Below are 285,728 nucleotides of genomic sequence, written 5' to 3'. Positions count from 1 at the left end.
GATCAAGACAAAGGCCAGGCAGCAGAGTCTAGTGCACCCGGAGAAGAGCTGCGAAGTGATGTGCACAGAGTAACACATTTTCCCCAAAGTAGAACCACAATAGCTACCACCCAGATCAAAGCACACAACAGCCCCAGAGAGCCTGCTGACTTTTAAAACCTCATGTAAATAGTACTGCTTTTGTTAATGGGCAAAACACTTATGAGACTCAAAATTCAAAAGGAACAGGAGGGTGCAAGGCAAAAATACATCTCCTGCCCCTCCCCCCAGTGCTCAAGTTCCCCCACCTGGAGGCACCTGAGGTTTCCGATTTCTGCACAACTCTGGACGTTCGTGGAAAAATAGAATTAGAGTTAATGTTAAAGAGGCAATATGACTCTTTCCATGCAATGCTTTTCTACATCCTTTCTCTCCTCTTTTTTATAAGAAAGTAGCATGCTCCTCACACCATTGTGCCCTTGCTATTTCCACCTAATAGTATAGATCATCCTTAAGACGTGACCTTTATTCATCTTTTTTTTTAATAGCAGCTCTATGAAGATATAATTCATATACCATGTAATTCACCCCTTTCTCTCTTTTTTGGTGGCTTGCCAGTAAGGCGATCTGAACGCTTGACCTTGGTGTTGTAACACCGTTAGCACTCTAACCAACTGAGTAACCAGCCAGCCTCAACTCACCCATTTAAAGTGCATGGTACAATGGTTTCTAACACATTTGCAGCATTGTGCAACCATCACCACAGTCAATTTTAGAACATTTTCATCCCCTTGGTCTATTTTTATGGTTGCACTGGATTCCATTGTGTGGATGAGCCAAGGTTTCTTTAACCCAGCTTCCACTGGTGAGCTGACATGTTTAAGACATGCAGAAATGGCCATCAAGAAGCCTGCACACCTGCTCCCTGCTGCCCTCCAGGCACGTGCTTCCTGTGAACCCTGGACACTCACTACACAGGGATGCTGCAGGCACGTCCATCTCCCTGACTGGGCAGGAAGCCTGTCTACCTTAGCTCCATTCTGGCTTTGTAACCACAGTGTCTGTGACCAGCAGGAGCTCGACAATGACAAAAGGAAAGCAAGACCACAGCGTCCCCACCTCAAAAGTCCCGAGGCTCAAACAGGGAACGTGCACCCAGAAGCAGCCCAACAAAACCACCCGTCTTCATTCCTACAACACTGAACTTTACAGAGCACTGCGCTCCCGGAAAACAGCGGAGGTTGAGAGATCCCCCACCCTTGTGTTCCAGAAACGGCTCCCTGCACAGAACCCCTTCCCCATAGGACTCGGACCCCAGCTGGGTCTGCCTAGGACAAGAACGGAGCCTCCAAATTTTCTCTCTGGTTCCGATGCCCAAACTGGCCAACAGCCAAAAAAAAAAAAAAAAAAAGAAAAGAAGAGACTAAATTCCCTTTCTTTGCTTCATCAATAATCAGCTGAATTTCCTGTCCCTACTAATCAATCGGAACAAAATCCTTGTTGACCAAACCCTGGTTCAGCTTCTCTATCCCCCAGACCCCTGAACGTGGACACACCTCCAGCTGCTCCACCCAATGCCCCATCCGGCCCCTTCACCCCACCCCCACCCCCATTCTTTCCAGCCTTGATTGCTCGCCCCAGGAAAGAAAAACCCTTTGCCTAACCCTTGAGGGCCTTATGGACCTTAAGGTCAGAGCAAATGTTCCCACACTGCAACAGCCCGCCAGGCCCCACTATAATCTCTTAGAATAAAACTCTCCTTACTAAGCCTGGATTTGTTTCTTATTTGACAATTTTTTCTCTGTGGAATTCTCAGCCTAACTCGAGGGACCGAGCCAAGTTTAGTAATAAAATAGGAGCCGCTCTCCTGGAAGACGTCGGGAGTGGGGCACCCTCCATTTCTGCAGGGTGCCTCCTTTTGAGAACCAGGCCCTGATGGTCCCATGAGGTGCTGGAAGTTTGGAGAAAATGTCACAGCAGCTGGAGAAGGGGGAGGGACTGCAGTAGCATGCAGGGCTCCTTCCAGCTCCCCTTGCCACCCAGGACAAAAGTGTGGCCCCTGGGAGTGTTGAGGAACAGTCACAGACTGGTGGAGCCAGCCTTGAAAATGAGCAGAGTGAACGGGAAGCCAAGTCTGTTAAACGGCCAACCAGTGGCACCAAGCCAAGCCCTGGCATGCTGGGAGCTGTCCGGGGGATCAAGGGATTCTCAAGTAGTTCATGGGAACTTCTCATGGGGCTTAGCCAGAGCCACCTCCCGAGGACAGGGTGGGCTCAGGGGCAGCCCAGGCGCTTGTCGGAGGGCTGGGGGGCCACGCCCAAAATGGGGGTCAGGGCCATACACCAAGGCCTGGACTTCGGGGTCTCATTTGAAGGGGTGAGAGCCCTCCTCTGGGGCCCCAGCCAGCCTTTGCAGAGGTCAACGAGGGCGAGGGAACTTCTGGAACCTTCTATCACCCTATCACCCTCTTCGACCCAGAGAGGATTTGGTCTCTAGTGAAATTTGTGGAGACCAGTTTTGTGAAGGTCTGTCACCCTGCACTGCACGCATGTGTGTGTAAGTGATGAGTTTATTAGTGCGGTTCAGTCCTACTCGCAGGACTGACTTGCCCTTGGCTACAAGGGAAAGAGCTGGCTTTTTCCCAAGAAAAAGAGACCCAAGAAGAGAACCGGTCAGTGTGCGGCCCACTTGGCATGGCCGTAGAAGAGACAGGAGAGATATAGAAGAGACAGGAATCCAGAAGACACTTCTGGCAGGAGGGTAAAGCTTGGACAGAGCATAAGAGCAGCTTTGGGGGTAAGGATTTGCCTGTTTTCACTGGAGACATGGACTTGGGCTTCAGCGAGGGTGGCTAGTCAAGCGGTGGATGGCCAGGTGCTTGCCAGGTGCAGAGTGCTGCGGTCCTCATGCTGCACTTCTCCCGTCTCCTTCTGCCTGAGGTGGGGTGACACCCACCCACCTCCTCTGGCTGCCACAGGTTCAGCTCACTTTCACCCATGGGACTAGTGGGGTCAAGCCTCAGGGAGCATAGTCAAAGAACCAGCCAGGAAGCTCGTGAGTTCTGCGGCCCCCAGACATTCTGACCCAGGAACCTCGTTTAGATGTAGGTATTCCAGGGCCACACTCTCACTAAAGTTCCCATCCAGGTCACCTTGGGGAAGGGCATGTACAGGGTGACACAGGACAAAAGTACAACAAGTTTAAAGCTCTCAGTTGGCTTTATTGCAGCTCTAGAGATTCTAGAATCTGGCTACATGGCCTTGCATAAAATAGAAAAACTGTTCCAATGCACTGAGCCAAAGAGGTCGGCTTCATAGACAGAAAAATAAAAAGGCTGAAGAAAAAAACAGAACAAGAAGCGGACTGGTTATTTCAAAGTCACTTTTCTTGTTAAGTAGGGGACAGGGAGACAGAACAGTAGAATGACTGAGTAACGTCAGTGACTTCAGGCTGTGCTTTCTGTGAAAGGATTAAAGCAGAGGGAATTTCATTATCCTGCCTATTGCAGATTTAAACTAGCTGTTTGGGAAATTGACCATTATCTCTCTATTTAGTTCAGGTCTAGTGACAGGACACCTTAGCAGGAGTGAGTCCATTTTGATTTCCAGTCTGTTCTGTCAGGGCCTAGTGCAGGAACTTAGTCCAAAACGGTGGCCTCTGGTGATTTTTACTTAACAGGGGGGTGTGGGCTGTGGGCCCTGAGCCCTGGCGGTCCTGGTGGGTGGGTGGTGGCTGGTGCCTGAGAGCTCTTGCTCCTCCTACATGGCTCTGCCCCACCTGTGACAGCCCCTGTTACACGAGGCTTAGGGCCCCCACCTTCACCATCTCTGCAGATTTTTCAGAGGGAGGTCAAGGACCTACAGAGAAGTGTCCTATGTTTAGGATGCTTGAAAGGCACCCTGCCCAAGGTGGGGGCACGATCAGAGGAAGCCCAGGCAGAACCAGGGCTCCTCTTGGGAGGTTCCCATATGGCCCGAATGTCACTGGGCTGGGACCCCAGTTCAACTCCCCTGCCCCCGTTCTCACAGCCTGTTGGAACCGCATGTCAGGGTCTGCAGTTCACACACTTACACACCACGCACACCAGCAGTTTGGTGAGCTCAGTAGAATAGTCAAAACCCTGGGAAGCAGGAGGAGAGGCTTCGTCCGAAGCACCCAGCACCCGCCGTCTTTCTGCCAGCTGTGGCCTCCTCTTCTGCAGACAGTTCTTCTCCGTGCGTGGTGGCGCTGTGGGAACATGCCCCTGATGCCCCACCCCATAGTAAGCATGCTGTGTCTCCTCTCTCTTCTCTCTCTCGCTCCCTGGTTAGCCAGCTCTGCTCTGAACACAAAGCTCACCAGGTTGGTTTGAGGACAGTCCTCTCCAGCAGCCAGACCTGTTCCCTGCAGGGGTGGCGAGAGGAGAACGGCCCTGGGCTGACGCCACCACGAGCAGAGGTCCTGATCTTGCTACACTGGCCCCCTTCTGTGTTTCCCACTCTCTTCTGAACCAGCCAAGTCAGGATTTCGACGTGCGTCTCAATACACCGCCACCTGGGGACCTCTTTGAGTGGGACGTCCCAGGCTGGCAGAGTCCTAGCAGGACGAGGAGCTGCACGATGCTCAGGCGGCTGGGAAGGGCGGGCAGTGGGGCCCCCCGCCACTCGGGCACCAGCGGGGATGCTGGTGGGGCCCTCAGGACGCTGTGCTCTCACTTGCAGGATATGCGTGCTGAGCAGCGTCATTCGAATGCAGGGCTCCCAGTGCCCGCCCCACCCCCACCCCGTCCTCTCCCCGCGGGTGGGGGCGGCACAGCCCACTGGCTTGTGGACACCATCTTGCAGATGCCCTTCCCAGAGTCAAAGTGCCCACTGGAGCTCCAGGGCTGCCAAATTCCCTTCTTTTCCTCATCAGTCATTCCCTGAACTGTTTTACCCCCACTGATCCACCTACACAAAATGCTCATGAACCAAACTGTGCCTCAGCTTCTCTCTGTCCCCCAGACCCCTGGACGTGGACCACCGTCAGCCCGAGCCAGCCCACAACCTCTGTCAAAGGTCAGACTTACGAGAAATTTAAAGACCTCAGTGGACTTTATTTGATTCTAGAATCGGGCAACACTTCCCTCCGTAAAACAATAAAAGAGGTTGACTTTATAGACTGAAAAACGGCTGAAGAAAGCAGAAACAGTGAAAAGCATTCTGGTCACGTCAACGTTACTTTCCGGGGCTGGCCAGCTGCCCCCTTGGTCAGAGCTCGGGGCTGATAACACCAAGGTCAAGGGTTCGGATCCCTGTACCAACCAGCCGCCAAAAAACCCACAAGAAAAGAATAAAAAGGTAATTTCCTTGTAAGGGCGGGGACAGGGAGACAGAACAGCAGGAAAATAATTGATTATTTGACATCAGGTGCTTCGTGCTGTCCTGAATTGAATGGGAGTTAACTTCGTTATCTTGCCTATCGCAGATTTAAACTGGCCTGTTTGGGAAACTGATCTCTCTCCTGATCTCTCCGAAGGTCAGATCACTAATTTTAGTTTGATGACTGACCCCTTCAAGCAGGGCGGGGCTCCATTTTGGTTTTTGCCTGGTCTGTTGGGGCAAGTGCAGGAGCTTAGTCCAAAACCTTGGCCTCGATGATCATTGTTCTACCCCCTCCTGAGCTTCGGGGGAAACCCACCCCATCCACGGCCCCCTTGGGCCCCTTCACCCTACTCCCCACCCCCCATTATTTTTAGCCTTGATCACTTGCCCCAGGAGAGGACCCTTTGCCTAACCCTTGAGACCTTATGACCACAAGGTCAGAGTGGAACATCCTGCATGACAATAGCCTCCTCCCCTCACCAAGATCCTCTAGAACAGTCTCTCCTTTGTAAATCCTGATTTGCTCCTTATTCAACATCCACTACTTAGCATGGGTCAAAACAGCTCCCCCGCCCTGAAGCGGAATGCGGGCGAGCCCATGGGGCCTGTGTCCACACCCGCCCTGCTTGCTGGCTGGCTCTGCCCCACCCCAGGGCCTTTACACTGCCTTCTGCTCAGCCTGGACTGCTCTCCCCTCCTTCTTCCTCCAACATCAGACACCTGCTCCGACCTCTCACTCAGCCCCTGCTTCCTCCTGGAGCATGCACAGCAATCCGTGGTGTGTGGTATTTATTTGGTCACAGTGAGTGCCCCACTCCACTGGAAGCTTCTGGAAAGCAGGTCCTCATCTGCCCCCTCAACCGCCAGATCCCCCAGGTCCTGTGTCTAGTACTTTGAAAGCCTAGGTACCTGTGGAAGAACGGAAAAGATGGAGCTTCCCCCTGCTCAGCAATGTAGGCTCTGAGTGGTCTAGTGGGCATGGGCCTGGGGCAGGTGGGAGGGCGCATCTCCCAGGCTGTGGGCAGTTACAGGTGCCCAGAGCAGCAAGGCAGCCACGAGAGCTGAAGGCCAGTCCCAGGGAAGTCGTAAAACAGAAAGCAATGCAGACCAAGGAACAAATGCAGACTCCTTGCTGACGGAGACCGTGTCTGAAAGGAGGATTGCAGGGAGCTGGCCGTTTGGGCATCGGAACCAGAAAGAGAATTTGGAGGCTCCAGCCTTGTCCTAGGCAGACCCGGTTGGGGTCCGAGTCCTGTGGGGAAGGGGTTCTCTGCACGGAGCCGTTTCTGGAACACAAGGGTGGTGGATTTCTCAACCTTCGCTGTCTTCCGGGAGCACGGGGCTCTGTAAAGTTCAGTGTTGTCACCAAGCATCACAAAGGAGCTAGCAGGACATCATCAGGAAGCCCTGCAGGGCAGGTGCTGTCAAGGGTTTCTCTCAGGCTTGAAGGTAACCGGCAGCAGCCATGCCCAAGAGGGCACTGTGAGCTCAGCCGCTCACCTCCGATGCCATGCAGGTGGCCAGGGGCACTGGGCTCGGGCTCTTGAGTGACTGGGGAAAGCAGGACCATTCTGGGCCTTCACAAGCCCACCCCACATCATCTCGCCCGCAGGTAATGCACTGTCTGAGGGCCCTGAGGACATCCAGAACTCCCTTCCCCACCGCAGCTCCTTTAGAAGGCAGCTAGCTCCATCATTCATAGTAGCAGGGAGTAATCGGGGTAGAAGCCATGGCAAAAATCCAAGCTGCCTCTGAGCAGCACTGTAGAGGTGTGGGCCGACCTTCCCAGCTGGGGGGGCAATGGAGCCTCCCAGAACCCATGGTAGGTGGGGTGCAGAGCGGGCCGGGGGCTCACACAGATCCCAGGCCCATCTCATGGGACAGTGTTCCCAGGTGGCCCTGGCTGTGGCATGGGTCCCCAACCTGCACTTCATTATGTGCGGGGCCAGCACCACCAGGCAATATCCCCCTAAGAGCCCTAAAGAAAGGGCCGAGGTCCAGCCCATTTGGGAAAAGCTGCCCAACCCCCTTAGAGATCCACAGGAAACATCTTTGCTTTTCGGTACCACATTCCTTGGTGTCTTTTGTGCACATGCCACTGACACCCATGGAGCTGACTGCTGTCTTCAGTGATTTTATATTCCCAGCCCCTGGAACCAGCCAGGCCCCTTGATAACCAGGAGTCCAGACTCAGACTGTCTCCAGTTGGTAAGACTTGACTACGGACCGACTCAGGGCTGTGACCCCAATCCAGTCCCTCTCCATTCCATGCAGCCGGTCCTCTTCCACCTGGGGAGGCACTCATGCTCCCGGGGCCTGGAATTCTCACTTGTTGATTGAAATGCTCCACCATGTCCTGGACATAAGGGAAAGGTGCCACCTCATTTCCTGCCAGGCCCCTCCGCCACCCCATCAACCCCAAGCTGGAAAAGTGCCTCCTTCCTGCCCTACCGCAGTGCTGGTACCCGATGCTCATGGGCTGGCTGTCCCTCCCATGACCTGAATGTCCCTCCCAGGCCCTGCTCACGGGGAAGTGTGCACTGCCCACCTGCAGGACAGGGGCTGCGTCGGTTAGTGCATGGATACGTGGCTGCGTTAATGAGTGAGGGGGCCCAGAGGAACCCGGGGAACACTCCCACACCCAGAACGTGACGTGGAAGAAGAGGACACAGAAGACCATCAGACCATCAGCAGTACTTGCAATTCTGATTGTTTTTCTTTAAAAATGAACAAAAAATCCCACACAAAAAAACCCATTCCCCAACTAAAGCAGCCCAATGTAACAGGTTAACCAGTAACACAATAAAAAGACGCCACAGTCACACACGTCATTCACTTGGCAGAGGGCATTCTGGCCTGGCCACCGGTGTCACAGTGTTGGGCCGTCCCAACGTGGCTGGAACAGACCGGGATGCAGGTGTGGCACGCGCCACACAAAACAGCAAGGCTGAACGCTGGCCGCTGGAAATAAATAAACACGGTGCCAAGAGCATCCTTTAAATTAGTAAGACATCAGGACAAAATAAAAAACAAAATGAGTGAACAGACGCTTGCTTGTTACGCCAGGATTTGCTTAAAAAAAAACATTAAAACCCACAAACAGGAACCATTGAGACGTCTGTCCTTAGAACATGGTCAGAAAAAGAGAAGTCTTCACAGGCAGTCCCAGGAGTCTCACCAGTCCTCCCCCATCTCCAACACAGCAGCTCTAGGGTGTTTCCCCAGCATGGGTGGGTGGAGAGTAGGCAAGGACTTGGGGGCATGAGGGGCCCCGCCAGCAGCAGGCCCCATTCAGCACCATGAGATACCCCCAAATGGTCCCTGCCGTCTCAAATGGATCTCCAGCCCTAAAGATCACAGACCTCCAACCTGCCTCCCATGGCGGGGGTCTCACCTCCAGTGCTGGGGAGAGCCACATCTCAGTACGAGCCTTTGCTCCCTAAACACCCCCACCCCCAAGCTCCCGGCCTCAGTGAGAAAAGGGACCCTGGGAGCACGATCGACTCCTGTAGGGCAACCCCATGGACACCCCACCAGACTCAAAGCAGTCACTTCCCATGATGCACCCCAGTGGGTCCCCATGTCCCCAGGGCGATTTACCTGGCCCCCTGAGTTCTACAAGGCTATGTCCACTCTCCCTGAGCCGGCAGTGTGAACTCAGCCAACTGCTCAGGCCCTGCTGGACCCCAGAGGAAAGGGGGTGGCCAATGTACCCAGGAGCACCCGTCCCACACACAGGGCTGCAGTCACCTGAAACATCCAATCTCCTGGACCCACACAACGACCCCAAGCAGGTGGGGCACCAGCTACTGTCCCCATCTGCAAGCCCAGAAGGCAGGCCTTGCCCAGCACAAAGCCTCAGTTAGGTCTTCTGCCGTGGGGCTGCCTGTCTTGTGAAGGGAGACTCCATGCACTGGGGAAACGTCCGTGCAAGTCCATCCTCATGCTGCCAGGAGCCACGGGATGGGAATGGGACAGAACATGACGGGCCTCCTGGGCAGTCCTACCTCCTCTCTCTAGCACGAAGGTTTATTTCACAAGTAGGACAGATAGATGCCTGGTTGGTTCTTTTTGGCCCCAATGCCTGGCCCAGGACCCCCAAACTGCTCATTAGGTTTCTCTGGGCCCATTGGATGGCGTGGGGGTCCTAGAACCCAGGCAGGTGGTGACAGGTTTGACCCAGAGTTGGGGGGCTCAAGCAGCTGCTGGTCAAGAAGGCAGTGTCCAGCCCCATGCTCCCTGGCTGCCGGCCGGGGGGAGCTCTGGGGACTGTGCCCAAAGGGGAGCTGCTGCCCAGCAGCTCTTTCAGCGTAGCTGAGTGGTGCCAGCCGGCTCGGCTCAACCTCCTCCTGGGAGCAAGAAACTCAGAGGTCTGAGGCCAAGGCAGAGCCGTCCAGAGCATGCGCTTGGGCTGGACGGGTACTTCTCGTACCTACAAGTCTCTGGCAACCTGACCTCAGACAACGCCTCTCCTCCTGGCCAATTCCTGGAACGTAGTGACAGCTCAGGAAAACCAGCCGTAGCCAAAGTGCTGGCCAGGCCTCGGCTGCCTCCCTGGGAGAGAAAACACCACGGGAACAGCCCAGACAAAAGCTGCTTGTGCAGCCTCTGCACAGGGAGGAGTGTGGCAGGGCTGACGGCTTCCTCACTCTGGGAGGTGCCAAAATGACCCCCAGAGAGTTGGAGCAGCCTCCAGCAGCAGGTGGCAGAGAGGTGAGGAACGCCTGGCTCCACCTCCCAGATATGGGAATCAAGATGGGAACAAGCTGTATGTGCAGTCGGGGAGCGGGCAGCGGTGCCACGGCCAGGAGCCAACCCCAGGCAGCTTCAAGGGGCTGCCACCCAGTCAGAGGGCGGCACAGAGGCCAATTGTTCAGAGCCCAAAGAAGGGGCTGCCAGGAGGGGATGCTACCATGTGGAGCCAGGGTGGGAGTCCACGAGGGTCCTGGGCCCTGGCACGTCTGCTTGTCTGTTTCTAGAGGATTTGAAGAGCAGGGCTTTGTCCACATGGACTAGAGTTCGGCCTCCCAAACTGGACGCAGCACCGGCCAAGAGCCCGCGGTGCCCCAGGCCTGGTGTGTGCTCAGGGAGACAGTGGGGCATCCCTGAGTCTGCTGTCACTCAGGACAACGCCTCAAGGCCAGATAAACAGTGAGGAGGCCAATGGGGGCCCAAGCCCAGAAACCAGGCCCTGCCAAGCACATGCCGGGGGCAGTGCGCTACCGCAGAACTCAAGTCACCCACTGGAGCCAGAACATCTGCTTGGGCACCCCCATCCCCCAGTAGACACCAGGTAAAGGCATTGGTTCTTCCTGCCAAGCTGATTTGCAAACCCTCTCTTCGGGGGCTGTGCTGTTGAGATTTCTTTCTCTTTTGGGGCTGGGGAGGGAGGATACTAGTCCAAGTCTTTAAGGCAAAGAGGCATAGCCCACAGGGTTAGTTTTTGCTAATGTCACTACATTTACGATAAAAAAATAAGAATGCCAAGCATATGGGCCTAGGCCGGCTGGCCGGTGGTCAGTGCAGGTCCATAGTCAAGACAGTGAGGTCCAAGATTCAGTAGTTCTGTCACCAGTGACAGTGATCCAGTCCCTCCAAGGCACAGCACACTGCAGGACGCGTTAGGGGAAGAAGACTCTCCCCCCACCCAACTCCCCCATTTCTTTAAAAAATAATCATCTTGGTGGCATCAACTTGACCCAAAGCTTAAAAAAACAAACAAAATAAACGAAACAGAGAAGCAAACAAAGGTGGGAGGAGTGACGGCCTGGCAGGACAGTGCCCACTGTGGGTTGGAAATGCCCGACCTCTTCTCGGTCCACAGCCCATGCCCCACTGTCACGGAGGCATGGAGGACATTCACCTTCTGGGACAGAATCGTACCAGCGTTTTTAGAGCAGCCTCGCTGCCCAGTGGTGCACGGACAGCAGGGGTTCTGGGGCTGGTGGCACAGCTAGGCTGTGGGCGAGAGGGACCAGAAGTCGCGTCGTGAGGGTGAGCTGCTTCAGAATGGTCTTGTGCCTTCCTCTCCTGTTTAGGTCTCCTGGGGGACAACCTGCATGAGCTTCTGGCAGAGGACTGTCGTGGAAACTGTGGGGAGAGGGGCCGAGTGAGTGGGGCACCTGCCCCTCCGCCGGCGAGAGGCTGGCCCTGCTGGCTGCACCTGCAGAGTTGCGAGGATGTGTGGGAACCTCCTGACATGTGCACATGAACACGGCCTACCCGAGGGCCTTCCAGCTGGCGCACAGCCTGCAACTCCTGCTTAGACGCAGAGAAAGGCTGCATCCTATGTGGCCAGTGTGGCCAAGGAGCGTGGCAAAGGGCAGGTCCTGGGCCCGCCTCTCACCCCAGCTTGGAACCCTGCGACTGTGGTGAGCGAGACTCAAGTGGCACACTTCCACCCACCACAGGGTCTTCAGCAAAGCCCAAGGGGGGTGATGGGCCTGGGCTACCACCTGGGTCTACCAGACGCGGCAGACAGCAAACACGCCACTGCTCCATGATAGTCATGCGATCCTGCACCAGTGGAATTGGCCCACCATCTGTGTGGCCCCCTGTGCAGACCTGTCACACTCTTAGCCTTCCTACGGAGAAATCCCTCTGAGCAGGGAGTTTGGTTCTGGACGGAGGGTTTCTCCTGCCTGAGGCTGTTGGTGTGTTCAGGATTCAGGGGTGGGGTGTCTCCTAACTGCATTGCTGCCGTGATGCAATTTTAAAAGCCACCCAGTGACATAACAATCAGGGTCCAGGTCCACAGGCACTGGTGCCTTTTTCTAGGAGTCTGGCCATATTTATAGTACGGGATCCTAAACTTGTTATGCAAATCAACCCTGGGGCCGCCAGTGCCCAGAAAGCCCCGGGGGATTCTGTTTTTCCCTGCTCTGCCTTTCTAGGTCAGCGGCTGCGTTTAAGCTGGCGGCAGACGGTGGGGTTTTGCTACTTGGCAAACGCAGCATGGTTTTCTGGAATCCCTTTTTCTAAGAGATCAGCTATTGCCAGGCTGAGTGTATTACCCCTGAAATATGTGGCCACACGTCAGTGCCAACACACTGCAGTGACTCATGGGCCGAATGTCACTGCTGGACACACCAGTGGCCTGAGCCCTTGCCTGGTGCCGTAAAATCTGCCACCCGACATGACACACCTGGCCCCACATGGGTGGGGACGGCCGGGCCGCTGAACCTGTCAACTCCCTTCACTGCCCTGGGGACCTGAAGACACTGACCACTCTCCCTGCTCTGCCCACTCCTGGCAAGTGGCACCTGAGCAGCAATGCTGGCCCGTGCAGGGGCCAAGGTGCCAGTAGCCTGGGGTGGGGACAGAGGGAGGATGGCGGCAGAAGGTACTCACAGATGCCCTGGAACAGCCACTTGGGCTTGTCCCTCCACCAGACACCGACGAAGTAGATGGGCAGCCCACTAAGGGTGATGGCAAAGCCAATGGCACATTCCACGGGGGTCTTCCAGAAGGAGACAGCGATCAGGAACAGGCAAGCCAGGATGAAGAAGACTGGGAGGGCGAGGTTCACCTAGAATGGAGACAGGGCGATGGGACAGCGGGCAGCGGACGCGCGACCTGCGTGATGAGCCGTGTAGACCCGCGGGCGGCCACGGGCCCTTGCTGCAGCCTCACCTTCCTTGGACTCCTGAATACACCTGTGCCTCAGGCTCCGTGCCCACCCCTCCCTGGACAACCTTCTGCCCTCCTGGAACCCGCATGACCCCTGCAGCTTGGTTCTGGTGTCCCCTGGATCTGACTTCCTTTCTCTGTGTCTGCCCCACGCACTGGGCTGTGGGCCTGAGCAGAACTCAGACCAGACTTGTACGGGTTCACCCTTGACTCAGCACCCAGTGGCAGGAGTGATCACCCAAAGCTCAGCTGGGTGTGGACTGAGGAATGGAAACTGCCACCTTGTTCTCTCACAGCTTCCCAAGGGCAGGGCAGGGCAGGTCAGCCTCACAGTTCCCACATCAGAGGCAGACATCCCCGGCCACAGCACCCACCGCAGCCACCCAGTGGAGAGGCATGGCTGGCACATCTGCGAAGACTGTGGCCACCCACTAGTAATTGAGGAGCCCCGCCCTCTCTGAGACCCCTCTGTGGACAGAGCCAAGCAACGACCCATCCCCGGATCCCCAGCCTGAACAGTCACACTGAGCAGACGGCTCTGCCTGGCACAGAAGTCAGGCAGGGGAGCTGCGGAGGAGCGGATGGTTGACCAGGTTCTCCACTGCTGTGTACACTATTGGCTGTCCTGATCCACAGACAGGCAAGTCATCCTGGGACACGGAGGCCTGAGCAGGGTCCCAGCCAGTCAGTGCAGATGGTGCCTGCCCTGGCCCCAGGAACAGACACCCACCCCATGACCAGGTTCCCACAGCAGTGCCTAGCGCCTGCTTCCATTAGCTCTGCAGAGGTCAGCTGCGGGCAGTCTGGCTAGCAACAGCAGTTATAAGTCTGTCCCATGCAGGGTGGGGCGACCTCTTTGGACACATCCAGAATAGCCTCTCTCAGGGCCTGTAGTTTGGGTCTAATGAGCAGTATTTTAAAGCCAATGTTACAGGCTTAGGACAGGCAACCCTTGGCCCGCAGACTTCGGGAGCGAAAAAGGAGCAAGATTGTCTGGGTACTGCAGTGGTCCTGGCCCCTCCCGGGACCCAGTTTCTACCCATCCTGGGGAGATCTCACTGCAGGCAGGGGACCTGGGTCTCACTGGCCCTTCTGTGGGGGCTGCTGGGTGGGGGTGGGAGGAGGGATGCTGGCTGTGACAGCCACATGCTGATGTAGAGCTGGCCGGACGACAGCAGCTGCTGGCCAGTGACCACCACAGCTCTGCCCTCTCGTGCCTGACTCGTTTTGGGGGCTGCAGATGAGGCACTTGCTGGGCCCCCCACAGAAGTGTGGGCGTCATCATCCCCCTTCTTGGAGAAATGGTCTCCCTCATGCCAGATGCCCCTGGCAGAGCTGCTGAGAAGAGGGAAGGCTGCTTTTGCCTGGCGGCCTCCAGGACACCTACAGACCGTCCAGTCCTAACACATGCATGAGGACATACACCCAAAACCCTTACTTCCCGCGGGGTAAAGCCAGGCTCTGTGGCCCTGCACACCCAGACATCAGCTCACAGCTCAGGGGCTCCGTCAACATAGTCCTCCCAGAGAGCACGGGCCCCCGTCACCTGCCCAGGCACCACCTCCTTGTGGCTCACCCCGACGTCCTTCTAGATGCCTGCTGTGCCCAGGCTGGTCCAGCCCCATCCTCACCACGGCTTCTCTCCCCTCTAAGCCTAAGCCCAAGTCCATGGAGGGAAGGGGCTCTCTGGGCCTGTTATGTCCTTTGGTGGACCTCAGCACCTGCTCATGCTTGGCGCTCACGAGGTTCCCAGGAAACAGCCACCGACTGAGTCAATCAGGCCCCAACCTCCTCTGCGTCTACTACAGAAGCACATTCACACCATCTTCTCAATGCGCACCAAGCCCCTCTGTGGAAGGCAGCGTGGGCCCTGGGGTGCTGAGGGAGGTGAGGGCTCCGAGAAGGAGTGTGTGTGGCTGGCACAGGGTGCATGCCAGTGTGGTGGGGTGGACCTAGAGACTGTGGCAGGTCATTGGCTCCAGAACTGGGGCCCCCGGGACACACAGGCCCTGCGTCTACAAGGGGCCCCTGCTGTGCTCAGGCTGTGCCGCCCACAGCCAGGTCCTGAGAAGGTCCAGCCTCACCTTGATGGGCCGCTCCAGTTCGGGCTTCTTGTAGCGAAGCCAGAGCATGCCGATGATGGCCAGGGCCACACAGAGCCAGTTGAAGAAGCTGAAGAAGTTGATGACAGAGAAGATGTCTCTGGAGAAGGCGTAGAGCAGCGTCATGATGCACTGCAAGAGACGGGTGGACATGAGCCCTGGGCGGCCGCCCTGGAGAATGCCAGCAACATGGGCGTGGGGTGGCTGCACTTGGTCACTCTCACTCAAGGGACCAGTGAGGCCTCGGCAAGCAGTGGAAGGTGCAGGTGAGAGAACAGACATGGCTGGGCCTCAAGGACAAGGTGAGGCACGGCCAAGGGGAGCGGGATGACGCCCAAGCACAGAGCTCGCTGTGGCATGGCGTGGACAGCGGCCGCCTGCAGCTAATCCAAACACGCACTGTGGGGCACCGTTAAAATGAGCCACAGAGCCCGCATGCTACTAGACACCGTGTAGCCGCTTCAAAACTGAGACGAAACTGTACGGGGGCTTCAAAGCCCCTCGGAAGCTCGCTGCTGCTTCCCTGCAACAGGGGGGCCAAGTGCTGCCTCCTGTGTCAGGCTGCACTCACTGGCTCACTTACAACAAAAGGGATGGGACAGAAATCGCAGAGTGACTTCTGAGGCCAAGCCGTAGGCACACGTGGCTTTCCCAGCTGTCTCTCAGGGATCACGCAGCAGCCCTCAGGAGCAGCCCTGCACCAGGGACTGAGGCCCTCAGCCCGGGCAGGCCCTCCATCACCATCCGGACCACCCCCTCCCAGGAAAGACTGCACTAGGACCACTAGCTGAGCAGCCCCAAGTCCCTGACACTGAGAAACTAAACTGGTAAAGGTACTGTTCTGGGGTGATTCTGTCACACAGCAACAGAGAACTGATATAGAATCACCAGTTGGCACAGAGAGACGTGAGGTGAGCTGTAGCAGTGTGCATTGCTCCTGCTAGGGAGAGACACCATGAGCATGTGCGTGAGAGTGAGTGTGTACCTGTGTGTGAATGTGAGTGTGGGCGTGTGCATGAGTGCACACCTGTGAGCGTGTGCGCACCTGTGTGTTTATGAGCGTGCGTATATGAACATGTGTGTGTGTGCAACTGTGAGCATGAGCATGTGCGTGAGCGTATGCACCTGTGAGCATGTGCATGTGCGTGTGTGTGCTCTTGCACCTGTGAATACACCCTGCCTGAGCGCAGCGGGCAGGGACAGCAGCAGTCTTGGGAGTGGAGCTCTGGCCTCACACCCCTCTGGGCTATTTGCCTTGTTTTTTCACAACTACCATATATCATTTTTGGAATTAAACACTTAAAAAATTCCAGTGCTTCTGGAACCTAGCAGAGCAGGTGGTGACATGTACAACAGGAGACCGTTTGGTCCCCAGCCTGCATCTCCATCACTGCTGCATCCACTCCAGGCCAGTCAAAGTTTGCTGTAGAGTCGCAGCACATACACCAACGTGGCAGCCTCCCTCTGGGGAGTCCCGTGGATGGTCCCCAGGGATGGAGGGTGCAGGGCTGTGCGTGGGCTTACTGTGAACACAAGGGACGGCACAGGAGTCAGGAGCTGCGGATGGATCATGGAGAGGATGGAGGGCAGGTGGCCCTCTCTGGACCCCACGAAGAACAGCCTGTGGACAGAGAGGCATCAGCGGTCAGTCCCAGGCCCTCACATCCCCAGCACAAGGACAGGAGATGCTGAGAAGAGGTGGTAGAGTGGGCAGCACAGGGGGCCTGCGCCCATGGTCGGGGCCTCACTGGCCAGTTGGAGGCTGGGCCACCATGGCCTCCTGGGGCTGTAGGCCTCTCTGCATCCCTGAGCAGCTCGGCTAGCCAGGAGGAGACTTGGCCCAGGCAGCCAAGTCACCTCTGGGCAGTGGCATGGGGAGGGCAAGGGCAAAGTTCCTGTTTCCTTTATTTCTATATTACTTGAACTTTTTCCTTTTCTGACATCTGGCGGGTACGGAAGTCTGAACCCTTAAACTCAGTGTTACCAATGCCACGCTCTAACCGAGCTAACCGGCCAGCCGAACTTGTAACGTTTGTGTACCACTCAACACAACAGACAGAGAACTTCTGAAGGACATGTTAAGTGGCATGTGCGGACACTGGATGATGCCGTGCTGGGGTGAGCTCACCTGGAGGATGTGAACAGGGACCCGTTGACCGATCCAAAGCACGACAAGCCCACGAAGACGGGGATGATCCAAGACATGACCCCCAGATGGTAGTTCCCGAAGTCCTAGGCAGACGCGCCCAGTGAGCCCTCGGCCTCATGAGGCTCTGGCCCCAGGCTGACTGGCCCCTGGCCCCACAGTGGCCCTTCCCCACCCTCGCCACAAGGCTTCTGCATGTGGAGTGATCTCTTGGAGTCAGAATCTGGACTACAGGGGGGACCTCCCAGGATAGGGCTTCTCAACAGCCCCTCCCCAGCCTGCCTTCCAGTCCTGCTTGTGGGGGTCTCTGCTCCCCTGCTTACTCGGCCTGCCTGGCTAAGCTGCACATGCCCACATCTACCGAGAGCAAATGCTAGTCTGGAGACAGGAACAACTGCTCAACAGCCCGGGAGAGTGAGGCTGGGGGACAGGAGGCCTCGCCTGCTCCATGTCACTGGCTTTGTGGCAGCAGGCCAGCCTCAGCCCCTCAGGGACCCTGGGGATGCTGGCAGGTTGTGTCTCACCACAGCCACGGCCTCCGATGTCAGCATCTGTTCAGTGGACAGAGTGGTGAAGTAGGCCAGATTGGTCAGCACGTATACCAGGGTGACGATGGGCAGGGAGATGATGATGGCCAGGGGCAGGTTCCTGGAAGGCACGGCAGGGGCGCGTCACCACAAAAGCCTAGGACTGAGGACCGAGGGCCGAGCACCAGGGGTGGGGCCACTCCCATTTCTGAGCCTCGCTTCTTGGGGAAAAGAGTGAGAATAGGGATTCCTGCTGGACCACAAAGGCTCAGGAGGTGAGACCGCAGAGCCTCCTCTCAGGACCTGGCAGCAGCGCTGAGAGCCACAGCTGCCCTCTCCACACCTCCCCACCCACGTGGCGACCTTGGACACCAGCTCACACATGCACGGTCTCCCGGGAGGAGGGGGAGGTCCAGCCTGGGGTTGCCGTGGGCATCAGATGAAGGTGGGAGGGGTCTCGGGGGCACGTGCTACCTGTTCTCATGGTCACACAGCCCCTGTGCCGCTCCCACACCTTGGGCTCAGAAACCAGCCCTGCCTCCCACATCACCTGACCCCACGGCCCTCGACACCACTGTCCTGAGATTGGGCTGAGCCCAACGAGGGGTTTCAGAGGGAAGAGCCTACGTCCCTCACGTTGAAACGAGAGAGGTCTGTGTTCTGCGCGTGCGTACCTGTAGGGGTTGATCATCTCCTCCGTGACGAAGTTCAGGTAGTTCCTAGAGTTAAGAGTTAGAGGACAGAGCTCCACTGTCTGTTCCTCCCATAGGCTTCAGAGAAAATGACGCAGAACTCAACGGGGAGAGCCCTCCTGTGAGTTCTGGGTCGGGGACAAACTCCTCTGCACACCTGAGTGCCCCTCACTCTTGGTCTCCTGAGGGGGTCCTGTGCCTGCCAGGCTGGGCAGCTGGTGTCTGCCCTCCTGACTCTGCTCTGTCCTCTTCAGGGGCAGCCAGGCCCACCCTAGGCAGATGCAGAGCCTGGCCTGAGCAGGACCCCACCCTACAGATTTGCTGTGTGCAGCTCAAGCACTCTGACATCCCCAGTGAGCAGCGAAGGCAAAGTCTGGGCTCCAGAGCTTCTGGGGTTAGGGGCCCCACAGGGAAAGAGGCTCAGAGGGTGGCCAAAAGGACCTCAGAGCCGGTCTGCTCACCTGCACTGGGCATCAGACGTGGGGCAGTGACCTGGCCCTCTCCAGGGCATCCCTGCCCCATATGCCCTACCTTCCAGCACTTTCCCCACCCACTCACCACGCAGCCTGAGAGCAGGGGCCAGGGCTGCGGACCAGAGGAGAGCTGTAGGCAGGACCCGGCTGGGGGAGGCCCAGCTTTTTAAGCCCAACTGCTTCCCGTCAGTCAACTGAGGTTTATCTACTGGCCACCTGCTCAGTGGCTGAGACACGGAGCTGAAATGGGCACCAAGGGCCACTGTGGGCGCCCTAACCTGCTTTTTTGGAATGTATGTGGCTTGGAGCATCTCTGTGAGATGGTTCCTGGCCCTCCATACCATCCACTCTCTTGAATTGCCCTTGGATGGCCACGAGATTCAGGATTTCTGGTGCGTCCCCAGGCCATGGTGCAGATATTCCAGGACTTACCATCCTCCGTAGGCAAAGAGGCCACTATACAATGCCAACACAATGTTCCCCACGTCCAAGTTGGTGCCTTCAAATGAGAACTTGGGATCCAGATTGGACACGTCACCTGGCAAAGGCCAAATAAACAAAAAGGAATGCTGGGTTACAGGTCACGCCACAAGTTCTGGAATGTTCCTGGAGCAAAATACCATAACACACAAAAATGAGAGGGTAAAGGCTTTTCATTTCAACAAACCAAATGCACCTGCCGAACCGCCTGACCCCCCACATGCTGGACTTGTTCTGGGGCGGGGAACAGGTGGGTGGAGGGAGCGCCATCGTTGACTGTGACCTGGAGGAACATGTCCCCATCAGAGGCCCTGGGTCCCCAGGAGGGGGGGAAGCAGCTCTGCAGACTGGACCCCTACTGAAGACAGTCCCTCAGCCAATTTGAGCACCGGCTGCTGTCTATACAGGGGAGAACTGGTGGCTGATGCAAGGCTGTCTGCTTCTGCCTGGGTGCAGGTCAAGAGGGAGGGGCCGGCAGCCTGGTCACCTTCAAGAACATTCCCCACAGACCCTGTGACGCAAGCATCAAGGTGGTATGAGGTGAGGGACCTAGGTTTGTGTCTTGGCTGCGACACTATGTGCTAAGAACCCTGGCTTCTCACTGTGCAAGGAGATCGGGACAGATGGCTGGGGAAGGACCCCGGGCCTCCCTGGACCACGGTGACTGTGCTGTCAACTGCAGCCTCATAAGAGAATAGGCTGGCAGAGCCTGGGCACAGGAAGCAAGGCCAGCCAGCCTCTGCTCCATCTCCACATGGCTTCCCCATGTGGCTCTGCGCAAGCCTCTCTACTTTCCCTTCTAAGGATGTTGTCGTGGACTTAGGGCTCAAATTACTCCAGGATGATCTCATTTCAAGATCCACACCTTTGTCAAAAACTCTTTGCCCCAACAGGGGCACTCACGTTCACAGGCTCTGGTGATGAGTCTTCTAGGGCCACCATTCAACCCAGCAAGTAAACATCATGGGAGGGGGTGTCTCAGAAAGGTCACTGGGCTGCGGCGACAGTTTCTGGCCCTTTGGGGGGCTCAGTTATATCATCTGTGAAATGGCCCCAAGTATGCTCAAGCCCAGAAAAGACTAACTGATTAACAAAGCCAGCCTGACAGTGGATGCTGAGAGGCACAGGCGGGGGTCAGGCGGCCGGCTTTCTGCTGACTTCAGGTTGCCCAACCCAAGAGTTTTCAGTTTCTGGTTCCCAGGGCTCTGGGCCGCCAGGGCAGCCCAGCATAGACACTTGCCTCACAGATTCCAACATTTCAGGAGAACTTGAAACAAGATGAAAAGTGCCAACAGGAATGAAGGCGCTGGTCACCCCCCACCCACACCACCTTGCGCACACGGGGAGTGGTAGGCACGAGCTAAAGTCTCGGTCAGGCTGAGAACTGCTGTTGATTTGGGGACTGTTTCTAAGGGACTGCGTGCAGCTGTGAATGGAGGGGTCTGTGCCCCATTCTACTAAGGAGAACGGTCAGGCTGAGATATGCTACCTCAGTCCAGGTCACCCTGGGAGCCCAACCATGGTGACTGCCTCGGTGGCCCTGGAAACATGGCAGGGTGGCAGCAGTCAGGAGCTTCGGCAAAACCTTCAAAGGCAGTGCAGGCTCTCCTATGGCAAACATCGCAGTGGGGGCCCTCCGAGAAAGTGGACGAGTTCCTGTTCTGGGTCACTTTCTTATGGTGTTCAGGGAGTGAAGCCCCAGAGCTTTTCTGTCCTAGGTGCTCCAGGTGAGCCCAAGCCTTTGACCTTCAGCCTGAGCTGGCGGTGCATGGGGGTTCCGTGATGCCCACCCACCCCCAGATAAGGCCGTGGTCTCCCGACGAGAAGAACAGACTCCAGGCCTGCTGCCATGTGATCTGTCCCGGGTCCTGGTCACACACTGGTTGGCAGGCTGGGCTTGACCCTGCAGGTCTGGGATGGGAGCAGCACAGGACAGAGCCCTCTGGGCTCCCTCCCACCTGCTCTCCTTTGGAGTGTCCTGGAATGTGCAGCGCCTTCACATGTGCAGTGCCTGCCCTGCCCCAGGGCCGTGCCCTCAGACTTCTGCTGGGGAGTATCTGTCCTGTAAGTGGAGAAACAGAGGCACGGGCCATCTGCTGGGGCATGAGACCCTGCTTTCCCGCCGTGTCATTCATGGTGACCAGGGTCCCCACCAGACATGTTGACCCCCAGAACCTGGCCTCTGGCTTTCAGTCTCGTGAAGACAAGGGTGGCATCTGATCACAGCATGGGGGTGGCTAGCTGTTTTTGCTGAGGATAAAATATGGGGCTTGAGACGTAGCGTGAAGTTTTTTAGGCAGGAGCCAGCTGTGGTCAGCCTCGAGGCCTGCTAACTTTATGCTTTCATGATGGGGGGCATCTGTGCCAGATCTCTCTCAATCAGCCACCTGGCTTCTATTCCCAGGACAGGTGCAGCCAGGGCTTACCCACCTGGACCTCCATAGGTTTAGACTGTCTGGGGCCTCACTCCCTCTCTGCAAAGTGCTTGGAGCCCCTTGGAGGAAAGTAGACGCCCAGGCATAGGGAAGAATGGCACCCCCAGACCATGCAGCCTTGAGCAAAGCTGCATGGTGGGGGAGGGTGGGAGGGCAGGGGCCATTTCTCTCTGTCAAGGATTTGGCTATTTGGGGGCCCCCAACCAATCTACCTCAAGTCTCTCTGTGCTGCTCCCCATTCCCACCAGAAATGGAGAGGAGGGCGTGCAGTGTACAGAAGTGCCTGTGAGCTGCCCTGTAGGGAAGCCGTGGAGCCTGGCCAGCCTCAGGCCACATTGGACACCAACCCAGCATGGGAGGCCTGCAGCTTTGCTGGGCCCCCGACTAAATGTGGCCAGGCAGGCTGTCCCCTTCTCTCTACAGAGTGGGAGCCAGGTCCTCTGGCCCAGTGCAGTGACTTGGCCTGGACTCCCCCCAAGAGCTGTCCCTGTGGCTGGCACAGCCTAAGGGGGCCCAGGGCTCTGCCTGCCCCACCATCCTGCTCTCTAGCAGCTCTGCTCAGGGTGACCTGGAGCTGGGGAGGGTCCTGCCTGCTGGTCTTAGAGCAGCAAGACAAAGCAGGGAGGTGGCCACACTTGTCCATTTAAACCAGCACAGGGGCAGCTACTCTGTACCTGGCCCTGAGCTGGCCACTGGGGAGGAGATGGAGGCATACACCTCCTGGGAGAGGATGCTGCCATGTGCCACCCCCACACCACAACCAGGGGACATTTGGCACTGCCTGGAGATATTTGAGGTTGTCATGAATGGGTGGGGGCAAGGGTGGATTGACATCTAGTGGTCAATATCCTGCAATGCACAAGACACGTGCCCGCCAGCTGTGCCGGGGGCTCTCGAGAAGAAAGGGACTGGCATCTGGCACGAGCCCACACTCCCTGGGCACAGCAGGGCCAGCTCCTCTCGGCCTTCTCAACCCCAGACGCTGAACTGAGACTCATCCTCAATTTAGCACAAAGTATCAGGCACAGGACACAATCTTTGTCCTCAAGGAGCCGATAGTGAGATAGGGAAGACAGGTGGGAAAAGAATCACCACGAACAGAGTAGAAAATTGGCAGGAGTCGGTGGAGACATGAGCGTCCTGGGACTCGGCACGAAGCTGATGGTTCCCAGCGCGTTGTGGGTCCCCACACCACCCCGCCCTTCTTGGGGGGCTTTTCTGCACAGCTCAAAAGCCTCCTCCCCCCTCTCTGGCCAAGTGGAGGCAGCAGCCCTATCTCAGGGTGGATCCTGGCCCTCAGCTTGCCCACAGCTGGCATCCTCCTCAATGGGGACATCATGAAAACTCACATGCACCAGACGCTGATAGTGCCTACAGATTGCAAACACCAGCGCAGCCCTGGGAACCCAAAGTCAGCTCCTGGCAACCAGGTGCCCTCGAGAACTGGTTAATTGCGGTGGGCCTTGGGGACATGATCTCAGGAAAACTGGCCCAAATCCTCATGTCATGGAGATATAGCCACGGGAACCATCCACCCAGGGGAGGGGGAACTCCCACCCTCAATGACAGAGGCCCCCACGGCCGAGCACTCATGGGAACAGACCAAGAGCCAAGCTTCTCCCACTGGGTGACACGGCCAGCCCTTTGGCTCCTGACTCAGAGGACCAAGGCTCCCCTTGGCCACTGTATCCCCTGAGACCTCGCCCGGCCCTATGTGCATAGGGAGGGAAAGGCCTGGCCCAAAGCTCACAGGGCCTCTCCTGGGCCCTAGGCATGGGGAAACCCCACAATCTGGAGAAAGTGGAGGGCCCTGAGCCAGCCGCTGGGGCTGGGAAGCAGCTAGAGAAAATTCCAGAACCTCAGGGCTAGCCAGGCCTCACCCAGACCACAGGCATACCTCCAGGGACTGGGACTCAGGACACACTGACCACAAAAGTCCTTCCTCAAATAGGGGCCCATCTGCTGTGCTGGAGCATCTGTCTTCCAACCCACTTCAACCCTCTGGGGTTCAAGGTGGTTGTCATGTAAGTCATAGAGGGTGTTGAAGAGTGTCCCCCAAAATCCTTGTCCACTCAGAACTGTAGAATGTGTCCTTATTTGGAAATATGGTCTTTGTAATTAGTTAAGGATCTTGAGATGAGAGCATCCTGGATTTAAGTGGGCCCTAAATCCAGTCATGTATGTCCTTATAAGAGGCAGAAAAACACAAGTAGAAGGACGACGGCCATGTGATGACAGAGGCAGAAACTGGAGCCATGTGGCCACTGGCCAAGGAACGCCTGGAGCCACCAGACACTGCAAGAGGCAGGCAACACCTTAGTCTTTGGACTTTTGGCCTGCAGGTCTGGGAGAGTATGAATGCCTGGTGTGGCACCGCAGGATCACACAAGCAGACAGGCTGACCTCGCAGCCTTGCTCCACCCAGGCAGCCCGCAGGGTCTCCACTCTGTGCCCCACGCTCACCATCAGGACTCACAGCAGCTGGGGCCTCCACCCACTTCCCAGTCACTGGCCAAGTGAGCAGCCTCAGGCCTCTCATCTGTAAGACGGGTGACACATGGCCAGTGCTGGCGACTCCAGGCCCTGCGGGTTGGCGTGCCGCGGCACTGCTGCCCTGTGCAGGCTCCAGGAGAAAGCGCAGTGACTGCCACACAGTTCCATCCAAAGCCTAGGGCCTTCCTGGGGGCTACATCCCGGGCCACTCTCTCCTTGTCTCCAGTTTCCAGATGCCTGTTTTGCTCTGGCTCTGTCTGACGTCTGGGAATGGTGATGGGGCAGGAATGTGAGCTTGGGGGGTTCTGGCTGAAGCCAGACAGCTAATGTCTGCTGTGGTGCCCATCTGTATTTTAAACTCTTGAAGGAGCAGCACTTCTGCTGTGCAATTAGCTTTGGACCTCAAATCCAGGCTGGACAGTCCCCCTTTTCCAACACACAGGATGTGACAGTCCCTGAGACTGTCCCTAGCTCAGGGCTTGCTTGTGATGGACGTGGAACCAAAGCACAGGAAGCTGGCTTCACTCACCCCCATCGGCTCCTGCTGCCAGCCTGGCCTGGACAGCCTCTGTCACTGCGTCCGAGCCCCAGGCTGGGAGGTGAGGCAGCGCTGGTGGAGCCAGCTCCTGTGCTCTGGCTCCACGGCTGAGCGTGGCACAAGCAAAGTGTGCGATTTGCAGAGTCCTCCCAGATGTGGAGTTGGCACAGAACCATGGCAGGGGGAGGACTCACACGGCATCAAAGAATAGCCAAAGGAAAAAAAGCAAGCACCCCCATTGTCCCTCCATCAACCACACATCCTGCAAGGTGGCACAGAGGCTCCATGGGCCAGGCCGACGCCACTGAGCCACTGCTCTGGGCATTCAGTGGGCAGATCCATCTGGGGTGAGGGCACTGAGGCCCCTGGGTACGGCAGCCTACCTGGCCTAGCGTGACACTTCATGTCACAGACAGATGCCCTGAAGCCCCCATAAAGAGGAGGCTGGCCTGGGCGCTTCCCTCCCAAGTTTGCTTGGGCAGCACTGGGCTGGGCTATTTGGTTTTCTCTCTCAGTTAAACACACCTCTGGACTCACTTGGGATTCGCTGTGAGGGCGCACAGCCTGCCCTTCTTCCTGCCGGCAGAGCAGTGCCTGAAGCTCAGGTTCTGCCACGGACTGACTCGTGTTCCCCTGACCCCCAGCATGGCTGTACTTGGACATGAGGCCTCTAAAGACAGTTAAGGGTAAGTGGAGGCTTAAGGGTAAGGCCGTGGTCCGAAAGGATTGGTGTCCTCGTGGGAGGAGAACCCAGACAGCATGTTCTCCCAGCCACGTGAGGACACAGTGAGTTGGCGCTGTCCGTTAACTAGGAGCGGGTGCTCCCTGGAAACCAGCCCTGCGGGTACCTGGACTGGGCCCTAGCACCAGACCACTCTGACCTGAAACTGTCCCTTTCCCACTCTCAACCTCGCAGAGAGCCAGCAGGAGTTGGGGCGTGAGCTGCAGAAAGGGCAGTAATGTTAGGCTTCTGGGGGGTGCCTCTTCAGGTCCCCTCCAGAACCTTCCATGGCAATGGCCTCCCTGTGCCAGGCACTCAGTGTGCCTTACCTCCTTCCTGTGAGGGACAATCATGCATCCTCCAGGGAGGACACCGGGGCTCAAATGAACCGTCCCCGTCAGGGCGTGGAAGAGCTGGGGTCCCAGGTGGGCTGCAAGTCCAGCTCCCGCCCTGCCCTGTCTCTTGGGGAGGGCCACACAGGGTTCCCCAGAAGTCCACGGACCCAATCTGGGGGTCGGATAGCAGGCTGGGCTCCGAGTCCCACTGAGGCACCTCGAGGATCCTGCCTGGGGCCCTCTGGGGCCCTCCAGCCACCACGCTGCTCTGCTCAGCTAAGGGTCACGGACACACGCAGGTGGAGTGAGGCCCGCAGAGCAGGTCCTGTGGGGCTACTCAACTCTACCCCCCAGAGTCACAGACGGCCGAACTGTGGTAAAATCTGTCCCTAGTAGAACATGCTTGTGCTTGTCCATGGTCACTGCCCAGCATCTGGGCACGGAGTCGTGGCTGAGATAGGCCTTTAGCAGAAACACCCACCCTGGGCTGGATGCCCACACCAGGAAGGAGGGCACAGGACAAGGCCGAGATGGGGGCTGAGGCTGGACGTCACACTGCAGAGGGGCTGGGCGGGAGGCCACTGCAGTGCTGGTGAAGTTCTGAAGACAGCACAGTCAGGCGCAAGTTGGCCTCTGCCTGCGGCCTGATCCTTGGCTGCTGCGCAGGTGACCACAAACCGGGTAGCGTCCACGGCAGACACTGACACTCTCACATCCCTCTGCTGCTCCCTGGGTACTGCCCTTCCCATGGTGTCGTGGTTGCCACAATTTTACAGAGAAGGAAACTGAGGCTCAGGAAAGCTGAGGGACCCTCCTGAGATGAAGGTCTCCTTGTGGGCCTAGTGTCCTGGGCCATCTGGGAACTTTCCCGGCAGCCTCTGCTGTGAGGACTCTGACACCCACACAGACCTCCTGAGAGCAGACAGGCTGCCGCCCCTGCGGAGGAGGCCACCACCACAGGAGCTTCCTCCCTGCACACTGTGCTGTGGTCATAGGCTGTGTGGAGTCAGCCCGGCCCACTGCTCAGCAGCTGCAGGACCAGGGCGGGCAGCCCCACTTCTCTAAGCTCTGGGGGCCTCATCAACCTCAGAAGCAAATGAAAAGAACCGTTTAGACACTGCAAATCAGGCTCCTGCCACCCAGCCCCGCTGGCACACTGTCACTCACTGCTGGGACACGGAGATGGCCAACATGTGGCCAGGAAGAGCCTCGCTCAGGACTGCAGAGCCCCCATGTGACTGGGCGATCGGGGGATGCTCAGAGTGGGGGTCTGAGCCCTGGGCAGAGGAGCACTCTTCCTCCCACAACCTCCTGGCAGCCCAGACGAGGCGAGATTCCTATCCTTTGTGTGGACAGAGCAGAGGGCAGATCATGGGGGAGGAATAACCTTAGGGGCGCAACGTGGAGGAGGGAAGGAAGGCACTTTCATGGAGCCTTTTCATCTGTGCAACCACCCAGCCCCACCTGTAACTGCTCAGGGAGAGGCGAGCTTGCTGCCCAGCAGAAACACAATGGGTCCCACTGTGTGTCCTCCAGGAAGGCCTGGCCACTGTCACTATGCAGAGAGAAGAGCCTTTCACAGCCCACTCCAACAGAGGCAAAGGACTGGTCCCCACTCGTCTTTGGGAACAGTCTGACCGTGGGGCCATGCCTCTTCTGCAAGTCGTAGGTGAGGGACGTGTGACAAGAAGAGAACACAGCAGGGGGAGGCAGCCCATCTGCACACAAGCCAGCCGGAGTCTCTGCCTCGAAGGACCGGGGCCCTGCCGCCAGCTCTCGACGTGGGGACCGGGCAGGCTGCCCAAGGGCTCCACACCCGGCAGAGAAATAAAACTGGATAACTGCTTTGAAAGAAAGGGCTCAGCGTTTGAACAATGTGTCCTGTAGAAGCAAAGGCATTCATCTGGGAACAAAATAATCTCCTGAGGAAAAACAGGAGACAGGAATTTTGCAGACGCTGCACTGTATCCCAAAGTTCAAAAAGCAATTAACGGGGGTGGGGAGTGGGGCAATGTTTTCAATGGCAAACAGAATCTCAAACATATTACGTATTCACGTAGAACAAAAGCTCTTTGCTGTCCCTGCTGAAATCTGTTTTTATAAAAATCCCGTTCCCCCTCCTAAATTCCTCATCTGTCTTCATCTAATCACAGCAGTCCAACAAACACCTTCCCAAGCGAAAAACCTACCAAGCAACACATTTTCTGGCTGAACAAAGTCTGGCAGGTGCAGGATGGATTTTTTTCTTCTGCCCAAAAATGAGTCCTGACCTGCCAAGCTCTCCATGAGGAGGGGGAGTTACTCAGCCCTGGCCACCTCCCCAGCAGTGGGTCCTCACTCTGAGTTCCTAGAGACAAAGCGAACGGGATGCAGCAGAATCGGGGATTCCAACCCCAGCCCTGCTCATGGGGCTCTTGGGATGTGCTTCACGTGCCCCCAGCTGATTCTAAGGATCACTAGCCAGACGCACGTGTGCAAGATGAGGTCAAGTGCTTGAAGCTGAGACTTGGGCCACCGTCCAGAGTCACCTGAGAATGACGACAGGACACCCGCTAATGCCTGCTGGACAGTTACTAGGTGCCAGGCGTGAACTGAACGCTTTACACAGGTTAACGTATTTAACGAAGGTAACCTGGCCCGAATCACCCGGACGTGTGCTTCCACTTTGCTGGGTAGCACAGACCAGCACTGTGGCTTCCCTCTACCCCCCGGGGGCCACGCAGGGCAGGTCTGCAGCTCCAAGTTCCCCAACTAAGTCCTTAACGGTGCATTTCCCTCCTGGGCTCCAATGAAGGTTGTGGACATGACTTCTCAGATAAACTCTGTCCATAAAGTGAGGTGCCCCATGTGGCCAGCAGGAGGGGAGGGGAGCCAGGCTGAGGCCAGACATGTATCACAGGCAGAAGCCCCAGAGTATGCAGGAGGGTGGGCCACAGGAGGGCGACAGCCGCTGAAGTGCGGGCCTCATGCTGGAGAGGAGCATAGTGTGTGCTCCCTCGGCCTGCATGGGATTCTGGAAGCAGAAGTGCACACAGAAGATGGAAAGGGCAAGGGCAAGGGCAGACCCAGCCCAAACCCCAGCTCGCCTTACTAAAGACCAAGGGTCCTGCCTCCAGGAGCAAGTGACTCAGGCTGGGAAAGCTGCTGTGTGCCACAGCCCTGCCCTGCTCTCCACAGCACAGACATGGGCCCTGGTGTCCCAACTGACCCCCACGACCGCACCAGGATGGGAGCCTTCTCTACAGCAGCTCAGTGCCTGTCTGCCGAGTTGCAATAACCAGGATCTGCCTGGCCCCTGGTGCTAGGACCTGAGTGACAGCCCCAATAATTCCAGGGCCACTGGAGCTCCTAGGTGAAGTGGACTGGCCAGGGTCCCGTGGAGAGGAGCTGGCCAGCTACAAGAGTAGAGACAGACTGAGAAAGAATTACAGACAGAGGTGGCAGAGCTGGGCTGGAGGAACGGGGCGGGGCCTCCTCACTTCTGCAACTGTGCTGGCCAAAGGCTGAATCGGTGCCCAGAAACATGTGTCCAAAATGCCTGAACAGGGGACTGTGTGGTAAGCTGCAGCTCGTTCTTCCCATGGAACACTGCACATGTGGAAAAGAATGAGGCAGGTCAGCAGGCAAGGACACAGAAAGAGCTTCAAAAAGTTCATGGAAGAACTTACATTGTCTCTTAATTCAATTTTTCTATGAGCTTTTTGAAGCACCCTCATATGTGTGTATGCTGGGTGGGACATTTTCTACATATTTTCTATTTATTCCTACCAGCAGCCCCAAGAGAAGGCAGCCAGGGAAAGAGGCTCAGAGAGGGTAAGTGATTTCCTCAAGGTCACTCAGCATATGACCAAACCCTGGTTTATCCAGCCTTAAAACCCACAATCCTAACTTGGCCTCTGGATGTTAATGGTGGGCACGCCTGAGAGGTGGGGTTACAAGAGATTTCTATTCAATTTCTTATGCCTATCTGATCTTTTATTTAAATTAAACAGAGAAGGAAGATGGTGTTCCTTGTTCTGCAAATGGGGCAGCACCTGCAGGCCTAGTCCCCAGCTGAGCCCCCTCCCACCTCTGCCACACCCAGAAACTCCAACAAGAACGTTCCTGGCAGCATTTTCCACAATAGCCAGACATGTGAAGATAACCCCACACCACCCACAGAACGATGAATAAATCATAGCATGACAAGAAACACAGCCCAGCCACGGGAGAGCACACGCCACCAGTGATGTCACACAGTGAAGCTGACACCAGTGGCAGAAGAAGTCAGCATGCTGGGCGAGAGCCCTGCTGGGGCTGGAATGTGCTATGTCCTCTCCAGGTGTGGTTGAGATTTGTTGACTGGGCACTTAAGACCTTCGAACTTACTGTGTAACAAGCAAGAAGTTGCAGGGCCCCTCTGTCGTGCTCACTGTGTGTCAGGCCCCTAGGCCCTCGACACAAGCCCCCAGAAGCATGCAGGGCTCCCTGCCCATGTTGGGGCCAACTGAACTTGCTGGGCAACCTTCCCCAAGAGGGGAAACGTGAAGCCCACCGTGCAGCAGCTGGGCACACAAATTGAGGGGACACAGAGCAGGTGCCAAGTGCCATATCAGGATCCTGAGCCTCGGCTGCTTCAGGAGCCCCAGGCATAGTCTAAAGGGTGCTGGCGGGGTCCCTGGCCACACTCACCCTTCCCAATCTGGACGAAGCCAAGCAGAATGATCAAGGCCAGCGCCAGGAGCTTGGCGGCAGCGAAGGCATCCTGGACCCGTGTGGCAGCCTTCACGCTGTAGCAGTTCACGGCCGTGAGCAGCACTGTGGGGACAGAAGGCAGGCAGTCACGACAAAATTCGGTTATTACCTAGAGCAGGCGCAGCAGGGAGAGGAACCTGCCAGTCGGCAGGCTGGGCTGGGGCCAGGGCTGGGCTCGAGCAGAAGCTCCCCCATTCCTCCCACACCCCTTCTGCAGTTTCTGGTCTTCTCAGGCCTGTTTTGATAAAGTAAGCTGTTCTCCATGTCCAGGGTAAAAGGGTGACAATGTCAAACTCCCTAAACAGCTGAGATCTCAGGTGTCCCTGGGCTGTCATAAAAAGTTTCCTTTTATTTGACTTTTTGGTGGCTGGCCAGTACAGGGGTCCAAACCCTTGACCTTGGTGTTACAACACCTCACTAACCAACTGAGCTAACCAGCCAGATCCTAAGGGTTTTCCCTCAAGATGAATGGATGTCAGCCTCCTAAGGGACTCTGTCAAAATCACCTTCCTCCCTCCCCCACTGCACTTGCTGCACACCTGGGGTCCCTCCTGTGAAGGCTGGTCTCTGAGAGCACTGTCCTCAGACTCGGGTTAAAGAGGCCAACCTGCCGTCTGGAGGATGGCCACGCTCACCTTTCTCACCTGCTCAACATTTCACCTGCTCATGTGATTCCAGCACAGCACTAGCAGAGCTGTGAGGGTGGGCCCTTTCTCCAAAGAGAATCTCCCATTGAATCTGACAGCCAAAACAGATGAGTTGGTGTCCCGTGTGCACAAGTCTCTGACAGCTCAAGCAGCAATTCTGACTGGGCCTAGACAGGGCTGCAGGTGAGCGTGTGTGGACACGCCCGAGACCCCCCAGCAAGCCGTGACGCTCAGGTGGGCTCGGCCAGCACAGAAATCTGCACACGCTCTCCACCCTGCTGCTGTGTCAACAGCTCATGTTGACAACAGAAGATGGCTTCCACCATCACACAGATGTCTAAGCAGCTCCACAGGTAGTTGGAAACCGCCCCGCCCTAGAAGGAGCTGTGATGGGGACTGGCAGCACCAGCAGGAGACTGGGGGGCCGGGCACACAGATGGCCACTAAGACAGACCAACAGATGCTCCCAGATGCTAGCAAGTCCTGCCCAGGCCCTGGTGAGACCCTAGCCCTGAGCCAAAGTGGTGTAAGGGAGAGGGGGTGTCTTGTTGAGATGTGGTGTGCAGGAGACGGCGGCGTTACACGCTCAGGGCTCTGCTGAGAGCTGGGGCTAAACACAGCCTCTCTGCAGCTTAAGATGAAACAAAACGATGTCCATGCAAAGGCAGGGCTACACTGCACCCGTCGCTTCCTGCCACGCTATTCCCTACTCATCCGTGCTTGCAGCTGCAGAATAGCTGTGCTGAAAACACCCTGTAACCCCCAGCGCAGTGACCTTGTCAGTCGCTTGGAGTATGTACACCCCCAAAATCAGCAAAGGCTCCAGCCGGGGACCTTATCCCCAATCAGCACAGCGCCCCTCCATAGCCCCCGCACCTAATGCTTCCCAGGAAGGCTGCAGGAAGGTAAGAAAGCCTGCGGGTCTTAGGCTCACCTCTGCTCTTCCCAAGGGAACTAACACTCAGAAAGGCCAGGTCAACCCAGGCCCCGTGCACTTAAGGTGGCTTTCCGCCAGCTAAGCTAATTACAACTAATTTCAGGATGCGAGGAAATAAATCCACACTAATTAACCAGAGGAGACCTGACCTTTCAGGCAGAACAGGAAGCCCCTCCCCCACTGTGCTGGGGACAGGACAAGCCTGTCTCATGTCTGCTCGCCTCTCTCAGAAGTTGACCGGCACCTTAATAACCACTCCCTTTTCTCTTTACTGCTCTGTGTGTGGCTCCAGCTGACCAAGACCACACACCATGCACTGGGAAGGTCTGGTTGGAAAATGCTTGGAAGTGGTTGTTTTAGCCGCTGCTCTAACATGAGACACTTGGAGCCTCCCCAGCACGCCCCCCTCCGAAAGTGGACAGAGTGGGGGACCAGGAGGAGGGCTAGTCACATAATTCCCTCTTCCTGGGGCTTCTCCCCAGCGATGTGGAGATGCTTCCAGCCAGTGCCTTCTGGTCCAGCCCCAGGCGGCCAGCCAAGGGCCTAGTGCTGACGCAACAAAGCAGCAGGTGCCGCTTGGCTTGGCCCCGCCCCCTGTCACATGCGCTTCTGCACTTCCGTGTTCAGTAAGGGGCTGGAGGCTCCATCACCCGCCCATTCATGTCCTGGGAGGGGGCACTGGAGGCTGCCTCGCCCGCCCTTCTGCTGCTGCTCCGGAGGCTCAGCCCCTGCCTCTCTGCTCCAGCTGCCGTCTGCTGGGGGTCTCCCCCATTCCAGACGAAGACACTGGGGGCTCCAGGAAAGGAAGCAACTTGCCCAGTTGTCCTCAGCCCTGGACTGTCCTGTGCTGACGTCGTGCTGGGCGATGACGCCATCGTGGCTGTCACTGGAGGCAGGACAGAGATCAGGGCCCCTCCTGAGACCCAGCCCAGCTGCTCTGGGCCTAAAAATGTCCTGAGCCCTAGCAAGTGCCCAGCGGAAAGAGAACCAGCAGGTGCCAGACCACTGCCACATGGGCCGAGCTCCTGCTTAGGTCATGATATAAAAGTCCACAGACCATGCATAGCTCAGGTGGAGCTGCAGCGCCACAGTTGGGGGGGACTGAAACCATCACAAAACAAAGGGGGCTTTAGAATACTTATCTCTTTTATGAAAAGGACTGAAATACACAACGGATGTCTAATGTACATCAATTTTGGACGCTGAGTAAACAAGGACTTTATTATATTCCAGTGTTTCTTTTTCTAAAATTTCAAAATGAAGTATCATCTTAAAAAAATGAATGAATTCATCTGGACCCAGCGCCCTTTAGCCTTAGCAAGACTGGTCAGCATCAGGGAGGTTGGGAGCTGGGTTTGAGTCTCAGCTCCCCCACGCTGACAAGCTGCCTGACTTCCTGGCCTCAGTTTCCACACCTGCAGCTGGGAGGCGGTGGCTCGGGCACAGAAGACTCAGGGTTAACTCACAGCCCCCACAGAAGGAGGAGAGGCAGGAGAAAGCAGCTGTGCCGCAAGCAAGAACAAGTGGGGCTGAGGACAGGCACACGGGGCCCTTTGGAGGTTGCCTGAACCGGCACCCCCAGATAAGCATGGCTGTGCTGGCTAAAGGCAACAGCTGGGGCCACGCAGATAAGGCCAGCGCCCTGCCTGCGTGCAGACAGCCAGGGCAGGCCGCAGCGGGGACGCTTCCTTCTTCAGGTCTGTGTCTTCCCCACCCAGGTCCTGCTGCACCATGAAGCCCACAGCCCACCCAGAGGCTGGCAAAGTCCCCACAGCTCAAGTGTGATCCAGGAGCACTGCCTGCCCAGGCACCCCTCCTCTGTTGGGGGCTCCATTTGCACTCTTAGCACCCCCAGCCCCACCTGGGTCAGGTGTTTGGGCCACCAAAACACCATCATTTTCTGGGTGTCTTGATGACAAGACACACTGCCCCAGGAAGGAGGGAAAACCCCCCAGCAACACCCAATGCCACCACCCATCGTGGCCAGGCCCAGGACACCTGGTTGCATTAAAGCTCAAATTTCACTCTTGTCCTGGCTAACCAGCAACATCACACATGTCCAGAGAGTCACGGGAAGGAGCTAGGGACAATGGCCAGTCCACCAATGCTTCAGCAACACATTAACACCCACTGGCTCAGGGTGGGGGTGTCTTAGGGGAGGCATGAAGCTCCGCCTCGCTCCATCCTGCCTCCCTGTCTCTGGGGTGGGGCCCCCAGGGATGCCGACTTCATAAGAGGGTGTGAGAGAAGATGCTCTGGACAGGGGGTGGGGCGGTGCATACACAAACCACTGAAACACACACACTTTACTTGCAAAACATGCAGCTGGCCTTGTCCTGGCCCCCAGCCTCTCCCTTTTGAGAGGGGACCATCAGAGCAGCACTCGAAGGCTCTGGGAGCCTGTGCCCCTTCCCTTCCTGACCCAGCAGAAACTCTGACCTCCATAGAGTGAGCCCAGCCCTGGTGTCACACTGGCATCTCAGTCTCGGGGGCCTGTCCCACCAGGACAGAAGGACAGTTGGGGGAGGGGCAGGTAACAAGCATGTCCACTTGGGACACAGAGCAAAGCCATGGAGCCTGGACCCTCCCACCGTTCCCAGAAAGAGGCTCCTCAACCATGTCCACGGGGCAGCAGCAGCAGTGACCTGTTGGGCCACAGCTGGGTGGGAACCCTGCAGGCCTCCCCACAAGTCCCAATGCCTGATCTTCCCAAGAACAGTTACTAGGTACAGGACCATCGATTGATAAGGCCAGCCCGTCCATGATGAAAATCCTCTCTCCAGGCCTGAAGCCACTCCCCAGCCGCTGTCCCGCCTGTCCGGCCCCTAGCTGGACAGAACCACGGAATCCAGCTCTGAGCAGCAGCTCCAGCACTCGGCCTTGGGCCTGTCTGTAAATGGCTGCATGCGGGATGCAGGCTCAGAGTGCCTGGCCCTAGGGCACACCATTTTGTCCTTTCTGACCCAGTAAGGACAGAGGTGCTGCTAACATGCAGCCCGGACTTCCACAAAGGAGTCTTTTGTAAAAAGGTGCTTTCTGGGCGTGGTTTTCAGTTCTCAATGAAAAGGCCAGTACGTGGAGCAGAGACCCCTGCAGCCTGCGAATAGCTGTGCTGCCTCACACAGGGGGCCCAGCTGTCAGACACTTGGGCCGCAAGGATCGTTTCACCCAGAACTCTACAGCAGCACCGCTATTTCCCCGCAGGCCCCCAAGACAGCACAGGGGAAGGGGCAGGCAGGCTGTGCTGCTTCCAGGAAGCTCATCCAGCCTGGTGTCCGGGGTACACCCAGTGCAGCAGCTGGCACTGGGCCCGAGAACAGCACCAGCTGACCACTACGACCACAGCTGGCCCAAGACCTGGGCCCAACAGGCAGGCAGGCAGCCAGCCAGCCAGCCCAGCCCAGCCCAGCCCAGCCCAGCCCACTGACACTCCGAGCCTAGCCTGGCACCTGTCAAACACAACACTTGGCACTGACCCTGGAGCCCTGTCTGCAGGCACTGCAGGCTACCAAGGATGGCATCGTCCAAATCCATTCCATTCACACAGGGGCCCCAAATTTAGTGGGGGCCCACAGCACATGGGGCTTACTAAAACCAGCACCACCCTGCCCGGCCCCTTGAAGTCTAGAGGTACTCTGGACTGGGGCGAGCCCCCACCTTCTCCACTCATGGTCAGCCTCCCCTCCCCCACAAGCCTCCATGGTCTCCCCTGTACCCCCCAGCACCAATTCACTTCTTGCTTTGAGCTCTCTTATTCCTGCTGCTCAGATGGGGTCACTCAAGCTCACTCACACTTGAGAGTGTGTCAGAACTCCCGGGAACCTATAAGAACAGACTCAGGGAGGGGACCCCCCAGAGCTTCTGACCAGGCAGGCATGGGGTGGGGCTGAGAGTCTGCATTCGGCCAAGTTCCCAGGGAAGCTGCTGCTGCTGGTCCAGGGTCCCACGTGCAGACCCAGAGGGTGACATCACTACCGACAATCACCACTGACAAGGATGACTGCACCTCCAGAACCAGCCCCTGCCCTATCACCTCCCCTAGGTGAGACCAGGACCTCTAAATAGTCTGGAAAACTGAAGGAAAATGAAGCAATTCTGGGGCAGGGAGTTGTTCAGATGGGACCCAGAGGTTGCTAGAAGCGGAAGAAACTTCTCCAGTCCTGATGCCCAGTCTTTGCAGAGAGGCCACTCCTGCAGGACAGGCCAGAATTTCCATCCAAACGGAGACACTGACCCTCCCGCCTGGCTCCCCACCTCCACTTCTGACTTTCTGTGAAAACAAATTATTAATAGGCTGACATCACATCTCCAAATTACCTGTAACCAGCCCTCAAACACATTTCCATATTTTTCCATTTTTAACCAGGGCTGAGTTATGCCTGACCACACACAGTCCCTGCTGGCATGGGGTGGAGGTGTTGGCAACTGTCTGGAAACAGAGATGACACATTCATTTCAAAACACACCAGAAAGAGGCAGATTTAGTAAACTCTGAAATCAGTAACACCCTGAATCCTGAGGTAAGTAGGAAAATCCGCAAACAGTGACTTTACTTACGGGGTTCTGAAGTGAGCGTCCTGGTGGATAAAGGTTTCCTAAGGGTCCTGGCTCCAAGAAACAGCCAGAACAGAAGGAAGGAGACACCCCACCCACCAGCTCTAAAATCAGTCTGTGGGACCTCAGGCAAGTTACCTAATATGTCTGAGCCTCTGTTTCCTCCTCTAATAAACAAGAATGCAGGTGCCTGCTTTACAGGTGAAATAACATGCAAGCATGTTCTATGGCACCCTACTGCTATTACTAACATGACAGGTCAGTGCAGCACGAACACCTTCAGAGGACAGGTGAAGCAGCGTGTGGAAGGGGTAAGGAGTCCCCTCCATCACCAGCAGAGCCTTGCACATCTATGGCTTGGAAAACCCGCCTCCAAACCCTCTGTTCCTACGAAGCAGAAAAAAAGAGAGAAACCCGATTCAGTCACAGCATCTTGGGTGGGGGGGTGGATTTTGTAGCATCCAGTCCAATAGTTGGGGTAAACAGAATTCAGAGAGGTTGTCCAACTTGGTGAGAGTCACACAGCAGTTCCTGGAGAGTAGAGTGAGGACACCCAGTTCTCCTAAATTCCACTTCTGTGCTCTGGCCACTTGACTGGGGTTTTCAACACTTGCTGTCCAAGGGGAGCACAGACCCTGGGGGCTGCCACCCCTCACTTAGCTCACAGTCCAGCTCTGGACAGGGGGCCTGCCTTCTTAGCTATTCCATCTGAACAGCAGGTGGAAACAAATACTGAGCAATGAACTCGCTGAACAGGGGTGCATTTGGGCTTAACCAGTGCACAACCCATGCATCAGGTCGGGGGCTGTCCACAGTCACCATCAGGCCCTGAGGGTGAGGTGATGAAAGCTGGGACAGATGCCCTGGGCTGAGGGGAGCTGTCAGTGCTGAGTTTGAGTGGGGCCTGAAGCATCTCAGGAAGAACTACCAGGGACTGAGGCCGGGCTGAGAAGGCGTGGATGCTACTGCACGGGTGCTCCTTCCTGCCAACTGCTCCCCTCGCCAGGCTGGCCTGACAAGCGTTTGATTCCTGGCCCCTGCCATGACTGGCAGCTGACTACCAGGACCTCTGCAGACACGGCCTGCTCCCCCCCCCAGCCCTCTCAGCTCTGAAGCACAGCCCCAGGGAGTCCAAGTGCCCAGTCCTGGGTCGCACAGCTAGAGGGTGTCACAGAATTCAAGAGCCAGAGTCAGGCCCACTCAGGCCTTCTGCAGCAGCCTTGGGCCCTCTAGCCAACTAATGCTGATGGGGTCCCTGAAAGGGGGCAAGGTGAACACACAGCTCCAGGAACACTCAAGCTCTGCAGCCTGACCGTGGTGGGGGCAGAAGCCCACACGGGCCATGGGCAGTTGGTTCAGACAGGGACGAGGCACTGGGCTGGAAAGGACTGCAGTGGCCTCAGTTCTGTGTCAGCTCCACTTTGAGCAGCTCACACTTGACAGGGTCTCAGCAGTGACAGATGTCGGCCAGCCCCAAGGTCAGGGTGACTCAGCAGGGATCAGGTTGCAGCCAAGAGCCCGAATGGGAAGTCGGTACTAATTCTTCACATAGCCAGCAAATCCTGGCACACGGGAGAGGTGGGCAAGGCCCAGAAAAACTTCCCTGCCTGGGGGCAGGTCTCATGTACAGGGATGTGGGAAATAGATGTTCCCACACTTTGAGCCTCCCTATGGCACACAGGTGCTGATGGTCACCTGCGGAGCCCACCTTCCTGAGCAAGAATTCAGGATGCTGCTCGGATCAAGGAAGGAGCTGCTGGGTGCTGGGTGCAGGCCCTCCCATCGGAACGGGGTGGTGGAGGAAGGGGGCTGCCATGGGGTCTTGAGGGGGTGTGCCCACTGCTGCAGACAGCATGCACAAAGACTGGGGTGGGGGCAGGTGTGCTCTGGGCAGCTCCCCACAGCCAGCAGCACAGACGAGGCTTGGGGTGGTCACCCTTGCTGGGGGTGCAGAATCCTGCAGCTCCTTGGAAGGAGAGAAGGAGGACAGGAGGACCACAGAACAGAGGTGAGTGTGTCAGGCCATGGCCTCCTCCAGGGGCGCTTCCAGGGGTGGATGAAGAGAGCTATCAGCCAATATCGCCCTGGAAACTGATTTGCAGAGTGAAGATTTTGATAGAAAGATGCAAGGTTTCCTGGACGGCTCTCCACAGGAAGCGAGAGAAGCACTTGATAAGGAGTCCAGAACACAGACAAACCTCTGATCCACCCATGACTTCACCCTGACTGATAGGACCACCTGGATGTGGTGATGGATGCTGTCCCAGACCCCTGGCATCCACCCCTCCCCAGAGACGCACCATGTGCTCCACAGGCCTGATAATGAATGAAGGTTCAGCATGCAGGCAGGGGCCACAGCCCTGAGCTCACAGCCTACCCCAGACTCAGTTTCCCCAGCTGTAAGATGGGATGGTAACACCGATTTCAAAGGCTGGAGCACAGTATGTGAGAAGAGGTGGAGTCCAAGCATGAGCCATGCTGGGGGCCCACTCTCGGGGGTCGGCTCTTAACCCAGCCCAAGGTCTGCGGGGTCTGAGAACCCCACTGTTTTGTACCTGTGGGTGGGAAGGCGCCTGGTACGTGTTTCTGAGCAGAGATTCTGCACATTCTATGGGAATATCAAAAGGGCCTGTGACCCAGGGAAAAAGGGTTAGAAACTCCCACTAGTGTCTCCTGTCTATCCTGGGGTCATGTGCTTCAGTGAACTACCCTGATGGGCCTCAGCCCCAAATCCCATGACTCAGCATGACCTGCTCAGGCACCAGCAGCACTTTCATGGCTGGCTGGGAAAGTCGGATTTCGGTGCTAATCGCCAGGCTATTGTCTGCACTGAGCTCCCCGGCTTGAGTTTCTGGGGTCTGCCCAGCTCCCTGGAAACACTGAGTGAGGGTCCCAGCCATGGCGGCTGGCTGATGTCCCAAAACCCAAATGGGACCAGGTTTCACGTGGGACTGGGTGAGAAAAGGGCGTGACGGTGGTGGACGCCCCTCAGGCGGCTTGAAGACCCAGGGGGCAAAACGTTCACTCTCTTGCTCTGGTCACAGCCCCAACCACCCTCACGTCAGCTGACCATGGCCACCCACAGCCACCGGAACCCACCCCCATGGCCTCAGCCCTCCAGGCCCTGCATCCTTCTTCAGTGCCCGGCAGGGCCAGCTGCGGTGACGTCTGTACCCTGGGTGAGCCACGTCACCTCAACCCAGAGCTCCGGGACAGGGAGACACAAGGCATTCACCTCTGGTTTTTCTCTCCAGCCTCTCACTCCTTCCTTCTTTTTATTAAATGAGAAGAGAGTTCTGGGGCTGGTCAACGTTACAAGCTAACAGAAGACAAGGGCAGTGTTGAGAACAGCAGGGATGACCCAGGCGCTGTACACACTAAGTACATCGTGGCCTAGAATCCTCTTGAATACCCAAGCAGGGCTGGGATACCCCACACCACAGACACAGAAGCTGAGGCTCAAAGGGTCCCAGTGGATTTCTCGAAACAGCACCCAGGTTGCTGTTGACATGACGCCAGGTAAGAAATACTCAGGTCATGCGACGCCAACTGAGAATGGCCACCACGCCAGCCCACGCTGGTTTAGGAGGCCCTGCCCAAGTGACAGATGGGTGAGCTGTGCTCCAGGGAGCCTCAGTAGACCCATCACCACCTCCCACGAGAAGTCAAAGAAGGGTCCCCAGCCTCCAGCAGACCAGAGCCCTGCAAGACTGATGGGTGACCTTGGATGAAATGAGCAGCAAGGCCTGGGTAGCTGTCCCAGCAGGCAGGTCCTATCCTCTGCCCAACTGGGAGAGGGAGAGGAGGGTGGGCTACTTCTGCTTTCCACGTGGCAGAATAGCAGTCTGTAGGCCACTCCCCTGACATCTACAGGCTTGGGTAAGTGATCACGACTCAGCAGAGGGAGAAGCGAGCCTGTCCCAACCCCGTCTTCCACTACTCCCTGGAGATGAAGGACCCCCCCCAGGCCTGCAGCTGTTTTTTGGAACCAAAACAGCTCCCACTCACTTGAGAGCCTGCCACGGGCCATGACCTTGTACCCTCATGCTGAGCAGACACTACTACACCTACTGCAGAGAAAGCTGCAGCCCAACGAGGTTAGGTAAACTGCCCAGTCAAGCCCTGGCCCAGCGAGAATCTCAACCCGTCTGTGTGACTGCTGCTGCTAAGATAAAACCTGGCACCCCTTGGATTTCAAGTAAACACTACCAAGTTTTCACTAAGCAATAAACAACCCACATAAACCTACTCTCATACTAAATCCCACATGGCCATCGAGAAAGATTTATCATGCTGGCTTCTCTCACTTTCATGACTGATGAAAAACATAAACACACTAAATATATGCTATGAAGGGACCTCATCTCTGAATTTTGAATCCAGACCTACCAGAATGGGATCTATTTCCGTTTTTACTGTCAGAGGAACACTGAAAACACCAAAGCCAAGCCATGTTCACAATATAAGTTTTAAAGAGCAGAAAGAAATTTTTTGTGGGACATGACCAGGGGACTGAAATGAGAACTCTGCTCTGGAATCCACACCTCCTGTGCTGTCACCAGGCCTTTTCCTGAGGCAGCCTCAGAGGCGGGCCCCTGACAGCCATCGTGCACCCTGCACCTTCGGTAGGATCAGGCTCCAGAAAGAACAGGGTAGAGTGATCCTTCTCTTCCTAAGGGGAAATTCTGGAACCCAGCTTTATGCATGATCATTAAAAAACAGTAAAACTTTCTGTGGCTTTTCATGCCTCAGGAACAATGTCCACAGGCCTCAGGATGGCGCCTGAGGCCAAATGTCCAGGCCTTTCCTTCACACCCTGAAGGGCCATCGGCCCAGTGGTCAGGCCTCCAGGCTGCCCCTTGCCACCTGCTCTAGGACTTCTCGGATGCCCCCTACAGGGGCAGGGTCTCCCCCTCCCAGGACCTCCTAGCTCCTCTCTAAGCCTGAGAAAGAGTAAACCCTGAGTCGGTTTGGAGTTCTACCAACCCTAGGCCGGAAGCGTGGCACTCACTTGTTCAACTGAAAGGGATCCTAACCAACGTCAGTCAACCCTCTGGGTCTGAGCACGTTGGCAAGGCCGTATTCATTCTAGAAACCATTCCAAGGTTTTGCCTACTTGGGCCAAAATGGACAGTTTAAAGCTATTTAAAATATTTAAAAGCTCTATCATTACAAGAAAAGTCCATGAACATGCGACTGAGTATAGCCTCTTTGGAAGGCACTCTGGCTATCAAATTAGAAACCACACATCTTTTTGCCATTTGCGCGAAGCTGGGAAACTCCAAATGCCCTCCACGGGGGCTGCAGAGGGCAGGCTAGGCACACTTGTCCATGCACGTACAACGAAGAAAGAGTTGCTTAACCCTAATCTAGCATAACGCTGCAGAAACACGGCAATACCATTTTAGCCTTAAAAAAAGGGGGGGGGGAGAACAAGTTGCATGTTACGACCCAGTTGATATTTTAAATTAGCCAACTAAGTATGTTTAGCAGAGAAAGCTCTAGAAGTACCAGTCAGCCATGGAAGTGGGGGTGGAACAGAGGAGGAGGAACATGGCCCCATGCTCTGCTCACCCAGCGTCTGCAGGGCTTCAGTGCTTACGTGATAATGTATTCATGTGTTAACTGTTTTCATATTAGAAAGAGAAAACTAGAAAACCCTCCATCCTAAATCTCCCTCCTGTTAACGGGCCAAAGTGGCATTTTCCTCAACTTCCTCCCGGCACTACCAGGAAAAAAAGGCCCGGTACACAGGTATCCGATTTTAAAGAGCACAGGCCCTTTAAAGATATTACCTATGTCATTACATACTAGGATAAAACATTAAATAGCACCTAGCAATGATGAGCACTGGACAAGTAAAATTCTCCTAATGACAAAACAAACAAAGTAATCTCCGCTTTAAAGACCTTTTCCTTTCCTCACTCAGCCCAATGCGTCATCCCATAAAATCTTCATCTCCAATGTTCAACCAGAAGATGCAGGTTTCCCCAACTCCCGTCCTTAGGAAGGTCAACAGTGGCTATGACTATTCCTAGATTTGGACCAAACAAAGGTTTCTGAAGCTGAGACCCACACCACTGAGACTCCCCTTTAAAAGGGCAAATATCATGACATGGTTGCTATTCAGGGTCCCAGGAAAGCTTCTGAGCTTAGTCTGCCCTCTGCACTGAGTTCACAGAACCTGTCTCAACTTTCCCCATGCTGCACAGCGTGGCTCCCAAATCCAGCAGCACCAACAGGTATTCCTAGACAGAAGCCACTCCAAGTAATTACACATTCCCTTGAATGTCATGGCTCATAACCCAAAACTATAAATTTAGCCCTGCTAGTCCTGTATTTGAATGCACTATCAAGATTCAGGTAGAACCTTAAAACAGGTGGCAGCTCTTAAGGCAAATACTAGTAAATAAACCTAAGTCTTGGATGCCCAGGACTCCAATGTAAACTTTGAAAGCAGGACACTTCCAAGAGACTGGCCAAGGCATGAGCTTGAGAATTGCCAAAAGCCCCCCCCCATCACATGACATGCAGTACAAACTATTTTTTCCCCCTGAAATCCCAGGAAAAAACTGTTTTGCAAAGCAACAGTTCTCTCTGGCCTGGTGAAGTACACCCCAGCTCTGTCCCCACCAACAGTAGGGATGTGTGCCCAGTGGCTGCTTCTCGGCACAACTTGGGACCATCAAGCCCAGCCACCCCCAACACACACACAGACTTCATTTGCAGCCAAGCTGCCCTCCTGCACTGCTGAGCAGCCTTCAGGGGATTTGACACTGCTTAGCCTGAGCAAGCAACAGTCATTTCCCCACGCACTGTGTTCCTATGAATTAGCTCGTGTAACTGATTCCTGACAGGCTAGTTTGGACAACAGAAGCAAGTAATCTTTTTTTTTTAACTGCAATTTCCTTCTCCATAACCAACCAATTAGTAACTGGAGCTCAAACAGGAAATTGGCTTAGGCCCTCCATGTGGGTGCCTTGCAAGAAGCAGGGAATACTGCTCAGCCAGGGCCAAAGGAAGGCTGGCGCTTGCTTGAACGGCTTAAGTCCTAGTGGGTTAAGGGGGACGGTGGAATGCCCTCTGGAGGGTCAGGGCAGGGACCCTGCTGTCTGTCTCACTGCAGCTTTCATTCCCGGGGCTGCCCGGAGAGTGTAAAGGAATGAATGAAACACGTGGTTCTGGGTGGGACCAGTGACCTTAGCCTAGAACTAACTGCAGGGATGGTCCAGGGATGCGGGGAGGTAGGAGGTGGCCATCCGGGGAGGCAGGAAGGTGGACTCCGGGGATACGGGACCCGGGCACGCAGGACCCCGGGAGCCCCGGCCCGGCCCCGTACTCACGCACGCAGAGGCAGGCCACGAGCTTGGCGGCCTCCTCGGGCACCGGGCAGGTGGGGAAGAGCGGCTTGAGCAGGTAGGTGGCGAAGACGAGCGCCACGATGTACTGCGAGGAGGGCCGGATGATGAGCAGCTCGATCCAGAGCTTGAGGAAGGCGGGCAGCGAGCCGTAGACCTCGAGCATGTAGGCGTAGTCGCCGCCCGACTTGGAGATGGTGGTGCCCAGCTCGGCGTAGCAGAGCGCGCCCACGATGGAGAAGACGCCGCACACGGCCCACACCACCAGCGCCAGCCCCGGCGAGCCCGCCTCCTTGAGCACTCCCGTGGGCGTCACGAAGATGCCAGAGCCGATGATGGTGCCCACGATGATGGCCACGCCGTTGAGCAGCGTGATGCTGCGCTGCAGGGTCACGGCCTCGCCAGCGCCCCCCGGGTCCGCGCCGTCCGCGCGTCGCGCCGCCAGCATCTTCTCCCGCGCCTGCCGCTCCTCCTCCGCGGCCGCCGGGGCCGCCGTTGCGCGTCGCTTCGGGCCCTCGCCCACCATGCTCGTCGCCCTGCGCCGGCCGCTCTGGCCCGGCCTGGGACACGAGGTGAGCGCCGCTGACTAGCAACTACGGATCTAACACCGCCCACGCCTCCCACCACCGCCGCCGCTGCGTCAGTGCGCGTGCGCCCTCACCGCCACCGCCGTTTATGCTCGCCCGCCGGCAAGCCCCGCCCCGTCCTGCGCTGCCGATTGGTCCCCCCGCCAGGCCCCGCCCTCAAGGCCCCGGCCCCCAGCCCCCCGCCCGACTCCGAGCACGTGGAGCCTCCTGCAGGGCCGGCGGGCCGTTCCGTGCCCCACGTGGTTCTGGGAGGCCTAGGCCCCACCGCGCCGCCCTGCGACCTCCTCACCAGCTTTCGCGTCGCCCCGGCCCATCTTCCCTTGTGGGCTGGAGCGGGACCGACAGTCAGGGCCCGTCCCACCTCGCATTCCCACCCCGCGCTGGTCCAGCCTGGGAACAGGCTGAGCACAAGGGTCCGTCTGTTCGGATCCAAAGCGTAGGAAGGGTAGGGGTCTGGGTGCCCGCGCACCCCCTGAAGGGAACCCAGGCCCTGTAGCGTGTGGGCTCCTATCCCCAATGGGCTGAGGTGATGGCGTCCCGCCCCCCCACCCACCCACCCCCGCTCCGCCCCAAAGTCTGCTCATTCCGAGAACTTAGGAAGTATGAGAAGATGACCCGCGGGAGAAGTTCGTGGTCCATCTCGGGTCTGGAGAACTGGATCAATTCCCATTTTATCCCTAAGGGAATCTTGCCAATGACCCGCGATGTGGGGCACACAGTTTTGGGAAGCAGTAACACAGGCTTTCCAAAACCAAGAATCTGCATAAGCTCAGTTAAATCAAGAAAATGGGGGTTCCCCAGAAAGAGCAAAAATGAGAACCCCCACCCCCAAATCTAGCTGGGGAATTCAAAGGCAGGCCTCAGGGTGAAGGGGCTTTAGCCTATTTTGCCTGGGAGTGAGAGTGGCATCTTAGGTAGCTGTGGTCAGAAGTCGTCGGAGGGAGTGCAGGATGGCCATCGTCACCCCGGCCTGGAAGCAGGATAGATGCCTGCTGGCTGAACTGACTGGTGAGCAGGGAAACACCCCAATCAAGGCATGGGGTCAGGTGAGGAAGCTCCTCCGTACCCCCCAAATGCCCTCCTTTACTTGGTATCTGTCTTAAAGGGTCCTCAGGAAAGCTCACTAACAAGCAGAAACCCGAAGGGACAACAGGGAGGCCTTAGTTCCAGGTGACCATTCAGCCACCCAGGGCAAACTTTATGAGGACATAAAGCCTGGTGTTTACAGCAAGATGGTCTATGGGGCAGATACCCCTATGGCATCCACATAATTCTGTCCTTGGAGCCCCCTCTCTAGGGTGTTCAGCTGAGGAGTGCCAAGGCATGTCATTCTCGACCTTCAGCATCCCACCCCCTACCCCACCACATGCTGGTCATTCATCTGCAATGATAAAACCATCTAAAACCTCAGCAGCCCAAGCAGCCAGAACCTGAGGAGCCGAAAGTTCACACAGATATGAACTTGCAATATATTGTCTAAGTTGGTGGCTTAGGAGAAGATAAAACGAGCTCTTCACTCATTCTTTCCACTTTCGGAGGGCGTTGCTTGACAGGAGACCATACTTCTAATGGCTGAGCAAACTTACCGAGCCCTTGCTAAGTCCCTGGAGTACAACTTCTTATTTAATAGGGTAGGTGCCAATTCTCAGAGCCATTTTGCAGATGAAGAAACTGAGGCTTAGCAGAGTAATGGAACTTGTTTGCCCAGTAAGTAGGCTCCAACCCCATCCTTTTGACCCCTGCACCACTCCAGTACTTTAAATCATTCTTGCCACCCTTCTTGGAGCAACAGAGAGAGGCAACAAACAATCATACACAAAAATGTAAAATCATAACCACGATAAGCCAAGGACACTAAAAGGGGCCAAGAGAGCCACACACAGGGAGCCAAGCAGGTCCAAATCTGCTTTTCTGAGGTGGTGCCTGGAGCCAAGAGCCCAGAGTGAGTGAAATTAACAAGGGAGGCGGAGGGAGCCACACATGCCCAGAAAGGCCCTGGGACAGTTGGTGGAACTTCTGTGCCTCTGAAGTGGAGCTCGTGGGCAGTTGCTAGAAACCTTAAGCAGGAAGGGTGACAACATCCCAAGAGCATTTTAAAGGTCCCACCTGCAGCTATTACACCTTCGCTGTTGAATTTTACTGGGCTTTCATATGATACCCTTGATTTCTTCTTGCAAGTACTGAAACAAGACTCCAAAATCTTAGCAAAGAGTGCCATCTGGTGGACTGTGCACAGCTTTTTGTTTTTATACAGATTCAGTGCAACCACTTGCCTTTCGATGGTGCATGTACCAGTCAAGTGGTCATTTCAGCTCCAATCAGTGATTTATCCATTCTCATGCAGGCTGGTGGGGAGAGTAACCTGAACATTTCTAGAGAGGGAAATTTGAGAGTGTCCATCAAAAGTCATAAAACAATGCATCCCCTTTGACCTAGTAATTCCACTTCTAGGTCTTTAAGGAAATAAAGAGTATGTGCGGTGTTTTGGCTACATGGTTGTTAATAATAGCTTTAAAAAATAATAGCCCATATTGGAAATAAACCAGATGTCCAACCGATTTGCGTTGGTAAACATCACTATATCCATATAGTGGAATACAGTGTAAGTAACCATTAAAAATCACGACGTGCAAGAGTCTTTACTGACATAAGTGGAACAATGGGGTACAGAATTTTGAGGCTCCGTTGGGTGGACAGTTAGGGTGTTCTGGCTGAGATGGGATCCCTCATCCATCTTTTGAGGTACGGGAAGGCTGCCGTTTTGGAGCAACATGCATTTTCTGTCCCTCAGGTGGTCAGGGTGAGGCTTGGCTTCAAGGTGGTTGCCTCTTCTTTGGGGGGAACCGTTTACCAGTCCTCTTGGAACAGGGGAGATTGGCCTTGAGAAGCTCGACCTCCGCGGAGGATAACAAACATGGCCCGCTTCTGTTGGGACAGAGTTACATCTCTGGAAATCATAACCCTTTTTAGAAACCCTTCTCACGTGGTTGGGGGTCTCAGGGCTCTGAGGCCAGACTTGGGAGAGAAGAGCCTGTCATGTGCCCTGTTGCTGCAGGGAAATAGACTAGACCTGGGCAAACATAGTAGCTGCTCATCCAGCTTTTTCTGCTCCCCGCCTCCAAACTCTTGTGCTATTACCAAATGATTTTCAGATTCTCAATGACAAAAGGTGGGTGAGGAGGGGAGTTTCATGGCGCAGTGTAACCCATGGGCTTGAGAGGTGGACTTCCTGAGTTCCCACCGGGCCCACTGCAGACCAGCTGGAGGAACTTGGACAAACCTAGCCCCTCCCAGTGTGCGTCACTGGAAGCAAGTCTACTGTTTCTACAGGAAGTTTCACCTTCTGTGAAGTGGGAACCACAGTACCAGCCACAAGTGAATTAATTCACACATGTAGAGCACTTAGAACAGTGTCTATCACAAAAGAAGAGCTGGATAAATAGTAGCCACTAATGGTGGTGATATGCTGTATAAAATAAACATGAAAATGGTAGCTGCAGCCATCTCCAGGTGTGTGGAGGGATATTATATGCAACCTTTTTCTTTATACTTTTCCCTTTTTTCTAAACTTTCTACCATGAGCATATACTCCTTTTACATTGTTAATCTTTTTTAAAATCCCATTTTACAGATCCTCAAAGATTAAAGAAAATTTAGCCACCGGGCACATGAGCAGTCTGTGCTTTGTTTTCCAAACAAACTACCTTTTACTGCACACTCCCAACTCCAGTTGTGGACTCTTCCCCGGGGGCAAATAGGATTCCATTCTGTAAAGTCTTCCTCCTGCTCATCGAGACTGGTCTGTGACCGCCATTCTAAGGAGGGACAAACTTTGAAGATTTTGACTTTGGAAAAAAGGAAGTTTGGTGGCCCCACCCAGGCATAGTTGAATGGCCTTGAAAACCTTTTATCAGCAGATGTGGATTCAGTGTCTTTTACCAAAGTCCATACCAGGTACATTTCACTTAAAGTAAGCCTGTTGTTTCTGTAGATGGAGAAATGGGAACTCGCAGAACGTCGCTGGAGAGTGATTTTCTGCCTGGCACAGGATCTTCAGCTGCACTGTGAGCTCACTTTATCCTACAGGGTTGAAAATGCTTGATCCGCGTGATACCCCCACCAGCGCTGAACTCTGCGACCCTGCTTCTGCAGCTGGCCCAGACTTCCACACCGACTTGAATGCATGCAGAGTGGCTCCTGGCCCAGGCTTTAGAAGCAAGCTCTACCTGTGTGCCCTGCATCTCAGTTTCCTCAGCTGTAGCATGGGGAAAATAAATCTCTACTTTCTTCTTAGGGTTGTTTGCAGCTTAAATGAGATAAGCCCATACAGCTTCTAACGGAGCACTGGAACGGGCAGTCCAGCGGGTGGCCCTCTAGCTAGGTTAGCCTGTTGCTGTCCTTCTGTATCGCTTGAAGCAACTGCAGCGGAGCCACAAGGCAGCAGGAAGATGGAAAGGGACGAAATCAGTCAATTCTTTGTTTCCCGATCCGATGGTGAGACGAGTCTTCTTACTGCTCAGGGTCATGGTTTTCATCACTCAGCAAAATAACAGAGCGGTGGCCTGGGCGTCGTCTCCCGTTGAGATCCTCACTCTCCTTTTGAACTCACTTTTTTCCCAGGGAAATGGCTTAGCTGATAAATCCTTACTCGACGTGGGGCTGGCTTTGGCTCTCTCCCTCGTGGGAACCCCCCGCCCCACGCTTCTTCCCAGTCCTATATGGGAGGAATGTTTGCGTTCTTTTAACAGGGTGGGTGTCCTTTCTTCTGGAGATTTGTTTTTGAAAGCTGTGCTTTTATGATGCGCAGCTGTTAGTTTTTCTGTCTGCATGGAAAAGGTGGGGCCGCCTTAGTGATATCCAAAGCTGAGGTCTGTTTCCGAGCAGATACGTGTGCAGAGCAACCACATGCTGAGTGGACACCCTGGGCCAGGCCTCAAGACACTTTGTTCCATGCGGTTTTTGAAACAACCATAGTTAGAGCCATCCCTGTCTACAGCTGGAGGGATAAGGCAGCTCAGTGAGGTGAGGAGGAGCCCGGCTTTGGACCCAGGGTGGGCTCCATGCTGTGGCAACTGTCCTCGCACGGGCAGCCCGATGAGCGAATGCAGGGACCCTCCTGGTCAAAAGAGGACTTTATCTGAGCTGCTCCTGGTGGCTCCTGGCCAGCCTTGCTGGCTCTTCACTGGGAGAGCCCACCGGTCTCACGGAGAGAAGAGGCCCGTGACTCTCCTTCTCAGGCTGCTCCCAGCTTCCACTCACGGGCTCGGCAAATTCACCCTGTTTTCTGAAGTTCCTGCAGGCAGGAATGGTAAAGCCATCCTTAACTGCAGGGAAAATCCAAAGCCCTGGAATGGCTGAGTGTCATCGGTCAGAAGCGAAGTTAGAGATCTCAGGGCTGCAGCCTTCGCTTAGGTTCAACCAGGTAAAAAAAAAAAATGGAGTTTGCCTGTGTTTCAGGCACTGGGCTGATGACCAGCTGCTGTGGAGGGCCAAGCCCCACTCCTCAGCATTGACCCCAACTTTAGCCTTGTTGACTATAGGGTCCCCCAGTTCCCCTCACTTTTCTTTGTGTCCAGACTGAAAATCACAGTGTGCCTTCACCACTCTGTGACCACCAGCGGGAGGTTTTTCCCATGGCTTGATCCCAAGTGGGGCTTGCACATTCCCGGGCTCCGATCGAGATGTCTAGGTCATTGCCCCATACGCTGAAACAAACTAGCCCGGCCCCAGCTGCGTCCTTAGACCCTCACATAAGCTCCATGCCCTGAGCTCCTCGCTGCAGACACAGCCAGGCAGAACACCGCTTTCCCCAGCTGTCTGTTGCGAGGGACACTGTGGCGCTGTGTAAGTGAGTTCCGCTCATGAACGCTTCGGACTGGTCACCCTGGTGTTTAGCGCTTCTTTCTTTGGAATCCCAGTTGGCCCCGTGTCAGGATGGTTGTGGACACTGCCTCGTGGGAACTCCCTTGCCACTGCTTTTGGGGTGATTCCAGCTGCAGGTTCAGCAGCACAAAACACTGATGCTCTCAGAAAGGTGTTCTGCTTGTCAAAGATGACATGGAAATGATAGTAGGAAGCAGGTTGAGTTCAGGCCTGTCCGTCCACAGAGGAATAGATGAAATGAAGGCTATCCACACAGTGCAATAGTACTCAGTCATGAATAGGAATAAAGTTCTGACGTATGCTACTGCATGGACGGACCTTGAAAACATGACGCTCAGTGAAAGAAGCCAGGCAGAAAAGGACAGATATTGCATGATTACATTTACATGAAATGTCCAGAGCAGGAAAATACGTAGAGACAGAAAGTAGATTAATGGTTGTAGGGGCTGGGGGGAGGCGTGAGGGATGGGGAGAGGCTAGCAATGGGGACAGGGTCTCTTTCTGGGGTGATGAAGATGTCTTGGGACCAGATAGTGGTGATGGTTGCACAGTGTCATGAATTACTAAATGCCACTGAATTATATACTTTTAAATGGTTAATGATTAATTTTATGTTATGTGAATTTTACCTTAGAAAAAAACTAAAGACGGTGCAGGACTAGAGTCAGATGGTCCTGGGTTCAAATCCCGCCTCGACCACTTGCTAGTTATTGCAGCACCAGGAGACTGACTCCACTCAGCTTTCGAAGCCTCAGTTTCCTCTTCTGTGAAGTAGGGAGACTGCCACCATCACCTCCTGGGTGGGTGGGAAGAGCTGGAAATGAAGCCCCCCAGACCCCTGAGCTGCTGCTAGCATTATTTTTACCACCAGAAACATGTCTTCCCAGGATTGGTGGATTGGCCGGCTGAGTGCCTGGGCTTCCGCTCTGACTTTCTTTCCCGACGTGGGCTAAGGCTGGACGATGTGCAGAGGAGACATGGATAAAGCAGTGATCCCAGCAGCCAGCACTTCCCATGCTCTGCTGACGGGCGCGGCCACGTGCCTGGGCATGGTCACAGTAGCAGGAGAGTGAAGACAGCCATGTAAAAATGGGGAAGAGACTGGAGGGAGGTGGCCACAAGCCCAGGAACACCTGGAGTCCCCAGAAGCTGGAAGAGACAGGAAGGATTCTCCCCTAGAGCCTCCAGAGAAAGCACAGCCATGCCACACCTTAGTCTCCGACTTGTGGCCTCCAGAACCATGAGAGAGTGCATTTCTGTTGTTTTGAGGCACCCGGTTTTTGGTCCTTTGTCACACCAGCCCCAGGAAACTGATACTCCCACCCTCTCTGTTTCTGGAGACAGACGATGTACAGTGACATGTTTTAGCTCATGTCTAGCCCCTAGGGGATGTGACAGTGGACAGCTACCCCAGATCTGATGATCACCCACACCAGCAATCTCCAAATCAGTCATCAAGAAATTGTAAAACTTGTGGACAGCTCTGTTTGTTGGATGTCCTCTTGGAGCATCACCAGACACGGTGGTCTGTCAAAGGCACTGGGGCAGCCTGCACCGCCCATTCATACAATATTCCCGTGATGTTCTCCTTTGGCTGAACACCTGTCTGTGCCTTCAGAGCCACAGCTGGTTCTCTGCCCAACCCCATGGGGGCCACATGCCTCTGAGATTAGTGGGAAGCAAAGCTGGGAGCCACAGAAAGAGCCCCCCAGTGTCTCAGCTCCTGGCTGGAGGGAGGAGTAAGAAGAGGTGTGGTCGAGACTTTATTATAGCGGAGCGGAGCTTCTCAAGCCAGCGGTGTCCACGCTAGGATCATGCAGAGGCTGATGTCCGTTTGCAGGTCATCAGACGCAGTGGCTCCTGCCCCTCAGACTGTCCACCTCTGGGCCACATTGCACCTTGTTGGTGAAGGATGGGAGGAAAGACATGGCTGAGAGGGGTCAGCCAGCTCTCGGTGACCAGCCCCGGCCAGTAGGAAGGAAGCTGAAAAGTGGAGTGGGTGGGTCCTGGGATCGTCCATCCCATCACCTCCAGCCTGAGTGGAGGACGGTCTTGTACACCTCTGTCCCCCATGCCCATGTGGCTGGAGGGCCACTTAGAAGAAAACCTCAGAACCTGCTCCTGTACACAGTGTCCTACAGCTGTGCACTTTTGGGGGGACATTACACATATCACCCCAAAGCAGATCGACCTGCTGGTCTCCAGCCCCGTGAGGCCCACAGGACTGACCTGCCATGTGCACCTTCCTGTGTGCTGTTGGTTGATTGAATTGTGTCCCCCAAATTTCATATATTAGAAGCTTAATCCTCACTATAACTGTTGAGGGTGAGAAATCCTGTTATGGCAATTAAACCTGGGGCCTTGGAGAGGTGATTAGATTGTAGGAACGTTCGTTCTGTAATGAATGGATTAACAATGGTGGTCAGGGGTGTGGTTCTGAGGACTTTAAAGAGAGCAGATGAGAGGCTAGTCTCTCTCTGATCTGCCATTTTCTGCCATGTGAAACCCCTGGGTCACTGTCACTACCGTCAAGATCCTTACCAGATGTTTTCCCTGGACTTTGGACTTCCCAGCCCCCGAAACTGTAAGCAATGAATTTCATTTTCTTTATAAATTACTCAGGTACTTGGTTCTAAGTAACGGAAATGGACTAATACGCTCCATGCTCAGTGTGAGTGCCCATGCAGCGGCCCAGTACATTTCATTTTTCTTATATTGTAGAAATGAGTGGGGAATGCCTAGAGGAAAAGCCTAAGACCATGATCAGAAGTGTAGCTCTCAAAACTTAAAATGGCCAAAACGAAGTTAAGATGCAAAGAAAGCAGCTGCTTAGGCTTGGCCAGGATTCTCCGTCCTCTGCCCCCACCTTCTCCACCAGCAGCCCCCCCGGTCAGCTTTGGTCCACTTCAGTTCAAACCCCTGGACTCCTCACTTTCTCTGGAGGCCCCCAGACAATTGGGCTGGAAATTACCATGAACATGTCTCCAGAATCTAGCATGTCTCAACCTCGGAGTGAAGCCCCCATCTTTACCGTGGCCTCAACCCCCCACCAGATCCAGCCCCTCTCGTCTCTCTGCCCTGGTCTCCTGACACTTCATCCTGGTCATACTGGTGTCTCTGCTGCTCCTTGAACTTTCCAGAACCATCCCCCAGCTCACCCTCTTCTAGTCTTTGCTCAGATGTCAGCTTCTCAGAGACCCCCCCCAACACACACATGCCTCTCTCAACAGCCCGCTGTCCCTTGGTCTCAGCTTCCTCCTGGCCTTTCCCGTGGTGCTGTCACCTCTAGTGCTTTCTATGCTTGCCGATCACACTTGCAGTCCCTTTGCCAGGGCTGGGGCTAGGTTTATCTTGTTGTCCAGCTCACTGATGTTTCCCGATTGCCTTCCACGCTGACCGGCACATGCTGGGAGGAGGTGCTCGGCAAATCGTTGTTGGACATGAAGTTGGAGTGAAGTTGCGTGTTTAATTATGAACAATAAGAAAAGGCCAGGATACGTCCTGTGCGTATGTATGAAGAGCTTGTTTTTGCGGAGGGGAAGCTCCACCTGCACGGACGTCTGGCGTTTGGCTTCTGCATCTTTACATGTTAGGTGCTCAAGGCCCGCTCTGAATTTCCAGAATCCGGTAAAAAGAATCCGCAGATTTCACTTTGCTTAAAAATAACTCCCTTAGTTCAGAAACGTTTCAGTGCTGCTAAAAAAGCTTCCGGAGCTGATACAGGAAATTCTGACAAAGGGAATAATCTTGACACTGAAAAAATTTACAGCCGTCATCTTCATTGCTGCAGTTGATGACTGTGTCGTAAGCTAGGTGGAAACAGATCTTTCTGTCCTGTTTGATGCACATTTTAACATTTCCAGAGACACGGGAGCCAGGTACACCCACTGCTGGGCCTCAACACTGTACACCCAACCTGTGTGTCATCGCGTGTTTGAATGAGTTGAATCTCACATGAACTTCCTTCCAGTCTGCCCCAGATCGCAAGCACATGTCACTCAGCCCGCACCCCAGGCAAAGCCGTGCGAGGCATGGTGTGCCTGTGTTTGGAAGCAGCAGCTGAATTCTGTGGAATCTGGAGAGACCTGCGCTCTTTACAGCTACATCCTCAGAGCTGCTCACATGGGCCTCCTTGCCCTACATCTCAGCTTTGGGCACAGTGGCCCAGGGCAGATGTGACACAACCAGGTCAGGAAGGGACTCAGGGCTGCATAGGTAAATTTGGTAGCTTAGAGTTCAGTCCCTTATTTAGGGAGCTGGCAGGTTAGCTCAGATGGTGAGAGCATGGTGCTGATAACACGGAGGTCCAGGGTTTCACCCCCGTACCGGCCAGCCACAAAAAAATAAAGAAATCCTTTATGTAGAACGTTGGGTGGATATTGTTCACCGCCCCACACAATGTCTTCCACCACGTGAGCTCATAAACACCACGCTGCTGCGGGCCTGGCCCACATTGGCTCCCTCCCTCTCTCACTCTTGACATCTCAAGTATGCAAGTCAGTAGATCCCCTGATGTGGGGTAGTTTGTTGGTTTTGGTGGCTGGCCAGTGCAAGGATCCGAACCCTTGATCTTGGTGTCATCAGCACCACTCTCTCCCAAGTGAGCTGACTGGCCAGCCCAGCTTTCTCGTATTTGTACACAGAAGCACCTCATACCCTGCCGTTCGTCATCCGCTCACCAAACGTTTAACGAGGCTAGAAATATGCCTGGCTTTGCAAGAATAAAATGTCCTTGAGGACACCGCAACCTATGGGTAACCTGTGAGCACATACCTGAGATCATGTGAGCGTCTGAAGAGCAGACGCCAATGGATGTGCCGAGCCCAGAGGGGAGAGCCCTGCCACCCAGGAGGGTGCCAAGGAAGGTGTCTTGGGACAGGAGGCCCAGGCGGGCCCCAGCTGAGCAGGAGGCTTGGAGGTGAGAGCCCACCCGCCGACTGTGGGAGGCGAGTGGTCCCCGAGCCTGCAATGGAGCAGGATACCTGGGAGAAGCAAGCGGGTGAGGCTGTCACCCTCAGGCCTACCTTCCAGAGGGGGGAAAAAGCACCGGCACAGACAACAGCAGGCCAGAGGACACAGGAGACCTGTGGGCTGGCTGGGTGTCCGGGGAGGAGGTTGAGGACGCAAAGGCATGACCCATGTGGACAAGCGTGGAACAGCAGTCTGTGCCGAGAGCTCCACGTGCCTGCAGGCCCCGACGTGGAAGGGAGCTGGGCTCCTGATCTCACGGGAAGAAGCTGGGGCTTAGTCCTGAGAGTAATGGGGAGCCCTGGGTTTGGACAGGGAAGCAAAATGGCCAAGTTTGTGTGTCTAAAAAAAGTCTCTCCACTGTTATGAGAAGAATAGATTTGGCAGGAATGGAAGAGAGCCTGGAAAGGACATGGCTAAATAAGGAGGCTGGCGACGTTGTCCAGGCTGCAGCAGAGGAGATGGAACAGTGGGTGGGTTTGGAACATGCAGTGTATTCAGGGTGCCACTAACAGGAATAATGGGTAACGGGGACCGGTGGGGGGGCCTCCCCAAGTCCAGCTCTGGTGCTAGGTAGATCGATGGTGGAGACATTTGCTGATTTGGGATTGATGGACACCGAGTTGGAGACACAGCCGTGAGCACAACAGCCCACCTTTCAGCAGGAGGGACGAGTCCTAAAGAATGAGGCACTGGACACCATGGCCACCAGAGAGCTTAAGGGGGCTTCCTTGAGGAGCAGACCTCAGGCTGAGAGGAGAAGGTGGAGCAGGCCCTAGGCAGGTGACACAGAGTGGGCAGCAGAGGGGATGCCTGGGCCACCAGGAGCAGCTGTGTGAGCCCCGGCATGGGAAAGGGCCAATGTCCCAGCTGGCACAGAATAGGCAGAGGGGAGGGGGTGGGGGCAGTGGGCAGGGGCTGCTGTATAAGAACTGTGGATTTTGTCCCAAGGAGCACAGTGGGGGGGATTTAGTCAGGCCCATGGTTCTCAGGTCAATCACTGGGAACGTGCTGGGGAAGGGGAGGAAGAAGGGACGGGAGTTTGCTGTGAACAGACAGCTCTGCTCTCATGTTTGTATTTTCACAAATGAGAAATGACATGAAAGCAAAGAGAGGAGCCTTGGATCATCAAAGCTTGGCCAGAAATTCTACAACACAATCGCGGGTCACCACCCATCCCAGTGACAGCCCCGTCCCACAAATCTGCAGGCCTGGCCACCCTCGTTTGGCCACTGGTCAGGGCGGGGAGTGAAGTCTGCTTTGTTTGTTTTTTGTACTGTCGCTTTGAGGGCTGAAGTCAATGTCTTCTCCTCTCGGCTTGTTGTGGTTTCATAGCAGAGTGTCCCAGCTCAGTCTTTTTCCTGGCATTATCTCTAGGTCTCAGTGCTAACGTTGGTATTTTTAAAAACTGACAAAACAGAATACCTTTCAGGAGAGAAACATGTTTGTGTGCTCGGAGGACAGTCCCTGTATCAACATAAAAAATGGAGATGGCAAATCCATCCCAGCTCCTCTCACTGTGCTTGTAGGATGTGGCACTGCAGGGTGGCCCGTGGAACCAAAGCCCGGGGTGCTGCTGTCCTTCCTGCCTCCGAGGGCCTGCAAGGTCCCTCTGGATTCTTGGCCTTTCTCCGTCCCTGAGTCCCTGTGGAAATGGATGGCCCCTGGAGAATTGCAGTGTGGCTGCTCTCGGCTCCCACCCCAAGCTCCAAATCCAGAGACCTCACCCTCCAATGACCACCATTCCTTCCATGTCGGAGCAGAGTGTGATGCTCGTGATGCTGCAGAAGCCTGAGCAGGGGCCTTTCTCTGGATGCCATGTCTGTCACAGCACAGCTGCAGGTTATTGCAGAATAAGCTTTCTTGCTGAGGAAGTCCAGGTCTTTGTCTCTTTGCTTTACTAATTGCACACATCAGAGGTGCAAGAGTGAAACACTGCCAAGCCTGAGGCTCAGAGGGTCACCGACAAGTTCCTACACTTCTCAAACGAGGCTCAGTTTCCCCATTAGAAACTTCTATGACGATTTCATAGAACGTCCATAGAACTTGTTACAACAACTAAATGTGCTCTCTTCCCAGCTGCACAACCCAGTCACTTGGGGAGCTTTTTAAAACCCGTTTCTCCAATCACAATCACACACCACAATCTTTGGGGGTGAGGGCTAGGCCCCCTGTGATTCTGACCAGCAGCGGGGTTGAGAATTGCTGAATACGCATGAAAACACCCAACTGGGTACCTGGCCCAGGAGCGCAATGTGAGTGGTGTGGACCTTGCTGGTCTTGGCACACCCTGTCTTTGGTAAACCCCTCTTACTCAGTAGATCATAAGTGAGGGGGCACCCACTGAGAAGTGGAACAGAAACGTATCCATTTCCAATCTCTTTGCTTTTTCAGCATTGACGAGTGTACTTCCAAAAGTTCGTGGAAAAATGGAATTAAAAGATAATACAAATTCTTCCATGAACTTACTTTTTCTTTGGTGGCTGGCATAGGGATCTGCACCCTCAATCTTAGCATTACCAACACTGTGCTCTAACCAGCTGAGCTAACCAGCCAGCCCTTTCATGCACTCGTATTTTGACTCCTTCAAGCCAATCTTCTCTCACCCAGCATCACCACCTAACATAATCTCCTTTTAAGAGCCAAAACACTGTTTATTTTCATCACTTTAGTTGGGGATGCATTTTCCTGTTGTGCCTCAGTGAGCAGAGTACACTTTCCTGGTGACACTGGTTTCCAGGTGGGTGGGCATTTCATGATGCCCTTGGCAGATAAGGAAGGGATGAGGCCCGGCTCTGTTGGACCATTGGAGATGTCTCCGACTCATCCTTCCACCCAGCATTCTCCAGTCCCCACACCCCAGTTGGTGCATCCTGACATTTCCCACCTCCCGCCGCTTCACTAATTCACAGAAGCACGAGTTGACATCCCACGTGGCTCTGCATCCTGTCTTTAGAGGCTCAGAAACCTCAGCTCTCCAGTGGGCAGCAGATGTTTTCTTTAAGTTGAAGTGTAAAATGTAGGTAGTAAAGTGTGTAAAATGCATGGACAGTGTGTGTTCATCTCAATAGTTTTTCACATATGTGCAAACCCATGCAACTAACGCCCAACTCAAGACAGAGCCATATCACCCTACACAGGGCCGCTGGCCACATGTGGCCGCTTAAATCTTAACTCATTAAAATTAAGCACAACTCAAATTCAGTTACTCAGTCACGCTGACCACATTTCAAGTGTTCAAGGGCCCCATGTGCCTGGGGGCTGCTGTGAACAGTACAGCTCTAGAACATTCCATCGACACAGGAAGTGCTATTGGACAATGCTACTCTAGAACATTTACAACACTCCCCACACCCCTGAGAGACTCCCTTCCCAGGTGAGCCCCTCTCCAACCCACCCCAGAAGAGACCAACCCCAGGGTAGTCATGGCTGCTTGGCTGAAGTTGCCAGAGTCCAGCTTTGCACATTCAGTGTGGGGAGCTGAATACTAGCCCAGGATGTCCACATCCCCATCCCTGGAACCCGTGAGTGTGTTACATGACCTGGAAAAGGGACTCTGCAGGTGTGATTACGTTGCAGGTGTGATTACGTTAAAGATCCTGAGACGGGGTGAGTTTCTGGATTATCCAGGTGGGACCATTGTAATCAGAAGGGTCTTCATAAGATGAGGCAGGAAGGTCAGAGTCAGAGAGAGATCAGAAGCTCCTAAGCTGCTGACCTTGAAGGTAGAAGAAGGGCCATGAGCCAAGGGAGCACGTGCCTCTGGAAGCTGGAAAGGAAAAGGAAGAGGAAGGTCCTTTGGAGCCTCCAGAAGGAGCCAGCCCCCTGCCAACACCTTGATTTTAGCTCAGTGAGAGATTTGAGACTTCCTGACCTCCAGAAGTGTAGATAAATGTGTTCTTAGAAACCCAAAAGTTCATGGTCATTTGTTAGAGCAGCCACAGGTACCCATCCATACGGACTCAGCCCTTCACTAGAGACTCAAGAGTGGTCACATTTTCCCAAATAACAAGAAATACACTGCGGTCCAAACTAAGCTTAAAAACAGCTCCTTCCCTCCTGCAGCAATGAGAGCCGTCCACCCATCCAGGGATCTGCAGCCAACTGCAGCCATCAGACTTCTCAGCGTCACTGCTGCACCCAAACTGCCTGGGAAGCAAGAATGGCCCCAAGGCCTCTGTGTGCCGACATTCACGTCGACGCGCTGCACCTGGACAGGCCACGGTCCTGCGGTGGAAGCTGCCTGCAGACCCGCTTTCAGGAAGAAGTGCGTATCAGGAGGTTTAGCGCTGCTTTAGGTGTAGGATCTGCCAAACTCGGATAGCCCAAAGCCGGGCTGTAAGTTGTTGATACCATAGGAAGTTCTGTGATTGAAAAAAAATGTAAACCTCTGCCCACATAAACCACATTCGTAACATAGGTTCTCTTCTTTGATTTTAGATGTTATATGTGGACATAAATGTCTACTTCCTCCTTACCTTTCCAAAACGGAACGGAGTTTATCACGGTGCCTTGGAGGCAGACTAGCGTTTGCTTATTTTACTGTGTTAAAGTGAAGCTAAGGTAATGTCAAAAGGTAACATGATTCGGTTGCTTGTAAAACTGTGTCTCTACTAGAGGGAAAATTTTCAATGCTATGAAAATAAAAATACCATATTGATTAGGATTTTTTTTTTCCTATTACAAGCAAGTAATAGGAAAACAAACACAAACAAACAAAAAAAACCCAAACTGGCTTAGGTGAAAGGGGACTTATTGGCTCATGTCATTGATCAAGGTCAGCAACAAGTAAACTTGATCCCAAACCCAGATGATGGGCCCAAGCCCGGTTCTTCTTGGTTGTTGTCTGGAGGTGAGACTGGCAGGGGCAGAGGTAGGAGAGCCAGTTAGAAGGCCTGGGTGGGAGGAAGATGCTGGCTGGAACCAAGAAGATGGTGGTGGAGGTGGTGACCTTCGCAGGTGCCCAGGTGTGGCTTTACTGTCAGAGTTTTCCAGACTGACTGCTTGTGCTCCTGCCGCCATTCGTGTTCACTCTGGTAGGTGTGCAGTGGCTCCTCACTGTGGTCTTGATTTGCATTTCTTAATGATTAACAGCGTTGAGCATTTTTCTATAGACTCATTGGCTATCTGAGTATCCTGTTTCATGCAATACCTATTGGAGTCATTCACCTATTTTTCTATTGGATTGTCTGTTATTCTCTAATTGACTTTAGGAATTCTTCATATATTCCAGTTATGAGTCCTTTGTCAGTATCACAGATATCTTCTCCCACTCTGGGCTTGCTTTTTACCCTCTCAGTGATGACTTTTCATGAATAGAAGTGCTGAATTGCAATGGGGTCTGATGTGTCTACCTTTCCTTCCGTGTTTAGTGCTCTTAGTGTCCAGTTTAAGAAATGTTTCCCCAGAAAGTATTTTCCTATGCTATTTTCTTAAAGCTTTGTTGTTTTACACTTCTCGTTTAGAGATATAGTCTATTATGAATTGATGTTTGTGTATGGTGTGAGGGAGGGGTGTGAGGTATGGTGAGGAATAGGATTCATTTCTTCCCATATGAATATCCAATTAATCTGAGACCATTAACTGGGCATACTGTCCTTTCCCTAAAGACCTGCCATTGTTCATAAGTCAGGGGCCACGGATGTGTGGATACTCTGGATCTCTTCTGTCTCATTGGTTTGTTTGTCCTTCCCTGACAAATTGGTTTCTGTCACTTTAGAAGTAGGTCTTGACATCTCATTGTGTATGTCTTCTGATTTTGTTCTGCCAGATTATTTTTGGTTCTTTTGCATTTCCATGCAAATCTAGAATCAGGCTGTTAATTTTCACACACACAGAAAACCTGATGAGATTTTTATTGGGATTACATCTAATCTATAGATCACTTTGGGAGAAGATTTATACCTTCATAATATCAAGGATGCCAATCTACAAACATGGAACAGCTTCCAATATTTAAATCTCCTCTAATTTTCCTTAACAACGTTTTGTAGCTTTCACTGTAGAAATCTTACATATCTTTTGTTAGATTTATGCTTATAATTTTGATGTTCTGATGCTCCTATTAATGATATATTCCTAAATTTTTCATTTTCCATTTCTTCCTTGTATATAGAAATACAATTAACCTCCTGTATCTGGTAATCTTGCTAATTTTACCTGTTTGTTCCAGTAATTTGTCTGTAGATGTCTGGGTTTTTTTACATACATAATCATGTAATTTTGTTGTCATTATTTACATTTATCAGATGCCTACTATATGCCAGGCACTGTGCTGGACAGCCCTGGGGACAGATCTGGTGGCTGCCCCTTGAGGCTTGAACCAACTGCAGGAGGGAAGTGTGAATAGTGGGGGCTAGGAGAGAACATGGCAGGGCACTTAGCCCCGTCAGAGAAGGCTGAGTTAGCTACGCAGGAGGACGCTAGAGGTAGGCATTTTGCAGGGGAGCTCACTGCAGAAGTCCGTGGCACAAAAATCAACACACCATCCAGAAACTGAAAGAAAGTGTGGTGGGGAGAGGCAATATGCTGCACTAAAAACATCTCCCCCTTCCCTAGCTGCCTGTGCAGATGGCGCTGGCTGGAGCTTCCAGGGGAGGCTTTTAAGGGGCTGAGTCAGCCAGCAGGATTCTGGCCTTTCCTTTGTGCGGTGGGGCCGAGCTAGGAACCAGAGTTCAAGGGCATGGCAACAGAGGGGAATTTCAGCAAGGATGTTGAGTGTTGGTTTCCGTGTCTCAGCACTGCCCTGGAGGCACCTTCGAGACCCTCTCATCTCACACGCCACCCCTTCCCAACACCAGGGGTCTCACAGTTAGAGATTGTCGTCAGCAGAATAATGGTCCCCAAAGATGTCCATGCCCTACTCCTCAGAACTTGTGAATAGGTGACCTCATGTGGCAAGCCCTGGGGGACTTTGCAGGTGGGATTAGTTAAGTATCTTGCAATGTGGCAATTACCCTGGGTTATCCAGGTGGGTCCCACATAATCACAAGGGTGCTTACAAGGGGGAGGCAGGAGCTGGAAGAGGCAGGAAGGATCCACCCCTGTAGCCTCCCAAGGAACCAGCCCTGCCAACACCTTGATTCCCGACTTCTGGCCTCCTGCCTGTGAGATAAGACATTTCTGTTGTTTTATGCCACCACATTTGTGGAAAGTTGCTACAGCAGCCCCAGGACACTGATACACCAAGAAATTTGGAACTGGGAAAGAAGGACGTTGGTTCCTGTCTGTGCTGCCTGGGAACTCTGGAGTGGCCACAGGTGTGGAGAAACAGAGAATACCACGTGGAGAGAGGACAGTGGCACCAAGTGGGCCGAGAGTGACAGCCTTGGTTAGTGGTGGCTTGTGTGGCCCCCTGAGGCTGCCACGCACCTGTCTTGGGTCCCACAAGATACTCCTGTGTCCCAATATTATGTTCCCTTTCAGACTCGAGTTTCTCTGACGTGATTTCTTCCACTTACAACTGAAAAGTACATTGACTAAAACAATGGTCTCTTTCTCTCTCTTTAATTTCAGAAGTCACATGTGATCAGAAGTAAAACTTGGGAAATAATCTTCCTCTTTTCAAAGTCAGTTCTACCTATTACTATGGATAGTTGATGCTGGGGTCTTGTGCCCCCTCAGTGGCCTGGAAGGACGAACGGACCTCCCGGTTCATCAGGGGTTGCAGGGGACGGTAGTTGTTCACCATCGTCCATCTTTCCTCACCAGGTGCTGAGAACAGGAGGCTGCGGAACGCTGACAGCTGGAATAGAGAGCAGCAGATGGTCCTGCTGCAGGGACCGAGCAGCCCAGCTCCCGGGGGCCCTCATGCTGGTGCGGTCCCCTCCCACACTGAATCCCTGTGAGACCAATAGAATATGGTGGAAGTGATGGTGTGTGATGCTCAAGGCAGCTTTCCCCTTGGTCTTTAGCGCCACTTGCCCAGGGGGAGGCCGGTCACCATGTTGTGAGGGTGCTCAAGCCACCCCATGCAGAGGCCACGTGGAGAGGAACTGAGGCCCCAGCCAACAGCCAGCACCTGCTCCACAGTCACTGACTGGGCCAACTTTGGGAATGAGTCCTCCTGCCCCAGTCACACTTTCAGACAACTGCAGCCCCAGCTGACATCTGACTACAACTCCATGACAGATGTTAAGCCCAGCCAGCCCAATTCCCTCCCCGCAGAAACTTTGAGAGATAACAAATGATTGTTGCTTTTGTAAGCCACTGGGTTTTGGAGCCATTTGTTACATAGCAATAGATAACTAATACATATAATATAAATCCCAAAGTAACATGGGGATTCACTTTTCATTCAAAGAACTAAGACAATTTTTTACAGATCATCTCATGTGCTCTCAGAACAGGCTAGGAACTCTGTGAGGACAACTCACATGCTTAGTTACGTTTAGACCTGCAGGGAGGACAAAGCGCCCTGGAGCTGTGCAGTGTGGGTGTGCGGTCTCCCCGCCCAGCCATGTGCTCACTCGCTCTGCACAGGCTGCTGACTCTCTCAGAAAGGCAACTTTCTCCCGACTCACATGACCTCCAGCTCCCCTGGCCAGGAAAGGGGCTTCTGCTGTGCATTTTTGTGTATTCCTTGCCACCCTCTCTTACAACTGTTGGCTTATATTTCTATTTTCCCACCAGACGGCAGTGCACTGAGACGAATGTCTCATTTCTGCCCACCCCTCCCACCCTGTCCTGGTACAGCACCTGACACAGAATGGGTACTTGTCACACACATGGTTGAATGACAAGGGATCTTGGTGACAAGGGGTCACTTTTCAACCAAGTCCTTCCTTGTGTCTGTAACAATCTGGTTTGGGGGCAAATAACCCACATCCCACGTCTCAAAGTGAGCTTTTCAAAGCGAATGACGTCATCTGTGACTTTTAAATAAGGGAACATTTTCACAGAATCATGAGACTGGAAGGCCGTCTAGAGCTTATCTGAGCCTCAGAGAGAGCACATGTGAACCACAGCATACAGCTGTGGCTGGTGAGAAATGTCTGCCCGGGCAGGGATGGGCACGTGGCTGCGTGCTCACTGCACACCCCGAAACTCTAAACCCCAGAGACAGACCTTCTGCATTCTTCAGATTTCCAGAGACCACATACCTGCACTTTTAAAAAAGTATATAAGTATTATCTATTCATTTTAGAAAATGTTTGGAATAATTAGATAAGAAAAAGGAGGAAAATAAAAACCAATGCAGACCCATGGCCCTGGGAGAACTGCAATTCACTTCAAGTGTGTGTCCACATGACATGCCAGGGTGCTGCTCGAGACGTGTACACTTGCCTCCTCCCGCCCCTGACTCTGGCCTCGCCGAGGGACGCACCTGGGCTGGTGGGATGTGAGCGCTCCAACGTGAGCAGGGTCTGAGTGTGCTGTGCAGCTGGCTTGTCTGTGGCATTTCTGTCGTTGACCATGAGAACCTGCCCTGGGCAGCCTCTGGTCGCAGCGCGTGAGAGACACCGGCCCCAGCCCAGCCCCAGCCCAGCCCTCTGTGAAGCTGAGCCATCTAGAGCCCAAGAGCCCCCAGGAGCAATGAATGCGCATGTGAGCCATTGCATTCCAGGGTAGCTGTCATGCAGTGTCATCATTGCAATGGCTGATCAACACCACCCATCTGCATTTTTCTCCAGGCAAACATAGCCCCAGAGTCTCTTTTCACAGCGTGTCAGAAAATCCTCTACCGTCCACATTTCTTACTGCTCTGTCATCCAAGGACACAGAACAAACTCTAAATTCTCTTCTCCCTCCACACTCCTACTCTAGCAGCCTTCCAACTGCGTTTATGACATCCCTTTCTCGGTTAACGTATTCACCTACAAATACCTACTAAGGTCCCTTTATGGGTGAGGACCACATGCCAGTTGCCACGTCACTTCTGTGCTTTTACAGCAACTTCACCCCGACGTGGCTGGGGAGTAGGTGCTGACCTAGGTGGACCCCGCGTGCGCGGGGTGTTTTCCACGCCTGCTCACTGGAGCACTGAGCACGGGACACTGCTACGACATCGCTGTTTCCCCGTGTCAGGCCCGCCCTCCCTCACCCCTCCTCCTCCTTTCTTTGTCTCTGTCCCTCTCTCCTTCTCTCTCTCTCTCTCACTAATATCTCCACGTCAAAAGTAGAGCTGTGATAATCAGAACCTTTTTTCAATCTCAACGAGCTCCTATTTCAATTGGAAAATTCTTTTTGTGCAGGAACATCCAAAATGCACTAGAGAATAAAATTCCGTGATGCTGTTTCACAGTATCTTAGTGGAACTGTCCAACTAGAGGACTTTCGCTCCTGTAGTCCTCTTACGCCTGTCCAGGCACAGCTCACCTGGTCCTGAGCCACTTCGATGGGCTGCTTCTGGATGACCCAGGTGACCGACTCACTCAGCGGAGGGGTGGTGAGGGAGCCGGCGTAGGTCCAGTAATCCCGGCAGGTGGGCAGCAGACAGGAGGGGTCGAAGGGGCCCATGGCCACCCGTGCACCCTGCGAGACCAAGAACCACAGCTGTGTCAGCTCTCGAGTGACACTGAGCAGATCCAGGAAGAAGCGGAAGCAGTGCTCTGTCCTTTCTCCGCGCGTGGGGCCTCATGGCGCACGGAAGGAAGCACATCCCCTGAGATAAAGGCCCTGGGGCCCTGGCAGACACATTTGGAAGCAGTAATGAGAAAATGTGACCCTTCTCTATGGAGGAAAGATGCCACCAAATGCTACATTTTAACTTTTAAAGTCATTCATTTGTGTATACTTGGCTGGGAAAATATTACACATTTTTTACTGTGATAAACTATACATAACACAAAGTTTACCATCCTGACCATTTTTAAGTTCAGGGGCATTAAGCGCACCCATATTGTAGTACAGCCACCACCACCAGCCAGCTCCAGAGATTTCTCATCTCCCCAAACTGAAACTGTCCCCATTAAACAGCAAACCCGTCGGCCCCTGCCCGGCCCCTGCCCTCCTGCTCCCGCCTCTGTTGGGTGGAGGCATCTGACTGCTGTGGTCCCACGCGAGTGGGGCCATGCAGTGTTCTCCCGTGATGGCTCACCTCACTTGGCACAATGAACCATATTTCACTAGCTTCTCCCATGTGGTGGCATGTGTCAGAATTTCCTTCTTTTTAAGGCTGAATGACATTCCACCGTGCAGATGGACCACGTTGTGTTCCCTGATCGCGTCCACCCTTCAGCTATTACAAATAATGCTGCTGTGAACACGGGTGCACAATATACCTCCTCAGGACCCTGCTTTCAGTTCTTTGGGGTACACGCTCAGAAGTGGAGTTGCTAAATCATATGGTAATTTGATTTTTAATTTTAAAGGAACCATCACAACGTTTTCCACAGCAGCTGTACCAGATAATCTAACACTTTTAACACAGCTGATCGCTCTCTCTCAAGCAGCCCCGACATAGGACCGTGGTGCCGCACGCACGCAGGAGGACTCCCTGGGCTGTCACTGCAGGATTCTCCTTCTCACGGGAATAGGTGGGACCAATGCCCGGCCTTGTTCTTGACCGTCATGTGCCAAGCTCTCTGTCTCCTTCCAAGACATGCTCACATCAGCACGTCCCCTGCTTGGGGGCCCTTTGTTCAAAGTCCATACGTTGCCTGCTTTCTGTGTTTTATAAAGCACAGGGAGAAGCCTGCTTCTGGGTTTCACTGGGATGCTGCCGCCATCCAGCCGTCCAGCTGTCCAGCCGTCCAGCTGTCCAGCCGTCCAGCCATCCAGCCATCCATTCACAACTGTTTGTGAATGCTGTGGTGAACCTGACCCTGCCTTGGCACCGGAGATGCAGAGGAAACGAGGCAGACAGAACCACCTGCCTTCGTGGAGCCGGTGGACAGCACGCAAAATAAATGAGCAAAGCACCCGTGGCACCCCCTCCATGAGGAGGACAGTGGGGAGTGGGGTGAAGAATTGAGCGAGGCGGCTGGGGTTTGAAAAGCGTGGCCCCGAAGGCCTCACTGAGATGCTGGCATTTGAGGACAGACACAGAGGAGGAGGAGAAAGTGTTGTGGTGTCACCACAGCCGTGCACCTGAGACAGGTGCGGCCAGATGAGTACGAGGAACAGTGAGAGGCGATGTGGCTGGAATAAGTAAAGGGGACACCTCTGCTTCTCCCTGGGACTTGGGACCCTTTAAAAAATCCACCTCAGCAGAGGCAGAAACAGCAGCCTGGCTGCTCCCCGGACACTGCCCAGCACAGCGCCCGCGTGTGTGCAGAGGAAGCGAGACCGTCTTGAACACCATGTGTCCACGCAAACCCACAGCCCCCAGCAGGCTCTGCCAGAGAGGAGAGGACCCCTCAGGTTGGCAGGCCCCAGGACAGTGGCCTCCCCTGTCACCTTTGTAAAGCAAGTGAGTCTGAAAGACCGAGAGGCCGGGCCTGGCAGTGCCGCCAAAACTGAGCATTGGCTCTGAACCCGTCCCCATGTGCCACTGTGGGGGAGGTTCCAGCACAAAGTGACTCCATGTCCCCAAGGAAGGTGGCCTCCCTGCTCACCTAAATCACCTTTACCTGGCCGACAGACAACCCAGGCGTGTGTCCAACCTGCTGACGTTCACCCATCAAAAATGGGGAGACGTTAGTCGAGCGACCAGCAGGAAGGTAGTGGGTGGACTCACCCAGATATGCGCACTTCCCTCAGTGTGCCAGCTGCTCGGGTCATTACTGACCACCTGGCTAAGCGGTGAACACAGCATTCTGAGACAGAACGCACAGACCACACGATTCACCCACTCAAGCTGCACGGTTCCATGGCTCTGCATGTTTCCCAGCCATGTGGCCATCGCCATAGCCTCTTTCAGAACATTTCGTCACTGCAAAGAGAAACCCATTAGGCTCTCTAAGATTCACTCCCTAACCCCCCCACCCCCCCCTCCACACACAGGCTCTCACTCTCTGCTCTTCATCTCTGTGGGTTTCCTATCCTAGACTTTCACATGAACTGAGTCACACAAGACTTGGACTTTTGTGACAGGCTGTTTCTGCTCTGCGTGTTTTCAAGGTTTGTCTGTGCTGGGGTATGTTTGTTCCTTGCTCCTTTTTCACCGCTGAGTAATATTCCACGGCATGATCTAGTCAGTTTTTGACAGGAACAGTTGCACACACACTTGAGACCATGTGGGACAGCGTGTAGAGAGGACAAGCAGTGTGCAGTAAAACAGGAGTCCCCTCCTGCCCACCCACCTACAGATGCCAGTGTGCCAGCACCTTCTGCGGCTACTACTTTAAATTTTCTGAAGAACCTTTGAGAAGTATTTCTACCTTGTTGATGAAGGAAGTAAGACAGATACCAATGACTTGCCCAAAGCCACGTCATCAGACTGGCAGAGCCCAGATGCCATGGAGCTCTGGCCCATTCGGAGGTTTGGGCTCTTTCCTCCCTCCCCAGGGCTGCGGGGATCCCACAGCTTGTGGCCAGAAAGGGGCCATCTGTATCCTTCCAGCATCATCCCCAAGAGCTGTGTTCCATCTCTAACGTGCATCAGAGCCACGAGGTTGCACAATGCTGCTCTCCCTTGGGGCCCCAGAGCAAGTCATGCCCCGATTTTGTGCATCTGGTCAGTGCAGGTGGCTGGGATGTGACGCTGGGAGCACAGGGACATGGTCTAGGCCATCCTGTCATTGCAAGAGGGTGGATGGGCCAGCTCATTGTGAAAAGGTGCCTGCTCTGTGCGTCTTTGCTGGTGAAAGAGGGTCCAGGAGTTGCGTTCCACCTTTCCACCTGTGCACTTCCAAAACCACAGGAGGTGGGGAGGCTCACGGAGCTGCAATCCACCCAGAAGGGAGGATAGCAACAGGGAGAAAAGGCAAAACCCAAGGGGCGGAAACTGGTCAGCGGTCACCAAGGGGTGGGGCGGAGGCAGATGACACTAAAAGGGCTGCAGGACGTAGTGTTCAGGTGGGGGTGGCATCCTGAAGGGTTCTTGGTGGTGGATACAGGACTCAGCATTGTCAAAACTGACTGAACTCTATGCCACAGAGCGACATGATGTTGCAAATTTTAAAAACTCAGCCCAGGTGTTGGAGGAATCCAGACGGAGCGCAGACTGTGACAACTGGATTATGCATATATGACACGCCTCGCGGAAGGGGTGGGGACAAAAGGCACTGATCTGAGTCACTTTGGAAAACAATATTTTATTTATGAGTTTTGGCGGCTGGCCGGTGCAGGGATCGGACTCTGGACCCTCGTGTTATCAGCACCATGCTCTAAACAGCCGGGCTCACCAGCCCTGGAAAATGACGTTTGAAAGCTGCCACAACGCTCACCACAGCAGCCCCGAGCCTACTCTGTTATTCCAAGTTTTGTCTTCCTTACTCAAAGAGGACCCACAGCTTGTGTCAAGCCCCACAGAGCCTAACTCTGCTCCTGCCTTGTCCTCTGGGAGCCTCAGTTTCCCCAAGTGAGGACGGGGGGTGTGGCATCATGAAGGGCTCGGGACCATGAGGTGCTTCCAGCAGCACCCATGTCATGAGGTAGTGGGGCTCAGCGCCTGTCACGGCCGCTGCTGGAGCCAAGGAGCCTCCAGGAGAGCAAGGAGCTGCCCTTGACCCTTCGGGCCTGGTGGGCTGTTTCCACCAACAAGGTGGTCAATCCCCCTGCAGCCCCGACTACTGGAAAGGCAGGAGGCAAGGGGTGGCCCCAGCAGCCTGGGCTTGCAGGGAGCTCCTCCCGGGCATGTGGGGGTGGGGACCCTCCATGGGAAGTTTTCACCAAAACTGCTGGCTGTGCAAGAGGGTCAAAGGTGAAGCCTCAGGGTCTCAGTCCCGGGGTTGTCTGCCCAAGATCATGGGCCATGCTGGGCTGTGCCTAAATGGTGGGAGTTGAGGGAACGTAGATGGCCTCTGGGGAGCCGCAGCCTTCAGATGGGGCTGAGGGGCCGTGGCCTGGGCTTCTGGGCAGTGCCTGGTTTATTCCTACTTGACGGTCACTGATGTGTTTCCTTCTAAGCTGCTGGAAAACTCAGAAAGGTGCAGCCCCTCCCCCCTGCAGGAGTTTTGAGGTTCAAGCCATGAGTTCTGAGCTCACATGGGAGCTGGGATGGCCTCACAGTTGGGAGTTCAGGCTGGAGCATTCCACTCCCTGGGTTTAAAAACTAACTCTTCACCCACTGGTGTGTGCCCGGCAGCATGTCCCCTCACCTCTCTGAGCTTTGGTTTCCCCATGGCACAAGCGGGTAAGTCACAGGACTGACCCTCAGCGTATGTGGAAAATTGAGACCATCCACACACAGTGCTGCCATTCTTTACCACCCCCACAAGATGGGGGGTGACATCTCCTTCCCTTCACCTGGGCAGGTGCCTGTGGCTGGTATGGTGGGTGGAAAGTGGCAACTGTGATGCTGAATGACTTTGGAATCCAGGGCACAAAAGGGATACTGAGTCACCTGGTTCTTTCTCCAGACATGTGCCCTGAGCCCTGAGCGCCACATGGAAGCTGGCCACCCTGAGCTGCCACGCTGGGAGACAACCACAGAGGAGGCCACACAGGGTCCCTGCTGATTAAATTGCCTGGCCCTGGTGCCCAGGGAGACCCCCAGTCCCAGCCAAGCCCTGTCTAGCCTAGACTGGGAGAGTTGGTGACAAAGGCTGTGGTTTCAGGGTGGTTTGTTCCTCAACCACAGAAAACCTGGAAAGGAGCCTAAAGCTGTGGAGTGACCCATCCCTGGGGAGAGGGACTTGCCAGGTCCTCAAGGGGTGAGTGGCAGAGCTAGAATCTGAAGTCAAGGCCACCCAGCCCCATGCCTGCTCCCACACCACCTTCACCCTGCCCTGTGCAGCTCTCCAAAGAGGGAGCTGGACTCAACCATGCTTCCGGCATTTTCCATCACAGGGCCATCGTCTTAAGGATCCATAGACTCCCACAGGGTAGAACCAGCTGACTGCTCTGGCAGGCTTGCATGCAGTCCTGTGCAGCAGTGCCCTGTGCATGGCAGCAGAAGGGAGCCCTGTCCTTTACTCAGGCCCCCACTGGTGCCCACACCCAGCTGAACACTCTACTGAGGACCAGGCACTGCTGTGCCATCATTTTAATCCTGATAATGACGCTCTGGTATGTACACTATTAATAGCTCTACTTTACAGATGAGGAAGCTGAGGCTCAGAGAGGTCGAGCCACTGCCCAAAGTCACATGGCTTGGAAGTGGTGGATCAGGGCTTTGAACCCAGAGAGTCTGACTGAGGGGCTCCATTATGCACCAGGCTGCAGTGGAAACTCCCAGGCTCTGGGACCGGGAACCGCTGTGTAGACATCCTTCAAGTCTCTTCTCATTCCCTGACCTATGAAGCCCTCCAAGGCTGGCCTTTATCTCTTAAGAGTCTAACTCTCTTACTCATCAGGTGAGGAGACTGAGGGCCAGGGATCAGCATCAGGACCAGGACTGCACCCAGACAGTGCCTCCTTCTCGGCCTGTGACACCATTTCTCCCTGCAGTTTGAGTCAGTCCACAGAGGAGAAGCTCCAGAGCCTTCCAGGGAAGGAAACAGACCCCTGAGCAAACAAGCCTTCATGGCCAGTGCTTTTCTCTCCCACCGGAAGGTGGACACTGGCTGGAAAACATCCTCATCCAGGTTTACTCTGGCTGAGGATCAGCAAGGAAGAGGATGGGGCACCGGGGCTGCCAGCACTGTGGCCTTGAGGAGTTCCTGAGCCGGCAGACGGAGCAGCGGGGGTGATCTGGTCTTGGTCCCATGAGGCTGGCCTGGAGTCAACTTCAAGGGGACAGCAGGGCACAGATCAAACAGCTCCCATGAGTGGGCGAGGAAGGGCCCCCCCTTCCTCCCCGCTTCCACCTGGAGCAGCGCACACCATTGTTAGGACAGGCTGAAGCCTCGTCCATCCCCACGTCTGAGGACCGCGTAGACTCCTCCCGCCCTGAATTCTTTTGTTTGGTACTGAATAAATAAACCAAACTTCTTTGGAATTTCCAATCCTCCATCAAAGTCCTTTCTCAGCTGATCTTGGAGAAAAGCGACACAATTACCCTTGTCATCCTTTGGAGGCGCACTGAGCACAGCAGGGTGTACAAAGAGAGCAGGGAAGACGTGCAGGCTGAGCCTGGCCTTACAGCTGGCCGGCGGGCCTGGGCAGCCTCCCTCCTTCCCGGGCTCCGGGGTCTCCTGGGACAGAGACCCTCTTAAGTTCTTGCCCAAAGGGTGTGCTGGGTGGTGCACGGGTCAATGCTCCCAAATGTTAACAGTCAGCTGTTTACTTCAACCTGTTTTAAAACAAACTTTATCACTAGTGGATGTCATTGCCCAGGACAAAGCTAAAAATACTTGAGCAAACCAATTAAAACTATTAGAAAACGCAAGTAGGAGTTCGAGTGGCAGGCAGGCGTGTCCAAACTCTTCAAACTGTTGCCTGAATGGCTGAATTTTGGGGAACCCCAGTTGAGCCCAACACCTTGATGCTACTGAGGAGCAAACAGGGCCCTGAGAACAGCAGTGACTCATTTGAAGCCACAGAGCCACCAGCCCAGCTGGGACCTGACTTGAACCGGACCCATCCAGTTCCGTTTGCAGATCTGGAATCGCGCTCCGCTAACCTGCTTATTTTTCTTTGCGAAAGAGCCACACTCGAAGCAATTTTGCTGGTCAAATTATGCCGATTTCAAAACACGCGCTTACCTTATGCTTCACGGCCGGCAAGATGTCCACCAGCTTCTGTAGCGTGGGATGACGGGCCCCCACCTGCACAGCACGGACAGCCGGAATGTTAACTCGGAAAGGCAGCAGATGGGACGGAAAGCACACATCTCTGCCAACAGACCAAGTCTGACAAGCCGTCCTCAGTCCCCGCACACCGCAGTTTCACCAGGAAAGCTATGCCCAAGCGCGCATCACCTTTAAGAACACACCAATCACAGCCAAGCCGTTCTCTCCCACGACAGCTTCCTTGTAGTTTGGATATTTCACAGAATTCCAGTGAACCAGGTGCAGCTGAAACACAGCAGAAAGAGAATTTAAATGGATCACGACACAGCGAATGCAGTCATGTCCCCTCTGTACAGCCGACCTATTTGTCATGGAGAGGCTGTGGCCCGGTGTGCAGACGGCCAGCAGCGCAGATGTCTTTGGAGCTCGCAAATGTGGCCAAAGCCACAGGGAGTAAGAGCCTTAGTCTTCCTGGTGCAGAGAAAGGAGAGGATTGTTTTAACTTTTTTATAAAATAGAAACGGTAGTTTGATTATTTGCTGCCTCTTAGTTATCCTTGAACGAGGATGACCACGTAAGGCACAGGGTCCTCAGTTAAATTGGAACTTCATTAAGCAATGAATAATTTTTTGTGTCACGATGTCCCAAATATGCACCTGCTCCTCAGTCTGGCACCTGACTTTGAACTTTACCTGTGTACCTTATTTTACTCCCCTCCTTTAGTTTTCCTGTGGTAGGAAAATGGATCTGGGATTATGTTATTCAGTCCAAACTCGGCATTGGAATAGGCCAGATAACAAGGATTTAAGTCAGGGTCAGGGCGTGGGCTGGGCAAGGGCGTTCTAAGTCACTAGCAAGTGGGAGGCAGAGCTGTGTCCAGTGTCCCTGGGCCCTGACTGGGTGTTCTTGTGATAGACTGTGGTCTTACCTAGAAGGGGCCTAGGTGTCTGTACATCATATTTCCTTGTAAGCACGTAGGTTGTGGACGGGCTCTTCTAAGCAGCTACCCAAGACCTGAGTCTACCAGGATGGGCACAGGAAGCCTGCTGAGAGGCCGGGGCTCTGCTGAGGGTACTGGCCCCACATGCACTCCATGTGGCACCTCACTCCCAGCCAGTCTCAGTGTTCCCAGCCACGCGCATCTGGGACAGCAGGGTGGATGTGGTCTCTCCCTGCCCATCTGTATCTTAGATGGAACACTGTACCGGAGGTCCTAGAAGTAGAGACAGCTGTTCCTGGAGCCCCGCTGCAGCCTTCCTCCTTTACAGCCCCCACCTGTGGAGCAGGTATCGCCTCCTAAGCCCCCTGCCCCCAAGCGATAACACTCTACAACTGGGCCGGAGGCATGGCCAGCATGGGAGCCCAGCCGCCCTGCTCGGCCTGATTCAGGGACAGCCCCTGGTGGGCCCCAAGCTCTCTGACCTTGTGTCTGCACTGATAAATTGCAACAACCTTCTTGTTAAAATCTCTGTTCATTAGAAACGAAGTTGCAGGCACCGGGTTCCTGAGATGGAAGGTCTGTGCTAAATGAGAAGGGTCTGCCACCACTGTGGCACCCTCTGTGTCTGTCACTATTTGTAAATATGAGTGTAATGATAACAATGGATGTAACCCCCTGATGACAAAGTGTCCTCAGACTTCACCTCCGAGCCTGTGATCACATGCGATTTTCATTTTTTGGTTTGGCTAGACTCTAGTTCTATTTTAACTACAGAAATAACAACAACAAAAAGTTTAAACAGAAACCGTCCATGACTTTAGATGCATCAAAGAGTCAGGTGGGTTGGTGTGTGGATGGAATGATGGGTGGGTGGACAAAGCAGTGACAAAGCGATATGGCAAAACAGTCATCACAGGGTCAGGGTGGTAATCTCGTGGAGTCTCATCGTACAGTGCTTTTCATTTCTTTTGTAAGTTGGAAAAATTTCATAATAAAATGTTGGTGGAAATCTGTAAGGCACAGCTTAGGACCCCAACATACCTACAAAAAACAATTTCTAACATCTATCCTCATTCTCTTCGCTGACTCCCATTTTGGAATGTTGAAAATATGCCTTTGTTTTAAGAAGATGATCTCTATCGTAAAGATTTTTAGATTCTCAGTAGAGGGCCTCGTGAAGGCTCTCGTCCATGATCATTGCAAGCACACAGCTGAGAGAGAAGCTAAGAGCTCAGGCTCTGTTCTTGAATCCCAGCTGTTTGACTTCAGCAAGTTACATAACCACTCAGACCCTCAGTCTCCTCTTCTGTTAAATGCGAGTGTGTATAGTACCCTCCTCTTAGGAAAGTGGTGTGATTAAGTGGGAGGGGTGATGTCAACTGTTCTGGTTTGAGCACTGAAAGTTCCAGCTTCCAAGAAATCCTTCATCTCTGGGCAAATGGGATGGCTGTTCACCCTGCAATAGAGCCTGGCACATAGAAGGCACTCAGATATGTGCTGTTAGATGACGTCTACGAACCTCTGCCGGGTACACGCGGCCATCCACCGTGTGCTCTGAGCCCCACTCGTTTGCTGATCCCCAGTGGAAGTGGAACTGCCTTAGTCTGTAGTGGTTTTCCAAGGGCCCACCACTAATTCCTGGAAACGAAAGCAGTGAGACTTGTAGGTTGTTTGACTCTTCCTCAGGCTGTGGTTGTTGCTTGTGGTGCTGTCTACTCTTCAGTTACGTGATTTCACTAGCAACGGATCGATGTATTGCTGAAATGACAGACTCAGAGGCAGCCTCCGTGAAAGGTGAGATCTCGTCTGTTCTGTTCACCTCTCCCCCATCACCTCACCCAGTGCCACCCCACCCAGCTCCAGCCCATAGTAGCTTCACAGTCAATGCTTGCATGGAAGCAGGATCCGAGCACAGCAACTAGGTGGCAGTAAGGGATGCAACTCCCTCCATGCTAATGTATGGCAGATACCAGTTTCTGAGAAGCACACCAGTCCTATGAGGTTTCCAGACTTTTCTTTAAAATAAAAAAAAGATGTCTTGAATTGAAAAGTAAGCAGCTTAAACCCTAGCACCAAATAGTTTCATAAAATAATACGTAATGAACAAGGTTTTTAAATAAACAAATTCTGAGATACAACATGCTACATTTTCCACCAGTCCTGATCTCTATGCAGCCTCTGCTTAATCTAGTCCCACTAGACAACCAAATTCTATTGGAACACTCCTTTCCAAGGCACCTTAAATACTCACTTGGAGCCTACTGCTCTTCACGGGTGGGCCTCCAGGCAGCCCTCCTCAGCCAATGGGGCCCAGTGTGGCCTTCCCAAGAACTGTTGGCCTGACACACACAAGCTCAGATGTGAGTATCGACCGAGCATTGATCGCTGAGGATCTGGCCTTAAGCTGCAGATTCGTGACTACCATCCTCAGAGATTCTGTTTTAATAGGTTCAGGGTCAGGGCTGGGAATCTGTGTTTTAATGAGCTCCCACGTGACACTGATGCACGTGACTTATCCTGTCTCCAGCTGCACTTTGTCACTGAAGATTTCCATTAACAATTGCTATAAATGTGGTGACTGTTCAATATCTCACTTTTAATTGAAACAAGGGTGGTGTGCTGCTGGGATGGCTGGGACCAGTCTGGGAAACTCTGGCAGAGCCACAGAGTGGACTGGAGGGTGGTCCTGCATGGCCTTTCCCATCCACTGCCGGGCAGCGCTCAGCACGCCCTCTGCCCTGCTGCCGTCACCTCCATCTGTGCAAAGTGAGAAAACTATTCAGTGGTATGATGGATGCACTGAGAATTAAACACAAGGGCACTTCAGAAAGTTTGTAGAAAGATTCAGATCGTCTTTTAGTTCTATTTTTCCATGAACCTTTTGAAGTGTCCTCATCCTGCTAGCTAATGGTGGTTTTCCCCTGTAGAAAGCACTTGTAGTTGAAGGCACTGAACTGCAAACCAGAAACAGATTCTGCACAGGATTCTGCCCTGGACTAGACACGCACTTGATCGAGTCACAGAGTTTCTCTCTGTCTTCCCTCACTTGAAAGTCCTCTGATGGAGGACTCCATCAGAGCTTCATCTAGTTTTAAAAGCCTATGATATTATGAGGCAATCTTCATTCTCCTTAAATAGACACAATGAAGTGTATCTCAATTTAAGAAATACACAGAAATACCCGTTCCCCCAGTGGGTACATGAAAACACTGGAAACAATAAAATCTTATCCTGCTGGCAGCAGCGGCACCGCACGGAGCCATCCTACAGACAGGAGAGCAGAGGCGGAGAGGAATGACTCCCTTTTGGGCTTGGATTGCAAGACTTTATGGCGACTTTCTAGAGCTAAAAATACAAGAGGGTGATTGTTTTTCCTCTAAAGGATAAAGACATGTGAGCCAAGTGGACTTTGAAGTTTTGTGCTTTAATTTACTAGATGTTAAGTAGGCTGCCAGCAATCCCTGAGGTGCAGCAGCGGGAACCAGAATTCAAATCCACGTCTCACCTCAAAACCTTGCCTTTTCCACTTGGTCCTTCCAAGTGCAACACATGTCCTAAGGAGATCACAGAGCCACCAAACTCAGGCGTGGTTATCTCTGTGCTCACTTATGCCCGGAGCCTGATCCATGGTGGGAAGGGGGTTAGCAGCACTGCAGGTCCCAGAGCCTTTGTAGCACCAAAATGCACTGGTTAGTGACCCAGCGGGGTGAGTCTGCCTCTCAGGTGCAAAATGTGCTTGTTCGTTAAGAGTTAACCACGTGGAGGGCCGGCCTATGGCTCACTTGGGAGAGCGTGGTGCTGACAACACCAAGTCAAGGGTTAAGAGCCCCTTACTGGTCATCTTTTTTAAAAAAAAAAGAAAAAAGAAAAAAAATGAGTTAACCATGTGGATACTCACGCATGTCTTTTCTGGGCTGAAACTACCTGGAAGGCAAGTATGACAGGGCTTCACTTAAGCCACACACAGTCGCACTGAACACACTAGTAGACACAGTCTGTGAGGCTCTGAGTTGAGTATTCAGTAGCATTCCCAGGACAGGGAGCATTTCTGTCTGGTTCATTATTGTATCAACAGCATTAGTGCAGGAAAGGGTCCTTCAGGGTACCCAAGAATCCCCGCTGGATGGATGAATGAGTGAATGACTGAGTGAATGAGTGGGATGTATCAGTGTATTGACATCCATCCAGTCGCTCAGTCTTAAGTAAGCAGGTCTGTGTGTTACAGTGGAATCCATTTTTTGTAGGAAATCCACAGAACACCAGAACTGCTTAAAGATCTAGATTAGCAGCTTGGCTCCACCTCGAATTTGCTGTGTGACCTTGGGCAAGTAGCTTAGCCGGCTCTGAGCCTGAGCCTCTCCACCTGTAAAATAAGGAGTGTTGGCAGGATAAACTGAGACAATGGCAGAAAAAACAATTGTAAAGTGTTTGTCAGGTGCTGATGCTGACGATGGTGGTGACTGTACATTAGATAACCTTTCAGGGATTTAGCTCCTTCATCTATATAAAAAAAGAATCACTAGCTAAATGTTCCTTCCAGTTCAGGCATTCTGTGATTCTGTGTGGGCACAGACATGGTATCTCCAGATGTAAATCCAGCATTAGCTGGGTGTCTGCCAGATCTCTACCAACCAAAACTTTGTAGAAAAGTCACTCCCCAGATCGTCCCAACCAGCAGAGAGCCAGGAAGAGGAGCCTGTTGGGAACCAAAGGGACTTGTGAGCGTGGAGCGTTACTCCCTTTGGCAGGTAAAGAGCTGCACATGAGTCTGCAAGTTAGAAGACTTTCCCAAGGCCACCCCCCAGCAGGCTTGGAGCCCGTAGAGCATGGCTCTATGCTCTTCCCAACAACAGGCCGTTGCTAGTACTAATTTTTTTTTTTTTTTTTTGGCAGCTTGCCAGTATAGGGATCGAATCCTGGATCTTGGTGTTGTCAACACCATGCTCTCACCCACTGAGCAAACCAGCTATCCTCCTGGAATTCTTTATGGAAGCAGGCGCTAACCATTTGAATTCCCTGTCTAGCTGCTTCAGTGAAACGCAGCAGCCTGTTGGACTAAGAAAATGTAAATGGAAGTCAGTCCTTTTGAATCCTGGGGCGCCCGCCCACTGCAGGAAGGAATGTTCCTTTTCAATGGGGCCTCCAGGACACGAGACCCCTCATGCTGGTTCAGGCGGCATCTGGTCTTTTGTATCTGAACAAGGGACTCACTGAGACAGAGGCTACCCTGGGCTGGGGACCAAGCGAGCTCACAAACACCCCCCAAAAGACTGCTGTATCTCACTAGCATTGTCGCACACAAACAAAAATACAGGGAGAGGAGAAACACCAGCTTCTAGGAGAGTCAGTTGAAAAGGAGTCTGGGTCTGGCGGAGCTTTCTGGAACAGAAAGGCAAAGAGGCTAGTGAACAGCTCGGGCTGGGTCGGAGCGGCCTCCAGTGGCGAGTCGGTGGAGCTCCACCAGGAATCCGGCAATGTGGCCGACACGGCATGAAGCCTCCTCTCAGCCTCACGCACGCATTTCAGAAGAGAAAAGCAACCCAAGAAAAAGCACAGCCTTTCTATTAAAGAGCGCCAGTGGGTATTGATTACACAGCAGCCTCTTTAGTAAAAATCAGGTTTCAGATTTGTACCTCTTGAACCCCTTTCAAGTTGGAACAGAAGAATCTCACTGTAACAATGTTTCCAAAATTAGACCTGACCAGCAGACAGCCCACCAGCAAAATGCCAAGTGCATTTATTTAAAAACTGGAAAGCAGCCTTTTGCCGCCCTTTCCGCAGACAACACAGCACGGTGCTCAGGAGTTGGGTCTGGAGTCACACCTGGGTTCAGATGCTGGTGCCACCTCTTCCAAGCTGTGTGACCTTGGTCTAGCCTCAGTTTCCCAGTGTGTGAAGTGGGGATGATCCTAGAACCTACCCGACAGGGCTGTTCTTAGGATTAAATCACATGGGAAATGCAAATACTTAGCACAAGCCTGGCATGTAGGAAGCACTCAAAGAAAAACAAAACAGGAGCCACTGACCTGTCTCTACGGGATGAAATAGCTAAGGGATAGAAGTTCTCCCTGGCCAGCGTCTCTCATACCCTGGACACTGTGTGTCCCATCCATCAGCTCGTGTAATTGTCTGGGTTGGAGAACACTTAGTGTATGCTATGAGCGCAACTAGCTGACCAGCTAGCATTTATTGAGTGCCTGCTACATACTGGGCATTGTGCAGAGAGCTTCCTGCTCCCTATGAGGTCAGCTCTGCACAACGACCCTGCAGAGTGGGCACTATGACCCCAACCTTGAGATGAAATTGAAGTCGCCTGCCCCAGGCTACATGGCGAGCCCAGCCCAGGTCTGCTGTATGGTCTAGCCCCTCAGCATTTGTGGCAAGGTTCAAGCCAAATTCTACCACTTTTCTTGCCAGTAAAGTTAGGAACCCAATTTAAGCCTGCAGCCCTGGATAAAATAATCTCAAAGTGACTTTTCATAATGACAATACAGTGGCAGGGCAATTTCCTTTAATCAAAACAAAAGGCAAGTACAATTTATGAGCAGGGGGCCTTTAGCTGCCACCCCCAGCCCCCAGTCCCTGCTGTCAGCAGGGTTTGTCCACAGAGCGGCAGTAGCTACTCATCACCCCCTGCATTCTCCACCACCAGGTGCATCCGAACCAGCTCATTGAGATATAATTGGGCAATTGCATCAGAGATTGCCAGACCCTCCAGATATAATAACAGATGACGTCTGAGGCTGACTCCATGAGGCGAGGTGCTGGCCCAGATAATATTGTCTCTGCTATTATGACAGACACTGTTAATAGCCACCTGCTTGTAGTTCAGGGCTTTTACCAGGATAAGCAGGCTTTTGGCAGGCATGGTTGTCTTAAGGTTTAAAATTAGTACAAGAGAAGTCTGAGACACGCTGTGGCAAAGGATCGGCCTGTTCTTGGTGCCGCTCTGAGACTTAACTAATGTTCCAAAGCTATAAAGTGCAAGGGTAAGGGGGTTCTCTGTGTTCCCTGGACCAGGAAGGATTTTGTAATTCTCTCCAGGCAGGTAAAAGCCACAGCCAGTGGTCACACGTGGTCAGTGCTGGGGAGTATATTGAGCCCCCACCCCCAGGACTCTGAAATGAGGGAATGCAGACTGCTCATGGGAGTTGAACTCTAAGAACATCACATGCTGGCTCAGGTTTGAAAGCCAGGCAAACCTGGGCTCAAATCCTGGTTTCACGTGGTATGGCTTTGCACAGGTTGTTTTCTCTCTCTGCAACCAAGACTCAATATTCTTAAAATGATAAGGACACCTACCTCATGGGAACATGGCAGAGGTCAAATACTGTGAGGCTTACAAATGCCTCCTTCACTCAGTCCTGGCATCTTGTAAGAGCTCAGTGAGTGGTAGCCATTTACTATTACTATTGCTGGAAAATGTAAAACAACGTTCTCATAAACCTGCTTTGTCCTTGAAACTATATTTGCACTCTCCACTAGTTTGAAATAATTTTCTCACAGGCCTGCTTTGTTTTAGAAGTAGTATCTTGTCCTTGAAACTATGTTTGCTTGCTCTTTTGGCTTTTGTAACAAGAGCTTATCTGCACAGATCGCATATGATAGCTAAACTGCTGAGAAAAGGGGAAAAAAAATATGTAAAGAGCCCTGGAACAGTCCGCCTATAAAAAGCCTTGTCAGATCTAGGTTCGGGGACCAGGGTTTCTGGGCATGAGCCCATCTGGTCCTGCTAGTGTAATAAACACCTGGCTCTCCAACCTTCCGAGTGTTCGAGGTTGCTTCCTTGCTGAGTTAGTTTCCAAAGTACCATGACTGGTATTATTGTTATTATTAAAATTGCTATCATCATCATCATCAAAACAGAGCTCTGCAGTCACCTGAAGCAGTCACTATAGTCCTATCTCAAGAGGGCCTGCATAAAAAGAGATTGAAGGATGAACATGTCTGAAAGTGTCCACTAGAAGGGGCTGAGCCAGCCATGGAAGCACAAAGGAAGAAAAATCATTCATTCACTCAACAAATACTCACTGAGCTCCTACTGTGTGCCACACACGATACTTGGCAGTGGGGAAGGAGAGAGAATGGTGCAGATTCAGTCCTGCCCTCCCAGGGCGTGGAATCTGATAGGGACAGACAGACTGCGAACAAGTCATGAAAATAGGGGTGCTATGGCAGACAAGATGGGTGATCTGGGGAGAACTAAACTGGCACAGGAGACCAGGGAGGTGCCTGTGGATGCAGTGTTTCAGCTGAGCCCTGAAGACTGAGTTTTTACTCGTCAGACCAAGACCATTCTGTGCAGAGAGGTGCAATAGGTGGAAAGGACCAGAGTGAGAGACAGCGGTCACCATGACAGGACAGATGGAAGTTCCAAATGGCCAGAGTGTAGGGTCTATACAGAGCGTAGGGTCCGTGCAGGGGAGTTATGGGAGATGGGGCCGGAGGAGCAAAGAAGTAGGTGCTGGCAGTGGCCAAATCAGGGGGGCTTCCAGGTTCCTATCTTTTAAAAGTGGAGGCACCATGCAAGGATCCCAGTGCCATCACCCATTTGATTCCTCAGCTTCCCCAGCTCTGACTCCAAACCCAGCTCCCAGGCAGGCTTGTTGGAGACCACATTCTGTCTTGCAGATTAGAGCCCCAGTCCCTGCAGCAGCTCGCTGGGGAGGTCACCACAGCAGAGCATGACCCAGGTGTGCTACCGCCCATCACACGGGTGTGCACGTGTTTTAAATAGCAGGGCCACTCTCAGAAGCCCTGAAGCGTAACGTAGCTCTTTGTGGTAGGCTCTCTCAAATGTTTCAGGGGAACCTATTCAGCATCTCGTACAGAAAAGCCCTAAACTCCATCTCCCCAGAGTCTCTGCCATGGCTCCTCAGAGGTCTCTCCTCTTCCTGGCCCCTTCCATCTGAGTCCCCTCCTGCCCTCCTCTCACTAGGTGTTCTCCCCTCCCCACCCCTACTCCTCGAGCACTGCCCACTCCCTGCCACCCACCGTCTCTGCAGCCAGCGCACCCTCGGGAAGCCTCACAGACCTGGCTGGTAGATTTTCCTTATGCTGGTCTTAGGAGAGTAGCCACCTGCAGTACCCCTTGCAGGATCATCAGGGACAATGCCAACATCCATTAGTGATGTCTGCCACAGGAGGTGGGGGAGCTGCACGATCCATGACTCAGTTTACCTTTCAACTTACTTTTCACACATTTCCTAACTGGAGATCTCCGTGTGAGCAAAGACCAAATCTGGGAAGGTTTTGTGACCTAATGTGTTACTAGGCATTGTCGGCACTTACTAATTATTTGCAAAGAAAACCGCGTGCGTGCTATGTCGCAGATTTACCATTGGAGATTCTTGTACAGAGCAAGAACGTGCAATTTCTGGGAGGTTTTGCAGGAGCGGTGGGGAGTGGCATTCCTAGCAATGGCGAGAGGGAGAACGCGGTTACCACATTGGGCATCGTCAGGTTTTGGGTGGTCCTGAGCTAATCCCAGCATCCATCTTCCATTTCCAGATTGACTCCTGTGAAGCACAGCATTTTGGCAGTCAAGTGCCCAGGATGCTAAGGGAGGTGGTGAAGAGCCGACAGGAGTGGCTGGGGGGTGAGCCAGGGGCTTGCGACAGACACGGGCCACTCTTGCACTTGTCAGCCTGCTTCCCCTGGAGGAGGAGCAGGAGGGAAGAGGCCCTTCTGACCAGTAAGTCACCCTCTGGGGGGAAGCCATGGCACTGTGCTGGGGAGGTTAGGGTGGGTGTGGGGCCCCAGGGGCTTGCTGTTGGCAGAAGGCGACACACAAAAAGGGAAAGATGGGGAAGAGGTGGACTGGGGGATGGCTCACTGCCTTCAGCCGGCTGGCATCTTGGGGGTGGGTGGGACTGACGTGGATTCGTGAGCTATTGGGGACAGAGTGTTTTGGGGGTTATCATTCCCATCAATCGGGTGATGGGGCAGGCTTGGAGAAGCAGAGTGATCTGCGAGGAACTGAGCTGTGATTCAAACCAAGGTCCCTTCTGTTTTCGGAACAAGGATTAACCCCACACTGGAGTGAAGGAAGACCCCAGGGACCAAAGCCGTTACTGAGTGAGCGGTGTGTGCACAGGGAGCCAGGGTGACCGCTGACGCCACCAGGCAGCAGTCTTTGTTCTGAGAGCTTCGTGGTATGACCTCCTCCACCCACACAAATGCCTGGTGATGGGACATCGTGGGTTGGCAACCGAAGAGGGTTGATGAAATCCCAAATCTCATCACGGCTTATTTGAGATTACACAATGCCTTTGACCTCGTTTATAACCTGGTCTTCTACATTCAGGGTTTGTATCTGCAACATTCCCTGCAAAACAATCTGCAACTTTAAGCTCTACGAACTCACAGTTATCAAGTTCTGTCACTTACAGCTTTCTTCTGTGGCCAAAACTGGGTTGATAAACTTCCGAAGAAAACTGAATATCGGAAAAGAGATGTGCCCACAGCATTGTAGGATGACTCAAAAATATAAAACACTTGTTCATGCCCTAACCATCTGGTAGCGAAGGTTATTGAATTTTGCCTGCAGTGTTACTTTCTGGTTCCTTCCCATAAGCACACATATTTGGTACGTTTCTTTTCAAAATAAGTCAATAACATTTAATAAGAAATAATGGTTACTTGTTAAACTGTGTCCCTGGCCTGTGAATAGTATCACAAAGGCTGATCCTCTATGATAAAGCAGTTCACCCATCCCAAGCAGTCCCACCTTCACTCTCCTGTATTCGGCTGTTCTGTTCCCTGAAGCTGCCAGGCTTTTCCAACCCCAGGGCCCTTAAACTTGTCACATCCCATTGGAGTTCCCAGAGAAAATACAGGACACCCAGTTAAATCTGAATTTCAAGTAAAGCAATACATTTTAATGTATGTCCCCAAAACTTAGGGTTAGTATGTCTCATGGAATATTGAGGGCCACTTATACTGTAAAAGGATTTCCTGTTTGTATGAAATTGAAACTGACCTGGACAACCTGAATGTGGCAGCCCCAGCCCACACCTGGAATGCCTCCTCCCACCTCTCACAGGGCTGTTCCTCACCACCCAGGTCCCAGGCCAGGCAGGGGCTTTCCTGGTCATTCGGTGTAATACCAACAACCTCCCCCACCTCAAGTCATCTCCTAGATTTATTTTCTTCACAGCACTTATCACTATCCCATATGATCGTTTTTCTTTCTTACGTTTTTATTAATTAATGTTTATTTATTTACTTGTCCTGCTAGAATATAAGCTTCCTGGGAGCAAGGGCTTCACTGCCTCGATCAATCCTTATCCCTACAAAAGACTACCCAGTACACTAGGGTAACCCTGAACTGTGGGAAGCAGCTGTGGCTGGAGATGAGAACCTTACGTTTTGATCCAAATCATAACAACAGTGGGCTCCACCAGCAGTATCTTGTCTAACATGATCCCAACCCCTGGCCACAGTTGATTGGCCAGGGATAGGCACTCAGACCATGCTGGGCCAATCAGGGTCCCTTCTTGAGTCTCATTAGTGCAGGGCTGGTCCAATCAGGGTCTCTTCCTGAACCTCATTAGTGCATTAGTGCAGGGCTGGGCCAATAAGAGCCACTGCTCTGGGAATTTGGCATTGGAATTGAACAAGAACAGGATCAGTGTCTCGCAGGTGGCCAGACCATAAACTTTGGAAGCTCTTATTTATTTATTTATTTGTTTGTTTGTTTGTTTGTTTGTTTCCAGTTTTGAGGACCAGGAGAGAACAGAAAGCATCTGCAGAGAGAAAAAAGAGCACTGACTTCCATCTAACCTCCAGGATGACACTTTCTCCCCACAAAATAATCCACACCCAGGACCTGAGGGGATAAAACCCCAGTAGCTAAATAAGAAAAGGCGGTGGCATACATATGTACACATGAGCGGTCTTCAAATAGTTCACTGAAAATGCGTATGATGAAAAAATTATGCAAGGATTTCAAAAATTTTTTTGCACACCAAAACAAACTTGTGCAAACTTGTTCTAACAGTCTGAACAGGATCTAGTTTGAGGCACTAAGAAGGATTAGACATCAGTTTGAAAAGAGTGCCTATCAGAGCAACATGAATTCTGCTAAAATTTGAAGCAAGAACAAATATAAACTTTATAGTGAGGCTCAGGTGGAAAAATGGTGAAACTATAGGTGCTTTAGGAAAAGTTTATGAGAACAATGCCTCAAAGAAATCATCCGTTTACAAATGAATGACTCATTTTAAGAAGAGACGAGACGATGTTGAAGATGAAGCCTACGGTGGCAGACTTTCCACATCAGTTTGCAAGGAAAAAATTAATCTTGTTGTGCCCTAATTGAAGAGAACTGATGATGAACAGCAGAAACAATGGCCAACACCATAGACATCTCAATTGGTTCAGCTGACACAAGTCTAATAACAAGGTCAAGGGTTCAGATCCTCAGACTGGCCAGCTGCCACACACACACACACACACACACACACACACACACACACACACACACACACACACACACACACACACACACTCCCAACCAACCAAACACCAAAAAACCCAGCTTACACAATTCTGACTGAAAAATTACAGTTGAGCAAACCTTCTGCTCAACAGGTGACAAAACTATGGTGTCCAGATGAGCTGCAGACAAGAGCAGAGCTTTCCGTGGACATTTTAAACAAGTGGGATCAAGATCCTGAAGCATTTCTTCAAAGAATGGTAACAGGAGATGAAACGTGGCTTTACGAGCACAATTCTGAAGACAAAGCACGATCAAAGCTATGGCTACGGAGAGGTGGATGTGGTCCAGTAAAGCAAAAGCAAAAGTGGACTGGGCAAGAGCAAAGGTCATAGCAACAGTTTTTTGGGACAAAGAATGGTAACATCTGCTTATTATGGGAGTGTTTTGAGAAACTTGGCCAAAGCTTTAGCAGAAAAACACCCAGGAAAGCTTCACCAGAGAGTCCTTCTGCACCATGACAGTGCTCCTGCTCTTTCCTCTCATCAAACAAGGGCAATTTTGCACAAGTTTCAATGGGAGATCACCAGGCATCCGCCCTCCAGTCCTGCTTTGGCTCCCTCTAACTTCTTTTCATTTCCTAATCTTAAGAAATCTCTAAAGGGCACCCATTTTTCTTCAGTTAATAATGTAAAAAAGAGTGCATTGGCATAGTAAAATTCCCAGCACTGTCAGTTCTTTAGAGATGGACTAAATGGCTGGTATCATTGCTTACAAAAGTGTCTTGAACTTGGTGGAGCTTATGTTGAGAAATAAGGTTTACATTTTTCATTTCTACTTTTTGATTCCATTTTTCCCTGAACTTTTGAAGTCCTCTCTTGTGTGTATAATATATTAGTTTTAGAGATCAGATAGCCCATTTATGAATTTGCAGGGAAAAGTGCTGCCCTTCGGTCATGTTCTTTCATCTCAGTCAATGGGTCATCCTTGGAATGTGCAGCCACAGTTCTCTCCCTGAGAGTGCCAGGGTTCCCTTCCAAGGAATTCCCTTCTCCCCCTGCATATCATCTTGGAACTACCAACTCATGTGCCACTGGTAAAGCTACACAGTCCTGGAACCTCCTGCTGTGGCATGGGGACAGCCGCAGCTGGCACTTCACCTAGCACAGCCAGTGGAAAGGGACTTGGATCTCACATGGGGTGGTGCAGGTGCTGTATAGATGGTGGAGGAGTCCTTGCTGCCATGGCTCCTGCCCTGTCTCTGGCCGGCCTGTCCAGTGGGAGCCCCTTATTTTTCTGGGCACCTCCCTTTTGGCTTATGTTGCTGGAGTCTGTTTTTTTGACCTGTAACCAGAGATCCTGGATGGAATAGAAGTGAAGTCTGTGAACTTTAAAATCCCACTAGTCTGTGCATCACTCATTCATTCCCTCCAGGAGCGACGTTCAGAGCCAGCACACCCAGGGTGTGGATTCCATGACGCCAACGGCGCTCCTGTGCTCGGGTTCTCAGGAGCTGAGCCCCTATCGGGGTCTCTGGGTGCTTGGGACAACTACCATTTGTCACTTAGAGGACACAAGGCCATTTCGAGCCCCACTTTACAAATTTACATGACTTGAAGTTCACCTCAGAGTGGAAGGGGCACAGGCAGGCACGTGGCCCCCGTGTGGCCCCTCCACTGCCTGTCACTGTCCCCCATGTGAGTAGCCTTCCGGGGAGCCTGCCTTGAGTCACAATGCTGCCACCAGACTGGCAGATCCTGATTTTCCTTCTTTACCTGGTTGGCCAGGTCATGAAGACATACTGAGTCCTCTGTAGTCAGAGAAAGCCAGCCTTGGCCAGGCTGGCAGCTGCTGCTCGGCCTTCTCCTGCCCTCCTATGGACACAGTGAGAAGAATCCGGCCTGAGCCTTGTTTGCATTAGTTTATTTCACAGGAACCAGTGGGCGGCGCTATGGCACCCTGGATGCTTAATTCTCCCGGGGAGGTGCCAAGCACCTCACACAGGCCTCCCTAACCCCACCAGCAACCCTGCGGCCGCAGAGAAAGGAGGAGACCGAGGGTCAGAGGGCTGAGCTGACCCACTCGTGCTCCCAGCCGGTGGGCAGAGGAGCAGGGACTTGATCCTGGAGCCCGGCCCTTGCCACCGTCCTGTGCCCTCCCCGCTGTCCTGTGCCCTCCCACACCCTTGAAGACCGAGATGCACCATCACCTGGCACGTTCTGCCTTCACGAAGTGGGGTGGTCCGCACACGGGCGTGACAGTGGCCATCCATTTAGACGTGGCCACTGTCTTCCCTCGTGACTCCACCTCCCTCTGCTCTTCCACCTTCTCCCCGGTCCGGCCCCTCTGCCGGCCTCCCTTCCTCCGCCTTTGCCGCCCACATTCCTCGGGAACAGCCGCTGCCACTGGCTCAGCCACTCACGGGCGCGTCCACGCAGACGGAGGTTTCCCCCGGCCTCCCGCTCACATTTCGCTTTGAGTTTCTGGCCCTCACCTGTTGGCTTAGCCCAGACCTGAATAATCATATTTCATGCAAAATTATTTCTGCACCCTGAGTCTTCTCCATTCACTTCCTTCCTTGCTTAGGAGGCATTTCGTTTCTTCCTCTCCAGGATTTTTTTTTTTTTTAATTTATGGGAGAGCCTCATTATCCTCCCTTTTTTCAGTCCTGCCCGTCCTTTGGCTGAGTGTTTATTCTCTTTGCTCCTGGTGGCTCCCGATTTCCATGGGAGGTGAATGGAGAGGACAGAGCCTCTGAAAAGAGGGGGACAAGAGCCTGGAAAAACAAGCCATAGAGATGGGGGTGCAGGCGTATGTGAAGCTGGGCAGGAGAGAAAGAAAATGGACACCGGCTTTCGGGAAGACGACAAGTAAAGTAAAACCAGACTGGCCTGAGCCACAGAGGATTGTCCAGCTAATTTATATGGCTGGGGAGACACCCAGATAATTCTTCGGTCTGTGGCAGGGTGGGGTGAGTCCCTTGAACCAGATGGGGAAGGTGGTGGAGAAGCCAAAAGTGGGAGGTCAGAACAAGGCCGGGTGCCGCAGGCCTGGCTGCAGACGGCCGCAGGAGCCTCGGACTTCAGAGCAACCCAGGCGAGGGTGGCCGAGGCCAGCTCGGGTCCAGTGAGGAGGGCGCTGTGTTCAGCTCTGCAGCCCCCTCTCCACTTCTGGGCAGTTGCTCTCCTGCATTCTTGGTCCCCACCTTGCTCCAGGTGGCCAGAGTCACTGCCATTGGCTCAACCCAGACAAGTGACCCACGCTGGCCACTGAGGATCTGCCAGGACTGTTGCCGGAATGGCTGGCAAAGAGGCTCTTGATCGGTGTGGCTCCATTGCCAGGCTGAGCCGGAGCTGCAGCTGCCACCTTTGCCTCCATGTGAGAATCCCCAACCTAGAGGGAGTCCGGCTCAGGGGAAGCAGATTACAGGTGTGGCATTCCACCCCCGGACCCAGCCGTGCCCTGGACTTTCAGGATCTGAGCCAATAAGGATCTAAGCCAATCCCTCTTCTTTACTTAAGCCAGTTGGAGTTGGATTTCTGCCACATGCAACCTAAAGAAGTTTTAATTAATACAGTGAATTCCGCATTTGGAGAGCAAACATGAGATTAGAGGCTTCAGGGACGAGAGGGAAAGGGGCAAGGGACAGCAGTAGGCAGGAACTCGGTGTGCTGGATGGAGTCTTTCCCATGCAAAGCAGCAAACACTACTCCACAGTTCTCATCCCCTGCCCAACCCCAGAAAGCCAGCTGCTGACACTCAGCTCCTCTCCACTATCCATGGGCCGGGAACGACCAATCTTCAGTGGGGCCCCTTTGAAAGTTCCAAAAGGCCCAGTCTCCCTGGAGACAAGTCTGAGTCATAAAGCACCCTGCACTGACCAGAGATCTGACCAGAGATTGCTGCAAGCTTCCCCTTTGCCCAAGCTGCAGGGACCCCTCCTGCAGCTGAATTACGTTTGTGCAAAGAGTAAAAGGGCTGAAACTGGTTAACCTCCAGCTCCCCTCCTTCTATTCCTTCATTCTCAACTTCATCACTTTTTATTTGTCTGCATATGGTAAGACCCTCGGAAGCAAACGACAGAAACTTAAATCAAACTGACATGCAGAAAAAGAGATGTACTAGTCCCAGGTTGAGCTGGCTTCAGGCACAGCTGAATTTAGAGGCTCCAACATCAGCTCAGGCCTCAATGTTTCTCTACCTCCTGGCTCTGCTCCCCTGTACGGCTTCTTTCTCAGGTGGACTCTCACCTGCTGTCCAGGAAAGGAGCTGACCCTTGCATGAGGCCTGCAGGAGGAGACCTCCTTAAACATTTCCAAGAAAAAAGTCACAGGCTCTCATTGGCCTGACTTGAGTCATGTGCCCATCCCTGGACCAATCACTGCAGCCAGGAAAAGGGATGCTCCAGCCGGCCATGCCCATTCCTGTCACTGTGGGTGGGACCGGCTCTGAGCCACGTGAAGGGGTAGAGGCGAGTGGGGCAGGGGGCTCCCAAGGAAAGCAGGAAGGCTTGCACCAGGGGGAAGGAGGACAGATTCCAGGGTGCTGTGGACCAGCAGTGTTGGGGAGCCCATTGGAAATGCAGATTCCCAGCTTCACCCCACACCTGCCTGTTAGGATCTCTGGGAGAAGCTGGGAGCCTGGATTCCACTCTCCCTCCAGGGATGTTGGTGCAGCTGAAGGTCGAGAGTACTGTGCTGGACCACCCACCACCCCCTGGCTAAGATTAGTATTTTATTCACAGGTTGGAGTTTGGGTACAAAGTTTTGCCAGTGAAGAGGATGAAATTCTTGACCCAGAGGAGGCTTTGACTTTTGATTCTGGGGATAATTACCATGTGCAAGCATCTTGCTTCCCAGTCTAAAATCTGAGCCTGAGCTCCCTTGGGATACAGAAACATCTAGAGTCTAAGGTGCACATGCCGTAGACCAGGTAAACAAGAGATAGTGACAAGTGGACCCTTAAAGCACCACCGTCGCTGCCCCTGTCAAGAGGCCAAGGCGTGGGCCTCGGCCTCTTGCCCTGCTGTGTAGGAGGCGGGTGTCCCATGCAGACCTGCTGTCTACCGGCCCTGCCACAGGGATTTGCCACTGGATGTGGCATCAGCTGGGCATGAGCCAGGAGCCCCCCACCCCAGGCTCTCCACACCCCCTGTGTGCTCATATCCCTCCCTCATGTGGAGCTTAGCTGCAAGTGGCCTCATGCCCAGTCTTTGTGGATGTCAGGTGCAGATTCTTTCCACAGAGGGTTCACATTCCTAAAATCTCCTTCCTTGGGGAGCAGAGGATCCCATTGTGGTGGCTCTGTGACCTCAGGCCGTGAAACTCTTTGCTCCGCCATTTCCCATCTGTAAAACGGGGAATCATTTGTGTCTGACCTGATTGTTATAAGGAGTGAAGCCCCTAGGCCGATGCGGTAATGCCACGTGGGCTTTAGAATCTGCAGGAATTGGATGGAAGCCGATGCCTCCGGTCACACAGCTTGGATGGATCATCCATCTCTGAGCCTCTGTTTGTTCTTACATAGAATGAGGACACGGATACTTTGTGTAGCGAGTCTCTGTTCTGTGCTGTGCTGTTATGCATTGAGCAGTGGTGCTTTTTGAGAGGGTGTTCATTTTTCTGTCTGTCCAGTATACCTGCAGGATCGCGATCTCCCCTGGGACCACCACTTTCCCAGCATGTAGTCTTGGTGAGGACGTCAACTCAGATGCCCAGTGCTCCACTGGCCGAGGGCTGCGTGTCCACCCAGGGTCAGCCACCAGACCCTTTACCTTGGGAATTTGAATTATTTTGTAAAATGTAATTTAACAGTAAATATAAAAAGGTCCAAAATAACCCTCAAAGTTTTTCATATTATATGACTTAAAGGAAAATGTATCTGTTATATAGATATCAGTAAGATCCAGAACTACATACAAAAATTATACAGAGGGAGTATGAATTCTATAGTAACTCATCTATATTCATGATATCTGTTTTTCTCAAAATTATTAGTAAAGCCATACAACTATTAACCCAAACAATTAAAGATTCAGGAGCTATTATTCTTTATCCGATCTTTTGAAGTTGCTGCATAAAAAATTTTAAAATAATATAAAACTACATAAAACCTGAAAAGCCAATTTCAGCTGCTCCTTGGGAAATTAAACCTGGAATAGGCTACCAAGGGCAGAAAAAAAGTTGGCAACTAAAGAAGTAGATGCATAAATCCCTGCTCCCTGGATCCCTAAAGGTGGCCTGGTTCCCGTGCTTCCCCAGGTGTGCTGGTCCAGCTTCCCCCTCTCTTCTCTGAGCTGGCCTTGTCCTGCCACGACGTTCCATTGCCTGTTGGCCAGAGGTGGGGACCCTGTCGCTTGCGCTTGGCAAGCCCTCTGCCAGAAATGTTCCTGTGTGTTACTGTGAAGATGGACCGAGAGCGACTGTGAACAGCACCAGACACACAGTCAGCTGCTCAGGAAACACAGCTCCTTCTCACCTTTGAGATGAGGAAAGAGACTTCCGGAAAGGCTGAGCCACGGTGTGAATGGCGCCCTCCACAGGGCCTGGCGCAGGGACACAGGGCTGTCCATGCCCTGCCCCACACCCAGTCCGTTAGAGGCAGGAGCAGGCCCAGCCCTGCCCCGGGCTGCAAGGAGGCCAGTGCACATGGCTCGGGTGTGCATCAGTGGGCACTGTGCCTGCTCCTTGGAGTCCCGTGTTGGGTGACGGAGAATTTCTCAGAGTAGCAGTCTTTCATGGTGGAAGTGCAAGCACAGATGTCATGAGGAAGCCAGGACACAGGGCTGGGCAGACTTTCCCACAGCAGCTGAAGCAGATGAGGGCTGCCAAGGACGATGGCAGTGCCACCACACTTGCCCGTGGGACAGGTGCGAAGGCAAGTGTGGAAGCAAGCTCGCCGTCTGCCCCACTTTCGACAATGTAGAAGAGTGGGCTCAGGGCCAGCAGCCGGCACTGAGAATCTGTCTTGCAGACGCGGTGCTGAGCATCCTGGCATGGCCTCACCTCCTGCCCCGCTGCCTCTGCAGTGGGCGCCTTCCCGGTCAGCAGGGAAACGGCTCGCTGCTCCTTTAACTCTCTGTGCATCTTTCTTCTGTCCCCTTACCAAGCACCTGATGCTGTCACAGGACCGAGCACACAGTCGTGCTGACGGCTCAGGTTTATTACAGTGAGAGGGCACGAAGGACAATCAGCACAGAGAAGATGTGCATGGCCACAGTCTGGAAGAGACCAGGCGTGAGCTTCGAGTCCTCTCTGGTGGAGTCACGCAGGACCTCCTTAATCTTCCCAGCACCGAGTTGTGACCACACGTGTGAGATGTCGTCGACCAAGGAAGCTCACGAAAGACTTAGTGCCCAGGGTTTGGGGGCTGCTCACATGGGCACCTCTGCCTGGCACACACCAAAATTCCAGACTCACAGAAGGAAAGCACGTGTCCGGCAGCAATGGGGCTTATGACATCAATAGGCACTGAAAAAACCCCATGGGATTTAGCGGCCATTCCTGATAAAACTGTAAATAAAATTGGGACGAAAGGAAATTTCCCAAGCCTGACAGAGCATCCATCCCATCCGAAACTTCTGAGGATCACTGGTGAGGACTCGATGAGATGTTTCACACAGCCCTTCGCAAGGTGCTGGGACCCCATCAGGGCTCCATGACTTCTGGGGCCTCTTTCGCCACCTTCCTGCTCCCCCCGTCCCCAGTCTGTCCTCCTCACAGCATCTGGGGAGGTCTCTGTCACTCCAACCTGCAGTGGTCTCTTCTCACTCCAAGGAAGCACCGGCGAGGTCACCTGGCTCCTGTCACCCCCGTCCCACCATGGGCCTCACTTCCTTCCTCCTTCCCTTTCTCCACCTAAATCATCAGCGTCAGTCGCGCCAGACTCTCGGCCACCACCCCTCCCTACCTCCACCCACTCGGTTTCTCTCTTCTGATGTGCAAGATATTTATGTGTCACCAGCTCATTCTTTCTTCCTCCCCAGCCCCTGGAATGTGAGCCCAGGAGGGAAGGGGCTTCATCCCCAATACACCTGTGTGCATGCGGCCACGGGCATCCTCATCTGTAAGTGGCATCACGTTCCTGTCCCGTGCAAACTGACTCACGGCCTCCAGATCCCCCGAGTGCGTCTCTGTTCCCAGCCCCCGAACAGCATGAGTAAAGCCATGGCCTGTGCTGTCCCCCTCTCCGCTGAGTCTGTGACTCCCACCCCGGGGTGCAGCAGGAGAAAAGCGAAGCCTCGAACCTCAGCTTGGGCTCACCTGACCCCTCGGCAGCATCGTCAAATTCCACCTGGAAGAGGTAGCCGGTGTTCCAGACGTGCAGGCAGGACGCCGCAGCATAGGAGACCCTGAGCGGCCTCAGCCTGGGGTCATAAATGCTGTCCCTCCCCTGGATGTTGATGGGAGACTGCCGGGTGCCCCCTGGCACAGAGACTGGGCCCGTCCAGAGGGGATGCACTGAGGGGCAGAGAGAAGGAGACCCTGGCTGAGGCTTCGCCTCGTTCCATGTCTCAGATGGAGATGGTAGAGACGTGGCAACAGGAGACCCCACAGCACCCAGTTCAGGGGAAACCTACCCGACTTGGAGCCCTGGGGCCACCAGACCACTCAGCAGCTCAACCTGTGCCACATGCTTCCATCATTCTGAGATACGATGCTCCTCCCCACCAGGAACACTGCTGCCCTGTGTTGACTTCTGTGTCCTTGTCACACAGAGTGTGGCCACAGGAAGTCCAGCAGAGACCCTGGGGAGGGCAGCTGATGGGATGCAGGCAGAGCTCATGGGGCACTGTCTCCTGGGAAGGGCTCGAAACCTCTCTTCCCAGTCACTTGATCCCATCTGGGTGATGCGGTGGCAGCTGCAGCCACGGGGAAATCTTACCCTCCAGCCCTCCCACCAGGAGGATGCAAAACCCCAGCAGCAAGAAACAAAGCTGAGTGGCCCCTGCCACCTTTTCTCGAAGTTCATTCCGAAATGTTTTGAGTGTGATTTTTAAAGTAAGGGCTGTACGTTAATCAAAAACACTTCACAAAATAGTTTTTAGGAGAACAAGAAGCAGCTCATGGTCACACCCCGCTGGCGTGTGTCTGTCGTGGCTTCTCTCTGTGCACAGATCCTCATATGAAGAGAGATCTGGATTTTTTTTTTTTTTTTTTTAAGGAACAAGGATCCTACTCTCTATTATCTTGCAAACTGCATTTCTTATTTAACATTGTGAGCTCATTTTGTCAATGAAAAAATATATATACTATTCTTCTTAATGGTGGTGCATTTTTCCATTGTACAGTTACACCACAATTTTCAAAATCAATTCTTTGGTAATGGTAGATATTGGGATTTTTTCCAACATTTTGCAATGTTAAACAAACCTGTGATGAAGTTTCTATTACTTCTCTGTACACTTCTCTAGATTATTTTCTTTCTCCTAAACACCTAAGCATAGAGTTGTTAGGTTAAAGGGCGTGTCTAGCAGAATTCTAGAAAACAAGGAAAAAAGATTTATAGCTCTGTTGGGAATTTTTCCCCTACCCCAAGAGTCTAATGGCTAAGGCATGGTTGCGTTTTGTGCTTTACTGAACTTGATACACTTTTTAGATGTTTAATAAGTAAATCAGAGGTCAGTAGAAAGTAGAATCGATTTTTAAATTAAAATGTAAAGATTATAGAATCACAGGATGTTTATTCTAAGTTATATCTTTCCTACTCTTCGGCCTTTAAAAGTCCTTTCATTTAGGAAACAATGGTGATCATAGATAGTAGATTGCTCATTTGCTAGTTAGTTTTAATTTCCTTTCTTGGTGTTTCTCACCCAGTGAACACATTTGTCACCACGCTTGTTAGCACTTTGCCATCTGTCTCCCTCAGTCAGATCTTAATAAGCAGGGACGCGGTCACTTGGCTTATTGTATTTCCACGTTTAAAAGTTGTCTGATACACAAATGCTGAATAAGCACTCCGTGGTGCGGGACCCTTACAGATGAGAAAACCGAAGTCTGGACAGACAGTCATCAGGTCTGGCGGCTCAGCTCAGTTGGTCAGAGCACGATGTTCGAACACCAAGGTCGAGGGTTCGGATCCCCGCACTAGCCAGCCAAAAAAATAAAGGTAAGGAGAGATAGAGCCATTTTTCAAGATCGACAGAAAGTTAGCTGTAGAGTCTAAACTAAGACCAGGGTCTCCTGAGAGTCTCCAACTAGAGCTCCCCACTGCTCTCAGCTGTTGTCCGTGCCTCGACAGCTTTCTCTGTTCTTTGCAGTCGGTGCAGGAGGACACCCCCCGAGCCCTTTCCCCCATGACCACCTGAGGCCTGAAATCTTGTTGTTAGATCCCTGCGTCTGGCTTCACTATTAAGTGCATGTGTTGCTAAGGCAGGGAATGTAAATAGCAAAGCTGCTCTGAGGGGTGGATGCCCGCCCTTGAGCTGGGGGTGCAGTAGGGAGGGGTGGGGGACTGGGGCAATCTGGAGAGCACGGGCAGCACCTGAAGGGGCTGCTGTTGCCCCGCTGGGTGGGCATGTGAGCCCTCTGTTGCCAGCTCTTTAGATTTTCCAAAAGATAAAAATACAGATTTGGGGGTAAAGTCTCCCATCGTTTAAGTGTTGCCAAGTAATTTTTTTTTTAAGTTTTAAACATTGTGCAGAAGAAAGATACATTTGTGGTCTAAATAACCCAGCTCTCTCTACTCACCATCTGAGTCATTGGTGAGTTATTTACCACCTTTCCCCAGCCTCAGTCTCCTCATCTGTGGGAATGAGAATAACGGGGTGAAATGATAGTGGGTTTGCTGAGAAGATTCGATAAAACAGCTGGCACCTGAGAAGCTGGAACATATCCCCGTGTGTCATAGTCACAGAACACACTCTAGCTCCCTGCTCCTGTGTACAGCCCAGCAAAGACGCTTTAGTCACGCACAGAGCTCATTCAAGTGCCTGAAACAATGACTTAACATTCTCAGGTAAACCGCTGGCCCCGAGTGTTCTGCAGACACATCCTGCGTCCCACCTGGGCGTCCTGCTCATGATGGAGCACAATAGAAGTGAGAGTGGGCATGACTGGCCTGGAATGCTAGCAACCACAGAAAGGTTTTTTTCCCTCGTGTCCTTTGTCCCAGCTTCCGCTTTAATTCAGAATCACAACAAGCGTGCTGGTCTTCCATTGTCTGCTCTCTCCAAAGATCCCCTCTGGGCTCGCATAAATCATGACTGAATCAAGGGGAAGTGAGATTTAAAGGCTCTACAACCTTGCAAACCACTGTCACATGCAATCCCCCCCACCAACAACAGGCATCTAACACAGCTGCACAATCTTCATTTAGACAGAACACGGGCAGCTAACAGCCACAGAGGAGGCCCTGGTCCAACCGGGGGGATCAGGCCTCCCTGACCCACAGACATGCAAGTGTGGGGAGAGTGGGTATTTTCAGGTTCCAGTTTTGTCTTAGTGGGTATTTTTGCTGAGCTGCACACTGGGGCTACCAACAAGAAGACATCTCCATGGAACACAGTGTCTGTCCCCAAACAAAAGGACATTGCTCATGGCTGCCTGCAAAGAGGCAGCGCCACTGGAATACTGAGCAGCCTTCTCATATTTACTCATGCTGGCTGTGGATTTCCATGGCAGATGCTGCAGTGCAGCGAGGAAAGTCTGGTAGGTCTCTAACAGGAAGTAATAAAAATGAAATATCCTCTTGTTCGAGCATTCAGCAGACATTTGCAGAGCTCCTCCCATGGGCCAGGCATTGGCCCAAGTGCAGCGGACATGGAATTGAATCACAGGCTGGGGTCCCTGCCCCATGCAGTTTATGTATTTGCTCCTAATCCACGTGGGCGAAGTCCAGAAAGGGATGCCCTCTCCTCGATACCTTCTCATCCTCCAGGTTTGATTACTGTCCAGCGAATCTTCACCCCTTCACCGTGACCTCGATGGGGGGAGCAATTCCCCACCCTGTTGTCACTGGGTTTGGCCACCTTGTGACCAGCTATGACAAATGGGATGTTAGCCTACATGATGTGAGCAGGGCTTTGAATCTGTTCGCGTGGTTGGCTTGCCCGCTGAGCCCTGCCCTCTGTTTTGAGAAGAGCAATCCTCAGGCTGCTGCGAGTTGCAGGAGGATGAGGCCGAACAGACTGGACCTGCCCAGCAGCTGGTAACCCAGTTCAGCCACACCCAGCTTCAGTGAGCCAAGCCTAAGAAGCCCTGCAGACGCGAGAGCAAGAAATACCTATTGAAATGTTCTAGAATATGCCGTGGTGTACTGGTAAATGTTTAATAACCAGCTCTCCCAGGGAACAAAACCTTTGATTTATAGTGTTTGCCAATTACCATGGTGCAAAATATCTCATTATGGCTGATCTTAAGTTACCAATATGATGTCACTGATCACAGACTTGGGAACAAATGTGCACCATCAGTAAGAGGTGGTTCCCATACATGCTGAAACATAGCTAGAGAATGTTGAATTAAAATGATCCCTGAAATTATTTCTGAGCATTTTGAAACTCCTTGGCTCTTCTCTCAAGCCTGAGCCACCAGTGCTTTTCAATCATTTTTAGTAACAAACTCTTTTCCCCCCAAATAAGATATTCTGCAGAATACTGATAAATAAGACATTAAAATAGAGAAATGAATTCCTTAGGCAGTTCAAATCTTCCCTGTTGGGCAGAATATATCCTGTTCATTATGTGGAACTCTGAAGTAACTCGGCAGAGACCCTGGGTTCTCCTGGAGCAGTTTGAGGACCACAGCGTAGACTGACTTAGGCACTTGATGCGGAATGCTACCCTCTCCAACAGAAGTGTGCAATGCCGAGTTCACAGTGTAAGAGTATGACATGTGACAGTTAAAAACTGGATACCATCTAATGCCCACCAACAGAGTAGTGCTTGAAAAAATACAGGGACACCCATACGATGGCCGACAATAATGACAGCAACAGCCGATGTCCAGAGAGCGCTTACCAGGTGTGCGTGCTGTTCTGAGCCTTCCCACACATCACCTCTTTCCATTCTTCTGTCAGCGCCGTGCCATTACCAACCATTATTAACACCTTTACAGAGATGAGTTGAGGCTCGAAAAGCTAAGAAACATGCCAAGGGGCACACAGCTGCCAAGTGGCGGGCTGGTGCTCTTAATGGCCTTAACAGTCACACTGAGAATGAAAGAGGGGTAGGACCTGAGAGACAGTGATGATGTCCACACTTACAGGAAGAAAGCCAAGATGCAGATCGACAGGACAGTACAGTACTTGTACTTTGGAAAGTCCTGTGAATGTGTAGACATGTGTTTCAGTGTGCGGGAGGAAAAAGTGTCAGAAGGCTACATCGGAGACTATGCCTGGCACTTGCCTCTGGGAATTGTGCTGGAGGGTCTGGCTGGGAGGGCTTTTGATGTTGGCGTGTGCTCTTCTGTATTGTTTGACATTTACAGGCAGGTCTGGGGTCTGCAGTTCTCACAGGCCCTGCAGTTCTCACAGGCCCCCAGGCACTGCTGCTGCTGCTGCTGGCCTGGGGACCCACTTGGAGTGGCACGGTCACCGAAAGGACAGTTAGGGACAGGACAATGGAAGGACCTAACAAGGTTCCCACTCCAGGCCCTTCTGGGTGGGGGATTTAAGAGATGGGTGTCCAGTGGCTTTGGTTTTCCATCTCCATGCTAATTCCTGGAAGAACTCCTGGATTTCCTGCTCTCTGAGCCTTGGTGCAGCTCCCAAATACCAGAGTCCTCTTGAGGCTCGGGCCTGGATCACCCAGGGCAGGGTGCCCAGCATGCCCCCAGGCCATCTGCCCTCACCTACCAGGAGCCAGGGCAGAGCCCAGATGGCCTGTGGTTTCGAGACAGACTGGCATTGTCCTCAGGTGTGGAGCAAAGGGTTGATTGGAAAGAACCAGGGAGGTTCACCAGGAGTCTGGTGTGTGCCAGGTTTCCTATGTGGACCTGGAAGACAACATCTAGCTGTTCCTGTTTTGTAGATGAGGAAATGGAGGCTCAAGGAGGTGAGCAACTTGCCGAGCAGTCACCTCCAGCAGTGATACTGGCACCTGCAGGCAGGGGGCCTGACTCCAAAGCCCACGCTCTTTCAACTGCCAAACACGGAAAGTGTGTATATGAGTCTGTTTCTGTTACTTAAAACATAAATACCTGAAACTGGGTAATTTATAAGAACACAAGTTTATTGCTTACAGTTTTAGAGGCTGGGAAGTCCAAAGTCCAGGGAACACATCTAGTGACGTGACTCTACAGCAATGCAGGGTATCACATGGCAGATGGAAGAGCAGAGAGAGCTAACTCTTAACTCCTCCTTTTAAAGCCCTCAGAACCACACCCATGATAACCATTAAACCATCAATTTATCAATCCATTTCCTAGGGCATGGTTCTCACAGTCTAATCACATCTTCAAGGCCCCACCTTTCAATTACCACCATAGGGTTTCCCACTCTCTTAACTGTGTCACAGTGGGGGTTAAGTTGCTAGTCCATGGACTTTGGGGGACACAATTCAGTTCAAGGCAGTGTGGACCAGCTGAGTTAGAAGAGCACTTCACAGCCATCGAGGCAGCCCCTATTTTGTGCAGGAAGAATATGAGATCCAGAAAGAGGAGGGGACTTGTCCAAGGTCATGGAGCATTAACTACGCAGCCAGGACGAGCTGATGTGGCTGGCTCTTGACAGGGCTGGCTGAGTGATCTGTGACTGCACATGCGCCCAAAGAGGTTTGGGTGCCAAGGTGACACGTTAGCACAGCCCACTGTGTTGGGGCCAGATGCTGAGTCACGACAGCTCATCCTGTTGGGGCACTCACTACCCTCCTTGTTCCGAGCTCCTCGCCCTCCCCATGATCCCAAGAAACTGAGGTCAATTGACTCACCCAAGGTCACCAAATGCAAGAGACTGGGTGGGGTGTGTGTGTGACGACGACTCTACACCTGAGCCATCTGCTCAGGACTGTCTGCCATCGTGGAAGGCACCACGCCATTAGACACATTAGACACACACCAAATCGCATCTGGGGAAATCCAAGGATCTACTTACAAGCATGATTCCCGTCTCCAGGTGCGCAGGAATGCTGAGAACACCACCGCTCTGGCTTCATGGCATGACCTGAAGGAGGCCCCCACTTCTGCTTGACCAAGAAGGAAAAACCTGAGGACTTCAGATGGCTCCTCCCCAGCACCATGGTCCTTAGCATCTTGGGTATGCTCCCGGGGGACCCCAGTCAAGAGAGGGTGATTTTTGCTCCCTCTGCTCTCACTCAGATCTGTACAAGTGTGCAGTGGAGCATGCCCACCTCTTTTTGTAGAAACTCACCCAAACCTTGAGCCTACTGGTTAAAGTTCAACCCGTGTCTGTCCCAACTTGTTGGAAGATGTTTGGTTTGGCTTGGGGGTTGGTGTGTGGGGACAAGGGGTTGTCGCTGGGGATAGGCCATTCAGGTCACTGTGCTTTGAACTGGTAAACAGCAGAGTGAGTCCACCAGGGAGTTAGAAGGACCTTATGGGGAGCCCCCTGTGAGTTCCAGGCGAGAGCAAAGTCCCTGTTCCTGTGGTGTTGGCCCTGCAGGTTGGAGCTGTGGGACACTCAAGACCAGGCACATAGCTATGTTGTGTGCACAAACAAGGAACGGCGAGTTCAAAGCACAAGGTGGGGTTAGCCAGAGCACCGCCGGGATGGACGGGCTGGTAAGCGAGCAGCCTCTCTGCCCAGGGCCACTGAAAAAGAAGCGAGCCTCCACTTTCCACAAAATAGACATGATTTGATCCAAATTCATTCTCCCTAAAGTAAGAATGTGGCCTGGGACACTCCCGGGTGATGCTTACTGACTGGCCACAAATATTGATAGTGCCCCTTTGCACGCACAGAAGTGTGCACATTTGGATAAGAAGTCAGATGGTCACCCTAACCATCCAACTTGAGATATTTGCAGATGTCAGGCCACAAGAAAATCCTACTATAGACTGTACAGCAGTTTATTCTCTGATACCTTTACGTGTGAGATGGAGACTTCAGTGCTGGGATGGAAAAGTTTGTCATTTTTTTCTTTTTTGGTTTAAACTTACGATCTTCTAGAGGAGTGGATATTATAACTTATCATAGAATCCTAGAATCGTAGATCTGGAAAACCCCATAGATAAGGGGTTCTGAAATGCAAGTCTGCTTGTGGGCCACTGAGAACCTAAGATCTCACTGAAATCACATGCATGATCTGGCCTATAGCTTTCGTCCATGGCTCTGAGGGGACCATGAGTTGGCTGTCTTGGCTGCAAGTAATAAAAGCCAACTCTGGGTTGTGCATGTTTTTCTTCCCACAGAGTCATTTTAGAAACGGGTAGCTGGATTGGTTGATTCATTCATTGACTTTTGCCTCAATTTCCTCATTTGCAAAGGGGGGAAATAATAGTCTTAGAGCTGTCACGTGGGTTGATTGAGTTGATACAAGGAAAGCCTGCAGAATGGAACTCCTATTCCTGCATCGAAGCCCCATGTGCCAGGCCCTGATGGGCTCTGAATGAGCAGCAGGCTTCTCCTGCCCGTGTCCAGCTGGCCAGCTGACACCCACAGGCTCTTGGCAACGTCCTCAGCCTGTTTCAGGCAGACCACATCGAGGCAGTTCTTGCAGGCTTGGGGTCTCCCTGTCCTCCCTGTTGCCACATGGTGGCTCTGCTTGACTTAGAAATATTACCAGCCCCGGCTTGCCCCGTACCCGTCACAGCTGACTCCTGTACACCATTTCACTTGCTGTTACCGTAGAAATGAAAATCTCTGCCACTAAATAAAGTATGAATGCCATACATATGTGTGCTTCCGGAAAAAAATCTCAAATAGTTCAGAAGTGAGAACCAAAATCTCTCTTTCCCAGAGTGAATTTCTGTTAGCAGTTTCTTGTGGCTCTTTCTGGAGATTTTCATATCATGGAAATTCCCCATATATGTATCTTTGTATACAGGAAAGAATCATATATAGACAGATACATACATGTATATGAAATATATATAATCATTTAACAATTTACCATGAATAATTTTTTATTGGTGTATATAGCTCTTTTTTTAAAAAAAAGATAACTACACGATATTTCACTGAAAGATGTACCATAATTTATTAAGTTAATCCCCTCCTGATGGACATTCAGGTTATTTCCAGTTGCTGTTTGTTATTTGGTCTTATAAATAATGCTGTACTGAACATCTTGAGGAGAGTTCCCAGGTCGGATGCACACAGCTCGGGGGATGAACTGATTCAAACTGTGTGGGTGCTGAGGTACTGTCTCAAGAAACTGCCCTCACCCCGTCTTTTATTTTGAGCCAAAAGGTTTCATATTCATCCAGCCCAACACTTTCTAATTTGGTTTCTACCTCACACATAAAACACCAGTCAGTGGGCTTCATAGGGTCTGTAATTTTCTGCCAGTGCTGAAAATTTCTCATGCGAAGTTGTGATAGTTAATCTTAGTGTCAGCTTGGCTGGGCCATGGTGCATATATATTTGGTCAAACAATATTCTAGATGTTTCTGCAAAGGTGTCTTTTTAAAATGCAATTAACATTTAAATCTAAGAGGACTTTGAATAAAGCAGATCACTCTCTGTAATGTGGGCAGGCCTGACTCAAATCAGTTGAAGGCCCCAGCAGAACAACGGCAGACCTCCCCTGAGCAAAAAAGACCTCTGCCGGCAGACGCCCATCAGCTCTTCCCGCGGGCCTGGCCTGCAGGTGTTGGGCTTGCCTGCCTCCAGGATCTCGTGAGCAAGTTCCTTAGGATAAATCAATCTCTCTTTCTCTTTCTCTCATCACGCACACACACTTACACTCTCACACACACAGTGCATATATACACACCCTGACAGTTCTGTTTCTCGGGTGAAGCTTGAAATACAGCAGTTAATAAAAAGTCTGTAACTAAAGGGCATTTTTTCATTTCTTAAATTAGAACCATGAGGTCAAGAAATTGTTCCTTACTTCCCGTTTAGCAAACATTCTTCATATTCAAACCCAAAAAGCTTAACTCAAACCTTCTTTAGATTTATACATTCTAAAAAGGATTATGTGTACCCCAGACAATCCTTTCAAGTGCAGAAAGAAAGATTGGAATTCCTATTTTTATTTTCTCTCTCACTTGTTAAACATTTCTACTTTTCATATGTTTCACAGAGCACGCAATACATTAGTACCTAATGCACAGATATAATTTATCTATAAACACACATTCACTGAAAGTGCTGCTGAAAAGGTTTTTACTGAAATGAATGAGTGGTCAGAGAAGTTGGAAGCCCACTGTTCTATGAGACTCTCAAATTTCTCTGCATTGCTCCTTTCCATCGGGGCTTTATTCTCATGTGGTAGAAATTGAAGTTCGTTCCTGAATGCAACTGAACGCTCCCCATAGTATTTAACAATCCCAACGTGATACATACACTTTCCATAAAGAAATTCTTTTCTAGTTGAAAAAACAAATAGTAAAAAGTTGTGTTGAACAAAAATCTTGCAAGCACATGGAAGTTTCTACCTGAGTTTTGTTCACAGTAATTCCTTTTGCTTCTCTGCCAGATTTTCTATGGCATGATTTTGGCATGCACTTTTATTGATGTTTTGAATTTATACAACTGTTTCCTCCACCTGAAGCGCCCCGGGGCTTGGGGGTGCTGCCCTAGTGGTGACTTCACAGGAAGCCCAGCAGCCCTGCTGTGATGCTAGTCACCTGCCAGCTCCAGGGCCTGGATTCAAGGCACCCTGTCCCTAGTCGAAATGTCAGCCAATGAAAACCAATGAATCAGGCAGCCTGGGAGCCCAGCAGAAACCTTTTCTCCTCCTCTATTCTTCTAAATATACTCAGCCTCTTCTTCCAGAAAGTATGAACCAACAGCTGCAGAGAGAAAAGAACCACCAGTGGGACAGAATGCCAGTTCAGACACCAATGTTCACGTGCACTCAGGTGTGAGACCCCAGGAGACATGTGTTGGGGACAAATGCTGCTTATGTTGCCCCACCCCAGCCCTTCTCTGGTGACATCGCCTGTGTGTCCTCTGGGAGACTAACCCTCCCCCACCGGCCATCCATTTGGCTTGGGTCAGGCTGACCCACTCCCTGACTCATCTCAGCTTCGCCAGAGTGAAAGTCACCACTAGAGAGAGCCAGCCCTGGAAACTTTGCTGGAATCAGGGGGAAAGAGGCACTCTCTCTCCAAGGGGATTATTAAACTGGTAAAACATGTTTGTAGTTGGTGGGAAGCCTTCTTGAGATCCTGCCCTAGAATGGAAAAAAAAACAAGCCTAAAGATGAGAACGGAGAGGTGGGGAGAGAGACAAGAGAGAGACAGACAGAGAGAGAAGGAGAGAGAGAGAGAGAGAGAGAGGCAGAAGCAGCCAGGCACACTGGGCAATGAGCCCCCAGACCAGCAGGTCATCACACGGCTTAGGTGAGGCACAGCCCTGGAACCCAGGCAGCAGTCAGCAGTGCAGCCGGTTAACATTTCATGGCAGCACCATTACTACCGAAGTCTTCTGTTTAGACACAAATTTGTGCAACAAAATGTGAAAGGGTGATCCCCTGTGTGTCAAATGCTGCAGTCAGCACCTTCCACGGTCAGTTTCTAAACTCAATAACGACCCTGCAAGGTGGGTTTTATTATCCCATTTTGCAGATGCCCACATTGAGGCCAGGGATGTTTGAGGTAATATTACTGGGAACAGAGTCCACGTCAGTCTATCCTCAGGCATGTTACCTCACAGGTACCCTTCCTGAGGTCTTGCCGTCCCACTTTACGGATGGGGAAGCTGAGGTACAGAAGTCTAGGGAGCTTCCTAGTTTTGCAGGACACTGTGTCCTTGTGGCAGCAACTGGTGAGGGTCCTTGTCTTTCTTGACAGCCCAGGATCCGTAGCTGTGGCCTGTTCCAAGTCTGTGTGGAATCCACGCCAGGCAGAGATGGGGCTGCTGGGGGCTGGCTGCAGCTGCTTCCTCTTACCTCTGAGTGGTCACCTTGGTTCCCTATGGGATCAATCTCCAGGACTCTAGTTCACCCGAAACCTGATCTCTTCCCAGCAGAACCTTCAAACACTTGCAGTGCTCCTTGTGTGACATAGACAAGCGGGGAGCAGTGAAGAATAAATTATACAAGGGGCTTGGGGGGTGAGTTTCAGAAGGGTCCCCCTTGGGTGGACCTGAGGTTAAGAAGGCATGTCTAGGGACAGTCTCCAGACCATGGGCAGTGGCCAGTGGTCAGTTAGGCTCAGAGTTTCCCATCTCGGGGAACAGAGCTTCCCTCCATCCAGTATGGCAGGTCTGCAGGCCCAGATAGCATCCTGAATGTCCCCTCTCCCTAACCCCTGGCCCCATTATCAGATTCATGGTCAAGTCCTGTGGATTCCACCCTTCGGAATCTCTCCAGTCTGTCCATTTCTCTACATCCTGTCTCCACGGTGACCTCCCTGCTCTGGGCCTCCGTCATCTCTCGCATCTCTCCCTGCCGCAGCCTGATCTGCTCTCCCCAAATCTACCCAGGACACCCCTCCCCCATTCATTCTACAACACTCCACCCAGAGTGACTTTTCAAAAACACAAATCAGATCATATCCACTCTTGCCTCAAATCTTGTTAAGGATTCTCTTCTCATCACTTTAGGATCAAGACAAAACCCCTCCCTTGGCTGACAAGGACATGGCCATGTCTTAACCACATTTCCTGCCTCATCGCACAACCTTCCTCTTCAAGTTTCTACTCCTGCCATAGCTGTGTGACTCTGGGTGCTCTGCTTAACCTCTCTGAACTTCATGTTCTTTACAAAGATTAGGGATTATGATAAAACATGCCTGGCTCAAAGTGTGCTAACTCAACATATGATAATATGATCATTTCCTGAGTTGGACCCTCTGCTAAACCCTTTGCAATCTCTACTTCATTGACTCCTCCCAATATCCCATGAGCTGTGAGTTCTAAACATCGGTTCCTGGAGCAGGAGGCTGAGGCTTTCAAGCCTTAGCAACTTGCCAAAGGACGACTCGAATTCTAAGCTCCCGCTGGGCAAACTCAAAGTCCCTGCACTTAGGGACAGTTAGACTCAATGTTCTAGGCTTTTCACTCAGACTTCTAGGCTTTTCCAGGCAACTGAGAGCTTCATGGATAATTCATCTTTCTCCACCCTCGTGACATCTTCGGAAAGAGGAAACTTCTGAAGGATTCCAGGTTTTCTTGAAATGGGCATTTCGAAGTGTTGACAAAGGGGTCCTTGAGATCTTTACAAATGGCCAGTGCACACATATTTAAGTGGTCCCCATTTCTGGGTGCTACCCAGGCCAGAGCGTGCCTCCCTCTCTTCTCATAATGCCTCTACTAATGTGACTTTAGCCTAATTAACTCCAGGATATTGGACTGGATTCTTGCACTAATTGATTGGCAAGGGAAGAATCCCCTGTGGTAAGTGGGTGGCACTTCATTAATAGATACCTATCTTTGTTTATTACTAGCTATTTAATTTGTTTTTAAACACAGCGAATCAGCTACATGGCAGCATTGAACAACACCTTTCTCTATTTTAGTTTCCTGGGGGGCAAAATGAAAAACATCAAAAACAAAAGAAAAGTCAACAACTCCAGCATTATCCCAGTTACCGTTTTGATTGATTTAACTTCTGACCATGACAATTAGCAGTGGGTTGGCGGTTTTCAATAACCTTTAGTTTGTTGGATGGTTATAAATGTATTCACTCTTCATTCACTCATTCATTCATTCACTCACTCATTCGTTCATTCACACCTGCTCGTGACACGGAACCAAGCATTGTGCAAGCTCGGGGATGAAGGAGGAGGCAGACCACACTCGAAAGGCAGATACGGACAAGGGCATCGTGATGCTTGGAACTACTACGAGGACGTCACCCTAAGTTTGTTTCCTAGTCAGATACTCAGGCATCCCTGTTCGGAGTCCTTAGTAGTATTCACAACCGGCCGTGGTGGAGATGCAGGTGGGGTAGAGGCAGGTCTCTCTAGACCTTTCCGCCCCACTTCTCTTAGGAGATCCTTGTGGTTGGCTCCTGCGACCATCTCCCCCCGTGGGAGTGGGTCCCACCACGGTGCTCTGGATCCCAGCCCTGCCTGTGCCTCTCTCCAGCCGCATGTAGTCTCCGTAGGCCTCGTCCTTGTCTCGCCACAGGACGGGTCTGCTGCTGACACCAGGACCTGCTCCAGCGCTGACCTTCTGTGATGTATTTAGTGTGTTCTCCCTCGGAGCACCTGAGGGCACTTTGGCTGCAAAGTCACCCGGCGACCGCCTCAGTGGCACCTCAGTATTAGCTCTGGAAGCGACGCTCACTCAACAAGGTCGCCCCAGGGTCGCACGCGGGGGCTGCCCCAGTCGTGCTTTTACTATCGGCAAAGGAGAGGTCGCAGGGAACGCGAGGTCCAGCGTGCTCTTTCCACGCGAAAGCAGCTCCCCCGTCCTGCGTTTGGAAAGCTACACAAACGATAATACGTGCACACCAGTGTGATCACGTATCCACTTTATGTTGCACATAAACATATCGCTGTATGCGCTCTACATGAAATGGTATGGACCGCGCCTGCGCGCTCCGGAACGACAGGGCAGCGGCCGCGGCGGCAGCAGGTGGGACCCGCCGCGAGCGCACAGCCCACAAGCCCTCATCACTACAAGTCCCAGCAGCCCTTGCGGCGGGGACGGTAAGGGGCGGCCGGAGTTCGGGGAGACTACAAGTACCGTCAGGCATAGCCAAGATGACGGGACTACGAGTCCCAGAATGCACTGCTCGTAGCTTGCGCAGGGCACCGTGGGATGTGTAGTCGTCGAGGGGGGAACCCAACTCCTATTCATCCCTCATCAAAGAGGCAAATTCCTCAGACGGCCCACGGAAGCGATGATTCCTGGGCTGGCGAGGCGCGTGGGCGTCCGAGGGGGAAGAGAGAACGCAGGCCAGCCCGCACTCCGGCGCTGGGAAAGACGCGTGCGCATGCTCGCCAGGAGCCCCGAGCCGGCGACGAGGTGCGCGGGAGGCTTCGCCGCCCGCAGACCCCGCCCCCAGGGCCGCGCGCTCAGTGAGCCTGCGCGGAGGGCGGGGGACCGGGCGCCGCGGGGAGGGGCTCGCGGCGCCTGCGCAGAGCGACGGCTTCTCTCGCGAGGACGGACGCCATTATCGCAGCTCCCCGACAAACACCACGAGAATTCCGCAGCCCACACGGTAATTGCAGCTCCCGCAGCCGGTCGCGCCTCCGCCTCCCCTTCCCGCGGGGCGAGAGCGAGAGCGAGAGCGAGAGCGAGATCTCCGCCTCCCTCCGTCCGCCGGCCGGGCCCGCCGCCCGCCCTTCGGAGGCCCCGCAGGCCCGGCGCGGCGGGCCCGGAAGAGGGCCGCGGCCCCTCGGCTTGCGGGGCCCGGGAGGGCGGCCGTTGTCCGGCGGCGGCCCCGACCCCAGAGCCCAGATCGGCCCCGCCGCGGCGGGGGACGGCGCGTCCCGCGGGGCTGTTGTGTTCGCCCGGCGGCCGTGCCAGCGGCGTCCTTAGGGCCTCCGGGGCCGTCGCGCTGGCGATGCCGGCGGCCCCAGTGACGCGAGGCCGGTTCGGCCACCCCGGCCCCAGCCCGGCCGCCGCGTCCGCGCCTCCGCCCGTGGGGACGCAGCGTGGCCTCCTGCTCGCCTCGCGGACGCGCCCGTGCCCGTGGCCGAGCCTCGGGGCAGGACCGGGCCCCACTGCGGCGCGGGGTGGTCCCGAAGCCCCCGCGGACGGGAAGGAGAGGGGCCTCGGAGGAGCGCCGCCGCGGGCGCGGGCCGCAGTCCGCGATGCGGGCCGGGGGCGCTGTCCCCGCTCGGGCGGAGTCGCAGCCAGAGGTCCGGGAGGCAGGAGTGGGGTGCGGTGGGTGGCGGGCGCTCGAGCATGGGAGTGTTGGGTCGGAGAGCGGACGGCCCGGGCACTCCGTGCAGCCTCATCCGGTGGGAGGAGAAGACGCCGCGCTGCCGTGTGGTCCTTTACTTTAGCTCCGTTTCTCTTTGTCTCGCAATTAAAGTAAGAATATGTACTTGCGATGTTGGATTCTGTCGTCATTGGCTTTAATTCGTATAAAAGCAGCTGCCCCGCGTGGGCCGTATTCTGAGCTGGGGCTGCTAAGCGTTTCTGCTGTTTATCATCGCAGCGGTCCGGGAGGTGAGGCTGTCCCCATTTTACGGATGAGGTGACGGAGGCCCGCGGAGACCGTAAGTGACTTTCCCAAGACACAAGAGCCGGGGTTTGAGCTCAGTTCGTCTGAGGTCTGTGTTAAACACATACATTTAATATTTTCATCAAAATAATGTGTGCAGAATGTCGGTGAAAGACAACAATGGAAAGCAAGAGTTCCCTTCCCCACCTCTCAGCTCCACTCCTCAGAGACTTCTGTCTTCTAGTGCTTTCTCAGGTAGTTCTTGATAGCTCTAAATTAGCTGGTACCGTATCGATTGCACATATTCTAGATCTGTCATAATAGGATGACCTAGCTGTTCATATCCCACCTCTTTGCTGCACTCATATATGTTCAGTTAAATTGCTTATGTTGGGACTGCAGACGTGGCCACTTCAGCGTTTCTCTTCCTGCATAGCTGTGTCTCCTGTTGCTTGTGATGGCTTTCCTTCCCTTTGCATTTTCTGCTGCCATTGCTTCAAGGATAGTGTCATATCCATTGACTTTTCCTAGCCCTCTGTCCTTTTTCTAGTCGGGGTTGCTCACTGTTTAGGCCTGCACAGATATCGTCCTGATATTTTTCTTCATTATATGCCTGGCTTTGTTCAGTTTTAATCTTGTTTAATGTTTTAATCTTGTCCTTCATCATTTCAATGAGAATGTCTGCCAACGCCTCCTTTTCCTTCTGGCTAATCTTTTCCCTTCCTTGAAGTTTTTAGGATCTTCTCGAAGGTGTTAGGACATTTTACAGTGTGCCAAAGTATGTGGATTCACATTCTGAATGCTCTTTGACTCTGGAGGCTTGTTCTTCAGCTTTAGGAAGTTCCCTTGTGTCATTTGAGAATGGGTTCCTTTCCAGTTGTACTCTTCTCTAGGAATCTCTGTTTGGTAGACGTCCTGGACTGACCCTGGACTCTCATCTCTACCTCCTTTCTGGGCCATTGTTATTCTCATTTCTGGAAGGCTTCAGTTTATCTTCTAATGCTATTTTACCATTTTTATCTCCACAATCAAATTTTTAATTTCTAAGAGTGTATTCACCCTGTTCGTTTTTCATAGTAGTTTATTGTTTGATGAATGCCTTAACTTCTTGACTCTGAGGAAACCGATATTCTTTTCAGTTCTCTTGTTCTGATTTCTTGTTTCGTCTATTGTCATGGCAAGTCCTCTTCAAGTATTGGCAATTACTATTTTCTAGGAAAAGAGGAAGCTGGCGGAGCCCTGGGTCTGTAGGGACGGTTTTGAAAATGTGCAGGTCTCCCCTTGGGTGACTAGGAGCTTGTTACTGTGGGACTTGGGACACCAAGGTGCAGATATTTTCTCTGGGCTGTGCAGCCACTCCACTTTGTCCCTGTAAGGGCTGTGGGAGAGTTGGCTCTTCCATACAGGGACTAACTTCCAGGTGCAGGCCCAGCCCACCCTCTGCGGGGTTTCTTGGGTTTGGGTCCTGGCCTACCCACAGGGTTCTGCAGGGCCTGGAACCCCACTCTTTGTGTGTTCCAGGTTGCTGCTTCCTTTGCCTCTCCATCTGCCAGAAATTTGAAAAGTCTCTTGCCTGCCTCTGTTCTCTTTCTTGGGGGTTTATTATACTTTATTAAAAATTATTTTAATAGGATAAGTGGAGATCACCTGTGTAGCCAGTCATTTACCTTGGGCAGGAATTCTAAAGCCTGTTCTCTTCACCCTGCTATCTTCCTTGTGGCCTTGGTGACATGAGCCCAGCCATCAGTGGGACAGGATGGGTGCCCAGTCACTGATCCCTGACTGCCTCTGAGTTGCAGAGCAGGCGAGTGGTTCTCTTGCCTGCAGCCTTGGAGGGCACCAGGCTCAACTGGGGAGGGCTGTCAGAGACACGTGCTGTAGCAGAGGCCAGGATTTCAGATTCTTCTCACTGGGTCAGCATGGCAGTATTTAAGCAGTGCCTGTAATTAGGCAGTGATTACTGCACCTGGAGCATGATTTTGATGCATGTTAGCTGGTTGTCACACTTGAAAGCTGTGCATAGTGAAATTCGCTCTGTTTGCTAGTCTTGCTAGGGGAGTGGTCCATGGGCTAGCAGCAGCAATCGGCATCACCTGGCAGTTGGTGAGAAACACAGACTTTCAGGCCCCACCCAGACCTACAGAGTTGGTAAACTTTAAATTTTCAAGTAGTTTTAGACTTTACAGAGAAGTTGCAAAAGGATTTCAGCAAGCTTCCCTTCACCTACTTCCCCTAACGTTGACGTCTTAGATTATCAAATATCCATATAAAAAAACAGAAAGTTAACATTGGCACAGCAGTATTAGGTAAATTACATACCTTATTCAAACTTGAGTTTTTCACTAATGTCCTTTTTCTGTTTCAGAATCTAATACAGGACCCCACACTGCATTTAGTTGTCATGTCTCCTTTGTCTCCTCCAATCTAATATTTACATGGTCCCAAAGTGTCTCCCCCAAGATATTTATAAATCACAAAGGGAAGAATGAAATAGTAACTTCACAGTGGAAAATGCCAGCATGTTCCACCTGCAGTGAGTGGTCAAGGTTAACACCACCAGTAGTAAGACGCTTATTTCCAGCTCCCAGGAAATGCATGGAGAAGGACACATCACTTCTCTGTGGTGGCACCAGAAACGCAGACGAACCACGAGGAAACATTAGACCCATGTTGAGGGAGATTCACCAAAATCCTGATCACTGCTCCTCATGTGTCTGGATCTTGAAAGACAGGGAGACAGAGTGCTTGTGTGAGGTGGTGGATGCCATGTGTGCACATGGATGCTCCAGAGGTGCTCCTGTGCTCGATGGCCGCCAGGGGGAGAGGAGAGAAAGAACCACAAGCCTTGTTTTGTGACTTGGTAAATAGGTACTTACGAGAGAAGTGGGCTCCAGGCCCCAGTTCCAGATGGATTTGTGTTAACCGTTTTATGGATACCACCGTGACAGCTTATTGGCTGTAGTTTTTCCTCATAATCTTCATCGATACCACGTGAATCCTAAAAACTTCAGTTGTACAGTTAAATGAACGACGTGACAGTGCAAGGCTGACTTTAAAGTGTCGATGTAACTTAAAGGACCACTTTAGCTCTTTAAATGTGGAAAAATAAACATTTTCTCATTTTGAAGAAAAGTGTCCTGGGGGAAAATACATATTGAGGGTCTCAATGAGAATATCTCATATGAAAGCTTCAGAAAGTCCTCCCCCATACCTGAGGTGAATAAAGATGTTTGTTTTCTTTTCACATGCATGATGGCCATAAAAAATTGACATCATGAGTTGTTGAACAGCAGCGCTCTGAACCATTCTGAAATGTTCTTTTCTTTGGCAAGTGTGGGGGGAGGAGTTTTAGATTTGAGAGCAAGTATTGGTAGAATCACGTGATTTCAGTTTGCTCTTAAAAAGCTGTGCTGGTTTGTCTTGGCTCAGCACAGAGGGACGAGTACCCGCAGCTCGAACGTTTCACACACACGCTCATCCTAGGCATCCCATGTTTGTCTTGTGCAGCTGCTGATCTCGTTTTTCTTCCTCTTGGCCACTTGTCTACTGCAGAAGACTCAGCTCTGCCTCAGTTCTCCAGGGCAGGAAGTAGAGAAACTCTCTGATCCCCGTGTAGCGAGTGGCCTGCCACCTGTGTGTTTTTGTCACTGTGCTGCTCAGAGAGTGGAGCTGGGAACCATCACCTCCATTGTGTGAAGCTTGTGGGTGTTTTTGGATTAAAATATGATGAAAACATTAACTTGTCAAACCACAAGCAAATAGTATGCCTAAAATGCTATGGAATCACCTGCAGTTCCTATTTTGAATGACCTCTGCATCTTTCACGCCTGCACGTAGTGAAGAACTATCCACTTTGGTTAACTGTTTTGGACAGTCCTCCCTCCATGGTAGAGTGGACAAAGTGAATTCCTTCTTCCATGTAAGGAGTCTCATACTGGGGGAGGGGCTGCTGGTGGTGGAGGATGGCGGTGTGCTCCAGGCGGGGAACCCCCAAGGAAGAAAAAAAAAGCAGCAGAAAAGGCCAGGGAAGGAGAAAAGACAAGAACAAGTTTTAGTTAAATCATTGAAAAAGGAGGTGGAACTCATGTGTGGAAATTGACCACTCTGTCTTCCCCTCTGTGTTCCGGATCAGCATTCTACAGTCATTGAGGATAATGATGTGTTGAAAGTAAATGGGTGGGAGGGCGGAGGTCGGACCCAGGAGCCCGGGCCCCAGGAGCTCAGTCAGGAAACCTGGGATGGCTTTGACCCAGGCAAGCCAAGGGCTTTGGTGGCCTGCTGGCAGGGCTCTGCCCTGTACTGACAAACCTTACTAATAAATAAAGATTTATGTTCTGTGTCTCAAAGAATGCTGCTGTGGCCTCTAGTGATTTTTCCTTTTTCCTCAAGATGGAAAGTCATCAAATAACATGAAGCAAAGTTTGACCTATCTGAAACTAGAAATAGGTTTAGGTAAACTGAAAGTGAAAACTTGGGATGTGTGCTGTTGCCATTTCCTTGCTGGTGTGAACTACATTTCCCTTGAACAGGGCAAAAGCCCAGTGCATCTTAGCCCTACCACGTGGCATGGGGAAGGAATTAGGCCATGGTGTCCCTGCTGCCACCAGGAAGTGCAGCCCTGCAGGTCCTGTGAGCAAGAGGTAGTCAGGGTGGGGACGCCTCTGCTGCCATGTGTTCCCCTTTGCACTCGGCTCTTTCATAGGTGGGAGCCAGGAATGGACCTTGGGAGTAGAGTCCTGCTGCCACCAGGCTGGTGTCTTATGCTTGGAAGCCTTCCCTGAAGACACCAAGTACTTCATGTCATGTGACCCACATGTTTTTAGACTGAATCTGATGAAGAAGCTAAAAAGTTGTTGCAGCTAAAAGTTGTTGCAGCTGTTAGTAGGCAAACCAAAATTTCAATTAATTGGCCTTCCAGTTTTGAAATCAAACATTTAATGGATTAAGATTTGCACACATTTCACATTTTTTGCAAAGTGAGGGCTTAATATTTATATATTTTATGTTTATAATATATAATATAGTGTTATTTTAAATTTATATAAAATGCAGTTTTATACTATATTAGGGAGGAGACAGGAAGGTGGAGGGAGCGAAACAAGATGAAAACAGATGTGTGCAGCCTTGGGGGGGAGGGCTCCCTCCCAAGCACAGCTGTTAATAACAACCTGCGCGACTTGCTTCGTGAGTTCTCTGGGGTTCCTGCAAGAGATCAGTAAGCCTGTGCATTGCTTCTTTGGGATTTCTATGAATCCACTATTGCCTGAATCAGAAATCCCTCCCCAAAGCAGACAGGAGGTGGGGAAGAAGGAGCAATGCTATAGTAACAGTGCAGGCAGCTCTCTCAGGAGGTCAAGGTCACTGTTCTCCTGTAATGAAATGGTGCCTAATTTCTTTGTCCCTTAGTCTGGGGGCAATTTCAAGGTTGTAAAGATGCCGTGAGCGCCACTGAATATCTGGGTGCTCCAGAGCAGAAGTTGAGAAACTTTCTGTAAAGGGCCAGATAAGGAAATAGTTTTGACTTTGCAGTCTCTGTCACAGCTGTTCAACTCTGCCTTTGCAGAGCAAGGACCGAATGGGCATGGTTGTTTTCCAATGAAATGTTATCTACAGCAGTAGACGGCTGGCCACCCTCAGCCCATTGTAACCTGTGGGCTATAGTTTGTAGACCTGTCCGTGATCTAGGGTATAAGTACTAATGCAAATTGGACAAAGAAGTCAGGATTGGGAGCTGAGTCACCTCAAGAGGCCTGGAGGAGCAGTTCTGGGGCTGAGCACTGTGCCGAGTGCTGTCCACATTCACTCCTGCCAGCACCTCACTGCATCTAGTTGACAGATGGCTCTGCCAGGTGCCACCAGCATCCACGCCCTGACTGTTGGCTTACTTGGAGGATTTGGAGCCATCCGGAGGAATCCACTGAACTCTCATTTATCTTGTGAAAGCACTGAGAATAGACTAGAAATTTTTCATTTATTTTGGGAAAATCTGCTTGAAGACGTCAGTGACAGAAATATAATTGGCATTGGCAAAGTCATCTTTAAATGTGGAGAATGCTTCTGTCCTTTCTTCTGTCACTGCCATTCTTTGGAGAAAAAGCCCCAAGATCTTTTAATAGGAACTGGGTTGTTTGGTTCTAATAATTTTAGGTTTAGAAGTTGCAAGACAAATACAAAGAATTGCGGTATAATCTTCTCCCATATTCTCAAATGTTAATATTTTATCATATTTTCTTTATCTTCTCTCTCAACAACACTCTTTCTCTTTGTACATACATTTCTATTTTTTTCCTAACAGCTTAAGATATGATGTCCCTTGACCCTTAAGTACTTAAGTGGTTATTTCCTAAAAACAACGATATTCTCTTTTGTAACCACAGTACAATGATCAAAATGAGAAATTTATCATTGGTACATCTCTAAACAACAGAGCTCATACAGGTTTTACTAATTATCCCAATAATGCCCTTTATTGCAAAAGAAAAAGACTATGAAGTTTGGAGGATACATTTTCCTCATGAATATTTGTTGTGACTTTCATAATCATAAATTAGGTACCATACTCCTACCAGCTAAGTTAAGTCAAAAGTCAGCAAATTTATTTTTGACAAAAATCACCTTTACTGACCATTATGTTTGGGAGAGGTGTGGGAAGACTTTGAATCAGTAAAGTTCAGAGGCAGAATGCCTGAGTATTTTTGCAACCTGCCCAGGTCATTAGTGGCGAGTGTGGCTGCAGTGTGACAGTGGTGGAAGTGGTCCAGAGCTGTAGGGTCAGGAATGACTATGGTCTGACACGCTGTCATCTGCTAGATGAAAAAAAAGGCTCATTTAGCTCACACTCTAGCATTCGTATTCCTGTTGGGCTAGGTATAGATGTTTTTCCAGGGAGTATCTGCTGTTCACGGCTGGACTCATTTATTTATCAAGTTAATCTAAATATTTTGGGTTACTGAATTAAAATTTGTTCACCCTGAAAGGTTGTTATTGGATTAAGGTGAAAAAATTATTCCCAAGAGGCAGATAAATTAATGTGTGAATTATGTTTCTTTAGTAATTTTTTTAATGCAGCACATATTTTTTTAAAATTTAAAAATAAGCTTCACTTGGTAATTATTCTTGCCCTCTGTTGGCATCAGAGTCAAGTTTGTGATGAGAACTCAAGTTTACTTGGCACAGCTTTTTCCGTCCCCCACTTTGGCCTTGATCAGAGCTGTACACTCCAGATAGCCTGTAGCTCTTCAGACGTTTCTGCATTCCAGTGTCAAGTCCATTCAAAGTGAGGCTCCTGGGAACCCATATGGGGTGTGGGGGAGTGTGGGCCTCTGGAGAAGAGGACTTAGTTGCTGGGCTTTGGGCAGACTGCTGGGCCTCTCCTCAGAGGAAAGAAGGGCAGCCAGAGCAGCTGCTGCAGGGATTGGTGGAGGTTTCAGTCTGAATGGACGTGGAGCGCTGAGGACGGTGCCCATGATGAGCCTTAGTTGTTGCTGCTCTTGTCCTGCTGCAGAAACTGGCTGATGTGCCACATCAGATTTGGAAGTCCTCGTCCCATGTCAAACAGGCTTCCTAGTATTCTTCAACATGTGAGAATGTAACACGCTTTACTTTAACCTGGCTTTTGAAAAGTTAAAGTATCTTTCACATATACATGTTCTATGTGAACATTTTGATTGCTTGAACTTTTCATCAGTCTTAGATCTGATCCAGTAATTTTTGGGTTCTAAGGTCAATTTCTAATCTTCTGGGTATTTTTTCCATGACTAAATTTTGATTACATATCGAGAATTGAGTGGAACTGCCGAGTCACAGTATCTAGTACCAAGACCACAAACTGCAATCACTGGCTCCTGAGACAATAGCTTGAGTGGGATGTGTTTGCCACCACCATGTGTGGTCAGCCAGCGTCCACGACTCATTCTTGTATCTGTTGCTAGACGCTGATGAATCTGTTTAGCCTTGTGTCTTTCTCTGCTCTAGATGGTATTAACAAGTCATTCTTTCTTATGTGCACTTTTTCTGAGGAGTTGCGCTCGACTGGTGTCTGTTGTCTAGGTCAGAAATCTCTGGAGCATTGTGAAGTAAACAGCCGGCCAACCACGTGACAGTGGCCACCTGGGCCTCGGATCTGCATTTCCACCCATTGCTGTTATTTGTTTTATTGAGTGCTCAAGGTGGAGGTTCATGTTCTTTTGTTTTTGTGTTGCCTTGTTGGGATTACAGATTCCCTTAAAATTTTGGCATGTGCTGGTTGTTTTGTTTGGCTTGTGTCAAATCTCAAGGTGCAAAGCGATTAGGACACTGTAGTGTCCTTATCCCTAGGTCATGAACCACCCTCCCCAAGTTTTGCAATAGGTGGGAATAAAAAGGAGAGGCAAATTGGGGGATGGGGGGATTTCAGTTTCAACTGTAGGAGTTTAGTTAACTACCCAAAATTAGTTATTGTGGGAGCGTGCTCTACCTACCCCCCCAATTCTTCACTGCTCTTTGGTCACTAGTAAATATTCATGATGCATGTTTTAGATAAGGGAAGTGTTTAGAGACTGGCCATCTTGGGTTGGGCCTGGCAGGGCACGAACACGTGGCCAGAGTGGAAGGTTTGTGTTGAGTGGTGTGGAAGACACACAACCTGGGGCCGGAGTGGACAGGGCCTCGGACTCAAGCTGTGCAGCTCCCATCTGTCCTGTAGGCATGGGAGTCGGTGTTGCTCTTTGGGCCACTAAGTGATGCAGTGGTGGCAGTATGGGGAAGCAGTGGGAGTACAGGCCTCGGTGGCATGCATTCCTGAGTTTGAATTCCAGCTCTTCTCTTTGCTGACCTTGGGCAAGTCTGACGTCTTTCTGAGCCTCAAATTCCTTATCTGTAGATTGAAAATTACCTCCTAAGGTTATTGAAAGGCTTAAACTAGACGTTATAAGTTGCTTATCAGGGAGCTTGGCCTATAATAAATGGCCATTACATTGTTGCTGCTGTTATGATTATTGAGTGCTTAGGAGAATGGCAGGTAGTTACCATCTGCTGAAAGGCTGAGCGATTGATTGGAGGCCAGGTACCAGTTAATAGGCGGCATCAATCCAGGTGAGGTTGCTTGATGCCGCAGTTAGAAAGGGGTGGCCAGAAGAGCTGTGGGAAGGGTGGGTCTGGACTGGGAGCTTACGGGCGGGCTGTGGGAGAAGGCACAAGTGGCACAGCGTTTGGAAGCATTACACCTGCGAGGCAGTGAGATTTAGAAAATGGAGGTCAGGCAGGAAGGTTTGGGGTTGCAAATAAGCACCAGGTAGAGGTGGACGAGAGCTGGAGGATGAAAGGTGTTCACGGAGCTCTGAGAGAGGGCTGTGTTTACAGAGGCAGCATCTGGCCAAGGGGTTGAGAGGCGGTAGAGGAGGAGGTGGCAGAAGCAGAGTGTCCTAAGAGGGCTCGGATGCAGACGAGACCCAGGATTGGATCCCACTTGGGAAGGGACTGCTAAGCTGGCCCTGGGGCAGGTTACTTAACCCCACAGCCTTACTTTCTTATGAAACTTTTTGGTTAATGTAGGATCTTTTATTTACTAACTACTGCTTTGTTGATTTCTTTAATGACATCATTAATTCAACAGTAGGTTAAGCAGGATTTAAGGAAATTAGAGGAATAGCCTCTGTTCTCTGCTGTTAGTTGGATCAGGAGCTCACAGGGCCTCAGGTTATGACAAGTGAGTCCTCCCCCTCAAACCTCTGACATGCCTTAGTTTCTTCCTCTGTACCATGCGATGCCCTGCATCACAAGTTGTGAAGACTGAATGAGATAGTGCATGCGAAATGTTAATATAGTGCTTAGAATTAAATAAACGGTAGCTCCTATTATTGCTGTCACCACTCACTTTACAGGCTCATGTGTCTTTTTATGCTTGTCAGCCTCATGTGGGGCTGACAATTGATGGAAATTTGTATGTGGTTAGAATCATAACCTGTGGTAAACTTACATTGTGGAGTGTAAGTTTATCATGGAAACTTATATCTTAGGATTTTAGAATGGAAGGGAACTTAGAGGTGTTTTAAGTTAGTACACCTTGCATTTGTCCTTTGCATATTCCAACTCAGACTGATTTGGAGGGGGAAGAAAAGTAAACTGAGCCTTCACATATTGCAGTTTAATAAAAGTTGATTTCTTTGCTTACTTCCTACCAACATTCTCTATTTCTTTATCACTACACTCATATCCCAAAAGGATTGACTAAATGGAATAATCTTTGATTTCTCGCAGTTTCCTAATTTCTGGAGATTTCACTTTTTAAATAGGAACTACTTAGCCATGTCTTTAAATGGAATGAAATGGAAATTGCTGTCCTGATTTTTTATGGCATTGTGGACTTGACTTCCCAACTCGGATGGGCTGTGACATGCTGAGACATAGTGGTACAAGAGGAAGGATAGTAGACGGGGCGGGACGGTGGGGGGAGCCTGGGCACTGCATCCTTCCTCACCCTCTTCATGTTTCCGAGCATCTCTGTGAATTGCATGCCCCATGGCATGTATTTAGGATTGCGTCTTGCTTGTGTTTGGTAAGGGGCGTTCCTGACCCTAAGGCTTTTTGCCAGCAGGGAATACATTTAGTTCATATTTTTGTTATCTGTAGAGTAGTTGGACTAGCAGTAGATGCTCTCCAAGGCCCTTCAGATGTGGAAGGGATGTGCCAGGTTAGTTACCTATGGCTTGTGGAATACGTGTGTCTTATGACTGGTAAATAATTGTAGGGGAGCGAAGTCAGAGCCCCATGCGGGAGCTTATATATCTGGACTGTATTGTCCTGCTTCCTGTGGAAATAACCTCATCCAAATCAGATGCAGCATTAGGGCTTGTATTAAGGGTTGCTATAAGAAACAGCTCTGTGAAGAATGTCTGCCTAAGAAAATTGATGAGAAAAAAGTCCATTATGTCCTGACATCCCTTATGAAATGACCTGTGTGATGTAGTTACGTAGTGACCAAGAAAATCCCAATGTTGAAGAAAATCTCAGCATTGAACCCAGGGAGACTTTGTTTAGTTATTTTTTACTTGCTACCTTTTTTCATGTCATGAAAGCTGATAATCGATAGCATTTTCTTTTTTAACCTTTATTGCTAAAGCAAAGTTTTATGCTCAGTTACAATAGCTTTTCTTTCATTCCTTTTGTAATGGCTTTGTGGTTTTGTTTTATGGGTGTTCAAGATATTTAAAAATAGACAAATTAGAAGTGTACTTGCGGTCACACATTCCAGCTGATGTGCAGCCGCTGTCATCCATTGCGACAGCCGATGCATCATTTACCTCAGTCTCACGTTTGCAAACTGGATGGTTCGGTTTGTAACTTGTAGTACAGTCCTCATTGACATGAGAACAGATGCAAGAACTTTGAAGACCTTAGTCTGCAGTTTTCAGTGGAATTCCTCAGTGTGTGGCCTGAACGGTGCCCTTTCACACGGGCTCTGTCCCGGCCACCCCCACCAATGCCCACGAGTGCCGGGCCCTGAGTGAGGCAGCGACTGCAGTGATGAGACACCTGTCCCAATGGGGTCTCCCTCCCAGCAAGGGACAGACACCAAGCAAGGTGAATGTTCAGACATACAGGATCAGACAAGCAGTTCCAGGCCAGTGGAGCAGGAGAGGGCTGGGAGGTGGGTGTTGGCTGGGTGTGACTGTGCTGGGAGGAGACAGGCAGGTGAAGGGCAGGGGTCTGGCTGGAGAGAGACCTGGTGGGTGGGCTGGACCAAGCGGGAGAGCCGGGAGGCGAGCCTGAGAGGGGTGCTGGGGGCGTCGGTGGTGCGCAGCCAGTGTAGGGGTGGTCAGCCGCGCTAGGGTGCTTGACCCAGGAGGAAGGTGGGAAACCTCAGGTGGGTTTTGAACAGATGAGGGACACAGTCCGACACGTGTTTTAATGTGGTCCCTCCAGCTGCCATTGCGAGTCATTGTGGGGCACAGCAAAGCAGGTGACCAGGAGGAGGCCATGTGAGTTTGGGCCAGGCTCTGAGTGGCACGAGCGAGAGAACCAGCAAGAAAACCAGTGAAGGCTGCAGGCCGGCCTGAACGGCTGGGGTGGCATTGTCATAAGTTGAAATGGAAAGTCTGGGAGGAGCAGGCTGGTTTGGGGTGGGCACCAGGGGTTTGGGTTTACCGTGTTGAAACTGAGACTAGAACCCCCAAGGGGAGATGTCAAGTAGGTGGTTTGCACAGGGATGTGGAATTCATGTGACAGGCTTGAGCTGAGAAGGTGAAGCCGAGCATCCCCAGGCTTCTGACGAGCTGCCCAAGTCAGTACCAGCCGGGCAGGGTCCCAGCCCAAGATCTGGCCATCCACGTCAGGGGGTGATGGGAGACCAACCGGAGGCCAAGGAGTGGTGGCCCAGCTGGCCGGGAGAGCCGAGCAGGCGCAGCACGGGATCCCTCGGGCCACAGCAGGTTGGTGGAGTGGATACGTGAAGATGTGACAGTGGGGGCTGGGAGGGACGTGAGGACAGGAGACGGAGGCCGTGAGGACAGGCTGAGCAGACGGGGCTGGGCACGCAGTGAAGACGGGACGGTAGTGGACAGAAGCCAATGCTGAGTGCCAGGCAGGAGGCAGTGGAATTTTGGAGGGAGCAGAGAAGTAGAAGATGGTGATCCCGGAGAAAAGAGAGTTCCTAGGGTGGGGCGGGGTGGGGTGGGGCACACCTGAGGTGGGTGGGCCTGGAGAGGCAGTGCCTCTTTCTCTCCAGCTCTGCCAGCTGCGAGGAGCCCATGCCTTGCATGCTGAGAGGTGGAGTTAAGGCAGGGCTAGAGAAGGGTCTCCAGTACTTATCAGGACGTAATGGAGTAGGCCTCTTCTGTGTGCTCGTTAACTTTGTTTTAGAAAAAACTGTTTCAAGTAAACATCTGCTTATAGAAAACTCAGCAATTCAGAAAAATGAAGTAAATGGTAAAGTTGAGCTCTTGTCATGTGTACTCACCTTCCTAGTGGGCACCCTTACGTTTGGTGCATTCCTGACTATCTTGTATGTGTTTACACATGCGTGTGCACATATGAGGCACACAAAGATGTGTGACCACACATCCATGCAATTTTATACTGCTCTGCCACTTTCCATTTATGTCCCTTTCTGTGTGTATTGTATTCTGGAGATTCTTCCGTTTATGTGATTAAATGGACCTCGTACGTGTTAGTGATTTCAGAGGCTTTACAATGTGGAAGTGCCATTGATTATTTTACCATCCCCTGCTATCGAGCATTTGGGTTAGTAGGGCCCTCTCATTTTTTTTTCTTTCATGTGTGCCTGGAAGATATATCTTTTCACAGAATTAGTATTGTTCTAACTAGTAATTGCAATAAGAGACTTTATTGAACATTAGGCTTAGTCCAGCTGCTTTATTATATTAAGACTGGACTATACCCAGGACTTCTGAGAAATAGCAAATTTAATTTGCCAAAATGGCAACCGCATGTATCACTCTGTTCCAGTTTTCCTGGGCTTCTTGCCTTTGTTTTTTCTATTGAAACCTTCACTGTTAGCAGAATTTTAAATGATTCTTTATCCTGGCAACAGAGTCATTTTGAGTAAACAACTTGGATGATGTGTGGTGTCTTCATTTGGAAGAGGTTAGGATTCAGGATTTCATGGTAAGTTTGGAGTAATCTCTTAAGCCGTGCACAGAGCTTTCAGAAACCTGGAAAAAGCTTGAATCAGGCATTTTAAAACCATTTCCACTCGCACCTTATGAGAGGCGGGTATTTAACCTGGAATCTGTACACCCAGGTCCATCTGTGAATGGGCTTCAGGGCATATAATTAGGTTAAGTCTGACTGCATGTGACGGACTCCAAAATATGTTGTTTTTAACCAGGTGGTTGGTTTTTTTCCTTTCGTATAAGGAAGTCCGAGGCAGACAGTGTGGGGACAGTGTGGTGGCTTCATAGATGCTGGTGACCTGGGCTCCTTCCATTCCAGCTCCTGTTTCATCCTCATTCCAGGCATGAAGAAGTGCCAAGGCCACATGCCAGTTCTCTTTTGAGGTTTCCCGGAAGCTGCCACATACCATCTTTGTGCTTTTCTCTCATTGGCTAGAACATAGTCACGTGGCCACAGCGCTCTGCAAGAGAGGCTGGCAAGGAAAGTCTGTCTGGTGGCCATATGCTCCGATAGACTAGGTCTCTTTACTGAGCTGCAGGAAGGACAGATACTGGGATAGGCAACCTGTTATCTCTGGTATTTGTGAAGCCTCTGAAACTTGGCAAGATTTTGTCTGTCTGTGCTTTTAGGTGGAAAAGGGCCTATTGTTTTGTTTTGTTTTTTTAAAAATTAGATTCTGAAGCAAACTGTGACCCTAAGATTTTAAATTTACCAATGCAAAGGTCAGTTGGGTGGTATTATCTAATTGACAATTATTGCTTTCATTAAGAAGTTCAATTTATCCCTTTAATAATCTTTGCTTTTGGTTTTTAATTTGGAAAAAAGAAGACATGACATATGTAGCTTTGATCTTCAAACTACCAGTTAATCTGCACTGAGAAGTCATCTTCAGCGGACGCAGATTTAACACGACTACATAATTTTGTTATTCTTTTTAAGCCTGACAGGTTGTCCTAAATCAGTTTATGTAGATTCTGCTTGATTTTAATTCCCTGGAGCTGTTCTGAAGGTTGAAAAAAATCCCAGTGTTGATCCTAGGCACTGGTGTTTGAAGACTATAACTGTACATAATTAAAGATGGAATTAAGACTTTCCCCCACAGTTTATACCTGTATATTTTCTTGTCTGATCATTTTTTTAAAGTGTGTGTGTGTGTTTTTTTAAAAAGGTGATAAATGCACATGATAAAAATACAAATATTATATAAGGGATAAAAGTGAAAAATAATTTCCTTTTCACCCCTTATGTCCCAGTTTATTGATAGTCTTGTATATATCTTAACCCAGAAATATTCTGTACATGTCTAGCATATTTCTTTAAAAACAACAAACAAAAAGCATGTTGTGCATATTTACAGTCATAGACTCCCATATCTGGGAATTGTTGTTTCTTAGAGGGATCGGCTTCTTTTCTTCTCTTGGTCATGTGGTGTTCTGCTGCTTGGCTGTGCCCTGCTTTCATACATTCTTTTGCTGCTAAAACAATGCCCTGGTTGTTTTGTTATGGCTTCTTTTGTAAGTAGATCTTTGTACAAATATGCGAATTTATGTGCTGGATGGATTCCTGTGTGGGGAATGGCCAGGGCGAGGGCTGTAGCCAGCTAGCATTTTGGTAGTGCTTGCCTGTTGCTCTTCAAAGAAGTCATACCGGTTTATGCCCCCGCCCAAAGCGCAAGGGCCCCTGTTTCCTGATGCTCTTCCAGAAAGTGTATCACACTTAGTGATTTTTGCCCATCTGATAGGTGAAAAATGGTGTCTTGTTTAAATTTGTATTTTAAAAATTACACAAGAGATTGCATATCTTTCCATATTTTGACGTATTTTTTCTGTGAATTCACTTTCATTTACTATGCTTATTTTTAAAATTAAGTTTACTGGTCTTTTTTCTATTGTTGTGAAAGAAGGAAATTAGGTCTTTGGCCTATGTGTATCAAGTATTCTTTTCCCAGTTTGAATTTTGCCTTTAAAAAACCCCCTTTTTTATTAAGTATAACACAAATATAGAAAGTTGCATAAAATACAGTAGATTTTAATTACTTATTATACAGTGGACACTACTGTGACAACTACAGATCAGGAGGTAACACATTTGCCAGTCATCCATGGCCCTCCACACACTTCCTCCTAAACATGGTCCTTCCTGGTTCCCTTAAGTGTAGCCAGTATCCTCACTGCTATGATAAATCACTTACTTGTCTTTATAATTACCAAATTTACATTCCTTAACATGTAGTTTACTTTTGCCTGTTTTTTTGGTTTTTGTCGTTGTTAAGTTTTTAAGCCTCCTTTAATTTTATGCATACTTCTGTGATCTCCCCCCACCTCCGTATAATTTATTTGTTGATTAAATAGAATGTTTTGTCTGTGGACTTTCCCAGTCTGGATTTTGATTTTGCTGTTTGCATTCCCGTGGTGTAGTTTAGCATGTTCTTCTGACCTCTATATTTCCTATAAATTGGTAATATTAGGATTCTAGAGGCTTAATTAGATTCAGCATTTCTGTTTGTTGGGTGGATTTGTTTTGTAGGGGAGAGCCTCCCACATAGGTGGTGTAGAGGCAAATAATGTGTGCTTTTCTTTTGTGATGTTAATAGCCACCACTTCTCTGTGCCTAGATTCTTAATTCATCAGGAATTGCAAAATGATGACCATCCCTTCTTCATTTCTTTGCTATCATTTCTATACAGAGAAACATTCCGTTGCTTATTAGTTGGTTTTTCAGTGGTCCTATCTATGTAGAAAGGCAGGATAAATGTGTGATTCTTTCTCTTTATTACCATTTTTTAAAAAATTAAAGACTTTGTTCCCTAGCAGCCTCCAAAAGTGACTAGTTTTGTGTGTGTGTGTGTATATCATTATGAACTCATGAATTTAAAAATATTTCTCTTTCAACCCATTGAAGTTGTTATCCTAGTTGATGTTCTTTTTTTTTTTTTTGGTCTTGGCCAGGAGAAGCTTCTTCAAGTTGGCTCCCAAGTCCTTTTGATACAACCCTAATGTCTTTTATAGCTTTTTTACATCTGGCATAATGAGATACTGTAGGCTTATCTTGCATATGAATATTTCTTGCTTGAGATCTGGAATCAGCCATTTCTCCAAGAGGCCCTCGTTTCTTTTGGTGAGAAGTGGTATTTCATTCCCACAGTGTGTGGGCTCTAGGGATGCTCATCGCTACTGGGTTGATCTTTGCATCTGTATTTTTAGTGGACAGAGCTAGAGTGTATATATAAATACACACATGTGCACACACGCACACAAGTTCATACTTTCAATTCAAACCCATGACTTCGTGGTGTTTATTTGACCTCTTGTTTGGTTTTTTTTCCTTTCCTACTTTGTAAGACGATTGGCTGTCCTGTCTCATCTCTGTATCTGCTTTTCCTTGTCCTCAAGGACATCAGGAATGATAGAATTGGAATATCCTATAAGTACTCATTTACACACAAGATGTTCTCAGAAGGGACCTCCAACACTACCCCCAATATGATTACTAAAAATTGTTAAAATTTATTTTGTATATGTTCTCCCAATTTTTCTCCCCATTTTAAACAGTTAAATTTTATCTACATTATTAGAGCATGTAGCCATTGCATACTTACACTTTCTCCTTTCTGTTTTTCATTTAGTCTTAGTTCTATGTGTAAATGTAGATGATCACCACCAACCATGTTTTATGTTGTATCTTCAAGTGATTTTGGGTTTTTTTTTTTTTTTTTTTTTTTGTCTTTTTCATGACCGGTAAGGGGATCGCAACCCTTGGCTTGGTGTCGTCTGCACCGCGCTCAGCCAGTGAGCGCACCGGCCATTCCTATATAGGATCCGAACCCGTGGCAGGAGCGTCGCTATGCTCCCAGTGCCGCACTCTCCCGAGTGCGCCACGGGGTCGGCCCTGATTTTGGTTTTCTGAAGCTTGTTTTCTAGCAGATTCTTTAGGAAGGATTTATGGAATACTGTTCTCTGAGTACTGTATGTTGATAAAAATTTGCTGCCTGTGTACTTGAAAGTAATTTTGTTTGGCATAAAATTCTTGGCTTTTTTATTTTTTTTTCTTTGAGTATCTTAAATATATTCATTCATTTTCTTCTGTTGTAGGTTGATAATCTAATTTTCTTTTCATTGTAACTCACCTAGTGTTTTGCCTGGGTATCTTAAAGAATTTTTTTTTCTTTATTATTAGGATGTATTATGGTGTTGGTTGTTCTGGTTTTTGTTTTGTTTCATTTTGTTCTTTTCCCCCCTTTCAATAAGCAGTTTCAAACACCCCCTGACACCCTTCTTTCTGGAGAATTTTCTTGAATTAATTTCTTAGTGTTCCATTTTCTTCTTTAAGTCTTCTGTTACACGTCTGTTGGATCTTCTTTGCCTGTCTTCTGTGCTGCTTTTTCTTGAATTCTTTTCATCTCTTTTATTATTTGATTTTTTTCATTTTGTTTTTCTTCAGGCACCATCTGTTGTGTTTATTTGCTCTTAGTTTCCTTCTAATTTAATCTTTATTTCTGAAATCATTTTTCTTTTCTTTCCTTCTTTCTTTCTTTGTTTTTATCAGCTGGTTGGTTTGGGGTCTGAACCATTGATCTTGGTGTTATAACACTGTGCTCTAATCAACTGGGCTAACTGGCCAGCCCCTTATTTCTCATATTTTCTGAGTTCTGTTATCTCATTTCTGAGTTTTTCTAATGCTGGTTTGTGGTTAATAATATCTTATATCTTATCTTTGATGTATTTCAAGTTGTTTTAAAATATTAAGATTTAGTTGTCATCTCTTTGGGGACTATCTTTCTGGCATGCTTTCATTGTTGTAGTGATGTTATGTTGCTCTTTATTCTCTTTTAAAATATATTATCTTTGCATGAGATTCAACCTCATTATTTTCTGTTGCTCATTTTTATGTGAATTTAATTTTCCTGAATGTTTAGAAGAGAGGTTGATTTAGAATAGTTTTTCTAATTTCAGTGTTCTGGGGCTCTATCTTGTGTTGTTTTTAGTAAGTGTTAAAAAATATATCAGCTCATTTTCTGAGCTCTCCTGGCTCTATTCTTCTCTCAAACCTTTAATCAGCTTTCATTTTCCTTGGTCTCTATTTCCATGTCCTGTACAATTTGTTTTCTACTCCCAATCACTTCTTTTCAGTGTATTTGTACAATTAATTTGGAGAGTTGCTGGGGACCAGAATGTCCAGGCCTTTGGGCACTACCGTGGGTCCCTGTGCACCTGTCTCCTGGGGCCTGTGCTCAACCTCCTGGCTGCTCAGCTCTGCTTCCTCCTTCATGTACACCTACACCATGATAACCTCATAGTTTCCAGGGGTTTGTCCCCATTTGCTCATATTTGGGGGTACATTAGGAATACATTATCACCTAGTTGCGTTGTAAATGTTGACCTGGATGTTGGTTTTGCTGTCCTAGTGGCTCTGTGTTTTTATGAAGGGATTTGAGGAGAGTAAACATCTTTGTCACTGTCATATTTACTGAGTCAGACTTTTAAATGGCTCAGTCTTTGTACCTCTGAGGGCCTTTTTTTCTCTTCTCAGTTGTCGTTGCTCTGCTCTTTGTTAATGGCAATTGATGTTTTCTCAATTCATCCAGTCTTGTGTAAGTCATAAAGTAGAAGCAACAATACCTTTAGCATTTTGTCAATCATACATTTGATCGTACATTTACATGAGAATGTTGTTTTTACTCTACAAAGGAAGATCTAATGCTGAGCGCTCGGCTCCCCCTTCCAGAAATTGTGGTCTTTAAGAAATTCTGGAGCTGCTGCCATTTAAACTGTAGAACTTAACTGTGGATAAAGGAGAGGAGGAACCACATTATTTATAGTATTTACGAACAGGTGTGAAGCCTGCTAATTTAATTTTATGCTTGTTGGAACATATCCATAACAGGAATTGTCAGGAGACTCATAGTTGAAACTATGATCTGAAAATTCCACTTTTTCTTTTGCCAGTAAATAGGCACTTACTGAAAAAAGGAGCTGTGCCATGGAGAGCCAGGTGCATGGTTTATTTCCCCAAGGAGTGTGTAGTGGAGTTCGGGAAAGACAAATAAATAATTTATTTTATAACATTTATTATTTTTTAAAAAAGTATAATATGATAAAAATATTACCATGACATGATTCTTGAATTCTCCAGGCCATCCTATTTTCAAGTAGTATATTTAGATCCATGCGCTGATAGACCATAGTTTAAGTGACACCGCCTCAGTTTTATTTTGGAAAATAGGGTCTCTAAAGGCCTAATCAAAGCATCACAGGAGCTGGAGGAAAGTCACTGATTCTATTCCAGACACTGCGCTAGGCTCAAGGATGGCTCCTGAGCCAGGTGGCACGGCAGCAGACAGGACAGACGGTTCTCCCGTGGCCATGGTGGCAGGATGGTGCTGCAGTTCAGTTCTGAGCTGGAAAGTGGAAGTGGAGCAAGATAGAGGAGCTGCCGCTCTGCATGGCTGGAGAGGGAGGGTGGTTTGCGTGGCGGAAGGGGAACGTGGGGAAGTCAGGTCAGCCTGGGAGAAATTTGGGAGGTGGTACAGTGTGTCACCGTTGAGACCAGTGGTGGGAGGTGGCTGGGATGCCGGCTTTTTGGGATGTGGTGAGCATAACTGGGGCTCAGACCCCCTGGGGAGCAGGTGACAACAGGATGTTTGCTGTAGGTGGTTGGGCTGCTGGAGACTTTCTGCTTGGGGACGATGTTTCCAAGCCTTCTTTCAGCACGTCGACTTTGGAAGTGGTGTGAGGAATGGACTGGAAAAGTGAGAGGCTATCAGGTAGGGGCAGGTCCAGTGGTTAAGGAAAGAGGCAGCTAGGAATGTCTTTGAAGTGTTGCTCAGTTCTCAAGGAACACTGACCTTTTGGTGGTTTGGGACAGGAAGAACCCTATATTAAAAAACCACAGATATTTACGTCCTCATGAATACACAAGGTTAGTAGTTTTCATCATTTCACACGTTACGAGAGCTAATTTTCCTCTCCTCTGTTTTCACTTTTGTTTTGTAGGTGACAGAAGCTCAGTCTCGCTGTGAACTGGATTCCTGCTGGTTGACCGGCCACTCTTTCCTGGTTCTGGATGATGTCAGAACACGACCTGACAGATGTGGTTCAGATTGCAGTGGAAGACCTGAGTCCTGACCACCCAGGTACAGAGCTGTGGGACAGTAGGTGAAGCATTATTCTCTTTATTCTTTGCAAACCAAAGCCACTCTGATGTTTTTTTCCTTTAGATTAAGCATGAGAAAAAGGGACGCAGGCTCTGTGTGAAAAATCCAAATCGTAGGGAGTGTAAACATGGTCAGCCCCTTCCCACTCCCCCTGCCCCAGCCCGAGTCCCCTCCCAGGTGCATGGCCTTCAGCACCTCCCCTGGAGCGCTGCTCCCTGCACCTGCACCACCGTGGCCCGCAGCTGCGGGTGCTCCACGCGTTCCTCCTCGCAGCTTCTGCCTTGTGAAACTTAGCACCATAGCACTTCGCGGGCGTCATAGCATGTCGGTGTGTACAAAGCACCTCGTCTTCTGAACAGCTACACAGTGCCCATTTACTCGTGAGCTTTAATGTATTGAACCCTTCCCTTTGGATGGCCACTGACATTTCTGCATTGTTTTTCCTTCATATACAACCCTGTAGGAAAAGTCCTTGTACGTATATCTTGGCAGGTATTTTTGTAGGGTGAGTTCACAGAAGTAGAATTGCTGTGTGTGCTTAAAGTTTTGAAAAGACAGATTTTCTAGAAATGTTTTATTATCTTTTCACCAACTGTGCCTCAGAACAACTTTTTCTCTACACTTTTGCTAAGGCTGGTAATTTTTCTTAATGACATTAAGGCACACATCCAAACTTTGATTTATTCTTTTGTTTTTTTGGCAGCTGGCCGGTATGGGGATCCAAACCCTTGACCTTGGTGTTACCAGGCTGTGCTCTAACCAACTGAGCTAACTGGCCAGCCCGCAAATCTGCTTTGAAACCTTAAAGAAATATTTGTTTTAAGGAGACCCTTTAGAAATGAAACCCTAAATTTCACAAACTTCATTTCTGAAAAGTTTGTTTATGCTTTTTACTTTGAAAAGATTTCCTCTTTTTTTCGCCTTAAAGTTTTATGTGTTTTCTAGTTCTGTTGAGGTTGAAGTGACAAATGCACACAGTTAAGTCACTGAGCGCTTTGGTTGCCTGGTCATCCTTTCAGTAAAGTTAGAATGAAGATGCTGACAATGCTGACAGCTTTTCCCCTCAGAAAAGACAATTTTTAGAAATTTCCTAAGTAAGTATGATGTCTTATTTCTATGATCTATTTGGTATGTTAATTGAAAAACTACATTTGGAAATGAGTTATGGTATGGAAGGGGAATTAAATGTGCAGTCATAAATATGAAGACTGTTTTAGAAATGCTATTCTTTAGTCAGGTTTGCTTCTAATTTGTTTATAAGAAGCACTAGCACTGCATATAACAATTTTAAAAATATCTATTCGTATTTTGGTAGGTGAATGATAATTTCTTTATAAAACACACACTGCAGTGTTATAAAAGAAAAATGTTCCAGTTACATAAATTTTGAGCAGTTTTAGAACTATTAAAATTTTGACAGTCTGCTTCCTCAATAAATTCTGTCTTTGTAGACAATAGTCCAAAAAAGGATTAGAGAAATCATTTCTAATCTTGATTTTGTTTCATCTCTGCTCCTTAAATTATTGGCAACTACAGTTTCTTATTTATTAAAAATCTCTGTACAGAGCTCTTTGGGGCCTCCCCAGGCACAAAGCTTGCAATCTCTGACCCAAAAGAACATGCACACACCCAGCAAACTCCATGGTGCATCACACACGTTTGCATCCATCGTGGGTTTAAGATTAAGATTTTCTCCTCAAATGTAAAATATGAATCTTACAGAATTTAAAAGTATAGTCAAAAAAGCAGAAGAAATAAAAATTTCCCATGATCCTAGTAATATGGCTGCTTTTAAATTGTCGGCATGGATGTCCTTCCAGTTTTTTCTTGTTTCCATTTGAAGCAAAGATTTTTAGGTTTTTTTGATTTGCGCATACTGACCATGTGGTTGTACTTACTCTACCTGTTGGAACCTATGAAAGATTGTGCCTCTCAGTGATTGCGATGGCTTTACAGTGAACAGGGCATTCTTTTGTCTAATTCTAAAAGCAATGCATACGAAATTATAGAAAGCAATGTGTACAAAAGGTGGCAGAGTACAAGGAAGAAAATAAAGGTCACTGGCAGCCCCACCCCCTGTGAAACGCTGCTGCTTGGGCCCCTGTGTGCGCATCAATCTCCCAGGGATGCGTGGTCACTGGCAGCCCCACTCCCTGTACAGCACTGCTGCTCGGGCCCAGTGTGCATGTCCATCTTCTCCCAGGGGCATGTGGTCACTGGTAGCCCACTCCCTGTGCAGCGTTGCTGCTCGAACACCATGTGTGTGTCCATCTTCTCCCGGGGGCGTGTCTCTTTGCGCACCACCTTGCCGTGCTTCGCTCACGGCCCTGGGAGCCTCGTGTTGCTTGCGCTCTTCTTTTCCACAGTGATAAACTAGTGTGTAACCCCAGTCAAGTCACTTAACCTCTCTGGACTTTTCAGCAAATTAGAAGGTTAGAGTGATGATTGCTGGGGTCTTTCTCTGTTCTTCTAGTCCCGATATAGTCACCAGTTTCCAGTGAGAGTAGACAGCCTTTGACTGAGGTCCTGAGAACCTTTGACTGACCACAGGCACCTGCAGGCATGGAGTTTCCCGTTTTAATTTGATTAGATGGGAATTCACCTGGAAAGGTTTAGGCGAATGTGGCTGCCCTGGATAAGCACTGTGCTTCTTGCGGGTGCTGGTCCCTGGGTTTAGATGACTTGCCTCTGGGCAGATCAAACTTCACTGCTGTTGCCTAGGATCTGTGCGAGGTTTCTGTCTGAACTGTGGGACTATTCAGCGTCTTCAAATTTTAGTTTTGAGATGACTCAAAACTAAAATTTGACAGGCCTAAAGGCATTGACACTCTTCTTTCCTTCTCTATTAAGCTCTTATTTGAGATCTCCATATATATATATGTATATATGTGTGTATATATATATATATATGTACGTGTCTATATATATATATATATATATATGTATGTATAACACATCCAAGTGCAGCTGTTTTGATCGAGGTGGGGGCAGGGACCACCGAGCTGTGCACTTGGCTTTCTTCTTGGGCTTGCCCCACCAGCCCTCCTTCAGCAGACGGAGCATCTGAATGCCAGCCAGATGTGCTTTGCCCACATTTGTGGGCAGCCTTGAGTCAGTAGCTGGGGAGGAGTGCTCTGTTCTGGGGGTGGGCACTGTGACCTTATTGGTATTCCAGTGTGAACAGGTGTGAGTTCTAGTTCTTTCAGGAATGGCCAACTAAGCAAGGCGGCATTTGAATGGGGCTGGACAGAGCGTGGATATGTTTCCCTAGTGGAGGTGGTTGGGCAATTGGTGGTTTGGGAAGAGGGGGTATGTGGTCAGTCAGCACTGTCAGGTGTCATCTGGCTGTCGTGAACCAGCTCATTGCTCTTGACTGCAGTGTAGGATGCACTTGAAAGTGGAGAGATGGTGTACCAAAGTGTGCGTGTACCATAGGTTATTCCCTGTTGGCGAACATTCTCATTTCTCAGTTTTTTCTACCAAAAGTCCTGTAGTAAACATGCTCATGTGTATGCATATATGCGTAAATAATATATATGTTGCCTATGTATACATATATAATATACATTCTTAACAGGCACTCATTTCTGTTAGAATAGATTCACAAACTGGTATTACCTTTAAAAAGCGAGTTAAAGCTATTAACCTAGAAGGCTGTCCATATTCTATTGCTATGTGAAGAGAAAAGAAGCAGAAAAATCTACTGATGGGATAGTCTTGCTCCCCATGTGTAAGTCCCATGTTTATCTCCATGTGTGAGCTTGTGAAAGAGGTAGGAGAGACACACCAGACAGTTCACATTTGTTATTTCAGGCAAGGAGATGAGAAAGAAAAAAATACTGTAGTGGGATGAAAAAATACTCATAGCATAATGTTTAATAAAAAAATGTTGACTATAAAATTCTGTCTATAATTACAAATATGTAAATTTTTAAAGATTGACTGTTGTGGGCAAATAGAAATGTGATTTGCCCAGAGGAGGTGATTGTGGACAACTTTGGTCTTTGGTTTTGTGGTTGTCTTTAATATTGCTTTTGTAGTCACCTTTGGATGGAAGGAGGGGTTGGGATCACATGGTGGCAGGCCATGTGCCAGGCTGAGTGCTCATCCTCAAGGAGGCTATGAGGCTCAGCCAAAAGGTACTGGTGGGGAGGCCCTGATCTCAGCGCACTGTAGGGAGGGATGGGTTTCTGTGTAACTTAGAGTGTTAGGCTTGAGACTGTTTAGATTATCAACACCTAGGAAAGTGTAAATTCAGAGAGTGGTTTTGATTTTGAAATGAGGTAGCGAACAGACAAGACTCTGTTTTAAAGTTGGGGAGACACCATTATTGTTGATTAGGTTTTATTGTGCTAAACTTCAAATAGGGTAGCTCCACAGAGCATTGAATGAGAAGTCTGCAGTTTTGATGTTAGGATTGACTCAGTAGCGCATTAGGGAAATAATTTATCCAGTATCTCAGTTTTTCTTGGGATTAAGAAGGGTTTCTGTTTTCTGCCTGGCTGAGAATTTTAAGTTTAAAGGTAGAATAGGTAAAATATGAAATAGGTTATGCCATTTCTCATTTAACCTTAAAGTGTCAGTACTGTTTACTATCTTAATGTGAGAAGAATTCTATACAAATTCTCGTGTTGAAGTTTAAGTTTTTGTCTCTGTCATTGATTTTCAGTTGTTTTGGAGAATCACGTAGTGACAGATGAAGATGAACCTGCTTTGAAACGTCAGCGACTAGAAATCAATTGCCAGGATCCTTCTATAAAGGTAAAAATATTGACATATTTTATTATGTATAGTATATCTTAGTTTTCTAGGGCTGCTTTAACAAATTACCATAAAGGGGGTGGCTTAAAACAACAGAAATTTATTCTCTCACAGTTCTGCAGGCCAGAAGTCCTAAATCAAGGTGCAGTCAGGGCCATGCTCTCTCTGAAGGCTTTAAGGGGAGGATCCTTTCTTGTCTTTTCCAGCTCCTTGTAGCTCAAAGTGTTCCTTGGCTTGTGGCCACGCCATTCTAGTCTCTGTCTCCCTTTTCATGTGCTTTTACTTATGTGTTTGTGTCTGTTTACCCTTTTCTTCTAAGGACTTGTGATTGGATTTAGGGCCCACCTTAATCCAAGGTGGTCTTGTTGATTTAATTACATCTGCAAAGACCCTTCTTCCAAATAAGGTCACATTTATAGGTTCTGGGCGTTAGGATGTGTATATATCACTTTTGGGAATCACCATTCAGCCCACTATGTAAGAGCATAAAGCCATTTTTTCCCTTTGAAGGGTACGAAGAACACTCCTCGTTTAGATTGACATTGCTGCCAAATGAGGCGTCTTCCTGCAGATCCATGGGCCTATCTTAGGTGGAAGGAAAGTGAGCAATTACTGTGGCTATACTTTCCACTAGTTGTGGGTTATTTCTGTGCCTGTCATTAAGTCACAGGTCCAGTGTGTGCAGAGTCATGGAGGTAAATACAGCACATGTGAGAAGTTTATGAGCTATAAACGAAAATTCACTTTTGATATAATTCCTCTATACAGAGCATTTATTTAGAAATATTCAATTCATTCTGTTAACAGGAGGAGCAGTGGAACTTAAACGTGTGTGGGTGATTTAAGAATATATTTTCATTAAATTTCTATTTCAGACCAATAGAAAGTGCTTACCGAAGTACTACTGTATTATATTTTAAAATAAAATGTAATTATAATTTCGTTACAAAAGACACATCCCTGTAAACCACAAAGAAGTGAGTGAGTAAAGAAGGCTCTGCTTGGCTCTCGCCACCACTGTGCATTAGGTCAGGCTGTGGCTGGAGCGCTGCACACGTGGACAGCGTTTGAAAACATTTGCCTACCAAATTGCCAAGAGCTCAGTAATGAGTAGAGCTGAGTGGTTTATGGTTCATATCACTTGTGTATAAAAGACTAATTAAAAATCCTATTCCTCACTCTTCCTTCTTCATTATTAATTAGTTTGGTAAGTTGTTTAATTAGTATATAACAGTGATTTTCACCCAAACCCCAGGCAGAATCATTTTTAATTCAGAATTAAAACAATATGGTTTTACTGTGTTTAAAGAATTTGGGAGCCAAACGTTTGATGTCCTCAAACTATTAAGAATGGTGTGATTTTCAGTGGTCTTATCTCAAGACTCCAGCCCTAGATGGCCGCTTCTCATGATGGCGCATGTTCAGTCATACTGTTGGCTTTCCCCTTTCGTAGATCAGAGGAAATGTGGGTCCACCTAACGCTTGGTGCTTGTTTCCTGACATACTGCTCAGTGTCGTCTTCCAGTGGAGAGTAGCCAGCCGAGGGGGGTGAATTCAGATTGGTTTCTGTAGCCCTTTCCCATGTAATGTAGCACTCTCATGAGGAGTCTTGTCGGGGATGTGAGGACCTGAGACTGAAGTGGGTCATCTGGATACCATGTGGATTTTCTTACCACATTGCTGCCCCTCACTGCCATGTATACCAGGAAATTAGGCAAATGCATTTAAATTCTTCAGGAGATAAGCTTGATCTGCTGAACGTGCACTGAAGAAGAGGGATTCACTTTCTTTTTCACCCAGGATTTGATGCCAGCTACATGATGTGACATATGATAGTGCCATAAGTCTGATATTCTGCAGATTCCCTTCAGATCAGAGAGGAGAGTGGCCATAGCCAGAGCTGTAGGTCAGCTGCATTAGACGCAAAGCCCTTCCTGGCAGACAGGCCGCCTTCCGCTCTCCCATGCTCTGACGGCCACGCCAGCTCTCATCAGCTCTGTGTGCCTCCTCTGCACTCCTGGGCCCTCTCCTTCCTCTGGTGTGTCACTGTGGGTGCTTTTCTCTAAGTCAAGGGCAGAAAAGGAGAGGGAAAAGATGAAACACACATTCTTCATTATTTTCAGATACTGACTCTCAAGTCAGATGTCAGCCTTACTACTAAGCAGGAATAGTGGGTGCTTTACTAACTTGCTACTAACTAGCACCCAAGTCCTTCTGTCAGCAGGAGAGACCTGGTTTAGGATAGCTCTTTTGCACAGTGGAATTTCTACATGATTAATATGTTTCCATGTGTGTTCCTGGTGACACTTGGCAGGAATGACAGTCGTGGGAAGTGAGGTGCTTTACTGTCTGGTTTGTGTACTTGATCTTTTTCTTGGGTTTGGAGTTGTGCATACCACTGCTTGCCTTGAGTGCTTGGAGTTAGGAATTGGGACTAGACCCAGCAAGAATAGTCAAATGTGAAGCTACTCTTTTTGCTGACACTAGATGGCAAACTTGCAGTTTTAGAAACTCCACGAGAACCTCATTACCAAATTTCAAAACCAGGGCATACGTGTGATCTCATCATCTTTTCAGGGCAGTTGGGTATGATGTGGACATGCACTCCAGTGGTCTTTAGGCTATTTTGATGTTAGGTGTAATCTGTTTTTATTGTTAGAAAGACTTAACTAGTTTTGTGTGTAAATTTACTGTTGATTAAAATGATCGGAGACGCGAAGGAAGACACAGCAGACGAGATGCAGGTGAAGAGCGGGGGCCACTGCTCTCTCAGGCGAGTAGCCCCAACCCAACCGCTGTTACAGCTTTTATTACATTTAGCAAGCTTGTGCATGCGAGATAAGCATTAATGCATAAATTCTGTTATACTTTTCTCAAGAGCGGAAGGCCGTCACCTCCCTTCTCAAGCACTTGGTTATCTATAATGCGCCTCCTGGGAACATCCCAAGAAAGTGTTCTTACAACTTCAAACGTTCTCAGGGATTGTTTGCAATCCTTGATATTTCTTGGTTGTTAACTCATATGCGAGTTCACCAAGTGAACACGTCCTTGGGTGCTGACCACAGAAGTCCATTAACCATTTCCTTCAATTTACTGATAACTATAACAACACATTAAAGAATACGTGTATTTTTTATTATATGGGCGTAAGTGTAACTGAGAATCGCGGCCACGCACTGAGTCGAGGCCATGATGAAGCAGATGCATCTAAACACAGACGGTCACGCTTGTGTACTCAAGGGCTTCTGGCTCATGGCTACAGAGCGAGTCACGGCATGGCGCTGTTCTGTGGGAAGAGGTACAGTTCAAATTAGGAAATAGCCATTTGTGTTCTTTGGAATTGTCTCCTCGAAGTTCCAGATATCCGTTCTAAAGTTTTTCTTCTTTTCACTTCCAGTCGTTCCTGTATTCCATTAACCAGACAATATGCTTACGGCTGGATAGCATTGAGGCCAAGCTGCAGGCTCTAGAGGCTACTTGCAAATCATTAGAAGAAAAGCTGGATCTGGTCACGAACAAACAGCACAGTCCCATCCAAGTTCCCATGGTGGCGGGCTCCCCGCTCGGTGCGACCCAGACGTGCAACAAAGTACGATGGTAAGAGCAGACCAGAGGCGCGCAGCTTCTCAATGTCATTGGCGAAAAGTGTCTCACGTCCCCACTCACCAGCTCAGTTGCTGGATCTGCTGCAGGCACGAGGGTCCTGCCTTGGTAGTTTCATGCACTGATTCCAGTCAGACCGAAACTAAACACACGCTGTCCTGCTAGAGCGACTGAAGTCATTCCCACACTTTCTTTCTGACATAAAGCAGACTGACGTGTCTTTTCTTTGAAACTAGCCCACCAAGTCTTTGAAGGTGCGCATCTGTTTCCTTTTTCCTGCTCCATCTGGCTGGTCTTTAGGTGTTTTTCTTCATAGGTGGTGTTTATAAATCTCACTTGAGTATGTCCAACTTCCCATTCAAGGCTGTAGTTTTTGTTGTTCCTATTAAAAAATATATATATTTAGAGCTTAATCCTAGAGAGATATGTAGTAATTTATGTACTGTTTGAATTGAAACTTTATGAATACTTAGCTTGGAAAGATGTCTTAGAAAGTCTCTGGCCTGCTAATGTATGTTAGTCCAAGGCATTGTGTCAGATACTTTAGCTCATGAGCTAAATCTCAGGCTCCAGGCAGCAGTTACTATCGGTCCTATGGGCATTTTTATCCTTTCCCACAACTGGCTAAAAAAAATAAAGTCATATTTGTGCAGTGTCTTGGTGAGAGCTTGAAGCCCTTTTACTAAGGGCTATTCTCTTTAGGTTCTATGAACCAAGTGCAGCCTCCTGCCCTGGTTTTCTGTGAGGGTGATGGATGGTGGTGGGCGAGGGGGCACAGCAAGCCCGGAGGGACTACAGTGGCCTTGCTGCTGGCATCTGCTGGGTGCCACCCTCTCTTTGTGCACTGGTGGCAAGAGCAGTGTTAAGTGCTTTGTGGACTTTACAGGTGAGGGGAGGGGTTCCTTTGCTAGTTGGTTTTTGGATGCTCACAAACATGTCCCAGTATCAAGGTGACCACTGTCCTGGTTTGTCTGGGATAGCTCCGGATAATACCTTCTGTGCTGTCGTGATTTATGAGGCTGCCTCTAATTCTCATAATTGCCCTGGTGTGTTTGAAACCCTACTTGGGCCCTACCCCTGATCTCCACCTGGTGGTGGTAGAATCTGGCATCTCAGTTCCCAGAGGGGTGGGCATTGTCCATGCATCACTCAGAGATGAGGCCTTTATGCTGAGTTTATCTTGTGCTGTGAAGGTCACCAGTGTGTTTTCTGCCAGTAGTATAATTTTTTTCTAGATTTATACAATAGTTGAATTCCTGGAAAATTCAAGTTATATTAAAATTATGCAAAAATATTTCACGTATAAATGTTACATGGAGTAAGACTCTGGGTTCAGAGAGTTAAAAGCATGTTTTTCACTCGTATGGTGTTTGGGACACTTGAAATTTGTGCGGGAGGATTTTTTGTTAGGTGAGGGTGTCTTATGCATTGGAGGGCGTCTCAGCCTCCTTGTCCTGTACCCTCTCAATTCCTGTGGGACATCTTAATCATGTCAACCGTGTGTCCCATTGGACTTCACAGCACCCCTGGGCACCTCTATTGAGAACCGCTGTTCCACAGGATACAGCAGAAGGATGAACAACACCCTTCCTGCCCCCAGAACCTTGCACATTCTGAGGATGGCTGCCTTGTCACTCTTGTACTTGTGATTGGAGCAGGTCGTCTTTAGAAGTTAGGGAAAGTGTGGACAAAATTGGTTCATTTAGATTCCACAGTGGATGATTTGTGATGGTTTCATCAGGGTCAGGTGGAGAATTTACTGTGGATGAAGAAGAGTTTGAGAGACTGAGAGTGCGATTTCAGTTATGGTTTGGTTCTGGAAAATGCCTTATTTGGAAGGAGCTCCGGCCTTTGGGTGTCACTGTTAGCTACCCTGGCCTGATACTGTTGGGGTGGCCTTGGCCAAGTCATACTGTTGTTTTCAGTCTCAGTTTCCAGTTTCTTTGTCTTTAAAAGAAGATGGGAAGATAGCTTAGGTCTGCTCTTAGAGCTGCTTAGCGTCGGGATTCTCCCGCCATTCGATGATGACAGCACTGCGCTCACTAAAGCAGGGGCTGGCGAGAGAGAGGCTGGCACCACTGATGCCGAGCCTGTATCTCCTGATGGCTGTGCATGTTCCTCTGAGTTTTGAGTTGTCCAGTGATAGATCTGATCACTCAGAGGCATTTCCAGGCTGCAGGGAGCCACCGTCCTTATTACTGCCTTCAGTGATTGTGGGGCTAGTGGGACGACATGATTAGTAACTCTTATGGTTAGAAATTCCACTATGTTTCCCTCATACAGGGGAAAGATTTTGTCATGTAGAGACCTGCCATGGTTTTCTCTGTGTGTATCTCTGTGTGTATATTTGGTAAAATCAAAGTTTTCTAATACTGACCCAAATTTATAATGTATTTAACTCAAATTAGCTAGTTTTCCTGGCTTTAAAAAATGGTATTGGCAGGGTAATATCAACCCACTGTAGAATGCATTTACTGTATATTGGCATGAGGTCTATTAATATTGTGAATAAAACCATTACTTACACAAATTAGTGTAAGATTAATAGAAAGAAAAACTAGCTGTAATGCAGCCTCTGGAGAGTGGACGAGAAGCTGACCTCTGAAGGACCACTTGCCCTTCATCTGGGGGCTGCACATGGCCAGAGCCAGCACAGCCTCACAGCAGGAGGGCACACCACTAAGCCCCCCCCCCACACACACTGGAATCCACTCCACCTGTTGGGTATCTCTAATTAAAGCTGGCTTGGAGTAGCCTGTGCTATCAATGCTGAGAGCTATTCTTTTTACTCCCTGGAACACAGAAGGCAGTGAAATATTGCCAAATTCAGTTGGCATTTTGGATACAGATTTTCAGATTCTACACCTGAATGAGAGTCTATAAAAAAATTCAAGAAAAAGAAGAAGAAAAAAAGAAATAAAGCCTTTTTTCTTTGAAGCTAAAGCTTAAACATTGTAATAAATATGTTCTTGAGGTTGCTCGGATGGGGTTTCATCCAACAATAGTGCTCTACTTGGGGACAAGAAAGATGGACTTTATTTTATTTATTTTAGTGCTTTTTTTCTTCCTGCAGGTGTGCCATAAATTCCGATTTTTGCTTAATTGTAATTCTAGGTGTAGTGACATGGGTTTTAACTGTTACCGTGTTTGGCAGGCTGTTGGGAGTCGTAAATACTGAAGCGTTCTGTGTTAAGTTGTGACAGACCACTGCTTAGCAGACCCATCCTGTGAATGCTGGGCTGTGAGGTCTCAGTAAGGGCCAGCATTTTACTACATGGCCTGAGGGGCTCAAGCGCATGTACAGCTGTATTTCTACAGATAAATGTGAAAACCCTTTTTCTGCATTTCTTTGAAGTTAGACACAGAGACATTTGAAGGAAGCACATTAGGTATATTAGTCTGTTTCTGTTGCTTATGACAGAATACCTGAAAATAGGTAATTCATAAAGAAACAAAATTTATTTCTTACAGTTTTGGAGGCTGAGAAGTCCAGGGTCCAGCGGGTGCATTCGGTGAGGGCCTTCTTCTAGGTGGGAGCTCTCTACAGGGTCCCATGGCCATGCAGGGTATCACATGGCAAGAGAATGGCATGAGCAAGAGAGCTAATTTTCTCACTCACTCTCTTTATAAAGCCATCAGAACCACGCCCATGATCACTCATTAAACCATCAATCCATTACTCTATGAATGGATCATCCATTCACAAGAGTATGGTCCTCTAGATCCAATCACCTCTCAAAGGCCTCACCTTTCAAATACCATAATAGGATTTCCCACCCTCTTAACACTGTTACAATAGAGATCAAGTTTCCAATACATACTTTTGTGGGACTCATTTGACCCACATTTGTTTTGGCCTGATGCAGAACAGCATGGCTGTGTGCATATGGTACATAGATCAAGTGATGGGGTATCTGTTTGTCCAACGGTATCTTATGGAACCAGACTACTTGATGAATCAGATAGCAACTCGAAACCCAGTTGTTTCTGCTTTGTTTTTATTAACTGAACATATTGACTAACTAGAAAATTGTTCTTATTTCTTATGTTTAAAAGTGATAGAGTTTTATTTTTAAAAGCTTAAAAATTAAAGCTTTAGCTTGTTTCTACACCTTTAAAACAACTGTAATAAATCAGAGGGTTCTTTATGATATTGGTTCTCAGAATTTTTTAAAAAGTGATTTAATGTTTCTCTTTCAGAGTGATGGGTCATGTAAAACTTACGGAGGGGAAATTTATCTTCTTTTTTTTTCCTCAAAACTGACTATTGACCCACAGAGAATTGAAATATGTGATTAAGAAATTATTTGAATTCCTTCTAATGTGCTGCTTGCTGATTCTTTATTTCCTGAAGGGTCTTTTGTTTTAAATGATGATAGATATTTGTGGAAGGGGTGTTCTGTTTTTTGTAGCCTTCATGGCTTCTTGGCAGAGAAGGGTCTCACTCTGAGAGTCTCTGTTCTACCGTTTGAGCACTGGAGTCTTGGCAGGGGTGAACCAGTGTTCCTAGTGTTTCTAGTTTGGGGTCGTTGACATTCTCAGTGAAAAGTATAGCATTTCATAGGCTTTAGAATGTGACAGACTCATGATAGGGCTATTTGAATTGTGAAGAAATGGTTTGGTCTCAGCCATGACGAACTGGTTTAATTCTTTCCTTGCAGAATTTTGAATTTTGGATTCTTCCATTTAGTTTTGTGTACATATGATTTCTCTTCCTGCCTGGTCTACATTACCTTACTCAGCTGCATACTTTTGGTGACCTCATTATGATACCCTCTACATGTCAGGACTGGTACTAGTCAAAGAAAACATACAGTTTACGTATAGGCTACTTAGGGAATCATTAACATAATCCAATGACTCAGATATACAGACTTAATAACTAAAGCTGATAATAAACATATAGTTAAATGTTTTAATAGGTCATGTACATTCTAATAATTTGGAGCACTTCTTTAATTTTAGAGTAACTCATAATTCATTGATTGGGACTGTGTTGAATCTGTAGATCAATTTGGTGGGAATTGCCATCTTAGTAATATTGTATCTTCTAATTCATGAACATGGTATATCTCTCTTTATGCAGGTCTTTCTCTCAGCAGTGTTTTATAGTTTTCAGTGTACAGCTCCTGTACATATTTTGCTAAATTCATTTGTAAATATTTCATACTTATAGATACTATAATAAATGGTATTGTTTTAAATTTCAATTTCCAGTTGTTTACTGGTAGCATATGAAAATACTATAGATTTTTCTATCCTAACCTTTATCCTGTGTCATTTCTAAATTCAGTTGTTTTAGTACTTTACTGTAGGATTTTTTTTAACATACATGATTGTTTTCTTTAAATAAAAAGAGTTTTACTTCTTTGTATCGAATTTCTATACCTTGTCTTACTTTACTGTGTTGGCTGTGATCTCCATTTTAATGTTTTCTTTTTTAAAATAGATTTTGCCTTATTCCTAATCTTTGAGTGAAAGCATCCAGTCTTTCATCATTAAGTAAGATGTTATCTGTAAATTTTTTGTAGATGCTCTTTATCAGGTTGAAGAAGTTCCTTTCTATTCCTTATTTCTTGATTTTTTTCATGAGTAGGCATTGAATTTTCACGTGCTTTTTCTGTATCTACCTGAGATGATTGTGTGGTTTTTCTTTTTGATTCTCTTGTTACAGTCAATTACACTGATTTCAAATGCTAAACCAACCTTGCATTTATGTTATAATAAACCTGACTTGATCATATGTATTACCCTTTTTATATTTTGTTGGATCAGTTTGCTAATATTTAATTAAGAGTTTTCATATCTATGTTCATGGGGTTATATTAGTCTGTGGTTTTCTCTTTTTGACATGTCTTTATCTGTTTTGTTACTATGATTATTCTGACCTCGAAAAAATGCCAGGAAGTTGCCCCTCATTTTCTATTTTTTGAACATGTTTGTATAGGATTAATTTTATTTCTTCCTTAAATATTTGAAAGAATTTGCCAGTGAAGCAATCTGGGCCTAGGTTTTATAATCATGGATTCAACTGCTTTAGTAAATATACAGTTTTTTGAGTTATTGTTTAATTTGTGTCTCTCAAGGGATTTTTCCTTTTCATTTAAATTCTGGAATTTATTAGCATGATATTTTCCATGGTGTTCCCATAGTATCTTTAAAATGTCTGTAGGTTGCTCTGCCCAACCCTGGTTAAGGAGTGGGGAGTTACGCCCGACCTTCTAGAGGGCAGAGCATTTACAGACGTTATTTGTTATTCTGCATAGGAGATTTGACTCTTATTCCCCATTTATTAATTTACAGTGTGGACTCATGGATATTTATTTTATGCTTTGGGTTAGAATAATCTTATACCACTTAGTTCTGTTGCTCAAATTGTTCCGGCTTGGCCATTGGGAGCTCTTTCAGTTGACTCTTGTGCCCCTGTGACATATGACCCACATTGTTTTTTTTAATACTTCCTTACTTACAAGATGCTTCTCCAGGCTCACCTTGTGCATTCCCTGCCCCAGTCCTATAATCAGCCATTTTTCTTTTTATAGGAAAGTGGTATACACCAAGATCCAATTTGTGGTGTCTTCTGAGTGTTCAGAGTATCTGTCGCAGGTGTACTGCTGAGGACCTCACGTGCAGACTCCTGCTCTTCTGTGCGGGCACAAGCACTGACTTGCACCTGAGAGTTGTTCCTCACATTGACTTCCCTTTCTTCATTTTTTTTTTTTGTTGTTGTTGTTGTTTTCATTAGTAGTTATTTCTATAGCTCCTGAGAAAGAAGAAGAAAAAATATACATTCTAACCAACTTGCTCTTCTCCTGATTTGGGACTATGAGTTTGGATTCACAGCATTCTGTCAGTGTACAAGTGTGGCTTCTTGGGGGGCCTGGGGTGCGTGTTTATTTGGGTCTTGAGCCTTTTAGAGCCAGGCAGCTCTGGAAGCTTCTTCCTCCTTCAGCAGCTGGTTTGGGTTTGGGTTGGTGTTTGGTCGTTATTCCCATTTCTCTGATGCAGTTGGGTATTTGAGGGCTGGTTTTAGACTATATTTGCTTATCTCATTAGATATTGGAAAGACATTTTTAATGCTGATCTCCGTTCATCCCTAAGAGTTCTTTTGTATCTTGGGGGGGGTTTCCTGGTTTTTATGACTTTTTAATCTTTAACCTGGAAGCATAGAAATAAACCCTATAAAACAAGTTTTAGTACACGCTTGATTAATTTGCATGCTTACTGTACTGGTTGGGTAACATGAGCTGCTGTAATGAGCGTCCCCTAGACTGTGGGTTGGCACCATGGGAGGTACCTCTCACTTTTGCTCTTGCTGCGGCATGGGCAGTTCTGGTCTTCCCACAGTTGTCCTGTGTGGTTCTGATGCCAGCACCTTCCATAGATTGGTTCTGCCAATTCCTAAGGCCTCAGGGTCCTCAGTCTGGGAAGGGGAAAGACTGGAGAGGGCATGTCCTCTTTTCAAAGCCACTGGCCTGAAAGAGACACACCTCTCTGCTGTTTACGTTCCATGGATGAGCACCAGTCACAAGGCTCATGGGCAGCCTGGGCACAGTGGCTCCTGGGTCAGCACCACCTCATGGAAAGGGAAACAGGGGCTTGAATCGAACACAGTCTCTTATTTCATTATGACGCAGGCTCTTGTGCATCATACAGGAGTACTAGTGTAACAGTGCCTGGGAGAACATGTACTAAGCAAATATCTGTGGGCTTTAAAAGAAATCTAACTTTTATTACAAGTAGAAAGCAGAAAAAATTACTTGAGATTTTTTTGTTACGTTGCTTTTGTGAAGTTTTTTTCCTTTGAGATATTTCACAGAAATTAGAAAATTAATTTAATACAGATTTTCTAAACTGAACTTGACAAATAGTTACTTTGCATTGCAAGAGGAACAATGATCAGTGTCAGCAGAGGATAATTGAATGAGGCTCACTTCTGGCTGGGAGAGAGGTAGGAACTTTAAAAAATATTTGTCAAGTGTTCTGATGGGATCTTTTCTCTCCCTGCCACAGAAAGCACAGCTGTCTGTCGCTGTGTGACACGTGGGAGTGGAGGGCACCACACATTGCACGGCCCACATGAAGCTCTTGTCGAACAGAGGCACCAAAGGAAGGTCGTGCCTGGTCTGGGTTCATGTGCGCACCATGAGGGGGAGGCCCGCAGGCAGGGCGTCTCACTCCCTAAGCGCTCAGCAGGTACAGAGCGTTCAGCGGGTTTGGCCTTTGGACATTTCTGAGTTGTTTAAACGCACCTTCGGAGGGTTAGTGCTTGCTTCCCCTAAGACTGCATGTTCTCTTAGCCTCAGTATGTAAGTGGAGCTTTAGGCCAAGAGCACAGTTGTGGGCATCCTTCCCCACCTATGGTGGTTTGTTCCTGAGGCAGATATGTGTCTGGAGTCACCACTGTGGACTGTGGTGGCTTCCCACAGGTGGCAGGAATTGGTGTCTCATATTTCCTGGGTGAGCCTCTGCCTGGAGGAAACACTGTCAGTGCTGTGGATGTTGTCCTTGATAGCTGGAGTAAGGAGTGATGGTGCTATTCACCCAAGCCCCATTCTGCAGGGGAGTGTAAGAACTGTTGTCTTGGTCTAACCCCAGGGCACCGATGCATGTGGCCCCCTTTCCCCACAAGCCTAGTGACAGCTGCAGAGCCGAGCCAGTGTGGTGTTCCAGGCTTGCTCCATACCAGTGAGCTGGAGACGGCTTGAAGCTGTAAACTCTTGCTGTCCTGGCTCTGACGGTTCTCTGTGACAGGACCCAGTAAGAGAGAGAGAGAGAGAGAGAGAGTGTGTGTTTGTGTGTGTGTGTGTGTGTGTGTATGTGTGTGTGTGTGCAAATTCCAAGTCAGAGCTCCTGCAGCAGTCTGTAAGCTGCACAGGTCTGAATGAAGTGTGCAGCTCTTGCATGCAGTAGTTGGTGCAGTCTCTGTATTCTCTCGCCTCACTGTCACTGTATTCTTTTCTCTCTTGAGAAAAGAACACTCCAGGCTCTGCATGTTTTTCTTGCTGGCCCCACAGACCAGATAATCGACCCCTCTCAAGTGTTGGCCGGACCCTTGTCCTGAGTGTTGCCCTCCCCTGTCTGCCTCCTCGCTGTGTCCTTGTCTGCACTTGACATTGTATGGTTTTCCAGGTTCTCGGGCACAGAGAAACTTAGTTTTAGTTTTCCTTTTGTAATAAAACATGGCGGACACAAACTTGTGAAAAATAGTTTAAATCCATTTTTCTTTTCTTTCTTTATTTTTTTATTTCTTTTTCTTTTTCTTTTTAAAAAAGATGACCTGTGAGGGGATCTTAACTCTTGACTTGGTGTTGTCAGCACCACACTCTCCCAAGTGAGCTAACCGGCCATCCCTATATAGGGATCCAAACCCGTGCCCTTGGTGTTTTCAGCACCACACTCTCCCAAGTGAGCCACAGGCCAGCCCTAAATCCATTTTTCAAGGAGAGGATTTTTTTATGTCATTTATTTTGGTGCCTTTTTTGTAAATACTTGAACAAAGTCATTTGGTGTACATTCAAGTGATACTTTGTTTTGTGTGAATGATGAGCAAAGGCACAAACAGGTCAGTATTCTGAGATAGTAGTACAGGTGCTCGTAACTCTGTGGCAGAGCAGCTTCCTGAAAGCATAGCTTGGATAATGTTTGCCATGACCACTCTGAAAGCTGAAGATACTTTGTTTTAAATCCGTTAAACTAAAACAGTTAAACTACTCAAACACTGAAAGTTGCAACAGTGGTGGAAATAGGATTATTACTATTTTTGACCAGCAAGTGACTAAGACTGTGAGAGATACTTGGTTCCAAACACAGGTGCTTCCACCAATAAATGGTGAGACCTTGTGCAGATTCTTAATCTTTTCAAGCCTCAGTTTCTTCATCAGTAAAATGGGGATAAAAATAGTAAGCTAGGGTTGCTATAAATGAGATAATGCATGACAATCCTGTGAGATTTAAAAAAGTAGTAATATCGACACTTGTCATTCACCAAGTGCCTAATATTGGCCAGTCCTTGTGGTATATGCTGGGCTTACAACTAGCAAGTCCATGAAATTTTAAGTCATCCTGTTTAGCATCTTCTAGAATTCAAAGTCACCCTCTGTCCAGTGAATGAGAACATTTTAGGCTGTCTTCTGGGTGTCATGTTCTTAGGGTTCTCTTCTGATTCATAATTTTCAGTCTTTTTTATTTTAGCACAGACTGGCAGCATGAGGACCATGGAATCTAGAGGCATTTAACTTAAATAAGAGGCTTTTCCTGAATTCACTCATATCTTAAACAAACAGGCTTCGACTATGTACTAGGCATTATTCTAGGCGCTTGGAATATATCCTTGAACAAAACAGACAAAAAGATCTCGTACAGGGGAGACCACACGATAAAGTAAATGCAATAAGTAAACCATATAATAGATTAGAAGGTGTAGGTGCTGTGCGGGGAAAGTGAGCAGAGCAGATTCACATCTCTGAGGTCTTTGATACAGTGTTATGTGTGTACTTTTGTCGTTTTGTTTTTTAAAACCATGGGTACCCATCAGTATTACCTGGGGAATTATTTTTAAAAAAAGAAAGTTCAGGCTCTTTTTGGAGGCGGGCCTGACTTCCCCAGAAAATTCTGATGTGTAAGAAGTAGTGGGTTGTAGACTTGTGCTTTGTTGATTTGGGTTAAGGGTGTTGGCTCTGTCTGTCACAGGAGGACTTTGGGCTCAATTCTAACTCTGCCACTCTTGGACAGACTCCCAGCCTTTCTGTGCACAGGCTGCTGTCTGCACAACACAGGCACTGCAGGGCCCGTCTCACGCTGCTGGGACTGAGTGGCTTGTTTCACCTGAAGCCCTGGGGGTGGCCTTGCCCCAGGTGAGTGGTTGATGAGGTCAGAAGTACCTCTGTGCTGGGGTCTATGTGGGTCCTGCAGGCACGGTCAGTAACTGTCCACAAAGTGTGGAGGGTCCTTGTTTGCGCCCTGTCACTGGCCACACTGCAGTGAATGTTTTACTTCTGAATAATGTCCATAATGTACATAGGCAAGAATATTCAGCTCTTATAACTGAATTTCATGAAGTAGCATCACCTTAGAATTAAAACAGGCGGGACAGTGTGTGTAGCTTTAACATTTCCCCTTTCCTTAATTTTTGTTAAGTTTTTATTTAATAGGAATTCAGAAGGCAAACATGGTTTTAGCTAGAGGTATAAGTAGTTCATTTAAGACTGAAAGAATGGATAGAAAGAATTTTTAAGAAGCAAAATGACAGAGGGTAGATAATTGATCAATGGAGCAGAATAGAGAACCCAGAAGTAGACCAGCAGACATGCCCCGCAGATGGTTGGCAGAAGTGAGCCTCAGGGAGAAAGGACAGCCTTTCCAGCAGAAGTGCTAGAGCCGCTAGACATCCACGCACAGGCAAAATAAGAGAAATGAATCTTGATGTAAACTCACACCTTGTACAAAAATTGATTTAAAATGGATCAGTAGATTTAAATGTAAAATGTAAAACAATAAAACTTTGGAATGAAAACATCGGAGAAGATCTGTGGGACCTAGGACTAGGAAAAGAATTCTTAGACTCGACGCTAAATGCATGATCAATGAAGGAAAAAATAAGTTAGACTTGATGAAAACTCACAACTTTTATTCTGTGAAAGACCTGTTAAGAAGATGGAAAGACAAGCTACAGACAAGGAGAAAATGCTTGCCACCCACACATCTGACAAAGGACCCATGTATCGAATAAAGAACTCTCAAAACTTAACAGTAAAAAGAGAAACAATTCAACTAGAAAATGGATGAGAAACACGAACAAGTGTTTTTACCAAAGAGGATGTGCAGATGACAGATAAGTACGTGAAACAATGCTCAACCTCATTTTCCGTCAGGGAAATACAAATTAACATCACAGCGAGACACCACTGCATGCCTGAAGTAAACATCAGGATGACACCAGATGCTGGCGAGGGCGTGGAGAAACTGGACCTCGTACCCACTGCAGGTGGGGATGGAGACTGGTGCAGCGCCCTGGAACACAGCATGGCAGTGTCCAGTGATGCTCACCTGCACCTGCCATGGGGCCCAGCATCGCCACATTCTTGGGCATTTATCTCAGGGGATTGAAAACTACATCCACACAGAAACCTGTACACAAATGTTAATGGCAGCTTTATTGTAATAGCCCAAACCTGTGACTACCCCGAGTGCACGTCAGTGGGTGAGTGGTTCAACAAACTGTGCATCCAGGCCATGGAACACCTCAGCAACCGGAAGGGACCATCCCCCAGCATGTGTGTCCATGGGCATGGAGCTAAGGGCTGTGTGGTGCCATCTGTGTGACGTTCTTGAAACGTCAGAACTGTAGCGATGGCGAGCAGAGGAGTGACTTTGGGGGACAAAGTGGGAGCAGCTGGAGGAGCTCCTTAGTGGAGACAGGACAGCTCTGCATCTTGGTGGTGGTGGCTACACGGACCTGTGCATGGGACCAAGCTGCCCAGTACTACCCACGCATACAGAAATCAGCGACAAGGCCTATAGTTTCTCTCACAGAATTGTTCCAGTGTCCTTTTCCTGCTTTTGCCATGGTATGGCAGGCTCCATAGAGTGTCCCCATCAGGGGATGCTGGATGAAAGGTACACAGGACTTTATGTACTCTCTTTATAACTTCTTGTGAATCTATAGTTTTTTCAAAGTGTGTGAGTCAGGGTTCAACCACAGAAGCAGAACTGGTTGGAGGGTGTGTGTGTGTGTGTGTGTGTGTGTGAGAGAGAGAGAGAGAGAGAGAGAGAGAGAGAGAGAGAGAGAGAGAGCCCTGTGAGGGATTTATTACAAGGAACTGGTTCATACCGTTGTGGGGCCATTAAGCAAGTGTGAAGCCTGTGGGGTGGGTGTCAGGAAGAGAAGGGGATGAGCAGCCTGGAACCCCACAGGCAGGAGCTCCGAGACCAAGGAGAGCCTGAACTTCATTTTAAATGACCCACCTGGGAGGGTCAGGCCCACCCACAATAATCTCCTCTTTGATGAACTTAAAGTGGACTAATTAGGATTTAATCTCGTCTGCAAAATCCCTGCCCAGCAGCACCAGTTTAGTGTTTGAGTCACTGGAGACTGTAGCTCAGCCCAGGCAAGTGCACACCTCAGAAGGCCATCCCACAAAGTGAAAAGAGAAACAAGGACCTGTCGTCGTACACCCGTGACATGGAGGGAACACACCGGCATGTTCAGAAAGTCTTAGCAATGCAGGAGAGTGAGAGCTTTTTTATAATTACTGAATTAGTCCATTTTTGTTGATTATAACAAAATTACCTGGAACTGGTGATTTATAAAGAAAATGAAAATTATTGCTTACAGTTTCTGAGGCTGGGAAATCCAAAGTCCATTTGGTGGTGGCGACAATGACCCAGAGGTCTCACTTTGCAAGATAGTAGAAGCAGAGAAAGCAAGAGACTCTCCTTTCTTTTAAAGCCCTTAGAACCACGCCCCTGACCACCATTTTTAATCCATTCACTACTGCATCTTCCTGCAATCCAATCACCTCTTCAAGGCTCCACCTTTCAATGAACATAATAGTATTTCCCACCCTCTTAACAGTCACAGTGAGGGGAGGAACATAATTCAATCCACTACAATTACCCACCCCAGTTTCTTGAGAGTCTCCTTCCAGAAACATTTGCATGTACACACACGTCTACATTTACTGATGCATTTTTTGCCACTTAATGTTACTGTGGCACTAATTCCATATTAACCCTTAGACAACTATTTCATTCTTCTTAACGTGATATGAATGTTCTGTAATTTTTGGAAAACTAAATTTTTTTTGTACAATTTGAGGCTGATAAAAATTGCATTAGTTGAAAGGGTATAATTTCTGGCATATTGTAATATTGATATTTAAAAACCAAACTGATTCATTGCTCTCTTAAATGTTGCCATTATAATCTAAATACCATCATCCATTTAAAATCCCTTGCATAGCTTTTTTTATTTTTTATTTTTTATTTTTTATTTTTATTTTTTTATATTTTATTTTATTTTGTTCATATACAATGTGGTTGATTATTGTGGCCCATTACTGAAACCTCCCTCCCTTCTCCTTCTCCCCCCTCCCTCCCAACAGTGTCCTTTCTGTACCTTGCATAAGCTTTTGACCATCAACTCTCACATGATTCCGTTTGCTTTTTGAACTTTTATGTCCATTTTGTTTTTATCACAGAATTTTATCCTGTTAACCAGGCTGCTGCATTCCTTTGCAGCAAAAATATGGATATAAAATGAAGCTGAAAAGTTTATTATGTCCTGTGACTGCGAGGCCCTAAGGTTAGGAAAACACTTCTGCATTGAGTCACTCACAATGAGTAGTTGCGCATAGTTGAGCAAGACAACATAAACATGTGACCTGCTCATGACTAAGTCGTAATCATGCAATATTCTGAATGTGTTCTCGAGGATACGGTTTCTGTTGTAGTTAATTTCTGAATGCATGGATGATTTTGACTTACTGTTTATATGCAACAGGATTCAGCATTGGTTCTGTTTCTGCTTTTAGTTTTTATAGTTCTGAGTGCTGAGAAACTTTGTTCACATAAATAAGTGTGTGGGAGAGGAAGGAGGCCCTTGATTCTTCAAGTTATGTGCCAAAAATCTTAGTGGTTTGTCTTTAAAAATTACTTTTGATGATCTATGAGCTGACAGCTCACCTAGGTCCTCCATCAGCTTTGTTGAAGGCAGTGGATTGTAAACCAGCTAACTCACCACAGCATCGTCCCGTAAGCCAGGAAGCGCTGCACTCTTGCCCGTGTGCCATGCCCACGCCCACCTGCATTTGCTCCTGGGCCTCACATCCTGCACAGACAGGGCATCTCAGGACAGTCACAGCCAGAGATCCTTTCTTTTCAAGTGAGAACAGGGCTTTGTGCAAAGGTACTGTCTGAAGGAGAGTCGTTTTTAGGAGATAGTACCGTCTGGAAGGTGAGGTTCTAGAAGCTGAGTTGCTGAGAGCTATCCACATGCACAAGCCCCTGGAAAGCCTTGGGCACCCCTGGAAACTGGCTACCTCAGAGACTGATGTCTTGATCTTAGTAAGATCTTCAAGGAAAAAAGGTGTGTTTAGTCAAACACTTTGTCAGAGGGTGGCATGAATCAATTTTAACCTATTAAGATTTGTTCTCAGACCTTTAATGTGCTAATGTCCATTGTGAATTTCCGTTGAGAGAGAGAGAGAGAGAGAGAGAGAGAGAGAGAGAGTGTGTGTGTGTGTGTGTGTGTGTGTGTGTGTGTGTGTGTGTGTGTGTGTGTGAGAGAGAGAGAGAGAGAGAGAGAGAGAGAGAGAGAGAGAGAGAGAGAGATCCTGGGGATGCTGGCCTTCCATGGAATACATGTTGGGAAAATACCAAGCTTACACAAGCCATCTCAATCTCCTGTTTTACACAGATGAGAGCTTGAGATTGCCAAAGCCTGTAGGTGACGGCAATAAGCAAGTCAAAAGTCACCTAGGTTGGGCCGGCCCGTGGCTCACTCGGGAGAGTGCGGTGCTGAGAACACCAAGGCCTCGGGTTCGGATCCCATATACGGATGGCCGGTTCGCTCACTGGCTGAGCGTGGTGCTGACAACACCAAGTCAAGGGTTGAGGTCCCCTTACCGGTCATCTTTTAAAAAAAAAAAAAAAAAAAAAAAAAAAAAAGTCACCTAGGTTACTTTTGATGCCTGACCTGTGGATCATTTGTCAGGGTTTGATGAGTTACTCTAGGTGTCACCAAAGAATAAGTAGAGTAACTGAAAAAAATAATAATACCCTTGAGTGAAATGCAGTTTTGCTTTTATTTTAGAGCCCCCCACCCCCTACCCTGTGGTCCTGGGATTTACTTGGGCCTGACATGGCACCCTAATGGGTACCCGATGGGGGGACATTTACTATTGTGTGGCTGTGACACTAGGCTGGATTTTCCTGTGTGCAAGTCACAGAAAAGCAGTCTTTCTCCCCAGGTAGGTTTTGCAGAGTGAAATCCAGGAGTGGCACGTCACTCTCCGTGGTGAGACTGCCTTCCCAGTGCCCCTTGCTCCCCAGCCTCCTGCAGCAAAGCACACCTCAGAAACTTCTGTGGCCACAGAGCGCTAAGGGTTAAAAGATTAATGACTGAGAAATACAAGTGTGGGCCCTTGAGTTGAGTCTGTGTCTGCTGCTGCCTTCTGAGACATTCTGGAGCTTCCAACTAGGATGTTGCTGGCTGTGGCGGTTCCTGGATCATGGCTGGTTCTTTTGTAGAATAATTTTTCTTTCAGTTGAAACCCCGAGGCCCTCTGGTTATAGTTCATGCACTTCCCGGTACAACCTGGAGGTAGTAAGTGCTGTGTCCTTCTGTTCACAGTCTCCATGTGATGTTGGCCATGTTCTTTTGAGTGCAAACATTTTGGAATGCTATCGATGTGTATACAGTTACCAAAGTTTAGAGCTGCCATGTAGGAGTTAGTGGGATGGAATGAGTAAAAATGTCAAGCTGGTTTCATGCCAAGTGTACTACTTCAGGGACCTTGTTAACGGTGCATGGTAACGTCTGATATCTGTTTGTTCTGTATAAAGTATTTTAATTCCCTTAGCTCAGCTTCCCTATATTGTCCAGTAGTGCAAACTGAAAATACCAATTAGGAAAGTTAAATTCTCTGTTAAAAAATCCCCATCTCCAATTTATTCTTACTCAGTGTAAATTACTTTAAGTGATTTCTCTTTGGGGCCACCTCCCTCCCTTAGTTCAGGTCACTGGGAGTTGACTGTATTGAATAATTCTTATGTACTCTTAAAATGAATGTTGTTGTTTTAAGGTCTTCTTTTTCTTTGTGATTCTTTTGTTCCATAGCATCGTCCCCCAGACTACAGTAATACTCAACAATGATCGGCAGAACGCCATTGTAGCCAAGATGGAAGACCCCTTGAGCAACAGGGCACCGGATTCCCTGGAAAATGTCATTAGCAAGTCAGTAGCCACGGCACCAACCCCACCTTTCTCACCACTGTGTTGAGTCCCATGAGAATAAGTCAACTTCCAAAGCCAGGGCATGGTCCGAGCATGTGGCCCATCTGTGTGGTTGCAGGGTGAGCCTGGCAGCCTCATCTGCCCCAGTTCTTTAGGTCAGGAGGGCACGTGTAGTGCTCAGAGCGGCTGGGGGATGCTCAGTGCCCACCCCTGACATATGGCTGCACAGAGGGTGAGCTGTGCATGGGACTTGTGTGTCTGGAGCTGGTCATGTCTCAGAGGGAGAATTGCCTTGTGATTCCATAGCAGTCAGTGCAGGTGTTTACCCTCCTGCCTAGTTTGTTGGTTACTCACATCCATCTGTCTGGACAGCAGTATGTCGGGTAAACAGGCACCCTCTTCTAAGTTTGCTAAATGGTGCAGGTTTGTCGAGTTTATGACTTTTTTCTTACACCTTTTTCTTCTGAGACATTTTGAGTGGAAGCTTGGTCAGAGGTGGGAGTGGATAAGGGCAGTGTCGCCCACTGTGGGTGAAGGTGCAGCCGCTGTGGGCCCTGTCCCAGCAGTCCGGGCTCTGCTTTCCCAGTGCCACACCCCACAAGGGCTGGGTTGCTTTTTGTTGCCCACCCTTGTCTTCAGAGAGTTCTGTTTTACTTTTTCTCTTAATCTCTTTTGCAGATTGTTCCTCCTCCAGCTTTGTCCTGTTTTCTTTACTGCTATAGCTCCATCGAAAAGCAGCTGTGGTCGAGAGGGCCCGACATGTCAGGGGAGGGAGGGAAGGTGATGGTGGGTGGCTGTGGGTGCCAGGGCTGAGCCCTCTTGCCAGGGAGGGGACGTGAGCACTGGTCTGTGCCTAGGCCGGCGGTCAATCCTGAGTGTCAGGAGCAAGTCCAGCTTGGACAACTCTCTGCAGAACAAGTCTGGAGGGGCAAAGTGCCACTGCCCGCTGTGGGCACGGCCAGTGTCTTAAACATGTTTTTGACTTTGCAGACAGGGAAGTGGTGCCCTTCACCCTTTCTCAGTGCTTAGCAGTCCACATTAAGGGTGTTGAAAGGATCATTAAGTCTCCAGACAATTTTTTTTGGCCTTTCTGGAGCCGGCCTCGTGGTCCTACTTTGCTGGCAGCATTTGCTGCTCCACGTCAGGAACCCTGCGATGGGAATAGCTCCGGGGGTTCTGGACCGGCTGTGTAAGCCCACCTGCCAGGCTCTTGTCTGTGGGAATGAGTAGGAATGACAGTCACACTCTGAGAGGCTGTTACATCTCAGATGTCTGCAGTGTGGATCGCATTGATCAGATCTCCAGACACACTTTCTCTTAATTTAATCTCTCTTCTGACGTAGCCTTAAAAACTAATCTTACTCAAGTGTCAACATTTTATAGGATAACCTCTGAAATCAGAAGGCAGCATTCTAGGCCTGAGTCACAGTGAGTCATGACTTTACTTCTTTTGTGATATAAATACTTTCTTTAGGCATTTAAGTTTTATTTTATATAGTTTTTTTCCAACCCCAGACTGTTTTCTACTATTAAATTGCTATCCATTTTTGTAGAAGAGCTGTATGGGAAGACTTGTGGTCTTCTGGCCCATGCAGAGCTAGACTTGTGACCAGTTGGGGAGAGAGGACTTGCGTGTGTTGGGGCCTACGGGCTGGCTTGCTCGTGTTGCTCTCACGGCACTGGCTGTGCATTTGTTCCCATTCAGTGCTGTTCCTGGGCGTCGGCAGAACACCATCGTGGTGAAGGTGCCGGGTCAGGAGGACAGCCACAACGAGGATGGGGAGAGCGGGTCGGAGGCCAGCGATTCCATCTCCAACTGTGGACAGTCTGGGAGTCAGAACATCGGAAATAATGTCACCCTGATCACCCTGAACTCAGAAGGTGAGTCCCCCAGAGCTTTTCTTTCCTTGGCCAGAGTGGCAATAGGGAATTCCCCTGCTTTTTAGAAAAGTAATATATGTTTATTGCCTTGAGAAAAGTGGTAGACTATAAAGATGGTGAGGAAAGTGAGAGTGTCTTATAGCTCCGCTGTTCCAAGATCTCTGGATTCTGGGTCTTTTCTGTGTCAACACACACCCTCTATGATTATAGCTTTCCTTTTCCCTACATAGTAGAAATCTCTCCATATTAACACAGATTCACATTATTGCTGTCAATCAGTTCCGTGTACTTGATCACATTCTGGACACTTTCTGAGAATGGACAGTGGTAACTTTTCGTTGACGTTACATCATAACGCCGTAATGGCTTGTTGTCTTTGATGTTAGGTCTTTTCACATCTCTCTGATTGATGTGTAAATGTAGACTCAGAGGTGGCTCACTGGGCTAGACAGTGTAGCATAAACTGGGTCCATGGCACAAGCTGTACTGTCCATTTTGACTAGGACCTGGAAGCAGCATGGGTGTTAGCCTGTAGGGGAATCTCTGTGTCTCTCTAGGTGTGCCCAGTGTGGGGAAGGCCCTCTTCTCTCCTGTGACGGCTGAGGTGCTCTGGCCCGGCCCATGGCTGGTGGCCTGTGGTCAGTGGGTGGACCTTTCAAAGGCTCATGCTAGTCACCATAAGTGACCTATTTACTATAACTGTGATTAACATGGAAAGAGAAAAGGAAGAACTCAGACAGATTTAGCTTTGTGTTACTGAGTTCTCAAGCCTGTATTTTGTTTACCAGGAAGAACCGTGAGGTTTTTCTGCTAATACATCTGAGTTGTTGATTTTTCCTAAAAACACAATGTAGATTTTTCTACTGAACATAGATTCCTGTTGGTAAGACTTGTTACCATATTAGAAACAGTGAAAACAATGTTTTTCTCAAAAAACTGCTTTACCTCTAGTATAAATTGCTAGGATTGAGATGGCAGAATCGGGGGAGAGAGAGAAGTAGGGGCAGACTTTTTTTAAAAATTGAGCTCTAATTTATATACCATAAAATCGATCATTTTAAAGCATACGTTTTAGAGGTTTTTAGTATATTCACAAGGTTGTGCAACCACCACCTCTAATTCTAGAATATCTTTATCACTTCAGAAAGAAACCGTATACCCTTGGGTGGTCACTTCCCATTCGCCCACCCCCATGCCCGGACAACTGTGAATTTGCTTTCTGTCTCCGTGGATTTGTCTGTTGTGACACTTCCTAGAATTGGAATCATGTAATCGTTACTGAACCCAAGTCCGGCGGCCTGCTCCATGCAGAAACCCTGGATTGGCTCACCAAAATCTGTTACCCCAGGGCATTCAGCTCCTGGCTGTGGCTTGCCAAAATCTTGTTACTGATCCCAAGTTCAGCTGCGTGCCCCGAACAAAGACAAACAATCCAAAAGTCGAATGTTGGTTTAATAGGAAGTCAGCTTTATTCAGGGACACCGGTTACCTGAGGAGAGATGCTGGGCTAACCCATCTCTGCAGTAGATCTGAAGGAGATGGCCAGACTAAGACCATCTCAAAGACTCAGATTTACTGAGGGGTTTTTAAAGAGGGGGCTGAGGGAACGGAATGAAAAGAAGGAGGGAGGGGACATGTAAGGGGCGAGGGCCACATTCTCTCCAAGGCTCTGTCTGGCTTCTGTCTTCTGGCTTCGTTCTCATCCTTGGCGTTGTCTTAGGGTCCTGTAGGATTTTTATTTCTTCGGGGTGGAATCAGCATATTTCCACTGATGTCTTCCTTGGTTTCCCAGGGTCTGGATGGTAGGTGTCTTGTGGCAAGTCTGCAGCTCCAGGCTGACTGGAAAACAACTTTACAATCATGTAAATAATGTTATCTTGCCTTGTAACCAAGATTCAAAGTATCAAGTAATTGTGGGAAAAGAGGGAACTCAGAGGAATGCATGCTAAGAAAAAAACTGTGCGCCCCCCCCACACACACCTTTTTTTATTTCCTAAAGCCTGTGCAGTTGTAGGTCCCAGCATGGCTTTAGTGATGCTCGCTGCAGCATTACGTCCTCCATGTTGTAGAAACGTCACGCTTCACTCCCTTTTATGACCAAGTAGGAGTCCACTGTATGGATGGGCCGCATTTGTGCATTCGTTCATCAGCCAATGGACATTGGGAATGTGTCCACGTAAGGGCTATTGTAAATAATGCTGCTGTGAACATTCACGTGTGGGTGTTTGTGTACATACGAATTGCAAGGTCAGGGCAACTGGATTTTTTTAACACACGAAAAGAGGAATGCTACTGATTTCATCCTCACAGTAATGAATGCAAATCACATAACAGTAATTGCCGAGAAGACTAATTGTGGTTCTTTTTCTGTGTGGGTTTTGTGTAGATAGATGCCCACATAGGTCTAACTACCCTTGTTAGACCTGATGTCTGTCTGGTTTACACTGTCCGCTAAGGAACAAAAATTTGATAATTTAGGGGAGTCTAGCGTCATCATAAAAACAAAAAAATTCGTCTTTTTAAATTTATGTTCTTTGTTTGATATGATTAATGTGAAATATATTTTGATTGGGAAAACCACAGACTGACAGTTTTCTAATTTTATGTTTTACTTTACTTTGAAGAAGAGGTCATATTCAGAGCCGTTCTGTTTTCTCATTCTGTTAGGAGAAAACGTTTTATAGTAAGTCTGTTTTACTGACTGTCCTTGGGAGCATGGACCCAGCAGAGTGTCGGTGTTTGCCTCAGCCACCTCATTTGACACAGTGGTTTGGTGAAGATTGTACAGAGACAGGTGGAGTCACCTTTAAGTGATTGCTTTCTATGTAAATATTGGAAAAATAGCTGATCCATTGATGTCTGTGGTATCAGATTTACTATCAACCTGTGGTGGCATCATCTGTCAGACATTTCTGTAGATTTACAGATGAGCTGGGAGTCGGCAGGCTGTCTACTGCCTGCCCTCCCCTCAGCCTGGAGCAGTTTGCTCTACTGGAGAGAATGTTAAACAGTGAGCTGACGTTAGAGAAAACACTGTTAATATGGGCTGTGCTGAAGGCCGATAGGCTCGTCTTCATATTTAGTCATTTTAGTTCCTGATAAGAGCCAAGAGCTGCAAGTCGACAGATTGTACTTATCTTCTTATATAAGTGTTTAAGTGCCTGAGGTTTTAGAGAACCCCAGATTTCAAAATGATTATTTCTTAACAATTCCACATGGTGTGTATGAATTGACATGCCATTTTATAACAAATCTGGAGTCAGTTTATTACACTGCCAAGGCACCATATCATCTCATCCTGGTTTTTTACTTAGGTAATTCCATTTGTCATGGCATAAACCTCATTTGAACAAGAAAGAAGATAACTCCTAATTGTCAGAGCAGTGAACAGGAAGCATATGTCCTGGTCCTCGAGTATGTCTTCTGTTGGCAGTTGTGGTCTTAGTATACTCATGTGTTTAAGTACTGAAAGTGTGTAGGCCACAGAGTAGAGAAACAAATGAGCTAAAGTGGACCCAGAATGGGATTTATTAATTCATTAAGGGATTTAGTTACAGTCTTAATAAAGGATTTAAGTTCCTGCTGTGTACATATTTGATAATTCTTACAAAACTTGACTAATCCTGAGTGTGAGATGTCGGGGACTTAATGTTTATGGGGAGCCTTGCACTTCAGCTGCAGTTGAATTACTGTCAGGAATTGGTTTCATGGCTGTTGGAAGCTCCGCAGGAGGGTGACTGGTGTGGAAGGTGTCTGTGGCACGCTCGGAGGCGGCAGCAAGGCCAAGGCTGGGCCCGGTGTCTTGTGCGCAAGGTGGGGTTGCCAGTCCTGGGAGGCTCAGGCACATCCTGCGGCATGTCAATGGCACCACACGCCATGCTGTCAGATTAATAAGAGTTGCTGTGTTCATATAGCATCACTGTGCATATGTAAAGAAGAAAATGTAATCAGAAACATTTTTGAAAATTCATTTACAGGATTTATTTTATTAAAATTTTTGACATGAATTCATTGTGTGTGTGATAGTGGTGAAATACTTTTTATGGCAGTCGTAAATGGTTGCTAAGAGGAGTGGGATTGCAGACAAGTTAGTGACCAAGATAAAGCCAAGGTAACTGAGGCACCACTGTCTGAGGTGAATGGCCTTTGGGCTGGACAGTGTGCTGCATCAAAGAAGAGCTGTGGGGTGGTCTGGACATGTGGGTGTGCAGGTGAAGTTTTAGGACAGTGGCTGGAGCGCCTTTTCTGTGCTCAGTGGGTCACACTCAGCATGCCCTGGACAGAGGCTTCGTGGGACAGTTGCTGCAGTCACTGCTGAGCGCACGGCAGCACTGGTGCAGAGCAGGCAGGTGTTCACAGACACCCTCTGGTCCATGCTCTGTGAGAGAAGCCCTCCTAGAGCAAGGCTCACAGGCTAATTAATGCACGACTCCTGTGAGAAGCAGAAATAAGTATCAGATTGATCTGTGCCTTTTCAGACTACACATGTCATTTCTGGACATAAGATGTTCGATCTCTGAACTCCTACTCTCGCCCTTGCCCGGTGGTGGTGGCTGCTCTTAAGGAGACATCTCTGAAAGGAAGCAGGTTGGGCTCTCTTCCTGTATTGCACAAGGTGGAGACTCGAGCTCAGTGCCCGCAATCCTGCAAGAGGGTGCTGAATTTGGTGACCTTTGGTGACATTTCCAGTTCTCAAACTCCTGGTACTCACGAGTGTGCCTGGCAGATCCATCCTGCCATGCTGTTCAGCTGTGCTCTGCCACTGCCTTCCAAGCTGTGGGAGGCCGCGACATGTGTGGGCTGTAATTTTGATCCTCTCCTACTCTGTTCACATTGCGAAGGTGCTCAACTACAGAGAGTGTGGGCTGACAGCTGGTGTTTGAGCCTGCTTCTGGAGTGAGCAAGTGACCCAGAATCACAGAACCCTTGTTATTAACAGTTAAATAGTTTTTTTCACTTTGGGAAGTATTTGAGCATTACTGGTAAAATCTTTATAATATAATTATTGATATAAAATAGCCCACTCAAAAAAATCAAAACAAAGCAAAACAGAAGTAGTCCACACCAAAAAAGCATTGTGGAAGAAAATCCATTTCTAAGCTGAAATCTCTGTAGTTTGTAGTTTGTGGAATGTCAGTGTTACGGATTTCTAAAATTCTTGAATTCTGAGTCCCATCATTATAAAATCCCTGATATTATAGAAAGGCCTTTCTGTTGGGAGTCCACCTGGTTTTCATAGTTGTCCCCAGGTATGTGGTCTTCACACAGTTGAAGGCAGCCCTCCCTCTCTTCCCCCCTCCTCTTCCCTCCTCCCCACTCCTCTTCCCTCCCTTGCCCTCCTCTTTCCCCTTCTCTCCTCTTCCGTACTCTTCCCTCCCCTGCCCTCCTCTTCCATCCCCTTGCCTCTCTCCCCTGCCTTTCTCTCTGCTCCCCTCCCTTCCCCTCCCCCCACTTCCCCTCCTCTCCTGTCCTCTCACCTCCCCTCTTATCTTTCTGGCTCCCATTTCCCATCCCAGATATTCAGTACATATCTACTGGTGCCTGTTTTGAAGCATCTGTATCTGACATCATACAAGTTTAGCTAGCACGTGGCCAGAGTTGACAAGTTGGGACAAATGTAGCTGTATTTTCACTGGTGTTCCTAGCCCTTAGGATCTTGGAATACCCCAATGCGTGATATTTTTTATGGGGCAACTAATTATACTGCACAATAATAAAATGTTTCATGTACTACTTGTAGAATTTTTATTCTCTACCTTGGGTGGCAGAAATGAATTATTTGCGGTTACAATCCATCCATGCCTTGGCACTGGGAACAATGAGCCATGATGTATGTGTGTAATAATGCAGCCAGAACGGTGGTAGGGCACTGCCCTTTGGCCTCCTATGTAGTGGGTCCCACATGCATTTACTCTGTATCACCACTTGGTGTTGGAGCTAGTGCTTCACTTAATGCAGAGTGTTGCTTTTGAGATTCATAAACAGTTTGGGCAGGTCTTTACAAAAGCCAGATGAAAACTAATTTCTGGTATGGATGGAAAATATAACTTGATACTAGCTCACAACCATATTCTCTGAAAATCTGCCTGGGGTGGCCAAGGCTGATCTTGCTGTGGAGCTGACGCTGCACGCAGTGAGTCAGCACGTTTGTTCATGGTCCTTCTTGGTAGATACTGAAGAAGGTCATCAGTCTCCTCCATGACTGCAAAGTGCTCAGTGTGTGGGATCTCAGGAGTAGCTCGGGGAAAGCCGGCAGGGGAGGCCAGCTCTCAGCCAGGGCCTGAGGGCATCTGAGAGGCAGGAGCAGCATAAGCGTAAGCAGAACCCGCTGGGTGTCCAAGTGGCCTGTTCCCTTGGCAGAGCTGCTGGCAGGACGTGAGGCTCTGAGATGTTCAGCACAGTTGGTGGGGTGGATCATGGTGAGTGAAGACCATGCTGTCTTTGGAGAGGACTGAAGCGGCAAATCAGGCTTGGTTGGAGAGGGGTGGTACTTCTGGGGCGGGTGACCCTCAAGCACAGGTGTGTGCTGTCCCCTCATCTGGGGACATCCCCTTGGACTCGGGGTCTGGCTGTTTGCTTTGGAGGAGTGGGGGTGCATTTGTGTGGTTCAGCCCGCTGCCCACAGATTCTCAGAAGAGGGTCCTGGGTTGCAGTTGTACAGGTAAGGTCCTGGTGCACAGTAAGTGCTGAGTCTGCCCCAGGCAATGAACTCTCAGCCAGAAGACACACTGGCTCAAGCCTAGGCCTTGGGGACAGTGGGGGACTCGGAGCAAAGCTGACTGGCACTATTGGAAGGTGTGTACCTTGTGGTCTCAGGGGATTGTTCTTCCTGGTCTTTTCTTTCTTGCAGATGGGAAAAGGAAGTACGGAACGTGGCAGCTGTCTTTCATTCATTTTAACTGGGCAGTCACTTCTCATTGCTGTGCTTTCTCCTGTTTATTTCATTTTTCTGGTACTTACAATAGACTCTCAAAGCAAATATTTGTATTCCAAACTGCTTGCATAGCAAGAAAATGCAAATCATTACCAGAAGTTTTTCATTGTAATAGGTTTTTCAGAAGCAACAATTAATTTCATTGAAGATTTAAATGATTAGAATCAAAAGTAAGTTTATATTTCTTATAATCTGACTTGTACTTCTTTAATAAAGCTACTAGAATCTTTCTGTTGTCTCAGATGCCAAAACTGGACAAAGACATTTTAGTAAAATAAATATATCCTTTCCAAATTGTCAAAAGGTGCATTTCTCAAATATTTATGTGGGCAGGTGGTCTGTCTTGTTTTCCATGTAAGACACAATTCATTGTCATCAGCGAGGAGCCGGGGTCCAGACTGGGTCCGTGCCCCGAGGTTAGCAGTGAGTTAGGGCTGAGCACTTCCAGGGGAGCGTGAGCTCTGGGGAGCCAGGTTAGGCCAGTGAGCGGGGCAAGACAAGCCATCTGAGTCTCTGGTGGGCCTCTCTTCTCGCAGGAGCTGAGAGGGTGCTACTGTCTCCCAAGAGTCTCACGGGTGACAGCAGTGGAACTCTCGTCCTCTCTTGCGACTGGGATGGTTTTTCCCTGTCCCCACAGTGGTTTTCACCTCTCTATGGGTCAGAGTTTCCTGTTCACCTAGCCTGGACTTCTTGCTTGAGAGGTCCATGTGGCCGGTGGAGGTCTGGACAACATACAAAATAACATATGTCTGGATTGTTTTTTAACCTGCTCTTGGGAAGCTAGCACTCAAAGGAAAGCAGAGAGAGGAGTCTTAAGAAGTTTATGTTTAAATTTTTGGTTAATTGCTTCTGCTGCAAAACACAACAATATAAATTAATAACTATTCTCTGTGGTCAACAGTGCAAATTCCAGGCTGGGATTTCTAATGATCTTTTTTTCCACTTTCTTTTCTTTTTTGCCAATATGGAATTTTGAGTAAATAGAAAGTTGAATAATCTAGAAATTACATCAGGAAGTGTACATGAAGGAATGCTTTTTGTTTCAGTACAGAGAAAGTATGTAAAACCTGGAAGTGTTTGAGGATCAGCAGTTTTTTAGGAAGAAACTCTAGCAATGCCTGAATCACCTGGTTTTTAGCAGGCAGGAACTTGTCCTGGTCAAGAGCACTTGCTTCTGGTTCAAGCTCTACCTCTTACTTGCCCTGTGACCTTCATCAGATCTTTCATCTCTGAGAGTGCCTCAGCGCCTCTTCTGTGAGTAGGTCACAGTCTTCCTTCCTTGGGCTATTTCAAGGACAGGTGGGCGGAGGCCTCCACCGTAGGCAGGGGCAGGGGCAGGTGCAGGAGCCTGCCTGGTGGGACAGGCTGCCCCGTCCGTGCTGTGTGACCCTGGGCATGATTCCTCACCTCTCTCTGCCTGGGCCTGTCTCACGCTTAGTGCTTGGACTGGTGCCCTGCACCCATCAGAGCACAGTGAATATGGCACTCTTGCAGTTGGGGACACAATGCCTGCCGTGCATGTTAACTTTCATAGGTTCTCTGAGAAGGACAGGGCTTGCACAAGGTGCAGCTGTCCCGCACCAGCCGGTGGGCGTCAGAGCCCTCATTTATAAACAGGGCCCACTCCACAGCTTCTGACTCACAGGGGTGGGTCAGGGCCCTGGGATTAGCCTTTCTAGCAAGTTCCCTTCAGTGCTGATGCTGCTGACCTGAGAACATGAGCCCTAGAATGCGCCCCTTAGTTTCCTGGTTAATTGTGTCTATCAAGTAAGCTGTCATTTATCACCTTGTTCTTCATAGCTAGAGCATGTTTCCCTATCCTGGCCATAGATTGGAATCACCTGGGGGCTTCGAAAAGTACTGAGATGGGCCCTGCCTGGTCTTGACTGACTGTGTCGCAGTTGCTGGGCCTAGGGCTGGGCATTGGTGTCTTTATGAAGGTCTCTGGGAGCCTGGTTGAGAACCACATGCTCTGCCAGAGCCTGCCCTTGGCCCTGAGCGTGTGAGGATGGGAGAAGGGGGCCCAGGTCTGCCAGCGTTGGGGTATGGTGAGGGCAGGCCCCCAGCCTGGGGAGTGGAGACCTGGAAGTCTCCAGTACCTGGGGAGTGAGGCGGGGAGGGTGTTGCCAACAAAGGGGTGGACAGGAGCCAGCGGACTGTGAGAGACCAGCACCCCCACCGCGGTCATGCTGGGAGTGAAGTGTGGAGTGTGGAGCTGGGAGCCGCAGGCCATGGATACCCGCACAGCCAGGTTCTTCCGGAAGCTCCAGCTTTCTCGCACGTGAGAGGGGAATCACTGAGAGGACAGGATCAGGCAGGCTTTGGGTAACTTCGTGGAGGGCAGATTCTAGTGGGAAGAAGTAGGGAGAGGGCCTGGATGAGCAGTGGGAGTGAAGGGAGGGCCGGCTCAGACACATGGAGCTCTGCCTGCCCCATCGTGACCTCACGGTGCAGGAGGCACCTTGGCTTTGGAGAGGAAGGTGCAGCCAGTTGTGGTTACACTGAATTGGGAGGTTTGCAGACCCTCTTGCAGGTAGGACCTGAAGCATGCAGGAGTAGATGTCTTCAGGATGAGCACAACAGCTGATTGGGGAGACCATCACCTTCCTTGTGTGACCACTGGTGCGTGGCAGGAATCGGGAGGACGTGGGGGTGGGACGGTGGCCCCCTGGGAGCTGGCTCTTACCCTGTGTCAGTCAGGAGAGCTCTCAGTGCAGGACAGGCATTCGCATCACCCCTCTGGGCTGCACTGCTACTCTGCTGGCATCTATGCACACACTCGCAGTGACACTTTGACGTGACGTTGACTCACTGTTTGGAAAACAGCACTGAGCCCTTGTCCAATGTTTACTTTACTTTAAAAACATTATCTACACATGGAGAGCTCAGCTAAGCAGAGTTCAGCATTCCTCATTATTCTTGAGAAAGGCCACAGTGATCTTTGACGGTTTTGACAGTTGAAGCTGAGAGCCCCTAGCCATCGTCCCCACACTGTCCCATGTCCCAGCATGGGTGACAGTCGGGAGGTGTCTGCAGCCAGTGCCCCTCACCTCTGCTGGGCCAGAATGCTCCCTCCATCCCTATAGGACCCCTGTGTTCCAGGATGCGGGACCCCCACCCCCCATTGGATTCCTGTGCTTGTGGATGCTGACCCTCGCTCAACTGGATCCCTGTGCTCCTAGATGCTCCTGGTCTTCAAGTGTTAAGTCCAGGACTTGCAAGGTGTCACTAGATGCTGACTTCTGTTTGACTGGAGTTTCAATTAAACAGCACCAGTGCTTGGAACCTTGGAGAGTTTAAAGACGAAGGTCCTCATCATGAGATTTAGTGACCATGGGCCACAGGCCATTCTTGGGTTACCAGCCAGCCCCAGAGCAGCCACCTGTGTCTACTGTCCCTTCAGCACAGACCATGTCACTCCCTGCATAAAACTGTCCAGACCCCCTTGTTGCACTTGGGGTGGGGCCAGCTTTTTCCTGGGGACCTAGCCCTCTCTGCTCTCCACCCTCACTTGTTCCTCCCTCCCCTGTGCTCCTGGCTCTGGCCACACTGCCTCCGTTTCCTCCCCAGAGTGCCATGACCTGTTCAGGCCCCTGCCTGTGCTGCTCCCTCCTCTGGAATGTTTTGTTCTCTGCGGTTCCCCTCTGGGTGGCTCCTTCCCAGCTACCCTGCTTGAAGCTGCCATATTGTGGAGGCTGGCCCTGACCCCTCCATCCACCCTGATGTGGATCCACGCCGTCTCTGCATCTCTCTCTGCACTTGCAGCCCTCTCTTTGCTACCCAGGAAGGTCAGGGACATGGTCTCGTGCACAGGGAGCACCTGTCGGGCTGGCACAGATGCTCATTCATTCCCACTTCACCTGGTGGTTGTGCATCAGGTGTGCCAGGAGGCCTGGCCAGCCAAGACGGTGGAGCTGGCAAAGGCAGCTGCTGACCAGTGAGCAGCACTCTTCTCTTGTGGGTTGTGGCTGACTCCCATAGGGGTGATGGTTGAGTGGGTCCCCGGCCCTGCCCACCTCTGGGTACTGGAGTCACAGGAGGAGCCTTGCCTGTATCGTAGCGGTTCCCACTCAGCAGAAGCATCTTCTGCTCCTCAGCTGCGGACAGGCACTATCCTGAAGTGCTGAACAGCTTCAGGCAAATCTCCACGCCCCCCCCCCCCCACACACACACACCAAACACTTTAAAAATGTGCACTTCACAAGGTTGGATGCTTACAGGTGTGATCTGACTTCGACATTCTGTGACATAGTTTGCAAAGTTCAGGGGCAGAGTTCGTGTGCGTGCGTCCTGTGGGTGCGGGGGAGGACACAGTGGCAGGTGCAGCTACGGATCCGTGTGGGGCTGCCTTCTTCCCGCCATTGCTCCTTCATGTGGCTGCATCTGGGGTGGGCTGGTGCACATCTTTGGTTTTGCTGCTGTGTCCATGCACATCTCTAGCACAGGAAACTGTCCTGCTCCTGCTGCGGTGCATGTCCTCCGTGCCCCCGCCCCTCCCTGGCTCCGGGGCTTCACCACCAGATGTGGCAGGCCAGGCATGCTCCTGCTTCATGGTGACACTCAGACCTGTGCCTCTGATCCAGGGTTTAGATTCTGAGCATTAGACCTAGTGCTAGGCACATCATTGCTTAACAGATATTTGTAGATAAATTTATGATTACTTACACCCTGGGAGCTGGATCTGTCCAGCATCCCATCTGTGACCTCGACAGCTGCTGCTAGGAATCTCCCTCCCGTCTGTTTTTAGATCATGTTTCCATGTCTCTACATGGACAGGTTGAAAGTAATAGTGACTGAATGACATTCAGAAAAGTGCGTGCCTATGAGTGAATGTCCATAGCACCGTCTCCTGCTTCTGAGCCGACAGTGCCTCTGAGAAATGGTATTTCTTACTCATTTCTTACTCTGAATCCCCAAAATCAGAGTTCTTTTCGATCCTCAGCTACAGTGAAGAGCCAAGCCTCAACCACCCTGAGCACTGCATCTAGTCCTCAGACCCCCTGCACCCCTGCAACCCGCAGTAACTCTGGGGCTGTGCGGGTGGTGGCATGTGCAGGGCGTGGATGGGCCACCAAGCCTCAGCTGTGCTCCTGGCTCCGGCAGAGCAGGCAGGACTGGCTGCCCTCACAGGACCCTCCTCTCTGCGTGGAAGCCAGAAGGGCCTGTTTGCACAGGGAGGGGAAGACCGTCCCTTTTACCTTCACTTAGTCAACTTTGGGGTCAAGAGAGGCATTTGGGAAGCTGCTGTCTCTACGCAGGAGCACACCCTCTCTAGGTTTGTGATCACATGTGGAATTTTCCTTTGCCACACAGGAGAGGCTTTTCTGAGGTATGTTTGACAAGCCACTAAGCTTTTCACAGAGTGCACCTGGTCAGTCTTATGACCCAAGAGGTGTCATGCAGAGAAAGATCCTGTGGTTGAGAGAAGCCAACCCACTTGTGAAGGGTCAAGCTCAGAGCCCAGAGCCGGTGCTTGCTGAAGTCACATCCTTCCCTTGATCCCAGATGGAGCTGGAGGGGTGTGAGTGGGCTTGCAGAGATCATAGCCCAGCAGGCAGGTGGGATGTTACCCCCGCAGGATGGGAGTCTCCTTTCTAGGCAAGCTCTTTCTCCTGCACACTGAGTGCTGTGAACTGCCCACACCTGAGTGTGAGCTCATTGCCCCAGAGGAAGCCAGTGTTGGGGCATGCAGTGATTCTCAGTGGCAGAGGCCCGTGGCAGGCACACTCCCCATCCTGCAGTCCTATCTCAAAGTTCTGGTAGATGAGAGATCAGACTGGGCAGCCAGGCACGGCAGCGAGCCTAGGTATGAGGAGACCAGGAGAAAGTCAGTTCTGCAGGTAGTGGGCCATGTACCAACCATGTCCAAGGGTATCAGGGTCAACTGGAGTCACAGGTCATGGGCACAGGTCACATGACCCTGTGGGCTCTCAGATCCTAGAGACTCTGCAGCTCACTAAGTGCTGCCCCTCCAGAATCTCCCCTTCCTTCTGCAGACCTGCCCCCAGATGAAAGGTTTGGGGCGTTCATTCCGTTGTTAACCATTGAGGTCACAAAATCACAAGTGGTACATTCTACAGGGTTAAGGAAAGTATGTGTGGCAAGGAAGGAAATTTGGCCACAAGAAGAGGAAGGGAAGTCAAAGAGGTCAGAAAAGGTGCTTCCTGTACATGGACCCCCGGAAGGGAGGGAGGGAGGGTTCATGAAACAGGAGAGGGTGTTGGCCCAGAGCACAATGGTGGACTCAGTGGTACGGGAAGGTGAGTATTGTGGAGGTTAGCTATCCCCGCAAGCTGCGTGGCCACGCGAGCAGGGCAGAAGAGAACCGTGGAATTCACATCTCACTGAGGTTGTGCCAAGTGTCCGAGTGGCCTCTTAGCGCACACGTGCAAAGTCCTCTAAGCGTGGGAACGGGCATCAGTTCTCAGATGTCCCAGGGCAGGCATGCTTGGTTTGGCCTTCCAGGTCACAGTTGAGAACCATAGGGAAGGCACTCTCCAAGTGGCTTCTGCTCTGATGCCCTTGCAGATGCAGGGCAATGCTTAACACAAGCAGAGTTTACTGCTGGGCTGTAAAGAGAATCTGGTGTTTGAGATGAGAGCTTGTGTGATATCACCTCTTCCAGACTTCAGGATGATCTCGGGCCTGCATGTGAGGTCTGGGCTCATACCCCAGGGATGCTGCAGAGGCTTCCACCACTGGGTTTACACTTCTGAGTCTTCCAAGAGCTTTAGGCAGGATCCATTTGGGTAGACTTCAGATAAATGGATAGCGCTAAATGCTCTGTGTTCCATTTGCTTTAACTGAGTTAACAAGAGAGGTTTAGCTCCTGTGGAAGCCAGCCTCCAGTGTAGAACAAAGAGTATTTACATGATACAATCTGTCACATTCAGCTTTCCGAAATGGATTAAAAGAAATCTAAGCCGCCTTTTTGGGAATGATAGCATCATTTCTGCTCTTCGTCAGATGCTGGCACCTGCGGCGTGCTCTCCTAACAATGGAGGTGCTCCAGCTCTCTCGGCCACTAGCGTGGAAGCTGGGGAACGATTTGCCCAGCAGCCCATGGAGCGGCTCTCTCGAGCGTGTTTGAGCCAAACATCTGGCCATCATGAGTGTATGCACTAACTGGAGCATGCCCCTGAGCCCTGGCCCTCTGGGAACTTTCTCCTCTTCTCTTTTTCAGAGGATTACCCCAATGGCACCTGGCTTGGCGACGAGAACAACCCTGAGATGCGTGTGCGCTGCGCCATCATCCCCTCCGACATGCTACACATCAGCACCAACTGCCGCACGGCTGAGAAGATGGCACTGACGCTGCTGGACTACCTCTTCCACCGTGAGGTGCAGGCCGTCTCCAACCTCTCGGGGCAGGGCAAGCACGGCAAGAAGCAGCTCGACCCGCTCACCATCTATGGCATCCGCTGTGAGTGCATGGCTGCCATCTCCTGCCACCTTCGCAGCAGGGTTTGATGGGGAGGGGCTGGTGAGGCGGCGTTTGGCCAGAGGAGTCAGGACCCACGTTTCATTGTGGGAGACGGCGCCAGATCAGTGGTGGCCACAGAGCACAGGGTGGTGGGTGGTTATGTACTGAACCTTTAGTAAAGTGTTTCCTTTAGTAAAGTGTTGTTTGTTGCCCTCTGGATGAGGTGAACACCTGAGAACGTGTTTCTCCAGGGACCTTGAAATCCCAGCCTCGCTTATCCTCAGGCTGCTCTTGAAGGAGGAGAAGGAGAACTGGGGGCCTTCCCTGCTGTCCCACTGGCCATGCTGATCCAGGCCCCCCTGAGCTTCCTGGTGGCATGAACAGAGTGCCACCTGTCCCCTTCCTTCTTGGGCAACCTTGGCAGCCGCACCACATGTTTATGGGCTGACCTGGCTGTGAGGCAAGCCAGGAGACGTCCTGAGACTGCTGTGGACATCCAGCATGGTCTGGGAAGTTTTCCTTGCTGCTTTTTGAAGTGTAGCACTTGCTCAGATGGGCGATGGACACGTCCTCTCACTGCCGGTATTTGAAAGGAAGCAAGCATGTTCAAATCCTCCTCATCAGCACCCTCTGGCCTGACAAACGTCTGCTGGTCCATCCATTCCTTAGAGTCCGCTAATCTCAGAGGCCATTCTGTAAAGTGAGAGAACACGGGAGATGGGAGACATCACACAAAAGGGTTAGACAGGCTGTCGGAAAATCTGGGTTCTGGAGAGTTGCTGCAGTTGAGCAGGGGGTTCACACACAATGTAGTGAAATAAACAAGTCAGTGTTCACACAAAATAAACTAGTCAGTGTTCACAGCCTCCCGGCAGAGGAGGCAGCCACTCCTTCAGGGAGATCCTTGCTCCTCAGGTGAATCTCTGATGCTGATCCATGCCCCTCCCTTTTAGGGGCAGTGGGAAACATAAAGGCTAATTTTTTCAGTAGCTGTTAGGAAAATGGCTGTAATATTTTTCATATGGCTACTTATGCTGACCATTGATTAAGACTGAGGTTGTCTACAGGCTGCAGGTTTTTCTGCAAGTTGCTGAGAAGTGGAACCCCGGTCCCTCCTTACACTTGCATGTAGGCAGGGTGGCTCATCGTCCCCAGGATCTTGTGCCACTCCATCTGATACCAGTGGGCGCCTGTCACAGACTCTGGGAACCACTTCAGATAACGTAGTGAAAAACCACTTGTGTGGCCAGCTTATGTTATTCAGGCAAAGAAGATGAATAGTGTTTTCCAGGGTTGGTTAGAGCAGGGGTCTACAAACTTTTTCTTAAGGGCCACACAGTAGATATTTCAGGCATTGTGGGCCGTGGGGTCTATCTTCAACTCCTTGGCTCTGAAGGCAGCCATTGACAAAACATAGGCATGGCTGTGTTCCAGGAAAGCGCCCCCCAGAGGTGGGCAGCAGGCCCGCTGCCTCTGCCGTCCTCCACATTAGAGCGTGACGCAGGCTGAGACCCTCTCAGGGCAGTGGGTCCCGCTCAGACCTGTGCACGTGACTATGTGAAGAGCACCTGCCCTGAAGTGTGTGGGGTTGCTAGGGAACCAGCGACAGTGTTTGGCAGCATGGCCCACGGTGCAGGGTGCTGTCAGGATAAAGGTGAGTAAGGAGTGGCCCCGGTTGCATGCAGAGATGTGTGTCATGGGATGCTTAACCACATTGTGGCAGGTGGCGAGGCAGCCTGGACAGGGAGCAGGCACTTTCTGGAGAAGGTAGCAGCACAGGAGCTGGCCTTGGCATGACCTGGTACATGTGTAGGAGCCACAGCATCTGGGTTGGGGGGGCCACTCTTCCCAGATGAGGATCCACTGCCCCTCTAGGTGGGTGACGGGGGTATCAGGACATGAAGCTGGGGGTGGTAGGCTTTGATTTGGAGAGGTACCTTGAAACGTCAGTACAAGGAATATGGTCTTCCTGGGCACAGGCTGTGATGTGTAGGTTTTCAACAGTGGCGTGGAGAACATTCCAGAGAGGTGATGGGGCATGGCAGGGTGGCATGTCACAGCAAAAAGCAGAAGTACATGGTGGCAGGGTGAGAGTGGGGTGGTGGAAGGTGCTGCGTGGGACAAAGCTGGGGCAGGTCCTGGTTTCCCTGTGCACTGAGGCCACAAACTCATGGGTCATTCCTCCTGCCAAGCTTTTCCTTCTCTGAGAGGCATTGCTGACCTCTCAGGGTGTCAGGAGGCGCAGGGGAGTCAAGCATGGTGTCTGCCGCCACCCTCCCCCCCTTGGGCTTGCTGGCTTCAGGGCTGCCCTCCCAGGAAGTCCAGGTTGCTGGCTGTGCTTACTGGGCACCGGCACTGCACCAGTGGGGCCTGCCTTCCCGAGCTTCTGGGCCAAGCTCAGGAGCATTGTCCTCCAGAAGGTGGCATCCTTCCAGTGCCATAGTTCTCTGGAAGGTCCCTCTGGTTGTGAGCTCCTGTAGGATGGAGGCTCACATTGGTGCCCACGTCCTTACTCATGGGGCCTGGTGCTGTGGAGATGCCAGTATGTGCTGGTGTTAAAGTCAGAGCCCTGGGGAAGATCATGGGTAGGGCTGACCCTCAGAAAGACTTAGTATGAAAAAAGATGGCCTGTGACCAGGGCTTCATTTAAAGACCAGAATAACTGTTGGGTATAGACTAGGGTTGTGGCCGTGGAAACGGAGGGTAGTGGACACATTTTGGGGATTCTGGAAACATGAGCAAGGCTTAGCTTAACAGAACTCACAAATTCACCATTGTCACTGCGTGTGGGGAAGAGAGCCATTTTCCATACAGCAGGTGACTAATCTACTGACACACACTTCTGAATTGCGAGCACAATGATTGTGTTTAATTGAAGTCCAAGTGGCAGAGTGTTGCAAGTGTTTTTGACAGGAGCCCATGGATAGCCAAGGATTCAGGTGGTCGCCCAATGAGGTGGCAGCCCTGGCCTAGGAGGGGTGTGGGGGCCAGGGGCTGTGCCAACAGCTGCTGTGTCAGCAGCCAACTGTGCTTCACCCAGGCGGCTCACGTTCTCTTTCAGGCAGGAGAAGCCCGTAGGCTCCCTTAAAATAGAGGAATTCCTGACTCAGAGTGTATTAATTAGCTATATTATATCTATTTGTTATATGTAATTCGCAATGAAAGAAGAAGTATCTTTTAAAAAAACACTCAGAAAACTGAATACTGTGTCTGTCCTCAGGAGTTATGGGGGGGAGCGTGGCCCCATGGTTGTCCCCAAGGCTCTGTTGTAGCATGTGGTAAAGCCGCCATCAGAAAGCAGATCAGGGCTGCAGAGGAGGACACAGGTTTGGCGTGTTGCATGCTTGGTGGGAGTTGCACCTTTGAGTGACAGTGTCAGTGTGCATGTGGCTGAGTGTCCCCACCGATTGGAGAGCCATGTGGGCAAGTCCAGGGGCGAAGGAGGGGGCAGGGAATTCTAAGAACCACATCTGTGTCTGTCACAAGCATTTACAGTGGGTGGCTGTTCCAAGCCTCCATGTAGAAAGTGGGACCGCCCTTGGTGCCTTCAGAGTGCCTGGCTTGCACGGCCCTGCACTCTGCGCAAAACGGGGGACCAGCAAGCCCGTCCTGCCGACGCTGCCTGGGTGCATCTGCAGGAGGACGTGCCGGGCAGGGAAGGGAAGGAGCCAGCCTGTCGGCCACACGCATGGTGGTCTGCTGTCCTCCTTGTCCCCAGCACGTGTGGCTCAGCACCCTCAGTTCACACTGGAGGCTGTGTCTCATGGGGGAAGGCGTGGGCAGACCAGGCTTGAATTGATGCTTGTGCATATTAACATGTGATTCTGGGCCCCTAGCTATGTATCGGCTGCTTTGGTTTCCAAGTGGAGAGAAAACTTCAGTGCTGCCAGGTGGCTGGGAGACAGTGCTGGCCAGGCCCCGTCCGAGGGAGTAGGCGATGTGGGCTCAGGCCTTCTTCCTCTGGCATGAAATCCCCACAGAGATCAAGAACAGAGCCCTCCCTTCTCCCCACCCTCCCATTCCAGTCGTGCCGGTGGCGGTGAAGCCTTTTGAAAGTTGAAGTACTGTTGGTAATGTTCAGGTAGAATTGTTGAGATGTTAAAATATCTGTTTACTTTTTCTCCTTTTGACCCATTGAATTATTTTTGCTTTTTGTTGCACAGAAAACAAAACAAAACAAACAGGCGCATGGGCCAGGCCACTGAAAGCTCAGCTTGAGCATCAGGGAGAGTGGAAGTGGCTACATGGCCACCCCTGCCTCAGTTTCTGCTGTTCCTTCCGAATTCTGCGGTGACATCCATGATGTCAGTAGTCGGAAACCTACTGCTGTTGTCATTCAGCCACGTCCAGCTCATCATGGAGAAGATTTTGATTTAAGTTTCTCCTTTTAGTTTGTCAGCATAAATATTTTCTTCTTTTCTTTTTCTGGAGAAGATAATCTGTTTTCGAAACATATGGGAGGTCGTGCCTCTAAGTACCACCCTCTCAAAACGAGGGAACAAGAGTTTACCGAAGGGGGGTTGATTTGCTGTTTAGGGTATAGCTGTTTTAAGGTTCCCAAGGATTGATGGGGCCCCCCAGAATCTGGGCAGCTAACCAAGTAGTTTGTGTGCTCTGCAAAAGTAGCACATTATCGTAACTTTGAAAAACTTGGAAGATTTTCATAAGATATGTGATCTAAGAACCTAAGCAGTTGCTCTTTTTTTGTTTTGTTTTGAATTGAGAATATTGGCTTCATTCTGATGATTTTTACTAGTGTATCATGTGAGCCTCTACTTGAACTATGCAGTAGAGGAAGTCTTTAATCTGTGAGTGACTAGACATGAAGTGAAAACATATCAGGATGGTTATTCCAGATCTTTGAAGACATCTCTCAAGAATGCTGATGTGGATAAGAGATCCCCAGGGGACCTCGTAGCAGTTTGGGAGAAATTTGATTAATCTACACAAACTAGGTCATATGTTCGAGGATGACTGTAGTTGCCTTTTTTTTTAAAGTCATCCATGCTAAGAGCAAGTAGTGTTTCCTAGCAGAAAGCTGGCACTAACCTCTGTAAGCACAGGTGTGCAATCCTGGCCCATTGTGTTTTGCAGGTGTGCTAAGTTCCTGTGGCTGCTGTCACAAAGTACCACAGATTGGAGAGCTTAAAACATGGACATTTGTTCGGAGAAAAAGGTGTTGGCAGGGCCACACTCCCTCTGGGGCCTTTCCTTTTTCCAGGTTCTGGTGGTGGTCACTAGCTCTTGGTGTTCCCTGCCTTGTGGCCACAACTGTCTTGTCCCTGCCTCTGCCGTCATATGGCCATCTTCTCCCTGTGTGTCTGTGTTTCTCTCTCCTCTCCTCATAGGTGTGCCAGTCTTGTGGGATTTGGTGTTCACTGTACTCTACAGTGACAGTCTTAATTTATTAGTTGTATCTGCAAAAATCCTAGTTCTGAGTGAGGCCTCATTCAGAGGTCTTGGGAAGGACATGAGCTTTGGGGGGACACTGTTCAACCGAGGGCGCAGGACATGGGTTCTTTTGAACTGTGCGAACCAGACGTGTCTCCTCTCAGTTTCTCTGCGGCGAAATGGTCAGGCTGCTTTGCACGTGCCCCTGAGGGCAGAATTACACTGGCACAGGCGCAGACATTCGTCTGTCGTGGGCCAGCACATGTCTTTAGGGGACACTGGGTGCGCCAGTTTCCCTGGAGAGTTGGAGAAGGCTTGGTCAGCTTGGCCAGCGGCAGAGGAGGAGCCTGTGGGAAGTGAAGGCCTGCTGGGGGCCCTTCTCAGCAGTGACCTGGACGCTGCGCCTCAGAGGAGGCCCCAAAGGTGGCCCTGAAAGCAGCCCTACGGGGCCCTCTCTTTCCATGCTGGGGTAGCTGTGGCTCCATAGTCTCTTCTCACAGAGTGGTGGAGAGCAATGGCTGTGGCTTCGAGGCCCGGAGACTTGAGACATGTGAGGTGTGGGGGCGCTTGTGGGAGAGAACGTCCCAGCCAGCCCCTCGCTCGGAGCATTCTGGATTCCTGCTGCTTTTCGGGGCCAGTCGCTGTCAATTCAAGGCTGTAATTTCAAGAAATGAATCATTGGCACTCAGTTTTCTTTGTTGCTTTGTCCTCGAGCTTGAGAGCCCAGCAGCAGTGATGGAGTTCTTCATTCCTTTGGGACAATTAGCCCACGCTGCCTGCCCTTTCCCCGTGACATCTTCCATGGCCCTCCATGAGGCCACTAGACAGCAGGGAGTCTGGCTGCATGGCTCGAGTCACCCATGTCAACGGGGCATTCTGGAAAGTGGGAGGGCAGTGAACAGAGACCAAGAGCGTCTTTTTACCTCTTTGGGGGATTGCCAGGTGGCTGGCTGGAAAGGAGCCAGAGCAGGCTGTGGCACCACCGTTCTGAGCCTGGAGGGCAAGTGTGTCCCTGCTGCTCCTCAGAGGAGTGGTCAGGGTGGACTCTCGGGGCTTGCTTTCCAGGTGAGGGGAGCTGCAATTGCTAGGGAACCTGCATTTGGTCGGGAATCTGTGCTGCAACAGCCAGAGGCCAGGAACCTGCTGCAGGTGCCACGCCCCCCTGACTTCCACCCTGTCTCCTGTCTGCACATCTTCTTCCTCTGTCCTACCTGGGTTCTCAGGATGCTCATAGGATCGCAGAGTGACGCCACTTCACACGGGTGGGCACCAGGCAGTCTGAATTTTAAGGCTAGTTCTTCTCCTGACTGGTAATTTGACTTGGACAAATCACTTGTCCTTTTTCTGGCTTTTGCCTCAAAATTGAAGGGAGGGTAATGACATCAAATAGCATAAGAGATAAAATGCTTTAACGAGTGTGAAATACTAGTTAAATTCAGGACAATACTTTTATATCATCATTATAAGCTTTCTCCTAGTCTATTTATTTATTAAGTCGGGGTTGTTTAGTACTGTCAGAAAAGGTGAAGAGTCGTCAAAGAGAGCAGCAGCTTCAGGCAGTGCCCAGAGACCAGGAGACTAGCTCCTTCCCTGAGGTCAGGGTGCTGGCCTGATGTCTGAGCATGAGCTTCGAGGGCAGAACGGGAACGTGTTTGTGCATCCTTCAGATTCCGTCTGACCTCCCTTTCCAAACCCACAGCTCCTTCAGTGGGGGGATTCATTAGCTGGTTTCTCTTGGCAGCCATCAGGCGTCATGTGCCATCCAGTTGGAGCTGCGAGTTGCTGTTGGAAGGAATTACGTAACGCGATGTCTTAGGAGACTTTCAAATGGACAGTGTACAACTATGTCCGTATGTGTTTCTTCTTTAAAGGATATAAGCCAGGCTTTGAACTGGCAAGTTGACTTTTACAAAGTTGAATTTAAATGTTAATGTTTTTGCTAATTTCTTACGTTTATACACCTGTATGTTTTATACATATTCTGTTACTAATAGGTTTTTAAAATTTTGTGTAAACTCATTAATACTTAGAGGTATTTGGAAGTTTTTTCCTTGAGTGTGAAGACATGAAAACAGGAGGATGGTTTTGAGAATGTTCCTTTTTATTGAAGAGTGTTCCAGAGATGATGTTCTCATACTGCATGGGATTGCTGTTTCTTCTCTTGTCTTAGAGACCACAGTCATAGTTGAGCTCCTTTGTAACCACAGCCCATAGTTGGGTTCTCCCGTAACTAGTTTTAATAGTTGGGTTCTCCTGTCATAAAGTTGGCAACTCACCTGGGACTGTGTGAGGCCATCCCTAGCTCTAGAAGCTATACCCAGCATACATTGCAATCACTCAGTGTATTTACTGAGTGATGATTCCATGATTATTTGAGAGATGACCTGAAAGTCAGAAACCCAGGTTGTCACTTTATTTATGGATTTCCTTTTATGCATGAGAATGAAAAAGTGCTCCTGAAACTGCCTTAGGTTATTGTTCTTCCTGATCCTGTAAATCCTACCACTCTTTAACCCAATTTCTTTTTATCTAGATTACAGAAAAAGTCGAGAAGAGTCTTTCCAAAATAAAAGAAACTTGATGCTTAATATAGTACTTAAAAAACAAACACTTCCTTTGTTTTGATTATTTCTAGTATTTTGATCTCAATAGGAACAGATTTTTAGAGATTGGGCAGTAATTTAACTCTCAGTAGATGGTCCAAACTCAGTGCTCTTAGTAGTCAAAACAGGAAGTTTTTCAGTTTAATCTTTTTACTTTTACAATTTTGAATTTCATCCATTTATTTTCCTGTTAATCAGTGAAGCTACCCGAGGCAGCAAGAGAGGTCAGCATGTTAAAGAGAATTTCTTGTGGTTCACACATTCGTGTTCGTGACTTCCTGTTGCCAAAGAAGGTGTTATGTGGTCTAGCGATAAGTGGGCTGGACTTGCAGCGGGAAATCAGCCCCATTCAGTGGCCAGCTCCACAGGGGCCTCCCAGATCCTCAGTTTTCTTGTTGTTGAGTATAAGGGGGTGTCTAGATGCTGTTCAGCAATGTTTTGAGAGCTCTCTGTAAATGTGGTTAATAAATGTGGGTACCACTGAGGTGCTCTGCCGCATGTACGTGAGTTACTGGGAGCCCGCAAGATTGCATGCAGCTGTCTTTGGCACAACACTAGAGTGGGTCATGCCTACTCTGCTGGGGTGCAAAGGACTGGGGGTGGAAACAACGCCTTAGCACAGTAACACACAGGTGCTGCCCTGAAGGAGAGCCCCCGTCACTGAGGAGGCATGAGGGGAGGGCGCGAGAAACCTATAAGCGAGCATCAGACCTAGTAGCAGTGGAAGGATGTCTTAACATTGATGGCAGTCACCGTTTATTCAACAAATATTTAAGCATTTTCTGTGTGCCAGGATATTCTGGGTCCTGACATATGTGGGTGAGTGAAACAAAGATCTCTGTGCTGGAGAAGGACAAAGAGCAGACACCGTGAACACACGTGCTCTCAATGTTAGAAGCACAGGCGCTGGGAAGACAGGTGGGCAGAGTCAGGAGGCCTAGGATGGGAGGAACACTGGTAAATGGGGGTAAGGGTGGGTTCATGGAGGTGCCATTCTAGCCACGACATGAAGGAAGGGGGGTGGCAGCCAGGCAGATACGAGTGAACAGAAGGGAGAATGAGCGGGGGTTGTGGAAACAGGTTCCAATTAAACGGTGGAGGTCTTGACCCTGTTCTCCAGGCATTCAGGGCACGCAATGCCATCTGTGAATTCAGGACAGAGAGCAGCTGGGTGTGGAGAAACCGAGTGCCCTTCATGCCCTGTGTGCCAGCTTATTTCCATCGGATGTGGGCAAACCATGTCAAAGTTATTTAAAAGCTAGACTAGTGAAAATAATGTGCCATTATATTTTAGTGGGTATTTGTAGCTGATCCTGGAAGACCATTTATTCACTGGCTAACTACCTTCTCTTCTAAAACGTGGTTTTCTCTGTCATTTTCAAAGGAGCAAATCTCACCTTGATGGAGAGTGTGAGCAGATGGATCTGAAGGGACTCCAGGGGCAGGCCCTTTCCTGTGTTCAAGTTCCTCCAGACAGCCAGGGCCCAAGAGGAAGGTCTTTGTCTCACAGCTTTTATTTGGGATGTGTTCTTCTAGGTCACCTTTTCTATAAATTTGGAATCACGGAATCTGACTGGTATCGAATCAAGCAGAGCATTGACTCCAAGTGTCGGACAGCGTGGCGGCGGAAACAGCGGGGCCAGAGCCTGGCGGTCAAGAGCTTCTCACGGAGAACGCCGTCCTCGTCCTCCTACAGTGGATCAGGTACACTTTTCACACTCAGTCTGGTCTTTCCTCTGGCCTCAGAGCAGTTGGCATTGTTGGCCTCTCGGGGGAATGGTCCAGAGTGGGACCAGCACACCTGGCAGAATCCATGGCAGCCGCTCGAGACCAAAGGCCTGGGCAGAGGTGGTGTGCAGTGGGAGCTGTCTGGAGACCCTTTCACCCCTGCCCTGCTCAACTGATGGGCGGAAAACCCATCAGTTGAAGCTCTTCCGTGAGGGACAAAAGCCTGTGGGGCTTCCCTGGAAGTTTTCTAGAGAACGGGTATCAAGGCCAAGGCCTTTGCACACTGATATAAGTTCTGAGCGGAGGGAGTAGTTTGGTCAGCACAGTGGAAGAGCTGCTTACCTTCCTCCCTCTGCCTGGTGATTTAGCACCTGAGCATATTGCTGACCTAATAAAAAAAAAAACATTATTTTTATTATATTATAATTTTCATTATTATTTTTTGCTTGGTGACCATAGATGAGGGGTTAGGGGTGAATACTGAATTGCTGTGCTGTTTATTCTTATTTTGAGTTTACGACCTCAGTTAGACTTATCCACAAGATAATGCAAAACCTCTCAGGCATTGTAGAAGGGCTGTGTGTCCTCAGGAAGTTTTCTTAGGCATGACAACGTGACTTTGTATTATCTTTCACCTGAGACATCTCCAAATACGAAAAAATAAGATAAAAAAAAAAAAATAACTTTCCCGCAATAGTTCCCTTGGCAGCAGCTCTTGGAACTTGAGCTCTGACTGGGGACTGGGTTGGGATCCAAGGGCAGTGATGGGCGGGGTCAGTTCTTCTGTGCATGAGTCTTTGTCCCTATCCTGGAAGCACTGCAAGTTACGGACCAGATCACCTGGAGTTCTCTCAGGGTCTTGTTCTTGTGAAGCGTACTCCAGGAAGGAGTTTTTCTCAGTTGTTTTGGTAGTTATCAGATACTTAGCCTTAGCTGTTGCCAGGGTTCTTGAAGATGGGAGACCGCCAGCTGTTGTGGACCACACAAGTTGTGCCCCTAAAGCAGGCATGTATTGAAGAAGCTCTTAGTGAGGAATCTATGCCTTTCTGTTAAAATTAGGAATTCTGTCTTGCAAATTTAGAGAGTATGGGTTAAATGCATTTGGTGAAATATCATACAGCACAATAGCCTGTGGCTATTGAAATGTAGTTACAGAAGTATAATACATGACTTGAGATGCACTTAGATGTTATTAACTGGTCAGCAGGGAGCAGATGTGAAAACCATAGTTATGGTATGATCCCATTTTTATTAAAAGTATATAGTTGTCTGTGGAAGGTGATTGAGAATCTATATGTGATAATTTTAACAGTACTATCTCTAGGTAGTAGGATTATAACTTTTATTTTTCTCTTTCTGTTTTACTGTAGTTTCCAAATTATTTCCAATAAACATTGCATTAGTTTCATAGTTTTAAAAATGCTGTTTAAAATTCAAGGGGAGGAGATTTCTGCTTTTAGACATGACACAGCAGGAACCAGACCGGATTCTCTTGCCCTAGAAATCTGGACAAAATCTTTATGACAGCTGTTCCAAGACATTGGACAGCAGGCAGCGCAGGACTGTGGTCCCTGAGAGAAAGGAAATAAGAGAGGTGGCCCTGCCATCACTGGATTTCTTTCTGGAGGCATTTTGGGCCATGGCACAGCAAGGTGGATTCCAAGCAGAGTACAGCTGTGTCTCTGAGTTGAGGAGACGGACAGGCATTCAGAGAGGCTGAGGCTGCTCAAAGTTGTGGAGTTGAGTTCTTAAGAGGAGATGTTTACATAAAGACGAGCTCCAGAGTATGCATAGGAGCTCCCTCAAGTGTTTGCTGAATTCTAAGATGTACATTCCTAAAGTGAAAAGTGGCTGGGCATCTGTGAGCTCAGTGGTCCTAGGAATGGTTCACACTGGGCTGAAAGGTACTCAGAATCCCACCGGTCAGCATGGATATTTCACAGGGATCAGTCAGGGCCTTCACTAGGGGCCCCACAGGCCATACCTGAGAGTGGGACTAAACTGTCTCCAGAATAAAGACAGCCACACTGAACCATGAGTAACAACACTGCAAAGAAGACAACGAAATGTGGACACTCAGTGAGGCAGAACCCACAGCTTTCAGAATCCAATCAAAAATGCCAGGAGGCAGGGGATTGTGACCTGTGACCAGGAAAATCAGTCGATGGAGAGAAGCCCAGCTTGGAATTAGCAGACTAGGACATGAATACATCTATTACATTCAAGGATTTAAAGGGAAAAAGAAGTGTAGCAAGGAGAGAAATAGAAGATATAAAAAGAACAAATGGAACTTCTAGAGATGAAAAACCCAGGGAGGGTTGCCAGGCTGTGCCTTCTGTTTATTTCAGACATGGTCATTGGATGGTCAGTGATTTATGTCATCAAATGGTGAATCAAAACTTGCTAAGGGCCTTGTAGAGCAAGAAGCTCTTGTTATATAACCTGACAACTACTAGATATCGTGGCCTACATTATTAGGACACTGAAAGATCTTGAAGGGGTGAATTTAATAAATGAGATGAGATTTCACAGCCACAAATGTAGCCTCATAGCATTTGCACAGGTGCAGATATAAACATAATAGCATGTGAAGCTGAGCTGTTTGCCAGCCCCACTGGTGTGGAGTCGCTTCCCTAGAGTGAGTGTGACGGGAGGGGGCTTTAGTCATGGAGGTGTACCATGCACAGTGAGACCCTGCCCGACTCTGAGCTGGTCTGACTTGTGGTCACAATGGTAACATTTCGGAGCCACTGAAAAGAACTGTCCTGAGATAGGCTTTCATGGTGGTAGTGGGACTTGAAACCATTGTCTTTGAGGGAGTGGTTAAAGAAAATGGTTAGAAATTCAGACTTCCCAAGGTTTGATCAAGGTCTGTTGGATGCCTGAAGGAGTGGCACATCAGTGAAGAATTACACTGGATTTTTTGTCCTAAGAGGGTTGGCATGGTTCAGGGAGGTAGACTTCAGTCCACCCGGGATTTTTGTCCTTTTTCTCCTGGGATCTGCATGGACTGGCACAGAGCTGGACACGGTTAGCACTCCATACATGTTCTGAGTGAATGAGGAAGAGCTGTAGAACATGCAGAACTCTCCCCACAGGGAGATGGTTGCTCAGGACATGGTATGTCCCCATCTCTGGAGGTGCTCAGGTGGAGTTGGTATCTTGGCCGCAGATGGTGCAGAGCAGAACTTCTCTGAGTTCAACACGTAGGTGGACCACCTTAGCATCACATTACATTCAGATTCTGTTGTAGTGTATCTGAGGAGTGGTCTGAAATTCTGTTTCTAGCAAGCACCCGGTAATGCTGACACTGCTGGCCCAAGACCACATTTGAGGAGCTGGAATGCTGAGTATGGTAAAACATGGTGGGTTGTTGGGCCTACTAACCTTTAATTCTGTTTTTCAACTTTGCAACTGGAAATGCAGGAACTCTTTACCTCCAGCTCATGTTGTTTGTCTCTGTTAATGTGGCTTTTGATTCTATTTATTTTTACATTTTTTTACTTATTAGTGTTTGCTTCTCCCAGTTATCAGTGTTTCTTTCAACTGAATAACAATAATACAGTTTTTTGTTTGTTTGTTTGTTTGTTTGTTTGTTTTTAAAAGATGACCGGTAAGGGGATCTCAACCCTTGACTTGGTGTTATCAGCACCAGGCTCTCCGAAGTGAGCTAACCGGCCATCCCTATGTAGGGATCCAAACACATGGCCTTGGTGTTATCAGCATCACACTCTCCCAAGTGAGCCACGGGCCGGCCCTGCAATAGTACAGTTTAACAATGTTGTGTTTCTTTAACTTACTTTGTTTATAAACATGTTGGCATTTCTTTTAAGATGTTATGGATTTGCGTAACTCTCAGGTGCTGTTTGCCTCTTGTGAACAGCCTTGTGAGCATGTCTTCAATGTCTGAGTCCCCCAGGCAGTTCCCCCACATGTGGCACGTCTGAGAAGCTTCATCAGCTGTCTAATGCCAGGGTGGCTTTCAAAGAAAAGTGGAGGCCAATAGCATCTTTCATTGCTTGGACAATGTGCCGTTTTCTCAGTACCACACCCCATCTGTGTGGGTAGCAGGGTCCTCCTTGTTTTCCTGTGTAATCAGCTTTTTTCCAGCTCTCTACGTGGATATCTGGATGCCCCAGAGCAGGAGTGAACACACAGGTGAGACTGACAATGAGGGTTGCGTTCAAGGTGGGACTTGTGAAAAAACTATGTGAGGGCAACTAACATAATTATACTCCTGTGGCTTTTAGGCATTCATTTGAGTAGGAAGATAGAAGAATTGAGTTTTAGGGCCAGGCCCGTGGCTCACTTGGGAGAGTGTGGTGCTGTTAACACCAAGGCCACGGGTTCGGATCCTATATAGGGAAGGCCGGTTTGCTCACTGGCTGAGTGTGGTGCTGACAACACCAAGCCAAGGGTTAAGATCCCCTTACCAGTCATCCTTTTAGAAAAAAAAAAAAAGAAGAAGAAGAATTGAGTTTTGAGGGGTTATATCCAGTTTCATGCCACTGCTGATAAACACAGACAAGTGCCACTTTCTTGTGGAGTTTGTTGGAAGCCGGAAGCTCACCTGGCTGAAGGCTGCCCTCCTGAACTCTGGGATCGAATGAGCTTTGAGAGAAGCAGAGAACACACTGAATCAGTTCCGTAGTCCTGTATTTTAACATACTATGTACTCGGCTAAGATTAGATAGAGCAGAGCAGGAGTCAGATCAAAGGATTTCTGGAATTTTTGTCATTGTTCGTTTTGCATCTATTCTTAGCCTGACAAAGCTAATCTGATATTTAACGCTACTTTGGTGACAGAAACATTCCACTAAAGTGTAATTAAGCCAGAATTCCATTAATTTGGACTTGATAGTAATTCCAGCCAGAGTTGTCTTGTTTACTTTTGAGTTATCAGCAGACAGAAAAGGAACTTCCAAATGAATACTGTAAAGGAGATTCTGAGCCAAGGTAGTCTACTTAAAGCTGAATTAGTATGGCCAATTTGAATACAAACCATAAAATCACTAGTTCCCAGGGATTTTTAAAAAGTCAGTTTACGAAAGTATCTGTGTTTTTGTTCTGTATGGCAACACTGTGCAAACTTTTATATGTGCTTGGTTTTAAGATGGCTGGATTTTATTGTTTAAAATATGTCAACCTAAATAATAAACAGAGACACCCTCTAAAAGAAAATGATATTTATTCAGGAATAGGCACGGCAGTGGGAGCGCACCTGCCATAAAAAGCCATGCGCATATTCAGGGAGGTGAAGGAAGGCAAAGGTTTTAAAGGAAAAGGGATGGAGGCTGACATGATTGTTTTGGGATAATTTTTCTTGGCTGCAAGGACCAATAGCAAGGGTGATGCCAGTATGAGGTTGGACAGGCAGTTGCTGAGCAGAAGTATTTTCATTAAGGTTGCCGTGGCCTCTGTGCAGGGTTGTGGCTTTGCAGAGTCCTTTGTGATAGTCCTTGTTGTCAGACACATCAGACATATGTGCGTGAGGGCCCCCCTTCTTGGCCTTTTCTGGCTCTGTTTGTCAGGGGTTTTAACACAAGCAACTCCATTTTGGTTTTGAAAACTTCCACAAATACAATTCAGCATTTTCCTCCACAAATCTCATTGATGAATAGAAAGCCTCAGGTGGGTGTCTAGGCAGTGGACAGTGTTCTAGAGTTGCAGAGATCCAGCTCTAGGGACCCGCTGCTTGCACGTCTGTGTGTGCAGCATCTTTGCTTCCTTCAGTGCAAGAGGACACTGGGAAGTGAGCGCCAGGCGGGTGAGGGGAGGAGGGGCCCTGCACGCTGTGTCCCGTCTTTAGCCCACTGCCCCACTGGGGATGAGCGGTCCACAGCCACCTCCGTGCTCTCCCGAGCCTCATGTTGATGCCAGCATGCTCATTTCCAGTTCGTTGCAGTGGTTCTTGCACAATTCTTGATCACAAACAAGTAAGCAGTGCAGGTTTTTGCACTAGACTTTGGTATCATGTGAACTATAAAATATGGATTTAAATTGGTCTTCATACTGCACAGTTGTATTGAGCTGCTTGATGAGATGGTAATTTTGCTAATCCAAATCTAGGTCTGGAAACCATTTATTTACATCATACCCACACATTGTATCTTTTGTGGGTTTTTTTTTTTTTTTTTTTTTTCTTTTTTTTAGAACCCTGGGGATTGTCCTTCTTAGTTATATGTTTGAGCTATTTGAGAACTGTCAAAATCAGTTGATTTTTATTCCCATTGGAGCAGAAATGACTAGCACGTCTGATTAGTTGTGCAGTTACTAGCTAGCAGAGTGGCCTTTGAATGTTTTGTTCATGTGCCCTCTTCAATGAAATTTGAAAAGTATGTTCTTTCCTCATATTTTCAAGTTGATATTTTAAAAAGTTGACAACTAAACTTTTAAAATATAGTTTGAGTAACTGAAAAGGATGTAATTTCCAGCATATTTCAGGTATTAACAGTTTATTACTATTTTATTACTTTTAAAAATGTATTCAGTGGAATCTGTATTCCATGGCAATTTGATACCTCCTGTTAGCTGTTAGAAAAATCCATGAAGAGCTTTTCTTTAACAATCAGAAATTTTATATCTTTCATTTTCTCCTTCCATGTATATGAACATTCTAATTCTCTCACAGAATTTCATCTTAATTCAATATATTTTGATGCTCAATAGTTTTTATTGAACAATTATCATAGTTCTCAGCAACAAGAAATTTAAAATATTCTTTTCTGAAGAGTTGAAGAAAATTCTGATTGAGATATAATTACAGGTTGAATATCCGTAATCCAAAAATCTGAAATCTGAAATGCTCCAAAATCTGACATTTTGTGAGTGCCCATGTGACACTCAAAGGAAGTGCTCATTGGAGCTTTTCAGATTTTGGATTTTTAGATTAGGGACGCTTATCCAGGTAAATATAATGCAGATATTCCAAAATCTGAAATCTGAAACACTTCTGGCCCCACGAATTTTGGATAAGAGATACTCAACTTGTACAATTACAGTTAATACACAGTAAAGAAAAATAAATATATCTCATTTTGATTAAGCATAGAAAGTAAAAATTTTTTGAGATGTGTCTTTAACTGAGTGGATAGAACTTTTTCCCTAGTTAGCTTAATTATCCATGTGCAGATATTACTTACTGCTCACCTGAAACATGGTTTAACATCAATTTTAGTCCTGTTTTTCATGTTTGCAGATACATGCTGCGGGACTTCATTCATTTAAATAAGACAATGGGAATAGAAGGAGTTTTGTTACAATGACTCAATTCTTTAAACCCTTCTGGTTTCTATGTCAGAAATCTGGGTTACCTAAAACAATATGATCTCTACAGAAAAATGGCGACACGTGGATGTGAGTCTAGGAAGGACTCAATTCTTTTGATCTTCTGTGGGAGTGGAGGGTGGGGCAAGAGGAAGCCCTGAGATACTGTGCATTGTTCTGTCCTCTGGGCTGACCCCTGATGCTCACACCCTGCATCCACCCCACAGAGACTATGACGGGCACCCCGCCTCCTGCCACCGAGCTTCAGCAGCCGCAGCCACAGGCCTTGCACTACGCCCTGGCCAACGCCCAGCAAGTGCAGATCCACCAGATTGGAGAGGACGGGCAGGTCCAAGTAGTATGTACCCTTCTCATTAATGGGTAGATACCTGGGGGGGCTACACTTGGGGGGTGGACTGCCAGGGGGAAAGGGCTCAGCCAGCCTCACTCATTTCTGGAATACATGGATAGCTTGGGATGAAGTGAGAGTACTTCATGTAAGCAGAAGTAATTAGGTGATAAGCTTTTGCATTCCACAGATGAGGGCAGTTACCAAGTGGCCTTGCTGTTGAAGTGCACGAGGGTGGCTCATTGGTCCCCTGCTCATCCCTGTCCTGCAGAGAACCTTGGCCTCCCTACATGTGCACCTGGAGGCCACTTGACAGTCCCTGCTTCTGCCTCTCCTCCTGGGAAGCAGCATAAGTATTTCTCAGTTCAGAAACACAGGCATCTTTTCCTGAGGGAAGGAAAAGTGGTTTCCTTCTGGGATCAGTGGAAAGAGCTGGTGGCCTTGGTTTCCTTCAGAATTGTCCAAGCTGCACTAGTCTCTTATGGGCACCACCTTCGTGATGAGTCACTGTGCCCTGCCTTACCCCACCCCCATTGAGAGTTCTTTTATGCTGGGGGATATTGTGGCCTAAGCTGTGGTGGTGTGATGCCGTAGGCCAACTCCTGGGTGAAGGTCCTCTACACACATGGCTCCTGAGGCACGAGAGTAGGAGCTGGCAGAAAAGGAGGGAAGACTTTGCTGGGAACTTTGCTGGGGAGCTGGGAATTTTAAGTGACCACTGGGATCTTGTAGAAGTTTCTAGTTGCACCCAGCCTCCTTGGGGCCTTTGAAAATGGTGTACCATCATTGTACCCCACGTTGCCAGGGCTTCCTCCTGGAGGGAGGACACTCCTCTGCTGAGAAGGAAACACCATTTTCATCTCAGCGTGGCCTCAGCTGGTGCCGCACTCAGCACGCTGCCTGCAAAAGGAAGGCCTAGAAAATGCTGAACTGATACTTTTAGATAGTTTTCCTTCTTCTTCCAAAGGAGGTGAAACAGTTAGGAATGCAAATTTAATAAGCTTATTAAATTTGCTTAATAGACATTCACAAAGGCAGTTACTCTTAGCTTGTTAGTAAGAAAGTTCTTTGGAAGAATTCCAGAATAGATAGCTTTGTCATAGGGTTTACATAGAACATTCTACAGTAGTTTATTTTAAGATCCATTTTGACTAAGATAGAATTTTAAATAAGATGAGTATCATTTCATTTAACTAACTTAAGGTTTATAGGAATTATTTGTCTGCTTGTATCTATAAATGTGAATGTGTTTTAGTAGGATTCTTTGAGTTTTTGGAACCACATTTATTAGTTTTTACTTGAACTATTTAAATAGTTGTGTGAATGTTTCTTTGATTTAAAAAATTGCCTGTTCTCAATCTGGATGCACACGTCTCGTGTCCCTTCCACCCCAGTCACGCATTGCTCGTACCACCTTTCCAGCATTCCCAGGTAGCTGGAATACTCTCCCTGCTGTTTTCCACCAGGTTTCTAGTCCCTCTGAGTTGAAAGTATAATGAAAAAAAAAAGTTGTCATTCTAATACTCTATTTTCCCTCTTTTCTATATGTTATTCACATTCTTAAATTTACTTGTTTAGTAGTACTTAAAGATTTAACAGATTTTTCCTCCGACCAATTGCTTCTTTAATAATTACGATGAAATGCTCTGTATATCCCCCTTGTGCTCAGTTTAGCTTACTGCAGTTTCAGTTACCCATGGTCAACTGTGGTCTGAAAATCCAAATGGAAAATTATGGAAATAAACAATTTGTAAGTTTTAAATTGTGTGCCATTCTGAGTAGTGTGATATTGTCTCACAATGGCGCTGCTCCATCCTGCCTGGGACGTGAATCCTTGCTTTGTTGAGCATATCCACACTTTACATATTTATGGACGGAAAAAAACACAGTAGGGTTCAGTACTGTTTGTGGTGTCAGGTGCCCACTGGGGATTTTGAAATGTGTCCCCCATGGATAAGGGGGGACAACGGCGTACTAAAAATTTAATTTAAAGAGGTAATTTAGTAAGCTTAGACTATGCTCGTATTACATCGCCCTCTTCCAGATTTAGTGTCTTTATCTGAATTGTGAGCAGATGATCAAGAACAGACATTCTGGAAAGCATTTCTTGTTTCCTTTGGTTTTGGTTTTCTTCTGATGCTTCTTGATGTCTTTTCTTGCTGCGGATCCCACAGGGACACCTCCATATCGCCCAGGTGCCTCAAGGGGAGCAGGTGCAGATCACACAGGACAGCGAGGTGAGTTTGGTCGCCATGGTCACAGGTGTTGCTGTCGGCAGGCCCGTGCCATCACACTCCCTGGACTTTTATCTGCATCACATGAAACGATGACAGGAACTTCCACGTTGACTCCCACTCCTAGAGCTTGCATGCCAGGCCTGCCTGCTGCTGGATGCTGTGCTCCCCGTGAGTCAGCATGACCTCCTCTTGTCTGTTTTTCTTTGCAAAGACTTCATGTGCTGATGTTGCTGTTCCTGGCTATGGTTGGTGCTCTGAACAGCCTTCTCCTCCCGCCTGGGGAGCACCCCAGCATGGTGGGGGCACAGCGGGACTGTGCACACTGCCCTTGCCTTGCCAGCCTCAGCTGCCTCTTTGGCACCTGTGGGGTGGCAGGGAGTCTCATCAAGGAACATGTGCGAGTCCCAGGGGCTGTAGGTGGCTCTTGACACACCATTGCTCCTGCAATCGGCCATCTGAGCTGTCTCAAGTTCACGGGACCCAGGCTTCTTGTTCCTGGTGTCAGCACTTTGTCACTCCACTCTTCGTCAGTGTTAATCAATGACAAGGACAGAGTGCTGCAAGTCCTTTCCAATTGCACAAATCCTGTTACGTCCACGTGTGCCAGCTTTACAGCCACGGGACTGTGGGTGTCAGGCTCGGCCACACGCTCAGAAGTTTGAGGGGTTTGGTGTATAAAGGTCAGGTTGACAGTCTGAGTTGTTGGAAAATGACCTGCCAGTCCTGGTGCTCCTTTGTTTATATGCCTGGATTGACATTGTACGAGCCCCTCAGGGCAGGCCTATCTGCTGAAGAGATATCGTGGTCATTTCCTATAGCACAGGCCACATCAGTAGATGCAACGCACTTGGCTTCCCCGGGACTGTTGAGCAGTGCACATGTGTTGCTCTAAGAGATGTGGCATGTGCCCGTGTTCTCCTGCATCGTGTGCTCCACGGGACAAAGAGCGTGCCTGCTTCTAGGACGTGTAGATGGCACTGGCTTTGCATTTGACGGGCCTGAAGATGTGTTGCTACAGAGACCTCAGTTTTCCACACACTGAGTGCTGAAACAGATGCAGAACCACCAGTGACCAGAAGCTGTGAATTGTCAAGAGCCTTGCAGGGACTCTCTCAAGGGAAGCGTGTGACTAGTTTACTGGTGCATAGCCTTTCAGAGCTACTTTTTGGAATGTTTTCCTCATATTCTAATGGCAGCCTAGACCGCCTTCACTACATGGATATAATATTAGTCAGGAAGATGTTCGGCCCCCAGAATCGGGTGCTGGTTGAGGAGAGCAGGAGGCCTGCTCACTGACTGTGCGGAGGTCTTCCTAGGGCACCTGCTGCTGCCAGGCAGTGTGTGGGGTGCAGGCACCGTGGTGGAAACATGATCAAGGACTTATGGTGTACGTGATGGCCGTGCCTGAGACACTATGAGGACGGCCGAAGGGTGATGTGCACGCCACAATACCAGGGGCACGCACCTTCTAGGAGAGGGACTCGGGGTGTCAGTGGCTTGGCTTTCTTTTGGGCCTGGCAGGCTTTGTGCATCCAGCAGCTGACGAGGCATGTCCTGGAAAGGGAAAGCAGGAGCAGGGGGGCGTGGGGGGGGCGAGGGTACTGTTAAAGGACACAAGAGAATTAATACAAGGGAAAGAGAGGGCTGGTCATGTGAGTGGATCAGTTCATTCACTGGCATGATCAAGTTGCTAATAAATGTGCCGCCAGATGAGTGAAGGGAAGAAGGCACAGGAGTGTGGTCAGAACACGGGTGAGTGAAGGCAGCACAGATTGTAGCTGGAGAAGGACTGGGGGTACGTGGGCCCAGCTGAGGGCCAGGCTTTGTTCCGTGTAAAGCAGGAGCATGGGGTATCTGGGGACAGGACCATGCCTGGTCTGATGGCAACACAAGGAGTGTCATTTGTCATCTCCACATGGAGTGGACAGTAGAATGGTGAGGCCACCAGCCAGGCAGACACAGGTTTCGGCAGCACCTGACCATGCAGTGGCTATGGTGCAGGGGCTGGGAGGGCCAGATGCCTGGGGGGCTAGGAGGCCAGACTGACAGCTAGAGATGTCAGCCAAGGGTCTTCAATCCTCTAGAAGGCACATGCATTTAATCAGAATTCTTAATTTGCTTGTCATCATCTGAAACAAAGGAAAATTGATAAAACAGTAAAAGAAAAAAAATCAATACATTTGCTTTTTTATTACTTATGCTAATAAAACTTTAGATTACTTTTTGAATTTCAATTTCACTATCAGTTTTGCCCATTTTTTTCAGTTTTCAAAACTGGATCCAGCTTGTATATGCAATCCAGTATTTTTTGTTTCCATTAGGAATTGAATGTAATAAATTAGAAGAAATTGCTGATAGTATTAATGATTACTTTGTGATAAGTTACAATATGCAATCAGTCTTCTTATCACAATAGATCCTTACCTTGTTCATTTAAAATTAAGTCATTATTTTGTTAACATGAGGATATCTGCAGTAAGACATTTAGCAGAGTCTGCCAGACTTAAAACAATTCTTTTTTACAATAGCCAAAAACTAGTTTCCTCCTGGTGAGATGTGAGTAGGTCTGTGGTTGGGTTAACTACACTGATCTGTCCACGTCCTGGTTGTACTGATGCAGTTGAGCTCTGTAAGATGTCCCCAGTGGGGGAGCTAGGCCATAAGTACATGGGACCTCTCTGTACACTCTCCATAGTTCTTAAGTCTAAAATTCTTTCAAAGTAAAAAACAAACAAAAAATTTCATTTGGGGGATGGGTACGATGTTTTTCTGAGTCATTTTGTTTGTTTGTTTTCACAAGAAAACAATAGTCTCCAGAATCTGAGCTGAAATATTTTGTTTTGGAGTTATTACTGTTATAAGGGGTCGAATTTTTATAAAATTAGTGGTTTTCTAGTTATTCCCAAATGGCATGGGGAAGTTCTTGCCTCGGTGTTGGAGTTGCTTTTGTTTTTGATAGTCTCCTGTTTTTCATCATTTTGCAGGGTAATCTACAGATACATCACGTTGGACAGGACGGGCAGGTAAGGACTCACCTGTTCTCCCTTCCTGCCAACTTGTGGTGACCTGCCACTGGACCGCCTGGCCTTCTCCCACCTATGAGACATTGCACTGCCCAGGTGGTGGTGGCTCTTAGGGTGGTGGCTGGGGGCGAGAGGGCCAGGCAGAGTCTGCCCCAGGGGAAGATGGGTTGTGCTCACAGTGGGGGTGCAGATGCCTGAGAGGATGTGGGGGCAGCTTGGCGGCTGCACTTTCTTCTGTGTGGGCTTTCACAGTAGCTTTTGCCTTCTAGAGGAAACTGCCCCCAAGTTTACCATCATTTTCTGTACATTTACATGAATGTACCGATGGCACATTTACACAGATAGCTGTGAAGTAGAATAAGATAGGTTTTGTTCTTGTCTATTGTTGTCAAATGCAAACCACTTGTCTTTTTTCTAATCTGAGGCAAAAGGAGTAACTATTCGTTGAGCAGACCTGGTACAAATTGTGTTGACAAAGCAGGGTGTTCCCATGAGAGGACCCTAGGGATGGGCTTGCTGTCCAGGATCGTGTGAAATTGCTGGTGGGGTTTTTTGTTGTTTTTTTTTAAGAAGATGACCAGTAAGGGGATCTTAACCCTTGACTTGGTGTTGTCAGCACCACGTTCTCTGAAGTGAGCGAACCGGCCATCCCTATATAGGGATTGGAACCCATGGCCTTGGTATTATCAGCACCACACTCTCCCGAGTGAGCCACAGGCCGGCCCACTGGTGGGTTTTTTTGAGGACAGCTCTATTAAGGAGGCTGTTGTCACCTCTGAATTATTACTAAAAAGAGTCCAGATGATGCTCCTTTTCTATAAAATGCAACTTATGAAATTGGTAGTAAGAACCACAGAAACAGAGCTCACTTCTTATCAAGATAATAACACTCATTAGTTTTTAAAATATGGTGCCCACTCTCGTCGAAAAACTTGTGTGCGTTCCCTTTGTCACTGGCCAAGGCCCTGCCAATGTCTGCCCTGACAGAGCCTGGGGCACCGCAGGGACAAAGACATCTACAGAATCAGGAAGAGGAAGGGGCAGATATACCCTTTGGGTTTCTTTTTACCCCTCCAAGATGCCTTGGGAGAAGGGCTGCAGATCCTAAAGAATTTGTTGTTAATTGGAGTTTATTAGTTTGAAAGTTTCATCTTAAAAAGATACATAAGGTTTTGATCAACTTGTCCTGCAGCAGTATTGGTATATAAATGTAAAATAGCTGCTTTGGAAAAGAGCCAAAGCAATGCAAAATTGGAAAAAAAAAAAAAAATTCCACAGGTGTTTCTTCTGAGTTCGTGCTGTCTTGGGATAAGGTTGTGATCAAACTCAACAGAGGTCGACTCTCCTCACCTTCCTTCTGCCTGCTTCTCACAGTCAGCGAGAGTAGCAAGGGATGGGCCTCTTAGCTCGTAGTATATATCTTTGTCTTTGACAATTTAGTGGTATATGTTTATACTGGTAGTGAAATTTGATCATAGTTAAAATGCTGCCATACTTTAATCATAAGAAAAGTAAGTATGTCACCTTTGATATTCCCTTTGTTTCTCTGTCTGTTCCTGGATAAAATTCTACTTGGAATTTTAAAAATATAATCCTGTTTTTATACTATATTAGTTTAATGCTTACATTTATGATTGTAGATGAAACTATCCCAACTATCATGAGGGCAGAGATTCCAGCTTTTGTGAATAGGCACGGCAGGTGCATGATTTCCAGACAGCTTTGAATTCAGGGACTCTGGGGGCTTACATTGGAAGGGTCACTGTCAAATTCTCTAGGAAAACTTCCTTCTAATGTCTCTCTTCTTCCCACTCCCTGCACCCACCTAGGAGCCAGGCCGCCGCGGGACTCGGGGCTCACTCTTGTCTCTTCCGGTGCTTCTTCCTTCATGCTCCCACTGGCACTTTTTCTAAGCAGCCACACTGCAAAATAAGTGCCGTACTGGTCACTTTTATATTAAATGAATGATATTTATAAGTCATTTGATTGTTTTTTTCCTATAAAATCTCATACTTTCTTCCCCCCTCCTGATTCCCATCATCGGTAGTATTTGTGGGACCTCAAATCTAAGATACAGTCTGATGATGACCAGTACTAACCCTGATGGTAACTGGTGGAATTCTAATATCTGGCACCTTTTTTTTTTTTTTAAAGGAAACTCTGCTTTCCTGTTTAAATAAACAGTATGCATTCATATGAAGCTGCCTTTTTCTGGTAAATCTACTTAGCTAATCCTTTTTGTTTTCCACTTGTGGAAATCCTGTTTTTGTTTTATCATTTGGCAAGTTACTCGTATGACGTTACCCTGCCTGTAATGGTTTTGTTTTCCCATCAGACCAGATGTTTGTGAATAGGACACTTCAAAAGGCACAAAACACCTCACTCACCTCAGTGTCTCTGGCAGGGCTGACTCAGAAGCATGGTCCCAAGCTGGGGAATAGGTGGCCCCATTCTCTCTCCACACCCCTGCCCTGATACCCACAGGAGGACAGTGCTCCTGGATGCGGGGCTCTTTCCCCTCCAGCCAGATGCAGTCTTGGAATCTTCCTCCAGGTAACGCTGCAGACAGCTGAGTTCCCTGTGCCAGAAGCCTCCGCCAGTCCTGGGGTCATTGTTGGGATTTGATTTACCAATGACTTGGCAATACAAGGCTCATTCCAGGTTGAAGGGGGAGGGGGGTAAATGTGTTAACCACCTCAACCCTGAGTAAAAGAACATTTTCCTGAATTGTAAAAACCTGTGAAGAAATTTATATTAGTGCTTATTTTGATTTCATAGATCCACTGACAGTTCCATCAGCTTAATATTAAATTCTTGTTCCATAGGTTTGTCATTTAAGAATGGTATATGGCAGCATAACCTGATTCCCATTGTCAGAAATATTTGTGGAACCTCCGCAAACTCAGAATCCTATAGAGCAGCTCAGCATCCTTCCGAGGCTGATGACTGAGGCCTGTCCCCTGTCCTGACCGCCTCGTCCTGATCCTGCAGTCAGGGCCGCTTCCCCTCCTGGTGTTGCGGCGTGGCTTGACTCCTGTCCCACTTCTGTGCTCCTCACTGCTGCTGCTGCCTGTACATAGTGGATTGTTTTCTCAGTCAGCATACAGTGTCTACATTTTGCCATGTGGACATGAGAGACAGGTGCTGCTGCTGAGGTGGTGGCATGGGGAGGCCAAGGCTGCAGGCAGCAGTGAGTAAGTTTCCAGGAGGGATCTGATTTCTTTGTGCTACGTTCTGCTGCCATGATAGTTAGGAGTTTATTATGCCACATTTACATAATCCTGTGATACGGTTCTGCCAGGGGGCCATCCTTTTTGAGTCATATATTATCTTCAAATTAAATATCAAGAGATCCTAGTTACATCCCATGGCTGTCACTTGCCATCTCAGTGACAAAAAGTAAAACAGCATGATTTGTGACAGCGTGGTAAGTTTCATGTCTACGTTTGTCTTGCCTATCTTCTTTGCTGAGAGGTGGCCATTTTTCATGTCCCTTGTGCCTCTCCATCTCTGTCAACCCAGACATCGACTCTTCCCGGAGGGCTCCCTTGTCCTCCTTCCCCACAGCTCCTGACACCCCATGTGTCCTTCTGGCTTCTCCTGGTGCTGGATCGTGGACCATGTGGGCATCACAGCTGTTTGTGGCCAGGGCCGCGAGTCTCCTTTGTGGCTCTGACTCTCTGTGGGTGCCCCTTTGACAAAGGCTGTTTGCCAACACGTTCTCTGCAGGTTAGAAGGACCTCTCTGATGAAGGTTCGCCTTGCCCCGTGATTCTGGTCAGGATTGCTCCAGGAAAGTGAGAGTGTAGATATGTTCCTCATCAGTTCCATTTCCTGGTGGTGACACCCGGGAGTGCTCAGGAGTTACAGAGCCAGTCTCTCAGAGCCTGAGAGATTTGGGTGGGAAACAGGGCCTGGAGAGCCCCCTGCCCTGAGGCCCCAGGATGGTACTAACACAAGGAGAGAGGCTGGAGTCTAGCAAGGTTGGAGCCACCTGCGGTGGGGGGCAGTATATCTCTGACCTGGCAGGTCTGCTCTGGGGGTCAGTGGGAGCATGGGCATGCCTTGTGGTTAGGGGCAGCAGTGTCCAGTGCATTTCAAACATGGGCAAGAAGGATCAGGAAAGATCGGCAGAGAATCAGAAGCTTTAGAAAGAGCCACTTGGGAAGAGGAGTTTCAGGAGCTAGTCGCGGTGAGCAGTGCCCACCCCTCCAGGTGTGTCATGTGCTCACGGCTTTCTCTCAGCCCTTCATCCCCTTGTGGTCTGTGCCCTTTGCCAGTCGACCGGCTGTGACAACAAATTCCTGCTCCGAGGTTATATCTGTCTTTACTGTTCATTTTGCCTTCCACGTATGTGTTGTGATATCCCAGTATTCAGCATCACTGGTTGGAAGAGGGAAAAGGAGGTGAAGGGATTTCCCAGAACACTGAATTGTTAACTGCAACCAAGTCTTTTCTAAAAGTTATTTTGAACCACTTTGGCTGGTTTCTAAAAGTTGTGTGCTATCTTGCCTCCTGAATCAGAAATCTTCACATGAGAACATAGGTTCTGACTTCATAAAGCAAGTCTCATTATGCATTCAGACACAATGCAGTTAGTGTCCCTTCCCTCTCTGCTTTTGGCCATTTGCATCTTCTTTTAGTGATTATTCCTCATTCTTCATCTAAACTGTTGTTCTGGGGGAAGCCATATGGCCAAATTTGTTGGAGTTGAATTTAAAGTGCAGTTACTTGATCTGGTTGTGGGCTCCGGGCGAGGGCAGCTCCTTAGAGGTAGTAGGCACATGGACCTGGGCCTGACCTTCAGGTGCTCAGATATGCACGTGCCTTTGTTCCAGATGGCTCTTGTTGTTGAAAGTCCAACTCTGGAAAATTGGCACTTTATTAAACCGATTGTGCACATTTCCTTTATCCCCAGCCTAACCCCAGGTCCTGGGAGTATGGGTGATCTCTCCCACACCACTGCATGTTCCTCTGCAGTGTTTCCTTCGTTGCTCAATGGGTATTTTAAAATTAATCATTTGCTCTCCTGTGAGTGAAGGTCAAAAGGATAACATGACATAAACGTGGAATAGTTTGGGTGGGGGTGGTTAACTTAAGGAATTGCAGAATCTGCTGGAGTAGAGGAGAGGTTTTGTGCAGTCAGGCAGATCGGGGTCTAGGAATCGCAGAGAAGACTCTGAAGTTAGCGAGGATAGTGATCCAATGTGATAGTGACTTACAGAATGAGAGTTGTACATCTGGAGAAACTGCCTTTCTTGTTTAAAGTGATTTCAGTTTTCAGAGTTAGTGTTAGTTGTAACAGAATTTTTAATTTGACATGGGTTTTCAGAAGATTCTGGAAAATAAAAACAAAAAGCTGTCCAAAATTAAGAGCTGTAGGGATTGAAGTTTGCAGTGAGGTGGATGATGTTATTTTGGGGTACATTTTAGATGATAAGTGTTGGCCTTTTTATGAGGTTACGGGGAACGTTTGCATGAGGCGGTAGACCAGTTGGCCACTGCAGAGAGACGCGCAGTGGCCACACCTGTCCTTGGAACTTCACCCAGGGAAGGCCTGGGTTCTGTGTTGTGTCAGCATCACTCCTTTGGCTCTTTCTCCCTGTGGGGCTGTGAACAGTTGGAGCACTCTGCTCCTGAGCAGCGCTGTGTGGTCCTGGCAGGCTCCCGCACAGAGGTTGGTTTGCATCCTACAGTGGTTGCCAATGTGCTGTGGGATGACGAGCATGCCTGTGTGTTGCATGTGCTGGGACTGCATCGGCATCCACACAGCTGCAGCAGAAGATGGGCTACACTCTGCCCCCCCGGATCTCTCCCTCTCGCTCGCTCAGGTGTACACATGCAGTTGAAACAGCTTCACAAAGCAGTGTTTACCCTTACTGCATGCTAACTGCTTTACTGTTTTTCATTCTGTTTTCTGTTCTGCTTTCCTGTTTCTTTTCTTCTTATCTCTTTTGAACACTGGTTGTGACACATCACATTGATTTTGTGACACAGTTTAAAAAATACTAGAATAGATGACTGCTAATGTCTCTTTCTTAAGAGCTTGTAGTTTTGAGCTATTGTAATTAAGTAATTTTTGAAACATTTACAACTATGTGGAGTTTACACTGCAAATGTTAATACATTTTCCTTTGTATTTTGATAATTCCAGAGATAATGGTTCTTGAATTATATTCGGAAGCTTTTTAAAAAATCACATTGAAATTTAAAAGAAATTATAAACACATTAGTTAAAAATTCTTTTTTTAGCAGACTTCTCAGGGCTTTTCATAGGATTATGTATGCCACTGAAGCATTAAAATGAAATTCCACTGAGAACTCTCGAGTCAGGTGCCACGTTAAGTTGCTGTCCCTGTTTCTGGTATTGGTTGGCCTTTTGTTGGTCATGTTGATGATGGTGGGGCTGAAGATGACCCCGTGTGCATGAGAGGCAAGTGAATGTACCTGGTCTGCAGAGCTTCTGGACAATTCTATTCATGTGCAAGTCTTTCTTGCAGGGGAGTTCTGGGGAGAAAAGCAGCCCTGTCCAAGTGTGCATCAGTCGTAGCTGGTGTGTACCAGAGGCCTTGATGGGAGCAGCCCTAGCAATGTCAGCAGCAGCTGGAAGGGCCCTTCTTGGTGGAGCCTCTGCAGCTTCTTTCAGATCTTTAATGACGCACTTTAATGATGCACTTATTCCTCAGAGAAAGTTAGGGCTGCAGATTGCCCCTCTGCTCCCATATAGGCCCCGGGATGCCAGGCACTCAAAGCCAGGAGCAGGGACAACCTGTGAGTAAAGGGGTAGCATCTGCCCCAGCCACATGGTACCTGCCCTCTGTTGGGCAGCCTCTTGAAACACAGATGAGGCCCAACTTGTGGGTGGTACATCTTTTAAGAGAGAACTAGGTGGCGGGTGGAGAGTTGTAACTGGGATCTAAACCTCTGAGCTGCCGCTCTGTTGGTGTGTCATTTTGGGCACACGATTTCACTTTTTTGTGCCTTGGTTTCCTCTTGCTGTGAGGTGGGGACAGCAGTAGCACCTGCTCCAGGAAGTTGTGGCTTCACCGAGAGCAGGAGGCCTGCCTGGTGCGCATCCAGGCTCTGGGTAGCGCTTGGTGGGCCATCTACACAGCCATCTGTCAGGGAGGATCAACGTATTTTGCTTATACCCATTGGTGCAAATCCTCAGAAGCTGACCCCACAGGCACCGACACTCACCTGATGAATAGACAGTAGCCAGCTGTGGTCTGGAGAAAGAAGGTTTTACTCCATGCTTAAAGTAACATCTGCTCCATTCTTGATTGATGTCACCAGACCACAGCCTTTAGTGTTTCTTGATGCAGAGGCTTTTCCTTTAGTTTTATCTTTTGTGTGTGTGTGATTTTGAGAGATATTATTTAAAAAGCTATGTACTGGGCCAGCCCATGGCTCACTTGGGACAGTGTGGTGCTGATAACACCAAAGCCACTGGTTCGGATCCCTATATAGGGATGGCTCGTTGGCTCACTTGGGAGAGCGTGGTGCTGACAACATCAAGTCAAGGGTTAAAATCCCCTTGCCAGTCGTCTTTTGAAAAATAAAAATAAAAATAAATAAAAGGCTATATACTTAAAGCATTTGTTAATTAATTTGGAAATATTCCATTTCATATTAAAGTTACCACCATGACTTAACCTTTTAAAGAAAGCAGATCATCTGAGCCTAATCACTGCAAAGCAATTTAAATTACAAATTTAGCTTTATGAAGTGAATTAAAATTATTTGTCAAGGAAATACCAAACACAATGTGACTGTGTCTTAGTACTCTTGGGGACTGAGAATGAGAGAGATCTTGGCTGGCAGGAGCCGCTGTTTGTGCTGTTGAAAGTCCCACATTGCAGCTGCCGGTGCTGCATGGGCTTGCTTGGCGTGTAGCTTGTGCAGGACACTGAATGGGAAGCTGAGGATGCTTGTCCTTGTTGCCTGGGGAAATATCCATTAAGCAGGATCGGTCTCAGTCAAGGCAGCCTTTCCATGCAATTCACTGAGTGAGTCCTGTTCCTTCCCTGAACTAGGAAGTCAAATTTGGTGGCACATAAATAAAACATTGTCTTCCGGGCACTGTAGGTTGGCTGAAAAGGCGAAGGCTTGCAGTACAGTTGGGGCTCACTTGTGTGTCCTCAGCCTCCCCTTCATACACAGAAAACACTATAAAGTGATGGGCATTTTAACCTTGGCAAAACATTTTAAAAACTTTTGAATTAATAATACACAGAATTTGGCTTGATTTTTGTGCATTAATAATGATGCAGTTAAACATATGTTTTGGAAGCTACCCTCGAATTCTAATAAATTGTGCCTTGTGTTTCTATAATGTAGTGTCCTTTTACTGCAAGTTCCTTCTTCTAGCGTGGTCCATACCTTCTAGACATAAATCACTTAACCACGTATGTTCACTGTCCCAGCATCCCCTTTCCTGCCGGACTGTGCCAGCCTAGTGATTCCTTGCTCTCTGAGCACTGGTGGCCTATGGAGGAGGGTGAGGGGATACTGGCCACTGGATTCCAGGAAAAAGACAGTGTTCTTACAGATGAGAGGAAGCATTTGTTTTCTACGATTGTTGCTGTTCCCATGAGTAAATATTGCAGGAGGCAGAAAAGCTGTGGGTGCACTGATGGTGGCAGCTGTGTTTCCAGTTTCATAGGCTGGCAAGCCTGTGTATGTTACTTCACAACGAAGCTATCCCCTGGGATAATTGGACCAGAGGATCCCTGAGACCCCTTTTGACTTTAAGATTTGAATTTGAGCCTCAGAAGTGGGGTTGCACAAACTGTCCCCCACAAAATACAACCAAGCAGCATCTTCACTTTGGACTCAGGGGACCTGCACGCTTGGTAGATGAACTCAAAGAAGGAACTTTGTTGTGGGTGCAGGTTCTGTTTGGCACCTGGCTGTCCTGGGTCTGATGCTTGACCTTGGGGTTATACTAAAGAAGGAACTTTGTGTGCCTGATCCTCTCAGACCCTGCAATAGGCCAGCAGAGCTTGTTTGGGGGAGGAGGGGAAAACCGGACATGCACTCCCCTCAGAGGAACATTGGGGAGACCCCAGAGATGGGGTTGCGCACGACCCCACTCTGCCGTGGAGACGAGGAGGCAGTGGCAGAGCCGTCTGCAGAAGAGCCAGCACCTGGCCTGGGGCACACACTGGCCGAGCACCACACATGCCTGTGTTCCCTCAGCCCCTGCTGGAGTGCGAAGATAAATGCCCTGTGGGTGAGAGTCAGGAGTTGGCCATAGGACATCATCCTTGTTGTTTAAATCCAAACTCTTCTTGAAAAATGTGCTGGGTAGCTTTTAAAGTTAAATTTAATATATGTACCACTTTTCAGACGTGTACTTCTCGATGGTTGCATTTTGAGTTGCCAGTGAAACAAAGTGGTTTGTCTTCATTTAGTTACATAAGTGGGAATGAAGTGCCAGAGGGTTCAGTTCCAAACTCACCTGGATCAGGACTGGTCACAAGCGAGTTGTGGTCCAGTCGTGTGAAAGCATCAGCAATGTGGAGGTACATGCCTCACACGCCCTGCTGGCAGGGCAGACATCATGAAACTCCATCAGAACTTGAATGCACAAGGACATTTCCCAGTGTAAAACAGGTTCATGATCACATTGCTTCAGCTGTCTCTTACCTTGTGACAAACTGCCCTAAAACATAGTGGCCTAAAATGACACCCATTTATTATCTTTCATGACTCTGGGCTTATTGGACATGGCAGGCGGTTCTTCTGCATGTGCTGTTGCCTGAGCAGCGGTCATCTGGAGGCTCTGCCGGGCTGCCCTGTCCAAGGTGGCTCGCCCACGGGGCTGGCACACAGCTAGGGCTGCACAGCCTCTCCGTGTGGTGTGGGCCTCACAGCACGGCCGCAGGGTTCCAAGAGGGGAACCTGTTCCCCATTGCTTGAGAACTGAGGCTGCAGAGCTCTGCAAATCTCCGTGGAAACTGTTTTTCTTAAGGGGTGGAGCAGAATACCCATGCCAAAATCTTGAGTCGGGGAGGCTGAAGTATGGGGCTGCCTGCAAGGGGGAATATGGCATCTCTCAGGATCCATCCCTGCCTAGCGTGTGTAGACTCTGAACTCCTTGAAGGCAGGCCCCATGCCCAGCACGCAGGAAGTATGTCCTGCGTGGAGTCCGTGTCTCACATGTGCCTTCTCAGTGCCTGGTGCACAGTAGGCATGCGTGAAGTTTGGTGATTCTAAGGCGATGTGCCGTGCAGTTAAGAGTACCAGTATATTTCCAGGTAGACACTAATTTATGAATCACACGTCTCAGATTCAGAAAATAACTTTCCATGTTGAAGCCAACAGGTTGGGGGTTTAGTCTGTCAGCTCCAATGTCATGATCTCAGGAAGACAGCAGCCCACACTTCTGGCATAAAAATCCACATCTAGAAATTAAAGATATTACTTGACTTATTAACTGTGCTTTGTTGGGGGCAGTTTGGCTGATAAATGCATTGTTAAATAATTATTGAACTGTTAAAACAGCCTTAAAATTTTTCTTTTCTACTTTTAAAAATCTGGATTTTAAAACCCAGATTTATATAATTTCTGAGGTATCTCTTGTATTCTGTTCATCTCATTTCTTTGGGGTATTTGAGAGAATAAAGCAAAGACCTAGACATTTACTCAAGTGACTCCAGAAGCGGCATGTGTTTGGATAACTGGCAGCTGCTCCTGCTGACCTTATGTGCCGCTTGAGGCATCATCCCCACATCTCCTCTCTGCTCACTGGGTGCTTCCACAGCCAGGGTTTTTGTTGATACCAAGTAGTTACTAAAGAAAATTAAAACAAAACCAAGAAGAATACATCAGGGGAAACTTCACACTCAAATGTAATGTATCAGAGTTCCACTTCATATGCAGATTATCTTTAGAAAGCTAAATTATGCCTTCCAAAGCATTGTGAGGAGCTAGCTCTTTGCCTTCATTAACTCAGTCATCCCTTTCTATAGGTGGAGACTTGCTTTTTCCTATATGTTAACCTCTCCTGTGGCATTTCTCTTGAGGAAATGAGATAAGTTCAGGAACTAGACACTAATTTTTTACAGATGAGATCAGTAGACGGTGGCTTTCCCAGGATTATACAGGGAGTTAAAGTCGGGTAGATCCAGAACCCAATTCTCATGACTCCTGAACACTGGCTCCAATTCTCCAGAACACCATCATCATCACCACTACTACCACTACGAACCCAAACACCACTACCACCACAACCAAAAACAGCACAACTACCATGTCCCTTATCCTCACCACCACCCTTATAATCACCACCGTCATCCTCACCTCTATAAACAACACAACTGCCCCCAGCAACACAAACACCAACACAACCCCCACCACTACCACCACCATCACCACCAACACAACCACCACCACCAACAACAACACAACCACCATGCCCCTTATCCTCACCACCACCCTTACAATCATCACCATCATCCTCACCACCAGTAATAACACAACCACTTTCCCCACTGTCTCCACCCACCAGCGTCACCCTTGCCACCACATCCACTCTCATAACCACCAAACAACACAACCACTCCCAGCACTCCCACTGCCACCACCACCAGGAGGGCGGGTGAATTTTCAATCACAAGCTGTGTTCTAATCTGCCTCTCCTTCTGCCCTCTCAACCTCTATCTGCTTGGACTGAACAACACTGCTTCCTTTGCCCAGCTCATGGGAGTTTTTGTGGACAGTAAGGTCACTTCGGATATGAAAATGTGTAAGAAGAGGCAGGGTGCATTAGGGGGCTCTGTTTCTTGCTGTGCCATGTGCGCATCGAGAAGCTACGGGAGCTGGTGCACACAGAGTGGTGCTTACTGCTGCTTCCTCACCAAGGCTTCATGTAGAATACGGACCCCGCAGGCCCGGGTTCAGTAAATTTTAAACATTGACTTTGTTCCAAACTGTTGCCAGATGATATTGTGTCTATTGAAATGTTCAAATCTGGCTCAATTATTTCTCTTTATTTGGAGGATTTCCAGCCACATGGGAAATCTTTAAAGACGTGAGGTTTAATCGTACAGCTTAGATTACGGATCATGAAATTATTTAGTGCTGTTTCAAGTAGATGTGTTTTGATACTGATAGTTTTTTTAAAAAAAACAGTTGTAGCTAATGGTATCTAAGATGTGTATGAAAAAAAGCTTATGTATGTTTTAGGCTAAACAATGTCAGGTCACTTGAAAACCTGGGAGATTTTTGTGTGTGTGTTCTGGGAAAACCATCTCTAATAATGCACACATACACACACGCAAATGAAAACCTATATGCACACGACACGTAGATGTTAAGCAATACAGAGACAAATCCATCAAATATTCTCATCGTATATTTGTGAAATAACTTTACCAACATTCTGCTAACAATAGCTCTGGCATTCTGTAGACTTTTAAATTTCTCTCAATGTCTTTGGCATTTGTGTCCCTGCTTATATTTCACTTAAGAGTAAGTTCCAGAAGCTTTGAGAACCTTTTCCATGAAACCAGACCTAAACTCAGCTGTGAAAAAGATTAGAAAAGATGGGAAATGTCCAGCATTTTATATGTAAGCTTTTTTTGGCGAGGGTGAGGAGAAGGGGTTTATGTGTGGGCAGTGGTGTCTATCTTCAGCAGAACAGTGGTCTCTTCTGTCTCCAGGAGGCTTTAGGCCTCTTTGAATGGTTTTTCACATAAGCGAGTCCTCTTAACTTCACAGATAGCCGCACTGTGTCACTGCACTTGTAACAAAAATGGCTCCTTTAGGAAAATGTGTTCCTACATGGCATGCCAAAACAAACTAATCTTGGAGACCCTAGGTAGCTCAGGAATTAATCCCATATGGAAAAGCCTTCCTTACCAGAAATGGTGGAAAATATAATTTAAGCCCTAAAAGGTCAGAAGCGGAGTGAGTTTGGTGTTGGCTATTTCCAAAAATCATTCTAGAAAAGTCAGAAAACCATCTGTACCATTTCTGCCGCCTGGTTATGGAAGTTTGGCCCTGCAGGCCCAGTCCTGGGCTGAGCGAGACTTCAGGGACCGCCCTGGACAGTATGGGGTGGCTGTGGCATCTCCTGCTGCAGGCTCTGAGTCTTCAGGGATCTTTCTGGTCCCCCAGAAGAGGCTTGTTATGTGAAGCAAAATCGACTGTATGCAAAGTGGATACAGAATACTCAAAAACTTACTGTTCTGTAGCTTCTTGGTCTGTTTTTTCGAGCAGCAAGGAAAGTAGTTTCAGGCTTGTGATGATTCAGTAAAATAGGCGTGCTGTTTTAGGGCTATCATTTTTGTCCCTGTTGAATTTCTTGGTACACTGTCCCTGTAGCTGTAACATAGAAGAATTTTTCAGGTCAGGAAAAGCTGGACAAAGTTTTTGGCTGGGAAGGATATTATAATTTTTATTTTTTTTAGAGAGAACTTAGATGAAATGATCACTTAAACTTATATTTTCAGTATTTTGGTTGGTTGAAAAAATGTTGTCTTTGAAGGGGCTCATTGTCAGCTGAAGTAGCTTTATAATAAAGGTGATGACTTCATGTTGGTCACGACGCCCTCTGTTCCTTTGGTTTAGTCCCATACCAAACCCTTGTGACTCCAGACAGTCAAGTTAGGGGTAGCATCATTCTCAAATATGCATTTGAACGGTAAAGTCAGAGAGTTAATGGTAAACACAGATTTTTTTCATTTGTACTCCTCACAACATCCACGGTGGCATCTGCGGTACCTTGTTGTTACTTAATGGTTATTTGTTGAGTGAATGACTAGTGATCATTCCAGATTGTTCTCAGTTGATGGTGAGATACACAAATGGAAGACATTTGGAAGCTCTCTTCCAAGTTTAAGCTGCATAAAAATGTGGCATGTATTCACTAATTCTTTGATCAGAGTAAGAACCTGAAAATTTATAGAACACTCATTTAAAATCTCTAACTCAGCTGAAAAATTGTGACTTCTGAGTAATTAAAATTTCATTTTAGTAGGATCTAAGTTTTAGAACTTTTTCTGCATGGTCCTTTGGGCTTTTCTGTACCATCTTTTAAATGTGTCTCTTTTTCTCGTTAGTCAGCCTGCTGCGTTGCGAGTGGGAGTGACTTCTCATGGCTGGTGTGGGCTAGTTTTGGTGAGATGGGCACCCCGAGCCTGCGCCTGGTGCTGGCCCCACGTGCCTATTGCTTTGGCAATTCAGTGCCAAGTAGCTAATCGATGTCGAGAGATTCTTTAGCCCCCAGAATTCCATTCTGGAAGGCTGTCAGAGTAGTGCTGATGCAAGGAGACCTGGTCCCCACTACTGCACCAGTAATGCAATTTCTGCATTTCTGGATTTTGGAGGAGTGCAGGTGGGTGGAAGGTGAGCTTTCTCGAGGGGGCACGCCCCTTGAAACTCCTGGGGTTATCGCCAGACACTTCATCTCTTCGTAGTCAAGGAAGTGAGAAGTGGAAAGTACCTGGTAGGCCTTGAATTCCTATTCTGCTCAGGCCCCAGCTTTCCCTTGTGTGAAATCTGGGTGCTCTGACTGGTTTGAGCCATGTAAAATTGGAAGGCTGTTCCCCACACCTTCCACTGTTTTGGTGTTTGGCTCTGGTTGTTGGGTTCCAGAAGGGCACTTGCTTTGCAGTGCTGAATGTCTGGCAGGGCCAAGTGGGGGAAATGCCAGGTGGTGCTGCAGCAGCGTGGCTGGGCCGGCACCAGCACGGCTGGTCGCCAGGGCCCAAGCGTCTGGGCTGGACTCTGGGCAGCGAGGATGCGCAGGGCATGAGGAGCTGCTGGCTGGACAGCACAGCTGCAAGCACAGCAGGTGGCATGGCTTGCATGGTCCACGCTCTGACGGGGAGACTGGGCTCTGTGTGGACCAGGGAGCCCATCAAAATCACACTAATCCTCCAACTATTGAATGACAGATGACCAAGGAGGAAAAAATGTCTCCAGTATAATATCGTTTCCCACTTTTTTTTTTTTTTTTAACTCACTTTGAGAGTGAACTGCAGGGTGACTGTTACACTCATTGTGTCTGTCCTCTAGAAACTGTAGATCAGTACTGATGGGGTGCCCAGTTAAAATGTGGAAGCTGATGCTGTCAGTGTGTTGAAATGACTAAAAGAGAACCTTATGTTTTTTAACTCACTGACCTTTGGGAACCTCTGAAGGACAGTGAGGACAAACGTCCCTTTCTTCCTCCAGTGTGAGCCTGTGATGTGCAGGGGTTTTCACACTGATAGGCCTAAGCAGTGTGGGCAGGACAGGACCATAGAGTGCTGAGGTCTGCATGCACCTTGTCAGTTAAGCTCTGTTCTGGAGCCCATAAGTGTCCAGACTCATGTTTAGAAATCAGCAAAATCCTTAGCAGAATCCAGTCCAAGCGCTAATATTACGACTTCTTACACAGTTCAAGAGCAGGGGTACATTTCTGATCAAATAATTCTGAGAGCTGGAAAGGTTCTGTGTTTCCTCTCCCACGGGCAATAACAGTGAACATTTGCAAATATTTGGTAAAAATCCCCTACCATCTTTCCTTACATTTGCTCTAAATATTTGCAGTCCAAAAATGAAATAGGTGTGACATGCCCCCTGGATTTGGAGAGAAAGCATAAGGTCCGAGACCATCAGGTACACATGTGTGTGTGTGTGTGCATGTGTGACTGAGAACACACTGAACTGATGGCTGCTCTGCTAACTGGCCCTGTACGGAGTAACGCATTGGGGGCAGGAGAGTAACCAAGGAGTTACCTTCACATGTGGACAGACACCACCAGTTATTTAAAAAATGTGGGCTGTCATTTCATGTTGACTCTCAAAGTAGATAAGCAAACAGAAAGCTTGAAAAGTGATCCCAGACGGACCTTCAATCCTGCCTCTCCATCTCGTCTGCCTTTGAGTGAGTGCTATCGCTTTCGACAAGAACGCTGTTCTTGTTTACCATTCCTGTGTCACCAGATATATGGGAACCCTCAGTGTGAGGGCATTCCCTAAACAGAGCCCCTGGTACTGAAGGCTAGCATGAGCTCTGAGGATGGCCTTCCAACTGGTGAAAGATGAAATCTGACAGATATAGATGATTCTGAGATAGAAACCTGTAGGAAGCCATGGTGTGGGCCCTCAGTCCAGGATTCCTCAGTCCGGCTCAGGAACGGTACATTACCTCACTGAGGGTGAGCAGGCATCAACAAAGCAGCATTCCCCTGAGCTCTCAAGAGCCACAGGCCCAGAGGTGGCCACAGCTCTGCCGGCCAGGGTCCCTGCAGCACTGAGCATGTGAGACAACCTCTGATTGCACACAGCCGGGGAATGGAGGGTCTGCTGAAACAGGAGGGAGAAAGCCTCCCTCCTTAAAAATCGGTCCTGACAACATAACCAGTTGGGAATCTTTCTGAGAGTGTTGTCCTTCTTTTGGGGGCTGCTCTGTTGGCACCTGAGTCAAGTTCCAAACAGCCCCAGAGCTGTGTAAAACACGCTGCTGGGGATGATTAACGATCAGCAGGTGTTCAGCCAAGAGTCCCGTCAGCAGAAGAGAAGTGATGCAACAGCCTCAAAGCTGTCTTCCCTTCTGACACAAGCTAACGCAGAAGGGATTTAGCTTAAATAATTTCCCTTGCGGTTTTAAAGGGAAGTTATTTTTAAAGTCAAATGAGGCTGTGAGAGTTCTTAGTGAGATGGTTTACCATGTCATCCTTCTCACCTGACAGTCACAAGCAATTGGCTCTGGCCACTTAGGCGGCCTGGTGGGATGGGGACAGCTGGAGGGGGCTAGGAACTGTACTAAAAGCCGTGTGATTACTGGCCTTGGGATCTTGGATAAATAAGTTAGCCTTTGGGACTCCATCTACCTGCTGGCAGAAATGGAGCTCATGATAAATAAGATGACATCTGTGCAGGTGCCCTGCTCCGAAGCTGGCGTCGACCCTGCATGAACCTGGGTGTTACTGGACCAAGGCCCCAAGACCCCCCGCTAGTCCGCCCACACAAGCCCTCCACAGTCTCCTGCACTGTCCAGGGCTGCGGGGCCCTTATCTGCTCATGTTTAGGCTGCGTGATAGATCCATAGGGTCTCTTCTTACAATTAAGGTTTCATGTCTCTGGTCCTGAGGCTGCAGCCGTTGACATTGCCTTTGGGCCTGGCCCCTGGCAGGGCATCCCTCGGAGGGATGCACCCTGCACTTGTGATGTGGGTCCCCCAAGTCGGGTTCCCTCTTACATGGCAGCACTTGTTCCCTTCGCCCGCTGGCTCCTGCTGACCCATCCGCTGGGCCTGGGCCACAGCTCCTAGCAGGCCGCTGCCCCCGCCCATGGCCATAGAACCCTCTTGCCCAGCAGTTCTCACACTGGGCCCTAACCCTGGGCTTGCCTAGGCCTGTTCACACCTTTGTAAACAGTCTGTCTTAACTCTCCCCAGGTTTTCCCAGTGTGAGGGTGGAGTCTGTCTCCTGCTGGGATCCTTGACACTAATCCAGCAAGTGAGGTGCTAGGTGTCCCTGCTTGACAGTGTTGGTGTCGGGTCACCTGCAGTGGTACAGGGCAGTAGGCAGCAGAGGTGGGAGCTCCTGGCTCTGGTCTGTCCAGCTCTGGAGCCCCTCTTCCCCGGAGGTGCCCACTCTTGGCTGAGCATTATCTCTTGCTGCTTGGGTGCTTTTTCACTTAGAGAAAACTTGAAGAAATTCTTCATACCTGAAGGTAAGCATTTACAGGTGTTTCTGACTCTTGGTGTTAGTTAATTTGAAAATGGCCTCTTACTGACCTCAAAATTATTTGCCAAGAACAAACTAAGTGTAGACAAGCACTTGTCGTGTTAAACCAAGCTTTCGTCTCTCACCGTGAATGTGTGTGAAGGCAGCACATGGCGCTGAATCAATCAAGCAAGCCTGTGTTTCCGATCTGAAAGGCCCAGGGCTTGGTGGAGCCTTGCAGGCGTACAGCCGAGGACCAAGTTCTGGTTTCTGTTAAGTTCTTCAAGGCTGGAAAGCCCTGCAGGGACCCCGGCACGTTAAAAATGTCCCTGTCTTCAGTCTTTAATTTTTCTCTTTCCGAACTCTGGAGGTTAGAAATGCAATCTCTTCAGGGCAAGAGGCCATGGCCGAGTCCCCGTATTCAAGTCGCTCCCAGAGAAATGCTTTGCAACATTGGGAGGGCAGGGCCTCATCAGAGGGGCTCTTCGTCAGTTGAGCATGAGCATGTAGACACCAGGTGTTTGAGAACCACCGAAGCTAACACGGTGTGTGTCCAGGGACGTCCCTTCCATTTACTTAATAATGACAGTTTATAAAAATACTAGAAAAGCAGTGGCAGCAGATTCAAAGCCAAGATGTGGGAGAGGTCCCACAGAGCAGTCTGCAGGTTTTCCTTCGTGGCCACCTGTCCTTCAGCCATCTCCAGGCTCGTCCAGGATGCTGTGATTATCCTTTCTCCATCCAAGCCCTTTTGCTAATTAAGAATTCTTGAAACTTCATTTCCTCAAGGGTATCTTCCCCACCTAAGCAGATGGAAAACACTGTAATGACGTTTATCTGCTGTCAACCTCTTTCTGCCCAGAAAGGACCTGGGAAGTTTAGATATAAATGTTGAGCATTATCTTTAGCCCAGGGTCCTCTGCCAGACAGGGCAAAAAGGGATATTGACTTTCTCTTCAGAACAGAGCGATGTAGATCTGGTCTGCAGAGGATGGATGTGGGTCCTGGTCGGGGAGACTGGCTGTTGTTGATGTGTCGCTGTGCCGTGGCCATGCTGTGATGTCAGGAGCTCCCTCTGAAACCCCACCACCCCACAAATAGTGGCCTCTGTGTTAGGCTCTTGCAGGTAGTCCTGCCTGCAACTGGGAGAAAAGTTGGCCATTCAAAACCAGCTCTCCTGCATGCACCCCTACCCCACCCTGACCCCAGCATGGGGATGCCGAGAGGCAGCCCAGGGTGGAGGGCGTGCTAGGAGGCACCTGTTTTCTCACAGCCCGCAGGCCTCTCTTTGTGCCCATGGGGTGAGGAGTGAGGGGCCACCACCTGTGCCTCCCCGCACACCCGGGCCTGCAGAGCACTGCTCAGTGAGGTGGGCGCTCCTGATGCCTCAGCAGCACGGGGGCTTCAGCCTATTCCTGGCAAGTCATGAGAGACATTCATAAACTGTGCTTGTGACCCAGAGTTCTGCTCACCCCAGCAGAAGTGGACCTGAACCCAGCTGTGCCAGGGCGTGAAGAGGCTGTCATAAGATGACTCTGCACTCACTCCCATTCATCCCGTGCTGAGAGTCGCCCTGCTGACGTAACCTTCGAGTGGCCTCACAGTTGCTGGAAACAGCTGGGATGGAGCCAGTGCTCTCATGTGTCCTTGCCTAGACATGGAATTTCTGGGATGTTGCCTCAGATGGATGGTGCGCTGAGACTTGTGTGTGCTCCCTGAGGAGGGCCAGGGCCCCACAGCCACCTGAGCTGCTTTGCCCTGCACTGAGTTGAGACAAGTGGCATGCCTGTTAGTGTGGGGTGGCGGGGTCCCATCTTGCTTGGCAGGAGACTCTCTTTCCTCCACAGCCGAGCCAGGTTAACTAGAAATCAGTCCATTTGGACTGATTCTCAGTTCTCAGTTGAAAACTGGAATTTGTCTTCTTGAGACTCCATTGCTGGTTTCTTCTGAATTCTGGCAGCTCTTGTCAGTGGTCTTCAAGCACCAGTAGTAGGTTGAGATTTGCACCGGTGTCGAGCTGCTTGCCTGGGAGCCAGTTATCTGCGGCCGTGCTCAGGTGCCTGTGCAGGGCCCACCTGTGGGGAAGCTGTGGGGGGGCTTGGGAGGGGTGTCCAGGGAGCATTTTGGGAGAAGACTTGATTGCACCTTTGAAAATGCAGGGGAGCGAGCCTCCTCGAGCTTCCCCAGAGGAGCTGCGTGGCAGAAGACGGGCTGCAGGATGCTCTTGGGAAGCAAAAGGCCAGAAGCTTTGTCAGCTAGAGACAGTGGACCACGTAGCCATGGGGTGTTCCAGCTGAGGGTCTGAGAGTGGGAAGACTGTTCCTGGCATGTGACCCTAAGCCATCAATTCCCACTGGAGGGACTTACAGCAACAGACATTTATTCTCTCAAAGTCCTGGATGCCATAGGTTCCAAGGTGCCGGCAGGGCCAGGCTCCTCCCAAGGGCTCTAGGAAAAGGTGCTTCCTGACTTCCCCAGCAGTCCGTAGTGTTCCTTGGCTTGTGGCCACATCAATCTGCCTCTGTCTTCACATGGCCTTCTCCTCTGTGTGTCCAGTGTTCAGATTTCCCTCTTTTGGGGACACATGTTATTGGGTCATGGCCCACACTAGTCCAGTGTGACCTCATCTTAACTTACATCTGCAAAGGTCTTATTTCCAAATAAGTTCATATTCACAGATTCTAGAGGTTATTGGGACTTGCACGTATCTTTTTAAGGGACACAATTCAACCCACAGAACCCCATGTCCACCCCATCACTGGCAGAATGGTGTCTGGCTGCCCCTGCCTGGGACCCATGTTCCCACAGAGACATGTGGTAACTCCCAGCACTACACACATGACAAGCTGTTGGTCAGGAGATGTGAGTTTGGAGAAGTTCTGGTGCTGTGGAGCTTTCCAGTGGAGACACCTGCAGACTCTGCTTCCTATGTCCCATCAGAGTCTCAGTATGCGAGGCCACACAGTTGTATGGTCCTTTCGTGTGCACGTCTGAGTGCGTTTATGACCAGATGTGCTTGGAGAGGAGGCGGTGGTGGTGGGACCAGAGCACTAGAGCCACGGCCTGGAAGGGAGGGAGAGAAGCTGTGGAGCAGCTGGGGGTCGGGGTGCGTAGCTCGCCATGGGCTCCGCTCTGCATGTGCTCAGTCATACCGGGTGTGGACAGCTGTTCCTGTTTCTCTCTTTGGAGGCGTGGTGGGCTCGCTAGCACACCCAGGTGAGATGGCCATGCTGCAGCTGGCACCAGCCAGCAGCCAGTGCCCTTGGCCCTGGCATGAGGAGTGTGCAGACATGGGCATGAGGCTGTGTGTTTTGAAAAACAGTGAATCTGTAAACTTGTGCAGGGACTCTAAGGTGTTGCTGTGTTGCTGTGTTCCTGGCATGACCCAGGGTCTCTTCATCCCATGGGGTCGGTGTGATGAGAGAGATTGTGAGGCTGGGGTGCCCTCTTTTTGAAAACCACCTTTGTCCGTCATGATTAAGAGGGAAATGAGTTGATGTTCACATCACCCGGTGAAGCCCAGACACATACATGGTACTCCGTAAATGCTTCCTGCTGAACTGAACTCAACAGGAAAATCGTGTCACCTCTTTTTAGAAGTTCTCTGTTTTGCCCCATCACAACAAACACAAGAATAATTTCTGTTCTGTGTAGTAAGTTTTCCAAATTAAAAGAACTCGTCAGAGCTGTGAGAACATTGTCGTCCAGACAGGGAGGAAGAGCCTCGAGCACACTCCTTGCTGGGTCGCCTCCCACGTGCATGGAGGCAAGTGCCCCGCTCTCCCATCCATCTGCCAGCAGCCCACAGTGCTTGCTGCCAGGCGGGCGTCATGGCTGTCAGGGTTGTGAGGCTTCTTCCCAGGTTCATCTGACATGACTGTGGGCACAGCATGCGTCGCTTACATGAATGATTCAAACAAATCTTTTGTATTCTCTTACTCTTCCTCGCCCACTCCCCGCCCACCTGCTGTTCCACAACAGAAGCTAGAGTCCGGCGGTGCACAGGCACTTCCGAAAGTTCTGGAAAGATTCATATCATCTTTTAATTCCATTTTCCTACGAACTTTGTGAAGTGCCCTTATATGTACATGAGAAAATGCAGAGGGCCTCAGATTTGACTTTGGGTGAGTTGTTCAACCTCCCCACCCTGTCCCAATCAACTGGAAGGTTTAAAGACACGATTAAGATTGTTCCCAGGAACACAGCCTGTGTGGAGGGCGGGTGAGTAGCAAGCATCTCCAGACCTCTGCTCTGGCTTATTGCATTTTTAGGCTTTGCTTTCTCCCCAGATCATGTTTGAGGCTTATGCCCAGACGCTGGGACAAGCCACAGAGCACACAAGCAAAAACTGCTCTTTGTTGCTGCTCCCCACCAGCCTCTTTGCGTGAGCAGAGTCTTGACTTGAGGTCCCTGGTGGCATCTTGCCATCTCCGAGCTGTAAATCTGGGTTTGGCTTTGAAACGTGTTTTTCTAAAATGTTGTATCAATTGACTTAAACCCCGAGGTCTGCAAGAAGTCTCTGTGTGCTGTTTCCTGTTCTCCAGGCTTAGGGAGTGACCCCAGAAGGAGCCGGCTTTTGTGTTTGCCTGCGGTTTGCCTGTGGTTTGCACTCTACCTCTGACTGTGTGCTCTACCTCCAACTATCCACTCATGTGTCATTGGGTTTATGAAAGCCTTAAAGTGGAAACCAAGGAGACATTTAGTGTTCCCGTCAGTGGGTTTAAAGGGTTAAGAATTCAGTTTATATATATATATATATATATATATATATATATATATATATATATATATATATATATATATATATATATATGTTCCCCCACCCCCACCCCCGCCTTGTCAGGGAGGGGGCATTTGCTGTTTGAATGTACAGAAAAGATTTCAGGCCAGTTGATCTCCTGGCTAGTTGGTGGTTTAGGGATGGGCATCTTTCCCTAAGCACCTCATTTTTCTATTATGAGGAAGCTACTCTTTGAATTAATATCTAGATTTGAAAAAGTCAACTTGCTGAAATGAACTGAATTACCTTAACAGACTGGATTCAGAAGTAAATGGCCTTTGGAAATCTGCATTATCTGACCCATGAGGGTAACCAGTGGAGTCTGAGTTGCAGACACCAGTGTCCCTTAAGCAAATACCTTCCTTCTCTGAGCAAAATCTCTTCTTCTGTAAAATGAGGAGGTGGATTTAGCTGCTCTTTAAGGTCCCCCTAACACTGGTGAGTCCCTGATTCACAGACCCTATATATTGTGTGTTAAATTGTGATTTATGCAATTTTTTAAAAAAATGAATGACTCTTGGTTGTTTTTGCAGCAGACCCATGGATTGGTGGTCTTGTCCTTGTTCCTGGCCACACACTTAACTGTTGAAACTATATCTTTTAAGTATATGAGGGTATGAGAGTTGTTTTGTTTTGTTTGCATCTGGGTTGATTCTTAGTTTGATTCTGAATTTTATATCTAAATATTACTGAAGAGTCCTTGGGCTTCTTGCATTTATTTTAGGTTTTGCACCAATTTTGCATTATCTCAGTTGGGTATTAAACAGTTTCAGAATTGGCAGTAGACAGAGGAAAACCAGATGCGTGCTCCAAAACCCGGTGCTTCTAAACCCAGGATTCCCTTGGTGGGCTACTTCAAATTCACACCTTCTGCCATTCTTTTGTCTGAAAATAATTGGCTTTGCTTTAGAAGTGTACAGGGGAAAATCCTCTAAGTGAAGCTGGGAAAAAAGCCCATGCCCCGTCCCCAACTGTCTCTCATGTGAGATGTGCCACCCTCTAGGACATCCCACCTCAAGGTCAGCTGCAGGCTGGCTGTAGCTGAAGCCTGAGGTGATGCTACTGGCCAGGGATCCAGGACTTGCTCTGTTCCAGTGAGATATTTCTACATTCCAGAGCCTGTTTGGAAAAGCCTGTTGATCAGGGCTCTGCTCCAGATGTAAAGTAAGCAGGACAGGTGCAGGAGTTGAAGGTTCATTGTTGAGGATAAGTGGAAATTCATCCCAGCGTGCTGTACCCTTGAGAGCCTGCACCAAGCCTCGTGCTCATTTTGTCACAGGAAATGGGCGCAGATGCGGGGCCTCCCGTCCTACCAGCAGCAAGGACCGGCTGAACAGACTTCCAGTGGATTTGTCCTTGCAGGGTGCGACAGAGTTCTGGCCCTGGCCCTGGACCTCATTTTTGTTGCTCTGCACTTAGGATTTGACCTATGTGGGTTTTACTTGTTACCAATTTAAAGGAAGTACAAATCAAATGATCTCTCACCTGCTTTATGTTTCAAGAGGCAGCACCGTGTCCTGAGGCGCCGACAAGCTGCAGCAGCAAGCTGAGAAGCAACACATCAGGCCTTTTGTGTCCTGCACTTACAGAGCACTTTGAGTCTCAGTTCTCACTCACTCCACTCGAATTACCCTCGCAGAAGATGGCCCGCCTTCAGGGCGACGTGACCACTGAAGAAAGAGGACACGCATCGGTGCCTGGGCCTGTCCGCCTGCCCCTGCTCACTCGTGCCTGTATCCGGTGCCCGCCTGTGTGCAGCCCAGCCTGGAGCCTGTCCTGATGCCCAGAGGGCAGTGTCCCCTCTGCTCTTACCTTCCAGCCTGGGGCGGTGCTCAGCATGAGCTTGACCTCACGTCTTCCTTCCGTCTCCCACCTGTGGCCCTGGTCCTGGAAGGAAGTCCTCACAGCCCTTCTGCGTTGTTGTCGGCTTGAAGTCCTTGTTGGCATGAATTTATTATTTCATCATGAAAGTCACACATGTTAAAAAAATAATACAGAAGGTCCATGGTGAAAATGAGCCCCCTTCCAGCCTGGACTCTCACACACTCCACAGGGGTGACCTCAGAGGTTTCTGACCGAGGCTGCTGTGCACAAGCTCACGTAGGTCCTGTTTAAGCACAGATTGGAACATCTTTAATCACATATTCATGACTTTCTCTTAATAAATGCATATCGATTGACGGGTAAGTCAGTCATTTATAGCATGCTTTCCTCCTGCCGGTGCTTCTAGAATGCATCGGTACACCTGCATCTTCACGAGGAATGTCTTCAGTCAGTGCAGAACACTCCTGGTCAGTGTGGTATCTGAGGCAGAAGATGCTGGGCTTCATGTGTCTGTGGAGTTATCTCAGCCATGTTGTTTTAGGGAGTGTGTGGGGCAGATGTGACTTTTCTCTCCCTGTTTGCTTTCCTGGGCTGAAGTATGGTGAGTCTGCTTCTTGGTGAGACTCTTGCCAAGAGCCACAGCGCCGCTAGCTAAGGATGAAACCAAGCTGTGGGGAGCATGGTCTGGGGAGTGCCTGCTTCCTGGGTCTTTTCTCCTCACCATTATAATGCAGGTTTGAGAAGAGGCATCCTCAATAAAATGTGCATTTCACCTTAGAACAGCACTTCCAAACTAAACGTGCTCATTTTGAGGACTACTTGGAAAGCATGGAATTTGCCCTGTCTGAGGGGGTGCGTTCTGCAGGTGGAGCAGTGCACAGGCCTCTTCATGGGGGCGACTGTCCCTCCCCATCCACTGCAGCAGGGCTTCCACTGTGGGAAGGATGGTCACCGAGGGCAGAGTCCGCAAGAGGGGCAAGGCCAAGTGGTGCCTCCCCAGGCTGGCAGGAGACCATCAGCAAAAAGGGGTGCCCTGCAAGCTGGAGACCACTCCCTGGACCTTTCACAGCATCTTAGCTGCTGAGCCCTTTTGCAGCAGCCAGTCACGGCAGCTCAGGGATGCGCCTCCATGGGAGAGACAGACACGGACACGTGGAGGAAAGCCCCACAAGGGGGCTTTGACGTCCTGCCCGCAGCCTCCTCGCTCGGGAGACAGGCGACGGCTCAGGTTCACGCAGTTCGTTAACATGGTCCAGAGACCACTCTGCTTCCTGCCTTACATGGAGAAGTTACCAAACTGCTGAAGAATACAGAGTCGCGCCTTTCCCTGGAGTCGAAGAATGAACTCTGTGGGCACACTCTGGGGGCAGTGCCCACTTCCAGCTGCTTCTAGATAAGGATTGCAGGTGGAATCCATCTTTATTTTCCACTCAGTAAAATAGTTTAGACAAATTTAAGAAAATGTTGAATGGTGATAGTCTTTGAAATAAGTTTTTTCTAAAAGAAAACAAAGCATTGTTGATAGTGGCAAAAAACTGGTAACAAAAGTGATTGTCTATTAAGAGGGAAATGAGCGAATTCTGGTATGACCAGACCGTGGAGCACTGTGTGGCCATGGACGAGTGCATTGGGTCTGTACCAGTCCACTCGACATGGCACTTGGTGATGGATTCAAAGCCCAGACAAGTCTGTACAACCTGATCCAAATCTCACATGACAGTGTGCAGGAACCTAACCTAACCTGCAGGAGGGTGTAAAGTTTTATGCATAGGGCATGGGCAGAGGCTGGTAACGCTGTTCACATTCCTAAACAGGGAAGACAGCAAACAGGGCATCTAGCTACAAGCCCTCTAATGTACAATTCTGTGACATATGCGTAAAGCATGAGAGATAGCCACCCACGGTATCAATGGTGATTAACTTAAAATGGTGGGGTCCAGGTGATTTTTTTGCCGTCTTTATGTTACTTGGTTTTATTCAGATATTGTTCATAACCATGTGTTTATATAACTAGAAAAAATCCAGTAAAGCTATTTTCATTGTGTGTGACAAGAAAGCCTTAAAACAGCATGAAATTCAGTCCCCCCTATTTCAGGTAGCATCACATTTAAGTGAGAATGTGTTCCCTTTTTAATGTTATTTAAAGGAGAGTGTGAAGCCTGCCTTAGCTTGGCTCTAGCTTGAGTGGCTTTGAGTTAGGTCTTTTGTTCCCACCCCATGTATAATGCTGGACTTTCCCTTCCTGCTGGGAAGCTGTTTTCCTGAAGTGAGGCCCTGGTTGTTCCCACCTGAGGACAACAGAGACATCCCCTTCCTTTTCCTCTTGGGCGGAATTGGTCACCTCTCCACCTCCCTCCCAAGGGAGATCTCCAGCGACCAGTGGATCTTCTCCGTAGCCTGGCCGCACCAGGAAGGGAGGGGTAGTAACATTCTGAGGTTTCTGACATTATAATTCATAAGATTTAATCAACTGCATGGATCATGTGAAAAGTCATTTTATTAGCCATGCTGACAGGAAAAAATTCCCTGTTAGGACACCATAAAATGCCTTCCATTTGTAGGGGGTAGTGGCTGTTTGCCAAAATCAGAGTACAGGCAGAACCTTCTTGGAAATAAGTTCCATGATTTCGCAATTTTCATTTTAAAATATTTATGATTTGACCTTAGATTTAAATGTTCACAAAAATATGACTACATTATAACACCTAGCATTTTAATTTAGAATTTTGAAACATTGCATAGGCTTTTTTTTCTTTACGTTTTGTCTAGGATTTAGCAAACCAGTGCTGAGTCAAGGCAGCCATGAGGTACTAATTAAAGCATTTCAGCCTGTTTCTACCTCCTCCCCCACTGAAAGGTCTTCATCTGTGTGGTTTTGAGAAGTCACTACCAAGTCTGTGACCCTTCACCTTTCCCCTTTCTGACCTTTTCTGTCTATGGGGCCCATGGTTGCCCTGGCACGCTCTGACTAAATCACATGCCTCTGCCATTGTGACTTGGTGGCCCATATTATTTTTCCCACAGTTTTTGCCACTGGGAATATATCACACTTGATTCTGCCAGTTAGAAATGAGGTGATCTGCAACCAGGCACACCACGCCAGTGCCTTGGGCCCTGCCCAGGGACCTAAAGAATGGAGAAGGGGTCTGGACCTCTCTCCCACAACCAGGAACACCGTGCCAGTGCCTTAGGGCCCACCTGGGGACCCGAGGCATGGAGAAGGGGACCAGACCTCTCTCCCACAACCAAGCACACCAACCCAATGCCTCAGGTCACGCGCAGTGACCTGAAGTATGGAGCCAGGGACCGGACCCTCCTCCCACACCAGGCACAAAACGCCAGCACCTCAGGGCCCACCTGGGTACCTGAGGTATGGAGAAGGGGACCGGACCCTCCTCCCACAAACAGGCACATGGCGCCAGTGCCTTGGGTCTCACCCAGAGACCCAGGGCATGGAGAAGGGGACTAGCCACACCTCTCACAACCAGGCACATGGCGCCAGCACCTTGGGGCCTGCCCAGGGACCAGAGGCATGGAGAAGGGGATCAAACACACCCCACAGCCAGGCATACCGCCATTGCCAAGGAGCATACCAAAAACAGCACCTCAATGTGGGTGGCCCACCACAGCCTCCACAATAACCATGGCAGCCACAAAAGCGGCTAGACACCACAGCCACCACACAAATGGTCCACCAACCACTGGAGTACATTCACACAAGAAAAGTCACCAGCAGAGACAAAGAAAAGAAGAGGATGTCTCTTTCCACAAAGCCCATTTCAGGGTGACAGAAGAATCATCTGCTCTGATAATATTGGGGGACCTGATCACATCTCTCAGCATTGAACAGATCATCTAGGCAACAAATTAACAGAGTAACCATTATTCTTTCAGAAGGAGAGAAGAAATCTAGGGCAATGGGAGGGGGGGAATGGGGGAAGGGGAGAGATTGGACAAGGGTCATAAAGAATAATTACGATTTGTAACAATATATATGTTAGTAATATTGATTTGATCAACATATCTCAATGTTCAACCCCCAAATTATCTATAATCGATTTTGATTCAATGCATAAAATAAAATAAATGAGGTGATCTGGGCTTCTTACATGTTTTTAAATGTTTGCTTATGGGGAACATGTGGGTGGTCCTGGCCAGTGTCTTCCAGGGACCTGCCGTTTGCCCTTTGTGAGGAAGTGCCAGGTCAAGGGGACCCCACCGCCATAGAGCCTGGGAGATCACCCTCCGGAACTCGGCCTCACAGGAGCCACCACATGATTACCACCTGTTGGTGTCAGGGGAATTTCTAGAAGAGTCTGAGAAATGAGCAGCCGCATTGGGCTGGGCCAGAGATGCATCAGAGGAGAGGGGTACAGGAGGGGGTTCAGGAGAGCTTACACGGGCATGTGTGTGTGGCCATGCGTGTACACGTGTGTGTGTATGCAAAGGTATATTTGGTGAACTGGTAAGACCCATCTGATGGGATTGGAGCCCTCATGCCTCAAGACCCTGTGTCTGTTGAGACCAGGAGTGTGTGTGGTTCTGTTCAGACACTGCTTGTGACAGTCTCGGGTACTCATGTTCTGGTCGTTCCTCCTGTGAAGCCCTGCCCATGCCTCCCTTCTCACTGACACTTCAGCGTCTCTCTCTGCTCTTCAAGGCCACTTGGCCTCCACAGAGCACATGGTAGGGATCCTCTGGGTCTGCCATCTGCCTTGAGGCCCTCAGGCCAAGACCCTGCACAGGGTCTCTGGGCACGGGGCCTGGGCCTGGTGGACAACTCAGTACAGGCTCGGGGAAAGGACAGAGTGGTCACAGCAGGGCCCTCATTTCATGGTCCGCTCTGTATACAGCTGTTACCATGTCTGTTCAGTCCTCTGGCCCACCACCCCCACCTGACAGACCAGGAAGCTCTCTCCTTTGACTCTGTCAGATGTGTATGGGGGGGGCAGCAGACACAGACCTGGGAATAGCATGGGCCCCTGAAGGGCGGTTTGGCCACGGCAGTTGGGTTGGCTCAGAACAGGGTGAATGGCAGGTGGGGAGGGCGGCTCAGGGGAGATGCAGGCCCAGGTCTCAGGCTTTATGTGCGGGGGTGGGGGCTTTGTCCGGATGTGAGTGCACCTGGGGTGAGGAGGTAGTCATGTTCATTCTGGAACAATCACTGTCAGCCGAGGGGACTTGAGCTGAGAATGGAGGTCAGCACCAAGGAGGCCATGTGGACATTCATATACAGGACTAGAGTTTTGGACAGTTCACAAGAAGTTCACAGATACCTGATGAGTCAGGGTCCATGTCCACTACATGCAGGTGCCGTGCTGTAGACGCTGTGCTGGGCCTCCAAAGCCTCTGACCATGACTCGCAGTTGTGGTGGCCTTGGTCCTAGACATGAGACCCAGGGTGTTGAAAATACAGGCCAGCTAATTACACCTTGTCCGTATTTCTGAGATGATTCCTACACTGTACGACGCATTTAAAAATCTAGATTCCCAGGAACATAGCTGCATATTCAAATATCACAAGAAATGGAAGTCACAATTTACACAAGAGTTTTGAAGATGGGGACAAATAGTGTAACCTCCTCAACCAAAGTGGCTTCAGTAACTAACTTCAGACCTGCAGACCAGGATGAAGCAGCAGTCCTTGTGAGAGGAAGGACAGCTCACAGCCCCAACGTTCCTGCTGCCCTCCCTCTCTCCCCAGCCTGACCTGGGGACCCTGCTGAATCTCCCCACGTTGGCTCATTCTCAGAACACAGCCGCTTGGCTCAGAGTTCTGTGCCTGCTCCAGAATATGAGCCGCTCATGAGCAGTGTTTGTGGGGATCTGTTCCTACCCCTGCAGTGACTTGCACATAGCAGGCCTTTACTGAATGTCTGAGTTTGGTCCTGCAGAGGAGTTGATGTGGGGATTGTTCTACCAGGACGGGGGTTGTTGAAGGCGACCATGGGAGCAGGACCAGAGGGGGCCTGTGGGTTTCGGGCTAAGGCCGCCAGGGCAGCTTTCATGGCCTCCCAGGGCACTGGAGTCAGGACATAGTAGAGAGCTAGCTGGTATTCAGTCTTAAGAGACAGTTTAGTAATTTAAGATGATTCAGAGGGCTAGGTTAAAATTCAGAGGAAAAGCCAGTGTCCATTTCATCTGTCCAGTCTCACTGGTGCATTCCATCTGCTTACGCCACCAGATGCTCAGCCACAGTCTTGCAACTTAACCTGTCTTCCGCTAAGCCATGTCAGTATACTGTGGTAGCCCTTGCAGTCTGCTTGTGCGGGATCTTTTAATAGTGCTTTAAGGTTTGCAAAGTGCACGAGTGAACATTCTCCATGGGTAATTAGTGGCTGGCTTGGGTTTAAAGTGGCATTTGGATTCAGAGAACCAACGCTGTGACTTCTCTTAAAAAGCCTTTAAAAGCCTTTTTTTGGCTTTAAAAAGCCTTTTCATGGGCCCTTTGGGGAATCTGGATTTTTCTGTCACAGAGGATCTCAGCATAAAGTTTCTTTTAAATGTGTCCACCAGCTTAGCCTTCCTAAGGGGGCAAGGAATGAAGGCATCATGTTGGGTCCACGGTCCTGCCCCGCCTGGTTTCCCTGCTCTGTGGTCTCTGTCCCACCTCACGGAATGTCCTGTATCACAAGAAAGTCATCAGCAGATCCCTCATCTTCAGCTACCAAGGCACCTCCTTAACTTGCAACTCCTGACTTCACATTCTCTTTTGAAACTTTTCACCTGATTCTCTTAAGCTTTTCCCTTAGAACTGCCTGGCTCAGGGTCAGCCACCGCACTGCCTGGCAGGTGAGACCAGGCAGGCCTTTGTGAAGGCGCATGCTTGCATGTCTGCTCTCTCCTCCTGCGCGTGTGACCCCATGAGGTGCCACCTGCCTCCTCACCTCGGTCTGTCCTCATCAGCATCACCCTCTTCATTTATTTTACACATTCATGGGGTGCCAGTTAATGGTGCTGGGCATGGGTGCTTTTGTTGGAACAAAACAGAAGCCCGATGCCAGCTTGAGGCTTGTGTTCTAGTGGGGGAGGTGGCCACTGGTGCATCCCAAGGCTCTGTGGGGCTGAGGGGCTCTCTTCCAATGGCGCCCAACTCGGAGGGAAGAAGGTCGACAGGAGAGCGCAGGCCGGCAGTGGCAATGGCAGTGGGAACTCCAGTGGTACAGAGAAGGGGGAGTCGAGGAGGGGCGGGCGTGGGTGGTGCGTGTCTGCAGGGCCCACTGGCATGGCTTGGAGGCCACTCCCCCGAGCATCATTCCCATCCTTGCCCTATGGTCACCTGCAGTCATGTGCTGGAACTCCCTGGGTTCTATCTTCTTGATGCCTGTCAAAGCGTTGGCAGTAACGCAGGAGTTCACTCAAGTTTCAGGAAACCCGTCGTGTCATTTTGAGTGGGCTTTTAACACTTTTGCTGGTCATGCCAAAAATAAAAAATGAAAGCAACCTAAACCTACCCCATCTATCCCTTCTGATGGACAGAGGTGCCTAAAGTATGACAGAGGACTAGACACAACCTCCCTGAGGCCACTGAGTCCAGGCTGGGTGCTGGGGCTGGTCGCTGCCACTTCCCATCCCCTCCACACTGGGCATGTGCCAGCAGCTGGCTCTCACAGGGGCCTGGAGTGCCTCTGGACCCCTTTGCTTCCTTAAAAACCATCGAGGCTTTTACAGGCCACGGAGGGAGACTTCAATGGAAGCCTCGCACCTGCGGGTCAGAATGCAGGGAGGTCCAAGGGCCACAGCTGCAGTGGCAGGGGACATGGCTGCCTCCGTGGCGTTCAAGCAGGAGACAAACCTCCAGGAGCTGGCGAGTGGCCTCTGGTTTGCTGAGCATGAACCACTTGCTGGGGAAAAGGGAATATGAATAACAGAAGAAGCACCATTTTTTCCTCCAGTTTTCAGACCCTTCAAAAACTCCTGTAGTGTGAACAGTTCTCAGTGGAGAAAAGCAGTGAGTGGAGAACAGCAGACCTGCCCTGCAGTCACGTACTGCCTGATGACTTAAGTGTGCCTTCTCTTGTTCCTGTTCTGTTTGGGAACTTTGTGTTCTAATAAAGAGTTATTTGGGTATGGGCTTGTAGGGAAAGTGAAGGAAAATGGTCAGGGCCCCTCAGATGTTCAGAATCTTGCCAAGCATTTGATGTAAATATGCATGTGCGCCGAGGTGTTCCTTGGCTATTGACTAATTGTGCATGTGCACCCAGGTGTCCTGGGTTATGGACTTAAGTATAAAGGACGAGTGGCTCTGATCTACAGGGTCCCCCACCCCCGGGATGTCCTGAGAGGCCACTGCTGCTTCTGCTGCTGGACTGAGCTCGTGTCATCTGCCAGTGGATCCCAGGATCTTTCCCAGTAACGTAGAGCATGGACCTGTGTGTGAGGGGTCTGGTGACCCAGCCTGGCATGTGAGGGGTTTGTGACCAAGTCTGTACAACGGGCTTGAAGGGTTTGTGAACTCTAAGCCCTAACTTTACAGGGCTGGAGCAGGCAGCTCCTGTGCTCAGAAGGTGGCAGGCTGCAGGACAACTTGCACAGCTGTATGAGGTTCCTGTGGCTGCTGTGTCAAAGGGCCACAGACCTGGTGGCCTAAACAGCACACTGATTCTTGCATGGTTCCGGAGGACAGGAGTCTGACATGGTCTCACTGGGCTAACATAAAGGTGTCAGCAGGGCTGGTTCCTTCTGGAGGCTTCAGGGGAAATTTGTTTCCTTGCCTTTTCCAGCTTCTAGAGGCATCCACATCCCTTGCCTCCTGGCTTCTTCCATCTTCAAAGCTAGCAGTGGCCAGGGTTAGTCCTTCTCACATACCATCACTCTGACCCTCTGCAGCTGGGAAAGATTTTCTGCTCTTAAGAACACCTGTGATGACATTGACCCACCCAGATGATCCAGGACAACCTCCGCATTTCAGGATCATTAGTGTGGCCACATGCGCAAGGTCCCTTTGCCTGTGTAAAAGGGACATGACATCTTGGGGGGGGAGTGTTATTCTGCTAGCATGGCTAGCTAGGATTAGAACGTGAAATGTGTTTTCAAATGGTTTCTGAAGACACAAGAGGAAAAGTCGTTAAGAGTTTCCTTTCATCTTTTTTTCTGAAATTGATGGTGAAGTGGGATTGTTCACTGGATTGTTCACTGAGGCCGAAATGGTCGATGTAGGGAAAGAGAGCAGGGGACAGATTTGAATTGAGGAGTATACAGAAATCGGGGAGCATGTGGAAGGGCCACCGGTCACTGAGACACAGGGTCACTGTCTCGTCATGGTTGCAGGGGACTGCCCTGTCCCAGGCCAGTGGCTCCTCTCTGACCAGGCCTTGGGCTCTCGGAACACTCTGCACTGCCCTCGAGGCGTGGCCCAGGCCCGCTGCTCTCCTTGCAGAGCTTCCCTGTTCTGCTGCCAGCCTCGTGCCCCACCTGACTGCTCGCCAGCGCCTCCCTGCAGGTGCAGGTGCCCAGGCGGCGCTCCTCGGGGGTCTCACAGGATCGCATAGCCACACCCAGTGAAGCAGCTCCTGGCACTGGTGGGAAGGGGTGGCCTGGGTCCCGCCTGGGCATGTGAGGTGGGGGCTCTCCCGGCGCTTTCCCTGGGGCCTCAAGGACACCAGAAAGAGCATTTCCTGGTGAGGCGCTCTCCACGTAAGGGCTCCTGACAGAAGGCACAAACAGCTTTAAAAATCTGAGAAAACACTCATGAATCACAGAGCTGCCTGATCAATTTATTAATGGGGACTAAATATTTAGGGAACACTCCTAACCTCTGAGGTTGATGTTAGCAACAGGCAGTAATTTTACCTTGAGTACAACTTGGACTTCTGTGTGTTTGCAGATTGAGGGACACCTGTGAGCCCTGGCCCCGCAGCACCCAGTGAAGGGCCCTGCCACCCTGGCTTCCAGAAGCAGGAAACGCCCACTCCTGGGGCTGCTGTGGGGCCCAGTGGGACGAGGTAAAGGGTCTTGGCCAGGGTCACATAGTCTGTGACGCTGAGGTTTCCGCTCCTACAAACAAGAGCCTTCTGCTACTTTATCCTAAAGTTCTCAGTTTTATTTTAGACTGAGCTGTGTAGTTGGAAACAAAACCACAGTGCCTAGAAAATGTAGTTCTGAGGCAGAAATAAGAAAATCCTACTCTGTAAATCAAAATGCAGGGAGGACGGATGTGTGGGAGGGGGGCTCATGGGGCCTTGACTCCCTACCCCCACCCCCTCAGCGCGTGGTCCCACCTCTCCCTGCAGGTTCTTCTCCAGCTGTGCTGCCCATATAGCTGCTCTCTTCTGTCAGCACGCTCTGCATTCGAGCTGTGCTAATGTCTGCCTGCCTCTCCGATCTCAGTGTTTGATCTCTACACTCACACTCGTGTTTCCATCGTGACTACTTGGAGGACTTAGGATCTTCGTGATTCTCATAGTAACATTTCGGGAGTATTGCTTGGCAGTTTTCTTCTGCTCGACACTGGGGAAGGTGGTTTTCCTATGGGCTGTAGCATGCCAGCGTTTCTGTCTGGGATGCAGGTGTCTGAGGAGGTAGCACAGGCCTAGCAGAGGCTCGCTTGCCCTTTCCTCACTCTCTCACCAGAGCCGACGTTGTTCTGATGTGATCTGTGAGACAGCAGAACCCCAAGTCCTGAGCGTGGTCCTGGGGCCATTCCGCTGGTGCTTGTCCAGAAGATGACGGGGTGCCTACTGCTGTCCGGGTGCCCGCCTTCCCTGTGTCTACTGCGCGGTGCAGTCACCAACACAGCCTCTCTTTGTCTCTCCAGGTGTTGCAGGGGGCCCAGCTGATAGCCGTGGCCTCTTCAGACCCTGCTGCAGCAGGCGTGGATGGGTCGCCTCTGCAGGGCAGTGATATCCAGGTCCAGTATGTCCAGCTGGCGCCGGTGGGTGACCACACGGCCACGGCACAGGTAAGTCCTTGGTCCCGTCTGCCTCTGTGGTGCTTGCACGTAGCTTTGGGTCTGTTTCTGACTTTCTCCTGTGAGGAAGGTAAATTAGCATCAAAAGGCACATGATAGATACTCATTTGGGGATTCTATTTTTCATAAGCGCCTGAAAATATGAAGGTGGGAAGTTACATCCTGGCCCAATTCTAAATTTCAAACTCACTGTTGAGCTCCTCCATCTTGCGGAATGTTCATCTATAGATTTAGAGGCAGAAATGAAGCTCTGCTCTATTCTCCCTTCATTGGAGTGTGCTCCTGAGGCCGGGGAGCTCGGGGGTCATTACCCAAGAGCTCGCTGCCCCTCTTGTCAAGGGCCATACCTCTGTTTGGAGCCGGTTCCACAGGGCTCTAATCCCAGCCGAGGCCTTGTCCGCTTCCTTCCTTCCTTCGGGGCATTTGTCTCTGGCCGGCTCTTCTCTTTTGTAATGGGCGTGGAGGGGTCCAGGGCAGCATGGTGTCTGCCCCATCTGACCCTTCCAGCTCTCTACGAGACACGTCTACATGGCAGCCGCATCCTTTTCAGGACCATCCCATGAGAACACACTCTTTCCCTTCATTATCATGAGCTTACAGTCAGAAAAAAGCCCTGGTCAGCATCCCCTCTTGGCTTCTCATTTTGCTGGACCGGAGGAGTGTGCAAGCTGTGTGGATGCTTTCTGAAACATTAGGAGACCTTGATCCTTTAGCTACTTGAAGAGCTTTAGGCGCTTTAAGTGTGCAGGGCAGAGAGAGCATCATGGCCACCCTCTCTTTGGGATTTCCTCAGTCTGGGGTACCTGCCTGGCCCAGTAAGAGATGGTGCAATCAGGTCATCTGGTTGCTTGGTTATGTTAGGACACCTCATTCTGCAGTTAGGGTGTATTCCAGTTTTTATGAGAATAACCACAGAATTTGTCCCGAGAGGGCAGGGAGTCCACTGAAACAATACGAGGCTGTTGCAGACCACATGTGGCACAGACACAGTCCCTGCCAGTGCCTTCAGACCCCAGAGGCAGAAGCTCCCATGGGCAAGGCTGCAGGCTGCGACTGCCAGCTCTGCCGAGGTGGAGACGAGGCTGTGGTGAAGGCTTCCACCTGCTCTGTCCTCGGTGGGCAGGAAAGCCCACCATCTGGGCCTGGGTGGCCTCTACCCACTGCTTTGGGATTCTGCCCAGCCCTAGGCCTTATCCCTGTCCTGCCTCCAGCCCTTCTGACACATCGTGGCCACCGTCTTGGGTCTGTTCCTCTCCGTTCTGTGGGCCCAGTGCTGGCAATCTGCCTGCATCTCGATGCAACCTTTAAAATGAAAGCCCCAGACTTGTGAATGGGCCTGTCCCTCCATCCCTCGGCACTGTGCTAGGATGTCCTGCTCTGGAAGGTGGTTGCTGAAGAAATGGGGCTCAGCAGAGCCTGAGGTGACCATGGTTACCAGGTGGCCAGTCTGGGTGATTCCGGAGCCCTGTGAGCCTCAGCCGCCCTGGGATGACCTAAATGCTCAATTAACGCTTGCATCTTCTCCTGACTCACCAGGCTCCTGCTGGCTAGGAGTTTGAGGGTGTGTGTCCTGGTGCAGGCATAAACCCCCATTCCCTGCAGACCCTGCCAGCTGCACCTGCAGGGACTTCAACACTGTGTAGGGGTCACTTTTCACTGGGGCTGACTCCCTGGGGACAAACTGAAAAGGAATGTGGGGTGACACCAAGAATGTGCAGCATGGGGCTGGGGAGAGTAGCCACTCTCTGGATAGCTCCTTTACATGGTGTGAAAACTGACCTGTCCCCCAAAAAAGATCCCTAATGGCCCCTGCAGCCCATGCTGAGTGACTGGTGCCTGGCCACCCGTTCCATTGTAAGTAGGATATTCCTGTGCTGCTGACAGGCATGGAAGTGTGACACATTGCATGTGCTGTAGATTTGGGGGCTGTGTGTTAGGTTGTCTTATTGGATTATAAATTTCTGGCCACTTTACAGATTTCAAAGTTGAGGAAGCCCATGTTCCAGTGTAGCTCTCTGCAGCCTCCTTCTCCCGTGAGCACTGTCTGCATGGGCACCTGGCAGGTCTCAGGCGACGGTCTAGTGAGGACATGTCCCAGCAGCGGAAGGCACGTGTGCTCTCTGGGTGCTTCCCCTGCAGGAGCCCAGCCCAGAGGCTATGGCGGGCTATGTCACAGGTGCCACAGCTGTCCGGGCCGGGCTACGAGTCGGTCAGCACACCTCAGGGCCAGGTCCTCCTCTTCCTTCTCTGCCCCCCTCAGCCCAGAGCAAGTGACTGAAGTCTTTCCTGGTGTTTCAACACATATGGCCTCCCACGTCTGGTGGAGGAAAGGGGGTTTTCTGATGTGCCTCTTTCTCCACACAGAGCTCCCCCAACCCCGCCTCAGGATTTCCTTGTGTATTTTGTTGGTCAGAACCAGGGTCCCACACCTAAACTCATTACTGGAAAGCCCGTGGGGAGCTGACGGGAACGTGCCCGAGCCCTGTGTGCAGTGGGGTCCTGTGTAGGGAGGGCAGGTGAGGCCGTGTCTGAGCACTGGGGGGCCCTTGAACATCTGTAGCTGGAGCAGTTCTCGATGCTCTGCATGCTCCAGCCTGAGAGGTGGGCTGGCACCGGCACTCTTGAGGGCCAGTAGGTTTCCCAAGGCCCGGCTCAGCCTGCACCTGGTCCCTCTGCCTCACCGTCCTGGGTACCTGAGTCCAGGCCACCTCTTCCCGAGTTCCTGGGGAGGGAACTGTCAGTGCTGCCTCCCTCCCGCCCACTGCAGCTCTCTCTGCTGTCTTGCGATGTGTGCGGCCGCTGAGTCTCTGTCACAGCTCTGCCTCTTCATTTTCCTGCCTGGACAGAATGAGGTACCTGTGCCAAGCCCTTCATCCTACTCTGGAAGTCCCTCCTTCTTTTAAGGAAACAATGTGTTGAGTGTCATTTGACATTCGTCTTTGAAAAAGCACAGCCTTAGCTACGGGGAGAGTCATTAACCCCTCCAACACCCCCCAGACCTGTGCCTCCTGCTGGTCTCCTCTGTGGTATCCGCGGCTTCTCCTGCCTCTTCTTTGCTGTCACTGTGCCTGATTCCTCCAACTAAACCCCTGGGGAGGCTGAACAGAAACCCCAAAATAGTTTCCTCCATTCAGGGCATGTTCTGCATGGTTGAGATGGTGGATCAGTGATGTATTCCCAGACCATATGCTTTAACTTAAAATGAATCTGTGAGTATGTATTTGGAGTCCTTTTAATATCTGTAAATCATTGATTAAAATTTAAGCCTCTAAGGGAAGAAAAGGTAGCTGCCCTGAAATACTTCTGGGATACTGGAACAGTTTTTATAGGAAGGCAGAGTGACACCTGAAATTCCAGGTGAATACAGCTTCCAGGTTAGTTTCCAGCAACCAGCCTAGCGGTGGGGATGGAGGGTTAGGAGCAGCAGCAGCAGCAGCAGCAGCAGCAGCAGCAGGGCTGGGTGGGCCCGGCACATGTGGGAGGGAGGGGATGGCCAAGGACCCTGAGGGAAGGGGGACGAGCAGGATTTGGCAAAGCACTGCCACAGAGCACAGATGCCTGGATGAGCAGTTGGGGGAAACCTGAGGTCCTCAGAGCTCCTCTGAGCTCTGGTGTGTGTTTTCTACTCTGTGCATGAAAGGCATCAGCTGTCTTATGACAAGTGAGTGGCTGGACACACACTGGTGGGTATCTTTCTAGAAAAGCCCTCCTTTCTTCCCTCCTGCAGACGGCGGAGACCCTGCAGCCCGAAATGCAGCTTGAACACGGAGCAATCCAGATCCAGTGAGGTGACACAGCCAATCGCCTAGAGGACTGCTCCAGCCTCAGCCCTGGTCTCCATGCATCCCGTTCCCACAGCTTTGAGCGGGAGAGGCGCCTGCGCTATCCTGTTAAAGTGTGTCCGGAAGCCACCTCCCCCAGGGGAAGTCCCATGATACGTTAAACAATCATGATCACAAGCACTGTCCTGTCGGAAGACCCCTCTTTTGAGTCATCCTGTTGGTATCTGAGGAACGAGGGGAGCACTGTGCGCAGCACATTGCGGGCACACGGGAAGTCAGGAACATGATATTTTTCTGTTAAACAGCTTTTTTAATTTGCTATGGTGTTTATAACAAAAACAGAAAATTGAAAAAAAAAACAGTGGAGTAGCAGAAGCCTTTTGCTGTGTGCTCTGTTCAGTGTAATGAAAATAGGCATTTGCAAAAGACAGCTAACAATTTTAATGGAAATCTTGCTTATCTACTTTTCTAGGGGGATATGCTCTCGAACACTGTAATTATGCATTTCTAAGGAAATAAAATGTATTTATGACCACATTGGCTTTCATGCTATTCCCTTTGTTCCTGGGGGTGGGTGGACAGGCATGCTAGTCGGCTTGTTGGTTCTCAGGCCCACGCTGCTTGGAGAGTCGCCACTTGGGCCCCTTTGGCTGGGCTGACTGTCCCTGAGGGCGTCCTTTGCCACAGCAACTAGGAAGTAAACCTAATTTCAAAGCACAGTTGTGTAGTGTCTTGTTTTCTCTATAAACCAGCTCCAGAAAGGTGCAGCTCTGGGGGTGCTTACAGAATTTTGTATCCAGAGGGGCGTACCTTGTCACCTAAAAATTTCTTTAAAAAGTAGAGAAAATAGTTCCAAATAGAAGTGCCAGAGGTGGTTTGAATTATATGTGACCAGCAGAACCTTGTCTGCTTCTACCCACACAGTTTTGGCAGTTACCTTAATTGGAGTTTGTGAAATGCCCACAATAAAACTGTATTTCTGGGAAGTGTTCAAAGTTGCCATCCAGAGCAAGCATGCCTCTGACCCCACCCCCGTCGGGCTCCTGGCTGGCTCCTGTACTCACCAGGACATGTGGAAGGGTGAGGCCTGGGTGAGTGTCTCTGTCCGTCCTGCTGGGGAGACTGGCTGCCTCTGAAGAAGGGCACTCTGAGGTGGGAGTTGAGGCCTCCCTGGACAGTTATTTGAGACAGGCCATTCTCCAGGAGACAGAAATATGAAAAAAGATCCAAGTCATGGAGGTTGGAAGTAGGAAGGCTAATTAGAGAACAGAAGAAAGATGGTGTTTAAAGGATTCAGGAAGTAGAACATCTCTCTAGTAGGAGAAATAAAAATAAATGCAGGCCCAGACACATGCAGAACATTAGAGACAAGTTTTAAAGATAGCCAGAGAGAGAAGACAGACCCCTGTGATGGACAGAATGTCGGCATAGCTCTCAACAAGCCCGGGAGGCCGGAGCGAGGGATGAGCCCAGCAGCGCAGCGAGGGAACCTGGCTCACACTGTGAGAGCCGGAGGATGCTGGTGACAGTGACCGCATGACCAGCAATTCTACTCCTGGGAATCTACCCAAGAGAATTGAAAACATCTGTCCACACAGACACTTGGACATTAGTGCTCATCACAGCATTAGTTACACTAGCCAAAAAGTGGAAACAACCCAGGTGTCCATCAAAAGATGAATGGATAGAGAAAGTGGGGTCTGTCCACACAACAGGATAGTACTCAGCTTTCAAAAGGCACGAAGCACTGACACTCGTCACAACATGGCTGAAACTCGAAAACACTGCTAAGTGAGAGAAGCCAGACACAGAAGACCATGCATTGTACGACTCCACCTATAGGGAAGGCTCAGAAGAGACAAATCCATACATACAGAAAGTGGGTAACTGGTTGCCAGGGACTGGGGCAGGGGGGATTGGGACTGACTGCTAAGGGGCACGGAGTTCCTTCTCATGGTGATGAAAATGTTCTGGAATTAGTGGTGATATTTGCACAACTTTGTAAATGCACCAAAAGTCATTGAATTATTCCCTTAAAAGGGAGAATTTTCTGGTAGGTAATGTCATATCTCGAAGTCATTAAAAATAATGACATTTGTAAAAAACATTTATAAACAAAAATTGAGGTGTCACTTGCAGATGACACCTCCTTTAGAGGGAATTCTAAGGAGTTTTCTAAGGAGCAGGAATATGAATCCAGAAGGAGGTTCTTAGAGCAAGAAGGAATAGAATAATAAACGTGTGGACAAGTCTATGCAGTCTATATAAAATGGTCTCATATTGAAATTTTAAAAAACAATAAAATACTGAAAAACATTACTATGTAACAGGACAGGCAAGAAGGGAGCTAAATTGTTTTAAATCCTTTTTATTGCCCTGATGGAAAAGGCTCAAGGTGTATTATACAATTTTAAGACTTCAATGTCTGTCATAAATGTTTAAGAAACAACAGTATATACAAAAATGTAAACAGTAATAAAAGCTGTACAGTATATATAAAATACTGTACGCACCGTATATATAAAACACTAGAATACTTGAACAAGGTGATTAACATACTTGATCAATCTGTGTAGAACATTACATCTGACAGCCTCAGGGTACACATTCTTTTCAGCTGCTCTCTGGAATTTTTATTGGTCATATGCCAGACTATAAAGCAAGTCTCAACAGATGCAGAGGATTGGAATCATACAGAGTATGTTCTCCAACCAAATGGAATTACGGTAAAAATTAATGAGAAAAAAGTGAGTAGAAAATCCCTGAATGTTTGGAAAGTAATATATTTTTAAATAACCGACAGATCACATGAGAAATAAAGATGGACATTTTAAGATATTTTTAAACAAATGACAATTAAATATGGCAAATTGACATCAAAACTTGTGGGATGCATCAAAAGTTGTGCTTACAGAAAAATTAAAAAACATGTAGAGATTAATGAAATGGTGATGTAGAGTAGAATGTAGAGTAGATACAACCAACAAAACCAAAGCTGGTTCTTGGAAAAGATCAATGCAGCTGACCAGCCCCAGAACAGTTGGTCAGGAGGAGAGAGGACAGGTGCAGACACCATATGCAGTCCCTTCCGACGCTGGATAGACACGGCTGCTCTAAAACTTCGTGCTGATGAGGTGGAAAAGTTAGATAGAAATGACAAATCGCTAGGGAAACACCATTTTAAAAAACTGCAAGAAGAAACAGCATCTTCATGGTGCCTGTCTTTATGCAGTCTCATCTGTAACTTAAAATCTTGTCACTAAGAGAAACTGCAGACTCGGCACTTCACTGCTAAGTGTTTCCAAATGTTTAAGAAAGAACAGCAATCTTTAAAACTCATCCACCAAACAAAACCAAGAGGCTCGTTTCCCATCCTGTTATGAGGCAGCATAACCTTGACACCAAAACCTGACAAGGATATTTGAAAGACAGTAAAGAAGTTTCTTTTGAGCATTCCGAACAATCCTAAACTAGACAAGAGCAAGCCGCATTCAGTGATACTGAGTGATGTATCATGACCAAGTTGGGTTGGGTTCAGGAACACAAGGTTAGTATAATTTTTAAGAAATCAATCAATGGAATTCACCACATTAACAAAATAAAGAGATAAACCATGCGATTATCTTAATAGACACAGAAAAGTAATTTGTAAAATTCAATACCCGCTCATGATTAAGAGAACCTTTAGCAAACTAGGAATAAAAAGGAACTTCTTTAATCTGATAAAAGTATCTGTAAGATATCTGCAACAACCCACGTAACTGGAATATGGAGAGCCCAGCACTGAGCAGATGGGGACGACCCCCCAGTGCTGCTGACATTCACCTGGGACACAGAAGCCAGCTGTGCACAAAGGCAGGAGGGAGGTGAGAAGCCGCGAGGTTTGAGAGCCAGACGTGAAGCTGTCAGTATTTGCAGATGACATGGGTACCTGTGGAGAAAATCCAAAGAAAGCCACAAGCAAACTATTAGAAGCAGTGAGTGAATTTAGCACGCCGCTGGCCACAAGGCCAGTGCTGTATACAAGAATCAATTATAGTCCTAAATATCAGAAGCGAACAGTAACGATCACTTGTAAATGTGGTTTATTCTAGGCCCTTCCTAAGAAACTTCAACTATGTAGGAGTAAATCTAACAAAAGATGTCGTTGACAGAAAGCTGTAAAATATTACTGAAGGAAAATAAAACCTGAATAAATAAATGGGGAGATGTGACCTGTTTGTGGATTGGAAGCCTCAGTATTGTAATAATGTCAATTCTTCTCTAAATGGCGATTCAGTGCAATTTCCACCAAAATCCAAGCAGGGTTTTTTGTGTAAATCGACACACTTGTTCTAGGATGTATTTGGAAGTACAAAGGTCCAAGCACAGCACAGCCAGCCTTGAATGACTGCTGGGGACGTGAGTGCTGCCTGAAAGCACAGCAGCACGAGTGCTGTGAGGACAGCCAAGGAAGAGCAGAGCCAGGCCTGGGCCACCCACGCGGGGCCCTGGGTGGTGACGAGCAGACCTGCAGCTCCACAAGCAGGTCGCCGACACCAGTCCACAGGGCTGCGTCAGTCAGCCACTCCTGGAGAACAATGGTTGGCCCTGTCTCACGAGTCACATGGGAGTCCACTGTGGAGCCGGTGTGCAAGGAGAGCAGAGAAACCAGGGAAGAGCAAACCGGAGCTCCCATTGAGAGGTCAGTTCACCAGAAGACACCATTAGGAGAGAAAAGGAGTCAAGGCCCAGAGCCGGGGCAGGCACGTGCCTTCCTTTTAGCCAATAAAGGACTAGCATCTGAGATCTCCAGAGAATCCCATGAGGTGACGAGGAAGACAGACCCCTCCACGTTTAAAGCAGACCAAGCCTGGTGGAAGAAGGGGAGGGGTGGGGCAGGCAAGCCAGGCACACAAGCTCGGTCTCCTGGCACCTTCGGAGCGAGGTCACGGCCACCGTTCCTCCCTTCACTGCATGACTGAGGTGTTTTATCCCCTTACCAGAAGCAGAAGCAAGGCAGAAGACACGGACAGATGCCTAACCAGAGAAGACCTCCAAGTGGCCAGTAACCATGAGAAAGTGCTCAACCTCGCTGCCCAAGTAAACCACCACAAGATGCCTGCACACTTGCTCGGGCTTAAAAGACTAAGGCTCTGGGGGATGCGAACAGCTGGGCCTCCTGCACATGGGGGTCGGGGGGCCACTGATAAACCACTGTGGGGACAGTGTGGCACCTTCTACTGCAGTGAGCACAGAGGCACTGGAGCTCCAGCAGAACACCCACCCCAAGGGTCTGGGAGGCTGGCTTATGTTTTCTACTCTGGGTGCGTTCTCTCCGTGAGAAGGTGTGCTGCGATCTGCGCCCTTTTCTCTGTCATTTTTCAATTAAAAAAATGAACACATGCACAAAGGCAAATGTTAGCCACCAGCGGACCTGCACTGAAAGGAATTTTAAGGACTTGAGGCAGAAGGAATGTGATTCCAGATAGAAAGTCTGAGGTGGAGGAGGCTGAGGGAGCAGAGCAGGTGTCTGGTGTGTGGGGCCAGGCCTAGCGCTGGCTGAGAGATGAGGGCTGGGCTGGGAACGAAGGGATGAGGTCGGCGGGAAACGGATGCATTTGGGCCTCGGTCCCTTGAGTTGTAATCCCTCATCCACAAAAAGGCTAGACACAGAGTGTGTAGCTTCCAAACTAACAGAGGGAAAGTCACAGCTAGAAGGCAGGAGAGGAGGGGCACACAGTCTATGACTAAAATTAATCAAGAGTAAGAATTCAGCGTGCAGGTGTAACGGCAGACTAGACTCATCTGAGGAAGCAGAAGACTGTACCCACAGTGATGCACGTTCTCCTGACACTCAGGGGAGTGTTCCATCAACTCTCCCAGAACGCTGGAAGAGTTGGAGCGCTCACAGCTCATTCTTCGAGGCTGGCATGCCTTTGGCATCAAAACCTGAGACGTCCTCATGAGCACAGTGGTGAGCGAAAACAAGGAACATCTGAGAAGACCAGCAGAGAGAGCGAACGACAGAGTGATCTCACTCAGACATCATCTGCCCTCCGCACCCTTGCAGCACGCCTCTGACCCCAGAGGCCTAAGGACTTCTTCCCACCAGCACCAGCAGCCACTGCTGCAGCAGACCCCAGCTGGGTGTCCCCCAGTTCAGTTCCAACACTGTCCACCTGCAGGTCGAGTCCCACAAGACTGTCCCTCCCCCACTTCCAATGCCAATCGCCAGCCCCAGGTGGTTTTCCTGTGCTTCTGACCCACTGGCTGTAAATCGGGGTTCCCACAATCCCTCCTCAGGTTCAATTAATTTGCTAGAGCAGCTCACAGAACTCAGGCAAACACGTACTTACATTTTCTGGCTTATTACAGAGGACAATACACAGGACACAGATGAAGGATACAGAGGGCGAGGTAATGGGAAGGGGCACGGAGCTTCCACACCCTCCCCGGCACCACCCTCCAGGAACCTCCACATGTCCAGCTCTCCGGAAGCCCCCTGAACCCTGTGCTCTTGGGTTTTTATGGGAGCTTCATTACGTAGGCATGATTGAAGTGTGGACAACCGTGCAGAAATGTAACTGGACACAGAGTCTGATCTAACGCTAGCTGTCTGGGTGGGGAAGTCCAGTGAGGCCTGTCTACTTGGGTTCTTGTCCTCTCTGTGCAGCCTTCCTTCCTCCCGCGCATAGGGTGGGATCTTCCTTATAACCTACAATCAGAAGTAGGCCAGAGAATTTCCTTTTGGCCAGCTCCAAGGCAGAAAGGCAGGGGAAGGTTAGAGCAGTGTCTGCAGCCTGCCCTGGGGAGGAAAGGAGCAGGTGAAAGGACAGGAGAAGGTCAGAGAACAGCGACTTAGGACATGACCAGGGCCATGGGAGTCATGAGCCAGGAACCATAGATGGAAACCAAAATATGTATATCATAACACCACACAGATAAAAAGTTCCAAGCAAAAATTAGCAAATCAAAAGCAGCAATGCACAAACAATATCATTCACTCACTCACTGACATGCTGGTGTAGAGAAATGCAGACGGGTTCTGTATTTTATTTTGTATCCAGTAACCTTGCTGAGCTCCCATTCTGATTATAATAATTAACAGAATAACTTAAATCCTCTGGGTTTTCATCATGATCACATCATGTGCTTAGCTCATGAGTGAAGCTTGGTTTGACCCTAGAACATCATTTAATGTAACTCACCGCACAGGCAGATCAAAGGAGAAAAAAATCCCAGGTTGTCCTGGCCGGAGCAGAAGAGCTTTTGATAACATTTACATCCATTCAAATGTTTAAAAAAGAAGGACTTCTAGCATCCTAGAAATAATTGGGAATGTCCTTAACTTGATCAGGGCTTCCCCAGGCCTTGGAGTCCACAGCACGCTTCGCCCTGGCATCAGGAGCGAGGCCAGGATGTCCACTCCCACCCCTTCTGTTCACATGTGCCGGAGGCCTTCAGGAAGAAAAGAAAACGAGCAAGAGGCCCAAGTCAGGGAGGAAGCATCAAAACTGCCATCATTTGCAGACGATGTCATTGTGTTCTAGAAAATTCCAAATCACTCCAAAGATAAAATCCAGAACAATTCCCAAAGATAAGTTACTAGAAATATTAAGAGATCTCAGCAAGGTTTTGGGAATCAGTCAACGTACAAAATGTCATGCCGTTACTGTCTACCACCAGCAAGCACTTAAAAATGAAACTTTCAAAAGCCATCGTTAACATAGCCTTAAAATATATAAAGTGTCAAGAAATAAATCCAATTAAAGATGCATAAGACTTCTATGGGGAAAAGTCATAAAACTTCGCAGAAAGAGGTCAAAGACAGCCTGAATAAGGAGACCCGTCCTGCGCCTGTGATGACAAAGCTCGTGTGGCACTGACGGCTCTGCGGTCTTCTCCGTAGCCCAGTCCTCGGGCCTCCTGCGGCTGGCACTCCTTCACACACTGCCCCCCTCAATCCCCCACTTCCTAGTACCCACCTAGACAAAGCCCCAAACTTAGAAAACCCAAGTCTCCGCCTACCCTGCACCCGTGAGCTAGACAAAAACAATGCACTAATGGGTTGCATTTCTGCGGCAAGACCACATGCTTCCAAGTGGACCCTCATCCCCATTTCCCTTCTCCTCGCCTCCTCGTCATCATCCAAGGCCATCAGAGAGGAAGGCCACAGCCCCGCCACCTCCACTCACCTGCCACCCACCCATGGCCAAAGCCCGCGTGCTCTGGCCCAGGCCAGGTGCTGCCACCTGCCTTCCCCAGCAGGCAGTGGCACAGAGAACACCACAAGAGGATGTGGGAGAGCGAACACTCTGGGCATGTGGCAGCAGGCTGCAATGGAAAGCAGCTCAGCTCCATGATGCGCCAGGGAGGGATGCATGGACGTCCTGGGCACTGGGTTGGGGGCAGGGGGATAGGGCCAGGGCAGGCTCCATCTCCATCTCAGGTCCCTGGAGTCATACTAGACCTTCCCTGCATCTGGCACCCACGAAGTCTCAGACAGATGACAGGTGCTGTGCTGCTTCCCTGCTGGGTTTTATCCCAGACCGTCAGAATCAGTGGCCATCAGCTCAAAGGCACTGAGACCACAGTCACCCAGCAAGGAAAATTAACAGTTGAGTCTGCAGGACATGGAGCACTTCTGCACAGGGGGGAAGAAATCCATCCCAATTGCACACGTCGGTGTAACGGCAGAACCGAGGGCAGCAAGCCCTGTGTGGAGAGGCCTCTTTTTCTATACGTGGCCCTCAAAGAACCAGAGTCCAAGTCCCCGGTCCCGTGGAAGCTGGTGGAAGCCTGCACCCTTCAGATAGAGCTCTGTGCTTGGCATCGCTGGTGGTCTCCCTGTCCCCCCTCCCCCGGCCCTGGGGGCTGGCTCAGGGCTTGGTGTGGGAGGTGCTGGGCGTGTCGTGAGTGGGAGAAGCAGGCCAGGGCACCTCTTCCCTGTCACCACGCCCCTGTGACTGTCATCCCGATCCCTGGCTCCGGCACCTGGTGGTCTTTGCCCCCTGGCCTCTGCCCTTGCTGGTTTCTGGGCTGTCTACATCCCTGGAGGGCACTGAAGTCTCAGCCCTGAGCAGCGGCTCTGCTCCCTGCACCCACCCAGCGTGCCCGCATATCGTGGGTGTGCATGGGGCTCAGGCGGTGCTCATGGGGTGTGCGGTTGCTGCGCATTTCACTAGGAAGAGTCGGGGAAGTCTGAGATCCCAGCAAATGACAGGGGCAGAGATGAAAATGGCAAAAACAGTAAGCAGGGTCTCCAGGACAGGCACGTGCAGACTGAGCATATCACAGCTCCATTCTGCATCCAGGAAAACCGAGGCTGGGAGAGGCCAGGCGCCTTGCCTGGGCCGCACAGCTGCAGATGCCACGCCTGCTGGGTGGCAGACCCACTGTGGTGCACGGGCTCAGCGGCACCTTCACTTTGGGTTCATTCCGAGCCCGACAGTTAAGGGAGCCTCCGGGCAGCGCCCCCATCCCAGCCCCTGCCCGGCCTGAGCCCCTCCCTCTGGCTGTTCCACCATTGGCTGACAGCCACACTGGGCTCCACAGGCAACTTCAGTCCCCCGAGCTCAGGTCTCTTCCTCCTTATTTGCGTGTGAAGCACCCACTGTGTGCCGGCTCTGCCTGTGTGGAGAGAAGCCGCACAGCCCCGGGGCCTGCAGACTTGCTGGTGCTTCCCAGAGCTGAGATCCCACAGTCAGTAAGTACAGCAGGGCCTGTGCCTGGATATCAGCTCAGGGACAAGACAGACTTGCCTTCTTGAAAAGCCACCATGCGGGCAGGGGGAAGAAGAGAGACAGAGAGAGCAGCTTCTGGACTTCCCCAGGCCACGCCAGGCAAGGGCGGGCAGGGTTCACGGGGTCTGCTAGTGCACACAGCCAGCCAGGACCTGAGCCTGGCGGGGTCTCCCAGTATCACAGCAAGCTCCTGAGGTGACAGGCTTACCATTTTGAGCTGGAACAGGACTCAGTTCTGTACCCCCAGATGGCTCTCTCCCTTCCCCAGCTTCTCAGGGCCTCTGTCCTCCAGCAGGCATAGTGAGGTGTCTGCTAAGGCACACAGTGGGCACTCTCTGGGGCTCTGGTGCCTGCTCCCACCATGACACGTAGCCCCTGGGGCCTGGTAAAGACATAGAGACGACAGTTCTTACGGTGGAAAAATCTCTTATACCGTTATAAAAGAAAAAAAAATATTCTCAGCTGCAGTTTCACTTTTGGAATCTTACTTGGCCAAAAGCTAATACTGGAGGGGATGGAAGCAGAGCTGCCTGCTTCAGGGGCTGCTCACGTGTGTCCTGCGCTTTGTCAGGTACGTCAGTCGAGAGGCTGCGCCTTTGATCCTGGGCAATCACCTCGTTGGATTGCTTTAACCACTGCCTGTTTGTAGGAAGGCAGCATCAGGAATACCAGGGGCCTGGGGGTGGGCGTCCACGTGTGTTTGTGGTGGGTGCAGCCGCAGCGGCTTCTCTCACTAGCAACAGTGGCTCAGCCCACCAGGGTTCACAGGTACTGACGGGTTTGTGCCCAGAACTGGCTGCAGAGGACAGCCCCTCCTCAGTTTGGGCATTGGCTAAGCAGAGGACCCTGCCCAAACCTCAGATGACCCCAGCTCTTGTCACTTCTACCCAAAGAAAAATGGGCTTTTCCTGAGATCCACATTCAGTGCTTGCTGCTGACCACAGATGGGAGCAAAGCTGGAAACCTGCCCTCGTTCTGTGACGCCCAGGGCATGGGCTCATGGCTGAAGTTGTTTCTGCTGTTTACTGAGCCTAGCTCCCAGCCACAGACCATGCCAAGTGCTTTCTGTGCAGTGCCTCTCGAGATCCCAACAGCGGCCTCATGAAACAGGGACTCATGACAGTCACCCCCATTTTAACCAGCTGAGTGGGACATGCAGGCACAGAGAGGCTGGGCACCTTGTGCAAAATCACACAGCATTGCCATCTCCAAGTCAGCCCCTCCCCTCCTCATCCCACAAGCCCAACCAGCAGCCTGTGTCCTCTATCAGCACATTATCCAGGATGAGCCACCCTGTCCCAGAAGGGGTTAATTCCTCCAGCAGATGCTCAGCTCTTGCCAGTCTCTTCAAGTGTTTTTGCACATGGTCTGGTCTCAGTGTGCCCAAGTGGCTTGAGAGGAAAACCACTTACCATAATCTTTGATGAAAGCGTTTTCCCCTCTCTCAAATGAACACAAACATGCGCACACATGCACAATGCACGCATGCATACAAGCAGATGCACACACATGCACACATACACAACACAAACATGCACATGTGTGCACACACGTACTTGCACCCTCCAGTAGCAACCCAAGCGAATGGGTGCCAGGAGGCTCCGAGGCTGCCACTGGCCCTGGGCTGGGCGAGCTGACCCACCTCACCTGTGCCAGCCTCCAGCCTCTCCTGGCCCCTCCCAAGCCTCATTTTCGGAGGGTTTCATCCCCTGCTGCCCCCGTGGCCTGACCTTCTGCAGGCACCAAGACCTTCCAGGCTGTGCAAGGCAAGTTAGTGGCAAAGAGCCACAGCCGGGACAGGAGCTGTTTGAGGAGCCTGAGGACCTTTCTCCCGCGGCTGCCCCGACACTGCCCCTCCCATTCCAGGCTGAGCGCGGAGACTTGCCCACTTGGAAGCTGCCAGCGGGGGTGCCCAGCGCCTGCCTTCCTCAGCATGGGGTGGTGTGGCAGCGTCAGATTCGCTGGGAGGTGGGGTCACGTCGCTTTCTTGGTGCTGCCCTACCCCAGGGCTGCCTCTCTGCAGCACGAAGGAGATGTCACCCCACGGGGCCAGGCACACGGAGACATTTTCCAAAGCAGCAGGACACTGGGGGGAGCCTCGGGTGAACCTTACCAGCTACTGGTCCCAACACCGGCAGCATCAAGGACATTCTTGTGTCCATCCCTGTCCTCTGCACAGAGTCGAGGATCTTCAGGGTACTGGAACAGTCTGGTGGGCGAGTGAAAGTCGCTTCGAACAAATGGAAAGTCTCTGAGCAGGTGACACCTACTCAGGCCCCTTTGCCTCTCCTGCCTCCCCCTCTCCCACACCTGTCCCTCCTGCCTCGGTGGCTGCCACCAGGTTGGGCCTCCCAGGGCAGCTGTGGGTTTGGTGGGATGTGCCATGGGGTCTGCTGTGTCTTCCAGCAGAGTCCAGCATTGTGCACCAACCTGGGTGCAGGAACGGCCCCCAGAAGATGCTCAGGCCGACTTACCTGGCACACCAGGTGATGCCAGCCAGGACCCAAGCCCCTAGCAGAGCACTGACTGGACACTCACCATTGTGCCAAGTCTCAGATTCAAGATTCTTGCCTCCTTTTCTTGAAAAGGAGCCCCCAGTAGCATATAACCTCTCCTCCAATTTCTAGGACAAAAAGATTCCTTCGCAGCTGAAGGGCCAGAGGGGACTGGGCTGACATCTGATCACGCTTCCTGTTCAAGCGACCTTGAGCCCCTCTGGCTGCTTCCCTCTCAGCCCCGCCTGCCCCCCAGGGCTGCCACCACCCTCACCCGACGGTTCACCATTTCACTGTCCTCCCACCTGCTGGGGCCACCCTGTGAGGACCTCCGGGTATGACCACACAGGGCTGCTGGCTTCCATCCAGGCCGAGTGGGCGCAGGGCAGGGTCTCTCTGTGGGGTCCAGGCCCCCCGCCTCCGGGGTGGCATGCCCCAGACCCACTTACTGCAGCAGAGCAACTCCAGCTTCCTCCGTCCTTTGCCCTGCGTCTGCGGCTGGGAAATTTTCATGAATGATCTCAGTGCAGTGCGCACAGCTCACTCCAGGCCCCCCAGGCTGCCGACCCACAGAGGAGAGCCTGTGCGCTGCTCTGCGGGAGTTCCGTGAGCCCAGCCAGGGGCCAGGCCCCAGTGCCCACAGGGGCTCCCAGCTGCACCCCCAGGCCTGCAGCTGTGGTGTCCTTTCGCCAACAAGCTGCAGGCGCTGGAGCCTTGGGGGCTGACAAAGGAGGGACCTCTTCTCTACACTGCGGTAGCCCCCAACTCCTGACCCTCTGGCCTGCCGACCCACCCACTCATTTCTCCTCTGGCTTCAGTGTCCTGCATCAGATGGATGGGAGCACTAACCCCCCGGCTCATGACCACACTGCCTGGCTCCCGGGGAGCTGTGAATCAAGGGACTGAGCAGGTGGGTGGTACGATCACGGCAGGGGAGGGGCAGGCTCATGCCACCAACGACAGGCAACCCCACACCCTGCAAGCACCTGCCTTGAAAGTGAAGGCGCCCTCACTGCCAGTGAGACCAGCATGCTGGGATTCATGAAGCTGGTTCTGACTGTGATTTCGGGACCCCACGGGGACATCACCTTCACACCAGCCTCGAAGAGAAGGCAGCTCCACCCGCAGCCGAATTCTCCCAAGCATCCCCACACAGAGAGCTAGCTCTGACGTTTCCAGAAGTCTCTTCCCACGGATGCCCTCTTTCAGCCTGAACTTCACAGTTCCCAGTGCCTCATGGAGTAGAGAGTTTTCTAGCTAACTTCCTGCCACATCAGCTGGTGTTTCTCTGTGATCTAAAAATCATCTCTCAAGAGTCAAAAGGACCTTGTTATTCTACAGTGATGATGGTTACCGAACCCTGAATAGACTGATATAGGAGGTGCTCAGTTTCCCTGGGTTCAGGTTTCAGGACTCACCTCTGGGTTTCCAGCCACTCCCTGAGGTCTCAGGTCCCCTCCTCTGAGCTCTCCCCTGGAGGAAAGTTACTGTTGCCAGTTAGACCTATTTTCAGCACCAACATGGGTAAAATGAGACCACAGGGGACTGGCTTGCACAATCCAGTGGCTGGACATGCTCACTAGATAGCACACAACATTCTGGTGCATATAACTGGGATCCACCCCCTTAACTGAATATTCATTAGATAGAGAAACTATAAAAGCCGAATCCTAGCAGAAGGTGGGGCTGTCACTCATTTTCCTGGAGGCAGGACTCACTCTGCCTTTGGACTGTGTGTTTCTTCCTTTTTGTGTCAAACTTACCTTCAGCAGCAGCTGCTCACTCTTTTGAGCCAGCCTGCACTCAGTACTGAACTTTAAGTGTGTTTTTCTTGCTTTTGTGTTAGACTTGATGCCTGAACTGAACTTTCTTTTGTGTTAGACTTGGTGTGGGCCCTGCTCAGCCTCTGGAGCTAGGCTGCACTCTCTCTGTGTTACCTGTATTTCTTATCTATTAAACTTGTTCTCACTGTCTACTGTGACTCTGCCCTTGAATTCTTTCCTGTGGCAGAGTCGAGATCTGGTAAGATGACAGGGTGGGTTGAGGCCGACTATTGGCCCCCAGACCTACCTCCGACATCAAGACTAAAAACCAGTGATCTGTGCACTTTATGTGGGTGAGATGTACAGTCTGTGAATTCTGTCTCCATAAACTGTTTTTAGAAGGGACTTATCGTCCTAATGACAACAGTAAACAGTTACAGCTTGACCCTTTGGCACTTTCCTATTTTTTCTACTTATTCCTTTGATTGTCCAGCAAGTGGACGTTGGGGACCAGGCCTGACCTTGTCTCCTTTTTGCTGATGGGCAGTCACAGGTGCAGTCGAGGCCCCAGGGGGCAGAGGGCTAAAACTTCCACCCTCAGACATGTCCTTGGCCCTTTTCTAGCGCTCACCAACGGCCAGCCTTTCCTGATTTCAGCCTGGTGGTCCCTGTCTGATTTGGTCATTCTCAGACTGACTGATCTGCATCCCTCCAGCCTTCTCACTGCATCCCTTTCTAGGACGTCTCTGTGGCAGTCAGCCTCCAAAACGAGCCCCCAACCCATGCTCCTGGCACTCATCCCCTCCCTCATTGTGCCCTGTAACCAGCACAACGCAGCAGAACCTCAGCATGACTCCTTGGCTGAGCTGCAGAAGGCACAGCGGCATGTGTCTTGGTCTCTTGGAGCGCTCGCTCCACAGGGAGCCGGGAGCCAGCCTCGATGTTCAAGCAACCCCATGCCCAGCAGTCCTGCTGACCAGCCAGTGTGTGAAGAGCCGCCTGGAAGCAGCTCCCCATCTGGGCCTCAGGTGAGACCAGTCCTGGCGGGCATAAGAGTTGCACTGTGAGAGGCCCCCGCAGGAATGCCAGGCAAGTCCTGTGCAGGGACAAGGGGCTCTCATTCTGCAGCTGAGCAAACCTGTCACGCAGCAACGTGGCAAGTAACATGTGCACCTGTGAGCTGAATGACGGAGCTAGTGAGGCCTGCAGGAGAGTGCTGGGGGTGCTTTTCTGGCTGTGGATCATAAAACGGGAGAGGGAAGAGATATGCTAAAGGAATGGCAGTTCAATAGGAAGGAGACACACCCTGTGTGTGAAAATAACAATTTTTCTCATCCCAGCCCCGGGAGGTGGCACACGCTGCTAAAAATAAGAAATAGGAGGCACGTGGATCATTTGGGGAAACAGCACAGACTATGGTGGCCAGCCTCCAAGACAGCGCGGTGTTCCCCACCTGCCGGAGCTCACCTGTGCTCTCCCCTCCCACACGGAAGCAGGGCTTGTCCTGGTGGTCAGGACATGGCACAGTGGGAGCTGTGGCATGGGGCTCCCCGGAGGCTGGATTACAAAAGGCTCTGCAGCTTCTGCTTGGTCGGTTGGGTCACTTGCTCTTGGAGAAGCCAGTGCTGGGCCGTGAGGACACTAACATGGCTGGGGAGAGGGGTGGGGGTTCCCAGCCAACAGCCAGCTTGTGCCAGAGCCGCCAGCCCCGTTGAGTCTTCAGATGATGCCGCCCCAGATGACATGAGACAGTGCCGAGAAAAATCCACCCAGCCTAGCCCTCCCCACATTCCTGACCGACAGAAACTGTGGGAGACAAGAGGTGACTCTGCTGTCTTAAGGCACAGTTTGCCAGAGACCTAGAGACACAGCAGCAGATCGCTGAAACCCACCAACCTGCACAGAAGATGGAAGCGTGTATGTGCATGTGTTTGCACCAGAGACAGGCTCTGCCACCTGTGTCACCTCCCTAGACACTTCTTAACCATCCTGCACAGCAGCTGTCCAGTCAGAACCAACGACCTGCTTTGAGTTTCCCATTTTAACTACCACTGCAGTGACCACTGCGATGCACAGGGCATGTGGGGACATTCCCAGCTCTCTTCAAGCACTGGTTAGTTGAACAGGCCAGGCCACCTGTCACGCTCACTTAACCACAGCCTCCTTGCCATCACCGCTTGGGAAGCCAGGTTTGATTCTTGACTGTTCCCAAGGCTGGGCATGCGCTGTCTGCCCCACAGAAGAAAATGCTTTCTCTGAAGTGCCTAAACCAGAGTCCTTGTGCTTAAACCAGGGGTGTCAGCCTCTGCTGAGTGTTGGAAACACCTGGGGAGTTTTGGACACCAACACCTGCCCCACCCGAGACTCTGATGTCGTCGGTCTGGAGTGACCCGAGGCATCAGGAGGCTTAAAACCTTCCCAGGGATTCCAATGGGCAGCCAAGACTCAGAACCATTTGGTTAAAGTCTACCAGATTTATGCTTATAAATTTTCTTCAGGCCTTGGGGCTCTTGGTTAAAAAGTAGAATCCAAAAAATACAGCCAGTTTACCATCTTAGGGACTGTTTTTCTGGAATTGGTGGTCTGACCTGACATGGTTGTGTTTAACTGCATTTTGCCACAAGAAAAAAGTGTCACGATGTTGCAGAGGGCAGGACGCCCAGGTTGGCTTTTTAACTAGAAATGACCACAGACACCGGAGTTAACCAGTTATGCAAACGGACTCCCAGGCTCCTCTTGTGTCTTGCAGTTTCCCAGCGGCACAAACCTTGGTTGTGGAAGGAAACGCAGCAGAGAAGCCCGTGTTTTACCAACTTTCGCAGCCCTTTGGGAGAGCATACGCAGTGGGTGTAGACACCTGCTATAAGGCGCTGGCTCAGCGACAGCGGCCTGGTGAGTCCCAAACCTGCACGGCAGGGGAGGCTTGGGCAGGAGCTGATGCTGTGTCTGTAGGCGGCGCTTCTTCCCAGGGAAGCCTCCGCTTTTCTTTCGGCTGCCCTGGGTGGACAAGGCCCACCCACATTACCAAGGGGCATCTCCTTTATTTGTGTCACCTGATCGTGTGCGTCATCGCATCTACCAAATGCCTTCACAGCAACCCAGATTAATGCCTGATTAAGTAACAGGTCCTATAACCCAGCCAGGTTGACACATAAAACTGACCTTCCCCAAACTGCCCCCAGGTTCTCCCCGTGCCCCTTCCGCAAAGAGGCCTTCCCTGGCTGCTCCCCTGAAATAGCTGCCCTGATTCTCTGCCCACACGTGGTGCTCGCAGGTATTTCCCGTGTCCCCCTCCCATCTGTGCACTTGCTGACCTGTCTGCTGTCACTGCAACATGAGCTCCCGAGAGCAGGGAACGGGCCTCCTGTGCACACCTGGCCCTTGGCGTTCAGAGTGGCGCAGTCAGGGTACGCAAGTGTGTGTTGGATAAGTGGATCTGCACACTCGCTCGAGGTCCCCTGCCCAGCTGGTGACACCCACGACAATGCTGAGGACGGCGTTGAGTCTGCATTGTGGTGAAGTAAGACGTGGGTCAAGTTCACCTATGTGGGCCTTAACGGGTGCACCAGTGAGATTCGGCACCTCTCCTGCTGGAGCTCCTCACCATCAGGATGGCTCAGGGAAGAGGGTTGCAGTTCCAACTCTGCCACCTGTAGACTGGGTGACGTAGGCAGGTTACTTAACCCCTCTGAGCCTCGGTGTTCCCATCTGTAAATTGGGGATGGTAACACCGGCAGGCCCCAGGTTGTAGGGAGGGACGGGTATGATAATGTGTGCAGTTGTCTGAGGTGTTTCCCCCAAAAGACATGCTCAAGTCCTAACCCCTGTGCCTGTGGGTGTGACCTTATTTGGAAATAGGGTATTTGCAGATGTCATTAATTAAGATGAGGTTGGACTGGATTAAGTGGGCCCTAATCCAACGACTGGTGTCCTTAAAAGAAGAGAAGAAACAGACACACATAGGGAAGACAGCCACAGAGGCAGAGTCTGGGGCAATGCGGCCACACGCCAAGGACGCTAGAGCCACCAGGAGCTGGAAGAGGCAGGAAGGATCTTCCCCTGGGGACTCTGGAGGGAGTGTGGTCCTGCCACACCTGGATTTCATACTCCTGCCTCCAGAACTGTGAGAGCGTAAATGTGTGTTGTTTTAGGCCACCTGGTTGTGGTCCCAGGACAGGGACGTAACACGGGAGAGGCCCTGGTCCAACAGCCCATTCTTCTCGCCACTAACGCCTCCCTCGCTTATGCGCTGTGTCGTAGGAGCTGCAGGACTCACGTGCTCCAGCCCTGTCCTTTCTCTTGGCTGTGACTTTTGTTATCCTGTTCAGAGATTTTGGACTCATTCAGAGCAGAAGGGGAAGATGCACTGCTTCTGCCTCTTCCTTCCCCCCAAGGAGGGAGAAAAGAGAAAGCCAGTCACGCGGTCACCAAGGGAGGACAGCAACATGGTCACTGTGCTCCTTAATCCAGCCTTTTGTGATAGTAAATTGAGGTGGGATTCCATGCATCTGAAGTGCACATGAGCACTGGCATTCTCCTAGGACCCCTCTGTCCTTGCTTTAAGCTTGTAAGAAACTTCCAGGAAACTTCGCTTCTATCTCACGTAGACATTTCTGCACAAATGTGAAACTTTGGCGTCCCAGAATGAAAGATGGCTCCATTCCATGCACAAAAGCCTCTGGCTTTCCTGACAATGAGGGGAATCCAACCCACCACGGCCGCATCCGGACCAACTCCACATATCCTGTCTGAGCCGCCAGGGGCTCTAGAAATTAGAACCTACAAACATGTCTCAACACCGGCCCCAGCATCCTGAGCACCAAGTCAGCCCGGCCGCTCAGAGACTGGGTAGGACTGGTCTCTCCTCTCTGCCGCCAGCCCCTCCTTAAAGCTCCGTGTGCAGAGAGGGCACAAGGTCAACAATTAAAAACAGGCCCTTGATCCCTACGTGGGAACGGCACCGGGTGGAAGCAATGTGCACCCAGCAAGTTCTCCTGGGAGACACAACCATGGAAATGTTGGGACAATAGAACCATCTGGAACGTACCAAGAGACGGGCCAGCTTCAGAGGAAGCGCAGCACGTGGGTGGAAATGAAAACAACACTTCTAGAGTTCCTCAAATGGCCCAAAGGTGGAACCGACCCGAGTGCCCTTGTATGGACAGACGCCTGGCTAACCACGTGGCCATCACAGTGGGATACTCCCCAGCCATGAAAAGAAATGAAGCTCCGACCCATGCTGCAGCGTGGATGGACCTCGAGCATGTGATGCAGACACAAAAGGCCACGTGTTGCATGACTCCATCTATGGGAAATGTCCAGAACAGGCAAATCTGTAGAGAGCTGACTGCTGGATGTCAGTGGCTGGGGAGGGGAAGCGGGGACTGACTGCTGATTGGGTACAGGGTGTCCCTTGCGGGTGATGAAAATGCTTTGGGACTAAATAGAGGTAATACTACAGCACGTGCTAATTGCCACTGAATTATACTTTAAAATGTTAATTTTATGTTAAGTGAATTTCACCTGAATTTAAAAAATGGTAAGGAAAATATAAAGGATAAGTATGTTTCTCGTGTGTGTGTGTGTGTGTGTGTGCTATGTATATATGTTGCATGTTACATAGACTACATATACGTGCAACTGTCCTGGCCATGTGTTGTCCCTGGATGGCACCCCAGAAAGAATGGGGTGCATGCTCTGGGCCTTTGGAGGACAGTTGTAGGGTCCGGTCCTGCTCCGCCTGAATGTCCCTATTGAAGTCAAATCTCTCACTTTGGTGCAGCTGAGAGTGCTGGAAGCTAGGGGACCTGTGTCCCCAACCACATCACTGGGTCACTTTCTAGAAGTTTCCTGGAAGCCAGTTTTTGTGCAGGCATGAAAGGTGTGGCCCAAGGACTGCAGCTTCAGGGGCTACCGCCATGACGGGGGCACATCCCCTGCCCGGAGCATCACTGTCCACACCTGCATAATGTGCCAGGCTTGCAGCCCAGGTGGAGGGCGCGGGGAGCAGAGCGGAAACGGCCGAGGCAACAGGGGACGAACCCACCAAAAAGCGAGGAAAAGGCAGGGCTGACTTGCTGACTTTGTAAATGTCTGTTTTCTGGTTATAAAAGTAATACACACCCACCGTAGAGAAGTGGGAAGGCGGCAAAGACACGATTCTGCCAGCCAGATGGAGCTGGGGCCAGCGCCCACTAAGCCCTAGCCTCGAGGGGCTGCTGCTGCTGCCTCTCCCTAAGCCTGCCACCAGATCTGCTGTCTGCACGTTGGGTAGAAGGTCAGTAGTGCTTTATGGGATAAATTAGAGTCGTGATTAAGCTCTTGTGACTCAGTTTCCCTACTAGCTCACGAGAGCTGAGGACGCCTTAAGTGGACACAACTGGCAACTCAGGGACTCAGAGGAAAGTAGGCAGGGACTTTGACAACCCTGCACTGCACTGGGCAGTAAGGTACCTAAATAGCTTCACCCCAGTTTTGGGCAGGGGGGCACTGTTCGTGTCTTACAGACAGGAAACTGAGGCTCTGAAAGGGCTGAGAAGTGCTGATGCCCACAGAGACTGACAAATGAGCTGCGATTTCTGCCCCTCCCCCAGCCTCCTGAGGTCTGGGGGTGGGATCTGAGCATGAAACTTTCCCAAGGAAGCCCCCACAGAGGGCTACCCCCTGCGCCAAGACCCCCCTTGTGTGAGCAGGTGCGTCCCTCTGCTGTCTACAGAAAGAAAGAGCTCAGCGAGTTAAGAAAAACCCACCCACCCCTGAAAAGCCGCACCCCCGGGCTCCTGGCCACGTGCTCTAGTCTGTAAGGGTGAAGGCAAGAAAGAAAGCCAGGTGGAGGCCCGGACGGCTCCCTCGCCTCCGAGGGCAGCTGGGCTGTGTTGCCCAATGTGGAAGACTGACTTTGTCTGGACCCCTCTCATCCAGGCGAAGTAGGGTTAAGTATGTGAGGAAGGAGAGAAGTGCAGACGGCCTGGAACTTGAGACTTCCCAGCGAGAGGAGAGGCAGCCGTGCTGGAGATGCAGACCCCAGCGCCGCGGCCTGGGGCGTGAAGCCGGGACATGGGGCTAGCTGTCCCTCCATGGCCACACGCTCCGCAGGCAGAGCGCTCACAGACACAGCTCCGCTGACCCCAGGGTAAGTGCAGCGGCCGCGGCCACCGGACGTCAGAAGTGCTGGGGTTTCTGCAGAAGCTGGGATTCGATGCTAGCGGGGCAGGGAGTCTGCGTTTTTAAATCATGATCACTCGTGCACTCAGACTCGCAACCAAGTCGTGTGAACGCACAATCTGGGAACATCTTTAAGGCACAACAAAGTATTTTGTTTTCCTGGTGAAAATTGGAAGTGCTGGACCAAAGGCCAGGAGCCCAAAAGGCAGAATCATTTGGTGGGATAGAGTTGTCTGCGCCGTTGATCTGATGCGATCGGGGCGTCCTCCTGAGTTAATGTTTTCTCTTAGCTGCTTGCATTAGTCTTTCTCTTTTGTGATACGCTCCAGGGGACAGGCTTATCTCTCAGTGCCTGGGTCGGGATGTGCCCTGAACAAGCTCTATTAGTGGTGTGTTTTGTTAACTGTGCGTCTCATTACGGCTTTTTTGATGAAGTGTGAAGGCGGGAGGTCTGGGTGCTGCCGGCCAGCGAGGGTCAGGACGACAGTTTGGGACAGACAGATTGCAGCTGTTCACGCTCTGTCTTAAGCAAGGCACTACCAATAAACCATCTTTACGATATTTGTAAGTACTGGCCTCTTCACAGTCCTTTTATTGGAAATAGTTTCAAAGCAGGCCCTTTCCTGGTACTCATTTGACGTGTCTGTTTCCCATTATAAAGTCGAGCCGTGAACGAAAGTGACAGTCACAATTTCCAAACATAAACTTCCTGAAACTCTCTGGGAAGGTTCCTGCATGACAGACAATCGTGACCACACAGCACTCGCCCAGGGAGCTCTGCCTAGTCACTTCTCGGCTCGGTCACGATAGCTGCAAAGGACAGCCAGCCCGGGTTGTCAATGGCAGTTCTGAGAGGGGACCGAGTGGTGGAACTGGGAGGAAAAATGAACGAGGTTCGCTAGAGGCGGGTCTCAGAAGTCGCATTTTCCCCAAGTGTTGTCATGCGTTGTGCGGAAATCTGGCGTGACCTAAATTGTTGGCGAGTCTCCTGTGTTGGTGATTTCTCATGCTTTCCAGAGTCCGAAGCGGTAACGGCAGGGAGGGTGTAGGTGGCATTTTGGTTGTTAAAAACACTGGCAGGGTTGCTCGCCCCAGCTTTGGCGGCTTAAGAACACAGCGCTTTCTCACCGCCCCTCGGCTCCCGTTTGGTCTGTCCCTGCTGGTGATCAGGGCGTCCAGATGGTGAAGCACAAGGCACCGATTGTCCCCAGAGTCTTCCCAGCATGGGACACTATGAGCATTCCTTCTAGACCCAGCGCTCAGCGTAAGCTGTTGAGGATCAAAGACTCTCCCTTGGGTGAATCCCAAAGTGAGGTCGCTCACTTCTGATGCGTTATCTGCTGGGACCCCTGAGCGTATTCATTGTGCTGGGTCCTGTCCCCTTGACTCTGTGTCCTTCAGGTTCACACACGGACATGTGGCAGGATGCATGTTTTCATAGTTTTGATTTTTCTTGAAATGGTGCCCTAATTTGAAAGAGTCCAAAGACTCTCCAGAAATAGGACTCACTGTCCTGCCACTCTAGACCCGGAGAGTGTCTGGTGTGTGTGCTCTGCGTGGCTGCTGTCGTCACAGCCTGTGATTCCTCAATGCTGAGAGTCGAGCACCTTCAGTCCTAAATCTGTCCTCACCACAGCCACTGTGGTTGGTGATTCTCGGGGGCCTACCTTCTGCCTCCTCCTCCTCCTCCCCATAGTGGAGGTGGCAGGCAGTGGTGGCTCCCAGGATGAGTGCTGGGTGCATGTGGCCTCTGCTCTTCACACCAAGCTGACTCATGCTCCTCATCCAGGTGGCCAGTGCCATGTGTGGAGAGTGCCAGCTCAGAAACACTCTGCCTGCCCTCCCTCTGTCATGTTGGGCTCCTGGCTGGGTGCTCTCACTACCCGAGTTGGGGCCATTGACCCTGCACTCCCCCAAGCCCACACTTCCCAGTCCCAGGGTGGGCCACTGTGTGGGAGGGTTGCAGGGGGGTCTGGTTTCATTTTTCCTGTGACGACAACGGCTTCTCACCCAGTGGGAGCCTCAGGTCATCAGCCTCAGCCACTGAGTGGGTGAGGGATGGCAGTAATTCTCGGGCCACCCAGCGGGCTGTCTGGGGGCATCCAGGTGGCATGACACCTTGTTTGTCACTCTCATCTTGGACACATCTGACCGTCACTGGGCTGCTCTTTGAGGAACCTGGATTTAGCTGTGTCTACTGTCTGCCAGGTGGTTTGCAGGGTGATTTCAATCCTCACCAGAGCCCCAAAGAGCCCAGCATGGCAAACAGTCTTAACCTCTTTTGATGGTCAGAGAAATGGGACCTCAGAGAGGCTGAGACACTGGCCAAGGCCACCTGGCCAGGAAGCTGCTGAGCCTTGCCGGCAGCCCAGGGCCATCTGGTTGTGAAGTCACTGCCTCCCAGGTGGCATCTTTAAAAAAAAAAAAGACAAGAGATGTATGGAAACATAATTCATGTACCATGCACTTCACCCAGTCAGAGTGTGCAGTTGTGTGGTCTTGAGCATATTTACAGAGTTGTATACCCATTACTACTGTCGATTTTAGAACACTTTTATCACCCCAAACAGAAACCCTATACACATTAAGCAGTCACCCCTACCCCTCAGCCTGGCGACCCCCGTCTCCCTTCTGCCTCTGTGGCTCTGTCAGCTCTGCATGTTTCATGGAGTGGATCACACATGTGTGGTCCTGTGGGCAGGTTTGTCCAACAGCATCGTGTTCTCAGGGCATCCATCACTGCACCATCTCCAGATGAGATTGCTGCTGTCCTCATCTGAGCCCATAAGGGCTTTAAAAAACTCTCTAGGAAATGTCGGCTCCCCTAGCACCGTCCTCATCCATGGTTGCTTCTCTCGGTGACCGTGCTTTCTGCCATGCTGTGCACACCTGGGAGCTTCCAGCTAGGTTTCCTTCAGGCCCAACCTGCTTTTTCCACCAGTGGGTGGACCTCTGATTATTTTCCTCCTGCAGAGGACACCACTTTGATATTAAGAGAAATTTTGACCCTTGAAACTATAAAAGGCCTCTGTAACACACACAGTGTGTTCAGGTGACCCTGGGGATATTTTCAAAACAGTGTTTGAGGTGTATACTTGACAGCATAGTGATCTCAGGTAAGATCAGCAAATAAACATCAATTCAAATGGATAAAGTATTGAGTGCCTGCAGTGCTAAGTTGTAAAGGCTTCTGAAGCCCTGTCTGGGATTTCAGTGATTGATTAGTGATGTCTGTCACAGGCTGGGGAGGGGCCAAGTGTGCGTGCATGTGGCAGCATCTGGTGCAAATGTGGCCAGAAGGGAGAAGTCGCTGGATCCCAGCAGTCGGGGCTGGGGCACACTCAGAAGGTGGTGCTCACAGCAGCTTGTGTGTGTGGACAGAGGCTTTGTCCTCAGCCCCGCCGTGCACTGACCAGGCCCCAGGCGGAGTCTCGGCACCAGCCCAGCCATCTGCTTTCAGGGAGTCCACGAGGAAGTCATTGCTCAGGTCAGCTACCCCTGAGTAATCGAGGATTTAGAAACCAGAGTCCTCTGCCTCACCACATCTGGCAATGTTCGGGCCAGCACAATGTGTTTCCTTCTTGGCTAGCTGGGTCCCTGGGGAGGGAGACGGTGTGGATGGAGGCCAGCAGGCCGGACTCCAGCCACCCACGGGTTGGCCCCACACCTCTGAAGTCAGTGTCCTCTTCCTCCTCCCACCGCTGCCACCTCCCGTGTTGCAGCCCTTCATAATTAACATGCAGGATTTGTCAGAGGGGCTTCCAGAGGAGTCCCCGCTTCCCAGAGTGAGTCGGGAGCAGGGAGCGCCCACAGATGGGACTGGCTGCCTCGCAGGCGTGGGCCCCATGCACTTCCTTGAGCAGTAGAACTTTCAGTGTCACCTTATCCATTTCTGCAAATTCCAGCCTGATTCATTTCTTTCGAAAGGTCAGATTTTCTCTTTAAAAACCAACTCAGGCAGCACACGAGACCAGGGAAAGTAGTAGAAGGCCATCCCTTCGTGCCTGGATGGGACGCTCCTCCTTGTTTGCTCTGCACCGTGGGGAACAGGCAGGGGGTGCTGGCACTGCCAGCCAGGAGTGGACTCTGGTGGCCACCGGCTCTTGCATGGCAGTGACTGGGCTCGGCTTTGTCACCGCCTCCCACTGTCCACACTGACCGCAAGGTGAACCGAGTCACAGCCACCATGTCCGGGGAGGACCCAGCAACTGCTCCCGGGACTGGCACTCATGCCACCCTCTCTGGAGTGATTTTCAGTGGAGACAGGCCCCTCTGGATATCAGAAGCTGGACTCAGCCCCGCCAGCTCAGCCTCACAGTGTCAGAGAGCAACCGTCACAACCAAACAGCAGCAGGGACCAGCACGTGCCACACCCTGGCTCGCGAGACCTGGAGGGAGGTGCCGTGACGCTTCCTGTTGTAGGACGAGGTGACTGTGAGAAGCTGAGGATGCCCCCATCGATGTCCTGATCCCCAGACCCGTGAATTAGCTTACATGGCAGAAAGACTCTGCAGTGACCAAGGGTCGTGAGAGGAGGAGATTTGTCTGGATTTTCCAGACGGGTCTGATGTAATGATAAGGGTCCTCATAAGCAGGAGAAGCCATGTGAAGACAGAGCAGAGACTGCAGCGATGTGGCCACAAGCCTGAGGACACTGGGGCCACCAGGCCAGAGGAGGCAAAGGGACCCTTGCTCGGAGCCTCTGGAGGAGCGCACCTGCCACACTTCGGTTTCGTTCCACAAGACCCGGGGTGGGCTTCTGGCCTCCAGAACTGTGGCAGATACGGCCACTGTTGTTGGCCACACCATGTGTGGTCACTTGTCCCAGCAGCTGCAGGAAGGCAGGAGTGACCGAGGTGGAGAGAAGTGAAGTGACCCTCTGAGGTCACCGGCTGAGGGCTAGGTCTGCAGTTCAGAATCCCACGACATGATTTGCTGTGTCATTTGGAGAGGGATGAAGGGTGGAGGAGAGGGGACTTGCTTCCGATTTCTGCTCCACTCTCTCTGAGAAGAGCAGAGGCCATTTGCTGTTCTGAAAACCCTCCCTGCGCCCCTGCGTCCTCTAGCAGTAAGGCCATCCCTGGTGTGTGGGCTGGAGACCCCCCAGCCCACCTCAGGGCCCAGCTGGCCGGTGCGGGGGCTGAACACGCCCCAGCCTCGGTCTCCCCATCCGCCCGTCCTCACTGGTGTGTGTGGCGTGTCCGCCTGTGTGGCGGGGTCCGGGGTTTGCTGGCTCCTGCCCATCCAGGTCAGGGGCTGTGAAGAGGAAAAAGGAGAGGGCAGGACAGGAGAACTCTGGAAAACTATCAGGGGCCCCATTGCTGTTATGTGAGTAGCTTCGATGAGTTTTTCTGTTCAGACAGGAAGGTGATCCTGCGTCTTCCCAGTCAACGGTGGCCTCCTGAAGATGGCCGGCGGGCCCGCCAGGACAGAGGCAGCACGTGCGCGGGGTCCCCGGGGTACGCGGGCTGGGCGCACACACTCAGCGCCGCCCTCCCGTCGCACAGCGTCGCTGTGAACACGCTTCTGTCTCACTGGCCTGAGTCGTTGCTTATCCATGAAAGCGCACCAGGAAAGCAACGTTTCCAAGACTTGCGCAATTCGTCCAAAAGCTGCCAGGTGCCTGCGGTCCCTCTATGGGAATCCCAGCACTTCCCCGGACTGTCCCTGGCCCCACTCCTTCAGAAGGCTGCACCCGGACGCCCCCACAGGGACTTTCATCTGACCCGTCCGGCCAGAGGGATGTCCCTCCTTTCCTCAGGCTGCCCTAAGAAAAGTTACCACACACAGGGGGCTTAAGACACAAGATGTGTCCTCTCATGGTTCTGGGGGCCAGGAGCCGCGATCCAGGTGTGGCCAGCAGTGCTCCCTGCGAGGCTGTGGGGAAGCTCTTTCCCGCCTTCTCTTGCTGGCTCCAGCTGTCCTTGGTCCAGGCCGCATTGCTCTGGTCTCTGCCTCCGTCTCGTGGCCTTCTCCTCTGTGTTTTTGTTTCAAATATCCCTCTGTTCTCTTATAAGAACACCAGTTGGTGGTTTTAGGGCCTGCTGTAAATCCAGAATGATCTGCTATCAAGATCCCTAACTTAATCACGTCTGCAAAGACACTTTGTCCAAATAAGGCCACGTTCACTGGTTCTGGGCATTGGGACTTGGATGCCATCATCGAGCCCACTGCAGTCACTATGCTCAGAGTTGCGGTGGGCAGAGTGGACTGTGAGGCGCAACAGCTGAGGGGAGGCAGCCACTCACTGTCCAAGAAGTGACAAGGGGTGGGCACCAAAGGATGGCAGGAGGTGTTGATTCTGCTCAGAGAAGGAGGCCCGGCTGAGTACAGCCAGGGGTGGGTTGCCATTCACAGGCAGGGGAGGGGTCACCTCTAAGGAAGGTCCACCAGGCATCTGGGAAAAATGCCAGCCTGGGGTCAGCACCCAGCTTCATCCTGGCCTATGGTGCTGAGCATGTGCCCTTGAGAGTCCCTGCTTGACGCATCCCTCCTGGTGCTGCCGTGTGGCTTTGGATGAGATGCTTTGGGCCCCAGCCTCACTCTCCTCATCTGTAAAATGGGAGCAGTAACCATACCGAGAATGGCATAGAGTGTTTCCAGAAACCAACACCTTCACCATTAGCAATAATGCCAGTCCCCGCGAACGAGAGCTCGCTGACACATCCCCACTGCTGACCTGCCTGCCTGGCCCTGCCCGGCCCTGCCCTGCCTGGGCTAGCCCAAAGGCCAGCAATGCCATCAGTGTGGAGGCATGGCACAGTCCTGGGCTATGAGTCCCCAGCAGAACCAATTCCTCCTCATTCTACGTGTGTTTATGGAATTGGCCACAGATGGCGGGGATCACGGGATGAGAGGAAGCAGTCAGGTGAGGATCCTGCATCCATCCTTGGCCATCGGCATGTGACTGTCCCAGCAGGGCCCAGCATATCTGGGCTGGCTGTTGATGGGGCACATCAGGATTCTGGGACTGAGTCCACATGGCTGTGCCAAGCACCTTCAGTGCGAAGGTGGAAGACAGGGCTGTGTGCTGCTGCCCGGAATCACGGCTACTCTTCCAACTCTGAAGAAACAGCCTGCATGAAATGACCAGTCTGTGTAAGGGGACAAATGAGCAGCCTTCGGGCCTCCGTTTGGGACACCTGTGAAGGGTGTCCCAGCTCCAGAGCCCTTGACAGTCTGACTTGGCTGAGACCTCTCTGTAGGGCCTGTGTCCTCGCTCACTTCTAGAGCTGGCTCCTGAGACCCCCAAGGGATCTCTGCTCTCAGGTCTGGGCTTCAGAGTGTTTCTGGGGACCTGGCCTGGGACCCAGACTTGGGCTTCTTCTCTGATGTCAGCTGATCAGAATGTACCAGGTGCCTGTCTCCTCCCCAGGACAGGGGCTCTACCAGCTTGCTCACATGGTGGACCCTTAACAAACGTGTGAAATAAATGTGAACAGGGGACACAGATGCCAACAAGGTGGTCATCCACTTGGGGCAGTTCGAGGAAACATGTGTGGCCGAGCAGCAGCCCTGAGCGATGTGCCACCATGCCTGAGCTTCAGTCGCTGGAATCTGCTTTCTGTCCCCGCTGCCCGTCCATAGAGTGTAAACACCGTGGAGAAGAAAGCATAGAACTTGTTAATGTTTTAGAGTCGGAACTAGCTTTCAAAGTCACATGCAAATCCAGCCGCCCCATCTACGATCATACAGTCCACAGTCCCCAAACACGTCGGGGTTCCCCCAGAGGGCATGTGAAAACACAGGCTGCAGGCTGCCCCTGGGTTTCTGATTCAGGAGTCTGGCAGGGCCTGGGAATCGGCATTGCTAACATGGTCCCAGGGGGTGCCAGAGCTGTAGCTCAGGGTTGGCTAAACTGGCTGCTGCTCCAGCCTCCAAGGTTCCATCTCTGAGGTCTAGGAGAGCGCTGGCTCTCCAGAGCATGGTTGAGTATTGCAATGGTCCTGACTCAGGTGCTTATAGGGCCTGCATTTAAGACAAAGTCCCCTCTCTTCCTCTCCGGATCCACATGGCACAAGTGACTTCACGTGCAGCCCCCCCGGCCCTGGTGTCTGAGGCCCCCCACCCCAGTGCCCACCTCCTGATGTTGGGCCAGTCTCTTGGCCTCAACATGAACCATTGTCGGAAGGATGACTTCCCAGTGTGTGAGACGCAGCTCTGCAGTGGAGAACCCTACTGTGGCCTCTGAACACCACTCATTTTACGACGCCTTCTCCAGAGGAAAAAATCCCTCTCCAGCAGCGGTGGGGAAGGGAGACAAATGGCCTGCAAGCCAGAGGGAGCCATGCAGGTTGGGCCACAGCTGGCAAGCTCTGCCCTAGATGCATTGTTCACAAGGGGCTCCGGTGAGCTGAGACAGACACTCTGGTGCAGGTGCCAACCCCTTGACAGCTTGGCCAGGTGTGGCCAAAATCGAAAGCACACGTCTGCAGTCGGACTCCGTGGGGCCCCAGAAAGGCACCAGGAAGCTAGGAAGCTGCAGACAAGAGTCCTGGATGGCGCAGCTGCAGGAAGCTCAGGGAGCTATGGTCCACTCCCCCATTTTACAGCTAAGGAAACTGAGGCACAGGGGTGCTCAGGGCACCGGCAGGCAGTCACAAGGTCCTTAGCTTTCCAGTGCCTGGTTCAGGCCGAGGCTCCGCAAACCCTGCCGTCCAGTTCCTCTCACCCTACCCCACATAAAACCATTTCCTGCTGCAATGGTACCTCAGTTTCCAGTGTGAGAAAAGCCTTTTTGAATTAAAAACATTTCCCACAATGGCCTGCTCATAACAGGCAGTGAATTTCTATAGCTTACAGTACTTTGATGCCTGGTGGCAGGATAGCCCACGGTTAGCAGGGATGAGCCACTGTCCTATGGACCAAGGTGCCAGAGATTTGAGATTTAGGAACTGTATTCAAAGGTGGAACAGTTCACCATGGCCCTGGGCAAGTTTGCCTTTTTGGGGTCTCAGTTTTCTCTGTACAGTGGGGCCAGTAGTCATGGTAACGTCGCATGCACCCAGCAGGGCACGGCAGCTCAGTTGCCCATCTTAGCGTCCATTCAGTTGCAAATGGTCAACAGGCAGACACTGTAAGACAGGTGTTACGGCCCCACTGTGACATGTCCTTCCACCTAGGTGGGAGGGGCGAGGGGACGCATGGGAGCCTCCTGCTTTGAAACCCGCGTGGTATGGTCTTCCCTAGAGAGAGGAAGCCTCCTGGTGTGAGCGAAGTTCCTGCTGAGCTGAAAGCGCTGTTTTGACAGGACACAAGGGCCCCAGCCCCACAGCCGGGGTCAATCACAGCCCCCACTCACTGGCTCGCTGACCTTGGCAGGCCCCTCCCCGACGGTGCCAGTTTGCTCTCTGTAAGTGGGAGCGCAACAGCTGCACTCAGCTCGAGGAGTCGTCTGCAGGGGGAACTACATGCAAAGCACTCGGATGACTTCCCAGGACACTGTCCAAGGCATCTCTGGAGCCCAGTGATGGGGCCTGGCACCCAGCAGCTTATGTGCGGCCTGAGCCTGCTGGGCTCAAGGTGGGCGGAGAGGGGGAGGTGGGATGTCAGAGGGCTTGCTCAGGGACGACGGAGCCCCCTTCTTCCCTCACCCCCCACACCCCCACATCACTATTTCTTCCTCTTGTGGCTGCTTTACTGAGAATTCTCAGTGTCACCGTCTCAGGTGATGTGGCATGGAGACAGGCTAGGGAAAAAAGTCTTATCAGCGTATAGAAAACATTGACAGCCTGTCCCCTGCTTAGGGCTATCTGGGCAGAAGAGCCCACTCCCAGTGAACCTCCGAGTGAGCCTTCCCACCTGGCTTGGTGCGTCCCTGGAGCGGCGGTGGCAGGGAGGTGGCGAGGACTTGTTGAAGGTTGGCTCCCTGGGCTCCTTCTGTAATGACTTGGGACAGTTTGTCTCCAGGGACACCTCTTCTCTCTCTGGCCAGACCACGTGAAGCCAGTGCATCTGGGCTTGAGGGCTTTTGCTGCTTAACACGATCTGAATCTGGGGCATAGACTCACGACCAGGAAGAGTGTCCTTGCTGCCACTGGTGGAGGGGCTGCATGTCTGGAGGCTGTGCATGTTTTTGATAAGGATCTCAGTATACTGACAACCCTCAAGCACTTAAAAAATCAAAACAAAACGCTTTTAAAAACCCTTAAACAAACAAACAAACATGCTTAAACTAATTGTGCTGTTCATTTGATAAATGGGTCGTCCCCTGGCTGCCTCCTGCAGTGGCACAGCTGGCTGCTTCAACACCGCCGTGCCGCCAGAGCTCTACCTACATGATGGAACCTTCATGGCAGCCCTGTCCCCCTCCTACAGCTGAGGAAACAGAACCTCAGGTGACTAAAACACAGGCAAACACACCATCCGCTGTCACAGGGATGGTGAACGGCAGGTCTGTGGTGAGACCCAGGCCACTCTGCTCCTCCCCAGCACGTCGTAGCCACCTCATCTTGCACCACCACTCAGCGCGTCCAGGCCGTGGTTCCTGTAAGCAATACTTGAACAAAGAATTAGCGTGCAGAGTGGAAAATGGGACCAAGCACACCAAAAACAGTTCCTGCGTCTGTTTCCAAGTAGTGGGAATATTTTTACTCACGGCCACAGTTTCCAATTTCTCTGCGGTAAGTATATGTTATTTTCATAATCAGAATAAAGTTACAAAAATCCTCAGGAGCACAGGCATACTGTGTGAGGACTGTGTGTCCCAGCAGAAGTGACAGCGGCCACTTCCCCGGAGTGCCCCACCTCCAGCCATTCGTCAACCCTCCCTCCTTTCCCCTTCCCCAGTTAACCCGGTTGTTTGGGGTGGTCCTGGGCTCCCCGCAGCTAGCACTGGTCATGTGGCAGTCCCGGCCAACGAGACACAGTCAGATGTACTGAGAGTTTCCTGCTTAGAAGGGACAGACTCAGCCTGCAGGCACCGTCTGCCTTTCATCGTTCTCCCACCCTCCTGTCCCAAGCAGATGTGCTGCATGGACGTGTGGCAGCCGTCTTGTGGGCATGAGGACAAAGCCACATGCTCAGGATGGTCGAATGGGAAGAGAGCTGCTGGGTCCCAGAGGGCAGCGGGAGCCCCAGACTGTCCCAGACTTCCTAAGTCTAGTTCTGGAGGCCAGAGGTCCAAAATCAAGGTGTCTGCAAGGCTGTGTTCCCTCTGAAGGCTCTAGGGGAGGGTTCTTCCTGTCTCTTTCAGCTTCTGGTGGCTCCAGGCATCCTTGGCTTGTGGCCCCACTGTGCCAGTCTCTGCTCTGAGCGTGGCTTCTTCTCTTCTGTGTGTGTCAAATCTCCCTCTGCCTCCCTCTGGTAAGGACAGTGTGATAGCATTTAGGGCCCACTTAATCACATCTGCAAAGACCCTTATTCCACATACGGTCACATTCACAGCTCCAGGGATTGGGGCTGGGACCCTTGGGGGCTATTACCAGCCACCAAAGATGTGAGCAACAAAGACTGAAACTTGCTACGTCATTGCTGCTGTTGTGTCTTGAGAGCCTGGCCTGGAGCTCTGGAGGCCAGAGGCCTGGCTGCCCCTGGCACTGACAGGTGTCAGCCGGGTCATCAGCTGACCTTCCAGCCCCGTCTGGATGACAGGGCCGTGAACGAGGTGAGCTGCAGAGCCCTGCACAGCATCTGGCCACCATGCGTGTGTGGCATGCGGCAGCGCAGCACCTCCTGCAGCCTGTGATCTTTTCTTCAGTGAGAGATTCCAGGAACCACCGAGAACCACTGTAATTGGACTTGCTTTGCAAAGTGTTTCCTTTCCTTCTCTCCCCTCCTTTAAATGCGAGGGGACTTCAGAAAGTTCATGGAAAGATTCGTATTATCTCTTAATTCTATTTTTCCATGAACTTTTAGAGGTGCCCTCATATTATTGAAATGCAGTTTTTATTTAAATGCAAAAATTAACAAAATTTTATTTTGTTAAAAATGCAACAGTGCAGGGGTCGGGAGGGGTGAACAGATGGGGCGCAGAGGATGTCTGGGGCAGTGACACTGCTCCATAGGATGCTGTAATGATGGGTCCACGTTGCTATGCACCTGTCCAACCACAGAACGCGTGGTACCGAGAATGGACCCTGGTGTGAGCTGTGGATTCTGGTGGTGATGACGCGTGGGTGCAGGGGCCATGTGGGGCTTCATCAGAAACTTGTCATTGAAAACGTTTGTTCTGGGAAAGACACTGTGGGCAGGATGACAACTACAGAGTGGGAGGAGATGTTTGCAAACACGTATCTGACAAAGGTCTTGGGTCTACAATATATGGAGAACTCTCAAAACGCAACCATAAAAAATCATACAACCCATTTAGAAAATGGGCAAAAGATACAAACAGACACTTCACTGCAGGGGATGAACAGACGGCCGGGTATGGAAAGACACTTGGTTTCATTATCCATCCGGGAAATGCAAATTAAAACCACCATGAGACACCACTGCAACCCCATCAGAATGGCTAAAATGAAACTCATGATGCCACCAAGGGCCGGTGAGGACGCCAAGAGACGGGGCTCTCGCTCACTGCTGGTGGGAGTGCAGAAAGCGCGGCCGCCCTGCAGACCAGCTTAGCAGCTTCTGAGCTGAGCCTGCAGCTCATGTACAGCCCAGCAATCATGCTCTTGGGGCATTTATCCCAGAGAAGGAAGATTCATCTTCACACAAAAAGCCTATGCAGGAATATTCATAGCAGCTGCATTTGTGACAACCCAAAACTGGAAACAACCCAAATATCCTTCCATGGATGAATGTACACCCACACCATGGAATAGTACTCAGCAATAAAAACAAATGAACTCCAGACACACACAACCTCTTGGATGAATCTCCAGTGAGTTATGCTGCGTGGAAAAAGGCACTCTCCAAAAAGATAAATACGACGTGATTCCATTTACGTAACACTGGTGTAATAAAATGATAGAGACAAGAGCAGATTGGTGGCCTGCCAGGGTCAGGGATAGTGGGGTGGGAGGGGTGCAGTGGGAGGCGGCCTTGTGATGATGGGGTATCCAGTATCTCGATGGTGGTGGTGGTTACACAAATCTACATGCATGATAAAATGGCAGAGACCTAAGTACACACAGACACATACACCCCAGTGCTTGTAGAACTGGTGAAACCTGAACACACTCTGTGGTTGCACCAACGTTGCTTTCCTGGTCTTACGATTTCACTCACACTAGTCATGCAAGACGTTACCACGGGGATGGGAGTGAGGGAGGGTGTGCTGGACCTCTCTGTGCATTTCTTTGCAATTTCCTGTGAATCTATAATTACATCAAAATTAAAAGGTTTTTTTTTACAAAGGAGAAAACCAAAGGAAGAAATCATGAATTCTTATTTTGTCTCTTTAATCTTTTTTTAACTTGGAGAAATGATTCGAGTCTCTATAAATCAGCGACTGAATCACTGGAAGACTCTGGGGAGGGCTGGGCTTCTCAGACTCAGTCTAACTCAGACTCAAGGCTCCAAGTTTCTTTGCAGACAGCAGAGAGATGTGGGACTTTCCCAGGGACAGTCTTAACTCTGCCACGCTGTAGCTGGGACTCGCCTCCTCTGAGGCGTGGGAACGTGTGAGCAGCCTTGGGAGCAGGCTGCTGTCGGTGTGAACTGAAGGGGGAATGTGCGGCCTGTTAGTAATGCTGGTGGCAGCTCCTACTAACCGCACGGGAGGTTCCTCACCCTTGTGACTCCCTGGAGCCCTCTGGTGTCTGGTGAAGCCTATTCCCCCTTCTCTGAGCATAAATTTTTGAATGTATAAAATAGGAACCATATTCACAGGCACACAAAGGAGCCCAGCTACACTTCAGTACAGATATTTAATAAAGCACTTCAGAAAGAGTAATACACACGCGTGCTTCTGACAAGATCTAGGGAGGCTCTGCTAGCTTCTGGGAGTGTGGAGAGATTTGGAGATGTCGGCCACACTTCTGGGGACAAAGTCTCTGGAGCTGCTGATCACACCACACTTGGGACATCTACATTTATACTTGGCGGAAACGCTACATTTCAGCTAGGTTGATGAAACCTTTTCTCCTTCAAGTTCAGTGACCTTTTGGAGACCCTTCATGACCCTTGATGTGACCAAATGGACTTCCAGGCTCAGCACCAGAGTTACAGCCCATTCTAGAAACAGGGCCTGCTCGTGGGTGTCAAAAGCTTCAACCCTTAAGGTTGTGAAAGGAAGAAGCTGGAGCCTAGAAAAGGGGCATGCAGGGGCCATATGGGTCTGCGCGGTAAGAGCGAGGCTCATGTCCGTTCTGCGAGTCAAAACTCCTGGGCACTTTCTACTATAGCACATTTCTGCTGGTGGCAGTAGTTGTGGTCAGGTTATGTGTATAAAGAATATCCCTTTTCACTCATATTTGTCAAGGACGCCCCAAAGTAAACAGATTTATAGAATGTCCAAATCAGATATACTAGAGGTCCGTTTAGAGTGTGGAGAGGAAACTGCAACCTAAGGAGCAGAAACAGCTGCCCACAGAGCCAGGACTATAATTCAGCACCGCAGACTCCCTGTCCTGTGTCACTAGGCCAGCCTTAGGCAAAGCCTTCCCTGGGCGTGGTCATTATGGACACAGTGTCAGGTCCTGTGCTCGGCATTTCATAGACATATGTACATTGTATCCTCTGAGGTAGGTAATGTTCTCTACCTCCCTTTACAGAGGAAACATGCTCAGAGAAGTTTGTTGATTTGCACAAGCATAGAAGCAAGTAGGCAGGGAGCCAAGGTGTGAATCCAGGCAGCCCGGCTCCAGTTTCGAGACCGTGAGATAGCACCAGCACCTGACACCGTGGGCCTAGGAAAAGAGGGAGGTGTGGAGACCTGGAGAGGACTGGCCACCAAATGATGCTAAAATTCAACTTTCTAAATCAGTGGACTGGTCACACGAAATCTGTCAGCGTGCCGTATCAGGTCTGTAGAGATTTCGGTGAAAACTGAATGTCTGAATTGCAGTGTCCATCGTGCCACTAGAGGCAGCATCTCCAGAGCGTGGGCAGTTGGTGAGCATCTTACACTGTATGGAAGTGGGTGCACAGACCACTCATAAGGTTGTCAATTTCCCCCATGCTCTAGCTATATTCCTACCACAATGTTTCCTACTCCTCTAAAGTATTAATCAGTTTAAATTATTTTTTGTCAAAGGCATTAAATGAATACATCATTTAAAAAAAAAAAAAAAAAAAAAAAAAAAACAGGGCCTGCTTCTCATAAATAGATTGCCAGGCCTCACCCAAGACTTTCAGATCCAGAATCTCTACGGGAAGAACCCGGGAACCCATACTGTAAACACCTGCATTGACACACACTAAAGTCTGAGAATATTTCAAGGACGTAGGGAGGGTGCTGATAATTATAGAGCTGAACTCTATTTCAGCCACAAACTGGGAAATAACCAAGGAAGGGACCAGAACTCCCCAAGGCCATAGACAAACAGCCACAGAATTTTTTCCTTTATTTTAAGCAATTGCACCCACAGAAATATTTTCTTTGTGGCCAGCTGGTTAGTGTACCCCCTGTATCTGTATATTGAAATGTTGCCCCAGAGCTTTCAAAGACTGTAGGTTTCTCCTCAGCTGAGCTTCTCTAGAATTCTTAGCAGTAACTTGGTGGAGCCTTTTGAATTTCTTCAAGCGTGGTTCACGGCACAGCCCTGAGGCTGCACGGCTTTGGGCTGATGCCTTGCGTCAGCCTCTGTGGAGGTGGACCCTAGCAAGGAGGACATTAGTGTCCCATCTGCTCAACATGGAGGTGTCTGCTTTGGGCCCAGAGGATGGCAGGGGCAAAGTCTGTTGGTTTGGTTTATCTTCTACTTACTCTCTAAGCTGAACTGCAGCTTCCTCCTCTAGGGAGCAAGAACTCAATGGCATACAGATGTTAGGCACAGCATCGATGCTTTGTATGGACTAATTTTCCTCTTGTCTTCTGTACAGAGTGGGCTGATCTAGGCTCAGATTCCGACTCTGCCATTTACTAGCAGAGTGGCCCCAGAGTAAAAGGATCATCTTTAAAAGAGATAAAACCCTGACTCACACCGATGCAAAATGCACACATCAAAGGTTCTACTGAACTCATTAGCTAATGGGGGAACCAGTAAGATGTTGCCAGTGTTTCAGAGGGAATTCAGAGAAGCCCACATGTAGGCCATCAAGACTGCTGGGATGAATTTGCAGATAGATCGAAACCGGCCCTCCGCGGGTAGAGATCACTGCCTTCCCGAGATGCAGCCGTTTCATTTCGTGGGAGAGAATCATGCGTGCTAATGCAGCTTGTCTGTGACTTACAGTGTCGTAAAACAGCTCCAAGACCACGAAGGGCAGCGAGCAAAGAGAATCGAGTCTCTGCTTTTTTGCATTTTAGTCTTTTGTGACTTTTCCTGACACTTGTGGCTTCCGAGCTCGTTTTGCCACCTGTGGGCCAGTTGTAAAGTCACTCCAGCCCCTGAGGAGCTGTTGTGAGGTTTAAAAGAAAGATCGTGAGTGGAAGCCTTTGTAGAGGCATATTTGTGCAAACCCGGGGGTCACGGTGGTGGCAGCTCGAGCAGCAGGTTCACGGTCAGCTCTCAGCTCGGTGGGGACCTGATCTAAAATTCACCCTTCCATGTCCTCCAGGTTTCTCTCCTTCCCTCTCTCCTCCTCACCTCTTCCTTTAGGGCCAGATGCCTCAGCCCAGAAGCCTGTGGTGCATCTTTGGGTCCATCTGTGCTGTGCATTTATCATTATTAACTGTTCCTAATGATAATAACCCTGTACTGCTGGGAACGACACGGTGTTTTTTCCTAGTCACCAATTCCCCTTCCAAGACGACTGCTCAAAGCAACCAAATACCAGATTTTCATTGGAATTCCTCACGCCACATGCCGTGATTAAGAACACCTGCTCCTGGGTCGGGGCCCGGTGCTTGGATGCGTTTTCCACAGAGGGTGGGGTGAGGAGAGGCAGCCACAGGTGCCGGGTGGGGACCACCGGCCACCCTCCCCTCACTCTGCCATCCCAGGAAGTGGGGCAGCCTGACGAGGAGGTTTTGCCCAGCTCGCCAGCCGTGGTCTCAGTTAACTGGGACGACATCAGAGGGAGCAGGGATGAGGGAAGAGAGACAGGAGCTGGATCTTGCTCTGACCACCATTTGGGAGTGACGGGGTGGTGCAGTCAGACCAGAGTTGCAAACGCGAGAGTCGGCCTGTAGAGTTTCAGCGTTGGGTTTGCCTGTTGTCATTGGGTTTGCCCGTGGTGGCCAAACACTTGCAGAGCGGGAAGCACTCTTTCTGGTAAGGACAGGTGGGGAAGCCACACACAAAGAGGCCCCCAAGTCTGGGTGGGTGGGAGCTGCACTCGAGAGCGGGGTCTGAGAGAACAGAGCTGGTTCCACAGTGGAGGGACATGTCCCGTGGAAGTTGGGGAAGCATCTGCCCTGATCCATTCTTCTCCAGCTTTCCCTTCTTCCGGAGAGCGCAGAGTTGGCCCAGAATTGCTCCTAAGAGCAGGATCAGTCTTCAAAGGAACCAGGGGCCGTGGGGAGCGCGCTGCCTGCTCAGCGCAGCCTTGGGAAGCCGCTCTCCGCAGGGTTGGTGGAGGAGGCCAGGCCCCTCCTCTGCTCCATGCGCTCTGCAGAAGGGGCAGATGCAGATGATAAACTAATTTATCCCTCGAGCTTTGTTTTCATTTCCCGGAGTGATGTCATCGGGCCTGGAGGGAGCCGCTGGCCGAAGGGCTGGGAAATGAGGCCGGGGTGGCTCTCCCTGGAGAAACACCAGCAGCTGGAGGAAGTGGCGGGGTTGTTATTATCACCTGGACACTCATTACTAATGGGCAGCAAGGGCTGGGTGGCTGGGCGTCCCCAGCCTGCTCGCTGCTGGAACTGTGGCTGAACCCCACAGTTGGCGGCAGAGGGCAGGCGAGACGCCCCACCCAGGGGCAGGGCCGCCCCGTCCATGGAACACCCGACTCCGCCAGAACAACGTGAGTCACCATGGCTCCTGGGGCAGACGTCACCCAGCCAGGACAAATGGTTCCCATGCTCCTTCTCCACGTTGGCTCCTGGCGGGCTGAAGGCACAGAACGCTGGGAACGCTGATTGGAAAATGCCGGAGAAATGGAACTTGGAGCATGAGGGCGGTGGACGGCGTCTCATGTTGATTCTGGAGGAGACAAGTCGTGTCGGGGCAGTTAGGAAGCCGGCCGCGCGCCATGGCAGTGTCCTCTGAAACCACATCATTCACCGAGGGTGGGCTTCAGCATGGCCTTTCTTGGACCTCAGCTGTAGGAGTTTGTGTTCCAAGGTTCTGGGGAGCCTCCTCCCAGGGTGGGACGTTCTGTCCCTCTCCCCTTACTGGTGTGACATGTGCAGAATACCACCAGGCTCCACACCCCGGGTGCTGTGCTACGTGCTGACCTTGTGCCCACCTTCCCAGGGGCTAACCCTATCATGAAAATTCAAAACAACAAACCAACAAACAGCCTCAGAGGGTTTAAGAGATTTGCCCAAGTTGAACAGAAAATAGAAACTGAGCCAGGAGCCAGTGGCATATTGTGACTGATGGTTTCAACGGCATTGATTAGGGCCGTTGGACGGGCTGAGGCTCTTCACATTCAGAACGACGTTATGAGCAAAGATGAAATTGACCTTGAAGAGAATTCAGCTTTGGCAGGATGGCCCTCGAAGTCTGGCTCTAACCTAATGATCCTGGCTCACACATTTAAATCAGGCCCAGGGCCTCTGTGGGAGTTGAGTAGGTGAAATTCCATAAATGTTTAAGCACATCTATAATTTATTCCAATGACCTAAGAAATAATAAATCATTTTCTCCATGTTCAGTAACCTTTCAGTCCCGCCTTCTAAATCCCTAGTTGGCAAAGCGGGTGGACCGCACTGCACAGTTCCATGTAGCTGTGCAAACGCTGACGCGCTACTGCCTGCATCAGTCAAGCTCAGTCTTCACGATTAGGACTTTACCGTGTCACAAGATGCCTCTCATCCCGATGGCCACCAGAACAGGATTCGATACGGTGCACACAGAGATGGTGCGTCTCTGCCGTCCTCACAGGGCTATACCCTCCCTTTTTGCAAACCTCCAAGGAAGCAAAACAGATAGTGCAGACCACAGGCCACCACCCAGCCGCACCAGTTACCACATTTTGCAACTTTGATTAATTGATTCCACACGCTCTCCCATCCCCTCCCCACTTCTACATCCAGAGTATTTCAAAGCAAATCCCAGACATCAAATCATTTTGTCTGTAAATACTTCATTGTGTATCTCTAATTGAAAAGGATTTTAAAAATGAAACAAACCACATCACATCTAATCCAATTAACAATAATTCCTCCACATCAGCTAATTGTTTTTCATTTGAATTTTTAGTTGTGTATCGATTATACAATTTGTGGGATAAAGAATTATATTTCAGTACATGTACACAATGTGTTATGATCAAATCGAGGTTGTTAGCATATTCATCATTACAAAACTTAATCATTCCTTAACATCAGTTCATTCTTAGTCCATGTTCAGGGCTCCCCAGTCGCCTCGCAGTGACTTTTGATGGTGGGTGGTCCCGGTCCCAGGGAAGCACGGTTGCCTTTGGTTGGGAGAATGGGTCATTCATTGTGTGCAGACTCACACGTCTGGGTCTGGCTGATTGTAGCTTCACAGCAGCCTTTGACATATTTCCCTGTTCCCCGTACTTCTTACAACTGGTTGTTAGAGGTACAGTTTGATGAGATTCTGGCTCCATTCTTTTCTCTTTGTCTTTCTCCACTAGAAGGCACCACAGGCGGTGCTGTGTTGCCCCTAGCGCATCACACTGGCGGCGCCTGAAGCCTGGTTCCCCTGCCTTCAGTGACACTAGGACGCACCTGCAGGTCCAGTCCTGATATCCTTGGTGGCTGGCCCAATCCGTCCCTTGCAAATGCCCGCATCAGCTTTCACCTGGGGTCAGCAGCCAGTACTGCATTTGGGATTGGAAAGTGGTGATTTTCTAATTCTGTTGTTGCTTCTGTGTTTATTAGCATGATTCTTCATAGAAAAGAGCTGTCCTTCGTGTCCTTTCAGGCTACCCTGAAACTGAGTTCACACAGGACAAACGTGTGGTTCGAATAGCTGGTAAATCAAATGGAAGGGTAGGAAACCTGTATGAACTAGCAGCCTCCACAAAGCTAAACACATGTTTAGCATAATGAAGGGCTTGAGGATGTGCACATAGATGTGTGTGTATGCTTTAATCTGTTGCTGTTGTTACATTTTTGATACATTGCCCCTGTGGCTATCATTTTTATTTTATTTACTTTTTCATATTAAATACTTTCAGCCATTTGAATTATACGTGCTGATGAGTTTGGACATGGTCATGTAACCAACACCGCAGTTGAGACCATTCTCATCACTGAAGATTAGACAGGTCTCTTCCAGAGTTTTATATGAAGGGAATCATGCAGTGTGTCTTGCTGTGTCTGGCTTCTTTCACTCAGCATAATATATTGAGGTTTATCCATGTAGTGTTGTTAATCAGAGGTCTATTCCTTTTACTGTTGAGTACTATTCCATTATTTGGACATACTATAATTTGTTCACATGTTCACCTATTGATGAATATCTGGGTTATTTCCGATTTTTGGCTGTTAGGAATAAGCCACTGTGGATATTAATATACAAGTCTTTATGTGGACATGCGTTTGCACTTCTCTTGGGTAAGTACCAAGGAGCGGAATTGCCAGGCCATATGGTAGGCATATGCTTACCTTTATAAGCAACTGCATGCTCTTTTCCAAAGTGGCTGCTGCATTCTGTATTTCAACCAGCAGCATACAAGGGCTCCAGCCGTCAGGGCTGGGACTAGGGAGAGCCAGGGGACACCTGGGGGGCAATGTTTAAGGAGGCTCCCTCTCAGGGTCACACGTGGTAGGGCTTGTGCAACTGAGAGAACGTGCCTCCTCTGTGTCCCCTAATCCTGGCCCTGCTGGCCACGTTCTTGCCAGCACTTGGTATTGTCAGTTGTTTAAAAATGTTTCAGCCATTCTGATAGGTGTGTGGTGGCATATTATGGTTTCAATTCTCATTTTTCTAGTGACTCAAAATTTTGAGCATCTTTTCATGGTAACTATTTGTAACCTCTGATGAAGCATCTATTCAGATCTTTTACTTGTTTTTTTATTGGGGTTTATTACTGAGTTTTGGGAGTTTTTGAATGTAGTCTGGATGCAAGCCATATATCAGATATGTGTTTTGTGACCATTTTCTCCCAGGCTGTGGCTTGCTTTCTCATTTTCTTAATAATGGGTTTTGAAGAGCAGAAGTTTTTGATGTCCAGTTTATCAATTTCTTATGGTTCATGCTTTTTGTGTCATTTCCAATAAATATTTGCCTGTCAATTTCATCCGTCACATCAATAATTTCCTGTGTTTTCTTCCAGAAGTTTTATAGGTTAAGCTTTTATATTTAGATCTAGGGTCCATCTCGAGGTAATTTTTGTGTCTGCTGAGAAGGGTTGAGTCTCACGTTTTTTCCATGTGGGCACACAGTTGCGTGAACACTGTTGAAAAAACTGTTCTTTCACTACATAAATACTTTGGCACTGTGTAGAAAACTGACCATTTAGATGTGCACCTGCTTCTGGACTGTCTTCCATTAATCTATATTCCTATCTTTACACTAATACCAAACTGCCTTGATTACTGTAGCTTTATAGTATGTCTGGAAATAGTATGTCTTCTAAATTTGTTCTTTTTCAAAATTATTTTGGCTATTATAGATCCTTTATATTTTCATATAAATTTTAGAATCGGCCTGTCAGTTTCTACTAAAACAGACTGCTTGGCTTTGGCTGGGATTGGACTGAATCTATTGACTAATTTGGGAAGGGTTGCCTCTAAACTGTGTCAACTATTCCAATCCACGAACGTAGTTTGTCTCTCCTTTTGTTTAGGCCTCCTCTAACTTCCCTCAGTAATGTTTTATAGTTTTCATCATCAGATCTAGCTCCTATTTTGTTGTTGTTGTTGTTGTTGTTTAATTTTATTTTGTCGATATACAATGTGGTTGATTATTGTGGCCCATCACCGAAACCTCCCTCCCTCCTCCCTCTTTTCCCTCCCACCCAACAATGTCCTTTCTGTTTGCTTGTCGTATCAACTTCAAGGAATTGCAGTTGTTATGTCTTCTTCCCCCCCACCCCCGTTTTTTTTGTGTGTGTGTATGTGTGCGTGTGTGTGTGTGTGTGTGTGTGTGTGTGAATTTATTTATTTATTTTTAGCTCCCACCAATAAGTGAGAACATGTGGTATTTCTCTTTCTGTGCCTGACTTGTTTCACTTAATATAATTCTCTCAAGGTCCGTCCATGTTGTTGCAAATGGCAGTATTTCATTCGTTTTTATAGCTGAGGAGTATTCCACTGTGTAGATATACCACATTTTCCATATCCACTCATCCGATGATGGACATTTGGGCTGGTTCCAGCTCTTGGCTATTGTAAAGAGTGCTACGATGAACATTGGGGAACAGGTATACCTTCGACTTGATGATTTCCATTCCTCTGGGTATATTCCCAGCAGTGGGATAGCTGGGTCATATTGTAGATCTATCTGCAATTGTTTGAGGAACCTCCATACCATTTTCCATAGAGGCTGCACCATTTTTCAGTCCCACCAACAATGTATGAGAGTTCCTTTTTCTCCACAACCTCGCCAGCATTTATCGTTCAGAGTCTTTTGGATTTTAGCCATCCTAACTGGGGTGAGATGGTATCTCAGTGTAGTTTTGATTTTCATTTCCCGGATGCTGAGTGATGTTGAGCATGTTTTCATATGTCTGTTGGCCATTTGTATATCTTCCTTAGAGAAATGCCTACTTAGCTCTTTTGCCCATTTTTTAATTGGGTTGCTTGCTTTTTTCTTATAAAGTTGTTTGAGTTCCTTGTATATTCTGGATATTAATCCTTTGTCAGATGTATATTTTGCAAATATTTTCTCCCACTCTGTTGGTTGTCTTTTAACTCTGTTAATTGTTTCTTTTGCTGTGCAGAAGCTTTTTAGTTTGATATAATCCCATTTGTTTATTTTTCCTTTGGTTGCCCATGCTTTTGGGGTCGTATTCATGAAGTCTGTGTCCAGTCCTATTCCCTGAAGTGTTTCTTCTATGTTTTCTTTAAGAAGTTTTATTGTTTCAGGGTGTATATTTAAATCCTTAATCCATTTTGAGTTGATATGGTGAGAGGTATCGGTCTAGTTTCATTCTCCTGCATATGGATATCCAGTTATCCCAGCACCATTTGCTGAAGAGGCAGTCCCTTCCCCAGTGAATAGGCTTGGTGCCTTTGCCAAAGATCAGATGGCAGTAAGTGTGTGGGTTGATTTCTGGATTCTCTATTCTATTCCATTGATCAGTGTGTCTGTTTTTATGCCAGTACCATACTGTTTTGGTTATTATAGCTTTGTAGTATAGTTTGAAGTCGGGTAGTGTTATGCCTCCAGCTTTATTTTTTTTTTGCTCAGCATTGCTTTGGCTATGTGTGGTCTTTTATTATTCCATATAAATGTCTGGATAGTTCTTTCCATTTCTGAGAAAAATGTCTTTGGAATTTTGATGGGGATTGCATTGAATTTGTATATCACTTTGGGTAGTATGGACATTTTCACTGTGTTGATTCTTCCAATCCAAGAGCATGGGATAGCTTTCCATCTTCTTGTATCCTCTCTAATTTCTCTCAGCAGTGGTTTGTAGTTCTCATTATAGAGATTTTTCACATCCTTGGTTAACTCAATTCCTAAGTATTTTATTTTTTTGGTGGCTATTGTAAATGGGCAGGCTTTCTTGATTTCTCTTTCTGCATGTTCACTATTGGAAAAAAGAAATGCTACTGATTTTTGTGTGTTGATTTTGTATCCTGCTACTTTGCTGAAATCATTTATCAACTCCAAGAGTTTTTTTGTAGGGGCTTTAGGCTGTTCAATATATAGGATCATGTCATCTGCAAACAGGGACAGTTTGACTTCGTCATTTCCAATCTGGATGCCCTTTATTTCCTTCTCTTCTCTGATTGCTCTGGCTAGTACTTCCAACACTATGTTGGATAGGAGTGGTGAGAGTGGGCATCCTTGTCTAGTTCCTGTTCTTAAAGGAAAAGCTTTCAGCTTTTCCCCATTCAGGATGATATTGGCAGTGGGTTTATCAAATATGGTTTTAATTATGTTGAGATACTTTCCATCTATACCTAACTTATAGAGGGTCTTTGTCATGAATGAGTGCTGAACGTTATCAAATGCTTTTTCAGCATCTATAGAGGTGATCATATGGTCCTTGTGTTTGAGTTTATTAATATGGTGTATCACATTTATTGATTTGCGTATGTTGAACCAACCTTGCATCCCGGGGGTGGATCCCACTTGATCGTGGTGAATAATTTTACGTATGTGTTGCTGTATTCTGTTTGCTAGTATTTTAGTGAGGATTTTTGCATCTATATTCATCAAGTATATCAACCTGTAGTTTTCTTTTTTGGTTATATCTTTACCTGGTTTTGGTATCAGGATGATGTTTGCTTCATAGAATGAGTTTGGGAGATTTGCGTCTGTTTCAATCTTTTGGAATAGTTTGTAAAGAATCGGTGTCAATTCCTCTGTGAATGTTTGGTAAAATTCTGCTGTGAATCCATCTGGTCCTGGGCTTTTCTTTGTTGGGAGCCTTCTGATAACAGCTTCAATCTCCTTTTTTGTTATTGGTCTGTTCAGATTTTCTATGTCTTCGTGGTTCAGTTTTGGGAGCTTATGTGTGTCCAGATATTTATCCATTTCCTCCAGATTTTCAAATTTGTTGGCGTATAGTTGTTTATAGTAGTCTCAAATGATTCCTTGTATTTCAGATGAATCAGTTGTAATATCGCCTTTTTCATTTCTAATTTTTGTTATTTGAATCTTCTCTCTTCTTTTTTTTTTTTTGTTTGCCATGCTAATGGTTTGTCAATTTTATTTATCTTTTCAAAAAACCAACTTTTTGATTCATTGATCTTTTGTATTGTTTTTTGGGTTTCAATTTCATTCAGTTCTGCTCTGATCTTAATGATCTCTTTCCATCTGCTAACTTTAGGTTTGGATTGTCCTTGTTTTTCTAGTTCTTTAAGGTGAAGTGTTAGGTTGTTCACTTGCCATCTTTCCATTCTTCTGAGGTGAGCATTCAATGCAATAAATTTCCCCCTCAATACTGCTTTTCCAGTATCCCACAGGTTTTGGTATGATGTATCATTATTTTCATTAGTTTCAATAAATTTTTTGATTTCCTGCTTGATTTCTTCTTGGACATATATGTCATTAAGTAGAATGCTGTTTAATTTCCATGTGTTTTAGTTTCCAGAATTTTGTTTGTTATTGATTTCTAGTTTTAATCCATTGTGGTCTGAGAAAATACATGGGATAATTCCAATTTTTTGAGTTTGTTGAGACTTGATTTGTGCCCTAATATGTGATCTATCCTGGAGAATGATCCATGTGCTGATGAGAAGAATGAATATTCTGAGGTTGTTGGATGGAATGTTCTGTAGATATCTGCCAAGTCCAATTGGTCTAGAGTATTGTTTAGATCTTGTGTTTCTCTGCTGATTCTTTGCCTAGATGATCTGTCCAATATTGACAGTGGGGTGTTCAGATCCCCTGCTATTATGGTATTAGTGTCTATTTCCTTCTTTAGGTCTAATAGAGTTTGTTTTATAAATCTGGCTGCTCCAACATTGGGTGCGTACATATTTATGATTGTTATGTCTTCTTCATGGATCAGTCCTTTTATCATTATGTAGTGTTCCCCATTGTCTCTTTTTATGGTTTTTAGTTTAAAGTCTATTTTGTCAGATATAAGAATAGCTACTCCAACTTGTTTTTCTTTTCTGTTTGCATGGTAAATCTTTTTCCATCCTTTCACTCTTAGTCTATGTGAATCTTTATGGGTGAGGTGGGTCTCTTGTAGGCAGCATATAGTTGGGTCCTCCTTTTTGATCCAGTCAGCCAGTCTGTGTCTTTTGATTGGGGAATTTAAGCCTTTTACATTAAGAGTTGTTATTGAAAGGTGTTGATTTATTCCTAGCATTTTATTGGTTGTTTGGTTGTCTTAGGTGTCTTTTGTTCCTTGCTTTCTGATTTACTGTTTGGTTTCTGTGTTTGTTGGTTCCTTAGGTTGTAGATAGCGGTTTTGTTTGTTTGTTTTCTCTTCATGAATGCCATTTTTATTATACTAGTGGGTTTTGATATTTCTTGGGTTTTTATGGCAGTGGTAGTTATTTTTCAGGAACCAAACCCAGTACTCCCTTGAGAATTTCTTGTAAGGGTGGTTGTGTGGTGGTGAACTCCCGCAGTTTTTGTTTGTCTGAGAAATATATTATTTGCCCTTCATTTTGGAAGGATAGCCTTACAGGGTAGAGTATTCTTGGCTGGCAATCTCTGTCTTTTAGTATTTTGAATATATCATCCCATTCCTCTCTGGCTTTTAGGGTTTGTGATGAAAAGTCTGATGTTATTCTGATTGGGGCTCCCTTATAGGTGATTTGATGCTTCTCTCTTGCAGCTTTTAAGATTCTCTCTTTGTCTTTGAGTTTTGCCAATTTGACTATAACATGTTTTGGAGAAGAACTTTTTGGGTTGAATACATTTGGAGATTGTTGAGCTTCCTGGATCTGAAGATCTGTAATTTTTCCTATACCTCGGAAGTTTTCTGCCATTATTTTGTTGAATATGTTTTCAGTGCAATCCCCTTTTTCCTCCCCTTCTGGAATACCCATGACTCGGATATTTGAGTGCTTAAGGTTGTCTGATATCTCTCTCAGATTTTCTTCAATGTCTTTGATTCTTTTTTCTTTCTTTCTTTCTTTCTTTTTGTCTGCTTGTGTTATTTCAAACAGCCCATCTTCAAGTTCAAAGGTTCTCTCATCAACTTCCACAAGCCTGCTGGTTAAACTCTCCGTTGTGTTTTTTATTTCGCTGAATAACTTCTTCAGTTCAGCAAGTTCTGCTACATTTTTTTTTTCAGGACATTGATTTCCTTGTACATTTCCTCTTTCAGGTCCTGTATACTTTTCCTCATTTCATCATGATGTCTAGCTGAGTTTTCTTGTATCTCATTCAGTTTCCTTAGAATTATCACTCGAAATTCCTTGTCAGTCATTTCAAGGGCTTCTTGTTCTATAGGATCTAGAGCTTGAGATTTATTAACTTTTGGTGGTGTACTTTCTTGATTTTTTGTATTTCTGGTGTCTTTTTTTTTTGATGTTTGTTCATTGTGGCAGGGGGTTTCACAGTCCACAGGTTTGACACTATTGACTAACTAAGAGGTTGCTGTGGTTGTCAATTTGCTATGGCTACCATCATGACTGCTCAGTTGGCCACTAGTGCCTTGTGTGTGTGGTTGCCTCAGGTCTTAGGCCTCTCCAGGGAGCCACCTCTCTGGTCAGCTTGGACTCTGCCGGGCTGCTGGATCACAGGACGGTACCACAGGGTGTGTGGTCTCTGCTGAGCTTCCACTTCCCATGCAGGACTTCTCCCTGTTCCGTGCGCTCTGGCCCAGGCTGCTGGGATGCACCGAGGCACCGCAGAGCGTGTGTTCTCTGCAGAGCTTCCCCTTCCCCTACAGGATGTCTCCCTGCTCTGTGCGCACTAGGCCAGGCTGGGAATGGAGCCGGGTGCCTGCGCTGAAGCCTACCTGCTGGATCACTCAGTGGCGGCCCCACAGGGTGTATGGTTTCTGCCGAGCCTCCGCCTCCCTTGCTGGACATCTCCCCCCACTCTGTGCGCATGGGGCTAGGCTGGGAATGGAGCTGGGTGGCAGCAGTGAAGCCGATCTGCCGGATCGTGCAACAGCAGTCCCGCAGGGCATGTGGTCTCCACGGAGCTTCTGCCTCCCCTGCTGGACATCTCCCCGTTCCATATGCACTTGTTGTTATGTTATTATAGTTTAAATCAGTTGCTTTGTGGGAGAGAGTGACGCTAGGGACCGTCTATTCCGCCATCTTGACCAGAAGTCCTATTTTGTTGTTTATCCCTAAGTATTTTATGATTCAATTTTAAGTGGCATTTAAAATGTTTTCAACTTCCAATTGCTTGTGCTTATATAGAGAAATACAGTTGATTTTTTGCATGTTAACTTTTATCCTGAGACCCTGCTTAGTTCTAGTTCTAGTATCTTTTTTTTTTTTAATTCTTTGGGATTATCTAACTAGATGTTTGCATTGTCTGCAAATAAAAGCAGCTTTACTTCTTCCTTTCCAACTTGCATATCTTTTATTTTTTGTTTCTGTTCTTACTGAGCTGGTTAGAACCTCCATACAATGTTAAATCAAAGCAATGAGACATTCTTGCCTTATATCTGATGTTAGGAGGAAAATTCAGTATTTCTCCATTAAGGATGATGTTTGCTTTAGAATCTACACAGATGCCGTTTATCGGATTGAGGAAGTTTTCCTCTATCCATATTTTGCTTGAAGTTTTTATCATAAGTTTGATCATAATCGGGTGCTTAGTTCTGTCAAAAGTGTTTACCACATCTTTTCAGCTGATCTTGTTTTTCTCCTTTATCCTGTCTACATGGTGAATTATGTTTGGTTTTCAAATGTTAAACCAACCTTGCATTCCTGGGATACATCCCACTTGGTATAATGTGTCGTCATCTTCATACTTTCTGGCCATGATCTGCTCATGTTTTTTAAGGAATTTTGCACACGTACATGAAGCTGTGCTCTGCTGTCCTTTCCTGTGATGTCTTTGTCTGATTTTGGTATCAGAGGAACAGGGTTCATACCACAAATAAAAGAACATCCCTTCCTTTATTTTCTTAATGAGTTTGTGTATGTTTGATGTTACTTTTTTCCTTAAATGTCTTGTAAAATCCAGCAAAGAATCTGTCTGGCCCCCATTATCTAGCTGGAATGTGTGGTGCCGCCTTGCTATCGCCCTTCCTATTTTACTGATTACCTTCTACTTCGTCAGTTGGTTCTGAGTTTTTCACTCACAGTAGGAACATCAAGTTTGATTTCTTAATACATGCATTCGATCTCACACATAAATCTGTTCACAGAGAGATGAAAAGTGAACGTAGTAGGAGGTGTTCAGATATGCCCAACTGTTCGTGGATGTGAAGAGGCTGAAGTGTGGAAACACGACACAGGCAGGGGCAGCACAGGGGCTGGAGCAGCCGCCTCAGGAGCCGCCATGCATGTTGACAGCACTGGCGCTCTCAGGCTGTTGGCAGCGGCAGGTCTCCTTTTGATTTGGTTCTAAATCTCAGACAAAGATGATGAGATTTGGTGACAACCAGAACTGTATTAGGAGAGAAACTTTGTTCCTTGAAGCAACACCTGCCCCAAATTTCCAGAGTGTTTTTCTACCTCCTCCCTTCAGGATAAAGGAAATTTTAGAGCGGCCAGTCCTATACTGAAGATCAAAGTGTTTATTCCGCAGACACCTCTCCCAGAAACATGTCCCAGAACATACGGTCATGAAGCTCGGTGGTGTAACCTTACAATTAGCATAAGATGTGTGTTCCAGAAAGGTGGGGCCAGACTCCTTTCAGGTCTGAACCAGCCAGTCCCTGCTGCACTTTTGAACCTTTGGGAACTCTGTGGGAATAAAATCTTTCCCACTTGAGCCCTGGGAGAGGAGCTGGGGACAGTTGCTGTTGGGTGATCCTGATGGCTAGGAGGGTCTTGGGCACGTCCCATGGATACATGAGCTGCTCAGAGCAGGTGGCCCTCACTGGGCATGTTGGGACCAGCCCCCTGGAGGTCAAGGGTTGAGCCCAGATGGCCACATCGCACAGAACAAAGGCCTTTCTCCAGGGGGCAGTCCAGAGACATGGGGTGACCAGGGGTGATTCAGGGCACAGGCTGGTGCCATCCTGTGCAAGGATGGCATCTCTTGAATTCTTACATTTAATTCCATGAGTTGGCCATTTTTCTAAAATATGAAAATGTTTAAAACAACAGGCCACTTGAATGCTTTTTGTACCGTTCC

General features: G+C 49.7%; 3 protein-coding genes across 14 annotated transcripts; 1 reads left to right on the top strand and 2 right to left on the bottom strand.

Moving 5' to 3' along the window:
- Positions 1 to 8,015: 8,015 nt before the first annotated feature.
- SLC7A5 (solute carrier family 7 member 5) lies at positions 8,016 to 44,749 on the bottom strand. 2 transcript variants are annotated; one of them, XM_063111768.1, is made up of 10 exons: positions 44,108 to 44,749; positions 30,564 to 30,689; positions 19,323 to 19,428; positions 18,400 to 18,444; positions 17,723 to 17,846; positions 17,181 to 17,284; positions 16,577 to 16,673; positions 15,035 to 15,184; positions 12,672 to 12,849; positions 8,016 to 11,411 (listed from the first exon to the last, which is right to left on the bottom strand). In XM_063111768.1, exons 1-10 carry the CDS (start codon positions 44,646 to 44,648, stop codon positions 11,356 to 11,358), a joined length of 1,527 nt encoding a protein of 508 aa, XP_062967838.1. In that variant the 5' UTR covers positions 44,649 to 44,749; the 3' UTR covers positions 8,016 to 11,355. The 2 variants fall into 2 exon arrangements, with proteins under 2 accessions (XP_062967838.1, XP_062967839.1); XM_063111769.1 differs by lacking the exon at positions 18,400 to 18,444.
- Positions 44,750 to 63,145: 18,396 nt separating this feature from the next.
- On the bottom strand, positions 63,146 to 101,783 carry CA5A (carbonic anhydrase 5A). The gene is made up of 7 exons (XM_063110092.1): positions 101,627 to 101,783; positions 94,858 to 95,055; positions 75,677 to 75,795; positions 73,407 to 73,502; positions 73,191 to 73,253; positions 65,878 to 66,033; positions 63,146 to 63,304 (listed from the first exon to the last, which is right to left on the bottom strand). The coding sequence occupies exons 1-7, from the start codon at positions 101,781 to 101,783 to the stop codon at positions 63,146 to 63,148; spliced, it is 948 nt and encodes a 315-aa protein (XP_062966162.1).
- Positions 101,784 to 109,700: 7,917 nt separating this feature from the next.
- Positions 109,701 to 235,143, top strand: BANP (BTG3 associated nuclear protein). 11 transcript variants are annotated; one of them, XM_063109294.1, is made up of 14 exons: positions 109,703 to 109,775; positions 110,721 to 110,781; positions 131,330 to 131,469; positions 136,160 to 136,251; positions 139,649 to 139,848; positions 156,695 to 156,811; positions 158,517 to 158,692; positions 172,810 to 173,049; positions 182,580 to 182,747; positions 190,265 to 190,395; positions 192,561 to 192,623; positions 195,608 to 195,646; positions 230,672 to 230,815; positions 234,552 to 235,143. In XM_063109294.1, exons 3-14 carry the CDS (start codon positions 131,400 to 131,402, stop codon positions 234,609 to 234,611), a joined length of 1,500 nt encoding a protein of 499 aa, XP_062965364.1. In that variant the 5' UTR covers positions 109,703 to 109,775; positions 110,721 to 110,781; positions 131,330 to 131,399; the 3' UTR covers positions 234,612 to 235,143. The 11 variants fall into 11 exon arrangements, with proteins under 11 accessions (XP_062965361.1, XP_062965364.1, XP_062965363.1 ...); XM_063109293.1 differs by having other exon boundaries at positions 192,552 to 192,623; XM_063109292.1 differs by having other exon boundaries at positions 131,330 to 131,487.
- Positions 235,144 to 285,728: the final 50,585 nt, after the last annotated feature.

This window comes from Cynocephalus volans, chromosome 10 (genome assembly GCF_027409185.1).
Source record: "Cynocephalus volans isolate mCynVol1 chromosome 10, mCynVol1.pri, whole genome shotgun sequence".
In the NCBI taxonomy this organism is placed as follows: Eukaryota; Metazoa; Chordata; class Mammalia; order Dermoptera; family Cynocephalidae; genus Cynocephalus; species Cynocephalus volans.
This window is presented reverse-complemented; position numbering and strand designations above follow the sequence as displayed.

Excerpts from the sequence above, each read along its gene's own strand:
- SLC7A5 (XM_063111768.1), bottom strand. The coding sequence starts at position 44,648 with ATGGTGGGCGAGGGCCCGAAGCGACGCGCAACGGCGGCCCCGGCGGCC. Across the intron at positions 19,429-30,563 it reads CTTCGTCCAGATTGGGAAGG|GTGACGTGTCCAATCTGGAT; the intron begins GTGAGTGTGGCC and ends GGCCTTTGCCAG. Across the intron at positions 16,674-17,180 it reads TCCCTGTTCACATCCTCCAG|GCTGTTCTTCGTGGGGTCCA; the intron begins GTGAGCTCACCC and ends CTCTGTCCACAG.
- CA5A (XM_063110092.1), bottom strand. The coding sequence starts at position 101,783 with ATGCTAAGGACCATGGTGCTGGGGAGGAGCCATCTGAAGTCCTCAGGT. Across the intron at positions 66,034-73,190 it reads TGCCGGCCGTGAAGCATAAG|GGTGCACGGGTGGCCATGGG; the intron begins GTAAGCGCGTGT and ends TTGGTCTCGCAG. Across the intron at positions 63,305-65,877 it reads TCGAAGTGGCTCAGGACCAG|CTGTCAGCGTTCCGCAGCCT; the intron begins GTGAGCTGTGCC and ends TCTCTATTCCAG.
- BANP (XM_063109291.1), top strand. The coding sequence starts at position 131,400 with ATGATGTCAGAACACGACCTGACAGATGTGGTTCAGATTGCAGTGGAA. Across the intron at positions 158,693-172,809 it reads GATCACCCTGAACTCAGAAG|AGGATTACCCCAATGGCACC; the intron begins GTGAGTCCCCCA and ends TCTCTTTTTCAG. Across the intron at positions 192,624-195,607 it reads AGATCACACAGGACAGCGAG|GGTAATCTACAGATACATCA; the intron begins GTGAGTTTGGTC and ends ATCATTTTGCAG.